At 44.4% G+C, this 288,358-nt stretch overlaps 5 protein-coding genes across 8 annotated transcripts; 2 read left to right on the top strand and 3 right to left on the bottom strand.

The window, feature by feature from the left end:
• Positions 1-20,793: 20,793 nt before the first annotated feature.
• On the bottom strand, positions 20,794-49,428 carry EXOC5 (exocyst complex component 5). 3 transcript variants are annotated; one of them, XM_058026781.1, is made up of 19 exons: positions 49,321-49,428; positions 44,707-44,798; positions 42,254-42,401; positions 41,063-41,257; positions 36,867-36,931; positions 36,395-36,423; positions 36,153-36,262; positions 35,679-35,723; positions 35,430-35,570; positions 34,266-34,348; positions 33,608-33,817; positions 33,324-33,359; positions 32,292-32,439; positions 30,071-30,179; positions 29,273-29,393; positions 28,818-28,904; positions 26,463-26,571; positions 24,929-25,144; positions 20,794-23,195 (listed from the first exon to the last, which is right to left on the bottom strand). In XM_058026781.1, exons 1-19 carry the CDS (start codon positions 49,345-49,347, stop codon positions 23,007-23,009), a joined length of 2,160 nt encoding a protein of 719 aa, XP_057882764.1. In that variant the 5' UTR covers positions 49,348-49,428; the 3' UTR covers positions 20,794-23,006. The 3 variants fall into 3 exon arrangements, with proteins under 3 accessions (XP_057882764.1, XP_057882765.1, XP_057882763.1); XM_058026782.1 differs by lacking the exon at positions 33,324-33,359; XM_058026780.1 differs by lacking the exon at positions 49,321-49,428 and having other exon boundaries at positions 44,707-44,870.
• Positions 49,429-49,544: 116 nt separating this feature from the next.
• Positions 49,545-61,939, top strand: AP5M1 (adaptor related protein complex 5 subunit mu 1). Its single transcript, XM_058026966.1, has 8 exons — positions 49,545-49,655; positions 55,691-56,336; positions 58,548-58,775; positions 59,254-59,393; positions 60,108-60,193; positions 60,289-60,404; positions 60,646-60,742; positions 61,764-61,939. Exons 1-8 carry the CDS (start codon positions 49,588-49,590, stop codon positions 61,844-61,846), a joined length of 1,464 nt encoding a protein of 487 aa, XP_057882949.1. The 5' UTR covers positions 49,545-49,587; the 3' UTR covers positions 61,847-61,939.
• A 43,349-nt stretch (positions 61,940-105,288) lies between these two features.
• On the top strand, positions 105,289-124,892 carry NAA30 (N-alpha-acetyltransferase 30, NatC catalytic subunit). The gene is given in 6 exon segments (XM_058026419.1): positions 105,289-105,320; positions 105,622-105,720; positions 105,722-106,564; positions 113,745-113,868; positions 115,880-115,935; positions 122,819-124,892. Coding segments are annotated over 5 exon segments (1,257 nt in total). The 5' UTR covers positions 105,289-105,320; positions 105,622-105,624; the 3' UTR covers positions 122,957-124,892.
• Positions 124,893-145,997: 21,105 nt separating this feature from the next.
• Positions 145,998-155,963, bottom strand: CCDC198 (coiled-coil domain containing 198). The gene is given in 6 exon segments (XM_058027186.1): positions 145,998-146,196; positions 146,810-147,033; positions 147,849-147,947; positions 148,961-149,047; positions 151,696-151,772; positions 155,780-155,963. Coding segments are annotated over 6 exon segments (870 nt in total).
• Positions 155,964-159,579: 3,616 nt separating this feature from the next.
• SLC35F4 (solute carrier family 35 member F4) lies at positions 159,580-279,913 on the bottom strand. 2 transcript variants are annotated; one of them, XM_058027266.1, is made up of 8 exons: positions 279,727-279,913; positions 184,062-184,250; positions 179,219-179,516; positions 171,327-171,546; positions 164,314-164,439; positions 162,868-163,060; positions 161,456-161,545; positions 159,580-159,996 (listed from the first exon to the last, which is right to left on the bottom strand). In XM_058027266.1, the coding sequence occupies exons 1-8, from the start codon at positions 279,827-279,829 to the stop codon at positions 159,755-159,757; spliced, it is 1,461 nt and encodes a 486-aa protein (XP_057883249.1). In that variant the 5' UTR covers positions 279,830-279,913; the 3' UTR covers positions 159,580-159,754. The 2 variants fall into 2 exon arrangements, with proteins under 2 accessions (XP_057883249.1, XP_057883250.1); XM_058027267.1 differs by lacking the exon at positions 184,062-184,250.
• Between the last annotated feature and the right edge of the window lie 8,445 nt (positions 279,914-288,358).

Here is a 288,358-nt window from a genome sequence, read left to right as displayed (position 1 = left end):
AGCCTTTGTAATCATTCTTTCCTATTCTATTCTTAGCCAGCCTTCTGATGAAATCCTTTCTTCTATTCTTTTAGCATAGTTTTAATATAATATATATCATAAAATAATAAATCAAGCCTTCTGAAACATGGAGTCAGATCCTCATCTCTTCCTCATCCTCGGACCCCTGTGAACACGGTCACATGTGTGTGCAGAGTGAGTGCTTGGCAGATTCAGTTTAGATGAAATGCATATAGTATAGCATAATAAAGTAATTTATTAGCCTTCTGATATCCATGGAGTCCTCATCATCATCCTCTCTCCCCTTTGTCAGAGTCACTTTTGATTTACAACACAGAGCAGCGTCTCTTAACCTGGTCTGATAACATTCCTCTGAGCCAGGCATTGCGTCAGGGCACAAAGGAAAAGGGGAAAGAAATAAACAAGTCAACCCCAAACCCAGGCACCTTGAAGCAGAGCTCTGAGAAAACCGTGTGTCTCAGTGGAGAATCCTAAGGCCGGTACATTTTGGCTGCTTTCAGAGCAAGCAATGCCCCTTTCACTGGGCACTCAAAGCTCTAGAGTCACATCTGTTTGTGCTGGCGTGAGATTGGCACGCTGCTCCCAAGGATGAAAGCTGGAGTGGTGGTGCCAACCTGCTGGGAAAAGCATGGCTTTCAGGATTTTCCCCTTTCTTTCCTTTTGCTGCAAGGATTCTCATGTGGTGCCAAGGCGGCGCGAGAGGCGAGCGCCACAAGTTTCCTTTGGAGAATGAGGGGAAGGGTTGGAAAGGAGGAGGAGGAGGAGGAGGAGGGGGTGAGGAATGTGGTGGGGGAGAACGGCATCATGTGATGCCTCAGGTTTTAGCTTTTATATTTTTCAGGTTCTGTGCTGCTTTAGTGTGAGGGTCTGGGCTTCGTATTTGGGGATGGTGAGCTCTGTGCACAGAGCAGGGAGACAAAACAATTCCTTTTCTAGGACAAATGATCCAAATCTCAGGCCCAAGAGCATAAACATGGACTGAAGAGACAAAACAAGAAGGATGGGACTTCATAAGCTAAAGCTGGAATTGGACAATTAACTCCAATATGCAAATAGACCAAAACTTATAAAAGTGTGAGACCTGGTGCTCCAACCCCTTGGCCAGCTCCACTGTCCTATTTGCACTTCATTTCCAGGTCAGTTTGGATTAATGAGAATTCATGGTATAGGCCACAATTTGAGTTCTAAAACAGGAATTAATCCAGGAATACGTGTGAGACCCAGGTCTCAAATATGACTCCCTGAACACCAAGTGGGAAGCAGGGCCAGGAAAACATTGCTTGGAAAATAGCACATGGCTCATGAGGCCAGAACTCAGGGAGGCTTTCAATGCCTTCATAAAGGAAGATTAAAAAAACAGCAAAAGAAAAATAATTTGTAGGACTGAGATTACAGCTAACCTCATTCTTGTGCCTTGTAAAATATCTGAGAATAATTAAATCTGTTCCTTTTCTTTAATTAGCCTTGTGTCTCATTAGAGCAGTTCACTGCCATGTCTTTATTTACTTGATTTATATCTCCTCCACACCTTTGCCTTTCCTCCTTCACCTAATCTTAACATCTCTCTTTTCCTTCCCTTAAAGCTCTTTATTTTAGTGCTTTGATGTTATATTGGCTTTCCCTTGACATGTTTTGTTTAAAAGAAAAACAAAGACAGAAAATCTATACACAAAACTGAAGTCAACTACATCTTGACAAATCAAGCTTTTAAAAAGTCAGAAAAAGCAGATTTAGAGATGAAAGCTCATTCTTAACCCAGCTTCCTTCTTCAGAGACCTTAATATGATCTCTTTATGTAACTGTTTGCCAATTAATTCAAAATATAATGCAAGCTGCAATTTCGCTTAGAGACACGCATTCATTAGGGTTGGGGAAAGTATATAGTTCTCAGGCTTTGATTGATTTTTTAAATCTCATTGAGACATACAGAACAAGACATCTTTTAAAGACATCAATTGTCCAAACAGCCACGGTTTATATCTACAAATTTACAAGAAACAGATGGTTTGCACATGGGTGGAAAACAGAGTTATCCTAGAAGAATGGTAGCAGCCTCTAATCTGAGAGTGATGACAAGTCCTGCTCAAGTTGTGACCTACATTTGGAGAAAACAGCAGTTCACCATCACAGAGTTTGCTTTTCCCAACACACAGAGATCAGATTCCTGAACATGGAAGATCATAAGCTGTCAAAGCTGCTCTGGACACTCGTAGTTATCACTTCCACCCCATGGAAGATGCCCTGGCACTGCACCTATGGCATGAGGAGACGTGGCATTACAGGCAGACAAATCCCTAAAACCAGCCCAAATTCAAATAGGAAAGTTGTTTTTTTTTTTTTTTCCTCCTCCACCCAATTTATTTCTCAATTCAGCTTGAGAAATAAACATAGACAGTGGCTGCAGGGACAGAGGTTTCACAGCTTTCCTGATTTCACACCTAAACAGTGCTGCTACCCCAACATTGTCCATCTGATCCTTGCTGGCATTCTCTGGGATACAAGGAGAGATAATAAAAGCTATAAACTATGGAATATAATATTGAGGATCCCTGGCATGTGCTCTGGGTACCCAGAGTACACACTAAACAGGAAAGGGTTTAGCTGAGCTGAACAAGTTTAATTGCAAAGGATTCCTGGGTGGATTCAGGAGTCCAAACCTTGATACCTTTCAGATCTCTCCACTCCTGACCTACTGAGAGTGATTTGCAGTCCCTGCCCTGCTTTGCCTCCAGCTGCAGCACTGATACAGGACAATGATGCTCCAGCATTCAGCTGCAGATGCAGCCCAAGATCTCATAAAAAATGGAGTCCCCACCTAGAAAAAATTGCAGACACTTAAGTCCTGGTATAAACCAAAATATTCCCTGCATTTTTCTCATGTAAGTGATCTGAAACATCAAAACTCCTACACAGAGATCTTGGGCACATCAATTAGTGTGAAGGTAAAATAAATACCTCTTTGAGCTTTATCACCCACGGGATTTGTTTGGAGACCACACCAGCTCAGCAGGCATAAAAACAACCTTCAGACCCTACCATGGTTCTGAAATATGTGACAAATTATGTTAGAAAGGTACAGTGACACCTCTTGTGACTCTCTGAGTGTGGCAGGACTCAAACTCCTTGTGCCACCAGGTGAAAGAAGCCAGGTGGAAAAGGAAAATCTGAGCAGCAGATGGGTGAAAGAAGTAGACTGACCATGAGAGAGGGGTGCAAAGCAAACAAAAAGGAGTAGAAGGAAAGCACGTGGCTGTTGGGTGAAGGATCAACAGCTGGCTCATGGGGTGGGAGAGCAGCACAGGGCAGCAGCACAGCACTGATAGAATATCAGACACCAGATTATCATTTCAGGGTGCAGGAGCCTGCTCTGAGCTTCCCACTCAATGCAGACAAGTATCAGGGAGGTGATCTTAGCATAGGAATAACTGGATGCTAGAAAATAACCTGTTTCATCACAGAGTGCCCTGTGCTGGCCCAAATCTGATTCCGTTGAAAATAAAAGAAAGAATTTCTAAACATCAGCAAAACCAATAAAAAGGTGACAATATAGACGGGTTCCTCAAGGGTCCCAGACAATCAAGATCCCAGGCCTGTCCTCTCTGCTCAGACAAAACTACTGAGGGGAGGAATTTGCTCTGTGACAGGGCGTGCTGGAAGCATGCCCAGCCCCACCACGGCTCCATCCCAGCAGTTCAGCATGGAGCCCCCGGTGCTATTCACCATCAAGAGAGTGAATTCTATAGCCCCCTGCTTGCCCCTGCCCCTCTGGCAGCCAAATTCCTACACTGGCCTTATGCAAATCCAGCCCAGGCCCCCCTGCTCCCCACTCCTGAGCCCTGGGCAATATTTTATTGAGCCATTGTTTCTCCAGGACACTACAGAAAACATCACGTATTTTCCTCTGCTGACAGTCTCAGACCACAAAGGAAAATATCCCTGCCCACACAGGGGAGGTCTGCAAGCACACAGCACGTGCAGCTCAAGCTATGTTGAGGGAAATACAGGTTGGATATTAGGAAGAAGCTTTTTATAGAAAGGGTGATAAAGTTCTGGAATGGCTGCCCAGGGAGGTAGTGGGGTCACCATCCCTGGGTGTGTTTAAAACAGACTGGATGTGGCACTGGGTTTAGTTGAGGTATTATGGGTTGGACTCGATGATCTTGAAGGTCTCTTCCAACCCAGTGATTCTGTGATTCTGTGAATTCTTAGGCCCCATTCCTGGCACCACAGTCCCACAAGGTCTGGCACACCAGCCACCATCCAGGGCAGCCTGTTTGCCCAGCTGATGCCACCCCAGGCATTGTCCCAACACTGGGATCCCCTTCCCAGCTGGCTGCCAGCTTCCCCAGCACCCAAAAGACAAAACTTTGCACCCAACCCCATCCAGCCTGGGCCTGTCATGGTTTCCAGGCAGCTGTGCTCCCTGCAGACCTGGGGTTCTGTCCCTCGGGGTCAGAAATTTCATGTGGGAAGGCTCTGCAGAGGGGTTCTGTCCCTGGGGGTCAGAAACTTCACACGGGAAAGCTCTGCAGGGGGATCTGCACAGGCTGGATCTGTGGGCTGAGCCCAGTGGTCTGAGGTTCAACAAGGCCCAAAGTCCTGCCCGTGGTTCATGACAACCCCTGCAGCTCCAGCCTGGGGGAAGAGTGGCTGAAAACTGCCCAGAGGGAAAGACCCTGGGTTGCTGGTGACTGCAGCTGAATGTGAGCCCAGGTGTGGCCAGATATTCACCTGGCCTGGAGCAGGAACAGAGTGTCCAGCAGGAGCAGGGCAGTGACCATTCCCTGCACTAGACACTGGCAAGGCCACACCTCCAAAACTGGGGTCAATTTTTGGATTCTCACCAGAAGAAAGATGCTGAGGGGGTGTAGTGTGTCCAGAGAAGGGAAGGGGCTCAGCCTGGAGCAAAGGAGGCTCAGGGGGCACCTTGTGGCTCTGCACAGCTCCTGACAGGAGGGGACAGCCAGGGCTGGGCTCTGCTCCAGGGCAACAGGGACAGGACAAGGGGAAACAGATTCAAGTTGTACCAGAGGAGGTTTAAATTTGATGGTAAGAAAAATTTCCTCACCAAAAGAGTTGTCCAGTCCTGGACAGGCTGCCCAGGGCAGTGATGGGGTCCCCATCCCTGGAGGGACTTAAAAACTGTGTACACCTGGCACTTGGGGACATGGGTCAGTGGTGGCTTGGCAGTGCTGGGCTAACATTGGATTCAATGACCTCAAAGGCCTTTTCCAATCTAAATGAATGAATTATTCCCATGGCACCAGACTCTTCTGGGATCCTCTGTCACCTCCAGGAGCTGGCAAGTGTGGCCAGAGCCATCTCAGAGCTGTGCCTGCCGAGGCAGTTCACTGGTCCAGCAACATTTCCTTTTCTCCCACATCACAAAATAAAAAGCAGGAGAGAATTATTCGTCAGCTCAATCCCTGTGTTAATCTAGTTGCAAGTATAATGTGATTTCCCTCCTGCCCCAGTAGTAGGTATTGCAACACCTTACATATGGATCATTTTAATCTAATATAATCTGGCTGGCTAGAAAGAAGGTTTCCCTCCACCACAGCTGCTTTTGATTAATGCTAAACATACATGCAAAGCTTCAATCAGCAAGAGTGTGCATCTTAGCTGCTCTGCATTTGGGAAATCAACAGTAAACCCTAGAAAATGCAGAAGATGCTGCAAAGCTTTACATGCTTAAGTTATATCCAGCTTTTTTCCCCCCCAGATGTTTCCTCTCTTTGCCATTTCAAATGTATCATGATTTATTACTACTTTTCTTTAAGCAAAATTGATTTAAAAGCTGCTGATCGCAGGAGCTCACCTTTACAAAAAACAAACCCTGGGCAAATACTCATTAACTGTTTTGTTCTCTTCATTTTACATTCACTTGCTGCAAACTTCAGCAAGAGGAGAAGCATTTCTGCTGGAGCTGAGATCAGGCACATATGCTATAATAAAAACACAAAGCAAATAAACGATAGCTTTTTTTATCACTATTAAATACAAACATGTATTCTTATTTTACTATAATTATCAAACTAGGATTAATATAATCTTGTATATTGCTTCCCTTCACGGTGAATTAAATTATGTAAAAAGTCTCCCACCAGTATTCTTACCCAGCAAGAAACATTTTAATTGTAAATTTGCCTTTTGGAGTCTTTAAATGACACACACACACGCATTAAAAAAGGCCACGACTATGGAAGCTGTGTATCCACTAATCTGTAAATAGACTCCCAGTCCAGGACTCATCTCTGAAATGTGGCATCAATTGCACAGGCTCCCATTTAGTTTTAGTTGAATAAAGCCACACTAGATACGCAAATAACATCAAACTTGCCGGATTAGAAAGGGGCACCTCATACTCTAAATCATGATTGTCAATCATCGCCCAGGATTAAGGGATATAGTTTAAAAACCTAAAAGCAAGCACTTCCTTTTAACTTCTGCCTACTGTGCATTTTGGATTATCGCCCAGAAGCAGCGTTACTTGAAACAAGGCTGCCTCCCTTCTGCCAGCTCCGGCAAGTGCAGCTCTGCCACCTCCTCGCCCCTGCTTTGGGGGAAAAAACCTCTCAGCAAAGCATGCAATTTAGATTTGAGATCTACTGCTGGCTGTGATTATATTTATAACTCGCTTTTCACACAAGAATGGGGGGTTATTTTTGGCTTAATAAGTGCTTTCTGAACACAGTCCCCATTCTTACCACAAAGATGTAAGGCAGTTAAAAACCAGAGCAGCTGCTCTGTTCTTCCACTGAGCTGGCAGCCTCCCTGAACCACCGAGTTCCTTCCTGGTGAAGGGTTTTGAGGGAATTACCTGGAATGCGTTTCATTGTGCTCCTGAAAGCAGAGCAGCATCCCCTGGATAACTCACTTGCCCTGGGCAGTCACAGCCTTCCTGCTCTGTCCCCCACCTCTCATCACTTTTCCCACCTTCCCCTGGTTGAGCTGCAAGTTGTGCAAAGTGAGAGTTTCCACTTGGAAAGTCTCTCCTTGGCTGTCAGAAAGGACCATGGGATAGGGAGATTTGGTCAATAAACATTTACATTGAGTGTGTATGTGAGCTAGGTGAGCTGAGCTCAGGATTGGGACAGAAAGCAGGAATAATTTATGGGAATACTTAAGAGAAGTGGCTGCTATTTGGGCACTGACTCATTGTCAGGATCTCTAGCTGGTCAGGGTGACCCCAAGAAATGTTAGAAAGTCTCTTTCCCCAGCCTGGTGCTTGAAGAAGGAGTCAGAGCTCTTCAGTTCTCGGTCTCAAGGTTGTTTATTGTGTCTTACCTCTAAAATTCTTTCTCCTGTCCAGCTGAGGTCCGCTCAGCAAGACAGTCCAGGCACTCTGCCTGCCCCCAGGGTGGTGTTATGTCTTTATACTAAAATCTACTTGTACAATATTTACAATTACTTTCCAATACCTATCATCTATGTTAGACCGTGAGCTTCTACTCTAAACCAATCCAACAGTGCCAACATCACAGCAGAAGATGGAGGCCAAGAAGAAGAAGAAGGAGAAAGGCTGGACACACCCAGATCCTTCCATCTTGCCCCCCTGAATCCCCATTCTAAAAACCCCAAAATCTACTTTTTCACCCTGTGATAAATTCACTGTCATTCTACTTAATTTGTCGTGGCTTGCAGATCTTCATCTAGGGTTGGTAACTTGCTCCATGGGTCATAATCAGAAGAACCATGGGCATTTTTGGTCTCTGAGCCCCTTGTCAGGGGTCTGGGCTGCTCAGCACAGCCAGAGGGATGTCCTGGGTCCTGACAACTCATAACTGATTACCTGATTTTCCAGGTTTGTGGTTTTCCTTATCTGATGTAAATTCAGGCCATTTTTGGCCTTTTGGTTGTTTCTGCCCAACAAGTGTGGTGCCAGCTGATGTACCTGGACATGCAGGTTCTCTTGGAGAGCTGGACATGGGTGATGAAGAGAAAGCACACAAGGAACGGGGCAGAGAGGGAACCTGCACAAACAAGGACCTGTTTGCTTGTGTGAAGGCATTCCCAGCCAGCATTCTGTGTTTCCATTCCTCTGGCTGCTACCACAGACAACACACATCCCATCCTGTTCCATAAAAACAGGATTAAGTCATCTTGCACAGCTAATGAAGCCTTTTCCAAAATCAGTATTTTTGGAACACATTTATAACTGAGATGGTCACCAGCACCTGGGGACAAGGGTCACACCCTCACTGATGTGAATTCACAGCTGCACTGACTCCAAATTCACTTCCAAAATCTAAAGGAGTCAAAGCTCTTGCCCCTAAGGTGCAGTTTATGGCTGCAAAGTGATTAAAGAAAATATACACTGGTTCTTTAAGCAAGAAGGGGAAAAAACTCAGCTAAGGCTAATCTTATCAACATATAACCTTTTAATCAGATTATTGAAACAACATGTTAATTTATGAAAAGTTCAGCATTCTATTAAATTGCAAACAACCCAGTGAATTGCAACCCAACAGGCTGCTTCATTGAATTCATGCAGCCACTCCTGGCAAAGGCATTCCAAATTTGAACTTAATTAATATTCCTACTCCTGGTTTCCATAGTTCCTTTTTAAACATGAGTACCAGCAGAAACTGGCAGTAACTTTACCCATATTCTCAATAATAACCCCCCTCTGGCTGTCAATATGTATGAAAGGAAAAATTTTTTGCATACCCCAAACAGCCTGTCATTTTCCTGTCTTTTGTCAAAAATATGTTGGCAACTTTTTTCCCCTCTTTTTTTTTGCTTACACAGCTTAAGATGCTTAACTGTTTCTCTGCTTGGGTTGTGGGTGAGACACCTTCTCTTCTTGGAGCACTGACATCAAATGACAGCCACATTGCAAAAGAATCCCCACATTTCACAGAGGTATTTGGGGGGAAGCTTTCCTTGGAGAATCAAGAATGTAAGTGCTAAAATGCTTGGGGAAGCATTTAACATTTCCCATCCTTGCTTAGGAACTTAAAAAATTACTTGTCTTCATTATGGAGTGAGAATTGATTACTCTAAATGTGATTTAAAGCTATTTTTCTATTCCTATACAAGCTGCATGTCAGAAACACAGAGCAAGAAAGCCTCACTCACCATGTGGGCAGAAAGCAGGAGAGAAGCACAGCACTGAATCCCAGCTGGGCATGGAAAAGGAGGAAAGGGACATTCCCAGCAGTGCCCTGTTCCACAGGGACCTTTCCAGAGAACAAAGTCCCTCTGCAGCTCCACACCTCCCTTTCTGCATGGTGTGGTGCCCAAAACCATCTTCCACTGTTCACCAAAGGAGCCCCTCATTCATGGTATCCTTTGACTTTTAGGGAGTATTCTTTGTGTTTTGTGTTGGTACAAGAGGAACATAAATGTCATTTGGTAGGGTATCCAGATAGCAGAGGGCTCCCATGAAGAATTTCAGGCTAAAATCTGCACAGAAAATCCACCCTGAGCTCTGTGACACTGCAGGACACTGTAATAAAGATTAATCCCTCAAGCTTTGGGACCAGTGACTTCAGATTTATGCCTTTGGACTTCTGCACAGGAATAACCCTGGATTGCTTTCCATGGGGAGCTCAGTGTCTCTGCTTCATCTGGCCAAGCACACCCCAAGTATCTCAGAGAGTGTCTGACTGAACCTCTCTTAGAAGCAGAACTGAGCTTTAAACCAGGTGAGATGCCAGTGATGGCAGGTAGAAAGTGACCTCACAATTCCCTAAATTAGGGACTAAACCTAAAGCTTTTTCCTAAACTGAAACCAGCAGGTGAGCTCAGGATCTTGCCATGGATATATCCAAACTGATTCTTCTCTCTAATTTACCAGGAGGGTGGGAAGACGCTGGTACAGATTGCTCAGGGAGATTGTGGCTGCCCCAACCCTGAAAGTGTCCAAGGCCAGGTTGGATGGGCTTGGAGCAACCTGGGATAGTGGAAGGTGTCCCTGCCCATGGTAGGGGGTTGGAATGAGATGATCTTCAAGGTCCCTTCCAACCCAAACCATTCTAGGTTTCTTCCAATCCAAACCATTCTAGGTTTTCATTCTATTAATTTCTCAGGTTTGGAACATTAGTTCCATTTTAACCAAAAGTGGCCAAGGCATAGATGGATAAAAGATAAAATTCCCCAATAAATTTTATGCAAAAAAGTTCAATGCAAGGATCAGAAATCCAAATCAGTGCATCACCAAAGGCAGGCTGCAGAGTGAGCCCAGCAGCAGTTTGTTGTTTATCCCATCTGTTGACCAGCTGAAATGTGTGAACTGGTGTCCAGTTAGAGCATATGTTAATGTACAGGAGATGTGCCAGATGCTGTGTGGCTCACGAGGAGCACACAGAGCCACTCACCCACCTGTGGGACAGCACAGAGGGTGCCCAGAGGGATTTAAAGGAGAGGGATTTTAAAGGAGCACATCCAGAGGGGACAACAAGGCTGGTGAGGAGCTTGGAACACAAACCCTGTGAGGAAGCCCTGAGGGAGCTGGGGGTGCTCAGCCTGGAGAAAAGGAGACTCAGGGCTGCCCCCATCACTCTGCACAGCCCCTGAAAGGTGCCTGTGCTCAGCTGGGGCTGGGCTCTGTCTGCAGCAGCACTGACACACCCAGAGCACACAGCCTCAGGCTGCACCAAGGGAAATACAGGTTGGATAGCAGGGAAAAGTGTTTTACAGAAAGGGTGAGAAAGTTCTGGAATGGCTGCCCAGGGAGGTGGTGCAGTCCCCATCACTGGGTGTGTTTAACAAAGCCTGGATGTGGCACTGGGTGTTGAGCTGTTTGGGCTGGGATGGACTCGATGATCCTGAAGGTCTCTTCCATCCTGGTCATTCTGTGATTCTGTGAATTCTGTGATTTTGTGAGTTCGGCATCACAGAATCATTTAGGGTGGCAAAGACCTCTCAGACCACTGAGCAGAGGGAGGAACCTGTTGAGTATCATTCTCCAGGAAACCAGGCTTGATGTACTCCAGCGTTAAATACAATAAAATTAATTAACACGTTCCCTGACAAAACAAGGTTTAGATACACACAGCCAGTAAATCAGGTTCTGCACCTCTGAATTTGGTGCTGATCCTGCTTTAAAGGTGGGGGTGGGAGGACCAAGTGACTTCCTGAGGTGCCTTCCAATCTGATTTATCCCATGTCCATCCTACATCTGGGAACACAAGCAGCTCAGTACAGCCATAGGTGGATTTTCCACCTGCAAAGGTGGAAAGGTGAAAAATTTTTCTTTCTGCACTAAAGAAAAATCCACACGAGCAAAGATTGAACTCCCAGATTCTAAACTGACACAGTGAGTCTGCATCACACCCTCAACAGGTACAGGAGCAGGCAGTGATGCCAAACCCCAACACTCAAACACTGAACACAACAAGGCAACCTTGGGCTGCTCATGACACCTATTCCATTCCATCAAGGCTGATGTCAACCACAATTTCCAGGATTCTGCAGGATAAGAAGGCTGCCTTCAGGGTATCACAGTGCAGAAAGGTGATGTCTCATGCTGTCATTCCAAATTCTGCTGTTGCATTGAGTTCAATCATCCAGGCCCTGCCAGACGGGGAAACTCTAAGCCACCTGCAAATCAGGAGGGGACAAGATGACAAGCAACTGTTTGACTGGTGAGGATCCTATTCTTGGAAGAGTTCCTGCCTATCCTGCCAAAAAATGCCTTGGCTGAGGAGTGTGTGGTGGTTTGGGAGGAGGGATGAGGAGAGGGGAGGGAGTGCTGAGGATCAGAACTGCCTCCAGGTAAGGTAGACCCAAGGCAGAGTTGAAAGAGAATGGCAGGTCAGATGGAAGCACCCTGGAAGAGATGGAGGATGTCCAGCCAAAGCCTGGATTTTCTTCAGAAGGAGATAAATAATTTCTCCTTGATGTCAGTGCTGGCCTTCAGCTTTAGAGACTCTCCAACTCAGGGAAGTGGTTTAAAAAAAAAAAAAAACAGATCAGGAAGCCCAAGTGATCCTTTGATGGGGCAAAAAGATGTTTTGTGGTTCACAGTTCACAACAGAGAGAAGGGCAAATAGGATGGCTGGAAATAACCTTCCATGCTGCACAGGGGAAAAAAAAATCTCTTAATTCTTCAGCTGCACTGGGAAGGGCAACAGACATTATTTCTGTTATGGCCTGATAAGCCTTAGCTAGAAATGGATCTTGGAAAACAAAGGGGTGAAAGCAGTGAGGACATATGAGGGCAGGTCATCAGCAGAGCCCTGCAGGAAAGAAGAGCCATAACACTCTGCCTGAGCAGCTCTGAAATACCAAAAATCCTGAGAAACTGCTCAGAGCCAGCATTGCAAAACTCCACCTACGAAGGGGAGCTCACCATGGAAAAAAAAATCAGGGTAAAGACTTGCAAGGAGAAGAGGAGACAGGCCATTGCTCCCAGAAGGCAGGGATGGAACAGATGGATGGCATCTGGAGATGGCCTGAGCTGCAGCACAGCTGAGGGAGCAAACGGTCAGGGAGCAGCTGCCACCAGGCTGGGATGGGAGCACAGGGACAGGGCCTGCTCTGCTCTGCCAAGGACCAGCAGGTGTGCAGGGACAGGGATGCCAAGCAGAAGGGAACCAAGCTACAAGGAAACTCATTCTGTTTGAAGTAAGCCAGTGTCAGATTAAAGGAATCAAAGACTTGTTTAGAGCAAAGCAAGGAGAAATAAAGGAAGCGTTTTTCAGATTTCAGTCCAAGCCTTTTGTCCAGTTTAACCTCTTTCCTCTTACCCCTCCATTTGCTTGTTTTCCTCATCAGTCACAACAGAATGGCTCCTCCAGAAGAGGCTCATCCCTTGGCTTTGTGATCACCAAAGAGACCAAGATCAAAGCAATTCAGGAAGAGTTTTCATGCCTGTACCCCCTAATGTGGTATGGGAGATAAACCTGAGCAGAGCCACAGCAGCCAGAGGGGCTGTGCAGCTCTCCTAAAGACAATTACTGCCCACAGAAAGGAAGCATTTGCCTGCCATCAAATTCTCTGCTCTCCAGTGTTAGCATGGCAGCAAAGTCCTCTCAAGGTTCTTCCTGTTAACAGGGAAGAGGAAATCCAATGAGCCACACGAGCTGAATTCATTACAGATCGTTTTCAGGGGTCAAATTAACAAGCAGCCATGGCTTTCTTGGCCTCTGCAAGTAGTGAGGTTATCTTAGGCACTCATTTTACTCATTTGCTCATTAGGCATCTCATTTTAGCTGGTTCAAATGAGTGGCTTGCATCCCTTCAGAAGTGATGAAGCAACTGAGACTCTTCTAGGAAGCAAATCATCTGTCCTACTTTAGCTCCATGCCAGGATGAATCAGACTTTGAAAGAGATCCCTTCTCTCTCAGTCCATGATACAGAGAGCCTGCACAATGAGCACAGTGCCCATTTCAACTCACAGGATGGGAATTTGGGGCTCAGTCCCCCAGGATGTTTCCATGCCTGGGGAACTGCTCCACTTTTGCTTCTTTTGGCTCCACTCCTGTCTCGTGTGGCACTGCAGAGGAGCTGTGTTGTCTTCTGCAATCTTGTTCCATCACAGAACTGGCTCTGTTCCATTTCCCCTTGGAATCCACATAGTTCAACATCCAAAAAATAACTACCCACTGAATTAAAACAAAAACTTTTTAAATGTTGTCACTCTCCCATAGCTTCCTCAGCACATCTAGTTCTTTCTGGGTCTATTTTGTACAGGGAATGCTCAAGAAGGAGAACTATTCCTTGTCTTTTTTGGCATGAAGCAATTTTCTGGCACTGACAATTAAAAGAAAGTACATTCCAACTCAAAGCTGGAGACAAATTTAGGAGTGTGTCTGACAGCACAATTGACACTCATGCCATTTTTTTTTTAAATGAAGTTGACAGATTCTTAGGAATTTCTAAGAGCAGACTATTTGTGAGCCTGATTAGGACCTTAGTGAGTCCTGGAAATAAAACCCCAGGATGAGCTCTCTTCTTTAGCTGACATTCCTGTTGATTTCTGCCCTCGCCACGCGACTGAACACTCAGTGCTACCATTGAATCATTATTTCCTGCCTTCTCTTTTTCAGCTTGGCCCCTCACGTTGCTAAATGTGCCATTTTCCCCATGAAACAAAGCAGAAAACTTCCCACCTTCCTGTTTCTCACCTCACATGGTGGGTCTGAATGGAAAACACCAACATGGAGAGAATTACACGTTGTACAAAGAACGGCTCCGGCTTTCTCGACGGAAACAAACCCAGCTTTGGATCACACCACAAGGAACTGTCCCTCCAGCAGCCTGATCTGAGGGTCTCCTCTGGAATAATGTCCTAGAGGGAAGCTGACAGCTCTTTCTTGCCCTCCCTGCACACAACCAGCAGCATTATTTTTACAGGATTGTTGTTTGTGAAGACCAAATAAAGCCATTTCCTTTAAAGCAAAGCGCCTTCACAGTGTAAAGGCTTCAAAGAGACCTTTGCCCATCATTGCAGGGAGTGCTACAACCCTGAACCTCTGTGTTTTTGTTTCCCCAAAGTCACTTGAACCTATTTTTCAATTTGCAGAAAAGAGGAGTCTCTTCTTGCTAACACAAGCACCACCTTAGCACCCCTCTCATCAAAAAATTTAGTGCTATTAGCTAAAGACACTCTACTGTCTGCCCTGAGTTAGACACCAGTCATGGTAGGTTTTAATTTGATTCGTGATTGGGCTAAAAGCAGCTAAATAAAAATTATAATGCCCAAGAGCCACTTAGACTTGTTCAGACTCTTTAAATACCAAATCCCTTCAGCAACATAACATTATCTTTATAGACAAAACTGAGTTTAAAAGTACAAATCTAATTGATCTCAAGTGCATTGGAATTACTATATTTAGGCATTGGATTATGTACTACAGAAAGCCTCATGCTATGCAGGCAACAAAACTAATTGTGGGAAGACAAAGGTATGTGTCTAACGTGCTTATGGACTTTTAAAAATTCATATTTCCATTGAAGCTGGCAAAATTACAGCTGCTCACACCAGCAGTGAATTTGGCACTGTGCCCCACATGTTGAGCAAACACAAGCTAGCTATTTCTGGTCTCCTTCAGAAGATCTGGACTTCAAGCTCTGCCTCAAAATTACTATTTAAGGCTTTCAATGTTGCAGGAAGAAGAAAGTAAATAAAAAAGCAGCAAGTTGACTCTCAGCAGCTAAACAAGACTTTTCTTCTCTTTAGTCTCGACTGGGGGCTCAGTTCACACAGACATTTATGGCAGAGGCTCTGACACTGAGGAAAGATGTCTTTCCACATTTAAAGGAGCTTTTCAAATGTAAGATGCTATTTCAGAATAAAGGAGTTGCCTAGACAAGAGGAAGGAGGAATCCATCCCCACAGCCACTTCTGAGATTGATATTTATCAGCATATATACAAAAATCACCCTCACACATCCAAAACAAAGGGTACACAAATGGAGAGATTCACTAGCCCAGTTGAACTTGTGTCTGGCTGGTCAGGAACATTCTTTTAAAGTCTTCAGATGGATGCAGCGATTCTGGCTGCTTTGAACTGCTGCTGCTTGCAATTTAGTCGCCTCCCTGCAGACAGATTTCCCCAGGAGGAAAAAAAAGCGGCAAAATCCATTTCTTTTCCCCCAAAATACAACCCCAGATCTGCATGTCAGAACAAAACAATTGTCAAGAAACACTGGCAGACAACATGATCCAAGATTACAGAATTATTTTAGTTGGAAGGGACTTTAAATCATCTCATTTCACCCCCTGCCATGGCAGGGACACCTTCCACTGTCCCCCAGGGTGCTCCAAGCCTCATCCAACCTGGCCTGAAACACTTCCATGGATCCAGGGGCAGCCACAGCTGCTCTGGGCACCCTGTGCCAGGGCCTCAGCACCCTCACACGGGTGAATTTCTTCCTAATATTGAACCTAGCCCTGTCCTCTGACAGTTTAAGATATTCCTCTAAAACTTGGTGGCTCATCACCGTGCAGCATTTCCTGCTTATCCCAGAATGTCTCCTCTTGATCCTTCTCTATAAAAGGAGATGCAATCGCTGCTAAAACACACTGACTTTACCCACAGAGGCTCCCAAAAATGCATTAAGAAGAGAAAACAACAAGCAACATAGCAGGAGACAAAACAGGTCTTAAAAACAGAAAAACAACCAAAACACCTGAGCTTCATATAATTCAGAAAAATCCACTGAAGGAATCCATCTATTTCAAGGGGCTGGGCTGGGTCTTGGAGATCTTATTTCAAATTTTTTCCTGACAGGCTGGAGGGAGAAGGAAAGGGTTTGGAGAATAAATTCCATGGAAGAGCAAGAATCTTTCTAGGTTGAAATGTGTTTTGTTTTTTGGGTTTTTTTCTTAATGAGAAATTAAAACCACACATGCTGAGAAACAAAGTTAAGTTAAATCTAGCCCAGCTTTACACATTTTAACAATTCACTCTGCTGTCTGTAGAACACAGCAATATAAATATTGCTATCTCTGTTAAAATGAATTATTGACAATTTTAATACATGTTGCACAGTACATATTAATATAGAAAAATGCATGTTATCAGCAGTGCAATGTTGACCATGTACTAATCCATTCCACCTGCTCAAATATTAGTGCAAATAATTATATATTTGTAATGCATCATTGCTGTCTAGTTTGAATCTCTGCCTCCAGAATAAATGTCTCTTCTCTGAAGTTGTTTGCTATTATGAGTAAAATGTTATATATTCATACTCAAATTGACTTTGGGTGGATAAGTAAAATGAGCAACCTTCAAAAATCCACTTGCCTAAGACTTAGCAAGTCATTTTAATGAATTGTTTACAGTAAAATGGATGTTATAAAAATGTTTCAAATGCAAGCTTGTGTTCACTGGCTTCTCCACAATGCTCAAACCTCACTTAAACATCAGTGGAGGGCTCACAATGCCCATCTGCAACCCAGGTGAACCTGAACTGTTTGTCCTAACACCTGGAGCTTGGAATTGGCTCTGGACACATCTTCTCTCCATAATCTGTTTCTTTAGAAGCAAAGAAGGGCCCTTGATGAGGCTGAACTGATAGAAAAACAGCTCCTGTCCCCAACAGATGGATGCCGTGGCATTCACATTTTCTGGAAAAATCCCTTCACCCAGGATTTTTCTCCTGTGAAATTGAGACGCCTCTGAGAGAAAGGAAAAAAATAATTATCTCATTTGCTTCTCCTGTTTGTGCTCATGTGGAATGTGTTTGGAGATTGTTTACCCACAGGTGATTGTTTCATTGGATTCTGCTGTGAGTTGTTTTGAATCAATGGCCAATTGGGGCCGAGCTCTGGAGAGACTCACAAGTCTTCATCATTATCTTTTTAGCCTTCTGTAAGTATCCTTTCTGTATTCTTTAGTATAGTTTAGTTTAGTATTCTTTAATATAATCTAGTATAATAAAATAAGGAATTAGCCTTCTGTGAACAGGGAGTCAGATTCATCCTTCCTTCCTGCCACAAATACAACGTGATGCCACCACGGACAAGCAGCTGCACATCCAAGAGCTGCCAGGGCTCCTTTGTGCCAGGATAAACCCTTGGGATGGGGCTGGGAGGGAACAGGGCAGCCCCTGAGGAGATCCAGAACCCAGATCAGCTGGGATTCAGGCGAATCACTTCAAGGGAAGAGTGTGGTGCAAACAGCCTCCTTTGGGGAGGAGAAACAGCCCCCAAATTACAGAGCCCCACTGTGCACACAGAGGGGACAAATGGAAAGGGCCAACACCTCTCAGTCTGCTCTCTCCTCTGTCCTTGCTAAATCCAGGTCTGAGGACAACAAAACACAGCCTGAGGGGCTTTCAGCAGCACCACTGCTGCAATGCTGGGATCCTGAACCAGCACTTCTTCCTTCACACTCTGGACTCAGTGGCCTTGCAGATGATTTTGGGGTTCAGTGAGAGAAAGGAGGTTTAACACTTCAAAAAGAAAAATTTTAACATTTCAGCTTTCAAAGAATGCTGCCCATTGGGAGATCAGCAGAACAAGGCAGCACTGACAGCTGTGGCTCTTGGTATGGTCACACATGATCTAAAATTACATCAGTGGGGTGGGACAACTCTGACCCCACAGGGAGACTGGATATTAGGAAAAGTTTTCTCACTGAAGGGAAGGCAGGCAGGGAATATGGGGGCTGGCTCCTCACAGCAGGGATGAGGACAGGGAAGGCATGGAAAGGATGGGAATTGCCACAGCCTGTGGCTCAGCTATGTTCCAGCCTCAGCTCCAAGGCCTCCTCACTCCACAGAGGTAAATCAGCAGTGCAGATGAGCAGGATTTGGGACTCCTACAAGCAAGCCTCAGATTCGGTTTCATCCCGTATCAGGATGAACTGAAGTTACAAATAAATAAATTACTAAGAAAACTTCAATCAAGGATGAAAACAAGTAATTTTGACTTAAGCTGATACTCTTCAGAAATGGCTCAACTTTGCATTTCATGTTACTTTCCTAGTGAAAGATAGATTAAAGCTGAGATATCTGAGTTTTCCCTCCGTGGTTGGTTCCTTCCATGACATTTCAATATAATGTACAGGTCAGGGGGAAAGAGATGGAAACAGAGACCTGCAGAGATGAGAGAATTTGGGAAAAGGAGAGGGATGAAGGGGAAGGGAGATGCACTTCTTCCCCCAGGCTCCACGTGGATGAAGAAGCACCAGATAATATGTGAAGGTCTCCAAGAAGCCACACTGCAAATTTAAGATTTTTCCCTCTCTGGCAAAGTGAATCAGAAGGGAAGGGATAGTGCAGTCCTGAGATCTGAAAGGAAAACAGGGCACAGGGACATAAAGCTAAGAGAATAAAAGTAGAAACCAAGGTTTCCACACACACTGAGGGCTGTATTGACACAGGGCTGTGCCCCACACAAGAGAAAAGACGCCAGGCAAACACAGCTGCTTCCCCACTGCAAGATAAGCACAAGATGTGGTAGAGAAATCTCCTACCACCAAAAGAAATTAGAATGGAGGAGAAAAAAAGACAAGCAAAGCACTGAATGTAACTGGGCAGGAGATCTGCCTCCCTCCCCTCCTTAAAACAGGTGTAGAAACACCAGGAAAGAAAAAATAAAAGCCTACAACATGCCAGCCTTGATGCAGAAGCAAAACAGAAATCTGTCTGCATTAACAGCTACCACAGAGGAGGTGGTGGGGAGGAAATAATGCCCAGAAGCCAAAATCCAGCAAAACAGGTGGACAAGAAAGGTGTTCCTACCTTTCTGATGTCCTCTAGAACAGAGCTGGTGGCTGGCTTGTCCTCCCTGCTGCTCCTGGGACAAGAAGGGCAAAGGGTAAGGGCTGCTACCTGCATTTAAAGTTAGACAAGCAATTGTTTAGAGATCTGCTTCCTTTGTACAGAAAAAAAATCATAGCCTCAAACTATGAGTGGCTCAACCCAAGTGCTAATCTGAATTAAGACAGTTATTGCCATGAAAACCTAGTCCAAAGAGCTCTGGAGTGTGTCATGACATCCAGAACTGAGAGTGTTTAATGCCATGCACATACTGCACTGAGAAACCTGCAACTTTGTGGTTGGAAGGACAGGACAAGGTGTACCCAGCCCAGGAAGGGATCCAAGAGGCCTCATCCTCACAAAGCCACTTTGTAGGACACAAAATCTCCCCCAGAAACAGAGCAGTCAATACAGGCAACACTCCATCACATCATCAGTGAATTAAAATAACTTTGTGAAGAGGAAAATAAAACCAAACCCAACCCAAGTCCTCTCCCCACAGCCAGGATAGCCTGAATTTCCCTCTGCTAACACTTGCCACCCTCAAATCCAGCAGTCACTCACCTTCCTCCAGCTCACTGTGGTCCTCAAAGACAATCACAAGCTCAGCTCTGTGGTTCTGGACACAAATGAAGGCAAATCCTCCTTCCCTCCATGGAGGCTGCACCTTGCTGATGCATTTCCACTGCTTGCAGACTCCCACACCACCAGCTGTCCTTCAGAGCAGACACACACAGGGTTTGGATTCTCCTCCTGTTGAACCCATCTCTCCAGATGAATGAACAGCTCCACAGCCAAGCATTTCAGCCAGCCCCTCTCCTCTGGAGGCTGATTTCATTTCAGGGTGGGACACAGCTGTGGAAATTCAATGCCAATGCTGCTTTTTCTCCCAGGTTGATGTGTGTGTCAGGTTTCCATCATTCCTATTTTAACCTCCTCCTCCATGTGCTTCTTCATTTAAAACTGCTCCTTCTCCACATCCTTTTTTTAGTTTATATCTTCTTCACATCTTATCCTCTATTTCTCTATCTCAGATTTCCCAGCACTGCTGTTTCCCCATTTTTTTTGCATTATTTCTGAAGGATTGTTACAGAATTCCTTCCTGCCCTCTGTGCACACACAAACAGAACAAAATAGCAAGTGACCTTGATAAATTACAGGACTTGAAAAAAACCCACAGCTTCTTTTCCAGCCTACAACAGTTTGCTGCAAAGCCATTTTCACCAATTGTAGACAACATAATTACAGACACACACACTCTCCCCCTCCCAGGTTTGGCTGCCAGCCTGATAAATAAATGCCTATGTTGTAGGAGGGAACATTAGACAGGCAATACTTTAACTCATTATATGAACATTAAAAGGCATATTTGTATTTTAGATACTATTTCATTGCATTCATAAGCCACTGGAAGTATTTTTCTAAATTACATGCTGTAAGAGCTCTAAACTTAAAAATGTGTGAAAATTATAGTTCCCCCACCCCATCCCAATACAGCTTGTATTATAAAATAAACTTACTGACAATGCAGCCTTCTCCAGAAATAGAAACTTCCAGTGTGTACATGGGGGGAGTTTTTAAAGGAAGAAGAAAGCTCACACCAGTGATAAATTTGGTCAGTAAAATTACTTTTATTCTTTTTTTTTTTTCTTTTAAATAGAAGGGCTTATACAATTGAGTATAAATATCTTCGAGGAACATGGAAATGAAATGAAAAAAAGTATCTGGAAGGAATTCTTTTTATTGAGGAAGAGTTTACATATCTAAGTGTTCACCTACTTTTTGCTGCCTCCTGTTAACAGGCATAATGGAAATATTGCACTGAGCATATGCATGGAAAACACAGCTAACAAAGCAAAGAATATGGTAAATACATTTCATACAACCTTAAAAAAATTCAAACAGTCATACAACAAATTCTGAAGCACTTCTGTGATCTGCAGTCTCAAGATGATGTTCACTGTTCTGAAGTGTTAGCAAATTGACACTTTTATTTTCTTTTTATTTTTTTTTTTGTAGAAAGATTTTGTATTGGTTCATAAAACCACAGCCTTAAAATTGTTGGCTTTCAGTTACAGAGGTAACAGAGAGGTATCATCTGAATTCACATCAGAGCTTTTGGAACAAAAATGGCAGCAGTACAAGCAGGTGCCTCCTCCAGTGTCCAAACCCCTCTGTGGCTTTGCCATGGCCAAGCAACAGAGCAGAGCAGCCCAGCAGAGCAGCCAGACTCCCTGCACGCTGTCAGCCAGGCTGGCATCCATTCCCTTGTCTACTGACACAATGCTCCCCTAAATCCAAAATGAAGCAGGAGAACCCCAGCTAAGCAAGAGAAGTTCCAACAGGTCTTGTCAATATTGACCCCACCTGGGAATTCTTTAACAGAAGAGGAAAATCCAATTCTCTGACCAACCCTTAAAGTGAATGGATAGAAATGCTGCTCTGGAGATGGGAGACAAGTTTCCAAAATGTGCTGAGCCCACAGTAGAAGAAAGAACATGTTTGCAAGGATTTGCTCCACTGCAGTTCCAACCTGGTTTCCACAAGAGCCCACTGTGAAAAAAAAAGGTCTATTTACAACAATTTCCAGCTGCTTGTGGAAAAGCCAGCCCAGAGGTTTCAAACACCACTGCTGCTTCAGTTCAGTGTGTGCACACTGTGGGTCCATGTCAGGAACTCCTGAATAAACCCTGGAGCACAAGAGACACAGAATAGCCTCTGTCCAATATCAAAGTTATAATCAGTGGAAGAGCAGCTTTCACACACTTTAACATTTTATATTGCTCAGGCACTGAGGATCAATTCTCTTCAGCATGAGAATTTGCCACTCTAGGTTTTTGCTGGGGCCATTCCTGCCACATAGCAAAAACTGGGCTACATTTTATCCTTTCACTTCGTTAGAGTTTGAATTTATTTACATACAAAATAAGACAGGAGAAAAAGTTCTTTTACAGTAACCCAACAATGGGCACCTTCCCTTGCAATAGGGATGCCTTAGGCAAGGCAGCTGCATTTACTTCAGGAGCATATATAAAATTCAGTGTGCTGGTATCTAACAGAAACAATAATGTCAGATCATACAATGCCAGTACATTCCAGTGGGCCCTTGACTATTAGGTAAAAAAAAAAAACAAAACAAAACAAAGCCAAAGAACCAAAAATAAAATTTAAAAAAATCCAAAACTTTTCACCACTTTAGTTCTGTTTAGAATGCTACACAATGAATAAATTATGTCTTTCTGGGATAGTGTTTTACTCCTACATCTCAAAGAAATTCCAAGCTAATTAATTAGAGCAAGAAATTACATTGAGCAGGATAATGTTTTAAATGAAAGAAATGACTTAGAAACACCAATCAAAGATAATTTGATTATGATTAGCTGTGCTGAAGTCTAAGTCATTAAAATTGATGAAGAATGTTTTTACACTGGTCTATTCTATGTAATCCATTACCTACGCTATGCTCTGTAGTTCAAGTCTAACAAATGGTATCTGATAATTCAATATTGAAGACTAAAATACTTTCAATGCACCATTTGCTCTCCTACACCAACATGTTTCCAATTAAAAAAAAAAAAAATCAGTAGCAAGTAGATTTGTGAAATTCTTCACTGGGAGAACTTGAGCTAACATGAAACATCATCCAGATTTTTACCTGCTCGCCTTCCACATGGCCACGTTTAAATATGGCTGCTGCTTTACCCTGAACAGTCACTGTCCCACAAAAGTTACACCCATGGTTGGTAAGAAATAATTCCCTGTGCTTTCTAACAACTGAGGCTGCCCAAAGGTGCAAGGATTATTCCTGCCATGCTCTCTCTCAGCTGAAGTGGCGAGCCAGACGAGCAGACCTGTAGTCGACGCGCAGCTGGACAAAGGAGTGAAGGATGTTCTTGTCCAGGTTAGCAAGTTGTTCTCCTGAGCAAACCTGCTTCAAATTATCTGGGGCTACAACCAGAAGGTTGCAAAGTGCATGCAGGGTATCAAAGAGCTGTAAGACCAGCGCAATCTGTGGGCAAGAGGAAACAAAGGAAAAAACCAGACATTAAATTAGAGTTGCTTGAAGTCTTATAACAGAATGTCCATCAGGTGAAAAGTCTTATAACAGAATATCCATCAGGTGAAATCTTATAACAGAATATCCATCTACATCTATCACTGTACAAATCACAAATGCTAGGAACAGCCTTGAGCTGTTTTATTTTCCAACATCAGTCTCATTACATGGTTCTGACAATGGGAAGATGCCATCAGCAGACCAAGAACTTAATGTTACAACTTACTTTAAAAGTTTTTTGACCAATTACACAAAGCAAAAGCACATTGACAGTAGTTCCATCCAACACACCTTTGGTTAAACAATGCTTGCTTATTTTGAATACAATACCTGCTTGTAAGCCTTAAAACACAATGCACAGAGCTCCATTATTAAGCTTACAACTTCCTAATATCTCTCTAGATAAACTTTTCTGCAGCTTAGGGAGTTCTTCTAGACAAGCTGTAATACACAAACCATTGTTCTATTTGTCCTTACTTTTCTACTTCTTACATAATTTTTCTGCTGACCAATCTCATGGCTGCTGCTTAGCTCTAATCACAGTTCTGCTGTCTCTGAGGCTTTCAGAATCTCTGCAGGTCAGGATGACCCTGAGATGTGTTAAAAAGTCTCTTTTTCCAGCCCAGCAGTCGAAGAAGGAGTCAGGATTCTTCTGTTCCTGTTCTCAAGGTTGTTTATTGTTTCTTATCTATAACATTCTTTCTCCAACCCAGCGAGATCTGTCTGGCAGGTCGGGTTGAGGCACAGTGCCCACCTTCAGAGGCAGTGTTGTCTTTTTATTCTAAAAACTATGTGTACATTATTTACCATAACTTCCCAATACCTATCACCTGTGTTAGACAGTGAGCTTCTACTCTAAACCAATCTAAAAGTGCCAACATCACCCAGAAGATGGAGGCCAAGAAGAAAGAAGGACAAGGCACACCCAAATTCCTCCATCTTGGGACCCAGAGCCTCCATTCTAAAAACCCCAACATTCTACTTTTCACCCTGTGATGAACTATCATTCTACTTAAAGTTTTGAAACTTGTAATTCCTCATATAAGGTTGGTAATTTTTTCCATGGGTCAAAATCAAAGGCATAGGGGTTTTGGCCTCTGTGCCAAGGTCTCTGAGCCCCCTGGCAGGGGCTCAAGCCCTCCAGGACAGCCAGAGGGATGTCCTGGGTTCCCACATGAGGCCTGCCTTTTGCAGCTTTCCCAAAACCCTCCGATTTTAAGGGTTCCCACAGTATCTTCAAAAGATGAGGAGCAAGAGGATTTAGCACCATCACTCCCTCCTGATGGACAGGTGTGGTGGTGTTCACAGGGGTCTTAGGATGAGGAAGAGATGAGAATGTTGACTCCATGTTTCAGAAGGCTTGATTTATTATTTTATGATATATATTATATTAAAACTATACTAAAAGGATAGAAGAAAGGATTTCTTCAGAAGGCTAGCAAGGAAAGGAAAGAATGGAATGATTATAAAATTTTGTGACTGACTAGAGAGTCTGAGCCAGCTGACTGTGATTGGCCATTAATTAGAAACAACCACATGAGACCAATCACAGATGCACCTGTTGCATTCCACAGCAGCAGATAATCAATGTTTACATTTTGCTCCTGAGGCTTCTCAGCTTCTCAAGAGGAAAAATCCTGGCAAAGTGATTTTTCATAAAATATCATAGCTACAGACAGGCTCACCTTGAAGTCTTTGGCACACTTCCTGTACTCAGCCACATCACAAATGGCCAGCATCCCCCCCATGCAGCTGTAGGAATATTGCTGGAGGTGCTCGTAGATGAGACGATGGAAACGAACCCCAAACTCCATCAAAACAGTGTCCACATTCTTGCCATCCATGGAATTCCTGATCTTCTCCACCTGTTTCCTAACATACCCACACACTTTAACACAAGCCTAGATTTAAAAATAGAAAGAAATCAGTAAGAATTAGGTAATCTGCTGTGGTGGTATTTGCAGGGGTCTCAGGATGAGGGAAGAGATGAGAATCTTGACTCCGTGTTTAATAATGCAGTCAAGTAAAATAATAAATCAGAAGGTTGATTTATTATTCTATTATATATATTATATTAAAAGAAAATTATATACTAAAACTATACTAAAAGAATAGAAGAAAGGATTTCATCAGAAAGCTTGAAAGGAATAGAAAGGAATGATAATAAAATCTTGTAACTGCTCACAGCCTTGACACAGGTGGCTGTCATTGGTCATCAAGTAAAAACAATTTCACATGCTGGGTAAACAATTCTCCAAAACATGAAGAAGCTGAAGTTTCTCAAGGAGAAAAGATCCTGACAAAAGGATTTTTCATAAAATATGTCCCTGACAATCTATTTTCTTCCACATTTTAAGTTAAACATCAGTTACTAACTCTGATTAATCTCAATGATGTGTTGTAAAAGTTTATTCTCCAATTTTTAATTTTCCACATTTTTTTATTTTCCAAACAAAGGTGCAAAAATGCAAGTAGAAAGATGGATGCAAGAAAATATTCAAGTAAGTTACAGTTCATATCAGTTCAGAATAGAACATTTTAATCTGGATTTTTAATTTAGCGATCCACCAAAGGGGTGTGTGATTAAAAACCTCTTGTGAGTCATAATCATAAATCCAAATTAAGAGCCATACAGGGATTCCCACCCTTCCCACACTCTATTACCTACTGCTGCCCTTCTCCCATTCCCACCTGGCTGCAGGCATTTAGGGAACACTCTCATTTCTTCCCACTGAGTTTTTTCCCTACTTCTCCCTGCCTTTTTCCCTAATGTGAGCCACCCCTAGGCTGGGATTCAGACACACTCACTGAAGAGAGAACACTGCAGCAAAATGTTCATGCTGCACCTGTGATGCTTTGCCATGTTCCTGCCATTCTGAGAGGAAATAGCACCCAGCAACTGGAGAGTACCTGATAATTCATTTTCTGAAACTGATAGCTTAAAGGTAATTATCAGCTAAAAGCCTTGTTCCAAATTTGGGCCTCTTGGGAGGGGAAATAATGTGCCAGTTCCTCCAGCACCCACTGATTTGTGTCTGACACTAGATAAAAACTACTCATGCTCCTCTTCAGCTTGAGACAATAGTCCACAACAGAGTTTGGAGGTGCTTGGTGCAAGATGGAAGTAAATTAAGTAAATGCACATGTTGTCTAATGGGAGTTTGGGAAGGAACATCTTGTGCCTGGTAACACTCATGAGCTGAGACTTTGGTTACTTACATTTGTATATTGAATCAAAACATTGTTTTCATCTTCTGGCTTGAAATCTGTCTTCTTTTGCTCTGCAGCCAAGATGTGCTTCATCTGTCCAATCATACAATTCAGTGTCCTTTAAAGTTACAAATACAGATTGGGTTTTGGAGGGAACTTTTTCATTTCCTTGATTTTTATATTAAATATACTGACACAATTCTGGACAATATTAAGCAGCATGAAGCAATGAGGGAAAAAACCCAGCATCTAACATTTTTCTATAGAGAAGATTTTGTGAAAGCAGTTAGAAAAAGGAGCATCAGCCAAAAAAAAACCCTAAAAACTCCTTCCTGCAAGTTCAGTGTCTTGGAGCAGAGCATGCAGCCTGCTGGGCTGCTGCTTTTAAAGGGAACACATGAATTGTGAGGTAATCCATTCAAATCCAGCTCTTCAGAGGAATTGGACAGCATCCTTCAGACAGAATCAGAAGGAAGCATTCCAAGGAGTTTAGCAGAATTAGATCACATTGCATATTACTCAGAAGCAAGCCTCAGAAAACACTTGGAAAATGAAGGAAGGGTGAGGGCAAAGAAGAAACTTCTTCCTTTGCCAGAGCTTGGTATTTCTCTTGCTCCCAGAAATCTAATGGAGTTTTACAGCATCAATTATTTCTCCTTTATAGGATTTATCTGTTCAGAACATTATCTAAGGTCAGGGCTCTGCTTTCCTTCGAGTCCAAAGCAAAGGTCAAGCAGCAAAGCAGAGACAGAGGCTGCAAACCTCTCCCAATATTCCCCTTGGCCAGGAACATCCCCCTGGCTCTCTTCTCTTCCCCTCCCTGTCCTTCATCCTCCTCATCCCCCCAACCTTCCCAAACAAAACTGTCAGGGACATTCCAGACCTTGAAGGACCCAAGCTGGGGTGGGGTGGAGAAGAGTACATGCAACCAGAGAGGGAAAAAAACTCCTTTTTTTACTATGCAAAGAGCTCAGGATTGTACTTCAGATTTACTTTGTTCCAAGTCCACATACCAGCAGAAATTCAAAGAAATAATATCTTGCATTCTCCTCAATTTCCATTTGGAATAAATACTCCCAAGAAGGATGTTTACACAAAATACATTCTGAGAGAAAACCAGTTGAACTAATTCTGTTTGGCTAATAAATCACTTTTACTGAGATAGATTATTGCTGTGAATGGTTTTCAAGAAGTTGCACTTGGACTTTTCCACATTAGATAAAGGTGAAACCATTAATGTTTCAAAAATTTGCTTTATTTTTTAAGCAGGACAATCAATTCTCAACAGCATCAGTGGCAACACAAAGCAGCCCCACAAACACATTTTACATGTAATGTTCATTCATGTTCATCATGAACATGTGATGTTCATCTCAAAACTCATCTCCCTTTTTTTTATGTGCTGAAACACAATTTTTTTAATTCCTCATCAACAAACCTTTGATTATACTGTCTTCTGACAAGAACTTGTTCTCCTAAGTCTTTAAGAGATTAATTACTTAAGACAAACAGATACAAACCACTGTAATACTGATGATTGTCCTGTACCTACCTAGATCTAAGCTTATGGCCTCAGTGCTTCAAGTGCTTCAAACTTCATGGTTAAACCTCTAAGGTCACCTACAGCAGGAGCAGCTAAAATCTCAATTGCCACCTTACACCCCCTATTTCTACCTTCTCCTTGCACTTGCAGAAAATAATACCCCAAATCAGAAGTAGGGCATCACACAACAGCTCCATTTCCTAATACTAAGTTCGTTACTTTATTATTTTCCTCTGCTGCAAAACAGCTGTGATTTTAATTTGCAATTTTTATAGCTATCCCCTCATTTTTATTCTGAGAAATAGAAAAAAGATTAAATGAGTCACAACCTCAAAGCAAGTCAATGTCAGAATCAAAATTATTCCAGGTCTCCAGACTTCCACGACTCGGTCTAATCCATAGCACTGCACAGATCCCAGCAAATCATTTAACCTATTTTTGTCAAACCTTGCTCCTAATGGAAATCCTGCAAGTGCTTAACCTATTTCAATCATCATTTCTCCCTCTTTCAAAGTAGAAAAACACCAGTTGGAGACAATAAGGTAACAGTGAATTACTGCACTCTTTCAACATAAGGAAAATCCTTTAAAACATCCTGCCAGAAGCATTTTTGGGTCAGAAATCTGCCATGGAAAACATGACCCACTAGCCACACAAAATATAAATTTCCTGTGCACAATAATGGATATTTATCTGTTAAAAAAAATTAAAATATCAATTTTGAGTTGAGGAATAATTCATGCTTAAAAGGCCAGTTAACATATATCACAAAGGTGTGGTTTAAAAAAAAAGATTAAGAGAAAGTTTTAATCTCTACTTGCCTATCAATGCCCATATCCAGCTTCACTTCCATTTGTTCTATGATGTCCTTTTTCTTCTGAAGGCATTCAGATAATTTAGGAGAAGAACTGCAACAGTACAGAAGATGTGTGACAGTATTAAAACATCAAAATTAATTTTTCTGCTGGGTTTGCTGCTTCCAACAGGATCTAGTGAAGATTTCTCACCCCAGCAGGAAAAGGGCACAGCCACAAACCCCTTTTAGTCCCACCTGGAATGGAGCAACATGTTTTTCCTTCCTCTCAGTATTCCTGGAGCTCACCCTCTCCCATTTGTGTCCAAAGGAACCAATTTCCTTAAACTTCCCTTCTTCCCCCTCCCACAATAACTACTCCAAGCATAAACTCCTCTTAATAAATATGAGAAATGAAAAATTTGTTTTCTTCACCAAAAAAAAAAAAAAGACCAGAGGAAATGTTAATCAAAACAAAGGTACCTGATCAGTGGCATCAGATGATCATTGAACTGCTTGTCAAATAAATGGAAAATTGTATTGGCCTGGTGGACAACATCCAAGAAATAAAGATTTGCATTCTTTGAATCAGAAGAGGGAATGCCTGAAGCAAAGGAGGTTTCATTAGAATTGTAATGATATGCAGTTCTTATAATTAGCATGATGACTTTTTAAATATGCAGATTTTTTCCATGAATGCTTAAATCACAGGCTTAGAGTTTCAAAAATTTACCACGGTGCCATATATAGAATTCTTCTCACAGCTATATTGGTAACAAGCATAAGAAATACTTTATTGGTAACATTTCTGATGGCAAAACAGAGCAGTCAATTTAAAAACTCCTTCAGAATGTGAGTTTGATGCTGTCTCACAAGACAGGTTCTCACTGTCAAGATTTTAACTTCTTTAAACAAGCAGTTTTCTTATTTACTGTCACTCTAAGCACACAAATATACAAACAAGCATGGAATTTCTATAAATATTATAATTTAATACAAAAATACTCTCCTGTTATGACACAGAATACAGAGGTAGGGAATGCTGATGTCCCAGCTTCTGTGATAAAAATGTTTCTAAAGACAGAAGCACGTTTCCATCTGTACATCAATTCTCCAAATGAAAGTTACACTTTAGGAACCATTAAATGTCAACCCCCAAACACACAAACCAGATTTAATTTAACCAACACATCCTGAACAAGGCCAATCAATAAGGCACAGCAAAGATCATCTGCACAGAAAGGCCAAGGAGATGAAATGCTCAGGAAATTCTGTACTCACCAGCAAGGCCTGTTTCTAATGCATAATCGATGTGTTCAGTACATAAGAACTCTACAAGCATAGAAAAAATTCTGAAAGCATTCTTGGGTAAGTCAGAGGGATCAGAGAGCTTTAAAGAAAAAGAAAAAAAAATATCCTAAAGGTCAGTTCTACACAGATTTGAAAGTTTATTGGATATTGCATAGGGGATAAGCTTAAAATGTAACAAGTACTCCAGAATAATTGGAATTTTACTCAAAATGAAAAGTATCCATACAGAGAATTATTCAAGAACTGACTGTAATAGCAATAAACTCTTCAGCATTTACAAGTAAACTGAAGGTGCCAGAAGATGCTACAAATAAAAGCATTAACAGATGATGATAATAATAATAAATATTAATTAATAGTCCTTACAACAGTTTTCCAGATGCAGTCTCAGAACTGCCTAACCTGCACACCACTGGATGCTGGAAAATGCATACAGAAGTGATTATTCTATGCCTACCCTGTATTTTTTATTCTTTTACCACTCTCCTGGCACTGGCCACAGCGAGGAGCAGGACACTGGGTTAGCTGGAGCTCCAGTTTGTGTTCTCTTAGCACTGCAGCAAAAATAATGCAGCTGAAGCTGGGCCACATTTAGCACAGTTCAGCTGGAGTCAATGGAGCATGAACACTTTTATTAAATGCAGCAATGGCCACATTTACACTCAGCATCTGGACTTTGATGAGCTGTAAGCAACATGGGATTTTGGACAGCAACCTGTCAGTAAATCCCTTTTCTAAAGAAAAACGTGACAGGGCTTTTGTACCCAAGAAAAACAGCTTTGGTTCCTAAGGAATTAGGTGAAGACTTTTATAAAGCTTCAAGGAAGAAAGATTACTACTGCAACTGCAGGTAATTTACACAACACTCACAAATATTTCTGCTGTATTTCCACCCAAAAAAACTCAAAAACCCAACAACAGAGGTTCCCAAACAGTGAAATGTTTCAATATATGGCTACATCAAAATTACCAATTTATTTTTCCTGAAGCAGTCACAGCTGGCAGAACCCTGCACACATCTGCCATGTGACATAAATACCACAATTAGTTAGCCAGGGACTAACTTATCTTTTGCACAGTGAGTTGCTTTGTCCACAAACCCCTAAATTCTAAAATCCTCATTCTAGAAATCTCCTTATGCGCCAAGATCCATTGGGGTTTCCACTCAAATAGAATTCTTGTAAAATAATTTATATTAAATCTGATCCCAACAGAAAGGCAGAAACAAAAGGTTGTGCACATGTGGGAAAAAAAAAACCAGTTTATATCATGAATTTAACAACTGCTTCTAGCAACTATGATGTTGAGAAAAATAATGATCCACCTGCTTGCCTTAGAGCACTGATTCTCACCTGAGGAAGGTGATGATCCCAAGGGTGTGCAGGTAAAGTCTGTACCCTGGTCTGTCTTTGGCACCACTCAATTTACAAAATATTAAAACATTTAAATATCTGAAGTTTTTCTGCCATAAGCTCATTGAGAATGTTAAAGGAATTAAAATTTCCTAGAAATCAGTGTGTTTAGCTAATAAAAAAAAAATATCACATTTAAGTCTGCAATTAAATTTCAAGGGTTTTCATTTACACCAAGTACCACACAAATATGATTGACAGGCAGTAAAACCAGCAATTTAATCAGAAGTAAAATACCTTTTTTATGTTAGACTGAAGCATTTAAAGAACTGTAGAGGGTTACCAAGGTAAATAATGTTTAAGACTATTCCTCTCAGCATTTTATTGGTGATCATTCACTAATGTAAGAAGAAATTACACTTGAGGCAGGAAAACAACTGTTGAACTATTCAGTGTATTTTTAAAGCAGGGAAAGAAACCCACACTAGATGTTTCTCAGGTTTTGGGGCTAATTTATTAAGAAAATCAATGCAGCCCGTAGGTTTAACCATCCCCACTTCTTCTTAATCCTAATACTCACAAATTACAACCAGATCCACATGGAAAAACAAACCCTCAGCCTCCACTGTGGCTCCATTTCCATGAAAAACACAAAAGACAATTGAAATATCCTATCTTTTCCAGATTTATAACAACCAAAAAATTACAGATTTTTACAAATTTTTCTTTCAAAATTTACAACAACCATCCTATCACACCTCAACCAAAAACTTAAGCTCAAGATTTAATCTCACACACAAAATGATACCACTACGGGAGGTGACAGGAAGCAAACTTACCCTGTGACATCTTTCAAAAGCTTGCTTGGTTTCTTGCAAAAGGTTAACCACCACTTCTTGGGACAGGAAAGTTTCCCCATGTGTGTCAATGCTTGGCCCCAGGGGTAAGTTTGTTCGTTGCCTTAGTCTCTCTTTGAGGTCTTGAATACTGGAACAAAGACAGACCCCAAGAAGATTTCACCAGGTGGAAATTTTGGCACCCAAACTCAACAACAATTCAGGTTCTTTTAGTTGTTAACTCAAAAAACAGGACCCAAGACACAGTTTAGGATGTGCAAGCATTAAGACAAGTCTTGCAAGCTTTAAAAACAAAAATTGGCAGTAAATGCAAAACTACCACCTCTGATTCCATGGTCAACTGTGTTCTGGAATGGCACATTCACACATGGGAGCAGCTGTTCATTCCCCTGTGGGATGAGTGATTTCACTGGAATCCTGCAGCACTTCTGCTCTCTGGACAGATTTAACCTCCATCCTCTCTGTCACCTTCCAAACACTAATGAGAGCTTCCTATCTCATCCACACCCACAAATCCTCTCATCCTCATCCATGATCTCAGCAGTTCTTTATTTAGTCAAGCATGCTTCGACACATTTCCATGCATAAAACAACCCATACAGTTACGCACCACAATAAATTTAATTTTCCCCAAGAAAATTAAATTTTCATCTTTGCTTTATTTTTTAATTACTTCACTGCTGCTTTTTCCATATCATTCCTCATTCCTGCCACACTGAACCCAGCAGCTCTTTGAAAGGTGCAGTAGCCTTAGCACCTCTGCTTCACACAAGTTTTGATACTTCCTATCCCACTTTCTCACTACTCCTGCATTAGTTTTTCTACCCTGAGGATAATGAAGTCTTGTTTTACCTTTCTCTAAGTCCATTGCATCTTCTGGGCTCACTAAGAGCTTTCTCACTGACATTGCTATGGTCTTTTCCCCTTCCTAGGTCTTGGGAGGGGACCACAAGACCTGGGCAGGTGAAAAAAAATGTATGCTTTTAGATACACACATATACATGCTTTAGGTACCTTAGTTTTGCTTCAGTCCTTTTGTGGATCTGGATCCTAAGTTGAAACATAGGTTTAACTGGTATTTTTCATTTCCAGTATGTACAAATACCATGCACTGAGTACATTTCACATGTACTGAGAGCAACACACTTTTGAGCAGAACATAAATTGAAAGCAAATAATAAAAGGCTGTAGGTCTTTGGCAGTTCATCACTGTGCATCTGACATGGCAAATACAGCTTTTCTCCCCTCACCACCTCCCTTCCACTTCAAAATCATCAAACTTCCCCAAAGGAACTTACCCTCCAGTGCCAATGGACCTCTTCTGGTGGTTTTTGGAATCATAATAGCGCTGCAGAATCATTGCACTCCTACTTTTCAAATAACCAATTTCCACCTCAATGTAATTCTCCAAGTAGGAAATGAAAATGGCCTTGATAAGCTTAGACAAGAAAGTCTGCTTATCAGTACCCAAGTTAAATTCCATCAATTTGCTTGACAGATTAGTGGTTCTTTATGCAAAAGAAACAAAGAAGGGAAGGGGAGGAAAAGGTTGAATGTGGATGAATTACAGCATTACACGTTTGTAAAGTACACAGCACAACAGAACCCTGATGGTGATTAAGACTTGGAGCAGTTTCACATTTAAGTAAAGAATTTCACATAATTCATGTTTAATTACACACAGCACCACTGCAATCAAGTTGCCAGTGAGATGGGGAGGACTGGCTTTTGCACAGTTTTAAAATTACTCTTGAAGATCACAATAATACCCATTGAAAATAATAATGGCCATTTTGAATTTTCCTTAGGAAACCCATCATTGTAAAGGTTAATAGACAAAAAAAAATTCACAGCTTTTATGAGAAGTTTACATTTTTGGCTCCTTTTGCTTGACAATAAATCTGTTTATTTTCCAATAGCTCCAATCCAATAATTTCATCATTGATGTATACATACCTTGTATATAGATCATAGAGGTTTTTAAGATACTGTTCTGCATCTGATTTCCTGTGTTCTTCCAGCTGGTCCTTCACATAACTCTGCAAAATTTGGAATATCTGTTAGAAGATCAACTGACAACCAAATGAAATACTCACTACTTCCTAGATTATATGGAATTTCCTGTAAAGTGCATATCTTAAAGGAAATTCATCTTTCCTTTGGCTTCACATCTCTAATTTACACTTCCTGTATTATCCACAGAGGGGGGTAAACACCTGTAGAAGAGAGTGATTTAATAATACAAAACAGTAATGTGTGAAGCAAAGACAAAAGATAGATGGCTTTGAAAATATGTCTGACCAAATAACACAAAATCCCCTCACTTTAAGAACCAAAAGCACCAGAGGCCTCAGAGCATTTCTGCAGTGGACAAGGCAAAGGACATGGTTACATATTTGCTTATCATAATACATACACAAAGCAGATACAAGCCTAGAGCCTTCTTATCATGGAATATTTGAACAAAAATATAATTTAGATTAAAATACTAACTCAAAACTGACACACAAAATTGGGGGTGAAGCTCAATCTCTACACTATGAGAACAACATCTACTGGGAAATTGCTTTTTGCAAGCAAAGTCATGCTGCTGACTTTAAGAACTTAAGTGAGTGTATTTGCAGGATGAAAAACTTAGTATTTTCAATTATTCTAGATTTTCATAAATATTGCATTAGCTGCAAGACAGTACTCACAACATAAATAATTTTCACTTATTCAATGCTAACCTCACACACAACATCCAAATCCAAGAGTCAGCAAATTAAAGATATGAAATGTGGATGTTCTTTTCCTGACATATTCTTGGAAGGGGGCATAGAGAAGAAATCAAACTCATGTATGACATCTCATGAATTACCCAATGAACACAGCAATTTCCCAATAATTTTACATATTGAGTTTGAGTATTTGCAGTCACCCTGTATTCAGAGCACAAGGAGATTTATTTGATATGGGTTTGATTATCTGTCCTAATTGTTACAGAGCAACGAGTTGATTCTACACCCTTATACAAAGATTACAAATACTTTAAATTCTCATTAATTGCTATCACTAGATAAAATATTTTTTTATTAAGAGGCTCCTCAATGAACTTCAACATGTTAAAGTTTGAAATACCTGAAGTTTAACTTCAAATATATTTTGAATGAGTTTGGCTAGCACGGTCTCTGGATTGCTGAAGATTTCTCCAACTTGCTTATTCACTCTCTGGCAGAGAATGGCTGCATCTTCAAAGACATCATTCCTCAGGAATGCACCCTAGGGATTGAGAAGCACATTTTAGAATATATTTCAAACAACCTATAGGACTAAATAAATCAAAAATGTAATGTAAATAAAGAAATTATGTAAAACAAAGTGCATTACCTCCTGACACTGTTTTATGTACACATCAACACAGTGGGAATAGCCCTGTGGAAGGAGCAAAACAGTGTTAGAGCAGGGTGTTCATGTTTTCAGTGGAAAACAAAATCAAAGAAAAACAATGCACAGACTTTTCCAAACCCATTTTCTTACATATCTAACATAACTCCACTTAGCACCACTCTACATGGATCTACACCTCAAGTTTCAACATTCTTTCTCAAGCAAGAAAGTCAGGTCACACCCATGCAAGAAAAGATTATCTTAGAAAGTTCCCCACTGATGCTGCCCCCAATCCCCCTCATCTCTCTCCTTTATTCCCCTGCACTTGATTTCAGATTGAACACCTCGGTCCTGAAGTGACACATTATCTGACATGAGGGTTTGCCCACACAAATACCTTCACTCAAAACAGGCACTTATTGTGCTGTGGGTTGATTTTATTCAAATATTTAAATTAAGCCCCTCAGCTTTTACCTTAAAGTGAAGCAAAACTGCTGCTACTTCTCTCATCCTGGAGATTTCTCCTCTGCGCTGAGCACTGGTAAACTCTTGAATTAACTGGCACTCTAAATCATGGTACTTACCTGGAGAGAAAAGGGGATAACAACAAAAACCCATCAGGCAAAAACTGTAATACTGACAGTATTGCTTACTTCTTTAATCATCTTTAACAATTCAAATACAGCAATATGGATTGAACTGGATAGATAACTTACTTGCTATCTTTGATTTTACTTCAGAAAACCTGTTAACAACAACAAAAAAATAGCATGATTAAATTCAAATCCACATCACATGAGAAATCACAGGCATCCTGGATCATGAACAGCAGGCACTCTGCTTAAAAATGAAAACATGCAGCAGAAAGACGACAGAAAAGTTCCCTGCTTTATATCCCTAAAAACCTACAAGCATCTAATTCAAATCTAGCATTAAGTCAGCAAAGCAAAATTATCCCATTAAAAGTCTGTTAAGCAGTTTAGGATGTGTATGTAAAGATGATCCTACAACACGAGTGCGTGAACACAAATTTGAGAATAGAGGAGAGAGAAATAAGCACACAATCCAGCTCAAAAGCTCCATGAATCCCTAAGCACAGCACCAAAAGGGGAGACAAGGGAAGCATCAGGAAAATCATAGCTGTGCGAAGATTTGCTTTCTTAAAAAGATGTTCAGATAGATTTTTACCTGTCAAAAGGCAGTTCCTGTGCAATCAAATGCAGTTTCTGAATAATATCAGCTGCCTCTTTAATCTGGTGAGAGGAAAACATGACAGAGTCATTAAAGGAGGTCTGATTTTGGGCTGTTCCTTTCCTCCCCCTGCACTGTCCAATTTTCATACACAAAGTTCCTATCTCTAAAGCTGGTTGAGAATTGACATACCCGTGGAAGAGATCAGCCCCTCCAAGTTCCCATATCTACTTTTAAGATGCTTAAGGTATTTTTCTTTAAGATAAAGTAATATAGGTCAAAATATGAAGAAAAGTCACATTACATGTTCCCATTGGGGATGTCTGTGGAGGTGTGTGAGCTGGCTGGACAAATAGCTCACGCCAAAAAAAAGCCATGACCATGCTTGGCATGGAGAGGGGAAAAGGGGGATTAAAACAGAGAATTCTCCCAAAGAAGATGAAATGTCAGATGGATTAGAAACTCTGAGGTCCAAAGCAAAAATCAAGATGGAAGTCAGGTAATTACAGAGCTACAAAATAAGAATAGCTGCATGAATACAAAAGTTAATAGATAGATAACACAACATGCAAATCTGTGCTCTGCTCTGGGCAGCAGAACCTTTTATCCATTATTCTTCCACCACCAGTCAGCACAAGAAGTGCATCTAAAGAGTGCTTAGTGACTGCTTCTTTAGGCTGAACAAAATGGTGGAAAACCCAAATTCCAAAGTGTGGGGAAGGCAGCTGGTGGCAACTGAACTTGAGTGGATTTAAGCAGTGCTGCCTGGGCCAAACCTGACCCAGCTGGAGCACATCTGATCAGGGGGAGCTGGGGGGCTCAACCTGGAGAAAAGGAGGCTCAGGAGGGACCTTCTCACTCCCCAAAATTCCAGGGGGCAGCCAGGGGGATTTGGCTCTGCTCCCAGAGAACAAGGGACAGCACAAGAGGAAACAGACTCAAGTTGTGCCATGGGAGGTTTAGATTCAGGTTAGGAAAAAATCCTTCATGGAAGGGGCTGTCACTGGCACAGCTGCCCAGGACAGCGGTGGAGTGCCCATCCCTGGGGGATTTGAAAGCCTTGTGAATGTGGCACTTGGGGACAGGGTCAGTGGTGGCCTTGGCGGTGCTGGGGGAAAGGTTGGGCTCGAGGGTCTCAGAGGTCTTGTGCAACCTGAATTATTTGATGACTAAAAGCTTTATAGGCTGACACAATGGAGAACATGCAGAATTTGCAGTTTATCTTGTTCCTCCAATTAGTGATGATCCAGGGAACTGAAGTGAGAGGGAAGGAAGCAATGAAATCCAATTCTGCCACCACTTAGAGCAGGCTGGATTAAAACTTTTCAAGAATAGAAGCAGACACGCAGGTAAGAATAGAGAGCACAGGCATCACACCAGGCTGGTTGTTCAGCAAAAATAGGGGCACTCAAAGTGTATCCATTCTGACTATTAGAGCAGCTTATGTTTTGAACTGTCAGCTTACAATAGCCTCTTAAGGCAGAAGCTGCTACACTCCTCAAACAAATCCAATGAAAGAGCAGTTATTTCTATTAGCTTGCAGCAACATTAATACCTAACACCTGGGATCTGTGCAATTGTCCATATATTAGCAGTTATTCACCAAAGCTGCAAAATCAAAACAAACAAAAAAAAAAAAAACAACCAAGAAATCCCACAAACACAACATTTTCTTTGTTTCCTCTTCACACAATAGCTGATAACTAACTTAGATTTTATTGAACCCAGGACTTCTTCTATGCACAAGAGAGGCCATGGCAAATCAATTCTCCACAGTTTCTCCTTAAACCTGGACATCTTTAATTTTTAATTGAATCAGGCTTCTGTAAACCATTAAAACCAAAAAAAAGCATTAATTTTTTAAAATACAACTTAACTTTTTAAAATACAACTGGGAAAAAACAAATGAAAAATCATGGAGAAATAACAGCAAGACAGAATTTTAACACAAAATTAATGCACAAGTGAAAAGGCAAAATGAAATAATATTAAGAACAGAACATAAACAGAGAAATGGACATAAGAATAACAGTAAATATAATAAGCAGGACAATGTTATTGAATGATAAACAAGTGAGCTGCTGATCATTTTTACAGTTTAATTGTGTTGGAGTGATTTGCTCACTTCAAGAATCTTCAGTACAGCAGAAAGATTGGTTAGCTAGCAGCACAAGGGAAATTATAAGGATTCAGAGGGTGAAGACACAATGCACAGAAAGGGACAAGCCAGCAAGGAAAACCTTCACAGAGGCAAGTCAGAAATTGCTCAGTATGGCTGGGAGAAAGTGGGAAGCAACAAATGGAGTGCAGGGAAAGAAAGGAATCCAACAGATTTTAAGAACAGACACTATTGAGAAAAGTATCAATTATAACACAACTGTACTATGTTATTTTTTGTGCCTCTCCTTTCACAGTGTCCCCTCCATGTCTCAAAGAAAAGTCCACACTTGTGAGGGCTGGCAGAGCACAAAAAATCATAACATCCTCTAAAACATTATCTAAAACCCCCATCAGTTTGAAGATCAGAAGACATTGACAAAGCACTAAGGCTTCACATTAAGAAAGTTTGTTACTATCTTGTACTTTAGAAGTATTTTTAGTACAAAGATGCATTAAGATGTAACAGCTCCTGTCTGGGCAGGCTCTTTTACAAACACTTCTTTAAGTTATTGTTTAAATCAGGGGGAAAAGTTCAAGAATCCACCTGGATGAAATTAGCCCCAGTAAGATAACCTGTATCCAGAAATTCTTGTTTGTGTTCCCACACCCTTCCCCTGCAGACTGGCACAAGACTCAGGGCCTTTACATTTGTCTTCCTCTACATTTGATATCTTACTATTCTCTGGGGTGTACAGAGGTTTATTTATTTACAAATTTCCAGGTTCACCCTATTTATCTACCAAATGTTACTGGTTCTCCAACAGGATGTATCATGAAATGTTAATTTATAAATAAAGTGAAAGTTGAATTCTTTGAGCCTCTTGAGCAGAAAACAATCCTCTAAATTATGTTTTGTTATTCACCATGCTGCCATTAAATATTTGTAAAATGCATGTTTCGTTACTCCTTAGGAAAAAAGAATTTATGCAGCTCTGGGAAAGGCTGTCCATAGAAGAACTTCCCTTATGCTGAAACCTTTCTGTTTCCCTTGGAAATCAGGGAAGTTTTTCCTCTGCTCTCTCTTGAATTAGGGCAAGCTATCAACCAGTAATTACCACATATCCACAGACCATGAATCAAAAGGCACTGTGCAAGTGACTCCTTGGGAGTACAACTATATAAAATTATTAGCTTTTCATTTCCCTGAGAGACACCTCCAGCTCAGTGGGGAGGGGGTGACTATTAACCTGTTCTCAGGTCTTCCATGAGCTGCAGATTTCAAGCACAGATTTTTCTGCTGAATGTGCAAATCAAGTGTTTGCTGTTTCCACATATTATAATTTTTTTCCTGACTTCAAGCATAGCACTACACAGAATTTAAGGAGGAAAGGAAGATTCTTCAGGATACATTAAAAAAACCCCAACAAACCCAAAGCAACAACTTTATTTAAACTGCACTGGGAAATCCAATGTGTCCTTTTGCTTAGAGCTGGATTTTTTTCCTTCAGTTTATTTCTGTTTGTCACACCACTCAGATTATATTTGCTTCATGAACGTACTCTTGAAGCACAAGAAAAACAAAATGCTTGAACATTTCTTTGAAGTTCTCCTGCCTGGTTCCTCTAAATTCCAAGGGTGGAGACATAACCACAGGACTACACAAAGCCCAAAGGCATGCTGTGACAAAAAGGTATCCAAGGCCAGTGGACTGACCCAACAGAGCAAAGTTGCACAAAGAAGTTGCATTCAGAAACGTTCTGCTTTACAGGATGGATCTGAGGCAAGGGGTTCAAAGGGAACAGGCAGATATTGTATTGCACTCCAAAGTTGCCCTCCCAGCGTTTCCCAAATCTCCGATAATTTCATAAAATGAAAAATGCCAACATTGCCACATTAAGCATGGCTGAATACAAATGCTTTATCAGCAATCTGCAGCCCAGTGTTGTTAATTTCCATTTCAGAACAATGAAACTTTAACAAGTCAGTCACTCAGTGGTTTGAAGTCTGACCATGGTAAGTCATGGTAGCAGCTTGTAATTAGGGCAGTCCCGCTTATTGCTTTGAACTGCTTTCATCCCGCTGACAGCTCTTACCTTTTCAGAGTTTGTAAAAACATCAGACTTCAGCTCTCCATCCAGAAACTCATTAAAGTATTTCATCAGCTTCTGAGCCTCCACAGCCCGTTGCCGTGGCGTGTTTACCCCCTCCAGCTGGTCACCAAGGTGACAGACCTTAGTTGCTACATAGCTGATGTGCTCATCCAGCTCTTGGAAATGTTGGAAGGCAACCTGGAGAACACAAGACACTAAAATCATGATTTCCATTCCATCTACTTCAGGAAACACAAGATTTCATTCAGGAAGATGCAGGTGCTGCATCTCAGAAGTGTTAATTAATTAATTACACACAACCCAAATAAAGCTTAGTGTTTTTCTTTAAATGATTGTGAAGACTGCTCACTTTCAGCATTGCTAACACTCCTTAATGCAACATTGTCCTGGGTTGACTATATGATGCTTTTATCCCCAATGGTCTCATTCTGTTTATGTTGAATAATAAGTTTTGCACCTTTAAGAGTGTTCCAGAGAGTGAAGGGGGGAGAGAAGAAGCAGCAGTTTGTTTTCAGACACTGCACTCCTCCTCCACATTCCTGCTCCTGGACTGTCGTTGTCTGCAGACAGACAGTGGGACAGAGCTCTTCTTTTGATTTTTAGTTAGTTTTTAGCTAGCTGAGGCAAAGAAGTTCCCTGGACTGTTTTTTTTTTTTCCTTTTTCTTTGGACCTCTTGAACCTGCTCTGGACTGAACCCCCAGGAGAGCACCTGCAGCTGTGGCCACCAGGCCTGGCCTGGCCTGAGACAATTCCAGCACTGAGGGACTGATCAGAGACTGAGTGAGCTGAGCTGCAACCCGGGCTTTTCTCAGTTTGTCATCTCTTTTAGAGTGGCAAGGGGTCTCATTGTTTGATATTGCTTTGGTTTTATTGCTTAATAAACAGTTTTTTCCACCTTTCCAAGGAGGTATTTTTTCCCTCCTGGACCAGTTGGGCGGAGGGGCCGATTGGATCTGCTTTTCCCACCGGAGCTCCTCTGGGGGATTCTTCCCCAAATTTGCTCTAAACCTGGACAAATATGCAGATGAGCCTCCTTTGACAGGAGAAAGTGTCATCAAACCCTCTTTATTCTTATCTCAAGCAGCAGCACCCTGCACCAAGAAAGGTTAAAGGAGCACAAGATGCTTTGAAAACTTGCACAGCTTCCCACTGACTCCAGCCCTTGGATTTACCTGGTTGCTTTTCTGCAGCTCTTGTACTTTCTTGGCAAATTCCTTTGCTTCCTTCTGGCACTGTTGTTCTAGTTTCTCCACCTTCCTCTGAATCCTTTCATCCATTACCTGTAATTCTTGGATATGATTTACAAATTCTTCCAATAATCTGATTTAGAATAAAATACAGGAAAACAGACTTTAGTTTGAAAGATACCATCTTCTGAAGAGTTTAAAACACCTCAAAAAAAAAAAAAAAAGCAACTTGCATACAAGGCTGATCTAACCATGTCCAGCTTAGAAATATTTCTAGATTGAAGATTTAAATAAATAAATTTAAATATTTTAGAAAATATTATTAATAATAATAACAATATTAAATATTTTAGAAAAATTCTGTTTCTAAAATTTTGATTTAAATTACAACACCCTAGTGTACGACTCTATGACAACATAAAAACTCTGTGCATGGTGGGCCAAAGGAAAGAGGCACACCAAAATATTAATCATTCAAGAACGTGGCTCTGCCACAGATACAGAAATCCCTACATCCCCATCTTCCCTAAATAAGAAAAATGGAAATAATTTGGAAATCATTTCATATGGAGAAAAAAAGCTGAGGCCACTACATCCCTTCATGGTAAGGGATACAGCAGAAAAATATTCTCTACTCTACATGTCACTGTAAAGTTGGAAATCAGCATTACAATGAGTAATTATGAATAAGTAACTGATACAGCCATAAGTTCATAATGTTGTTCTGATTTCACTTCTTCCTATACCCATTTTAGAGGGTTTTTCTGCCCTTTCCCATCATTAACTTTTCTTTCAGACTCACATTTTACTCCTCCCAATCACAGCACATCTGAATGCATTCTTGAATTCCCTCTGTTCTTTTCATTCTGTTCTCAACATCTCTCCCTTTCTCATTAATTTTGTCCATTCTGTCCCATTTCTGTCATATTTTCAGCTCTTATTTTCTAAATATCCCAGTCACTGGTCACAGAATGGATCCTCCACAGCCATAAAACTCATGGTAAGAACTGAAAATACCTGAAACATTTCAGAATTTTGCTGTCCAGGTTTAATGTCAGAAGAGGTTTTTAGCCCAGTCAGTTACTTGAGGGCGCAACTTAAAGAAAACTGGACTGAAGCAAATGTTGGTGACTCCTCTCTCACTCCCTGCTTGCCAGAAGCCCAAGAGCAATCTGCACAATTGCAGCAGATTTCACAGAAAGCCACAAGGAACACATCTGAGTTTACAGAAGTACATTGAAAATCAAATTTAAACAACAGTGACACAAAGCATTCTTTCCAACAAAAGCCTAGAGAAATGCAGGCACTCTCTATTAATTTTAACAAACTGATTCAGGCTGGGGTTTGTTTTTTAAACAGGTCTTGTGGCAACTCTTCACTTAATTCAGCAGCACTGCTCAATATATTTAGAAAGGAAAGAAGCAGAAGAGGCAGCTGCTGGTCAGGTTTTCAGAAGAGAAAATACAGACTCCAATACTCTTTCTAACAGAAAACAGAAAAGAAAAAAAATAGATACCAAAATCTGTTTCTTTTTCAATATTAATTTTGGCTCCCTGCCCAATACTAGAAGATACCACAAGAAAAATATTTATTGTTGCAGGTTTTGCTTGCTTGTTCTGAAAAATATGGAAGTGCCTCGCAGAAGTTCACACAAGCAAACCAGCAGAACTACAGAAAATCTGTTAAATTAAGTAGGAATTTGTGCAAATCATGAACCACCCTAATGTATACACTGGGCACAAGCACAGGGAAAGAGCTCCAGGGAATAATGTTGTGCATTTCCAGGCTTCTTCCTGCTTCCATCACACCTAAAGCTCTGCAGAGGATGCAGGCCTCAGACTGAATGTCAAGAGTTCAGCATTTTGCTAGAAATTCAACAACATCCTTTCTCTCCTCAGATGCCTCCAAAGAGGCAGAGTGCTCCAGAAATGTCCTTTGACTGTGTCAGGTTCATTTGCTGGCATTTTAGTCAGTCAGATCAGTTTATCATGAGATCTCATCCCCAGAGCTGCCTCTCTTGCTGTTCTACCTTTTTGTGCCTTTTATTTACAAATTACTGTGTCTTAAAACAAGGCAGCTCAGGAAACTAAAGTAAGGAACTCATTCAATTGGCTTAACTGTCATAGCAGTGATATTCTGCTTGAATCCAGCAACTGTCTTGCAAGCAGAAACAATACCAATTCTCCTTCATTCAAAAGCTCTCAATCAGAAAGTGACTTTCCCTACTCATTACTGAATAATTAGTCCTGAATAATTGGCTCATGGACACAAATGTTAACAATTTTCCCATATAAAAACCTTGGACACACAGCACTTACCATTTACCACTACATACAGGTTTGTGTGGAATAAATATATATAATATATGTGGAATAAAACAGTACAATCAGAGATAAATCCACTTTGACCATTGTGCAATTTGATTGGTTTTTTTTTACCTTTTGGGATCGAAAGCTTCTCCACCTCTGGAACCTCCCCCAGGTGTTCTCCATGCCAGTCGTTCAATGTATTCATCTGCCACAAAAGGCTCCTGGCCACAGAAGAAAATCCCTTTACAAAGTGCCACAGCAGGCTGCTCCTTCAGCAGGTGCTCACACCTCATTTTCAAAGTGTTTAGAAGCTTTGCTATAATCAAAAGTACAGGGCTGGCAATTACTCCATCACCTCTTGGGCTCACATATTTATTGTTGAGAACACAGCTTTTAATATGATGAGTTGGAAGATCGAGTTTAGATATTATCAGGCTGGTGGCAAAGAATGTGCTGCAAGTCTGTGAAGAGCTGGCTGTAAATGACATTATTTGCTGCTGAGTTTGTGGTTTGTCATTCCAAAGGGCCTGATTTGAGAGGTTACACCACCCCGAGCCAGCCATCAGCAAAACATCAGAGAATTCATCTGCCCACAAAAATTATGAGGCAAAATAAGGGGTTTTTATAGTTGTTCAACTCTCTGTCACACCATGGCATCACACACAGAACTGACCAAAAAAAAACAGCCCAAAAAATCCCAGCATCCCACTGGATGCAACCCAAGTGCAACTGCAGAAACAGAGCAAATAAAAATGAGGAAAAAAGGCATTAAAAACAGAGGATGAATTTGATTTCTACAAGTAGAAAAAACAGGGTATGAGTGATACTAAAACTCAAGGTTACACAAGTTTCTTCCATAATATTTGCTGGTTCTTCCATAGAAACACCACTCAAGGGTAAATATTTAAGATTATTTCTCCACCCAACAACATTTTCTGGAGGCAGAGGCCTCACTTATAAACCCAAGCGCTCCAATTTTAGCTGGCTTAATACTCACACCAGCTCAAACATTTCATCACAGAGTTAATACTAAATTACTCTAAACACAGTCCAATTTCTATCATTAATAAAAATAATATTTATCACTTCAGCAGCAGTGACTAGGTGCTTACATCAGCACTTCTAAGACCAGTAAGAAAAGTATTTTCACAACCACCAGGATTTTATAGAAAGCTTTTGTATTATAAGAAACAACAGTTTCAAAAGTGTGAAACAACAACCCAAAACAGAGCTGGGAGTGGCTCTGGCTAATAGGAGTATTTGATGAAACAACTGAATATGCCACCACTGCTTTTGGTAAAATTTGGATAAAAAAATGAAAATAGTAAAAAATAAACAGATCTCAACAGGTATTACATTGGTTACTGTATCACTATGTCTGAAACTTTGTCACAAAGAATAAGGAAGCAAAAACCAGCCTTACAGAGTTAGTTTTGAAAGTAAAACCAAGGGTTGAAAAGCAAATATTGCCTGTTCAAGGTCTGTCTCCCCAGAAACAAATTGTGCCCTATCCAGTCAGAACCAGCCACTAACCAGGAAGATAAAAAATTTTTAAATATACTTTGTTACACACTGAATCCTGACAGATATGGCAGAAATTTCATCACTCAGTAACTGACTCAAGTAACCGTGTTGTGCTCAGCCTCCTTGGCTAAACTTCAAAAATAACTGGTTGATCCCACATAAAAACAATTTCCCTGCAAGTCACTCATCTCTTTAACCAGGTCCTTCCTGATACACAAGGTGAAGTTTCCTCTGCAAGAATCCTTTTCATCAGAGCCACAATGCCAAGGTTTTCTTGCCAAGTGTTAATTCCCTCCTTATGCCACCTGGGTATCTAAAAGTTTGGAACACTTTTGTAATTTAATTTTAGGTGAAATGAGTCATTCAGAGCAGTAGCATTCCCTTAGGGGAGGCCTCCAGCTTCCCAATTACCTCAGGGCTCCTTGCAGGACTCCTCCTTTATATGAAAATCCACATTTTTTTCCTCTGAATCCTGTAATTCAGCTGAGGCACCACTCTGCTTACAAGGATACCACAGCCAAGTGTGCAAGAACCCTGAACAAAGGTTTTACTGACACTCTGTGTGTGCAGATAACATTTTCTACACTTCTCACTCCTAAAAGATAATTCACCCACACACATATAATGGCTTGGAATATTTTTCATTTTTGTAAAACAACATTTACAAAGTTTTTCTGCGAGCCTCTTCTCCTAGAGAAATCTGATTTAGATGCCTCAGAAGGCCAAAAACTATTATAATGTCCATCTTTTTCAACCATCATGCCTCTATACACCTCTAAATAATCCTTGGGTGCACTTTTACAGAGACCACCTGCAGCTCCCTTCCTGGAAAATACCTGTTCTTCCCAGAACACTTACACAGGAGACCTGTCCTTCAGTTTTTTAATCATATAAATACTGTTTAATATTATTTAAGAAATATTAACTGCAGTGGATATTATGTGCAGGATGTTGATCAACAGAGAAATAAAATGAGCTTTTTCTTCCAGTTTTCCACAAAGGATGTGCTAAAAATAATCTACTTGATTTATAAGGAATAAAGGAAGCTCAACAGTGTCTTTCTAAGACATGATTTTCCAGGTTCCACTGCAGAACCAGAAGTTTTTACTTGAGTTTGCACCTCCCATACACGTTTGCTTTTTAAGATGCTACCTTGATAACAGGGTTACTCACAGCTGACAGCCTAACTCCCGTTTTAAGTCCCCTATCCTGTTCTGCAGAAATTGCTGGAAATCAGCTATTACAAATGTCATTTGCAAGTCCTTTGCCTGTTATCCGATGAGCCCCAACAGTCAATTTCTCCAGCTTTGAACTTCCCTCGGGCTGCAGATGAATTAACGTGATCCCATCCATTCAGCCAATACTCCTGATTTAATAAGAGATATGCCTGAAGTGGGTCATAACCTGGTTTGATCTGGTGTTTACAAATGAAACTACACTGGACACAGCCAGATTAAAAACCAGTTTAGAAGTATCCACTGTTAAGTCATGTGAGGGAGAATTCAGACCATGTTGTGCACGTTTGCAGCACAGATCCTGCTACACAATTTCCCATATCTGTACTGAAATTTACTTAAATCACACACTCATGAAAATATGGCAATGACATTTCAACCTCAGAAGACAGCTTAGGGGTACTCCCATAACAAGCACTTATTTATGTTCTTAAATAAGGCAGAAATTTCAAACTGACCAAGTAGGCAACATTAAATTAGTGAACATCAACAAAAACTCTCTTGCCTTTGGAGTGAAACAGAAGTGAAAGCAGGAGAGACAGAAATACTGAATTCCATGCTGGAAAAACACAATTTCTAGCCCCAAACTTCAGGCAAAAGTCTCACCTAATTTGCTTATGCTTTCAAGCTTATTGCTATTGCAAAATGGAAAAAGTTGTTGCACGACCCAAAGCAGCCAAAACACACAGTTTTCTTTCCATATTCAAATTACCTCACACTCAACACCCCACAAAGACCAGAATGGCACTCTCATCATGTTGAGAAACCAAGGGGCTCCTAGAGTGGTGCAGGGAGGGTACAAAACCTGGCATCCAGCTACAGGAACACAGTGTTTTAGTCCTGCCATTTTTTAAAGCTATGCAAACCAAAAGATGTGAGTCATAACACTCGTGTGCCATCACAGTGACTCACAAATTCAAATGCACACAATGCATTTACATAGAGCCCAGATATAGGAACTTCCAGAGAAACAGGAAGACCCTTTCCTGAAGGCTGGGCAGAGCGAGTCCCAGTGACAAACCAGCAGAACAACCAGCTCCTGAGTGACTTGGAGAGCACATACAGGACACCTGGGGATAGCACCATGTCCCTCTGGAGAGGAAGTGGGGACACCACACGCTTTCTGTTTATCACAGGTCACATCATGAGAGCTCAGGGCCCAGGCCAGAAGCTGAAGCCACAGAATCACTGAAGGGTTTGGGTTGGAAGAGACCTCAAAGATCATCTCCTTCCAACCCTCTGCCGTGGGCAGGGACACCTTCCACCATTCCAGGGTGCTCCAAGCCCCATCCAACCTGGCCTTGGGCACTGCCAGGGATCCAGGGGCAGCCTCAGCTTTGCTGTGCCAGGGCCTCACCACCCTCACAGTCGAGAGGGCGATATCGTTCTTCCTAATATCTAGCCTAAACCTGCTCTCTTTCAGTTTGAAGCCATTCCCCGTGTCCTATCACTACACATTCCTGTAAAAAGTCTCCCCTCCATCCCTTTGGCAGACTCCCTTCGGGAGGGAGATGATCCTCGTACGTCTCTCCCACCTTAGGGCATTCTGTAATTCCAGGGGAAGAATGTGACAGACTCCTGCTATTCCTGCCCTGCTCCTGCGTGGCCTTAGCTGAGCCATTCTCCTTCTGTGCCTCGCTTCCACCGCAGGTAAAGGGAGGGCAAAGTCATTTCTTTATTCCATCCCAGCCCCACTGACACCGCCGCGCCGGGGTCAGACCAGGGGGTGCCTTCGGCAGAGGGATGGCGGGGCCGGGCCTGCCGTGGCCCTGTCACCCGCCCTCTGCCAGCACCCGGGAGCCGGCCAGGAGAGAGGCCCTGCAGCGGGGCAAGGCGGGCACGGCACCCGCGGGGCGGCACCGGGGCTGCCCCGCTTCCCCAGCCCCACAACCGCCCGCCCCTCCCCGGGGAGAGGCCGCCGCATCCCCTCAGCCAGCGCAGCCGGCCCGGCCAGAGCCGCCCGGCCCGCGGCGCCCGCACCCACCTCGAACAGCTCGGCCGTGGTGGCCATGGCCGCAGGGAGGGAGGGAAGGAGGGCGGCGGTCCCTCAGCGCCCCTTCGCCGCCGCCGCCCCGCCGCTGCCGCCCATTGTGTCCCCCGCCCCGGCAGCAGCAGCGGCGGCCGCGGCGCCGCCTCCGCCCGCCGGAAATGGGGCTGCGCCGGGCGGTCACGGCGCGGCCGCGGCTCCTCCCCGGCCGCCATCGGCACCGGCGGCATCACCGCCACCATCGGCACTGGCGGCACCGGCGGCATGGCCCTGCGGGCGCTGTGGCTCCTTAGGCACGACCCCGCGGCCGGCGGCGCCGTGCTCTTCTCCAGGTAGCGACGGTACCGGGCACGGCGGGCTGGGCAGGTCCGAGGGCCGGGCCGGGTGCCCCCGGTGATCTAGAAGGGATCAAGGTGTTCTGAGGGATCCGAGTGCCCTGGAGGGACCGGGCGATCCTGGGGGTCACCGGATGCTCTTGGGGGTCCGGGTGCTGTGGAGGGAACCGGGCGCTTTGCGGAGAGCCCCCTCAGGGGGCGCAGATGTTCCCGACGGGGATCGGGTGCTCTGGGGGTCTGGATGCTCTGGAGGAAATCCTGGTGTTCTGGGGGTCTGGATGCCCTGGAGAAAATCCTGGTGTTCTAGGGGTCGGGATGCCCTGAAGGAAATCCTGGTGCCATGGGGGGTTTGGATGCTCTGGATGTCCTGGAGGAAATCTTGATGTTCTGAGGGGATCGGGTGCTCTGGGAGTCTGGATGCCGGGAAGGAAATCCTGATGTTCTGGGGGGTTCGGGTGCTCTGGGGGTCTGGGTGTCCTGGAGGAAATCCTGGTGCCCTGGGGGGTTCGGATGCTGTAGGGGTCTGGAAGCCCTGGAGGAAATCCTGATGTTCTGGGGGGATCGGGTGCTCTGAGGATCTGGGTGTCCTAGAGGAAATCCTGGTGCCCTGGGGAGTTCGGGAGGTCTGGGGATATGGGTGTCCTGGAGAAAATCCTGGTGTTGTAGGGGATTTGGATGCTCTAGGGGTCTGGAAGCCCTGGAGGAAATCCTGGTGCTCTGGGGGTCTGGATGTCTGAAGGAAATCCTGGTGCCCTGGGGGGTTCGGGGGATCTGGGTGTCCTGGGGGACACTGCTGCCCTGTGGGGCAGATGCAAAAAACACCAAAACCATCTGATACTGAACAAATCCCTGGTCTTGTCCCAGTGCTGCTGGATGCTGTGCTTTTCTGACTCCGATTTTCCAAAGTTCAGAATCAGGGTCGCTTAATGTGCTTTTAACTAAATATGGCAGCTTTTTCACAGCTTCTGCATTTTGCACGTGAGTTTCCTTGCTCTGTTCCTCTTTCTTTTTTGTCACTGTGAACATTTTGCCCAGCTCTTCCCCTTCCTAACATAGTACAGGACAAGGCAGTAATTGTGAAATACTGTCAGATTAACAAAATGGGCAAAATAGAAAGCATATATTATTGCTTGTATTTTACTTATATTCTCTTCATATTGTTCTATAGCTGCACTTAAAATAGAGTATGTTCAGACAAATTCTGTCTGAATTTGATATTAATTTTTTGCATATAAATACATTTTTAAAATTATTGAGGGACTTTTAAGTTATTGAACACTTAAGAGTCCTCCAAAGGAACAGTTTTTATTCAGAATTCTTGCAGGTACAAAGGAAGACTTTGGGCTAGGCAGTTACTTTTGTTGGACTGGCAAGATTTGTTATGTTTTTTTTTTGGGTTTTTTTGTGACTTTAGAGAAATCCAGACAATGGGAAGGAAAAGAACTGGGGCTAGGGAAAGTTTGTGGGGAAAAAATAACAACCAAGAAAAAAGTAAGTAGACTATCTTCCATCTTCAGGTGCAGACAGATCTCTCCATTGGACACTCCTCTGATTGTTTCAGGATTAGTATTATGGTCCTTGTATTACCTACAGGACTAGAGATGAGGCCTCCCCTCTACAAACACAGATAAAGAGAAAGCCTTGTCGCCAAAACCTCGGAGAGTGTAATCACCGCGGAGCAGGGGGGTGGTGACAGCGCTGTCTGAAGTGACTTGTCACACAGTGAGCGCCAGAGACAAGGAGTGGCACTCCTTTGAAAAGGGCAAACTATCCTCGATGCTTCAAGTGATTTCCAGACTTAGATCTTTCAAGTTCCCAGAGGAAATAATAGGGCTGTGGAAGCCCCAAGTTTATCCTCCTAACTGACCTTAAATTCAACAAAGCACTGCAGACAATACAAAGAATGCCCGGATCACATGGAAACTGTTGGTTTCAGGACTTAGGCACTCAGCTGGAGATACGTGAGCCCTGATCTTTGACCTCAGGGAAGACATCAGGGACATCAAAGCATTCCCCCCCCTCCTTTTTTTTTTTTTTTTTTTTGAGCTGATCATAACTTAATTCAGGCAACAAGGACGGTCTCTCTCTTGAGTCACCAAAGCTCATTCATCCCTGGAAACTTTCATCTCTTTTTTTTTAAGTTTGCATCACTTTCTAGAAGGGAATACTGAAAAACTGGGATTTGAAGGGCTAACTAATGATCTAATGACCCAACTGGTAAAATTCAGTGGGAGGAGGAGGAGGAGGCTGCTGTGGTGTGGGGACAGCTTCAGCAGACAGAGCAGAGACACTGAGACTTGACTAAGACTGAAATATCTCCTCTTCCCTTGTTTTGGAAATGTTGGCCAAAAATAAGAGCTGCTCACCAAGGTTACACCTAGCCTCTTATCAACACCCTGGCTCTGCAAAGCCTCATATATTTTAGAGCTGTAAACCCACTTTGTTTCTTTGCTCTCCAGAATAAAATGTGAGACCACAGGGAGGTTTTGCTGTCATCTGTATCCTGTTTACAAATTGTGTAGCTCTGGCTATGCTCTGTCAATGTTTGCTTTTCCCTTACAAAAAAAAAAACAAAAAACCCAAAAGCCCTTGATGCCTGACTAGGAATGAAAGAAAAAAAGCACAGTCACTGAAAATAAGCCTGAGGAAGTTTAACTGCCTGCAGCTACTCAGTTAAGAGAAGATGATGTAGGTGGGACTTGGAGGCCACAGGATAAGATCCATGGGAGTGCTCAGGAGCAGGAGGGAAGTGCTGCAGATGGAGGTCACAGATATAACAGATATAACAAAGCCCCACACTGCTGGGGTTGCAAGTTTAGGAAGCAGGCTGTCAGTGTGTCCCTTAAAAAGATGTAAAAAAATGACACCAAGTGAGGGCCTTTATATATCTGTGCAGTTTTTTCCTCCCATGTTGCAAACAAACATCTGAGAACATCTGCTGCAAGATGATCCATAAAGTGATTTAATTTTGTGTGTGTGACCTGTGAGGGGCACTTTGAGGGTCTGTGGATAACTATTGAGAGGAACCACAAAACAGAATGTAGGAAAACCAGACTTCATGTAAGAAACACTCAGGGGAGTCTGCAGTTCCAAACCAGGGCAAAACCAGTGCATTCATGGAAGTAATGTTTTTTGTTTTCTCAGCTATTTATTAAAAGACAATCCTCAGTTCCTCTTGATGGATTTGGGTTACCTTGAAAAGAAATTCATCCCACTCCACTTTAAAAAACAATACTGCTGCAGGACAGAAAAAAATCCCAGATATAGTTTTAAACAGTTAATATGATATTCCTCAAGTATTATCTCTAGAAAATTTGAAATGAAATATATCTATTGGTACAACAAAGCAATTCTAAATTGTACAAAACCTCTGTCCATGACATTATCATTGCATCTTAAATACATGATAAAATGAAATGATGAAAAAGTCATAAAAGCTTTAAGTATATTGCATGTGCAGTGTGGAGTTATTATTATTGGTATTGGTATTATTGTTATAGCAAAAAAGCTGTAGCACTAGTATACTTTATCTAGGCAAAAAGCTGTTGTAGTTGCATTTTTTTACATAGAACATAATTTTCTTAAATATCTGAGAACTTGTCTTCAGTGTGATCTCACCTCTTAGAAATATTTTGAAGTTCTACTCTGGTGGGAGTCATTCCTTAGTGTCCTACAAAAATCCTGTTTTGTGTGACAGTCAGCACAGATGGACAGATTCACAATTTATTTTAAAAATAGATATTTACTCTTGTGAAGGTACTTACTCAAAGTTTGAACTTGCTAGAAAGAATCCTAACTACTCCTGGAATGGTTTTATTGACAGTGATTTGTGTTCTGATCCCACCTCTGCTTCTATCAAGTTGCTGCAGGCTTCCATGTACATGAGGTTATTTTTAGGCCCAGCAGGTTCTGGGGAGTTGTTTGGACAATGAAGAGAAACCCAATATCAGTAATCCTAAGATTTTCATAATGCTTTTGCAGCCAGAACAGGGCTTGGGAGGTTCTGCCCCAGAAGTTTTGGGGTGATATTTTGGGTGGCACAAAGGCACTTCATGGGTTTTGCCCCTCTCCTTGGGCCCCCAGGGTACTCCCCTGATGGGGGAAGCCCTCCTGTGACAGTTCTGTGCCAGGATAGAGAGATGCACGGGACTTTTTGGGTCTTCAGCTTGTTGTTTATTGTTATCTTATCAACATTTCTGGCACACCATCTACATCAGACTTAGCACGCAGGAAAGCACCACAAAATGGCTGCAGATGTACTATGGCTACATCTGTACAGATGTACAGGTTGCTCCAAATCCTGTCTAACAAGTTTCAAGGTATTTTCAAGTTGTTTCATCCAATTAACTCTTAAAATTTACTTTATTTCCACCTTTATACCAATGATTCATCCCTTGTCTGTCCATGTAACCTCTGCACTGAGGCTTTCCTCAGCCAATCGTCCTGTGCCACCAGCACTGCAGAAAATGGAGTAAATGAAGAAGAAGAAACCTGAAACAAGGCCCAAAATCCTCCATCTTGCTTCCTATCTACTTCCATACTAAAAAACCCCAAAACCTACATTTCTCATCCTGTGACAATCTACACTATTCTCTATTATCTGTTTCACACTCTGGTAGGCTCTAGTCTATCCCAAACTCTTGGGATCCTTCTCCATGGGCAAAGGTTAAAGGCAGTGCTTCTGTGGGAGTCAGGACCCCTCAGAGCAGACAGAAATATTCCCTGTGCCCTGGGTTCCAACAGCACATGGTAGTGCTTATCTGGGAGTCTGTCAGAACCCAGGACATCCCTCTGGCTGCCCTGGAGGGCTCAATCCCCTGCCCAGGGGGCTCAGAGACCCTGGCACAGAGCCCAAGGCCCCTGTGCCTTTGATCTTGACCCATGGAAAAAAATTACCAACCTTATATGAAGATTTGCAAGCCACAAAAGTTTAAGTAGAATGATAGTTATTCTGGGTGAAAAACAGATTTTTGAGGTTTTTAGAATGGGGGCTTGGGGTCCCAAGATGGAGGAATTTGGGTGGAAGTATTTTACAGAAAGAGTGGTCAAATACTGGAATCGTCTACCCAGGGAGGTGGTAGAGTCACCATCCCTCGAAGAGTTTAAAAAAAGACTGGATGTGGCACTTGGTGCCATGATCTAGTTGAGGTGTTAGAACATGGGTTGGACTCGATGATCTTAAAGGTCTCTTCCAACCTAGAATTTCTGTGATTCTGTGTCCTTTCCTTTTTCCTTCTTCCTAGCCTCCATCTTCTGGATGATTTTGGCACTTTTAGAGTGGTTTAGAGTAGAAGCTCACTGTCTAACATAGGTGATAGGTATTGAGAATTTATGGTAAATAATGTATGTGACAGTATTCACAGGGCTCTGAGGGTGAGGGAAGAGAAGAGGATCTGACTCCATGTTTCAGAAGGCTTGATTTGTTATTTTATCATATATATTATATTAAAACTGTACTAAAAGGATAGAAGAAAGGATTTCTTCAGAAGGCTAGCTAAGAATAGAAAAAGAAAGAATGAATAACAAAGGTTTGTGTCTTGGGCAGAGAGTCCGAGCCAGCTGACTGTGATTGGCCATTAATTAGAAACAACCACATGAGACCAGTCACAGATGCACCTGTTGCATTCCACAGCAGCAGATAATCAATGTTCACATTTTGTTCCTGAGGCCTCCTAGCTTCTCAGGAGGAAAAATCCTAAGGAAAGGATTTTTCATAAAAGATGTCTGTGACAAATGTACACGTAGTTTTTAGAATAAAAAGACAAGACCACCTCTGAGGTGGGCAGTGTGCCTCAACCCAACCTGCCAGACAGACCTTGGGGGGTTGGAGATAGAATGTTATAGATAAGAAATAATAAACAACCTTGAGAATGAGAACTGGAGAATCCTGACTCCTTCTTCAGCTGCGGGGCTGGGAAAAGAGGCTTGTGTGTATCTCAGAGTCACTCCAAGAGGAGTCAGGACCCCTCAGAGCAGACAAAGGAACATTCCCCGTGCCCTGGGTTCCAACAGCTCCGGTTCCCTCCCCGCAGGCGCTACCCCACGGTGGAGCTGCGCGCCGAGACCTTCAACGGCTCCGCGCGCGTCCCCATCCCCTCAGACAGCGCCTTCCTCGAGGCCCTGCTCCTGGAGCTGAAGCTGGAGGACGAGCACCTCTTTGTGGAGCACAGGGACACCTGCACCAGGATCAGCCACTCGTGCGTGCACTCCGTGTCCACCGCCGCGGGCGAGCTCTGGCCCGTGCTGGCGTTCCGCAAGAGCGGCCTCATCTACGCCTGCGTGCCGCTGGTGGAGGGCGGCCTGGAGCCGCGGCCGGCCCTGCTCACCGTCAGAGGGCTCTCCCAGGGACTGGCCCTCCTGCTGGGCATCATGGACTACGTCTCTCCCAGCCGCAAGAACGAGGCCGAGCTGAGCAGCAAGGTGGGGCAGCTCCGGACTCTGCTGATCCAGGCCTGTCCCCTGGGCACCCCCCTGAACACCAACATCCGCAGCCTCAGCAGCTCCTTCGAGGACATCCAGGAGATGCCTGTGGACAAGGAGCAGCCAGCCTGGAGATCCAGCAGCTACAAGGGCAAACCCCAGGTCAATGTCTGCATCGCTGAGAAGGTCAAGTGTATGCAGTATGACCAGAGGGATGTGGTGGACACGTGGCAAGTTTATGGAGCTGTGAACTGCAAGGTGTGTTGCATGGCTTTGCAAGGGTTCCCGAGGGTGAGAGAGATAGATGAGAATCTTGCTTCATGATCAGAAGGCTGGATTTATTAATTTATGATATATAATACATTATGACTATACTAAAAGGAATAGAGAGAAAAGTTCAGAAGCTGCTAAGCTAAGAATAGAACAGGAATAGAATAAACGAGAGCTCTCTGTGAATCTGTCCCAGAGAGCTTGGTCCTGATTGGCCCTTAATTGTAAACATGGAACATGGGCCAATCATAGGTGCACCTGCTACATTCCACAGCAGCAGATAACAATTGTTTACATTCTTCTTCTGAGGCCTCAGCTTCCCAGAAGAGGAAAAATCCCAAAGAAAGGATTTTTATGAAAAAATGTCGGTGACAAAGGTGAGAGCGTTTGATGTGCAAAGTAGCTTTTGTGCAAAATAAATACTCATTTTGTGCAAAATAAATACTCATTTGTGATGATCTCTAAGGTACCTTCCAAACCAAACTGTTCTGGGACATACAAACCATCCAGAATAATTACACAACCAGTTTCTTTTACCAGGTTCATTATCAACTGTTCTTATGTCATGAGACACCAGCTTTTGTGGGATCATTTACGACATTTGATGTAAAATGATGTATTGAGTTGAAAATTTTCCTGATTTTTGTTGTCTGAGTCACATTCAGGAGTTACTGATACCTTTGACTGTAGGGGGATAGAGTATAAGGAAATAAAGGTAGTGTAGAAAGTAATCTTACCCCTAAGGAGTTGCAGCTGGGCCAATTATCAAAGATTAGGAGCAGGCCTGACTTTAACAGGCCACAGCTGTAACCAATGAGAAGAAGATGCTATAAAAGAGTGGGTTGGCTGGTTGAGAAGGGAACTTGAGTCAGTTGGCTGCTTTGTGAAGAAGAAAGAGTCATTGCTCTGAGACACTGCCCATGAGAAACATCAAGAGGGTATGAAACTTCTGTGATAAGGAGACAGCAGCATGGAACCCCTGCAATAAGATGACAACATTTGACTGCTTGGCCACGCTGCCCTTACTTAAAGTAAACCACTGAAATGCCTGAATTAGACAAAATATATCCAGGCTGAGATGTCTAAATGCCTTCTACAAGTGTCTTTACTTGAGCATTTTTAATTCTTTTTCCTGCCAAATGAAAGTTTAATCTTTTGTCCTTCCTTATTCTACTACAACAATATTTTGATCCCACAAAAGGTGGTGTTTCATGACATAAGAACAGTTTATAAAGGAAACTGGTTGTATAATTATTCTGGATGGTTTGTATGTGACACTGGTTTTCATTGTAGAATCCCAGAATGGTTTGGGTTGGAAGGGACCTTAAAGATCATCACATTCCAACTCCCTGCCATGGGCAAGGGACACCTTCCACTAGACCAGGTTGCTCCAAACCCTGTCCAACCAGACCTTGGACACTTTCAGGCATGGGCTTCCCTGGGCATTGTTTAATATTAAAATATCTCATTGTTTAATATTGCAAGCTGGGGGCTATTTACTCAATACGTCCATAATAATTATTAAATATATTAAAATTTGTAACTATAATTTGTACTGCCATTCATTCTTTGCTCTGAATTGTGCTTAGGAAGCACACAATATTATCTTGGCACACTGTATTTGGAACTGCCAGTGTTTTCCAAGGAGAGAGACCTGCTAATCAAGTGGGAATTTAATTATTTGCATGCAGTGGGAATCTCATCTCCAAAGGAGGCCAACCTAAATGCTGCACTTCCAAAGGCTGGGTCATCTCCCACCTGCCATGCTGGTAGGGATTGTGTGAGGGAGCAGCTTCCTGAGGGACAGGAGCAGCTTCTCAGAGGGACAATTCCCAGGTCACTTTGCAGGGTGGGTGGATGGCCTTATGCAGAAAGAAAGCTCAGGTGTGATCGTGGCCTGCTGGGGATGAGACAAGGGACACTGTGCTGTGACAGAGCTGGCATGGAACCACAGAGGCCATCCAAACATGCTGGAATCCATTAAGTGGATGTTGTGAAAACAACCTAATTAATTAAATTGTCAGCAAATGTGTGAGACTGATGTCTTAGTACTGGTGGTTAGTACTAATGATCGAAGCCAGCTGAAAATTGGTAGGGATTTAATTTCTTTTTAATGCTAAAAATGTGGTTTGTTTTTGAACATCTCACCGTGACTCGATTCAGGTACTTTAGAATAATGTCTTGCCTCCTTTTGCCCAGTGTGACATCGAGGGAGCTGCACCAAACGTCACCCTGAGCCTGGCGCTGCCCAGCAACGCGCCCCCGCTGCAGGACATCGTGGTCCATCACTGTGTCACCTCCGTGGACCCTGCCATGCTCCTGTCCACCAGTGCTGAGCCCCTGCACGACTCTGTGTACAATGGACCCTACAAATTCCCTTTCATTCCTCCTTCAGACTCCTTTGACCTGTGTTACTACACTTCCCAGGTAACAGCACGTTCCCAGCTGACATTGCTGTTAGTGTTCAAACAGAAATGAAAACACCTGTGTGGGCATCAAGCCCACATGGGCTTGCTGGAGTGAGTTGGAGTCCAGTATAGGTTACAAAACATTATATAAAATGGGTTTTATGTAATATACTGCTTGGAAGGCACTTAAGGACTTGAGTTGTCTGAGTCATGTTCAGGAGTTATTGATATCTTTGCCTGGCAATGCTGCTCTTACTTTAAATCAGCCACTTAAATGCTTGAATTAGGCAAATTCAATATCAGCCTGATACCTAGGCTGAAATGTCAAGTGCATGCCCCCCAAGTCTCTGTTATCACAAGCAGCCTGCAGAGTTTAGCACAGTCACTAATTAATGTTTGGGGTCTTTTTTGAAGTACTTTATCAATGAACATAGTGTATAACTAATCTTGTGGTGATAGTGTTAATATATCTTGAGAATGAATATAGTTTTTTCCAGGTTCCTGTTCCACCAATTTTGGGATGTTACCAGCTCGTTGAAGAGGGATCACAGATAAAAATAACAGTTAATTTAAAGCTCCATGAAAGCATAAAGAATTCTTTTGAGTACTGTGAAGCTCGTATACCTTTCTTCAACAGGTAAGAATAAAGAAAACCTAAATAAATTTCTTCCATTTCTGTGTTATCTTCCCAAGATGAACTTGTTAGGAGTCAATATAACAGATTATGCTCCATCAAGGTGCTACCAGTGAACACCAACCTTGGTGAAATGAGGTGGAATACAGAACTATGCCAGAATATTTGATGACATTCCCAACACTTAGTTTCTCATCTTGTTTCTCTGTGGTATCTTCTCACATGAAACACTGTCACAGTCCCCCAGGTGGATTAAGCTGGAGATCACTTCCAGCTCAGGGTTACCTGTTCCTTAAGACTGCTAATCCTAGCTGCAGATCAGCTTATCAAAAATATAGTTATTTCAAATTAAAACGATAGTTTTCATCTAAGCCTCTCTGACAGCTGCCACGACCGTGCTGCCACCTAATTATCATGAAAATTCAAAGATGGGATGATACAAAGTTGCTGATGCTGATCATAGTGTTAGTAAAACACTATCAGTGAACTAAAACATCAACAGCTCCTTTATGATTACTGGGCTGAGAGCACAGTGATTTCCTCCTGCTCTGTAATTTCTTCTCATAAATTAGCAGTGTGCTCAGATAGGTGTGATTGGTCTGTATGCTCATAAATAACATCTGTCAGCATTTCCTGGCTTTCTGTAACAAAACAGGCATTAACAAATGCTGAATGATGGTGACTGCAGTGGTTTTGTTTCTCCTCTCTCCCATGCAGGGGCCCCATTGCTCAGTTAGAGCACAAAGTCAGTTATGGCCAGCTGGATGTGTTCAGGGAGAAGAGCCTCCTGGTTTGGGTCATTGGTAAGGACCTCCCTTCTGTGACTGCCCTTCCAGCTCCTTCTCTGCAGCCTGGGCACAGCTGTGGGACATCTAATGGATGCTGTCTCTGCCTTTAGGACAGAAGTTCCCCAAATCTTTGGAGGTTTCCCTGACTGCAACTCTGTCTTTTGGCACCGCAGGCAAAGAGCACCCGACTGATTATGTGTGCACTGGGAACACTGCTTATGTCAAAGTAAGTCACAGGCTCTGGGAAAAGAGGCCTCAGTAGCCAATTCTTATTGTCTCCAATTGAAGATACATTGATTTAAAATCTCACATTCTCAGCACGGATTTTTGTTTTCCTGCCTAGAGGATTTGCCATCCTGTCACTTTGGAGTACCCTTGCACACGCAGAGCGTGTGACACAGATTGCCAGATTTGCACAGCAAGGGTGACAATGTGCATCTGATTGTGTTTTCCCTCTCGTTTTGTAGCTGTATTTTAGGATCCCAGACTTTACACTTACTGGATGTTATGTAGACCAGCATTCTGTTCAGATCTTTGTTCCAGGGAAGCCCAGAATTACTGCATGTGAGTTGCTAAAATTGAATTGAAGTTATAAACTGACTGAAGTTATAAACTGAAGTTATCAGTGACTAAAATTACATAACTAAAGTTGGGCTTTTGTTCTCTGCTTTTGAGTTGGGGGTTTTTTTTGTGATGTTTAAAGCATTCCTGGAGTAGGGACAGGCCTCTCCCTTTGAAATGAGAGCTCTTACAAAGTCAGCCTCTCTGGGGCTCTCTGCCCTGTGCTGGCTCCTGTGCTCTCCATAATGGCAGAACTTTTTTGGAGGACACAGGAGTGATCCTCCCTAACCTGGCCCACCTTTGTCAGAGACATTTCAGGTGGGTTGGCAGTACCCAGGTACAGAACTCAGCTCCTGCGTGCAAGGTGACACTGCTGCTGTCAGTGTCACCACACCAGCACCTCTTGGTGCATGTGGCTCTACACAGAATGTGTGAAGCAGAGCCCAAATCTGCTTTTTCTTAACACATGAGCACTGCCAAGCCTGCACCAAAAATACCCTAAATGGCACACAGAAGGCACTCATTAAACCTGAGCAGCTCTGCCTAATGAAAGCACTTTTATTTGTAGCTGTCTCTCTCTGCTGCAACTTCTGCCAGTCATGGTGGCAGAACTCAGTAAAAGCCTTTTGAAAAGCATGGTCTACACTGTTAATTTTGTGACAGGTCACACTCAGCCCTAAATTGTAACACAGGAAAGCAGCATTTTCATGTTTTATATTGAGTGTGCAATTTATATTCATTGAACAAAATCCAAGCCATCCACCTGCTTTTGACTTAACCTCTGTTTGAATTTTAAGCTCATGACTGATACATTAGTAAAGGTAATTGAAGCTGAGACTTTAAATGTCTCATTATCAGAAACGATTTTCAAATAATAGTAAGAGTCTTACAGTTTAAAGAGGCCATTATACCTTTTCTGTAAACTGGTAAGGATGGATTAGTAGTCACTTAACTTGGATGAAGGAATGTCTGATTGTGAGGCACCCTGTAATGCTTATTTTTCTTGCCTGTTTTTTCCCTTTAGCCCGGGAATTGATTTCTTCTGATTACTACATCTGGAATTCCAAAGCACCAGCACCTATGGTATTCAAACCCTTACTTGACTAATGTACTTGGGAATAATTTTAATATTTAAACAAAGCACAGTGTTAATAAGATTTATGTCATGATACAGTAAAATAAATGTTCTTCAGCACTTTTGCTTTCCTTGTGTTCTTAAAAATTTCTGTTGGTGGAAAATGAGAGGTCACTTGTCTTAAAAACATGAGTTGGGTTTAAATGGTTGAGTTCTGGCTGGCGGCCCAGAGAGGACAATTTGAAATGTACTTGCTGTGGTTGGTTTTACTTTCCCTTCTAACTTTAACTGGTGGTACAAAATATGTCCCTGGTGTTACAGGTACAGACATTGAGATTCCCAGTTAATTCACTGGTTTCCCATTGCAGGATGGGAAAGGTTTCAGCATCCTATTCCTGTCCTGAAGTCACAAGAATCTCATCAAACTCCAGACTCAGAGAACAGTTCAAAGCAGAAGTTGTGTTATTTTTACAAGATGTGTACAGAATACACACCAGGCAATAATTCACAAGGGATGTCAGGAGGAGGAATATGGCATGAGCAGCACTTCTGAAAGTGGAGGCAATTTTAATGAAGGAATCTTTATTGCCTCTGCCAGCAGAAGTGGTGAGTTCCCTTGCACACATGCCTGTGATCTGCTTGCTCTGGAAGCAGAGGTGGGAACTGGGTTTTCCAGCTCACAAAACTGGTTCTGAGGAGGCAAAATCAGCTAAATTTGCTGGAGGTTCCAGAAACCTTCACTGAGCTGTTTTTCCTGGAAAAGTAGATGGAAAAAGGTCGCAATTTACAGATGCAAACCTCTAATTTTGAGATCTGCAGGAACACAGGACATGGACTTTAGGAAATGTGCAGATTCTGAAGGGCTGGTGAGGAGGTGCCACAACCTGGGGAGCAGCACAAAAGCAGAGGATGCTGATCCCTAACAGAGCTGCTCCTGCCCTGCCTCGTGTTCACTCTGCTCTGTGGGGTAACTCAGATCAGGGATTGTGCAAGGAGGGAGTTTTAAGCTGTAATCTGAAAAATGCTTTGATAGAACAATGTGATGGGTTGGTAAATGTTCTAGAGGGTGGAGATGCTGTTGAGCTGAAACTGCTGTGCAAACTTGGAGCTGTGCCCTGTTTCACACAGGTGATGTGTCTGTTTTGTTGAGCAGCAAAGTGAGTTTGTGATTTTGCCCAGGACCCTGCTGGAGTTGTCCACGTGCCTGGACACCACAGTGTGAATGGGGAGAGGAGCTCTCTCTGCTGGAAGGGTTTAGAGCCTGTTCTGGACACCAGGCCATGGGGTTTGCCTTCCACCTGCCCATGAGAAGGGTGGGAGCTCTGCTCTACACAGCAGCACTCTGCAGGAATGGCTTTTCTTACTCAAACAGCCCCCTGTAGATTCTGGGAAGCAATGGCACTGCCTAAATTAGTGGTTTGTTAGGAGACCCTTTGCACTTAATAAAAAGGGATCTTCTAAATCCTGATCCTTTGTGTTTCCCTCCTGCCCATGACTCTCTCATGCTTAGGGGAGTTGAGGAGCTCAGGAATGGAGTGCTCTGGCTTTGCTAAGCTAAAAATGCCATTTATTCTACAGAAGCTGTGAAAGGAAATAATGAACTGCTTTGCACGCACTCAGTAGGGCAGGTTTGGAGGGAGGGAAGGGCAGGTGATGCAGTTTTTCACAAAACTGCTCAGGGCTAGGAGGGAAACATCACCTGCCCCCACAACCTCACATCAGCCATCACCTGTTTTGATTTGTTATCAAGGTTTGCTCTGTAATTGCTGCAGTGCCCTGCTCAGGGACAGCTCAGTGGTGAGAAAAGTGGGGGAAGGAGCCCTGGCTGTAAGAGTGGAGAGATCTCTGTGCAGATGTGGGTGTGCAGCACACCCTGTTCTTTGGGAAGCACCAGCAATGGGGAAGGCAGCAAAACACAGCAGGTTAAAGGCACACAGCTTCACCCAGCATTGTGCAACCCCTGTGGGACACCCACAACGGGGAGAAACCACAGGGGGAGCTTCTCCTGGCCCAAATGGATCTTTCCTAAATATTTATAAGGTAGGAAAGTAGTAAACTCAGCTTGGTAAACTCACTAAGTTAGGGGACACTGGGTAGAGATAACATGGGAAGAGTTCAAGGATTTACAAATTACTAAACCTTTCTGTGTTTCTCTGTTCCCTCTGTAGTTTCCCAGATAATTTCACTGTTTCTTTATGTGCTTTGAGCACTTGTCTTGTTTCATAAAAGGAGAAAAGCCCTTCAAACCCTAAATCAGGAAGATCTGATGTGGAGCTCACACGAGCCTGAGGACTCCCAGGGCAGAGCTGGTAACTTACAGAGGTTCTGCTGGGCTCTAAAGGCCATCTTTAATAAAATAAACAAGCTTTTAATACAGCAGTTTCCTTAAAAATGTGTTAAACGGAAAAAAAAACCAAAAAAAAACAGAGTGCTGTTTCTTCTACCCAAGTCTTTGCTGCTTGAAGTGCTTCTATTTATGATTTTGTCACAGGCATAGATTATATGAGACCTTTGTGAAGGTAACTTTGCAAAAAGACTTTCCAAAAGAATTGGCCAAAGAGTTCTCCAGACTTTGCATTGTGTTTCAGAGGGCCAGAAGAAAACTAAGATGCAAAGAAGTGAAAACAATAAATGTGAAGACTTAAATAATGGGTTGTAAACCTGACATCCCCCCTCCAAAAAAAAACCTAAAATACTGGGTATAAATATCAAGGATTAAACATGGAACTCACTTCATTACTGAAATTAATTTGTTTCATTTCATTAAAATTTGGGAGTAATGTAAGAAACAGTGATTAAAATTAATTTAAAGCAAATACACTCTGTCAAAGCTTGTGAGGTGAGACTGAACATTAGTTGGCAATGAGAATTGATGGAACAGACCTCCAAGAAATTAGCATAATTCAAAATCCATTTATAACACAGTAAAAATGGCTGAGGTTTCCAAATCCAGTTGTGGTGAGGAACCCTCACCAAACTTGTTTTATTTAACACTTGTGGAAGGTGTGGAGGGAAATGGGGAATTTGCACTGAGGTTCCCAGAGGCTGAGAAGCTGCAATTCCTGTTCCTCTCACCACAGAGGGGAATGAGTATCCTTAAAACAGTTCCATGTTGACAAATCTGTCACTGATCACTACTCAGTGATTTGATGGTTTTCCAATTTTCTGGAAGCCCTTTCCTCCCCCAGGGTATTTGGTGACAGCTCCAAGATGGTTTATGCGGTTCCTCAAGAACTTGGGGGTAAATCCTGTTCCTTGACATAATTTGGAAGCTGTCGCTTTTTTTCATGCAATTCAGCCCTTCCCACCTCTGCATTTTTTTGCTGTTTTTACCAGCATTAACTGCTGTGGCCATTTGTTACAGTAAACACTGAAACAACAAGGCATTAAACATTCCATGGCTGTCCCCAGTTTATTCATGCTGTCCCAGGAATTGGCCACACTTTGTCCTGTTTGCACAAGCCCTGCTGAGATTTCAGCCACAAGAGAGTTTGTGAGTCCATGTTTGTCCCTCGCTACTTTGCTGACTCCCTCACCACCACCTCCCTGTTCTCTCATCCTTAGGGGACAGACAAAATGTTTTTAACACCTTTTATTTCAACAGCTTTTACCAAGTGGGGAAAGCCAAGCCCACACAAAGCTGAATGCATCCTGAGAGCACCATGGTGGAAAATCTCTGCAGCCCTCAATCCCAAATGAGACATTAGATGAGAATTTTGTGCATCCCCGTTTGGGAAGTGCAAGTTTCCCTGGAAAAGCTGCTGTATGGCTGTCAGTGGGAATCCCACAGGGGCACCTTGGGATTGTTTCTAAATTACATTCCCATGCCTGAATTCCCCTCTTGCTACCAAAATCTTGCCACACAAACCCAATGCAGCAATTCAGGTGCAGGGAACAGAGATTTAACTCTGACTGTGGCTCCCCTGGACATCCTGGGGACCCCCAGCATGGGGATTGGTGCCGTTCACTGACCACCTAAAATTCCTCTTCCTTATTTCCCCTAAGATGCACCAATCTGCTGATTTTTGCAGGAATGAGGTGATAACTCAATAAGGTGATAATTCCCCCTGCAGGTGAGCAGGACCTGAGAGAAAAAAAGGCTCTTTTCCCCCCTAAAAATGGGGATTCTCTCTCTCTTGTGAGCAGGCTGGCATTAAAGCAGGGTCTCTCTCCACTCACAGCCAGATCCAAAGGACTGTGGGGTGGTTACTGCAGCCCTGCAGCAGGCAGGACACCCAGCCAGAATTCCCAAGAGGTTTTCCCAGGAAAGCAGCATCCCTGGAACTGCAGTGAGCAGCACAGCAGGGCCACCACTCCATCCCAAGTCAAGGGGGCCAGGGAGGAGCTGGAAAGGAGAGGATTGGGATGGCTCATTGCTCCCCCAGCCAAACCCCACTGTCCTCAAAGGGTCTGGAGGGCTCTCCCAAAATCTTCCCACTAAAGATGCACCTGTGCCCCAGGATGCCACACCCTCAACAAATCCAGCCAAGTATTCCAGGGAGATCTCCACCCTCAGAGATGCTTTTTTTCCTAAGGACTCCTGACCCACAGTGCAGCTGAAAATCAGATATTTTAAGCCACAGGCCTGCCCCCTTTTCTCCTTCTTGCCTTTATGAGGCCTGCAAGAAACCTGGTCAAGCTCTAGATAATTTTTTGTAGAGACACATAACAGCAGAGAACTAAACCCAACCCATTTTCCCCCCAAAGAGATCAGCTGGTCACTTTTGATTTTCTCTAGAAACCTGTCTCTTCAGGACCTTTCTTTTTGCTTTTTCTTTATTTTTTTGAAGTCAAAGTCTGTTTCCCGTTTGGTAGGTGACCTGTTTAATGTTTTCCCTGTGTCTGGGAACTCCTTAGTGTAATTAGCGACCTTTGAACTCCACAACTAATCCTGAGCTATTTTGTATTCCTTACTCATCTTTAAGGCTGGACCTTTCTTTTCTTTTGAGTCTGCTGCCACAATTAAAGAAGAAACAGCTGCATTTCAAAGGGATTCCAATTCCAGAAGCTTAATCGTGATTGACATGTTCTTATTCTAAGCTATAAGAAACTCTAAGAGTCCTTTCTTGGGTTAAAACTTCAATCATTTTCTAAAAAATTATCTCAATATGGATTTTATTCATTTTCTTTGATAACCATTCTTTGTGATTTTTTTTTAACTTGAAAGATGCTTTGAGTTTGTGATGAATATGAACTGCGCCCACTGAAAGAATGAATGGTGTCGGGCTCGGGCTGGGTGCAGAAGTGCCTAAATTCCATTTATTGTCAAAATCTGATTATGAAACCTGACGTCCTCCATGTAGCTTGACATCATTCCACATGCCCCAAAGGAAGGAGAGGTGGAAGCTCTTGCAAATGAACCCCAGGAAGGCTGGGGAGGGAGATGGCATAAAGCATTCTCTAGAAATAGACATATTTTTTAACAGCTTTTCCCAGTTTTTATAGCACAGATTAAGAAGCCTTCCAGTGTTGGAAGGGCCTCTCTTCACTCTTGGAGAAATGAATTCCCAATGAAAAGTCACTGCCAAAAACAGCTGCCTTAAAACAGGGATAATTCTTGAGGTTTAAAATTATTGCCACAACCCCACCACAAGCCCTGAGCGAGGCTGTGGCACTTAAATCTCCTCCAAGGGCTGATCCTAGAAAATGATGGGAGCCTATTGGGTCCTGTTATTTAATTATCTCCCTCTCACTTACACTCAAATTCAGCATGACCTCAGAAAGATGGGCTTAGAAAGGAAAAAAAAAAGGCAAAAAGCCTGAAAATCTGTTTGTGTGTTTGCCCAGATCGACCTGATTTTTGGCACACAGATCCATGGGCATCACTGATGGTCTAAACCTGCCCAAAATCATCCCAAGGAGCCCCAGGAATGGCAGCAGGCGAGACCTGGTGTTCCTAAGACAAAGGTCAAATAAAAAAAAAGGATGTTAATAAACATCCCTCCATTTAAAGGGACTTTCTTCTTCTTTTTTTTTTTTTTTTTTACCCCTTTTTTTTTTTTTAAGGATTACATCTTAAATTCCAACAAATCAGATTTAGGAGCTACTGAAAGTGAAATTGATCCATCCCTCAGCCAAACTTTGCAATACTTTCCTGTTCTGACATCATTTAGATAGTTAGCTGCATTATCAGATTAAAAACCATTGTACAGGGCCGCTGAAAGGAAAAGGAGCCAAAAAGCTAAACACCGCCTGAATTCTGAACCTTTTAACCTGGCTGAAGTGCAGTGGGGTCCCTGTTATGCAAATACCTTCAATCCTCTGCTAAGTTCAGTGGAAATAATTTTCTTGAATGACAGGTTTATTCAGCAAGGATTCAGTTGGCGATTAATCCCCCTTTGATCTAAGGTATTTCACTTAACCAGCAGTTACCTCGTCCTGACAAAGTGCAACCGAGATTAGGGAGATCTCCCCACCAGCGGCCGGCCTGCCCGTTTATTCTCCCCACCGTTCAAAGGGAAGGGCCAGGAATGCAATCTATTCCCACTATTTGAAGATGGAAAGTGCTGTCTCCCGAGTTAGAAAGTCAATTGAATACCAAGTGGGGCTCGCTCCTGACCGAGCTCCCGACCCCAGATATTCCCATCCTCGGGATGTTTTTGTTCTGACCCCGCTCTCACACAGGTTTTCACTCTGCCAGAGCTGCCTGCTTATTATTTATTTTTAATAATAAATATGCTTTCATTTATTGTTGTTATTATTATTTAGTTTATTATAGAATTATTATTATTATATTTTATTTTTATTATTATTATTACTATTTCTATTACTATTACTATTACTATTACTATTACTATTACTATTACTATTACTATTATTATTACTATTATTATTACTATTACTATTACTATTACTATTATTACTATAACTATTACTATTATTATTATTATTATTTAGATCAGAGCACGGCACTGTGGAAAAGAACGTTGCTTTTGGGAAAAGAGGATAGTTCCCAATTTTGAGCTGGTTTTGAGCTATTTCCCAGTTTTGAGCGATTATTTCTTCATTTTTTGCTGAAAAAATCCCTTTTGCACTTCTCCAGCTAGTATAAATACTTATTAATATTTAATAGACATTAGATAGATAGATAGATAGATAGATAGATAGATAGATAGATAGATAGATAGATAGATATTACATGTATTATAAATGTATATACTTATGTGTATACATTTATACATATACTTATGTGTATATATTTATACATAATACTACATGTATTAAATGTACACACATTTGTATATATAAATGTATATACTTATTTTTGAACTGTTTCCCAATTTTGAACTATTATTTCTTCATTTTTTGCTAAAAAATCCCTTTTGCACTTCTCCATTGAGTGTATAAATTTATTAATATATAATAGATATATAAAGGAATATTACATGTATTATAAATGTGTAATTTTGAGCTATTTTTGAACTATTTCCCAATTTTGAGCTATTATTTCTTCATTTTTTGCTAAAGAAATCCCTTTTGCACTTCTCCAGCGAGTATATATATATTTATTAATATATAATAGATATAATGTATAAATTAATATTACATGTATTATAAATGTGCATATTTTGAGCTATTTTTGTACTATGTCCCTATTCTTGAACTATTATTTCTTCATGTTTTGCTAAAAAATTCCCTTTTGCACTTCTCTGTCGAGTATAACTATTTATCTGTGTATAATAGATATAATATATAAATTCATATTACACGTATTATAAATGCATATATTTTAAAATCTGATAATAGAGCTAAACACCCAAATTACATCACAACAAGAAAATTTAGCTGAGGGATGGATCAGTCTCACTTTCAGTAACTCCTAAATCTGATTTGCCGGAATTTAAGATGTAATTCTTAAAAACAACCAAATAAATTTCCTTTATGGCTGGAGGGCTGTTTATTAGCATCCCTTTCTTTATTTGACCTTTGTCTTAGGAGCACCAGGTCTTGCCTTCTGCCATTCCTGGGGCTCTTTGGGATCATTTTGGGACAGGTTTATATGGCTGGATACATATTTATACCTCCAGCAGGCGTGGTGTAAAATTTTAGTGCCAAAACCTATTAATGAAGGAAAACACATCACTAGAAACGACAGAATCCTCCCCTAAAATAAAAAAAAAAAAAATTCAGGCAACTGCTCCATGGCTGCCTGACATCCGAAAAAAGCATTTTTTACTCTGCTTATTCATTCACTGAGGCGTTTTCCCTTTTTTGCTGAATTATGACATCATTTTGGAGCAGCATCAGCTCCAGAAATGCTGCAGCAACCACGAGAGCACGGTCCTGATCCGGGGCTTAGCTGGGCCAGCCCGTGAGAAGCTGATTACAGGATTGGGCACAAAGCTGCATTTCCCCATCCCAGGGGAAACAAAATCATTTGTGGGATTCTCCCCGTGGTGAAAGTGGCTAGTGCCAGGATTTCCACTCGGAATTTGATGATTTTAGGGGGGGTGTTTGTATGCAAATAGGGCTGAGAGAGGGGAGGGAAATTATCTTATTCCCTGACTTTTAGGACTTTACCATCCTGAGATATCAGGCAGCTGCTTAAACAAATTCCTTGTCTGCAGAATCTTTTAACATCAACCTCCTAAAGAATAAGTCCTTGAAGAATTGGGGCTGTAATTGGGAATTTCTCCACTCCACATGTAAGCCATCCTTCATCTGTGTTGTCATTTTTTTCACTCCCTTATGTGAAATAATTGGAATTATTAAATTGCTGCTCTGCAGGGTGAGCTCTGCCGCACGAACCTGCCCTGGCTGCCCCCCATTCCAGCTGCATCCCCTCCTCATTTATTCCCATTTTATAGAATCCTGGAGTGGTTTGGGTTGGAAGAAACCTTAAGGATCACCCAGTTCCAACCCCTCTGCAAGCCACGGGCAGGGAAATTTAAACTTCCAAAAAAAAATATGAGAATTTCCTGGTGGGATTCCACAGCCTCGAAATCCCCCCCCCCCCCCCCCCCAAGGCTCATTGAAGGCCCCCAACACACTCGATCAGGTCAATAATACACAAACTAAGAAGGATTTGCACTCGAGACAGTAACAGCTTCTCAAGAGCCATTACACTGTAGTGGCTTTAAGAAAGAAATCCCTTTTAAGAAATGCCAGGCTCTGGAGTAACGTGATAGTCCGTAAGGCTTTAGGGTCTTTCTAGCAAATATAATGTTACACGTGCTTGCCAAGGGGAGCTTACCCACTGACAAGTCAGGGAAAAATAAGATGGGGGGGGTTTTAAAATATTTCATGTATTTGTTTTATTGACCACATGAACTCTGCAATGAGAAATTTATATTTGAAAATAAGCCCAAATTGTTGTCTGCATAATAAATACAGAGGGATTGCAAGCAGTCAAAGCAAAGAGCCACAAACCCCATGCTGGTCTCTGTAGTGCCTCATCAGTGACAGATAATTGATTGGTTTAGCTAAATCAAACTATTTGGAAAATAATTGTGGTCAATTTGACTTACATTAAATTATTTAGAAAATCGGGTTGTATCTGTATGAGATTCAGAAAATGTTTGCTCCTGTTTTGAGCAAAAAGAAAAGTGGGGAGGGGGTGTTGCTGCTTTGTGATATTTGTGTGAGTCTGTGCTCGTGTCTATACAATAAATACATATATATGTACATAAATAAGATGGGAAATATGGCAAAACTGAATGGTATTTATCATTTTTGTTGGCTGTTTTTCCCAATTTGAGCACTTAAAAAATCTTCTTCATATAAATAATATAGGATGATATTCTACGCTGATTACATTAAAAACTATTTGCTGATTATTTATAGTAATCTGATGGTTAATTGCTGAATAAACAGGGTTTTGTTCAAAACCAGGAGGCATCCCCAACACCTCTGAAACATGAATAATTTCTATTTTTCAGCCCTCAGCAATATTTCTAGAGGAGAAACACCCCAAACCACCTCTCAGAGCCCTGCTTTAAATGCAGCGTGCAATAGGTCAACCTCCCAATTTCAACAGAGGGCAGGGACATTTTATTATAACAGATGGATATTTTCAGGGATATTTTAATAACGGCAGAACTTCCCTGGCTGCCGCTCTTTCCAGGGGAAGGCTGATGCTCTCCAAAGGCCGTTCCTGCCCCCCTGTGGTGGCTCAAACCAGAGCTGCAGCCCCAAGCACCAAGGGATGGAGCTGGCTCTGACATCTATTTCTGTGTGCTCTGGACTGTCTGAGGGTCACTGGGACACTTCATTTGGAGGGAAGGACATTTTACAAATGTCATTTTACAAATGTCATTTTACAAATGTCATTTTACAAATGTCATTTTACATTTTACAGAGTGACAGGATAAGAGGGGGTGGATTTAAACTAACAGAGGGAAGGTTAGATGGGATATGGGGAAGGAATTCTTCCTTTTGAGGATGGCGAGGCCCTGGCACAGCTTATCCAGAGAAGCTGTGGCTGCCCCATCCCTGGAAGTGTCCAAGGCCAGGTTGGACAGGGCTTGGAGCAGCCTGGGACAGTGGAAGGTGCCCCTGCCATGGCAGGAGTGGAACTGGATGAGTTTTAATGTCCCTTTCTAGGATTCTGTACTTCACTAATTTCACTGATTCACACTGCAGCCTTCCTGGTGTGAGCACTGCAAACATCTTCACTCTGCTCTTTGAACCACCCTCATCCTCGCCCGTTTTTATTTTATTCTGATGTGTATTCCTCACCCAGGCAGACATTTCCTCAGAGTTTGGCTTCATTCTGGGGACAGGAGAAGGTTGGGAATGATTTTGTTATCACAGCTTGGCCTTTGCAAGCATTTATGGTGATTCCCAGCCTCCTGCCACAGCAGCTCCAGCCCCATCCCAGGCCATGGCAGCTCCCTGGGATGGCCCAGGTGAGCAGAGGTGCCTCACTCTGGGAAAACCACAACAATCTGAACAAAGCTCAGAAATAGACTCAGGATTACATTCACAAATTTCTGCAGAATCACTTTGATACTGGCAGGGCTTCTCCAAGGTTTCTTCCCATTTTCAGAAGAATTTTCTCAATTTCAAGACTCAGGAGTGCAATATTGTGCACCTTTCACTCCTAAACCTCACTAAAAATGCAGTAGCGATCATGAACTGATTTTTGCATCCATTTTTCTACTTCCTGGCAGAAAAGGTGTGGCCACCTTTACCCCTGAGCTTTAGTGAGTGCCAGGAGAATCATTGCCAGGCTGGTTGCATTTATTGACACCAGAGGGTGAGCTGGGATTGCAGACTGGGCAATTAGGAGAAATAACACTTTGCACTGCTAAAACAGACACATCTGGCTTGGAGCCACAGAGAGAGCAGGCAGAACGAAGGGAACATCAGCCCATTGCTACAAAACCACTGCTCTCCTGTGGGATTCCCATTCTCTGAACCTGAGAGAAGCAGTGAGAGAAGCCGAGAAAGGAGCGATCTAAACAATTCTTATCTCATTTGCTGCTCCTGAGTTTGTGCCAAAGTAGAATGCAATGTGGAGATTGTTTGTTGTGCCAAAGTCAAATGCAATGTGGAGATTGTTTACCCAAAGTGGTGGTTTGGTGGTTTTTTTACCCAAAGTCATGGTGTTTTGTTTCCTTGCCCTATCAGGGCTAAGCACGTGTCCAGACTGTTGGTCAGCAGACAGTCACGAGACTCTGGGCAGTGGAGTTGAGTTGGGTGCTTGTGCAGATTCAGTTTAGATTCAGTGTAATGTATTCTAGAATAATGCAGTATAATAAAGTAACTAATTAGCCTTCTGATATCCCTGGAGTCAGATCCATCACTTTCTCCCCATCACCCTGCTTTTCCTCTCCCAATCCCTGCTCCAACACACCCACCCTGCTCCTCAGCCTCCTCCGTGCTTGCCCAGGGATCTGGCTGGAGAAGGAATGATGCTAGATGAAGGGAGCTGCATTGTCTGAGCAGTCTGAGAGCAGAGCTGGGGGCTATTGCCACGGGAATAAATCACCTCCAGACATTTCTTCACCTCCTCACCAGGTGCTCGTATCCGTTTCTGCGGCCGGCGGGAGCCGCTTTTCCGACATGAAACCGTAGCTCCAACAGCCAGCGCCTGGTGGCACTTCCAATTCAATTAACTTACTCACTGGAACTCCCAGAGAAACTGAATATGACCAGAACAAGAGGGGAAGCTGGGCCAAATTAATAGGATGAGATCCTTTTACAGCCCCGGCCAGCAATCCTGAGCAGCAGCCCTGAAAAGCAAATTGGAACAAGCAAATTGCTGTTGAAAAATTCTTTCAGCACTCGGCTGTTGCTACTCAGCCGGTCACTGCTGGGAGTCAAAGGTTGAAAAATCCTGGGATGGTGCTGACAATGGAGGCATTCTCATGACAAACATTTACATTTTATTTATTGGAGTGTTGGAGGTAGATTAGTCTCATCTTCGGCCGCTCGGGATGGGCTGCGCCGTTTGGAGAGGAGAGCAATGGGAACAAGCATTTTATTGTGGGGGGAAAAAACAATAAAATCATATTTCCTGCTTCCAGCCTAAGGAAAGGATAGTCAGATTTTGAAGATTACCCTCAGGAGAAAGCTTTTGTCCCCAAGGACTCCTTTCAAGGAAAAAAAGCACATGATGGGGGATTTTTTTCTGATTCCAAATTAAGTTCTCTTCAAAAATAATGTCACTTTATGTATATGTCTGACTTGCCATGTGCTTCATGCAAAAGTCCTGCTGCTTTCCCTCATGGAGACCAGGGCACAGAGCAAATAATTCACTCAAAAAAGTGTCTAATCAATGCTTTGTACAGATGCAAACTTGTGTGTGGGCATTGTTTAATTGTGTGCGGTGGTGTAGCCCCATATTCATGGGAAATTCATTAGTTTGTAAAAAGAATAATTCCAAGCTCACAGCTGCAATTTCACTGAAACTTTTTGACTTTCAGTGAGCTGTGGAGAGGGAGTGAAATCTCTGCTGGGGGAATGGACACAAGCAGGAAATCATAAGCACATCATGAGACATCCTTCTTCTGAATTATGCCCCAGACTTTATTTTATAGATAATAAAGAACCAATACACCTGTAGGATAAAATGCTGGGGGAAAGAAAAGGGAAAATGCCCAGCTGGGAGCCAAGTGAATGGTTTGAACTGGAAGAACAATCACAATGACCAAGTTCCTCACGGGGCAGTGCTGGTCCCATGGAGGCTCCCATGCCTGGGGATGTCCCAGTGGGTGCAGCATCTCCAGGGCTCTGCCCCAAAAACCCTGGGACAGCTGCTACAAGGGGACAATCCCCTTTGGCACCCTCCTTCTCAGCACACAGCAGAGAGCAGGGCTGCTCTTGATGATTTCTGCACCTCAAGTCCAGCTCTGTCCTTGCCAATTATTTGGGAAAGCTAAACCCCAAATCCCTTCACTCTCTCCTGCTGCTCCTGCCTGCTGGCCCACAAACAAGAGCTGAGGGAATGCTTGTTCACAGACAGAATTTGTCTCTTTTTCTGTGGTTTCTTTCTCTTTCTGTGGTTTCCTTCTCTTCTGTGGAAGAACAGACCAGAGAGACCATCAGCAAGGGGGGTGTTGGTTCCAGGGGCAGGATTTTTCTGTGATTCTGTGATTTGTGTGCTGGCTGCCCTTGGCCACTTCTCTCTAGAAAGGCAAGATGATGATCACTCCTCTTTTGGGGTGATCTTTTGGGGGTGATTTTTGGGAGTGATCTTTTGGGGGTGATCTTTTGGGAGTGATCTTTTGGAAGTGATCTTTTGGGGGTGATCTTTTGGGGTTGATCTTTTGGGGATGATCTTTTGGGGGTGATCTTTTGCCTGTAGATCCCACACTGGAGCATTCCATGGGCCACAAAATCTCTCCTGCCCACCTCTCCTGCCCCGCACTCCAGAAGCAGCAGGAGAATGAATGCAACAAGGTGAGCCCTGCAGCAGACACTGGATGTTCCCTCTGGCTCTTCCCAGGAAGCAAAGAATGAGCCATAACAACTCCAGACCATTCTGGGGGGTTGCTGCCACACTCAGCCAGCCCTTGGATGATGAGCATGGTCCATTTGATCTCCAAAGCTGCCCCAGCTTGAGTTGCAACGAGGCCACTCTGGCCAGCAAAGCTTCTGCTGCAAGACTCACCTGCCTACAAGGAGATTTTGCTTTGTTCTCCTTCTGAAAGCCCAGAACTTCCATAAAACACCCTTTGTGTCATTTTCCTCCCACGTTTCCTCTCCTCCATCTTTGCTTTGTGTCGGGCACAGCGCTTCCATCAAATTCCACAAAAGCCCTACCTTAAACAATTTGCTCAAGAAAAAATCAACTCCCGTCCCTGCCCAGCTAGATTGGATTCTGCAGGAAAACTTGGAATATCATCATGCACTAAGAAAGGATGGAGAGGAAAGGTGTACCCTGGTTTTCTTTTATCCATGACCATGTATGGAACAAAATGAGCTCACTGGAGAGGGACTCCAGCCAGGAACTGTAGGGGTAGGACAAGGAGAAATGGGATAAGAATGAAAGAGGGGAAATTCAGGTCAGATATACAGAATAAATTGTTTCCTGCAAGGGTGGTGAGGCCCTGGCACAGGCTGCCCACAGAAGCTGTGGCTGCCCCATCCCTGAAAGTCTTCCAGACCAGGCTGGACAGAGCTTGGAGCAACCTGGGATGGTGGAAGGTGTCCCTGCCCAAACCATTCTGTGTTTCTGTACTGTTCAATTCTCTAGGTGGGCATTCCAGGCTGCAATGCAAGGTGTTTTCCATTACCATCTGTATGGCAGATCACCTTTGTCAAGTGAGCAGTTTGCTTTATCTCTCTCTTTGAGTGACCACAATCACTCCTCCCTCGGGAGGGGACATTGCTGATAACAGCTATTGAATGTCACTGCATGGCTGATAAGAACTACAGCATCCCATTGGGAGATGAGAGCCCAGAGGGAGGAGCCAAGCATTCCTACCTGGATATAACCTGGAGATCCTGGAACACCAGCACAGCTTCTCCACTGGACTCCCCAGAGGAACAGCAGCTGCCTCTTCTCCCACTGGGTCTTCAGAGAAAGACTGCACCCTTCTCCAGGATTCCTGCTTCAGCAGAACCACCCCTGACACTGCAGGAGGGCTGAGCCACAATTCCAATAGGACTGCTGCCATCACCCTGACCCACAGGGTGTCAGGTTGGGTTCTGACTCTGTCAGTGTTGTTCCAGTGCACTGCATTGTTTATTTTATCCTTTTTTTTTCTTTTCTATTAAAGAACTGTTATTTCCTGCTCCCGTATTTTTTGCCTGAGAGCCCCTTAATTTCAAATTTATAGCAATTCAGAGGGGTGGGGAGGGTTTGCATTTTCCATTTTAGAGGAGGCTCCTGCCTTCCTTAGCAGACTCCTGTCTTTCCAAACCTAGACAGTGGGATTTGCAATAAATCTCCCTTTATCCCCAGAGAGGGGCTGTAGGATTCCTTTACATACCCTTGTGAACCTAAAGCAGCCCAGCACTGTGAGTAGCTGGACTCCTGACACCTGATCCACAGAGCAAGGCCACTGCATTAAACACTTTGCACCTTTTTAATTCCAGCGGCCTTATTTCTAGCATTCAATATTTTCTCTCATTTTTGACTCAACTTATTTTTAGCTATTTTTTTTCTTCCACTGTCAAATGTATTGAAGCTGACATAATTATCGCTCTGCCTCCCCCAAAGGCATGTATTTACCTACTTGTTAAAAGGCTTTTTCCATGCTGCCATGCTGTTGCTGTGACAAGATGACTTTGAAGGCACAGTAGGTAAAATAATATTGTATATTGCACAGCAACCCCAACAACAAAATGTTAATTTAACCAATAAAGTAACCACATGGTAATTATAATAATCACTGTTCCTTATCTCTTAACAGGGCTAAAAGTGGAATTCAGATTTGCCATGTAGTGCGTGTCAGCTCAGAAATTACTACACAAATCACTCAGAGCAGGGAAGTTTTTAGCCCCACCACCTCTAACTCATGGAAAAGATTCTCTGGAGAGTTCAACGTGGTCTCAGAGCCATCATCTTCCTCCCCTCTGCCCCAGCACCACTCTGGCAACAAATCACCCAGGGGCTGTGCAGGGACACCCTCTCTGAGCAGGTAATTAGGATTTAGCCATCATCCCTTTGTGCTTCCAAACCTCTCTGCTGCCTTTGAGACTCCCACCCTGCTTCTCATTGCCAATGTCACACAAATAAATGGATGCCAAGTTCTCTTTGAGACTCAGGAAACGAGTTACCAAAAATAAAATAAATCTGTGGCAGTGATGGGCACCTCAGAAGGCAGAGAGCTCACAGAGGGAAAAAAGGCAAGGACAGGGATGGAGAGCCTTTTTGTGCTTGTAGGCATGACAAAAAAAACTGCTTTTTGCCCTTTTGCTGAGCAGCAAGTTAGGAAAAGTGTGCAGTGCAGCTGAGGGAGGGTGATCCAAAGATGTACAAGGGAATTAGCAGGGCTTAGCCCATGGCTGCTCCCCAAAATGGCAAAGCAGGAGCATCTCAGGCTGGGTACTCAGCCCTGGAGAGGAAGGGGATGCAGCTGCACATCCCAGTGCCTGGGGGGCACTGAAGGGACCCCAGCCTGTGCCCGCAGGGATTCCCCAAGGATGCAGAACTGCTTGGGAACCATGCCCAGTTCAAGCACAAGGGGCTCCTCCTCCTGCCTTTACAACCCCTTTCATGGCAGAGATGGGATGATCCAGCTGGGATAACCCTCCCAGCTTAAAAACCTCTGCTGGGAATGTGCCACACACCCTCCTGGGATGTGGGGCACTGTCACAGACATCTTTTTATGAAAAATCCTTTCCTTAGGATTTTTCCTCCTGAGAATCTGAGAGGCCTCAGGAACAAAATGTGAACATTGATTATCTGCTGCTGTGGAATGCAACAGGTGCATCTGTGATTGGTCTCATGTGGTTGTTTCTAATTAATGGCCAATCACAGTCAGCTGGCTCAGACTGTCTGAGCCACAAACCTTTATCATTCCTTCTTTTTCTATTCTTAGCCAGCCTTCTGATGAAATGCTTTCTTCTATTCTTTTAGTACAGTTTTAATGTAATATATATCATCAAATAATAAATCAAACCTTCTGTAACATGGAGTCAGATCCTCGTCTCTTCCCTCATCCTCAGAGCCCTGTGAACACCATCACAGGGCACAGAGTCCTGCACAGATGGAACAGGGGCAGCTGCAGACAGCAAACCCCACAACCCCATAACAACACCATGGGTTAATTCCTGCTCCTGCTGCAGGATGTGGCTCCCAGACCAAAGCTGCCTCGCCAGGAGGCCCTGGTAAAGCAAGGTTGTTGTTCCCCTGAGGGAAGGATCTGTAAGTGATCCCAAGAAGGTCCTGACATCCCCTCCAGAGGAGCTTTTTGAGGATAATTCTGTTACAGCCCGAGCAGCGTTGAGATTCTCCAACACCACCAGTCTGTGTGAGGTCCCAAAACAGATTTTTCCCTTCTCACATTTTATGGGGCGTGGAAATAAAGCCAATTCCCATCCCAGGCCAAATCCCCCAGCCAGATGCCAATCTGGCTCCTGACTGTGATCCTCAAGCTGATATTAACGTGACACTGAGGCAACAGCAGAAATGAGGAGTTTGAAGAGCAGGCCTGGCTCCTTGCTAGTGTGGGTTTGGAATTTTAGTCCAGAACTTCTGATCTGAGAATTGATCTGTGGCTTTGCAACATGCCTCAGGAGCCACCATTAAATATCAGAATATCCAATGCTTGCTCTGGGCAGATTTTAAAGATATCAGTCTTTCTCTTCCCTTAAAAAGTCCTGGAAACAGCAATATTTCAGGAGAGCTTGGTAAATACTGCACTGACCAAAGCACCCCAGGAGAAATGCAGCAGCTCTTGGCATGGCCACTGGGTGTTCTCAGCCAGGGCTCAGGTTTTCATTTTGCCAATATCAATCCAGCAAGATATCCCTTATATTTCCCATTTCTACTCCCAATGTGGATCTTTCTCCCTTTTTTTCTGCTCTGGGGCTATGGCAGGGGCTGGACAGCAGAGAATTCCCTGTCCTTTCCTAATGAGGAAATGCAGCAGTAACTCTTTCCTCTGTGTTAAATAGAGGGGGTTTAAGCCATCCCCACACGGCTTCTCCTGTCCCCAGCACTCCCAAGAGCATTTTAACACCAAATCCACATCACCTGTGGCACTTCCCAGGCCTCAGAGGTGACAAACCTTCATTGTCACCTGCAAATGCCACTTGGTGCATTCTGAGGACCAACGGTGAGAAAATGCACCCGTGCCTCTTTTTAATTTTCTCATCAGATTAGAGGCATGCACGTGGCAGGGGTTAATTGCCAGCAACTTTAATTGTTACCCTATGACTCCTGCTTCCCCTGTGTGTTAGTGGCACACAGTCAGGGCTAATAGTGAGAAAATTTGACTGCAGCTCCACCACTCTCTCTTCATTAGGCTAATGGAACATTTTCCTCTCATTTTCTCCCCGGGGTAGCTGTAGGAGTGCTACCTTATAATTGTTGCTCTTACTGTAATTGGCAGTAGTAGGAGGATGTATAATCTCATTGTCTTTCCTGTGCAGTGCTGGATTTATTTATGACCTATTGACAATTCCCAGCCAGCAGCAGAGGCACAGTGAGGGCTGCATTAGCCTTTCCCCCCCCAGCAAAGGGGAGACTGCACAAAGGCTGTGATTAACCACAAAAATCAGGAGCCCGAGATGTCCCACAGGACCAAATGTTAACATCAGGAGTGGCAAACAAAGGCACTGCTGACCCTGAAGGGATGTTGGCATCCAATTGCCGGGATTCACAACAACATTTGTGGGTTCTCATGGCCCTCTCTCATCTCACAAAGGGTTAAATTCCTCTTCAGAGCTGCTTCAGCACATTGACACCAAAAGTGTTTTCCACACTGCCTTCCATCATAGCTGGGTGAGAAAATGAGGTTCCTCAAAGCCTGCGGGTGAGGGGGGACATTCCAGCCCCACTCAGCAAAGAACTTAAACATGGGCTTAATTTTCAAGTTCTTGCTTTGGGGTTTTGCTTCATAGGGCCCTAAACTGGTTTGGCAATGGTTTGGATGGCCTCACTTCTCCAGGATGTAACAGTTTGTGCCATCACTGAACATAATCACAGAGTCCCAGGATGGTTTGGGTTGGGAGGGACCTTAAAGCTCATCCAGTCCCAGCCCCTTCCACACCTTCCATAGGCCAGGCTGCTCCAAGCCCTGTCCAACCTGGCTTTGAAAAAAACCTGATCCTTCCTCCCAAACATGACTCTTGGATCCAGAAGCAGCTTGTAGGTCGCAGCTGCTGTTGCCAGGTGGATGGAAAAGAACAGTTTTTCCATGGATGACACCCTGCAAGCAGTTATTTCAATCGCAGGCTGGCAGAGACCTCATCTATGTCTCCATGTCTTCTCTACCCAGAAGTTGCTGCTCCTTTTGGCTGCTGCTCCAGAGGAAAGCTCTTTGTTTGAAAACACAGACCAGAATTTTCATAGCAGCAGCCTCAGACCTTTAGAAAGTTGGGGTCAGGGCAAGCCATGAAGCTCTCCAGGCTGGAGGAACTGTGAGCAGGCATTTATCCAGTGTTGCCAACAGAGTCAGGATCAGGCCCTGAGACCCTGAAAACCCTGGGTTATCCTGCTGCTCCTCAGGTGGAGAAAATAAGGAGAGGTAGGTCAGGATCAGAGCTGGGATGGAGCTCATGCAGAATGATCCCATCAGGTTTTTCCAGTGGCTGAAATGATGCTCTTTCTTCCACCTCTCATCCTCAAGGCTGAATCATCAAAGCAATGCTTGGAAAATCCCTGTGTCTCCAAAATAGGGAGAACATGAAAAGCAAATCTCTGTCCTCCACATGTGACCGTGTTCACAGGGCTCTGAGAATGAGGGAAGAGATGAGGATCTGACTCCGTGTTTCAGAAGGCTGCTTTATTATTTTATTATATATATTACATTAAAACTATACTAAAAAGAATAGAAGGAAGGATTTCATCAGAAGGCTTAGCTAAGAATAGAATAGCAAAGAATGATAACAAAAGTTGGTGGCTCGGGCTCTCTGTCTGAGCCAGCTGGGCTGTGATTGGCCATTAATTAGAAACAACCACATGAGACCAATCACAGATGCACCTGTTGCATTCCACAACAATTTTACTTTTTGTTCCTGAGGCCTCTCAGGTTCTCAGGAAGAAAAAATCCTAAGGAAAGGATTTTCCATAAAAAGATGTCTGTGATACTCCACACTGTTAGCTTTATTTATTTATTTTTCCATCTTCTGTCTGTTAAAAAAAAAAAAAAGTAAAACGAGAACAAATAAACAAATAAATTAATAATAAAGAGGGAAGCAAAGATAAAAATATTGACCCAAATCCACTAGCAACGCAGAAAAACAAAAGAAAGAGGGAGGGCACCACAAGATGCATCCTGGTTGTGTGCTCATGCTCACAACAAGGCTCCTGCTCATCTCCCTGAGATGGTGTTCACAGGGGTCCCAGGATGAGGGAAGAGACGAGGATCTGACTCCATGTTACAGAAGGCTTGATTTATTATTTTATGATATATATTATATTAAAGCTATACCAAAACAATAGAAGAAAGGATTTCATCAGAAGGCTGGCGAAGAATAGAAAAGCAAGGAATGATAACAAAGGTTTGTGACGGACTGAGACAGTCTGGACAGCTGGACTGTGATTGGCCATTAATTAGAAACAACCACAACAATCACAGATGCACCTGTTGCATTCCACAGCAGCAGATAATCAATGTTTACATTTTGTTCCTGAGGCCTTCTCATCTTCTCAGGAGGAAAAATCCTAAGGAAAGGATTTTTCATAAAACATGTCTGTGACACCTCCCTGCTGCTCAGCCAGGTCTGTCTGTGCTCCCACCTCTTCCCAGCCCAGGAAAGGCAGGTTTAGGGCTGGTTTAGGGCATTCCACAGCAGGCAGGATTTTCCCTCACAAAGGAATTTGCCAGCTAGGCCCCAGAATGCGACCCAGGTAATGAGCTTTGTCATTTGCCATGTCTCGGGCAGGAGCTATTTTGGGAGCCAAACCAGCTTTTGTGCTCTGCTGAAAGGCTTTGAACTCGGAGGGGCTGTCTCAGGGATGCCTCTGACAGTGACAGCCAGAACACCCGCCCTGAAAAATCCAGCACAGTTGGTGGGGGAAGCTTTCCCAGGAAAACCTGGGATTTTCCAAGCTTTCCCAGGAAAAGCTGGGATTTTCCGAGGGAACATCAGTCTTTGGGTAGGAGGGGAGATCCAGGCTTTCCAGGGAGGTGCTCAGGCAGAGTTCAAGGAGGGTTTGGGCAATGCTCTCAGGCACAGGGTGGGATTCTTGGCGCTGTGCAGGGCCAGGAGTTGGACCTGATGCTCCTTGAGGGTCCCTCCCAGTCCAGGATATTCTGTGATTCTCTGACCCTGCCCATCCAGAGGCAGAGATGCTGGAGATGGGGCTGCCCATGCTCAGCTGCACTGGTGGGAAACCCAAGCATGAAGATGCTCTGCAGGAGCAAGAGCCATGGATTCTACCATGGGATCAGCACCCTGGGAGGCCCCATGGTGGCCGTGGGAAAACAAAATGTTCCAAGAGAAACATTCATGGTTTATCCATAGGAGATGGACACAAACACCCTCTTGAGTCCCGCATATCCCAACATGTGGAACAACATGACACAATTTTGGATCCCACCACTGATCCCACTCCTTGCTCTTTGTGCGTGTCCAGGCCCTGAAGCTTGTCCTTCCCAGCCCTGTAATGCAGTGTTGAAGATTGCAATGCAAGGTGTTTTCCATTACCATCTGTATGGCAGGTTACCTCTGTCAAGTGGGCAGTTTGCCTTATCTCTCTCTTTGAGTGACCACAATCACTCCTCCCTAGGGAGGGGACATCTGCTGATAACAGCTCCTGAATGTCCCTGCATGGCTGATAAGAACTACAGCATCCCATTGGGAGATGTGAGCCCAGAGGGAGGAGCCAAGCATTCCTACCCGGATATAATCTGGAGATTCTGGAACACCAGCACGGCTTCTCCACTGGATTCCCCAGAGGAACAGCAGCTGCCTTTTCTCCCACTGGATCTTCAGAGAAAGAATCCATCCTTCTCTACAGGATCCCTGCTCCAGCAGAACCACCCCTGACACTGCAGGAGGGCTGAGCCACAATTCCAATGGGACTGCTGCCAGCACCCTGACCCACAGGGTGTCAGGTTGGGTTCTGACTCTGTCAGTGCTGTTCTAGTGCACTGCATTGTTCATTTTATCCTTTATTTTTTCCTTTCCCTATTAAAGAACTGTTATTCCTGCTCCCGTATTTTTTGCCTGAGAGCTCCTTAATTTAAAATTTATAGCAATTGGGAGGGGTGGGGAGGGTTCACATTCTCCATTTCAGGGGAGGCTCCTGCCTTCCTCAGCAGACTCCTGTCTTTCCAAGCCAATACATGAGGTCAAGTCACAGAATCTCAGAATGGTTTGGATTGGAAGGAACCTTTAAGACCATCCAGTTCCACCCCCTGCCATGGGCAGGGACACCTTCCACTATCCCAGGTTGCTCCAAACCCCATCCAACCTGGCCTGGAACACTTCCAGGGATGGGGTAGCCACAGCTTTCCTGGAAACCTTTTCCAGGCATCCCAGTCTGGGCCTCACTGGATGCCAGTGGAAGTTTTACTTCCATGCCATGAGAGGGAAAACCAGGATCAGCCCCTGCCCAGAGCAGCAGACACGTGTTGATGGACAGGATGGATTTTTGTGTCAGAAGAGTGGTTTTGCTTATCTTCCACTGCACACAGATGAGCTTATTAAAGTAAAGTAGGTCAGGCACATGATATAACAGTGTGATCTGTGTGAAAGGCACTGGGAGGTGTTCATTGTGCTGAGACACTCCACTCCTGATGGATTTATTCCACTTCACACAAAAAGACTCGGCCAGAGCCAAATCCCCCCAACAAAGCCAGGAGCAAGCTCCCCACTAACTTCAGTGAGACCAAGATTTCAGCATCAGCCCCTGGTTTCTGCAGAGAATATTTCAAGTACTCCACAAAAGGAATTACTATCCCTGGATTCTATGGAAAATAAAAAGACAACAAATAAAATTAAAAATGAATAAAGGAGTACAGTGCTGATGTCAGAAGGAGAATGACTTTACTTCTCCAGGCTGTAACAGCTTTTGTCATAATTGAACACAATCGCAGAGTCCCAGAATGGTTTGGGTGGGGAGGGACCTTAAAGCTCATCCAGTTCCAGCCCCTGCCATGGCCAGGTTGCTCCAAGCCCTGTCCTACCTGGCTTTGAACACTTCTGCCACACTTGCAGCTCTGCAGGAACATGAACAGCCAATCTGTGCCTTCACTCAGCTGAAAATTAACCAGGTTTTGTGTGACGGTGTTCACAGGGATCCGAGGATGAGGGAAGAGACGAGGATATGACTCCATGTTTCAGAAGGCATGGTTTATTATTTTATGATGTATATTACATTAAAACTATACTAAAAGAATAGAAGAAAAGGTTTCATCAGAAGGCTACCTAAGAATAGAATAGAATCAGAAAGAATGATAACAAAGGTTTGTGGCTTGGACAGAAAGTCTGACCCAGATTGGCCATTAATTACAAACATCCAAGATGGGCTGATCACAGATGCACATGTTGCATTCCAGCAGCAGATAACCATTGTTTACATTTTGTTCCTGAGGCCTCTCAGCTTCTCAGGAGGAAAAAACCCTAAGGAAAGGATTTTCCATAAAAGTTGTCTGCGACAGTTTTGTCCTCCCTCATTCCCAGCTTCCTCCTCTCCCTGACCTGGCTGGCACAGACGCCGACACAGGCCTGGAGCTTGGACTCAGCCCAGGACTTCATTTCACCTCCCAGACAGAAGATTACTCTCATTTAGGCATGAGCAAGGCCTGACTCCTCGCTGGTGAGCAGCTGGAAGTGGTTCCCCCTCCAAGGGGCGTCAGATCCAGCAGGAGATGCCTGCCCTGGGCTGGCAGGGATAATCTCCCCCTCCCTGGTGACAGGCACCATCCAACGTTATCAAATCCAGCTCGTGGCTCCTGCTCAATCAGCAGCTTATTTAGAAAAGTCGGTTTGCTAATTGAGAAAAGTTTAATGAATTTTTGGTGTACAGGAGAAGAAAAAAAAAAAAAGATTACTTTATATTACCGATGTGTTCATTTGAAAAATTCATTACATTTATGTATTGTGTTTTCATGTAAATACCTCAGCCAAAATGTATTAGCAAAGAATACAATATTATGGTTCATGGTTCATGTGGTATCTGAAAGGAATAATTGTATAACTAATCAGTGAAAACAAAGTAAATGTTCCTCTTGAGCTTGTACAATAAAAAACTGAATTAAAACTATTCAGGCTCAAAAATGCAAATATGCCATGTTTCCCATCAGCAAGAAAATAAAAAAAATTAATATTTAGAAACCCACCTGCAGTACTGGGTTCAGGTCTGAGGGCCCAGCTTGAGAAGGATGTGGAGATGCTGCAGGGAGTCCAGAGGAGGCCACAAACATTCTCCTATGTCGGAACCCAGGACATCCCTCTGGCTGTCCTGAGCAGCCCAGACCCTGCCAGGGGGCTCAGAGACCCTGGCACAGAGCCCAAAATGCCCCTGTGGGTTTGATTATGACCCGTGGAGCAAGTTACCAACCTTAGATGAAGATCTGCAAGCCACAACAGTTTAAGTAGAATAATAGTGAAGTTATCACAGGGTGAAAAAGTAGATTTTTGGGGCTTGGATAGCTTCATGGGGGTTATGGGGGCAAGATGGAGGGATCTGGGCATGTCCGGCCTTTCTCCTTCTTCTTCTCCTTCTCCTCCATCTTCTGCTGTGGTGATGGCACTTTTGGACTGGTTTAGAGTAGAAGCTCACTGTCTAACATAGGCGATAGATATTGGGAAGTTATTGTAAACATTGTACAGGTAGTTTTTAGTATAAAGACATAACACTGCCCCGGGGGCAGGCAGAGTGCCTGGAACTGTCCTGCTGGATGGACCTCAGCAGGGCAGGAGAAAAATTTTTATAGATAAGGAACAATAAACAACTTTGAGACTGAGAAACGAAGACCTCTGACTCCTTCTTTGAGTGCCGGGCTGGGAAAAGAGACTTTTAACGTTTCTCAGGGTCACTCTGACCAGCAAAAGATCTGGAGACTCCAAGGGCTGGAGCTCCTCTGCTCTGGAGGCAGGCTGGGAGAGCTGGGGGTGCTCACCTGGAGAGGAGAAGGCTCCAGGGAGAGCTCAGAGCCCCTGGCAGGGCCTGAAGGGGCTCCAGGAGAGCTGCAGAGGGACTGGGGACAAGGGATGGAATGAGAGGACACCGGGAATGGCTTCAAACTGACAAAGACAGGGTAGATGGGATTTTGGGAAGAAATTCTTCAGTGTGAGGGTGCTGAGGCCCTGGCGCAGGGTGCCCAGAGAAGCTGTGGCTGCTCCATCCCTGGAAGTGCCCAAGGCCAGGTTGGATGGGGCTTGGAGCAGCCTGGGATAGTGGAAGGTGTCCCTGCCCATGGCAGGGGACAGGGGATGGAACTGGATGGGCTTTCAGGTCCCTTTGCAACCCAAACCATTCTGGGGTTCTGGAATTGAAGGACCCAGGGTCTCTGGGATTTTCTGTTTCATCACAAGGCACTGCCCCTGTGGTTTGTTCAAACCACAGCCCCACCAAACAGCTCAGGCCTGGACTTGGGCAGCTCAGTTTTGGGGATGGTTTTTAAATGCAACTTTCTCAAATGATGCCTGCAGTGTTAGGGCAGAACGGGAACAAGGTGATCAATACACAGGAACAACCCCAGGGTCTCTCAGAGAACAACCTGCTGTGCTTGAATGCACCCAAAGCAGACAAATGATGCTGGCATTTGTAATTCCACTTCAGTTCCAGTGATTTCCTGTCCATTTCTCTCTTTTCAGGTACATATGTGGCTCAAACTGAGACAGCTTTTCTCAGGGCTGTCTCAGGCATCCCTGTCCTTGCACAGCCTGCTCTGAAATCCACAGAGCAGAGCTACACTGAGATGATTTTTGGGAAGCACAGGGTCTGGATGAACAGCACAGCCTGTGGAGTTGGCACAGCAGGGCCACAGCCTCTGTGTTTTCCAGAGGGCAGGGAAATGTTGCAAGCACGTAGGAAGGAGGGGAAAAAACCAAGGGAATCCTCCCGACTCTGTTCACTCCCAAAAGTAGGGGAAAAGGAGGTTTTGCTCAGACTACGAAGAACTCAGTGGGTCACAGATGCTCTGTTGGACCCCAGGACCTCAGACAATGCACAGTGGAGCCTCCTGGATGGGACCTTCATGTCCTGACAGCAATGGAAAAAATTTTTTAAAAAGGGAAGGGAAAGAGAAAAAAATCCACTTTCAGCATCACTGGTGACAATGGGATTTTCACAGCCAATTGCTGTAGAAGCAGGGCTGATGAGCTTTCACCCAGGCTGCCAGCAAGGAAGGGGTTTGCTGCTCCTTCAGCAAAACCCCAAAGAGCAGAGGCAGAGGAGATCCAGCACCTGCAGCAGAGGGTGGAGATGGAGGATGGAGAACATCCAGAGCTGCTCACCTGGGCGGGATGAGGAGGCATTTCCAGGATAAATAAAGTCATACAGCATGCCCTGTGTGGGGTGACACAAATCCTGCAGCTCTTAATGGATTGGGGACCCCAAACCCCATCCCCAGCCCAGCAGCTGGGTGTTTCTTTTCCCAGAACCAGGCTCATTCCCGAGGCACAGCGTTAATATCAGCAGTGCTAAATTATTCACTGCCTCAAGGCACTCTGAGCCAGGGCTGGATGAAAGCACTCAGGAAGGCTCTCACAGCATCCTTGAGGGCTGCCACAGTGTCCTGGGTCATTGAGGCTGTGAGGAAGGAGCTGGATCCTTCTCGGAGGGGCAGGAGGAGCCTCCAGGTGCCCTCGGAGCTGGCCCCGAGCAGCGTGCACTGGCTCTGAGCAGCCACAAGAGTGTGCCTGCAGCACAGCTTTGGGAAAATCAGCGGGATGATGCTAAAAACTCTCCTCCTCTGCATGATTTATTTTAAAAATGCCCGAACCCAGGACATCCCTCTGGCTGTCCTGAGCAGCCCAGACCCCTGCCAGGGGGCTCAGAGCACAGAGCCCAAAATGCCCCTGTGGGTTTGATTATGACCCGTGGAGCAAATTACCAATCTTAGATAAAGATCTGCAAGCCACAACAAATCAAGTAGAATGACAGTGAATTTATCACAAGGTGAAAAAGTAGATTTTGGGGGTTTTAGAATGGGAGTTCAGGGGGCAAGATGGAGGGATCTGAGTGTGTCCAGCCTTTCTCCTTCTTGGCCTCCATCTTCTGCTGTGATGTTGGCACTTTTGGATTGGTTTAGAGTAGAAGCTCACTGTCTAACATAGGTGATGGGTATTGGGAAGTAATTGTAAACATTGTACAGGTAGTTTTTAGTATAAGGACATAACACTGCCCCGGGGGCAGGCAGAGTGCCTGGAACTGTCCTGCTGGATGGACCTCAGTTGGACAGTAGGAAGAATTTTACAGATAAGACACAATAAACAACCTTGAGACCAAGAACTGAAGAGCTCTGACTCCTTCTTCAAGCGTCAGGCAGAGAAAAGAGACTTTCCAACTTTTCTCAGGGTCACTCTGACCAGCGAGAGATCCCGAGAGAAAAATATGGATATAGATCTAGTGCTGATATCCAACTGTGAAGGACAAAAACTCTCTAACAGTTTACAGTTAGAAAGTGTGTGTTTATTGTGGGATAGCTCCCAAATACACACCACAATTTACAGGTGATTCCAGAGTCCTTTTATGTATACAAGTATTGAATACCCAAAATACAAATGCATATTCATAACTTTGGTAGATCCCATTCCCAATATAGATATTGATCTACTATTTTGGAAGCCTTCTTCATGGCCTCAGGTCAAATATAGTATTCTCTTGAGGGTCTGTGCCCTTCAGCACAGAAAGTTTAAAATTCTCAGCATTCAGGATTCCAACAGCAGCATGTCTGGGTAGGCATTTTCTGCCTCAAGGATGTTTTTATTTTCAGGCTCCTTAAAGCTGTAAACTCCAGAGATGGGTCCCTGCATCAGCAAGTTGTTCTCCCAGATCTTTAAGAGGTGTCCGAAATTCATCCTTGGCAGAGCTGCATTAATTGTTGGACTTGATGACCTTAGTGGTCTTTTTCAGCTTTAATGATTCTATATTTCCATTATCTGAGCTGGTTACTCAGGTTCTTTATTAGGAAATTGCATCCCTAGGGCAAGACCCTCCGAACTTCACCCAGTGAGTGTAGGATGAACACAGACCTCGGGATTAAAAATGTCTTTCCTTGCATGTAAAGGGAGCCAAGGGTGTTTATTGCAGTTCTAGGGGTTGGTGCCTGTAGATACTGTGTTTGGCCAGGCAAACTGATCTAAAAATTCACTCCTGTTGTCTGAGACCTGCTTTCACAGAATCACACAATCATTAAAGCTGGAAAAGACCTACAAGACCATTGAGTCCAGCCTTTGACTGATCACCACTCTGTCAACAAGACCAGAGCCCTGGGTGCCACATCATTTCCTGAACACCTCCAGGGCTGGGGACCCCATCACTTCCCTGGGCAGCCCATTCCAGTGCTTGGCAACCCTTCTGTGAATAAATTCCTCCTGATGACCAACACGAAGCTCCCTTGATGCAGCTTGAGGCCATTTCCTCTTCTCCTGTCTCTTGTTACTGAGAGAAGAGCCTGACCCCCTGGCTGTCCCCTCCTGTCAGGGAGTTGTGCACAGCCAGAAGATCCCCTTGGATCCTCCATTTCTCCAGGCTGAGCCCCTTCCCAGCACCCTCAACCTCTCCTGGTGCCAGGATTTCTTCTTCTGGGAAGCTGAGAAGCCTCAGAACAGAATGAAAACAAGAATTATCTGACTGCTTGGGAAAGTGGTCTGGAGATCGTTTACCAGCAGGTGCATCTTTGATTGGTTCCATGTGAATTGTTTTTAATTAATGACCGATCACCATCAGCTGTGTTGAGGCTCTGAGGAGTCACAGGGTTTTATTATCATTCTTCTTGTTTTAGCCTTCTGGTGTATCCATTCTCTATCGTTTTAGCATATAATAATATAATATAATATAATATAATATAATATAATATAATATAATATAATATAATATAATATAATATAATATAATATAATATAATATAATATAATATAATATAATATAATATAATATAATATAATATAATATAATATAATATAATATAATATAATATAATATAATATAATATAATATAATATAATATAATATAATATAATATATCAGCCTTCTGAGAACATGGAGTCAAATTCTCATCTCTCACCTCATCCTGGGGACCTCACAAACACCACAGTGCAGTGAGTCCATGCAGTGATTCCATGAGCCCACACAGGACCATGGAAACCACTTTCCTACCTGGGAATAACAGCTCTGAGCATGGTTTGGTGTCACATCCATTCAGCATCAACCCCCACCCCTCACTGCAAGTGCTCTGCTCTGCCAGGGTCCTCTGAGTCTGCCTGTGCTGGTTTCTGCCAAAAGGAGGAGGTGGTGGAGCAGTGAGTCAGTGCTGATGGCTTCTCCCTCGGCACAGATGGGCAGCTTCTGCAGCCAGCACCAGCTGCAAGGCCCAGCACGGAGGGGTTTGTGTGCAGGGGCTTGGGAGAAAAGCTCTGAGCTTTAAATTCACATTATCAGCGACTGCTGACCCCCCCAGGGCTGGGAATTCCCACATGCCATAAAAAAAATTAATAAACTATTAGGACATAGATTTTTCCCTTGTCTGCCCAGTGGTTTATTTATCTTTTTGTATTTTGCAGGGATTTTTTTTTAATTCCATCAGAATTACTAATAGACTTTAAGTAGCCAGGTAGCTTCAAAAATGTTCTCTGCTGTCATATTCTCACAGTATGAGCATTCACATGTTCCAACCTCCCTTGTATTTGTGCAAGAAAATGTGATGTCAAGAGCAATGGAGAGATGGAGCTGGTCAGTGGTTCTGTTTTGGAGCAGCCAGCAGTGAGCACAGCACCCAGCTCCATCTCCCAGTGAGGAGCTATGTGGCTGCATTTCTCTTCACACAGAAAAGCAAGACACAACTTCCCAAGGATATTTTCTGGGAATCGCAGCAAGGCACCTCAGAGAAAGAAGAAATAATTCTTATTTCATTTGCTGAGCCTGTGTTTGTGCAAAAGTAGAATGCAATGTGGAGATTGTTTACCCAGAGTGATGGGGTTTTGTTGTCTTGGTTTGGAAAGACAGGAGTCTGCTAAGGAAGGCTGGAGCCTCCCATGAAATGGAGAATGTAAACCCTCCCCACCCCTCCCAATTGCTATAAATTTTAAATTAAGGGGCAAAAATATGGGAGCAGGAAACAACAGTTCTTTAATGGGGAAAGGAAAAAAAATAAAGGATAAAATAAGCAATGCAATACACTAGAACAACACTGACAGAGTCAGAACCCAGCCTGACACCCTGTGGGTCAGGGTGTTGGTGGCAGTCCCATTGGAATTGTGGCTCAGCCCTCCTGCAGTGTCAGGGGGGGCTCTGCTGGAGCAGGGATCCTGTAGAGAAGGATGGATTCTTCCTCTGAAGATCTAGGGGAAGAAGAGGCAGCTGCTGTTCCTCTGGGGAATCCAGTGGAGAAGCTGTGCTGGTGTTCCAGAATCTCCAGATTATATCCGAGTAGGAATGCTTGGCTCCTCCCTCTGGGCTCACATCTCCCAATGGGATGCTGTAGTTCTTATCAGCCATGCAGGGACATTCAGGAGCTGTTATCAGCAGATGTCCCCTCCCGAGGGAGGTGTGAATGTGGTCACTCAGAGAGAGAGATAAGGCAAACTGCCCACTTGACAAAGGTAATTTGCCATACAGATGGTAATTGAAAACATCTTGCCTTGCAATCTTCAACATTTGTTTTCTTGGCCTGTCAGGGCCAAGCACGTCAGTCAACTTGGCAATCACGAGATTCTGGGCAGTGGAACTGAATTGAGTGCTTGTGCAGATTTGGTTTAGATGTAGTGTAAAATAGTACAGAATAATATGGTATAATAAAGTACTTAATTAGCCTTCTGATATCAATGGAGTCAGATGCATCATTATTCCCCTCATCAGGGGTTGGTTTGAATTCTGTAGAGCTGAGGTCTGGCTTGGAGCTGAGCACTTCACATCCCTGGGAATTTGGATGGAGCTGTTTGGGAGCCACTGAAGGAACCAAGCCAAGCTGCCAAGCCTTGGGCATGGTGTGAAGCTGATGTCCCTCCCAGCACAGGTGATGGGGAAGATGGGTCAGGGCTGGCAGCAGCTCCCTGTCACCTTCCATTTGTGAATGAAGACCTAACTCTGGCTGCTGCCATCTGCACCAGCTTGGACACGGCCACGGCATCCAGGGAAAACAGGACAGCCAAGACAAACACTCGCTTCCAAAAGTGCTCACAGCTGACATATTGCTCATCTGAAGGCCAAGGAGCCTCCTGGTCACTGCTCACTGCTCCAAAACAGGGCCAGTGACAAACCCTATCTCTCCATTGCTCTTGATATCACACAAATACACAAGAGGTTGGAACACATGAATGCTCACCCTATGAGGAGAATATGACAGCAGAAAACATTTTGGTTTGGAAGCTACCTGGCTACTTAAAGTCTATTAATAATTCTCATGGTATTTTTTTAAAAATAAATAAATCATTAGGTCATAGATTTTCCCTTCTCTGCCTAGTGGTTTATTTATCTTCTTGTATTTTGCAGGGAATTAAATTCTTGTCTCCATGAAGTTATCAATACTTCCACCCAGATTTCTTTCCTGAGCAGGTAATACCCATCAGAGTCTCTGATTACATATATATGGTTAATTACTCTTTCCCATGTTTATTATTTTGAGCTTACCAAGACAGAATTCCCCTGGAGTTTACCCTACAGAAGAGGGATCCATTCTCTTCCCTTGACACAAATATTCAGGTTAAACCATCCCACATAATTGTGTGATCCCAGCAAGGCGTGGCACCTCAGAAATCCCCTTTTTTTTTCTGGCCAGTTCCTGAAGAGCTTATCTAGACCTTTAGGGGATCTGCTTGATAACCGCTCTGCAGTGAAAAATGACCATTGTTTCTGTATTTTCTCTCCTTTCTTTAAACAATTAGAAATCCTTGACAGGGCTTTCATCTTATACCATAATAAAACAATTTATTTTAAAAATGATTGCAATAAAACTGCTAAAAATGTTTCTGTAGTGACTGATCTTCCAGAGACTCCAGGATATCCAAGTATCCCAGGGGATCCCTGCCAGTTTGTCTCTACAGAATGAAGAGCTGCCAGGCTGTGGTTTCCAGGGCACCTCTCCCTGTGGTGGTGTTCACAGGGGTCCCAGGACGAGAGAAGAGATGAGAATCTTGGCTCCATGTTTCAAAAGGCTGATTTATTACTTTATGATATATATTATATTAAAAGAAAATGATATATTAAAACTATACTAAAAAAATAGAAGAAATAATTTCACCAGAAAGCTAGCAAGGAATGGACAAGAATGATAATAAAATCTTGTGACTGCTCACAGCCTCGACACAGGTGGCCGTCATTGGTCATCAAGTAAAAACAATTTCACATGCAGGGTAAACAATTCTCCAGATCACATTCCAAAGCAGCAAAACATGGGGAAGCTGAAGCTTCCCAGCTTCTCAGGAGAAAAGATCCTGGCAAAAGGATTTTTCATAAAATATGTCTGTGACATCTCCCAGCTCCACAGCCACACTGATCCAGACTCATCCAACCCACACTTGCTTTTTGTCTCGTCTCCAGCACTGGCCAAAGTGAACATCCAGGAAAAGTACAGGAGCAGGATGAGCATGAAGTAATGATTCCTCTCATACTCTCTCAGACTCCAATAATTTTCCTCTTGGGAGCTCCTTGAGCCAAGTACTTGCAGATAGTTGGAAATCCTCAGCTGCTGCTCCTCTTGAACACACATAAACTGTTGTCATTCCCAATTCCACCTTATCTACAGCCATTTGCCACCCCCCTGTATGTATTTATGCACATACACCCCCTCCACATCCATAAAGGAACCAGAACTGGGGTACCCAAGAAGGATTTATGAGTTATGGATTTCCATCATGACACAACAGTGTTAAAATCTGGTGCCACATTTACCACTTTCCATTCCCCTGCTAAGTATCACCACATCCAGGAGATTTCTTGGTTACACTTCTGACGCTTATTTTTTCTCTTTAAAAGATTCAAATTCAAGCAGTTTGACATTTTCTACCCTGAACATTTCAGAGGATGCTGGAAAGCATCCAGTACTCATTTTATCACTTTACTTTTTGGCCAGATTTCAGTGTAGCCTTTTTTCTTTTGCACAGAATTAAAAGATCACACAACAGGTTAGTTTTCCATATGTTTCATTGTTTTAAATTATTAGCTTAATTTAGGCTCCTTTGGTGTTCTCCTTTCACAGACTTTGCAATCAATGTGTTTACTAGCAAGTGAAGACATCATGAATGTATGTGTGTATTAGAGGGTAAATGTAAAAATTACATTTTGAATTCGCTGACACGAGCAGTCACCCCTACAACACAGTTTTGAGAGTTTAATCAAGAAACAAAAACTTGTGAGCCCAAACAAAACATCTTGACTTTCTCATTTCAATTGCTAAACACTCACCCAGGCTGCATGTGAATGAATTGCCGACCCTGAAATTATGTGCATAAATTATTTGGCAAACAAGTCTGACTAATGAACAAATGTGGGTGAATTGCTGTGTTGGGGAAGAGAAAGTGAGGCATGATTCATTCAATCACCCACTCGTTATGGCTGAGTCCCCAGGCTCAAATTAGGCAATAATCAAGGATCCTTCAGTGCAGGGGCTGGAGTGAGCTCAGCTGGGCTGTCAGCCTGTCAGCAGACACAGGATTTGGGAGTTCTGTGTGCTGGGGCCAGTGTCTGCAGCATCCAGCACTCATCCATAGGCTGAAGTGCCCAGCCAGTCCTGATGCAGCCACTTGGACACCCCTCACGCATCAGGAAATTGCAAAATCACACATCTCTGGGCCAAATGATGGTCAATCCACGGCCTAAGCCAGACTGGTTGTTCTCATGCAGTGTAAGCAGGGTTCACACTGGCAGAGAGTAAGATTAGATGGGATATTAGGAAAAAATTCTTGGCTGTGAAGGTGGTGAGGCCCTGGCACAGGGTGCCCAGAGGAGCTGTGGCTGCCCCGTCCCTGGCAGTGCTCCAGGGCAGGTTGGATGGGGCTTGGAGCACCCTGGGATAGTGGAAGTGTCCTGCCCATGGTGGGGAAGTGGATGGGCTTTAGGGTCCCTTCCAACCCAGGCCACTCTGTGGCTCACAGGCACAAGAAAAGCTCACCTCATGCCATCCCTGATTTTCAGTACTCGCACTGGGTACCACCACGTGAAAGTGTGGAAATGATCCACAGACTGAACTGGATCCAAACCTGCACTCCCATTTGTAATTGTAGGAGAGGTTTGATTTCTCTGCCTCTTGAATCAGGCTGGCTTCTGACCATTTCTTCTTTTCCACTCACACTCATTACTCCTCTGGGTTTTGAGGTTTGCATGGAGTTTCTGTAAACCTTGTTCTTGATGAAGGGTCTGACAAACCTGTGCCCAGTGTGACCAACATCCAACAGCTGCTGTCCATCCAAGCATGCCCTCAGCCCCACTTCCTGCCCTCTGAGCCAACAAAACTCAAAGTTCAGCTTCCCAACCTCCCAGCTGCCCTTTGCCCTCACCAGGCTCGTGTTCAGACCTCTGATGGTTTGGGCAGAAGCATTGCACTGCCTGTGCTAGGTGGTCACTCTGTGCACGCACAGAGCAAAACCAACATCCAGAGATTCTCCCGGAACCAAGGATCAACAAAACATCCTCTGTCCTGAAGCTTTGTGGCTAAAACCTCCCCAGTCAGACTTTTGAGAGAAGGAACAGAGTAAAAGCACTCACAGCAAAAAGTGCCTTTTCATTTTTCTTTGGTTTTGCTGAGCATCAAAACAAGTGCAAAGGTGAAATTCCCAGGGAACTTTTATTCCGACCATCCTCCTTCAGCCACTCCTGATTTCCAGAGTATCACTAGCAGGTGGTGCAGAAGACACTGCCAAGGCTCACTTGGAGGATATTTTTGAAAGCATTAAAAAAATTCCCTTGAACTATTCTGAGCACTGCAGGCAGCTCTTTTCTGCCTCAGAAGGGTGTGTGGAAACTTGGGTTTCCTCCCCAAAAGCAAAATACCTCTGCCTGTCCCTGGCCCTGCATGAGCTCCAGTGTAGAATATGAGCTGGATTCCTCCCCTGGGGAAACCAGAGCTGAGTTATTGTTCAGTGGCATCAGGAATTGATTCAGTGTGAATGGGAGAATAAAAAATCCAAGCAAAACTATGAGATCCCAGCCAGCAATACACTTTAACCCACATCTAAGCTTAAAGTCATGAACAGTCCCAAGTAAAATACCAGGACTGGATGTACTGGCCTTAAGTGCATTAAAATGGGTTTATACATGCACAGTAATAAATTTTAGCAAGGATGGTGGTTTAAATTGCCTAATTCCCTGCAGCACTTTGGAGTTTCTGTTTCTGGTTATCTCAAATATCTATGCCACAGTGAAGGGAGAGTGACAGGCCCAGCACTGGTGCAGTGTGGTGTGGAGAGCAAGAGTTTCACTTTCCAGGCCAGCTATTTTCCCTCTTCTCCCTGAAGAAATCCTGTTGAAAGGGGAATTTGTCCATGTAGCGTCATATAAGAGAAGAAAGCAACAGTTTTGTACACCACTTTACACTGGAACACTGATTAACACTCAGGCAATGTAACTTTTACTAAATTAGATTGGCAGTCATAAAACACTTTGCTAATTCTGTTTTCAGTGCTCTGCCAGTGACATTAATGTGAGCGACATGGCCTGAGCTCCCTGTTGCACAGCTGATTCTGTGGTGTAAAATCCACTTCAGACAATCAAAGATTATTATATGGCTGGAGTTTTAATAGAAGCAGAGTACAAAAAGACCTCAAGAACCTTCTCTATTCTGTTCCTGTGTAACAGGGCAGGGATGAGCTGAGTGATTTTTGAGAGCTTTCCATGATAACCCTCTCTAGTTTATTACAGGACTTCACTGTTCATACAGGTCACATTTTTCAGAATTCTCCTGGTCAGTACACATCTCTTACACCTTCCTGGTGAATCTCTGAAACTCTTTGCACTCAGCTCTTTCTAACTCTAACATTTACAATATTTCCTTGTCTTGTTTATGTCTTTCCCAACAAAAGTCTAACTAATGTCAAGACTCACAACTTGAATGTTTTCCCCTCTGTCCCAAAGCCTGTTGCTCTGCCATGGAGGGAAATGATGTTGATTTGATATGATTTGTTCTTGATAAATCCATGTTGACTGTCTCTAATCTCCTTGTCTTCTCTTACATGCTTACAAATTGTTTGATTATTTGTTCCAGGATTTCTCAGGAAATTGAAGGTAAAATGATGTGTCCATAATTCCCTAGATCCTTTCAACCCTCCCATTTTTTATTAAATTTCCATCCTCACCTGCAGTTTTTTAAGGCACTTACTTATCAAATATTTCATTCCTTAGAGAATCTATCAGCAAATTAGGAACTAGCAGAGGATATTCATAAAAAGAATGATCATAGTTTAATAACCTAAATTGCTATGTGGTATTTTAATCAGGTTTAGGCAGATTAATATTGGATTTTGGTTTGCTTTTTTCCCAAAACAGCGCAGTTTGGGTCTGTCTCTATTGTACAGCTTTCAGCAAGCTCACTTACAGCATAACATGATTTTTTAATATGCTGTAACTGTTCTCCTTGACAGCTACAAAGCAAACCCAGCCAAGGGGGCCAGACTGAGCCTGACACTGCTGGTGGCTGTTACTACACTGAATTTCCTGCCACTGTGCTCCTTTCACACCATGAACTGGGATGGGTCACAGTGTGTGGGTGAGCAGTTCATGCAAGGAGAGCAACACATTGGCTTGCCCAAGTGCAAATCCCTCCTTGTGCAACGCTGGGAGCGGGGAACAGCGATGGATGAGAAAGGCAGACATGCCCAATTCTCACAGCACCCTCCCTGCTGAGCCAGGGCTGCTCCCAGGGCAGCTGGGTCCAGCTGGGATCAGCTGCCAGCATCGGCTTTGAGCACGCATTGAGATTTCCTGGAAGTCACACTTGCACTTCCCCCAGACTCTTCCTTCTTTCCCATTCTCAGTTAAGGTTTGGGAAGAGGAGAGCTGTCTCCAGCCATCCACATCATCTGAAATTAATCATTCCCCATCAGCTTCCCCAGGCCAAATGCCAGGCACAGTGGAGTCAATCCTCTTGCTTGATGAAACCATCTCTGAAGCAGCACCTCTGCTCTTAAGTGCATTTTCACTGGGTTTTTAAGCACACATCAAACCTGGGCTCAACAGAAAGAGATTTTTCTCTGCTCTTTGCATTGTTTTTTTCCAGCACTACTGAAGGGCACTGTGTTCTCAGGAGACAGGGAGGAGTAAAAGGAGTCTTGGCAGGGTAGCAGACAGAAGGAAACTCTTCCTGAAAAGCTTAAGAGCACCTTATCAGAAGAAGAATGAGGTTATGGACACACCTTTTCCTCTTGCTGAGTCATGACTTCTTCCTGCCACTGACAGTAGACAGGGAAAAAGCAGCCAGCTCCCAGTCAGTGATCAAAGACTCTCATGATTTCACTTGTAGGATGAAAAAAGAGGCAAGGCCAAGAAATGAAATAAATATTGTCACGATTGACTCATCCTTCACACATCTCTGGTTTGTATTCCTTTTTTTTTAACCTGTCAAACCCCTCACTGTCGTTTCACACTTGGTTTCAACACAGCTACAGAGGTGGAGATGGCAATTCTCCTGCTTATTGATCTTGACATGACAAATCCTTGTCTGACACGGAGAAAAATGTTCCTGCTGTCAAAAGAGACGCAGGCAGTGACTTTTGTATCTTCCTCTGGTAAAATAAACTTGGATTGTGGCACGGGGTCAGTGCTGTGGGAATTGCAGATGCTGGAGTGCTGTACAACACTCCCCTCTGGTGATTTCTCTGGTTACAACACTTCCCAAACCGCAGCCTTTCCCCATTAACCTCTTTTACATGGCAGATTCCCTCCCTGAGCACCAGCCCTGCCCTCAAACAGCCACTTCCCTCAGTGGGAACTGAACAATTCTGCCTGAAACATTCACACACACTTTAATTTTCCTGATTTCCTCCTTCCCTGTGCCTGTAGCCCTGCAATGTTTTTATATACTAAATTCTTGGCATTTAGAATAAATTAAATTTTATAATGTTAAATTATAAAAAAATCTATTTTTTATAATTTTATGAAAAATTATATCTATTTTTTTCTATTTTAAATTCTCTATTTGCTGCTTCAGGAACTCGGACAGACCTGGTATTCCCACCTCTGCCAGCACACATTGCATTTCCTCTCCAAATGCAGAGTTCAGTGCAGAAATTGCAGACCTGCAGGTACATCTTTGCTATTCTCTTGTATTTATTGGAGCTGCAGAGGATCAGAGCCAGGCTGCTTCAGTGGAATGACAGCATCTTTGCCCACACAGTGCCTGTCTCTAAATTTAGGATTCCTGCTCACCATGGCAAGGTGTGGGATTGCTCTGAGGGAATGGCAGAGTTGGACACTGCTCGGGAAGGGAAGGGAAGGGAAGGGAAGGGAAGGGAAGGGAAGGGAAGGGAAGGGAAGGGAAGGGAAGGGAAGGGAAGGGAAGGGAAGGGAAGGGAAGGGAAGGGAAGGGAAGGGAAGGGAAGGGAAGGGAAGGGAAGGGAAGGGAAGGGAAGGGAAGGGAAGGGAAGGGAAGGGAAGGGAAGGGAAGGGAAGGCAAGCTGGGGACTGAGTGTGGCAGAGAGGTGGGATGGGTGGAACAGGTGAGGACACCAGGGTGGCCTGGCTGTCACAGACACACCTGAGCAAAGCAAGCAGAGACACCTTGGTGACAGTGACCAGGCTCAGCTGAGAGCCCAGATGGCTCAACAAGTCCATGGGGAGCACAGGGTGAAGCAGGAATGGTCATGCTGGACCTATCTTGATGCCTCAGGGTTTAACTTTTATATGTTTCAGATTCTCTACCGCTGTAGTGTGTAATTCTGAGCTTCATGTCAGGGGATGGTGAGCTCTGTGCACAGAGCAGGGAGACAAAACAATTCCTGCTCCAGCTGGGCACCAAGGACAAATGATCCAAATGTCAGCCCAAGAGCACAAACACCGTGGGCTGAAAAGAGAAAAGCAAGCAGGGTGGGACTGCCTGGGCTAAAGCTGGAAATGGACAATTAACTCCAATATGCAAATGGAGCAGAACTTATAAAAGTGAGAGACCCTGTGACTGGTTGTCCATTTTGTGACCATTTTGGTTCATCTTGGGTGCAGCCCTGGCTGGGCTCTTGTGCTGCCCAAGGTGGATCCATCAAGGCCTTTTAATAAATCCCTGCTTTATTCTTTAGCTCAATCCAGTCTCTGTTCTAGGTCAGCCTTCCCAAGGCATCAGTCTCTAAGCTGACCTTGACTCCAAATGAGCAAACCCCTGTAAGGGGAACACCCTCAGAGCCATAGCAATGACAAGTCCCACAAAAAACTTTTATTTGCCCATGTGTAAAAGCAGATTCCAAAATATATACTTTATTTTTTATTTGGACAGATGGAAAGGAAAAATAGACTTGATTACTGCTTTACTGGTGTGGCCAAGTAATGCAGTCACCATTAGGAGTAACTTTTAAAAAGAATTTTTGTAAATAAGTGAAGAACAACAGAGAACTTTTCAGTTCTATTTCCCTGTCACACCCTCATGTCAAACTACTTCCCCTTCTTTGAGAAAAAATCCCAACAATTTCTTTATTAAGCACTGACCTGCTCCTATATTTTATTACCCAGATTAAGCACAGCTCAATATTCTGTCCCCAGCATCCTTATTTCTGGTGCACCTGGGATTTCACAGGGAACAAAGGTGAGTTTAGATGTCCATTTTCTACTGTAATACCTTGAGAGCAACTGTGAAACTAAATCAAAGTGTAGGTTCTTCAACACTGAAGAGAAGAGGAAAGCCACCAGCAGCTTCCTTTCTTTTCCCAGACACTGGAACTAAGTTTCCAAAGTTTGCCAAGTTGCTGTTTTCTTAACAAATTAACCATGGGCACCTCCAAGGTCACAGAGTTACTGAACAAACAATGACAAACAGCAAGGTTTGGGTCTGAGCCCCGTCCCTGCCCCAGAACATGTGGTTTGTGATGGGCAGTGTGCTCAGGGCTGAGGGATGCTCAGAAAGCAGTGAGAGGAAAACTAAGGAGCAAAATGTACCTAAAATTAGGGGCAAGAGTAAAAAGGTGTGGATTCTGGTTGTGAACATGCATTTTCAAAGCAGCTAAGCAGCTATTTTCATAACAGGAGAATTAAGACAACCTTAAACTCAGACTGAGCATATCTCAGCAGTAGCAATCAAATCATAAAACTGTGGAATGGTTTGGGTTGGAAGGGGCCCTAAAGATCTTTTTATTCTAATTCCCCTTTCACTAGACCAGGCTTTCATGATCATTTAGATCATCTTCACCCTCTCTAACAATGTTTCCTGGTCTGGATTGTCTTCTTCACACAGACATCACCCTAAAATGTGGCTCTGACTCTCCCAATCCCACAGCAGCAACATGGTGAGAGCAGCATTTGGGCCAGTCCTACATTAACATTTGTTTGCTCTTTCTCTTTAAACTACCCCAGGCCAGTGAACTTGTGCCAGAGCAATTCCATCGGGCCCACAAGGGTCTTTGGTGCCTGATAACACACACAGAAAAATAAAAATGAAACCTTTGAGCACAGTTTTGTATGTGAGCACCTCTGTGGAGCAGAGAGAGAAGTGTTTAAAAACAGATCTGCAGAGCACAAAGCCAACATGGGTAGAGATAATATGAATTAACCTTTCTGAATCAGAGAATAATCACTGAATGGTTTGGGGCGGAAGGAACCTTAAAAATCATTTTTTTCCAACCCCCTGCCATTGACAGGGACACCTTCCACTATCCCAGGCTGCTCCAAACCCCATCCAGCCTGGCCTTGGATACTCCCAGGGATGGGGCAAAGGAGACTTGGAAAAGAATAAATAATTGTAAAAGGATTCAGAATAAATCAATGTTAAAGGATTCATTTCTTTCTCAAAATTTCAGTATTTCCATAAGTAGTTACTTTGAATAAAAGCCTTTCATTCCCTCAATTTCCAACAAATCTTCTACTCTTTTCCCACTTTACTTCAGCATTAAGCAGTTAATAAACAGGAGGCTGTAACCCCACACTAATAATTCTTCCTAATTAAAGAACCCTGTTAGGACATGTGGAACAGTTCCTGGATTTTACTTTTAAGCCCAGACCTGTCACTTCCTTGAAAAATAAATGTAGCAAAAGAAAATGAGCAAGTTTTATGAGGGCCCTGCAAAGCTTGACATGAGAAAAGGAAAAAACCCCACAATTTCTCTGCATTTTGAGGGGCTTTGTGTGCACTTTATTATAATATTCACATCTAAAGGACTTGTTTGTTGCTGTGGTATCTTAAAAGAATTTATTTCAGGTAGAAGAGCAGCAGAGATGGCTTGAGATTCTTTCAGCCTTGCTGAATTTTCACTGTTACCAGTCACACAATGCAGCCCAAGGCTCATCCGGGCGGGAATGGATGCATCTCATGCAGCTTTTGGAAGGAAAAAGCAACAACTCCTGAGCTCTGATCTGCAACAGTGTCACCAAAACACCTCTGATGCCCGTCCCCAGACTGAACACAGCTGGCAACATCCTTGTGAGCAGCGCCTGTGCCTGCTCAGGCTCGGGCTGGGCAAACAAAATCCAGAGCAGGCAGTGACTGTCCCTGGTGCTGGGCACTGCTGAGCCCACACTGCCAGCCCTGGGTGCCTCCATCCATGTGAAAACTGCCAATCATCTGGTTTTTAAAATGTTAGAAGTTTAATAGTAATAAAATGGTTATAAAAATAGCAATATAATTAGAGTAATAAAATAATTGGGACAATTAGGGTTAGGACAATATGAGACAACAAAAACAAAGAGTTACAGACAGTCCAGGTACCTCTTTCTGGGCAAAGTAAGCCCGAAAAAGGACACACATTAATAGAGGATTAACTCTTAAAAACAATAACCTGTTGCATATTCATACACCTCATACATGATGCATAAATTCCATTCAAACACAGGATTCTGTCTGGTCATCGTCAATTTCTTCCTCTGAATCCTGACGGTGGCTGAGCAGGCAGGAAGTTCATTTCTTCTGATAATGGAGCAATAAATTCTCTTTCTCTGAAAGATTTAGGTGTCCTGTGGCTGCTATCTCGCTGCAAATCCTTTCTTTAAAAAAAGTATCCTACATAGCATAGCTTCTATTTTAACACTTTGTTATAACCTAAAACTGTATTTAACACACTGCTTAAGAAAATTAACACACAGCATAACTTTCTAACATAACACATCTAATATTCATTTTAATATTTGAGAAAAGCCAATCATAAAATATGCATTTTTCATAATCCAGGATGACATTTAGGGACTGGAACAAGTCTGGGGATAGGGAATGGAGATGGGGAAGGGTCTGGAGAACAAGGAGACGCTGAAGGAGTTGGAAGGGGGCTCAGCAAGAGAAAAGGAGGCTCAGGGGGGACCTTGTGGCTCTGCACAGCTCCTGCCAGGAGGATTGGACTCTGCTCCCAGGGAACAGGGACAGGACAACAGGACACGCTCCTAAGATGTGCCAGGGGATGGGTATCAGGAAGAATTTCCTCACTGGAAGGGTGATCAGGCCCTGGAATGGACTGCCCAGGGGGCTGGCGGGGTCACCATCCCCGGAGATGCTGAAAGCAAAAGACACGAAGCTATTCCAGAGGATCCAGAGAGGCCACAGGGATGGGGAAGGGTCTGGAGGGGCCTCATGAAGAGCAGCTGGGGACATTTGGTGTATCCAGCCCGGAGCAGAGGTCAGACCTGAGCAACCAGAGCCCCCTGAGGAGAGCAGGGCAGGCCAGGGGCTGATCTGGGCACTCTGGGGAGCGCAGGGAGCAGCAGGAGCTGAGGCACGACAGGGTTAGGCGGGATATCAGGAAAGGCTCTTCCCACAGAGGGTGCCGGGCACTGCACAGGCTGAACAGGGAACGGGCACAGCGCCAAGCCTGACAGAATTCGGATCTGGGACAACGCTCCCAGGCACAGGGGGGCATTGCTGGCGTGTCCTGTGCGGGGCTGGGTGGGGGACTCCATGATCGCTGCCTGCTCAGGACACTCCGAGTCTGTGAAAGGATGGATGTGTTCAGTAATGGGCTGGGCTCAACGACTTCAGAAGGCTTTTCCAGCCCAGCTGGTTCCGTGATTCCGTGACCGACTCCGTCCCCCTATCCCTGTCCCTGCCCCGCTCTCCCCGCCCCGGGTCCCGTCTGAGGGCGCCGGCCCCGCCCCGCCGTCTCCAGGCGCCGCCGCCAAGGGAGGAAGTGTCGTAAGGGCGGACAGGAACTGGCCGCGGGTTTTACGGCCGCGGCGGCCGCGCTTGGCGGCGGCGGAGCGGGAGCTGCCCAGACGCGGCGGTGAGTGGCGGCGGCGGGGGCACCGCGGGCCCCGAGCGCTGCGGGAACGGCGCCGCCCGCGCCCGCGGGGGGAGCGGGGCAGCCGCCACAGGGCGCGGCGGGGCGGCGAGGCGCGGCCCGGGCACCGTGCGTGCCTTTGTTCGCGCCCCCCCCCACTCCGCTCCCCGCCGAGCGCGGCCCGTGAGGCCGCCGCGCCTCTCCTCCCCCCCCCACCCCACACACCTTCCCGTGGCCCCTGCTGGGTTTGGCGCCTTCCTCCTCCTCCTCCTCCCCGGTGAGTTTGTGTCGGTCTCTCCCGTAGGATATGGCTGAGGTACCGCCGGGGCCTAGCAGCGTCCTGTCCCCGCAGGGGGACACGCTCTCCCCCTTCCCCGGAGGAGGAGGAGGAGGGGGGGGGGGCTGCTTCCTCCTCCTCCTCCTCCTCCGCCGCTTCCTATGCCGCCGCCGCCGCCGCCTGCACCGGCGCCCAGGACGAGGAGGCCGAAGAGGAGGAGGAGGAGGAGGAGGGACCCGCGGGCGGACGGGAGCAGCAGCAGCGAGGAGGAGGAGGAGGAGGAGGAAGCGACGGCGGCAAGGGGGGCCCGCAGCACCGCCGCCACCACCGCCACCACCACCACCCCCCGCACCACAACCACCAGCTCAACGGCCTCATCAGCCCCGAGCTGCGGCACCTGCGGGCCTCCCTCAAGGGCAAGATCCTCGGCTCGGAGGCAGGGGCGGCCCCCGAGGGGCTGGAGAACAAGCGAGCCAGCAAAACAATGGGCTCCGGACAGCAGCCGTCGTCGCCCCCCAGCGCAGCGCCCTGCTCGTCCCCCCACGCCAACCACCTCCCTCCCCAGGGAAGGACTGCACCCTCTCCTCCTCCTTCTCCCCCGGCTAAAGGGGACAGGAGCCAGCCTGCTGCCACAACCACGGCTGCTGCTGCTGCTAAGACTGCAGCCCGCAATGGGCTGGCAGGAGAGACTGGCTTGGAGGAGGAAGAGCAGGAGGAGGGGGATGAAGGAGGGGAGGAGGAGGAGGAGTCCCTGCAGCTACTCTCCGGGTCCTTAGAAGCAGCGTGCAGTTTGAAAGGCTCGGGAACGGACTGTCAGCCCGAGGAGGACCTAACGATACGATACGTCCAGTATGAGTCAGAGCTGCAGATGCCCGATATCATGAGACTGATCACCAAAGATCTGTCTGAACCCTACTCCATTTACACATATAGGTATTTTATCCACAACTGGCCACAACTTTGCTTTTTGGTAAGTGCCGGAGGGAGCAGGGAGGGCAGGAATTGGGAGTGGCTTGGGGCTGGGGAGGAGGGGATGGAAGGGTTGGCGTTTGTGGAAACACTTTTAGTCATCTTTTTTGGGATTACCTGTCCCCTTGTGACCCGTGCAGGTACAAGTAAAGCACGTGGCCGAAGTTCTGCATTTGTTAACACGTGTTTTAAATGGTGGGGAAAGGGTTTGAGCGCAGGGCTAGGATCCAGGAATTCAGGGCTTCTAATCTTGGTTTTGACATTGACTTTTGTGACCTTTGGTAGCTCATTTTATGATTCTGTCTCAGTTCCTGGGCTTGGATTTAAAAAAGAAAGTACTTAGTCCACTAATGCCTTGTAACTGCTCGCTAATTCTTGCACAATGGTTTTAAAACTGACTGAAGCGGGGCTGGCACATAAATGCTAAGTGATAGGTGGGGAGGCACTGTGAAAGGTTTAGCAGACTTTTTGATCTGCGAGCTTACTTTGACAAAGGCAAGTCCCACTGCGTTGCTTTTACAGGTGTGAGAGTGCTCGCAGCACGCAGGAATCCTCACGTTGGCTCCCTGCACTAACAGCGTATTTAGCGTTGTATTCTTTCCAGTGCACTGTTGAAAGGCTGGTTTAGCTGCCCCCCTGCCTTCCTAAATGTTTAGCACTTTTTGTGTCTCAGTTGCAAGCTTTTAGGATGACAATGCATCCACAGGTAAATGAAAGTGAGTAGAAGCTGGCCTGAGGAGTGCATGTGCATAGCAAGGGCTTAGCTGTGCTTGATTTACTCACAGCAACACTCCCAGCTGCAAAACACAACGTTTAGGGGAGTTTGTGGCACTTCCTTGCTAAAGAAAATGAGGAATTTCTTGTGTCTTGAAAGCTCTGTTTTAGCCAGAGCCGAGTCACCCTTCAGTTCAGGGCTATCTCTGAAATTTTGGTAGAATTTGAGCACAAGAGGTGAGGCCAATGGAGCCCATCTGGCCTTCAGCTTCCTGAATGCTCCTGGTTTGGGATCTGCTGGAATTTATAGCAGGATTGATATGGTTTATAGGAGGATTTTCACAACTGTGCCCCTTAAAACCCTGCAGAGGGAATACAGTAGGATTCCAGGAAGTTGAGCAAAGCAAAATGTTGACCTTCTGGAACAAAACAGAATATGAAAATATGGGAGAGCTTTGTTGGATGCAAAGTCATGTTTGCCATTACAGGGATGCTGATCTGAGCACAGTGATGTTCAAACACTGAGCTCTGCCTGGGACAGATTTACCTCACACTGGGAGTAAAATACTCAAGAATTACAAAAGTCCATCCTTAGAGCATCAGGTGCAGCCCTGGTAATGCCAGGGCAATGTTGGATACTCTTAGATCACAATGCATTTATTTAGACTTTCACTCATTATGGGTTTTTTTTGGTCAGGGAAAAACTGGAGAATTTTGTTGTGAGAAGAGCAGTGACAAGTTGTTTGACAGAAAACTAAAACAGATGATTTCTAATAAGCATATTTAAAGAGTAAGATATCACTCAAAGGAAAGAAAGCTTGTTTTGTAGTGACAGCTTCATTTTTTGGTAGCCCTGAAGAATCAACAAAACTCTTCTTGAACTCAATGTATTTGCCATTTTTTTAGAAAGGTGAAACAATGTAAAGCACATAAAAGTGTAGAGAATATTATATGGCTGTGAATGTCTAAAGCCAGCAAATTGTTATCTGCTTAATAATTTGAAGGTCTTGCAGCATGTTGTGTTAGATTCATGTGTGGGAAGGTTGGGGTTTTTTGTGACTGGTTTTAATGTTTTTGAGGTTTGTTTCTTAAAAGGTTGTCTTGAAAATTTTCTGATCTATAAAATATAATTAGTTCCTGCAGTTAATGGACTCCTGAACTACTTCTCTCCAATAAATAGCTTTAAAATATTTGTCTTCAGTCAGGGACTGCATATTTCAATTAGGAAGAAGTGTCAGGATGGTGAGCATGAAGCTCAGTGCCTGATCTCACAGAATCATTTGATTTAATGCATTGTGGCCCCACACCCTTCTGGTTTCTGGTTTTGTCAAGAGGGGTTAGCCTGTGATTTGATTGTATTTGGAAAAAGATCTGTAAGGGTTCAGCCAGTTCCTTTGCTGAATTTCACCATCACCTTTGGAAACTCGTCCAGAGCACATTGACCTGTCTGCCCTGTCACGGCACCTTTGCTTCCCTCTCCCTGTGGGGGGGAAACAGACACCCCTGAAATTGAAGATGGGATGTGTGTTCTCCCTAAACAAACAGCACTTGTCTCTTTCTGGTGGTTTATTTGGTGAACCACCTGAAACGTGATTTCCCCATTCTGACCATACAAAGCTAATTTCTGGGGACATTATTAACTTTATTACATGGATCTGAAACTGGCTGAATTTTGGCTTGCCCTTCCCAAGCTGCCCAGTTGCTCTAAGGGCTGGTGCTTGTTTTTCCTTGTGCCAGCCCCTGTGTTCCTGTGATTTTGGGAGCCAGGTTATCCCTCTGACAGCTTTTACTTGTAAATGTGTGTGTATTTAGCTGTTTTAGGTGATGCTCTGTTGGTTTAGAGCTGCAGATCTATTCCTGTAGGATGTCCCAGGTGCAGGAGGAGAGGTGGGAGGGCAGAGACCAACCCTGACTGGTCAGTGGTGAGCAGAGTTTTGCAGGCTCAGACCACTTCCTAACTGTACACTCAAAGAAGAAGTTAATATCCACTTCAAAAGCACCTGGAGATACTGGAACTCTTAAAACCCTATTAAATTCAATATCTAATTTATCCACATAATTATTATCCTGACTTTAGGGGTAGCAGCTTGGGAATACTGCTCAGTGCTGAGCAGTATCTGGACTGTGGCAAGGTAATAACATTTTCCTCCATAAAAATCCAGTGGAAGGAGTCCCTGTCCATGGCAGGGGGTTGGAACTGATGATCTTTAAGGTCTTTTCCAACCCAAACCATTCTGGGATTCTGTAAAACTCCACCTGTCTGGTTCAACTTAAGTTTTGCCTGTCTTCAGAAGAGCAGGTTTGCAGTGTGTGTGTTAGGTGTGGGTGCCCAGTAAATGTTTGGTTTTTACTTATTCCCAGCAGCTCTGTCAGCCCAGTTTCCCCTCAAATACCCACTCCTCTGTCAAAGAGTGACAGGGGCAAGGGGCATCTTGTGTTTCATGTCAAGTATTTTTAAGCAATGTTACATCTTTGTCCCCAGATGGATTGTAAATGCATTTTCAACGTTGTAGCTTTCTTTTCAAGTGGTTTTGAAGCTTCTAGTCTTAGCAGTGCTAAAGTTCTGAGGCTTGCATTTCAGAGTGATAAATTAAATATTTCAGAAAATTGTTTTCAAAATCCTTTAGCGTGGGAGAGGTGAGCTTAGGAAAGCTTGCTCTGTGCCAGAGTTTGGATAAGACAGAATGTAATAAAAGGCTGAGTGTTGTAACCTCTCCTGTAATTCACTGTACCACTCAGCTGCCTTTTAAGAAGAATCTAGAAAATCTATGCTTTTATTGGGTTCTTCACTTTGCCACTAGCTCTAGCAGCATTTATAATTTAAACTTTCACAAGTTTAAAAATAACCTATTAATTCCATGTAAGTGGTTTTAAATGTGTTGTAAATCCTAAATGACTGCAGTTAAGTCTTGTTTTATACTAATGCTTTACATTTTTTTAAATTGGATTTGATTCAAGAGTCTTGCTGTGTTGAAATTAAGACTTGTAGGACATCATCCCTGTTCTTCACTTGTGGAAAACCTGGGGCTTAAAAAGGAAGAACCAGAAAAGTCAGGAGGGTGTCTGAGAAGTCTTGTGGCACACGTAGGAAGAAGTTTTGTGGGAGAATTTGCAAACTTTGTACTCCAGTTTGTTTTTAGGAGTGATTTCACTTTCAGGCAGTCTGTCACTGTGATGAGTGAAGGACGTGAAGTCCCTGCAGCACCTGAGCAGGTGACTGCAGCCAGGACAGATATTCCAGGGGGTTTTCCTCACCCAGGAGAAAATTGCTGCTGTCCAGGTTTGTGGGGGGCAGCAGAGGGAGGTGGAGATTTGCCAGGAACTGGGGAGAGCTGTGGCCAAAGTGGCACAGTGAGGTTAAAACCATTGCCCTGAGTGGATCCTCTGATGGCACTTGGTGACTTGATCCCTAAATGGGAGCCAGCTCCTGCCCAGCTGTGCCTGGATAGTTGGGATGGACTTTGGTGCAGGTGTGAAAGGAAAAATGCAGTGCAGCTTCTGTGTTTGAATTGCAAAATGTTTCCCTTTTGGGGCTAGTTGGCTGTTTTAATCTGCTTTAAACAAAACTCACAGGATCTGGATATTAAATGCATACTCAGACTGTGGCTGACAGACATAATGCCATCTTTGATAATGAAATTAATACAAATTGATTAATTCTATGAAAAGTAATGTTCTTGCTGATTTACAGACATTACTCTACTAGCTCTTCCAGTATATTAAAATCTGGTTTGTTTTAAGCATTTAAACTTATTCATAGGAACAAAGATGATGCAAATATTGGATTTGGATTCATGTATGTTAATCCTGCTACTAATAACTTACTATTGGAGTAAATCTTATAGTACTCTGTGGAGTTTATAATGTATAATAGTGATTTAGGCTGAATTCTGTTTGTAGAAAATTGCATGTTTAGAAGTACTCTTGTATACCTGAAAGGAAAATTTGGCTCATGATTATCTTTTCCTAAATGATGTTGTGTGGGAGCTGCTTTTCTTCCCTCCTCACAGCTCTCCCTATTTCAGTCTGGGGTTTTTTGTCCTCATAGTTTAACTTTCTCCAGGAAATTAAATCACAAAGTTTTGCATCATTTTGGTTTAGGTTCATTTCCAGCTTTAGATAATGTTGGAAAGAAGGAGAAAGGAGAGGAAAGGCAACAAAAACCCCTCAAAATTAGGTGGAAATGCAGCACTCCCTTTGTGAGTGGAACAGCTGTAGATTAACTGCCAGATTTACCTGCCTGAAGACAGAGGAATAAATTTAGGGGTTTGGAGAACTGGTAACAGAGTCATTCTTTATTCAGCTCTCTGGCAGCAGTGGTAAAACCAGTGGGTATTTGCTTCTTTGATCACTGAGACAAAATTCTTGGCTGTTCATTTACCATTTTAAATATATATGAATATAACTTTTCTAAAAAGTGCCCTGGACAAGAAAGAGCTCAGATATGAAATGTCTAGATTATCACTACTCCTGAAGCATATAAAAAAATATATATAAATATATGTTAAAAATTCTCCACATAACTGTTAGAATCAACAGTTTGCACGTGTTCACTCCAGGGTAAAGCACAACTATAACATGCTAGTTTGTGGTGTGCTCTTTTTTTTTTTCTTTTTTTTTTAGTGAGGGATAAGATTACATCTAGGTACTCTGCATAATTATAGCAATGTTCTGAGCAGTTTGTCTGATGATACCCTTTATTTAACTCCCTGCTTTTCTCAGGTCTGAGCTGAGATCCAGAACTTGCCTTGAGCTGAAACTTTGCATGCACAGCTCCTCTTTCCTGTGGAATAACCTGTGTTTTGGAACAAATGAAAGATTGCTTAGAGGCTCTGTGTTTCAGTCCAGTTAGATCATGCTACAGTTTTTGTTTGTTATTTTAAAAACCACTCGTTAGATTGTTCAGGGTTGTTCTTGGATACTGCTGAAATGTGTTTTCCTGCCAAATAAAAACTTAGCAATAGTTATATTTGCTTCAGCTACGTTAGAGATGGGGTTATAATCATGCTGTATCACAGGGCTTTGGAACTGCAGCTTGTACCTTTTTTTGGCTGCTTCAGTTCACCTTTGCTGCAGCTCCTGGTTAACAGCTGACTTAGTTAATAACATCCAAGTGGAGGTGCTCAAAGATTTGATTCTTTTTGGGGTGAAGAGACTGTGCCTGCAGTGTGACCTGCAGGAAGGAATCTGTCCATGGAGCTTTGGCCTCCAGGCTGTGCACGAGGGTTCAGGTGCTTGAGTTTGTCCCACAGCCCGTGGAGCAGTGAGCTCTGGCTTCACAGGTGGCTGCTCTGAGGCCTGGCAGTGCTGCTCTAGCAAGTCCCTTTCATTTGACATGTCTTAGAGTTGTAAATTTGGATTGTCCCCAGCTCTTGTGGCAGCACTTGCTTGTGCCAATCATGTGCTGTGCTCCTGGTTTAGCTGCTGCACTCGAGCCCAAGGCTGGTTCTCCCTGCAGCTCTGTCAGAGGCTGTGGATCCTCTCACCCGGCCATATGTGAAATCAGGAGTTTCTTTTTATCTCTGCCCATCTTTCCTGAGTGCACAGGAATTTGTTTTCCCCTTGGATGCTGTCCCACTCGGCAGCATTACTGAGTTCTGCTGCTGCAGGTTATAATGTCATTAATCCCTTGTGCTGCCTAATCCCTCAGTTAACATCACTGAGTTTTCCTTTCTCTCATGGTAAAATTTTGGTGAATACAGTGGGTGTGCAAGTGGTTTGCTGAGTGTTTGGGGAGGAGTTGGGTCCTTTCCTTTTTGGGGTTTTTCTTGTTAATATTTCAGAATTCCTATGTCTCCCTGACCACGGTTACTGTGACAATGCCACTGGGATTAACTGCCAGTGCTCTTAACAAACGAAATCCCCAATAGTTAAAATGTGTGAAATTAACTGTGCTTTTTGTTTGTTCTCTGGGTGTCGTGTGACTGAAAACGACAGTGTCTAAAGATTAAATGCAGCAACACTTCCCTCTGCTCCATTGTGGCCTTGACATTAAAACCAGACAAAAATTAAGCATGTTATCTAACACAGCCCTTGCACAGGAAAATCAGATCACTATAAAACAGGAATGGACTTTTTTCCTCTGCAGAAGCCCATATGAAAGGGTAATTTATGCCCTAACCTGATCTTTTCTTTTATTTGTTTTGCCTTTTATTTATTTATTTTCCCTTTTTAATCATGTGCCCTTACCTGTAGACTTTGTGCAATGATAATGTGGTTCTCCCCAGGAATAATTCATTGGTTGTTAATTGTCCTGGAACTTTATTGGAATGTAATAAAGCAATTAAATCTTTTAATCTTGGAAATACTTTTGGAGACGCTTTTAAAATTTACATCGTTACCTTTCATAGCTTTATACAAACAAATTCTGTGGGGCTCTTTCACTTGAAAAATGAAGTGTTTTACTGCTTTTGGTGGCACTGTGGATCCCAAACTGAGAATTCCACCTGTGTGTGTTTGTCTTTAAGGCCATGGTAGGTGAGGAGTGTGTAGGTGCCATCGTCTGCAAGCTGGATATGCACAAAAAGATGTTCCGCAGAGGTTATATAGCCATGTTAGCAGTGGATTCCAAATACAGAAGAAAAGGAATTGGTAAGAATAGCCTTTTTTTGTCTTCTTTCTTCTTTAAATCCTCTCCAGCTGGGATAACTGTAGCTGTCATAAAGATTTAAGCTGAACTGAAGTTCAGGATGTGGTGCTTTGTGTGTCATCCTCGCCTTACTCAACCACGCGAGCTCCCCAGTGGATTTTCTGATTTTGTTAAAATAACCTGAAATGCCCTGTGAGTTCACACCTGGGATCTGATAAGGCTAAAAAGAAAGGCAGGCAGCAGCCCCTTACCTCTGCCAAATAACAGTGGGAACTGCTTTGTGTTTTATGTGTGCCCTCATCACTGTATTTCCATGTTGTGTTCAGGCTCCTTTTTTACAGTGAACTTATTCCCTGACTTCCCCCTATAAATTATGCATATATTACCCATCAGGGAGAATGTATGGAGCTCATTATTGTATTAATCAGGGAAGAAAAATAGCTGTGTGTTGTTACTTGAGTGATTGAAATGGAGATCTGTTTTGTTGGGAAGGTACATGGTAAAGAAATCACTCTTGGCAGAGAGTTTGCCCTTTCTCATTAATCAGTTTTGCCCTAGTGAAGGGATTTTCATTCTAACTCCAGTTAGCCAAGTTGGCTTAATTAAATATCTCTTCTTATGGAACTTAATTTTTTCATGCTGGTTATTGTGAAATTACATTATGTAAGGTATTTTTAACTAAATGTAGACGTCAGCTCCAAAGCTTAGAGCTGTGCTTCACCACTCATCCACACTGAACAGCTCATGCTTCTGTGATTAAAGACAGAAAATTACTTGCAATCAAAAAATACAGTGATCCATTGCAGAATGTATCATTGTGTTTGCTTTCTTCCAGAAAAAACCCTCCAAAAAAACACATTACCACAACTGTTCAAGCATGTGCAGATTTTTTCTTTCCCCAGTGCAATTCAAAAGCCATTGTTGGTCTCTGTAGTGGAGCAGAGGAAGAGGATACTGAGAAATCACTGTCTCTCCTTTCCTTTTAGCTGAGTCATGAAGGAGGCTGCCATAATTTAATTGCAGGTGCTTGGATTCAGAAGTAAATAAGAGCTAATGCTGTTATTATGGAGATCACTGCAAGACTTTTCCCTCACTTTAGTCTGTTGTTAAATTAGAATTACATACATAGAATTTATCTTTAAAGCCTTGCTTACTTTAGCATTATATATGTTGACTTTTTCCAACATTTGCCACCTTGCTGTTTCTCAGTGTGCTGTTAATCTGAAGATCTGCTTTAAATGTAGAACAGTTTTATCATCACATTCAGTGAAAATCTTAATTGATTAAAGTTTTGAGAATATTTTAAAACATTCTGTAGATTCCTTGGGGTTTTTTTTCCTTTTCCATTGCCTTCTTATGGAAGTGAGATTTATGCAATTTCACTGAACAGCAGTTTTTTCCACTAATAACTTTGAATTCAACTTTGAGTTTCACCCCAGTTCTACAGACAGGTAGGGATATTACATTTGTAGAACTGTTGTGAAATAGATGACAAATAATGATTAAAAAAATTAAACTTAATGCTTGACTGAGGGGAAGGGATGAGTTTTGAGAATATTATTAGATACTAGCAAACCCAAATGGGAATGAGCCATAAAAACTGTGGTTTCATAAGTTCTGTTACTAATACAAGTATTTGTTTTAGTAAGAGGAAATTCCCATGGAAGATGAATGTCCTTCAAGTACATGCCAGCAGATTTTGACTTGAAATGCAACAAAAAGGAATGAATCACATCTTGGAAGGCTATATTTAACACCATGTTGAGCAGAGCAGCCAGTTTCTAATATCCCTGTGTTACAAGAATCTTGCACTTGAGCTGAGTCTCTGGATAACTTCACAGATTATTTTAGTGTTCAAACTTGAGACCACAGCTTGACTGCAACTCCTTGTTTTTCTTTCCTCCCTCCTTTCCCCAGGTGTCATGTCATGTAGGTAGCACACATTAGTCATATATAAACTGGCATTTTTGTTTTGCACTGCAACTCTGACACTTACTGAAATCTGTGTTTCAGGTACAAACTTGGTTAAGAAAGCTATTTATGCTATGGTTGAAGGAGATTGTGATGAGGTAAGATTTTATAATCAAAACTTTCATAATATAAATGGTTTGCACTCTCTTGTTTGTGGATTCATTTCACAGGTTTTTCTTCTCCAGGATTTTTTTTTAGGTGGGAAATAAGTTGGTAAGAAGCTCCTTTATAATAAAAGGGAAAACAACCTCAAAAAAAGTATGGCACAAATAGGAGATGAACTCTCTAAATTTTTTCTAAGTGCTGAAATTCAGCAATTTTCATTGTGAAGCTGCCTCAGCCTTCACTCAGGCCCATTTTCCTGCAAGGGCCCCATTTGAGGTGCAGCTGAGCAGTGGGCTGAGCATGTCCTGTGTGGCCCTGCCATCCCTTCAGAGCACAGCCAGGCCCAGAACAGAGTGTGCTGTGCTGCTGCAGAATGTGGATTTATCACAGCACTCATCAGCCTCCTCTGACACTGCACAGAGCAGGGCTGCACTGGGCTAGCACAGGCACTGAACCACTGGCAAACTTCCCTGCCCTACAAGTTGTTGCTCTTTCACCAGATTACAGTTCCTGCTTTCTTTAAAAATATAAATATTGTTTATAAAATATAAATAAATATTGTTATAAATTATTGTTTATAAATATAAATATATTTGTTGTTGTGTGTCTTGTTTAACTTGTGAGGAGCTCTCCCTGCATCCATCCATCCATCCTCCTTACCCAGGTTATGTGTCCCTTTAACTTCCAGCTCCTTGGCATGGTGCACTTGTTCCTGACATGTGAGCACTGTCATTTCAGTGTGTCATAGTTAATGAGCCTTTGATCTCTCTGTTATCTCACTTCAGCTGCTCCCTCCATTGTCCCACTGCTCCCTCCTTTGTCCCACTGCCCCCTGGGGAAGTTCTTATGCAAAGCTACACAGGACTTCTGGCAAACACTCCAGTTTATTTTCCACTTGTTGTGTTTCTCTTCCTGCAGTATCCCTGCCTGTGCTCTGGCTTCATTCATTGGGAGATTTATTCTTCCCCTCAGATCCCTTCATGCCTCTGCTTGCTGCTGTCTTCTTCCCCCTCACCTTCTCATTTATGTTGTAGTTGGGCACTACAGTGCAGCCTGTAATTCTTTTTTAAGTTCTTTATTTTGGCTTCTTGCCTCTATCCTGATTTCTAAAATGCTTTCCTCTAATCTCTTTTACTGTTTGTCTACACTGAACTAATCAAGGAGAGATTGGTTGGTTTGTTCTCCCCATTGCTTTCCACTATGGTCTTGAGTTGATTTCCGATTTCTAGACTGGTCAAGATTTTTTAAAAATTGCAAAATACTTGAGGGCCAGGGTTACAGTGTTCACACCACAGCTGCAGAAGTGAGATGCAGAGAAGGGAAGTGAATTACCCACTGTTATTAGAGAGTCAGGAGTAGAACTGGATGTTTCTACTCAAGCTGAGTTGCAGTAATTACTGTGTAATTTCTGAATGTGCTATTCCTCATGTAAATTCATTTTTAGATTGGACTATATAACAGGTGACCTCTAACAGTAACCTCCTTCTGTGTCTTTTTCCTCTACCACTGTCATATTAATCCAAGATCCCTTTTTGCTGGTTTTTATCTCCATAAACATGAAATAAATGTGATAAGGGTTGCAGGTCTGCAGTGAGGTCTCATTAAGTCTTAGTCACAGATTTTCCTCTCTGCTGCTGTATAAATGCTTTGGACCAGGGGCAGAGGGCATTTTTCAGATTCTGTCTCTATTCAAATGCACTGCAATTCATACTCCTGGTTTTGGAACTGCTGTTTGTAGAATGATGATTCCAAACTCATCCCCTGATTTCTGGGGGCTTTTGCACCAGCTGAGTCTTGTGCTGGCACTAAATTTTGAACTGGGAACCCTTTAGGGAGCATGGAATACAAGCAGAGTATTTTACTGGTTATTTTTCTGCACCATCAACTGAGGCACACCCACACTTATTTTTATTTATGTTATTCTTTTCCACATATAGATTATCCACAACCAAAGAGCCAATGTTTTCATGTTTGTTTTTTCCTTTGCCACCAAGTAGGCTTCTTCCACATACCCAAAATGGTGTAAATAAGGAGGTTATGTGGTGGAGTGCTGAGGTTTCAGTCAGAGCAGAATCTGAAAAATCTAACTAGGCACCCATGAAAAGCTCTGCCCAACTCTTGGGTCTCACCAGTTTTCACAACACTTGTCAGGAGATCAGTTTCTGATTAATTGATGCTTAAAGCTCATCAAACACAAAGTGCTGCATCACAATAATTTGTCTGTGTGAGGCATAGAAATAGTTTAATCATCCCTGCAGCTTTTTAAGGTATTTTTCTACATCTTTGAATAAAATCAGAATCCTGATGAAAATAAAAAGATACTTCTTTTTGAGATAAGATGGAGTGCAATTAAAATCAAAATGCTATTTTCTGAAACTTGCTTGGAATAGGATTAAAAACATGAATATGCAGCTGTGGGTGTCGTGAAAAATTTCCAAAGGCTGCTTGGAAACTCTTCCCTTCAATCTAATTATGGCATAGATGCAGTAAATAGACTTAATTTTAATAATTTGTGGCATATAATCTGATAAATGCCTCACTCAGTGTGTTGCTTTTCAAAGTATCACAGATTTGGCTTTGGAGGTACCAGCATTGAGTCCTGAAAAACAAAGGATTTCTGCAACACCAGAGATGAAAATCTTGACAAATCACAGCTGATAGGTGGCATTTCAAAGCCTGCTGCAATGTTCTGGTGTTTAAGGACATTTTTTTCCCCTGGAGGCTGTTTTAGTGGGAATAAACCAAGGCAGGCCATGGAATGAGTGAGTTACTCTGAGAGGCAGAGTCTTCCTCAGGGGTGTGGAAGATTTTCTCAGGAAAAGCTGTGGAGTGGCTGAGGAGGGGAATTGGGTGGAATGGAATCTGTGTGCAGGGGAGGAGCTGGCCATGGCCTACATTAGAATAGAAACCAGGGAAGTGATCTGCTCTTGGGGGTGGGTGCTTGAACCAGAAATAACCTTCAGGCCTGGAGGAAGCACTCACACAGCAGCTTCCAGCTGGAGTGTCTGCAAATAACATTACAAAACTTGGGCATTCTGATTTGTCTTTTTTTTTTTTTTTTTTTTTTTTTACACCTTTATGACTTTCTCAAGTATCTGACGTTCCTGAATTCTGACATTTGGGGTAGTGAACTGTACTGGGCTGAGTTTCCAGTGGATCACAGTGATTTAGGAAAACTCTGGGCTGGTTGCATAGAAAAGTTGAACTATGGAAATAAATCAGGTGAAGGTGAACAGTTCTACTTTCAGCTCCAAAGTTTGGGAAATATTTTTCTTCTAGTTTAAAAAAGAAAAGCATGTGCTGACTGCAGCAAGGTGGGTGTCTTGGCTGCTTTTTGTACTGTTTTTGCTGGCAAGCAATTTCCCACAACTCTACAGCTGAAGACCATTCTGTGGAACTGCTACATCCCTTAATTACAATTAGGAAGGAGGAGTTGTTCATATGCAGGTTTTCCATCTGTAACAAATGACTCAGGAATCTGCATACAATTCATTCACTTTGTGTTACTGAAATAATATATTTCAGTCATGTGAAGTGAATGGATTGATAACTAATGAAAATAAGACTCCAGTAATGGGACTTCAAAAACCTTTTTTAAACAAAAATGTAGAACATGAAAGGGAACCACAGATTCTCATGAGACTTCCCATTGGAACTTCAGGGTGATTTAGAGTTGGGTTTTTGACCACAGTAGTAGGTCAAAAAAATGGCATTAAATGTCGTTTTAATTCATTTTAATTCATTTAAAAAATGAAATAAAATGACACACTAGTAGGTGTGTAATTTTAATTCAGCACCACACTAGTAAAAATGAAATGTGCATTTTTATGGAATCCTGTTTGAAATCATTACTTTGCTGATATTTTTAGTTTCTCCTTAATCTACAAAACATAAAAAGTATGAACTTTAGATTTTGAGTAATGCCATGCCTGTCTTTAAAAGTTAAGGTAGTTAAATTGATTAAGGACACTGGACAAGCCCTCATAACTTGAGTCTGATGATCTGTCAGACTTAAAAGTAAGAATAGCAACCTCCTCTGAGTGCTGAGAGGACTTTCTTACTTTGGCTGTATCCATTCTATGACTTGGGTTTTAAACTTGAGTTTCTTCAGAGTTTGAGCTGAAGAAGCAAGAAGGCTTGACCACTCCATTTGGCTTCAGTTCAGGAATAAATTAAAAGTGTGAAAATACAGCAACAAGGAACATTGCACTCCACTCTTAATATAGATATCTTTTTGCTTCTAAACCCAGTTAATATTAGAGTTGAGCTAAAATGTTTGGTTTATGAAATTTAAGATAAAAGAGAATGTCACAACCTTCAGAAAGTTGCAACTTTAGCAGAAAACGCCGCTAAATCTAATCAGAGCCTTGCTGCCCTTCAGGGGGGGTGTAGCTGTGTTATCAGAGGATTTAACAGGCATATGTTACAACAAAATCGACCCACAAGAGCAGAAATAAATGTAACAATGGAAGGTTTGGAGCTTGATTGAAAAGCTCACACAGGAAGAGATGCATTCTTCAGCAAAGGAAGCTAATGAAACCTGAATAAGATATGCCTGTGTTTCCTTTTCAGATAACAGAAACATGTCTTCAGCTGCAGTGTGTTGAGATCAGGGAATTACTTTTCATTGTGCTGAGACTTCCTTAGAAATACCAGAGCAAATCTCTTGCATTTGCTTTCAAGATGAGCATTCACTCAGGTAGTGGGATTCCAACAAACCTGTATTTCAACATTTAACCACTCCCTTCAGCTCAGTCACCTGCAGTGCTGGAAGTGTTTTAGCATTGCCAGGTGTTGGTGCTTGCAGTTGAATAGAGAGTTGTTACATCACTGTGCCAGCTTACTGAACCTTTGAGAGAGTGAATGCCCTTGGTAGCTGAGAGTTCAAATAAATGATCCTCTGCACAGGTCACATTGCTGCTTTGGCTTCAGTGTTTTGGTTAAATTGGAGTTAAGGAGTTGTACAATGTGTAGAAAATAGCCTTCTCCAGCAAAATGATGGCGCTTCCATAATTTCTTACAGATGAATAGTTACCCATTTTAATGGATGAAGGATGTTAGGAGTTCTCCATCAGCTCACAGGACTTGCTAGTAATGTTCTGGGAAGTGCCAAACAGAGAAATTCAATCTCTCGTTCTTCTCACAAAACTAAGAATTGAATTAGGTTGTCTTATGTGTGCAGCACTGCCCTGCTGTAATTTAAGAACTTTGCTGATAAATATTTCAATGTGTGACTCTTAGTTCCTTTTTGTAAAACTAACTGTTTCCAAGCCTTATATTGTTCATTGGGTTGTTATCCCCAGCTTCATTGTTTTTTCAGCATCCTTACACTGACAAACACAGGTGGGATTGATTGCCCATTGGATGTGGCAGCCAGTGGTTAGACTGGTCACCTCCAATAAGATTTAAAAATCCTTTTCGTGCATTTATTTGACTCAAGTTTCAGGCCACTCTGACCACTGGCTGCCTCCCGCTTTCACACTGATCTAGCCACTCCTCAGAGTGCAGAAAACAAACCCTGTGGAGAGAAAAAGGAAAGGTTTTCTGCCAGGTGGCTTTGGAAGGAGCTCAGGAACCAGCCTTGAGAGCTGGCAGGAGACTGGGGGGAAAGGAAATGGGAATGTGTGCCTGAAGGAAGGGAGGCCACAGAAGCCACAGAGTAGATGGACTTAAACTGCTCTGCTAATCCAGGCTACTGTTTTGGTCCTGTATTTTCATTCTTTCTACAGTGACCATCAGCTGCTCTTTAATATGTGGATATTCACTATCAGGGGTGTATGGAGCCCAGGCCTTGTTAGTTCAGCCCCTCTTCTTGCTAATAGCAGAACCTTAAATCATTGAGTTGGACACCAATCAAGAGGCAGAATTATTTTTTATTATGTGGAGGTGATGCAGGGCTTGTCAGTTATGGCAGAGCTCTGTTCAGTGCATGTGGAGAAAAGAGAGAGAGAAACAATTCTGAAAAATTCTGAAGTTTTGTGATTAATGTCTTGTTAAGGCCAGTGTAGTTTTTTGCCTATGCTTGAGAATTCTGACACAATTTTGAGTCTTAATTTAGACTACTCTTGGACTTGGGTTTGGTCTGAGTTATTTCTGACAGGTCTTTCTGCAACTAGGATCTTACCAACAGAGGGGGAAAAATATGGAAAACTGCTTAATCTTCTGGTGTGCACTGTGATTTGGGTTTAGGGTATTTGCTGGTACCCAAGTTGGATCAGGCTTGGAGCAAGCTGGGATAGTGGAAGGTGTCCCTGCCCGTGGCAGGGGATTGGAACTGGATGATCTTGAAGGTGTTTTCCAGCTTAGACCCCTGTGGGATTCTTGTGCTGAGCACAAATACTCACTGCAAACGTTGGCTCTGACAGCTGATGTCAATTCAGAGCTCTTATCTACATCTAACTCCAAGGAGTCGGGGCTCAAAGATATTAAATCATTAAATCCTCATGTGCCAAGTTCTTGTGACATGCAGAAGTTCAGTTACTCACCCAAAAGTTGTTTTGGACCCTAACCTGTTTGGTAGCTTGGGTTTTGGGGGAGGCTGTTTGGGATTTGTTTGTTGATGTGTTTTTTACCCTTGTTACGAGGTGCTGAACTGAAATACTGTTTACAGCCAAGAACTATAATCTTGAATGTTGTTTACAATTATAGCTGTGGATGAACTGCTATATTATATTTTATTTTAATGTGGAAATGGATGCTTAATGTGGAAATATTGCTTAATTAAGTAAAGATAAGAAGAAATGAATTCCATTCATTGCTAACAACCATATCTTTAAATAAAACCTTTGGAATTGGTTCAGCAATCGTGTACTTGCAACTACCGACTAACACAACACAATTCTTTTTCTTTCTTTTTCTTTCTTTTCTCCCTCAAAGGTTGTATTGGAAACAGAAATCACAAATAAGTCTGCTTTGAAACTTTATGAAAACCTTGGTTTTGTGCGAGACAAGAGGCTGTTCAGATACTATTTAAATGGAGTGGATGCACTGCGTCTGAAACTGTGGCTGCGTTAGGAGACCCCGTCCCAGCCAGCAAGCGACGTCCCAGCAGCGCAGAGTTGTCCTTTGCATGCATTGCAATTTGTCCCAAATTGCTTTGCAAGGTGGACTTTTAGTACTTTCCATGCAGCTCTTAAACCTGTCAGTGTCCCATTGAGTGTCGCACACATTCGTTGCACTTTGGCATGGCGCATTTGTTCCGAATTAAAGCCGATTGTCTCAGACTCCGAGTCCTTTTGGTACCAGCCAGATGTGCCAGGTGATAGCCAAGATATGTTCATTCATTTGCAAGTCTGCTGACTCTTTAGGACATCCACACAGTGAACGTTTTAGCAGAGAAAACCTGGATGGGAACGCCGCGTTTTGTTCCCGAAAATTCAAAATAAAGCCAATGTAGATTGTAAAATTCTATAAGTATACTAACATTTCATACAAAAATTGCCATAGTTTTCTGGGGAAGAAGAAGAAGAAAAAGAAAAAAAAGGCTTCAATTTTAGGTTTTATTTTTCAATATTGAATTTTTCCATTCTTAAATATTGGTACCTCAGTGATTAGTGAATGAAAAAATGTATTGTAGGGTGGGGTGTGTGTTACAACGAGTAACCATTAAATTGCGTCTGCCAGTGCCTGTATAGATAAGTATATTTGTCTTCACCTCTAAGTTTGGAGTGCATGCTTTTATTCTTTTACTTTCTTCAGTTGTCTTTGCAAGGAAAAAAAAAAAGAAATCTGCTTTTATTTAAATTCTGGATTTGATAATAAATTATTTCAGATTTTTATAATTCGGATACTTCTCCCAAACAAGGGGTTGGAAGGCCCTTCTTATAGCAAGAAGTGTAAGCTATTTTAAAACCTTGAGTAGCTGCTAAAAAAACCTGGTGGCACCAGTGAATCTCTGCTGGGTTTGGATGCACTTTTGTCATTAAAAGAGTGAGGGACTTCTTTTAAAAGAAGATATAGAAAATTAATGTAAATTGGTATGATTTTTATTTAATCAAAATTATTGCTAGAAGCTCTGAGAAACAGCTATTTTAAGATAGTTGGGACAATTTTTTTTTTCAGATTCAGATTGCTTTGCTTCAGTGTTCTAAAATGCTTCAATCTTTGGTTCTTGGTCTTGGAAATTAATTTCAAGGTGTATCATACTCATTTTCAGCTGCTCTCATTTTCTCAACTTACATGAGCTAAATTATTGGGGGATTTTTTTTTCCCCTCTAAAATCAAAGCAGCGGGGAAGGAATTCTGTCTCTTTTTCTTGCATTCACTCTTGCTCTGTTTTTCTTTTTTTTTTTTCCTTTCTTTATTTGGGCTTACATAAGTTTTACCAATACCCATCAATTTTTTCAGTAATGACAGCATCAAGGCTTTGTTGTTCTGTGTGATTCCATAGCCCAGGTCTATGAATCAGTTGGGTTGGGTTTTTTGTTTTGTTTTGTGGGGGTTTTATTTTGTTTTGGTTTTGTTTTGTTTTTTTGAAAGACAAGAATAAAGGTATTAGGTGACTTGTGGAAGCACCTCTGTAATCAGAGATCTCAGAATGTTCAGAGTTGGAAGGGACTCACCAGGATCAGGTCCAGCTCTGAGGTGAATGGTCCTTACAGGGATCAAAGGACGAACTCTCAGTGAATCCACTCTCATGGAACCGAGCGAATTCTCCAGATTTGCCTTACTACACTTTTTATTTTTCCTTTTTAGAGTTTGGTTTGAGTCGTGGGGTTGGTTTTAGGGTTTTTTTTTTTGTTTGTTTGTTTTCATTTTTGCTAATTACTGTACACTAAAAACAAAACCAACAAAACCCCTACCTCCAGTATCATTTGGAAAAGAGCCCTGTGCAGGAAAACTGGATTTGAGCAAAGCCGCCTTTTGCACAGACCAATCGCACATGGTGACGGACGTTTCTTACCATGTACAAATCATGAGTTGTATTTGAAAATAAAGATTTTTAATGGAAGCTGGCCCTGCTGAGTTTTCTGCTCGTAGAGACACCATCTGTGCTGTCCAGGGGGTTTGTTCCCCTCGGTAAAGAAAACTCATCTTTAAAAGGGTGCCCAAGACAAGGTGTTGTCAGTGGGGTCTTGTCCTCCCAGGACATGCTGGAGCTCAGCCTGAAGCCTGTGTGTAGCCACTGCTGCCTTGTGACACCATCAAACCCCTCCTTTTTCTGCCAGTTTTTCTGGGTGGCTTTTCAGCAGTTTTGATCAGTGTTAAGACTTCAATGTTGGACTCAATCCCTTGAGTCAGGTTTCCCTCAGCTGTGGTCCAGGACATGTCCCTGTGTCCCTATGTCCGGCCTTGGAGCTGGATGAGGAAGGTTTCAGACCTTGCAAGCAGCTGCTGGGCTTGATTCACAAATTGCAAACTGGGCTGCCTTGTGTGTCTTGCTGGGGTTTCAGTCTGCAAAGCCAGACAGGCAAGTTTGCTATTGGTTAATATTTAAGCCGTGGGTGTCTTCAGATTCAAAAGCCGACTGGCAAGTGAGCTGAAATCCCTCCTCACTGCCAAAAACATCCCTCTGGAGCAAACTTCAAATACAATTCTGGTTGGTTATTGTAAGAAGTGGTTGCTGCCATGCCTGTGTTGAAAATACTGAGCAAAATAGGTGTAGATCTCTTTTTTTGTTTTTCAGTATGGCCTAAAGGTTCTGCCATGGCTGCTGTGTCACAGTTCACTGCAGGAGACACTGAGCTGCATGTGCTGGGTCCTGTCAAACAGATTTGTTCTCTGTGCTGCTTGGGATTAGGAAATCAAGTGGGAAGCCTTGAATTTGCATAGGTTTTCAAAAGGAATCTAGCAAGGAAAGGTTGGTTATTTCTCCTGTCTGTTGCTAAACACAGTTCTCTCCCCCCCTCGCCTTTTTGCATTGACAAATCTAACTAAGGAGTTGATTGCTTTTATATTTAAATTTGCCCAAATGTTGCTACTGGCTGACATGTCAGTCTGAATGTTTGCATTCATTATGTTGGTTTTTTTTTAAAGAAATGATCAGGTTCATCACCTTCAAGGCATCATCAGATTGGTGTTGCAGAGTATGTCACAAACTTTTTCAGGGCACTGCAAGACATTGCTACAACTCAGTGCTGTGTTGAAAAAACTTCAGGTCTTGTATAAACATTACAACCTGTGTTGGAGTTCAGGTATCAGGTGGGCATCTATGAAAATAGCAAGTGTATCTCAGAATACTGGACTGCTGTTTTGAGTGGATTATATTCTTCTGTCCCTTTATCCTTTTTGATGAGAACAAAACCAGTGGGGTTCCGAAATGTACAAGTTGTCTAAATACAATGCAGTCAAATAAATGGTTACGTTGTTTATCTATTTCCTTTTCAACGGGAATGTTCTAATGCTTGTTTTGCTGTCTCTACAAAACACAAACTCACACTTGCTCAAGGCCAGGCTGGATGGGGCTTGGAGCACCCATGGCAGGGGTGGTCTTGAAGGTCCCTTCCAACCCAAACCATTCTGGATTCTTTGACAGAGAAATGGTGGGAAAATTTTTACAAGACAAAACTGCCTATCATGGCTTGATTTAAAAACTGCCATGCCTGTGTCAGGGGCATCCTGAACATCATTTATCTGAACAGTGTCACAGCTGAACTGAAATGGGTCTTTTTTTATGGCTGTGAAGTCGTGACTAACACAGACACTCTGGATTTCCTGGGAGATAAGGAGGGGGTTTATTATTTTGGTTGCAAGTAAGCAAGAATTGGGAACTGCTTGCAGCCCTTGCAATGCTGAGAACTCTTCAAAGTACACAGAGGAGTCCTGTATGTTCTTAGAAGAAATGTACTTTTGAAATCCTCTCAAAGTACTTTCCATGTACTTTGAGCTTTATTTCCTCTACCATTTTGTCCAGGCTCCTAAACCCCTGGGGATTTGCCAGCCGTTGTGGCTGTGTGTGGTGTGCAGGTGACTGAGGGCTGCGCCCAACCTGCCAGAGAGCTCCAAGACTTTTCTCCTTCCCATTTGTTTTGATTCCTTACAGCTCCCAGTACCTAAAGAGGCACTTTTTTATAAGGGCATGGAGTGACAGGACAGGGGGGAATGGCTTCAGACTGACAGATAGTGGATTTAGGTTGGAGATGAGGAAGAAATTCCTGACTGAGGGTGCTGGGGCCCTGGCACAGGGTGCCCAGAGCAGCTGTGGCTGCCCCTGGATCCCTGGAAGTGTCCAAGGCCAGGCTGGATGGGGCTTGGAGCACCCTGGGACAGTGGAAGGTGTCCCTGGTGGAAAGAGATGGTCCCTTCCCACCCAAACCCTTCCATGATCCTGTTACTGCGGTGAATGATTCCCCAGCTGTTCAGCCCTTGCAGGTGGCTGGAGTTTGTAACATCCAGTGGGAGACAGATTTAAATTCCAGCTCTGCATCCACCACTAGCTCCATCCTGGGTTTAAGAAATTGTCCATCACAATCAAAACTGAACTCCAAGTACATCAAAAAAAAGGTCCTAAACAGCTTCATAACTTCTCTGAGAGGTGTTTTCCCTATTTTCTGTACCAGCTATTGCCTTGATTTGGGGCATTTTCTTTTAAAAATAAAGAAAACAAAAGCAGGAAAGGAAAATTACTTTCTGCTGAAGTGAATGCTTCTCTCCAGGTGTCAAAGACTGAGAGAAGGTAACAAAGCGGGGTCGTGGACAAAGATTGAATACAGGACCTTAATAACAACTGGTTTTCTACTTTCTATCTGTAACAAGATGCCACCTGCTGCTCTCTTTTTTTTGTTTGTTTGTTTGTAAAATACCAGTTAAGAAGAAGGTTGAAAAAGTAGGTGACCAAGCAGCTTTGCTAAAGCAAGAAAGATTTATGCAAAGCTGAAGTGATTACTTATATATAATAATAAAATTATAGACTTGTTGAATAACCTGAGTTGGAAGGCACCCATAAATATTATTGTACCCCAACTCCTGGGAAAAAAATTTATATTATATTATATTATATTATATTATATTATATTATATTATATTATATTATATTATATTATATTATATTATATTATATTATATTATATTATATTATATTATATTATATTATATTATATTCAGTATATATAGCATATATAGTATATATTATATTCTATATATAATATTTTATATTATATTTATATTTATATTTTAGATTTTATTTATGATATTTATTATTACATTATAATACATTATAATATTATATTTGTTTATTATATTTATAATAAGAATTTTATTATCTTTATTATATTAGCTATTTAACCCCCTTCCAGACAGTACCCTGACAATCCCTGTCCACACAAACACATTCCTTTCCATGAGTAATTTAGAGCACACAGTTAATTGAATACTCTGGTGTTGCCACAGCTCCCTCCCAGGGGATGGAAAAGGCTCTTAGTCTAAATCAAAATTAGTCTTTAATATCAGCAAGAACAAACAGAGGAGCCCGTGGAGTTGGATGCACTTGATGGAAGGAGTGGATGTGTCACTCCTGAGCTGGGCTAAGAGTGCTCCAGCCCCATTGACTCCGAGCAGGAGGCTTTGCTGGAGGAGATAATTACATAAAGAAGAGAAGCAGCTGCTCTTCAGACAAATTAAGGATGTCCTTGTCCCTCATGTCCCCTCTCCATGCTGGCCTGGGAGTCCTGCAGCTCTCCAGGAATGAATGAAAAGCAGTTTCAGGCTCAGCCCTAATGAAGGGCTTGCACCATCCCTGGCTCCTGGTCAGTGATAAAATTCACCACGAAATTGATTTTTTTCTTTTCTTTTCCACCTATTTTTTTGCTCAGGTGACTTGATCCAAAAGCCTTTTGGTGTCCCCAGGTCTGAAGTCTCTCCTGTGGCTGGCACAGGGCTGTTTCTTGCAGCAATAAACTGAGTGTTAGGGATGAGTGAGCTGGGCTGCCTGAAAATGTAAACAGCCTCAGAAAGTAAATAAATTGGGAAGTGGTTCAAGCCACAAATGGCATTGGAGCCTTTTCCTGCAAACAGCAGAGATTTTTATCTCACTATCTGAAAGTGACATTCAAAGAATTGCTCTCCTGGGATTGGAAAAGAAGTTCTTCATTACAGGAAACAGGTCTGGATATGATTAAAAAGCTAAAATGTTCTCCTTGGGGTTTTTTTTTGTTTTGTTTTATTGAAGGGAAATTGAAAATTTGGTGATCTCAATGAAGCAAAGATTACTCCAGTGGCTCCATTTATAAACTGACAAATGGAATATGGAGCAGACTTTTACAGAGGTGCTGCCTTGCATTGGGCTCTATAATCTCAGTATTCTCACTCCCTCCTGCTGTGTCAAAACAGGCCAAAAAAATACATTTATTGAAATGTCAAACTTCAATGTTCTGGCTCTGTCCTTGTGGATAGAAAATAACTTTTCTATCTCTCCAACAGGAATTTTGTAGTTCTCTGTGAGATTGTTTTACAGTTTACTGTGTGTTCTTGGAAAGTCCTTTGGAAGAAATGCTCTCAGAAAACTCTCAGCCTCAAAATCCCAGGAACATTTTGAACCTACAGAAAGAGCCCTTTTTTTTTTTTTTTCTTCTCACAGATCCTGAGAGTGACTTCTCCTGTTTTTTCCTCACCAGCTGAAGAGCTTTATCCAATGTGTGGAAATAAAAATCAAATTCCAGGAAAACATTTTTAAATATCTTCTTAATGATCTTTTGCCAGCTTCATCCCTCTTCCCCTCCTGCTTGATCTCTGCAAACTTTTTCGTTTCAAGCTGTTCTAACACTCCAAGGATGGGTTACTGTGGGTAAGTTTTCCTTGGTAAATAGTTTCCAGGGAGATTTAGATTTCTTTACGCTGCAAAATTCTGCTCCTTGAAATGCAGAGATCATTTTCTGGGGTTTCTTTCGGTTGTATCCAGCCCCAAAACTCCTTTCTGTCAGCCTGCATTGGATGCATTGTGAGCTCTGGGCAAACTGGCTCAGGACAGGCTGGGGAGGAAAAAGGGGAAACTGAGGCAGGAGAGGCTGGGTGTGCTGGAATCCTTTGGATTAATGAATTCTGGAATCAGAACTGCTGCTCCTTCAGAGGTAAGTGCTGTCATCATGCCTTGGAGTACCTGGATTGTCCAAACCTTGTACAGATGGGAGGATTGGGATGAGCTGGAGGGGCGTCCTTAGGAAATCTGCTCGTCTTCCACCCTTTTCTTCTCTCTGTGCAAACAAGAATGGCCTGTGCAAGCATTATCCTGCTAAAAACACAGCTCACATGGCAGGGGAAAGGCACAGAAAAGAGCAAAGCAAGGATTTGGTGTGGGAGTTCCCATTTGTCAGCACTGGGTTGTTACAGGAGCCTGATCTCATGGACCTGAGCCAAAGCAGGTTTTGCTGGGGACTTTCTGCAGCCAGGGGGTTAATCCTTAAAGCTGGTCCTGACACAGGGTGAGGGCTCTGATTCCTGTGACTCAGATGAGGCTCGAGGCTTAGACAGCCTCGCTTCACCAAACAGAAACTGAATTTTTCCTTAAAATTAGGACTTGAGGGGGGAATGGTGGACCACAGTAGGTCACAGCTAACAAAGCAGCAATAAAGCAAACCACCTCCTGAAACAGCTGCTACACCAGCTGGGGCAGCTCTCTGAAACCTCTGTGCAACAGGCAAGAGCTTTTAGTTGGCACTTCTAAATCCTGCTGCCCATCACAGCCATCCTGCAAGTCGCCCTGCCTTGGGACACTGCTCCCTTTCTCCAGTGAGAGCAGAACAACGCCCTGGCCTTGGAACTCTTGGGTTCCTGTTGCTGACGTGACTTTTTAGGTATTAGAAAGTCTTTTTTCCCAGCCCTGTGACTGAAGAAGTTGAGATTCATCAGTTCTGCTTTTCAAGGTTGTTTATATTTTTTTATCTATGACATTCCTTTTCTGACCTGCTGAGGTCTGTCCAGCAGGTTTGTGGCACAGTCCCTGCCCTTGGGGTGGTGTTGGCTTTTTATACTATAAACTACATGTACTTTATTTGCAATCATTTTCCAAAACCTATCACCTATGTTAGACAGTCTGTCTCTACTCTAAACCAATCCAGAAGTGTCACCATCACAGCAGAAGATGGAGGACAAGGAGAAAGAGAAGGAGAAGAGGACAGGCCCAGATTCCTCCATCTCACCTCTTGAACCCCCATTCTAAAGCCCCAAAATTCTACTTTTTCACCCTGTGACAAATTCACTATCATTCTACTCAAACTTCTTGTGGCTTGTAAATCTTCACACAAAGTTGGTAATTGTTTCCATGAGTTAAAATCAAAGCACAGGTGTATCTGACTCTGTGCCAAGGTCTCTGAGCCCCTTCCCAGGGTCTCAAATCACCCAGGGCAGCCAGAGGAATGTCCTGGGTCCTGAAATGGACCTACAACCACAGCCATATGCCCACGTATCCTGGACTTTTCCCACATTTCTGCTGGTTCAGCAGCAAGATTTTCACCCATTTTTCTGCAGGCAGCGGAGGCACTGATGGGGCTGGCGTCAGTTTGGCTGTGAACACGTGGATGCAGGGCTGGGGGCTGTGACTCCTCCTGGTCTCATCTCCCAAGGGACAGGACAAGAGGAAACAGCCCCAAGGTGTGCCAGGGGAGGTTGGGATTGGATACAGGTGAAAAGTTCTTTGCTGAAAAGATTGTCAAGCCCAGGGAAGGGATGGAGTCCCCATCCCTGGAGGGATTTCAAAGCCACTTGGGGACATGGGTTTGTGGTGGCTTTGGCAGTGCTGGGGAATTGCATGATCTTAGATGGATTTTCCAACATAAATGATTCCATAATTCTCCACATTGTTGCTCTGAGTACATGGTATTCACTCCAAAATCTCAAGATACAGACTCTACACAGAGGATTAGTCTTTTCAAGAGAAACCTTGCATCCAGAGCAAGGTGGAGCCACAAAAAGTGGAGCCATTTTTGCTCCACCTTTGGAGGTCAAAATCTACAGCAAGATAATTTTCCTTTTCTCCTTCTGAAAGGTTCTGTAAAGCTTCCAGCTGATTTTCCAGTCCTCTGGCTCCTACAGCTGTGCCCCACAGTGCTTTTTATGTGGCTCAACAAACATCACCAGGCTGCTTCCTGAAGATCTGGAGTGGCTGCATCCCATCTGGATTCTGCTGGGAGCCTGCTCCACCTCTGCCTGGCTGATCCCAGCGTGAATTATCTGCAGCAGCAGCAGCTCAGGCTTGCTGAGAAGAGCTTTACACAGAAATGAGGCAAAAGAAGGTTGGGATGCACAGATCTTATCTCTGCACTTGGTTTTTCATAGGAAATATGGGGAGAAGCAGGGACACAAGGCTGGGCTGATGGATGAAGCTGGGCAGAGGGCACAGAACTCCCATATTTTTATATTTTTATATTTTGTAAATATAATATAATATAATATAATATAATATAATATAATATAATATAATATAATATAATATAATATAATATAATATAATATAATATAATATAATATAATATATAATACTATACTATATATACTATATATATAGTGTATATATAGTATTATATATAATATAGTATATATTATATAGTATAATATACTTATTATAATATTATTATATATAATATATTATGTATTATACTATATTATGAGTATGTTATATACTATATAATATAAAATATAACATTATTAATATAGTAATATTAATATTACTATATTGTTAATATAGTATATACTATATAGTTATGTACTATATATTATGTACTATTAATATATTATATTATATTATATAGTATATAATATATAATATTAATAGTATATAATATATATTATACACTATTAATATTACTATATTAATAATATATACTATATTAATATTATAGTATATATATTAATAATATATACTATAATATATAGTATATATCTATATAGTATATACTATTAATATAATATATAGTATATATTATACAGTATTTTATAAATAATATAATATTATATTATATATTATATATTATATATTATATATTATATATTATATATTATATATTATATATTATATATTATATATTATATATTATATATTATATATTATATATTATATATTATATATTATATATTATATATTATATTTGCTTTACACACTTGAGGCAAACCAAGCCTGGTGAAACAGATTCTTCCTTGATAGCAACAGCCTCAAATAGGGTGGGGTAACACAGATGTGGAGAAAAGGGATAAGGGGATAGGAGGGATAGGAGGAGAGGAATGTGTCAGGGCTGGGAAATCAGAGGTGTGAAGCTCATGAGCTGTCCCCAGTGTCCCCTGCATGCACAGAGATGGGCACCCTGGGGCCGGGAGGGAAAATTCACAGATAATTTGGGGCTGCAAAGCATGCCAACAAGGTGATGCCTCTTGCAGAGGGGTCAGGAGGGGCTGCTCTGAAAGGGCAGCAGCTCATCCAGCTGAGCAGTTCTGTGTGGCCAGGAGGAGATGCCTGAACACCTGAGAGGTGGTGAAAAGAATGAGCTCCTGGTGCAGAATGGGCTCCCAGAGCTCACAGAACCAGGGTGGGATAGCAGCCCTGCCCGCAGCCAGCGTGTGCCCTCCTCTGAGAAGAGTGTGTCCCTCAGCACAAATACCCACCTGATGATGTGTGTTCTGCTGGGTGATGAACTGAGGCAGCCCCCAGAAAGGCTCAGCTAGCAGAGGAGAAGCTGGACCAAGGGCAGGGAGAGCAGCACCTTGGTGTTTGGCTGTGAGAGCAGCTCAGCCACCACAAGTGAGCTCTCCCAGCTGAGCCCTGGCAGGGCTGGCTGCCCTCCCTGCGTGTTCCCCATGGAGCAGCTTCCACCTCAGTTATACAACAACCCAGACTGACCCCTGCTCCTGTGTCCATCTCCCCAGGAACACAATCACCTGCCCTTCAGCCTCTGCCTTTCCTGACCCTCTGATTAATTTTTCTTCCTCCAGGCTGGTGTGGCAGCAAGGGCTCTCCCAGAGGAGCAGGAAAGCAGAGGGACTTCTCCAGGAGCTGCTCCCAACTTCTGTGCCCAACAAACCCCCGATGCTCTAAGTTTTGGCTTGCATATTTCTCAGATTCTGCACTGTCTTAGTGTGTGAGTCTGAACTAAATTGTTAGCAAGGTCTCCTCACAGTTCAGTCAGACAAAACAATCCTTTTCCAACCCCAGAACCAAGGACACCATTTTTGCAGCTTCCGCCCCAAAAAGTGCAAATAACAGAGAATTGAGGGGAGCAAACTGAGAGGATGGGACAGCATCACCTGGAGCTGGAACCGGACAATTAACCCCAATATGGAAATGGACCAAAAGTTATAAAAGTGTGAAAACTCGTGACTTGTAGTCCATCTTGGGTTGTACCATGGTTGGGCTCTTGTAGTGCCCAAGGTGAATCCTTTGAAGGCCTTTTAATAAATTTATTTATTTATTCCTTTATTCCTTTAACTCTGGTTCCAGGTAGCCCCTCCAGGCATCACCCTGCCAGGCATGTGGCCAGGGAAGGGTTTCCTCCTCATCCAGGGGTGCTCAGCAGCATTTTGTGATGCCCTCAGAGAGCTGAGCCTCCCCTGGGATGGTTTAAGCAGGCAGATAAATGTTCTCAAGTTTAAGAGCAGGGAATTAATCACATCTCCCAAATCCATCTTGGTAAACAAGCTTAAGCTTTACCTGGGAAACCTGAAATGACAAATCCTGCTTTTCCATTTGGGAGCTCAGTTGTTTTCTTTCAGTTAAGCTTTCTATGTCCTTAGAACACTTTTGGGGTTATTGTCTTTTTCTGGCCAGGCACTGAGAGGGGAACAAACTAAAAATTTGTGCAAAATCCTTTTTTTCTGGAGGCTGGAGGTGTGGGCTGCATCCCAAACCATGGCCATGGCCTTGTGGCCAGCTCTGTCCACTCTGAAGGACATCAGGGAGATGGATGCTCAGGGAGATGGATGCTCAGGGATCCCTCAGAGCCTTCACCAAGGTCACAGCTTTACCTCATCACCTTTATCCTGGAATAGAACCCCAATCCATGAACTTCTCTGACAAAACATTCTGCATTTGCTGTAAGGGACCAAGGGGCTGCAATTCATGAACCTTTGGGAAAAGTTTCACTGCAACAGGAGGTGTGGCAGGTTAGGAACCTGCTCAGGGCTGGTAAAATCACCCAAGGGGATGGGAAGAGACCCCAGGCTGTTCTCTCACTCTGCTCTCCCCATCTCCCAGAGCATTTAGCCCCAGATCTGTGTCTGGGATGGAAGGCTGGGTTTCATGTTAGCAGCCTTTAATTGTGTGGGCTGTGTGCTGCTCCTCCAGGTGTTGGGTTACTGCCTGTGCTCTGAAAGCAGGGACATTTCCTCAAGGTCAGGGCTTGGTGTGCATTAATTTGGTCACCAAAGTAACACCTTCCTTCTCCTGGCAGCAGTGAGAAAGCCTGACCTGATGCTGCTCTCACATTTGGGGACTGTTGTTTGCTTTGTTTTTCTGTCTGAGGTCTTTCTTTGCCTTTTTTTGTTTTGTTTTGTTTTGGTTTTTTTTAATCATCTTTCTTGGGCTCTTTGAAACGTGCCAAGAGGATGATGAATTGCAGGAAGCATCCAAGGCTGCGGGGCGTGATTTGCGTGTTAATCAGTGCAATCAGCACCGCTGAATCCTGTTACACCTGGCCACCAAAGCAGGCAGCAGGGAAGGGATGGAAGGTGATAGCCATGGGGCTGGGGGGCTGCAGGAGCCCTGCAGGACAGGGATTCCCCAGGGGAAAGCTCAGTTTTACACCTTTTATCGTTTTACATCCATTTTACACCTGACTCATCGCTCCGGTCCATCAGGGATTCTGCTTACGGCTGGCAAAACCTGACACTGAAGGGAGGTGACTTCAGGGAAAACGGTGCCCTAAAAGCATTTCATTATTTCTCTCCTGTCTGATGGGAAGTGCTTTGGGACGCTGAGCCAAATTTTATGATGCTCTCACAGATTTTGTGGAGCCTTTGTTGCAGAAGAGCCACACTTCCAAAAGCAGCCCTCAGTGACCAACATTTTGGGTGTTAAATCACAGCTGCGTGGACCAGCAGATAATGCCAGGGTGGGCATCAGCTGTGGGTCAGCAGGAACTGAAATTTGGGGAAATCAGCCACCAAAGGATCACAGGATTGTTTGGGTTGGAAGGTGTAGGGTTGTGCTCCTTGTTGATGGAGGGACAAAACTATCTTTTGTCTCCTCAGAAAGGAAATAAACCCAGAAGTTTCTCTTCTTCATTAGGTGAAAAAGCCACCTCATAGGCTCGGGGGACTTCACCTCAAACTTCAGGACGGCTAATTGGACAGAAACCAAAAAGACCCACCTGATCAATTTAATAGAAAAAGAAGTGAACAAAGAAATAATCGCTTTTGTGAGGTGTTTTACCAGGGGCAAGAACCTCCTGCACGTGACTTGATTTTTCTTTGCATATTATTTTGCCTTTTATTAAACCTTTTTGTTCCCAACACTGCAGCAGAAGCCATCCTGCTGATTTTTATGCCTCCAAAGGCAGCTGAGCTGTCTTGGGTGTGTTATAGGCTGCAGCAGTGGAAGGGACATTAAAGATCATCCCATTCCAAACCCTGCCATAGCAGGGACACCTTCCACCATCCCAGGTTGCTCCAAGCCCTGTCCAGCCTGGCCTTGGGCACTGCCAGGGATCCAGGGGCAGCCACAGCTTCTCTGGGCACCCTGTGCCAGGGCTCCATAACCTTCAGAGTCAGGAATTCTTCCCAATCTCCTATCCTCTGGCACTGGGAGCCGTTCCCTGGCTCCTGTCCCTCCATCCCTTGTCCCCAGCCCCTCTCCAGCTCTCCTGGAGCCCCTTCAGGCCCTGCCAGGGGCTCTGAGCTCTCCCTGGAGCCTTCTCCTCTCCAGGGCAGCACCCCCAGCCTGGCTCAGCACCAAACAGGCAGGGCTGGCCCCAGGCAGGTGATTTTCCTGGAGCTGGACACATCTGGGCTAAGGGCAGTGGCTTTCTGTGGAGGTTTTTTCCCCTCACGGGTTCAGTCCCTGCTCCAGATCTCAGTGCCCGCTGCAGTTGCTGGTGTGAGCACAAAGCCTCACAAAGCCAGGCCTCTTTGTGCTAAACTGGGACATCAGGTGCAGAATCTGAGCACTCAAGAGCTGGGAAATGAAGAGGTAAGAACTCACTCATTTTAACTATTTCAACAGCCACTATTGAAACAGAGAAGAAGTCACTAATTTTAACTGTTTCAATAGCCACTTACATGACATTTCTTGCTGAGGGTGAAAAAAAAGCCTTTTCCCTCTCTGCCTAATTCCAACTCGTATATTTCTCTGAATTTTTGTTGGAGGTTTTAAAAATCTTTTTAATGTTTTGTAATTATTTTTTCCCATCTTACACAGATGAAGACTGGACTCCTGTCATTTAAACACCTGGATCAGAAAACTCGTCAGTGTGTTGCATCCAACGAGGAAAAAATTTGAGTTAACCTTGTATAATGTGCAGCTTCATATCTGTGTTGCCATGGTAGGAGAAGATTCCAGGGATCCAGGGGCAGCCACAGCTGCTCTGGGCACCCTGTGCCAGGGTCTCACACCCTCACAGGGAACAATTCCCTCCAATATCCCATCTGACCCTGCCCTATGCCAATTTAAAGTCATTCCCCTTGTCAAAAGTTCCCCTCTAACTCTTCTGGGTCCCTTTATGCTCTGGAAGCTGCTTTAGCCCAGCTCTGGATTCACTCCTGGGTTTTTCCCCTCAGCTGAGAGGGGCGAAAACCTCAAGTTTCAAACACCAAAGATTGGGATCTCAGACAGGGGTTCTTGCCATGGGATGGAAGAAAGGAAGAATATTGTATTTGCAGGGTGCCCTGGCGAAGGAAGGAATGATGAATCTGACTCCATGTTCTCAGAAGGCTAATTTATTATTTTATGATCTATATTATATTAAAGAATACTAAACTAGACTATACTAAAGAATACAGAGAGGATACTTACAGAATGCTAAAAAGAGAATAATGAAAATTGGTGACTCCTTCCAGAATCCCAACACAGCTTGGCCCCAACTGGCCAAAGAGTGAAAACAACTCACAGCAGAACCCAATGGAACAATCACCTGTGGGTAAACAATCTCCAAACACATTCCACATGAGCACAACACAGGAGAAGCAAATGAGATAAGAATTGTTTTCCTTTTTCTCTGAGGCTTCTCAGCTTCCCAGGAGAAAAATCCTGGGAGAAGGGATTTTTCATAAAATGTGAATGTGACAGAAGAGAACAGGGCAGAGCTGGGAAAATAAATCAGAGCAGTGACCATTGGCTGCTGAGGCCAAGGTGGCTCTGACTCCAGCCCCAAAAACCCCAATTTTTGTCCCATCTGGCAGTGCAAGACCCCAGGACCAGCAGGAGCAGGAATTTAACTCCCCACCTCTCTCTTCCTCCAGGAGATGGATGGTTTTTGCCTGAAGCCTCCCCCGGATATAAATGAGACTTAGCCAGGCTGGGGGTGGTTCCTTCTCCCAGGAACAAGTGACAGGACTAGAGGAAATCACCTCAAGTTGCACTAGGGGTGGTTTATTACGAGGATATTATGGCAAATTGAAATAAAAGTTGAAACCAAAAGTTGCTGCAGAGAGAAGGCCTTCCCTTCGTTTTTCTTTTTCTTTTTTTTTCTTTTTTTTCTTTTTTTTTTCTTTTTTCTCTTTTTTATTTTTTTTCCTCATGCTTTAGCATTTTCTGCCACATTTCTGTGATTACTTTCAGTAACATCTTGCCAGCTCATTGTTACAAATCAACTTTACAAAAATAGCAGCATTAACTTGCAGTGGCTGAAAAAGCAGGGATTTCAATAAATGAAAACCAGAGGAAAAAATCCCAAACCTCAAACCCCTGCTCTTAACCTCAGTGGCTTTCTGTTTATTTGGTTTTTAAGAGTGGGAGATTCTTAGGGAAAAGCAGAATTTTCTAAAATACATTTTGCAAAGGTCTGCAGACACATTTTGAAAATTAGGAAAATTAAGAAAAAATAAGAAAATTAAGAAAAATAAGAAAATAAAGAAAAATTAAGAAAATTAAGCAAAATTAAGAAAATTAAGTGTCTTATTTTATCAATCCCCACCTCAGGGCAGCAGCAATGGCCTCACAGTCCCTGTGTAGTGCAATATAGCCAAATGAAGCTCCAGAAGCTTTTTCCTAAGAAGAACATTGGGGGGGGAAAAAATCAGCTCCAGCAGCTCTCAAAGGCATCTTTGTGTGGCAAAAATCTGCATTTTTAGGTCAACTTGGCTACGCTGAAGGAGGTGGTTTGTGTGTTAAGTAGGAGTAATGCCTGGTTTTTAAGCTCAGCCTGAATTTGTGGAAGTCCAGAACTGTGCTGGTTGGTTTGGGTGATGTTTGGGACAGAGGACAAGTGGCCACCAGTGAGGGACACCTGCTTGGACTTCAGTGTTTAATTAGAAATGTGTATCTGCAAGGAGTGATTGCAAAACTGCTCCTTTTTGTCCCTCTTTTTCTCACAGAACAGTGGTTATTTAATATTTTAATGGAGTAAAATGGATAATTTGGGGTGTTAAATCACACTGCATGGACCAGCAGTTAATGCCAGGGCGGGTGTCAGCTGTGAATCAGGAGGAACTGAAATTTGGGTGAAATCAGGGAAATTTGGGGCTGGATCAGGAACACAGCAGGGTTTGCTCTGCCCCGTCCCTGAGGGGGAGCATCAGCTTTGATGGGAATGACCAAAAATATGGAGCAAAACATGGGAGAGGCTCTGGGCAGGTGGGGATCCCCCAGATTTACAGCTCCCCTCTAAATGACATATCCTGTGGGGACACTGTGTACAGGTTCATGCCACAGAATCCCAGAATGGTTTGGGTTGGAAAGGACCTTAAAATCATCTTTAATTCCAATTCCACAGGCAGGGACACCTCCCACCAAACCAGGTTGCTCCAAGCCCCATCCAACCTGGCCAGAAAGGGAATTTAGGTGGAAAGGGGGAAAAAAATAAATTGAGGCAAGATGGAAGGGGAAGAAAGCAAGATTTGGTTTGCCAGCAAGAAAAATGATTCCTCACATGTGGAATGATGAAATGAGGAATGATGAAAGGAAATGAGGAATGACGAAAGGAAAAAAAAACCAATTCTCATCTCAATTGCTGCTCCTCTTGTTGTTCACAAGTGGGATGCACTGTGGAAGGTTCCTGAAGGGAATTGGTAATTAGTAATTGGAATTGTTAATTGGATTCTGGTGTGCTTTGATTCACTGATCAATTTACTCCAGGTGTGTGGATGACAGTCATGAGATTCTGGGCAGTGGAGCTGAGTGCTTGGTAGATTCAGGGTAATATAGTATAGAATAATATACTATAATAAAGTAATAGTATAGTAGAATAATATATAGTATAATAAAGTAAATATATTCTACTATAATAAAGTATAGTAGAATAATACATAGTATTATAAAGTAATTAATTAGCCTTCTGATATCAGTGGAGTCAGATGCATCGTTTTCTCTTGCTTTTACAATGGGCTGGGTGCCAGGGCAGGACTGAATTCCTTCCCGCAGGAATTCTCTGGCTGAGCTGTTCCCACAACGTGTCAGTAGGTGGCAAAAAGCTCCAACCCTTGTGCTAAGCAAGAAATAAATATTTTTTTTCCCTGCCTCCTTCAAGAGCAGGAGGGATTGGTGGGCGGCCCTGTGGCATCAGTGGAGGGGGATTTTGCTCCCACTGGGACAGAGAACCTGCAGCATCCCTGCTGCCAGGGAGAGCCAGCTCAGATGCAGGAACAGAGCAGGTAAAGAGGCTCAAACGGGAGCTGCCTCCTTCCTCTAAATTCACCAGAGGACCCTTGTGCCATGGCTTGGCCTTTTTCAGGAATTATTTGAAGGATGCTGGGAGCTGTGGCTAAGGGCAAACAGCAGCTCTGGGGCTGCGCTGTGGCAGAGCAGTCTGAGGGTACCTGGTGAGGCACACAAAAACCTGCCGAGCTTGGTGTTTTTCCAAGCTGGTGATAAGGATTTAATCTCGGTGTACAGCCTGAAAAGGAGCCGCTCAAGTCGCTGCTCCCGGGGTTTTTTTTTTCTGTGCAGCTTTGTGTAAGCAGATTGGAGCAATCCCAGCCTGTCACACACCTCCCAGGGCACACAAAGGGTTTAACAGGGATGCTGATGGATCCCAGTGGCTCAGATTTGGGGCTCAGATTTCCCTGCTTTGGAATGCTGTGTGCACTGGGGAAGGGGATGTGATGTGATGCTGGAGACCCAGACATTCCTGAGCAGGTCAAATGCTCTGAGCACCAGGTGGGACTGAGCCCAGGGAGGTCAGAAAATCCCATTAATCCAGACTAGTCCATGAGATCCAGTTACAGCAGGGCTTTGTTCAGCTTTATTACCTAACACCTCTCTTTGCTAAGTGTAATTAATTTTTCTTTTCTCAAGAACGGTAACAGAGGTGTTACAGCAACCCTGGCTCATTTTTAAATACAGAAGTGCAGTTCATTGACATTTCCTCTTATAAATTGTACATTTAATTGCTAATGATTTCACCAGGCTGGTGCTGACTTCAGGCTGAGCGTTATCATTTTGATTTCACGCTTCAGAAAAACCAGTTCAGCTAAACCTGAGCTGGAAGAACTTGGCTTGCTCTGGCCATGTTTGACAAAAACATCCTATAACCATTTCCCTGGGGAGACCCAATGCCCTTTGGGCAGGAATCTGTCCTACATCTCCTGTAGGGGCTGTAGCACTTGCTGCTGTCCATCCCCACATCATTGACTGTGTAAAATCTCCATTCTTTGCTCTTTTGGTGAAAATTGATAATCTGAATTCTCTGAAGGGGCTGAGACTCCTCTAACCGGCAGGAAGGATCCAGCCTTGCCCTAAAGCCTTGGGTAGTGTGGGATAGCCACAAAAACATATTTTTAGCCTGATGAGGGGCTCTGCTGGGCACAGACTCTGGGTTTTGTGTGTATGTCACCAGGGTTGGAGCTGTGTGTGTCAGATGTGGTGAGGGACAGGCTGTGTCCTCCCCAGAGCTGCCTGGACTGGCTCAGCCTTCAGAGGATTCCAGCATTTGGAACTGGGAGCAGAATTCCTCTCCCTGAAGGCTCCATGGCTGAGTTTCAGAACACACATTGTGGGAGCTTGGTTGGGTTGTTTTTTTTCCCCCCCATCTTCTGCAGTTTGTAGAAAAGTCTGTGTTTTACCTTTAGTCACAAAGGAAATGTTTTCATTTCTGGTGTCTGGAAGGATGTTGGAAAACATGAGCAGAGGATGAGATGCCACCTGCCTCTCTACAGGTTATGATGAATTAATACAATGAAGAACAGCACAGACAGACAGTTTTGAGCACCAGAAGTGTTTCAGAGACTCACAGAATGGTTTGGGTTGGAAGGGACCCTGAAGTTCCAATCCCTGCCATGGCCAGGGACACCTTCCACTATCCCAGGCTGCTCCAAGCCCCATCCAGCCTGGCCTTGGACCCTTCCAGGGATCCAGGGATTCTCTGTGCACCCTTTTTCTTCCCAAATCCCATCTCCCCCTGCCCTCTGCCATTGGGAAGCCATCCCCCCTGCAATGGGAGCAGCTTTGCTGATTTTACCCCTTCTGCAAGAGCAGGTTTTGCACGTTGCAGGTTGATCAATGAATGCTCAGAGAGTCTCTCTGCACAGGCTCTGATGTGGATGGAGTGGTCCACAGACACTTCTCCGTGGGCAGCACTCCTCCTCAAGGCTGGCAGCACCATTATTGGAGAACTAATCAGCTCTATCTGAGATAAATTGCATTTCCACCAATTATAGCTTAATTGTTGACAGATGGGAACGCAGAAGGACGATGTGTCACATCATTAAGAGAACAGGTGTATAGACAAGTGCCAGATTAATTGTTCCAGCCCATTAAATCATTGACCTTTTCAGCACACCCTCAGCACTGAGCTCGAAGCTCTCAGGGTATTTCCAGCTCACACAGACTGACTGTGTTCATCAGCAAAGTTCTTGGGGCATTTTAAAACACACAGACTCCAGACATGGACTCATTAGCCATGAGCAGCTCTCCTTCTCATTAAAATGATTCCTCCTCTTCTTCCTTCCCCGTGCTGGGGTTTGTTTTTGTGTTTTTCTGGTGAGATCCCACATGGTGTGTGGGCTTTCTCCAAAGTGCAGTTTTCCCCAAGGAGCAGGCAGACATTCTGTAATGGGCCATACATTCAGGGATGTCAGAAGCAGGTGAAATCAGGACACAGCAGCTCAGTCCTGGGCAGCCTGGCTGTGGAGGCTCCAGCTTGATTTAGGGCTTTGTGATTTCCAGCTCCTGCTCTGCCTGGGATTTTCAATAAAGATAAATACTGGTGAAAGTGAGTCAGCCATGGGTGTCTCACTCCCTTAAATAAGTGTAAAAATGTGTCTCCTGCTCTTTTCCTGGCTGTGGAAATCAAGAACATGAGGGTGCAGTGCAGACACACCACAACAGCTTTGTGGGAGGGAGCAGAGTTGGGGACAGGGATGCAGGACAAGCCTCACCTGTCCTGGGTAACCCAGAACTGACTCAGATCTTGCTCTTGTGGCTTGAAAAACGGGAGGATCAGGTCTCCACCTGAAAGTGCCGTGATGATAATGATGTTTGTTGCACCTGGAGCCCCTGGCCTGCAGCAAGGAGCTGATCTGAGGATGCTTTGCCCCCTGGTAGTTCCAGAAGGAGCAGGTGGGAAGGGAGGGGGACAAGCAGGAGGCACCAGGAAGGGTTAATGCCTTTGGTCAGCAGCTACAAACAGAGGCAAAGCTGGTGCTGGCAGTCAGAGCTGGTGGGGAAATCTCTCCCTCTCTTGTGTTTCATCAGTCCCCTATGTGAAAAACGCCAGTCAATTGTTTTTAGAATTTTAAAAGTGTAATAGTAATAAAATGGTTATTAAAAAAATAGTAATACAATTAGAGTAATAATAATTTGGACAAATTGAATTAGGACAATATGAGACAATAACAACAAAGAGTTACAGACAGTCTGGGTAACTTTTCTGGGCAAAATAAGCCCGAAAAAGGACCCACGTTAACAGAGGATTAACCCTTAAAAGCAACAGCCTGTTGTATATTCATACATCTCATACATGATGCATAAATTCCATTCAAACACAGGATTCTGTCTGGTCATCGTCAGCTTCTTCCTCTGAATCCTGACAGTACCTTCGAGGCAGGAAGAAGTTCATTTCTTCTGATAATGGAGCAATAGATTCTCTTTCTCTGAGAGATTCAGGTGTCCTGTGGCTGCTGTCTCACTGTGAGTCCTTCCTTTAAGAAAAGTATCTTACATAGCATAGTTTCTATTTTAACATTTTTTATAACCTAAAACTATATTTAACACACTACTTAAGAGAATTAATACAGCATTACTTTCTAACACAACACATATAATATTCATTTTCATATTTGCAAAAAGCCAATCATAAAATATGCATATTTCACTCCTACTTACCCAGTTTGCCACGTTAAAGTAACTGTGATATTTAACTGAAATCTCCTTTTATATAAATCATGTAATAAAAAAAATCACCATAAACTTGGTGGTCTTTATGGAACCTCCAGGGACAACCAGATAGAATACAGGAGAATCGAGTGAAGTTCCCTCTCAGGTAACGAATTATTTTGTAAGGAAAATGAGATCATTTAATAAAAAAATTCAATTTACGTGAGATGGAAACTGTGAGAGTGTTTCTGATAGATCAGACACCTTCATATAATCATATTTTTGAAATGTCAGATTGGAACAGGGCAGCTTGTTAAAATCCCTGGGAGGTGCTGCAGCTTGATCAGCATCCCTGGGAGAATGTCTGCAGGAGAAGATGGAGATTTCTCCATTTCCATCAGTCACTCCCCAGCACTGAACCCTGAACAGGGAAAAAATGAACCAAAGCCAGATTTTTCAGATTTTATATAAATCTGGTGGCTAGCTCTGAAGCAAGTACATGTATTTCTGTGTGCAGGACCGGGAGAGAGGAAATAATAAAAAACCGAAAACAACAAACAAACAAACAAAAAAACCCCCCACCAACTGAAAAAAAAAAAAAAAAAAAAAAAAAAAAAAAACAAAAACCAAAATCCACAAAAGTGAAAGAGGAATTTTAGAAATGTGAAAAAATGGAATTTAAAGACTTTCTAAATGAATCATTTTACCTTGCATTTTGAACTGGGGTTTGTGGTTTTGAAAAGGTTAACCCTAATTTAAACAGGAGGATCGAGTAACTCAGAGGCAAGAGAAACATTTAATTTCAGTTGAAATTTGATATTTGGAGTTAACCAGAACTTTCCCCAGCCCCCTCCTCCTCTCTCTACCCCCATTTCACTGTTGTTCCATCCAAGGCTTTATTCCCCATTAATTTTGATTCAGCCACACAACCCAGGGGGTTTTTGCTCACCCCACATCAGTGAGCTCCTCATTTCCAGATGTCCTTTCCACTGGCCCACACTCACAGAAATTCCACTCCCAACACTTACAGAGCTGGAATTAGAGGATATTTAAGGTCCCTTCCAACACAAACCATTCTGATTCTATAATAAAATGCTTTCAGAAGCCACAATTACACCCCTGGTTTAGAAGTCAGGGGACAATGGTATAGAACAAGGATGGCATCTGGGACAGGTACAGCACTGCAATGTCCTCTTTAGCTCAAAATTGTATTTTTTATCTAGAAATATCTGCTTTTTCCTATCTTCCCCTCACTCCTTCACTGTGACAGTGTTCACAGGGGTCTGAGGATGAGGGAAGAGACAAGGATCTGACTCCATGTTTCAGACGGCTTGATTTATTATTTGATGATATATATTACATTAAAACTATACTAAAAGAATAGAAGAAAGGATTTCATCAGAAGGCTAGCTAAGAATAGAAAAAGAAGGAATAATAACAAAGGTTTGTGGCTCGGCTCTCTGTCCGAGCCAGCTGACTGTGATTGGCCATTAATTAGAAACAACCACATGAGACCAATCCCAGATGCACCTGTTGCATTCCACAGCAGCAGATAATCATTGTTTACATTTTGTTCCTGAGGCCTCCCAGCTTCTCAGGAGGAAAAATCCTAAGGAAAGGATTTTTCATAAAATGTGTCTGTGACACTCCACACTCACTGTCTCCAGCCCCACCCCCTCCATCTGGGGGGTTCCAGCCCTCCAGAGCTGGGGCTCATTTCTTTGGCACATGCCACTAGAAATCCCTGTCAAAGAAGTCATCAAAGAGGGAAATTCTCTCTGTCTTGGTCCTCACGAGCGTGGGTTTGCGGTGAATCCTCTCTTCCCACTCCTCTGAGTCTGTGCTGGAGGAGTCCCAGAACAGATCCCTGGTCCGTGGCTCCCTGCAGAACCACAGGTCAACCTTCCCCCTCCTGCCTGGAGAGGGTTCAGCCCTGCAGAGTCCTGGGGGAGAGAAAAAAATAAAATATCATAAAATAATATCAAAAATAAAATATCAGCTGCAGAGCTTCTCAGTCAGCTGGACCTGAGCTGGGAATGGCTGTGGACAGCAGGTAAGGAAAATCCTGAGACCAGACCCCATGTCTGGGGCCGGTGTAACACAACTCAGGATTATTTGGTGAAATTACAGTCTGGCAGTATGGCTTTATCCCCAAGGGGAACAGAGCTGAGGTGGAGAACCACAAGGGAATAGGAAGCCAGGTTTGTTCCCCTTCCTCCTGGTGGAAGTTCACCTTCAGGTGAGTTTTTCACTGATTAAAGCACTTCCAGCCTGGGTGAAACACTCCCAGCCTGTGCCAGAGGTTTTCACGTGCAGGCAAAGCAGGACAGGGCTCATCCCTTGGACAGATCAGGATGAAGAGGAGGCTGAGATCCACTTCTGCAGGGACAGAGGGGAAAAAAACCCTAAACCCAAAAAGTGATCAGCCTCAGTTGAGTGCATTCCAATTTCCAATGCTTTGTCCTGCAAACTCAGCCTTTCCCCCCTGCACCTGCTTCTCATCCCTGCAGGAGATGGAGCAGCGGATGAATCTTCCACAGGGAAACTCCTCTGGTGACATTTAGGAGGGCTGGCGAGTTTTACTTGGAAAATTATTCCACTTACCAGGGTCGTCTTCAGGAGAGCGCTGATTGTGCCCAGCAGGGATGGGGTCCGGGCTGCCGGGGCTGTCACCTCTCTGGGGAGTGCCAAGGACATCCCTGGGGCTCAATTCCTTGATGTTTTGCTTATTGATTTTCGCCTCCCTGCGGAGATTCCTCTTCAGCTCCGCCTGGGTTTGCAAATGGGTTGTCAACACAAGCAGCAGAGGCGCGAATGTGTTTTAATGTGTTTTAATGTGCTTTAATGTGCTTTAATAGCTCGACGCGGCACAGCGTTAGGGGCTTGGCCCTGGAATTAATAATTGCACAGTCGAGTAGTTTAACCTAAGCAAATGGAATCTGCCAGAGTGAGTACATGACAGAACATGACTGGGACAGGGATTTTTTTGGTTTCTCTGTGAGTCACGGCCAAATGAGGGCATAGCGTTGGAAAAATCACAGGTAATTGCTGATCACAGGGGCCTGGGGATGCTCCCCACCAATCCTCTGCCTAAAACTCAGGTAAAGCTTCATTTCCTCTTCCCAGCAACAGATCTGAAGCCTCCTGGTCCATGGGAGAGAGACCCCCATCCCCTCCCCTGTGACAGTGTTCACAGGGGTCTTATGTTGAAGGAAGAGGATCTGACTCCATGTTTCAGAAGGCTTGATTTATTATTTTATGATATATATTACATTAAAACTTTACTAAAAGAATAGAAGAAAAGGTTTCATCAGAAGGCTGGCTAAGAACAGAAAGAAAAGAATGATAACAAAGGTTTGTGGCTCGGACTCTCTGTCTGAGCCAGCTGACTGTGATTGGCCATTAATTCCAAACATCCAACATGAGACCAATCACAGATGCACCTGTTGCATTCCACAGCAGCAGATAATCAATGTTTACATTTTGTTCCTGGGGCCTCCCAGCTTCTCAAGAGGAAAAATCCTAAGGAAAGGATTTTTAATGAAAAGATATCTGTGCCACTCCCCAAATCCACCCTGGCATTACCTCTCGTCGCTTGCGGGTCAAGTCCAGCATCCGAAGCTTGTGCAAGTGCTGCCTCCTGCCAGGGAGGGGATTCAGGCCTTGCCCCTTCTTCTCCAGCACCTACGAGGTATTCAAAGATGCAAATAAATACACCTGCACTTTCTGAAAGAGAAAGGAAGAGCCAGCAGCTCACAAACCCCTCGGGCACTCCCAGATAAAGCCAGCCAGCATCTCCAGCTTGGTTCAGCACAGATTTCCACTGTGCTTGCAGTTCATCCCACAGCTCAGGGGCAGGAGGGGAAAAAAACTTGATTAAAATGATGTATTCGTGCTTCTGCCCCCCAGGTGTTGCTGCCTGGAGTCGGTTCTCCAAGATAATCTCACGATCCAAAGGGAAGAATGGCATTTGCATGTTTGGGGCTGCAGGGGATGTTTGTGGCACACAGTGTTTGCAGCCTTTAAATCAGACTTATGGAATTGTTAAGGTTGGAAAAGATATCTAGGATCATGGAGTCCAGCTGTCCCCTCAGCACTGCCAAGGCCACCACTGACCCATGTCCCCAAGTGCCACATCCATGTGGCTTTGAAATCCCCCAGGGATGGTGACTCCACCACTGCCTTGGGCAGCCTGTTCTAATGTTTGACAGTGCTTTCAGTGAAGGAATTTTCCTTAAAATCCAATCTAAACCTCTCCTGGCACAAACTGAGGGCATTTCCTCTCATTCCTTGTTCCCTGGGAGGAGCCTGAGCCCCACCTGGCTCCAAATTTCTGACAGGGAGAGTGAGGAGGTCTCTCCCTTCTCCCCACCAACTGCAAGTGATGGGTGCTCAAATAACTCATTTAAAAACGTGCCTCTCGTACTTTCAGCCTCTAAAATATTAAATATCCTGGCTCAGCAGGTCCATCTCATCCAGGGAACTGTCATGCTGGAGATCAGGAAGCTTTCCCCTTATTTTGGATCCTCTCACCCACAGGGCAGCATTTCAGCTCGGTGTCCTGGGCTCAGCCAGGGCCAGGAGCACAGCCAGGGCTTAAACACCAACTTCTGTCCTTCAGGGTGCCCCAAGGGGGAGGGAAAGAGGAGCCTGCAGCCAGGAATGGCCTGGGGAAGGGCACAAACTCATGCACTTACCTTTGGTTTTGGGCTTGCAGCCACGGCTGGCCGACTCCAGGGCTTCGCAGGAGCGATTGCTTGGGGAGGGATGGCAGGTTCAAGCCTCTGCAAGTCCAGGATTTATAATATTAACAGTGCTCATTCCACAGGGTCATTAATCAGGATATGAAACTACCTTGACATTCCTCCAGCTCCAATTCTGGCCCAGCTGCCTGGGATACAGGAAGGAGTTTGGCATCTCAGGGAGATGAACATCATTTGGTCCTTCAGGAGTGGCAAAACTGGGGAAATCTTTCACATTTCAGCACAGGCAGCAAAGCCCCAGTTTGACAGTAATTCCATCCCTGCAGCTATTTCTCTTTGAGACCAAACAGCACCCAAAGCTCCATCCAAGACCAGAGTGAAGCCAAACCACAGCTCAGATTGCTTCATGGCAAAGCTGAGTGTGTATAATTTAATCATCTTTAAAATCCTATCAGGTCATCAAAGGGCAGATCCCAATTCGAGGAGACCTGGAGCACCATTCCTTCTGTCCGGCCTAAACAAGATCTCTTACTGGCCTAAATAAGACCTCTCTCTGCAGAGCTGTGCATGGGACAAAGTTCCTTTTCTGGTGGCTGGTGAAAACAGGCAGAGCCTTGCTCTACAGGCTGCTCTGAGCATGGGTTTTTATCTCAAGGAGCCTCCTTAAATCATGCCAGGCTCTGAGGTGGTGCTGGGTCATTCCATGGCTTGGTGTCCATGGAATCACCAGGCTGGAAAAGACCCCTCAGACCATCAAGCCCAACCATCGTCCCAGCACTGCCAGGTCCAGCACCAAACCTGTCCCCACAAGTGCCACATCCACAGGATTTTGGAACACTCCCAGGGGTGGTGATTCCACCTGCAGGTCCCTCCCAGGAGGGGAGCTCAGTACAGCTTAATAAAAATTAAAGGAGACATCATAAAGGACTTTGTAACACATGAATTATATTTCATTTGGGGCACCATTAACTCCTTGATTATGAACAAGTGGCCAATAAATGGGGACATGTTGGAACCCTGGTCACGGAGAATTTTAGACTTTCTGTCCTGACAGGCACTGACCCCCAAAAGAACACTGCATTGACCTGAGGCCATAAGGAAGGCTTCCAAAATTAAATAACAAAACTAAGATAATGAGTATATAGTTTAAATAAAAGTGTATAATATTACAGAGTAGAAAACTTAGAGTTTAAACCTTTAAAATATATTTTAAAAAAATATTTTAAAATATATCTATATCTATTTTTAATTATTATTCATTTATATATTATATATATTTATATATATATATAAATATTTATTAAAATAATATACACTATTTAATAGTTCATATTAAACTTATTATTTTATTATTATTAATAGATTATATTTGCTATTCAATATTTCTATATTAAAATATATTATTAAAATATATATAACAAGATTAAAAATTTATAACAAAAACTAGTCCTTCTTCATAAGTTTAAATAATATTATACATTTAAATAAAAATGTCGACATTACAAATCACAAATATTTAGTTATTAGGTTAAAAATAAAAATAATTTAAGTGTAATTTCTTAGTTAAACAATTTTTCCATAAAAAACCTTATAAAAAAAGAGATACAGCTCTATTTTTAAAATGTATTGAAATAAAATACTATAAAACTCACAATTAATAAAACGATAATTGAAATAAAAATGAATAAACATCTCAATCCAAACAAAAAATGCCATCTCACACATTTAATCCCAATCCTAACAAAAAAAAAAAGTTATGACTCAACAGGGCCATGTCTGCACTGAATTGCTGCTGAATCCTGAGCTGTCATTTTGGATCTGTGTAAAAATCCAGGAGGAAAAATCAGTGTCATTTAAAGGGACAATTCCCCACTAATCCCCAGTGCCAAGTGGGGCATTTGCAGGGCCCCCAGGATGAGGTGAAGAGATGGGTCTGACTCCATGTTCTTAGAAAGATATTATATTATATTATATTATATTATATTATATTATATTATATTATATTATATTATATTATATTATATTATATTATATTATATTAATATCATATTATTGTAGAATACTATACCAAACTATACTAAAGAAAGAGAAAGGATACAGACAGAAAGTTACCAAGAATGATAATGAAAACTCGTGACTGATGCCTCAGTCTGACACAGCTGGCTGTGATTGGTCATTAATTAAAAACAATTCACATGGAACCAATCAAACAATGACCAGCTGGTAAACAATCTCCAGACCACATTCCAAAGCAGCAAAACACAGGAGAAGCAATCAGATAATTATTGCTTTCTTTTTTCTTTGAGGCTTCTCAGCTTCCCACGAGAAGCAATCCTGGCAAAGGGATTTTTCAGAAAATATGACAATACACACCTCTTAGCATCAAAAAACCCCAAAAAGGCAAATATGAAGCTGGAAGGTGGCACTAGATGGCAGCATGTGCCACCACAAGCCGTGCTCCAGGCTGGCATCACCCCAGGAAGGCACCGAGGCCACCAGCACAGGGTGGATGGGGGGGGCAGAAAACCTCCCACAGCCCCAGCGCATCACCCTGCCCTGCTGGGAAGGCCAAAAAAATCCCCAAACTGGGTAAAACTCTGCATAAAACTCTGTCCCAGGCTGGAAAATGTTATGCCTTCTAAGGTAGCTGAGCTATCTTGGGTGTGAAATAGATCTCCAGGAGTTTATGAGACCTGGCTTGAGGAGACAAATATTTCAATTTGCCTTACCTGAGGCCTTCGAGGTGGGTGCTGCTTGATGATGCTGGTCCCATCCTGTCCCGGCAAGGTGTTCCAGGAGAGGGGCCCTTAAGGGTTGAAGAAATGGATGAAGTTACTTTTGGGTCATCAGGTGCACTCAGCCATATCTTTCTGCCCTGTTTTTTGGTTGGAGATCCCACTGAAGTCCCTGGCTGTGTATTCCAGTGACACACGGAATATTCTATTGGCTGCAGGAGTAAAGTGGGTGTGCTTGTGATTTCTAAATACCTCTACAGCCACTCATGCTTTTAAATATCACCATCACCATCCTTGTGTCTCCTGTGCCTCTCCCAGCCCCTGGGATTTGGGTGGGCAAGGGATTCTGCTCATCCCATGCCCTGTAACCACCAGCTGTCACAGACAACTTCTATGAAAAATCCTTTCCTTAGAATTTTTTCCTCCTGAGAAGCTGAAAGGCCTCAGGAACAAAATGTAAACATTGATTATCTGCTGCTGTGGAATGCAACAGGTGCATCTGTGATTGGTCTCATGTGGGTGTTTCTAATTAATGGCCAATCACAGCCCAGCTGGCTCGGAGAGAGTCCGAGACACAAACCTTTCTTATCATTCTTTCTTTTCTATTCTTAGCCAGCCTTCTGAGGAAATCCTTTCTTCTATTCTTTTAGTATAGTTTAACTGTAATATATATCATAAAATAATAAATCAAGCCTTCTAAACATGGAGTCAGATTCCTGTCTCTTCCCTCATCTGAAAACCCCTGTGAACATGGTCACAATCAGCTGGCCAGCAATCCCTGATCTCTGCTGCCTGCCCAGTTAAAGTCATGCCCAGGCAGAGTTTGGGTCTTTTCCTGCTGCTCAGCCCCTGATTGTTGTTATTTTTTGGTGGGACTCAGCAATAGCTCTGCTGATTTGCTGCCTGTGGCAGAGCTGGGCTGCAGCAGCAGCAGCAGCAGGAATTAAAGGGCTGGGTGCCCTCCCAGAGCCTGAACTCAGCCCAAAAGAACGTGTCACACACCAGTGATCCCTGTTAGTTATTAGGGCAGAGCTTTCTCTGAGCCCTGGACAGGATCTGGGCTCGGGTCTGTTCTGTGCTGGTGCTCTCAGCTGGACACCACTGCCCTTTTTGTTCTTTTCTTGCACAAATAAATACCTGCATGTGCAGGAAGTATTTCTTTCACACAACATTTTATCTGTTTATCCCACCTTTTCACCCCAACAGATGCATTCAAATGACAATTTACACATGGAGCTCAGTGAGGTGTAGCTGAGCAGCTCCTGAGGAGGTGGCAGGTGAGGAGAGCTGGGGATAAAGTGCAGGAAGAGCATTAGCTGATGTCAAATTTAATCACATTTTTTGATGTCAAATTTAATCAAATTTTAGTCATATTTAACAAGAAAAGCAGTATTTTGGAGGTCAGTTTATGGGGGACTTCATTGAACCTCATGAAAAATCACCAGGCTGGGCTCTTGGGGAAGAGACAGAAGACAACCACAGAATCATGGAATGGTTTGGGTTGGAAGTTACTCTAAAAATCATTTTTTTCCCCATTTTCCACTATCCCAGAGTCACTTTCCACTATCCCAGATTGCTCCAAGCCCCATCCTTGGAACACTTGGGCACTTCCAGGGATCCAGGGGCAGCCACAGCTTCTCTGGGCACCCCGTGCCATTGGCCCACCACCCTCAGAGGGAGGAATTTCCTCCTCCTGTGAGGTGCTGGGATTTGGGAGATGGTGCCTCCTCCACCAGGTAAATGTTTTGCAGAGCTCTGGCAATGTTTAACCACGGAGTGAAGCTCTGGCTGCTCCACACATGCAGGAATGGGAGCCTGAGGGGAAAATTTCCAGCACGGGAGGCTCCTCTGGAGACAAACCTGCAGGGAGCACATGGTGGAATAGCAGCTTGTTAGAGAAAAAGGGAATTTTTGCCTCTGTCTGCAGGCAGTGGGTGCCCAGGGAATTTCTGAGGGGAAAGGAAAGGCAAGGAGGTGGCCCATGGAGATGGGAGCAAGGACACAGCACTGGGAGGTGGCTGTGCCTTAGGAGAAGCTTGTCCAGGTGAAGGGCAGGGCTTTGAGGAAGTTGTTTCTCCCTTATGAGGTTTGATGGTTTGTGTTTGGGGTTGTTTTGGATTTTTTCCTCCCATGCCATCCATGCATGGGGCCTGCAGGACATTTGTCCTTGTGCTCTGCAGATACAGAGCTGGGGGCTGGCTGTCCCCAAATCACCAAACCCCAGCTCAAGGCATCCTTGTGGCTCCCATTCTCCTGTTTTTCACCCCTGCACTTCAGCAGCAGCAGATCCTCCCCTCTGGGGGAATCTGGGTTTAAAATAAGCCAAGCTGAACCCTCATAAACCAAATAAAACCAGTTCTCTGGGAGGCTTTGCTTATTTAGACAGCAGCTCGAGTTAATACTTCACTCAAGTCCTCCTGAGCATACTCATCTTGTTTCTGAAAATGGAAAGCAATGGAAGATTGCATTTATTAATTTTTTAATAAAATACACTTTTTTAAAACAAACATTTGTTAAATGCCCAGTGATAATTTCCCAGAACAGGAACATTTGGCTGTTCTTGCTCTCGTGGAGCACATAAAACCTGCTTTTCTACAGCAAGACCTGATTTGTATTCTCCCCCAAACCTCAGTTCTGGGAATGTCACTGCTATCACTCCAGAGGTTTATTTGCTCTCACTGCTTCCTGATGCCACCTGATGAACGATCCAGGAGGAAATACCCATCCTCTGGTGAAGCAGCAATGCTTAACCCTGCTTGGTGTGGGTCAGAAATTGATTTTTGGGAGTGGAGGAGCAGGGAGGGGGTGCTGGGGGTGCAGATCCTCCTCCCCCTGCCTTGCCCTTCCTCACACCCCCTGGTTTTCATGGATGTTTCTCCCCACACTGCCCTGAGAGCTGTGGGAAGCATTTGTCAGCATCCAGCTCCTTGTGGAGAGCTGCACCTCCTCTTCCAGACGGATGCAGAGCTCTGGGAAGGATTTGGGAGTGGATGGAGTTTGGAGGCTGCTTGTAGGGAAGCACAGCCAGGCTCTCTGCCTTCCTCTGCTCCTGGAAATTCATCATTGATTCCAGTGCTGAGCTTCACCTGGCCAGGATCTGACTGTGATCAGGGCAGAGCTGTGCCTGGCAGGGGCAGGTGGGCAGGGCTGGGATGGGGTCACAGGGGGTGCCAGGGGGATGCTGAGCTGCTCCCAGGGGTGCCTGATGAGAGCAAGGAGCTGGGCTCTGCTGAGTGAGACACATTCCAAAACAGTGGAAGGGGAAAAATAAGTTTTCCCAAAGCTGAAACATCCAGCTGTGAAAAATGTGTATTTTATGATTGGCTTTTCACAAATATTAAAATGAATATTACATGTGTTGTGTTAGAATGCTATGTTGTGTTAATATTCTTAAGTAGTGTGTTAAATATAGTTTTAGGTTTTAATATGAGGTTAAAATAGAAACTATACTATGTAGGATACTTTTTTCTAAAGAAAGGACTTGCACTGAGATAGCAGCCACAGGACACCTGAATCTTTCAGAGGAAGAGAATTTATTGCTCCATTATCAGAAGAAATGAACTTCTTCCTGCCTCACTCAGTTCTGAAGATGCCATCAGGATTAAGAGGAAAAAGCTGACTCTGCCCAGACAGAATCGTGTTTGAATGGAATTTATGCATCAAGTATGAGATGTATGAATATACAACAAGCTATTCCTTTTAAGGGTTAATCCTCTGTTAACATGGGTCTTTTTTCAGGCTTATTTTGCCCAGAAAAGGTACCCGGACTCTCCATAACTCTTTATTTCTATTTTCTCATATTGTCCTAATTCAAATTGTCCAAATGATTACTCTAATTATATTACTATTCTTACAACCGTTTTATTATTATTAAACTTTTAACATTTTAAAAACAAGCGATTGGCATTTTTTTCCACTCTGGAAATGGCACAAACGGCACAAATGGCACAAAGCAGCTGAGGCAGCACAGCCCCCCCTGCGCCCACCCCCAGTGGAGCCAGCACAGCCACAGCCTCGGTGACCCCAGGTGACAATGGTGACCCCAGGTGACAACAAGGTCCCAGCAGTGCCCCCTCACCTGCCGCGGCTCTCCCGTACCAGGTCTCCCTCAGAGGAGGCAGTTCCAGCTGGAATATTGGTTTTCCCCAGGCTGGGGCCTGGTCTGGCTCTGTGGGCAGCCCCCGCAGGGCGCCCAGAGCGGGCACATCCCCCTGGGTGGGCACTGGGGCCACCCTGGTCACCCTGGAGGAGCTCAGGCCCATCCTGCAGAGCCAGGGCTCGGAGGGGAGCAGGAAAAGCCCTCAGGAACCATCCTCCCTCCTGAGCATGGAGAGGGATCTCTGTCAGCCAGCCAGGGCCCTGCCAGCTCCCACACATGTCCTTCCCACCTTGGTTAAACATTGACCCTTCCCAGCCATTCCTCTGCAGGGAGGACAGAGCAGGGAGCAGCTCAGGAGCCAGTGCCCAGCCCTGGAGAAACTTTGGGTTTTACCTACGAGTGATTTTCAGCCAGGGTCACCACCTCAACTTTGGTTTTTACCTACAAGAGATTTTCAACCAGGGCCACCACCTCAGCTGGCCTGCAGGTGTTTCTCCAAGCAGCTCTTGTGCTAAATCTTCAGGTTTTGGAAGGAAATTCAATCCCTGGAGCTCCAGAAGGGTTAAAATATCTCCCATCTAGCATGGGAGAAGCACCCTGGGAAATAGCCTGGCCTGGGAATAAAGCCTGGCCTGGGAATAAAGCCTGGCCTAGGAGTAAAGCCTGCCTCAGGAGTAAAGCTTGGCCCAGGAGTTTCCCCCTCCTTTGCTGTTGCTGCCTGAGGACACTGCTGGAAAAAAAAAATGCAGCTTTAGGACAAAGCTAACTGAGAATATTGGTAAAAGTGAGTCATGTTTGATAGTTCATAAAAGCATAGGATCATAGAAGGGTTTGGGTTGGAAAGGGCCTTAAAGATCTTCTGGTTCCACTCCCCTGCCATGGGCAGGGACAGTTTCCATTAGACCAGGTTGCCCCCAGGAGAAAATATTCACCCCTGGAAAATCCCAACCAGTTCATGTGTTCAGCCACAAAGCACCAACATCTCTCATGACTTTGCTTTTCCCAGGTCACATGGGCTATGAGGGAGCAGAGGTTGGACAAACTGACACGTTCTGTTCTCCTCCAATGATAAGGAGAATCTGATAACACAGCTGCTGGATCAAAAGTGGCATTTTCCTTGGGAGATGGTGCCACAGAAATGGAGCCTCACATTGATGGGGAGGGCAAAAAGGGCTGCCAGAGACACCCACGGCAGTGGAAGGGGGGAAGTCCAACCCCTTAATGGGGCTGATTATTGGTTTGCTGTTCCTCTGATGGATCACCAACAGCATCAGGCCAAAGATTCCCTGTTTGTTGTCTGATTTCTTGGGTTTGGTGGGGTTTTCTCCAGCTGAGAGGCTGAGCTGCACTCCAGAGAAAATCATCATGTCCATGCTGAATGAGGAATTTGAACTGGAGGCTGGGCAGAGGGAGAAGGAAGGGGTTTAAGGCACTGCTGAGGGGGGTGAGCACCCCTGGAAACATCTGGGAAGGTGCCCAGAGAAGCTGTGGCTGCCCTGGATCCCTGGAAGTGTTCCAGGCCAGGTTGGATGGGGCTTGGAGCAACCTGGAATAGTGGATGTTGTCCCTGCCCATGGCAGGGGTATGAGACTGAAAGATTTTTAAGAGCTATTCTGTTGGAGCCCTGGTTAATGAGAATTTTAGACTTCCTCTGCTGACAGGCACTGACCAAGAGAACACTGCATTGACCTGAGGCTATGGAGGCTTCCAAAATGGAATGACAGAACTGGGATTGTGGGTGTGGAGTTTGAACAGAAGTGTGTGATATCACGTGGTGGAAAACTTAAAGGTCTAGAATATAGTAATATATATAAAGCAAGATAGAGGTTTTAGGGTGGAGGCTGGTCCTTCTTCTTTACCTTCTTCTCCATGGGTTTGGGTGGTTTTGTGTAATTGGATAAAAAAGTCCCCATTGCAGGCAGGGGTGGTTGGTTATTGGGTTAAAAGTGAAAATAATTTAGGTGTCATTTCTTAATTGGACAGTTTATCCTTCAAAGGCCTTGTAGAGAGAGAGATGGGGCTCCATTTTTAGTTTGTTAGAGTGAAGTGCTGTAGAACTCAGGGTCTGTGAGACTGTGACAGAGATAGGAACTAACAAACACCTGAGTCCCAACAAGAAATTCCATCTCGAGCATTTAATCCCAACCTTGGCAAAAAGAAGCAAAGAATTCACCCACCTGAATATTGCATCCTGAATCATTCTGAGAAGATCAAGCCAAAGCAGGGGTGCTCTGCTCAAGCCTTCCTTGCTGGGATCACTGTGTTTTTACTACCCTGTGCCCCTGGCCATGGAATGACTCAAGCAGGGAGAAGCTGACTCAAACCATGGGATTTCACAGGATTTTCCCTGCAGAATTCTCAATGATTTCCTTGAAGGATCCAGTCCTGGGCCTGAAGATGCTGCCATGAGGCTGCTTGCCAAAAAGTACTCATCAATGCATGCTGAAAGTTTTGTTTTCCCCATGTGTTCAGTTTGGCAGGAGCTAAAATTTCAGTAAAACACATCCCCAAAGCTATCTAGCAATGCAAATGGATGTATCAGCTCCTAAACTGTGGGGAGAGGCCACGCTGCCATGTGCTGGGTGCTTTCAGCCCATCAGTAACTTTAGAATTAACTTTTTTGGAATATTTTTTGTCTGTCTCCTCTCAAAAGCAGCAGACCTGGAGCTGTAAGAGGCTTGTGTGTGCATGCAAACCTTACACCTCTCTCTGGGTTTAGGGCATAGGGGACACTTGGGTTGGTTTTTGCAGCCCTAATTCTGCAGCCATTTGATGAAAGAGCCCAAGTTTGTGGGGTTTTTTTTTAAATACATACAAATATTTTTTTCTTCTCTGCTGGCTGCAAGGAACGGTTTAGACATGAACATTTAAAGATTTTAAAAGCATGCAATAGAAGAGTCAAATAAATTAATATCTACATGATTTTTTTCCCCTGGCAGAAATATCAAAACCCACTCCTCCAGTGTGTTTTGACCAACTACTCTCCAGTTGGTTTTATTCCTTTATTTATTCCTTTAAAAAAATAAAGTTTGTCTGCCTATCAAGTGCTCTCAAATAAAGACAGTCCTGAGTGGTCAATCCCAGGAATGGTGCAAACCAGCCTAAATTACACAGCAGCAGCCTAGGGAAGGGATTGAGAGGTTGGTTGGTTTGATTTGGCTTTTGAAAGACTTTTCCACAGCAGAGGTTAAGAAAAATGTTCATTTGTCCCAATGCTCTAGAAAATAGGAAATGGCATTTCCCAGGGATAGCAATGGCAATCCAGGGGGTTCCACCTCTCCTGAAATTCCTGCACTCAGATGGGAGTGCAGCATTTCGGGGGAGAAAACAAGCCAAATAAAGCTATTTTTTGCTTTACTAAAGGCACTCAAATTCCAGCACCACTTTTAGAAATGTGGTTTTGGAAGGAGGCAAAGCTCAGCGTGGTCTGGGAGGAGAGGCCTCATGTTCTGCACACCATGGAATATTTATTCTGATAATAATTGGGAATATCAATGTGAACATCAGAAATAAATTCTCCAAAATGCCAGGAGAGGTTTGAAATGCTTTTCCAAAACTGCTACCTCGCTGAAAGGGCACTTCATTGAAAGCAAGTCAAGACGTTAAATGTTGAGATTTAGCTGGAAATATCCACGATTTGTATCCTCCAAAATGGCTCTACCTCTGCCAGCAAAGAGAGATAAACGATGTAAACTTGATCCACATTTTAAACTCACCAGCTCAAAAAGACACAAACTCAAAGATCTGTTTATTACAAAAGATTTTATTGCAGTTATTTACACCCGTTCCTCGTTAAGTGTATAAATGTAAACATTTATCATAGATGTACTTCTCTTATCTTACAGTTCACCCCCTGCTCAGGTTAGATGACGTTTTTTGAAGCATACAGGTGGTGAGGAGAGTTAAGCTATATTCACAGAATATACATCTGCCTGCAGGGAGGCTCCTCCAGCCCTACGCCAGCGGGATGGACACTGTCCCGTTGGCTCTGCTCCTGCTCCTCGTGTGCACGCTGGATTCCGTGATGTCCTCGGAGTGATCCTCGCTCTTCTTCTCCTTCAGGCTGTTGATGAACCTCAGGGTGATCTCGTCCCACTCCTCGGGCAGCAGCATGAGCAGGAAGCCCATGCAGATGATGATGGTGGCCCCCAGCCGCACCACGCTGAAGATCATTTTGTGCTTCAACAGGTCCACGGCTGGCAGGAGAGGAAAGAACAGAATCAGAACAGCAGCAGGGTGGGGGATGGCACCAGGAGCAGCCTGGAACGTCCCTGTGACCCTTTGTCACACTCTGGGGGTGACACTGGCCGTGGGGCTCTCAGATCTCCCAGAGTTTTGGTCTGACAGGGCAGTGCTGGAGGTGCCACAGCTCCTCTGTCCTCACCCCCTTGTGCAGGCTCTGAGGAAGCCTGGAGGGGCTGGATTAAACCTCAGGAGTTCCATGGTGAAGGGGGCTCAGCCTGGAGAAAAGGAGGCTCAGGGGGGACCTTCTTGCTGTCTGCAAGAAGAGGGTGCAGCCAGGTGCTGTGGCATTCACATTCTCTGGGAAAAAAAATCCCTTCACCCAGGATTTTTCTCCTGGGAAGGTGAGAAGCCTCAGAGAAAAAAAGAAAACAATAATTATCTCATTTGCTTCTCCTGTGTTGTGTTCACATGTGGAATGTGTTTGGAGATTTTTTACCCACAGGTGATTGTTTCATTGGGTTCTGCTGTGAGTTGTTTTGACTCATTGGCCAGTCAGTGCAAAGCTGTGTCAGGACTCTGAAGACAGTCACAAATTTTCATTATTATCTTTTTAGAATTCTGTAAGTATCCTTTCTGTATTCTTTAGTATAGTTTAGTTTAGTATTCTTTAATATAATATAGTATCTTAAAAGAATAAATTAGCCTTCTAAGAACATGAAGTCAGATTTACCATTCCTTCCTTCATTTGGGGGGAACCCAAATACAATAAGGTGGGGCTCAGGCTCTGCTCCTCCCAGGAACAAGGGACAGGAGAAAGGGAAAAGACCCCAAGTTGGGACAGATTGGATATTCAGAAAAAAATTCTTCTTTGAAAGACTGGTAAGGCACAGGCTGCCCAGGGCAGTGGTGCAGTCACCTTCCCTCAAAGTGTCCAAAAAATGAGTGGACATGGAACTTCATGGTTTAGTGAGCACAGGGATGTTTGGTTGAGGGTTGGACTTGATCACCTTGGAGGTCTTTTCCAGCCTTAATGACCTTGTGATTCTGTGATTTCTGAGACAGAAGGAACTTTGTGGTAACTCTTTATCCACAAGAGGCTGCATCAGCAGAGAGCTCCCTCAGGCTGCAGGAACCAGGGATGGGGAGAGAGCAGCCATGGGCCAGAGAGCTCCAGGTGCCTCCAGGCCCATCCTCCCAGCTCCACAGCAGCCCCCAGAGCCCACCTGAGCCTCAGGCAGCCTCCCACAGGCATGGCTTTACATCTGCACTCCCCAAAACCAGATCTTTTCTGTGCTCAAACCCCTATGGGTGATGAGGCTGAGACTGAAGAGCGGAGAGCTGTTCAAGAGCAGAGATTATTTTAAGACAGGACTCTGTCTTAAATTTCCACCCAACAAATTATTTAAGCAATAAACTGATTTCTGAGCTCCCCTGGGCTCATTCTGGCAGCAGCAGCTGTGGCACTGGTACCTGCATTTCCAGGGACACTGAGCACGGTGCCGATGGAGATCAGGATGGGGTAGGTCAGCACCACCCCAACGTTAACCAGGATGTTGAAAGCTAGGGAAAAACAGAGAAAATAACCCATGAAAATGGGGAAAACACCAGAGTGAGACATTTATCCTCCCCCTAGACACTAAAGGTACAATATGTGATATTAAGTACCCATACCACAATGAGGGAGTTATTACAAAGTGATTGATTTTGTTTTTCTCTATATGAGCGTGAAATTAGAGGAAATTCTTCACAGGGGAAAGGGGAGGGTTGAATGGCCTTTCACAAACCATAATATTGAGGTTATCATATTCCATGGCTTTGCACAGGCTTTAATCAGGTACAAAAAAAACTGGTCTTTTGTTGTTTTGGGGTTTTTTTTGTTACATGACAGCACTCCCAGAGTCATTGAAAGTCATTGACTTTCCAATGTCATTGAAAGATTAAAAAAACCCTTAAAGTTTGCTTAAGTTTAACTTTTCCTTGAAAGATTAAAAACAAACTTAAGTTGTGGATCATCCACCACCCAGTCCTGCTGCTGAGTCCCCTGCATGAGGTTGGGTTTCTACACTTGGGTGATAAATTATCCCTAATTTTGGTCCCCCAGGAGCTCACAGGGCAGCTGCAGCTGTGGTTGGAGCAGCTCAAGGAGCTCCCAACAGCTCAGCCTGGCCCCAGCTCAGGATGGGATTGGCAATGACATTTTCTTTGCTTCCATTTAATAAACACTAGTGAGACAAAAACCTCTTCAATTGTGGAATAAAAGAGACTTTACCAAAGGAAAGGATGTTGTTATGTGTGGAAATTAAAATGCCCCTGGGCTGAATCTAATAGATATTTTGCTGGCAATTCTGGCTCAGAAAGAGGGAGCCTTATGTGAGCCCTGCCCAGGGCCTGCAGCACCCCCAGAAAGGTGCCCCAGCACAAACATCCCCCAGGAGCTAACTGGGAACATGCAGCCCCTTGAAATGGGATTTAAAGCAGTCAAGCTGTGCCAGAGACAGAGGCATTGGTGTGGAACTACCACGCCAATGAAAAAATGGGCAATTAGTAGTGCTGCTTCATGTTTACTCCCTGCTATTACTGTTAATTATTAATTATTATTAATTATAACTATGCTTACCTATCAATTATTAACTGTATCTCAATTAATAGTAATGTTTCATGAAGTGTAATGAAAAATATGAATCATTTCTAAGGAGCAGCAGTTTGCATTGGGACCAGGATTAATCTGTGAGAGAGCTCAGCTGCTTAAGGGGACAGGGGGGAAATTGTTTGTGCCTGAGGCCAATTTTATAAAGGGTTGGAGGGGTAAAATAAATAAATAAATAGTTTTATCATTTACCTAGTAAAATAAATAAACAAATAATTTTTTTTTTCTCACTTACCTAACCAGAGGCCAGCCACTCCACACAGGTAACCCCATGGCACAGCAGAGAAGGGGTACCAGTACTCCACTTTTGTGAAGTAGAGGATGATGGGGGTGATGGAGATGAAGATGAAGTTGAAGAAGCCCAGGGTGGACACGAAGTGAGCTGCCTCCCCAAAGTTTGCACTCCCAAGAAACATTTTGAACAAAACCTGCAGAGGAGAGGAGAGAGGAGGGGTTTAGATTCCATGGCTATCATGGAAGCACTCCATTCCCTTGGGGAGAGTGCAGCAAAGGCCAGCTTGCCACAGCCCAGTCCTTTTCCTACACAGGAGTCTTGCAAGGGGATCTTTGGTGGGATTTCTGCCCTTTCCTGGGCCTTAGCTCCATCTCTTTACCATGGGGATGGCTGAGTCTGTATAACAAAGCTCTACACAAGATGCCACGAGGAGCATGTGTAGAAGAAACCAGGAAAATCCAAGAATAAACCAAGAATTCAAGAACACTCCATTCATACAATAAGTGTAGAGGATTTGGGCTGAGTGTGGCAATGCTGGGGTTTGGGAGGAGGCTCCAGTGACTTCCACAGCATGACCCTGCTGTGAGAGGAAAACCAGCCTGGAAGGGCTCACTCTGTGAGAACCTGTCCTCTATGAGCCTCAATTCATGGACTTTGAGTGACTTTTGAAAGGCTACAACAAATTTATGAGATGAGAAAAGTCTAAAGCTGCAAGGGTTTCCACCACAACCCACTCCAGACTTTACACACGCAGCTGGAAACAAACCCAGCCACGCTCAGCCCAAACTGTTCCTGAGACAGAATCCTTGCCTTTCCCAGCCCTCACCCTCCAGAGCAGCCACTTCTTGCAAGCAGAAGGGTCTCTAAAGAACAGCCTGTGCCAGGCTCACACCAGGGCTCTGAGCCCAGCCTGTGCCAGGGGGCTGCAGGGCAGACCTGGGATGAGTTGGGTTGGAAGGGAACTTACAAGATGATCCAGTTCCAACCCCCTGCCATGGCAGGGACACCTTCCACCAGCCCAGGTTGCTCCAAGCCTCTCCAACCTGGCACTGAACACCTTCAAGGATGGGGAAGAAACCTCTCTCCAGGCTGAAGTCAACATTTTCAGGGGAGAAAATGTCCCCCTGGCTCTCCTCCCTGCTGCACATGGAAAGCCCCTTTGAAAAGTGTTGATAAACTCTTGTTATCATGATTTTAAAATGATCTTAAACTCCTCCTGGTGTGGCAGTGGAGATTTCATTAAAGGCTCATCAAGAAAAGCCATTCTGGGTAATTGGCAGATGACAACTAATTACCCTCACGGGCAGATTTCCTGACATTGTCACAACATGAGTGACGCAGGAGTGAGGAACACAACAAAACATTTATTTCACAGCCACTCTCTTTGTATTTGTGTCTTTTTAATGTGAATGAATTTAGCAGTGCCAACAAACAGTTGTGCCCTACCTTATACAGTGCAGATGTGGAGGCTGATCCCACGGCGTAGGCCACCCCGATAATTGAATCACCCTGGAAACCATCTGCATATGCCATCATCACAATTCCTGTGATTGCCATTATTGCTGCCACTATCTGCACAGACAAAGCAAAGCAGTGTGAAGCTGAGATCACCACTGGGAGGGGCTTCTCAAGAGCGTCACCACCCACTTGCTCTGACCTGGAGCTTTCTTGTTTTCCCTCAAATAGGAAAGATCGTGGGAGGGATGTAAAGCAAAATAAAAGTGTGTGCACTGACAGGGATGTGGATCTACAGCACTGGGGCCGGCTGACAGAACATCCATCATTAAGGATTTTGTCAGCTAAACATCCAGCTTGGAGAGGCAACTGCAAGATCAAGGAATTTTAAGGCATCACGCTCTACTGTACAACAAAAGAAATATTTATCAAAGCCACCAATTTGACTTGAAATGCAAATAATAGATGGCCAAACAGCCTGGAAATTAGTCCAGGGGAACGAGCTCTGTATTTTGGAATACCAGGATACCACAGGGAGCTCTTCCAGCTGTTTTGGGTGTGCCCAGGTTTTTTTGGACAGATACGACCAAATTTCTTCATGAAGCTTTACATCTGTGCTTAGGTTTCTGGCCTCATTTGAAAATCCCAGAGAGAGCATTTAAGGAGCTTCAAAGAAAAAGAACAGGAATCATTAACTGCACCACATCTGAAATCCTGGGTCTTGACTCCAAGGACCTTAAGGAAGTGGAAGGGAGCCCAAAGTGTTTTATTCTTTAAAAAACTCTCCGTCTTCACCTGACTGCCCTCAGCAGGTAAATGTGGGGTGTGAACTTCAAAGGCACTGAATACCCAACTTGCACTGAGCGTTTCCTGAGCCAGTGCACATCTCCTGAGCCAACACAATGTGATATGGGCACTCTGCCTCTTGACAACCTCACTGAACTTCATCTAAGAAATATTCAGTCCTGGATTTAAAAATAAGCTTCGGCCCACAGACTTCAAAGACTTCATCTTGATCCAAATATGTGCCCTCCTGTAAAACAGCATTTTCAGAGCTCACAGTTTTGCCAAGAGTCCCAGAAAACCACTGACACTCATCCCAGGCAGATGTGAGCCAGACTGAGGCAACAAGAAAGCACCAGAAATCCCACAAGATAACTTCAGCAGAGCCAGACAGCAGAGCAAAGCCATGTTTCAAGGGACACACAGGACAGGGACACACAACTGACTCAGGTGCAGCTGTTTCCACACAGGGGACAATGGGGAACGAGAATCACCTCCCAGGGCAGGGAGACTCCTGATCTGAGAGGAGACTCTGAGACTCCAGGTAAAAATGTCAGTACTCTTAAATCCCAAAGGCATCCAGCATCTTCCTAGGAAAACTCATATCCTGGGTGCAGCTGTGAGTCCTTCCCCCTCACCATCAGCCCTATTTCACCGGTCCTTGAGGCACACAGGTGTCCCCTCACATGGCAGTGGCTGTGCCAAAGGCACAAACCCCACTGCAAGTCTGTGTCCCACCTTGCTTCCATGTAAAACACCCCAACTCCAGGACACAGGTGAGCAAAACCTGAGGGTACCACTGATACTCCAAATTCCCCATGACATGGAGCTGAAATCCTGATCCCCCAGTGCTGTGGTGCCTTAGGTTGGAAATGGGGGTATTCTACTGCCATCTGTTAGAGGTGGGGCAGTTCTCTGCTGTTCATGGGGCAGTTTTTACTTTATCTCTCCCACAGCCAATTCTCCCTCCAGATCTCTTCTGTTAATGGGCTATTAATTATTAATTCTCTTCTGTCCATGGCCACTGAGTGTCCCTGCAGGGCTGATCCAATCCCAGCATCCCATGGAAGATGCTCCGCCCAGGGGAGGAGCCAAGCATTCCTGCCTGGATCCAATCTGAGGGTTGGGACACCCCAGCAGCCTTTGCCCCCTGCACTGCCAGAGGAGCAGCTTTCTGCTGCCCTGCATGGCCAGAGGGAGCCCAGGCCCATCTGCAGCAGCCCTGGAGCTGCAGAGGAAAACTCCCCCCTTGTGCAGGATCCCTGCTGCAGCAGAGCCACAGCTGGCACTGCAGGAGGGCTGAGCCCCCGTGGGATGGGGCTGGGACACCGCCTGACTCCTGACACACAGGGGGCAGGGCATGGTCTGACTCTGGCAGTAGTTTTTTGGGGTTTTTGTACAATTAGATTTGGGGGGGGGGGGGTTTGGTGTGTTTTTTTTTTTTTTTTTTTTTTTTTAGTTTTCCTAGTAAAGAACTGTTATTCCTATTCCCATACCTTTACCTGAAAGCCTTTTAATTTAAAAATCATAATAATTTGGAGGGAGGGAGGTTTACATTTTCCATTTCAAGGGAGGCTCCTGCCTTCCTTAGCACACACCTGTCTGTTCAAACCAAGACCCATGGGCTGGAGTCCCCCCAGTCTCTCAGTGGTGTGATGAGGTCTGGGAGGGTTTTAGCAAGAGGGGACCAGGAGGTTTCCCCCTTTTCCTCCCCAGGATAACACATTCCAGCAGTGGGGCCATCCTGGGAGACATCATAGATGTCCCAGCCTCAAAGCAATGCCCAGGGACAGCCAGGGGTCAGGGGACAGTCCCAGCCTCTCCTCTGGGACTGCAGAACCCCCCTGCCCTGCCTGGCTGCCCTTCACATCCTGCCCTGCACAGAAATTCAGGATTTCAGCTGCCAGCTGGAGGATTTCCAGTAATGTGTCAGCCTCAGAAGGCAGAACAGCAGAGTCCAATGTGGTGATGCCCTCCTTCCAAGGGCAAGGATGCAGATTTAACTCTTGGTGCCCTCACTGCTCAGCCCTTTCCTTGCGTCAGTGAAAATGAGTACATCCATCATCCCCTTTATTCCTACCATGAAAAATTCACTCCCAGTCTGTCAAAACCGAATTTAGAGAGCCAGATCCCTAATTTAATCAATTATTTATAAAGCCAAGCACTTTTTCCCCCCATGAAACAACTAAAATGATGGACACATGTGGAGCATCGACACCTCCTGAGACTGAAAACAGCCAAAACATTATTTAAATTTCAGGCTCAAGGCTCCTCCTGCATGTTCCATTCCAGGGCATCAGCACAGCTGACCTGTGCCTGCCTCGGGTGCTGGCTTTAGAAACCTGAGCTCACATCTGCAGGCAGCTCTGCAAGGTCACAGGGAAGCAAAGGTGGCTGTCAGCTCATTAAACGAGGCTTTTAATTAATGGAAGAGTGTAGTAACTTTCTTCTGGAGCCTCCTAGGTAAGGAATGAAATTAGCCTGCCTCGTTTTTTTCCTTTTTTCCCTGAAAGAGAGCAAGGCCAACCAACAGTTTATCAGAAACATTTTTTTTTTCCCTATGTGGAGCACAGCAGAAAATGAGGTGTAAAGAATCACAGAATGGTTTGGGTTGGAAGAGAACTTGAAAGATCATACAGTTCCAACACCCTGCCATGGCAGGGACACCTTCCACTAGGTCAGATTGCTCCAAGCCCCTCCAACCTGGCATGGAACACCTTTAAGCATGGGGAAGAAACTCCTCCAGGCTGAAGTCAACATTTTCAGGGGAGAAAAATGTCCCCAAACTACTCTGCACCTACTTAAAACACATTGAGTCAACTCCACACTGAAGCCCAGCCAAGGGCTTAAACATGCAAACATATAAGCATGTGTCTAAATCTAAGCAGCAAAAGCCAGCAGAACTACTCAAATATGTAAAGTTTTTAAAATATTTGTGCTTGCTTTGAGCCAAAGCTGTCTGGACTTCCCAAAGTGTAACATGGATGTGTTATTAATTTGAGAGAGAGAAGTTCAGCAGTGTCCGAGCAAATGCCAGGGTGCAGGCAGGGATGGTTTTGTGTGTCCTTGCCCAGGGCAGGAGGTACTTCAAGGTACCTGAGCTCTACCTGCACTGCTTTTATAGGTAAATAGAACCAGAGAATTGTTAAGGGTGGAAAAGACCTCACTGAGTCCAACCCTCCACCTAACACTGCCAGATCCACCCGAAACTATATCCCAAAGCATCACGTCTACACATTTCCTGAACACCTCCAGGAATGGTGACTCCACCACTTTCCCGGGCAGCCTGTTCACCACCTGACCACCCTTTCTGTGAAGAAATCTCTCCTGATACCCAACCCAAACCTCCCCTGGTGCTTTTCTCTCTCAGGTGGGTGCTACAGCTTCACCACGGATGGCACGAGGCTCTCTCTGCAGAGCACACAACTCTGGTGCCTCCAACACAGCCACAGCAGCTGAAACTTTGTGAGCAGCCTTTTGCAGACAGGGAGCTGGGAATTCACTGCAGAGCCACTGCTGTCCCAAGCACTTGGAACACAAACCCTGTGAGGAAGCCCTGAGGGAGCTGGGGGTGCTCAGCCTGGAGAAAAGGAGACTCAGGGCTGCCCCCATCACTCTGCACAGCCCCTGAAAGGTGCCTGTGCTCAGCTGGGGCTGGGCTCTGTCTGCAGCAGCACTGACACACCCAGAGCACACAGCCTCAAGCTGCACCAAGGGAAATACAGGTTGGATATCAGGGAAAAGTGTTTTACAGAAAGGGTGATAAAGTTCTGGAATGGCTGCCCAGGGAGGTGGTGGAGTGCCCATCCCTGGGTGTGTTTAACAAAGCCTGGATGTGGCACTGGGTGCCAGGGTTGAGTTGAGGTGTTGGGGATGGGCTGGACTTGATGATCTTGAAGGTCTCTTCCAACCCAGTGATTCTGTGAATTCTGTGAATTTTGTGAATTCTGTGAACTCTGAATCCTCACCTCGATGCCACCCAGATGTGCCTGACAGCTTTGGAGCTCTGGAAGAGCTGGTGGGAGCTGAGCTCCTTGGAAAAGCTGGCTGAGCTCCTGGGTGCAGAGTTTTTCCCACAAAAACATGGCTCAGGGTATAGGATTAGACCTTCATTTCTTTTCATGTTCTCACTGCCCAAATAACCCAATTCCTGAGGCATCCAGGCATAAAAATCTGGGTCTGTGCTGCTCTGCTGTACTTTAGCTCTCCAACACTCTCCTGCGTGGTTATTAACATAATTAAGTGTTATTCTGTGAGGAGAGCTGCTGGAAAACACTGTGAATTACCTCTCCAGCAATGGGCATCCAGTGAGGCTCTGCCAGCGAGCAGCACAATCCAGTTTATGTGCAGGTTTTGCTGCTCACTTTTTCCCTCCAAGTTTTTTCTGTGTGAACCCCATGGTGTTTACAGAATTCATACTAATGCATATTCATGGCAACCTTTTTTTAGTCAGTGGAAAATAAATAATAACTGAAAACAGCTTTTATTTCTAGGTTTCTTAAACAGAGCAGGCTAGGAGGACACAAGAGCTATGCTTGCTCTGCCAGAAAATGCTGCTTTGAGATGAAAATTATCTTAAAGGGTACAAAATGTTCAATTTTTTCAGATGATCAAGGGGTGGAGGGGGGTAGTTATTGTTCCTGTTATTTCTGTAGACAACTGAGGGTTTTATACCCTGTTTATTCTTTGAGTCAGTCAGTGGGCTGAGGGAGGGTCACATTCACCTGATCTTTCTGTATTTTCAGCTGTGTAGGAAATAGATATCCAGGTGTCTGGCTTTACCTTCAAGCACTGGCTCACCTCCTCAGCCTGGTAAGCACAGTGCCCTGCTCAGTGTCCTGCTGGCTGCTCCAAAAGCCAGATGAGATACCTGTACATCAGGATGTCTTCTGCTTTCATTTCTGTACCCTTCTATCCCACTACTAATAAAAAAAAAAAAAAAAAAAAAAAAAAAGAAAAAGCTGCTCTGCTCGTTTTCAAAAACCGAACTGACTTGGATGAGTGTCCTGATCCAACACACTTTCCATGGAAACTTAAATCCAGCTGCTGCTGGTCCCTTCTGGTCTCAGCCACCACACCTGGCCCCAACCAGTGCCTAATGAAATTCAAGGTTTTCAGTAATTAAGAGAAGACTGTGCCCAACACGACCTTGAGCCATTTCAGAGGGGAATCTGCATCAATGAACTAGCAGAAATCCTCACTACTCCTCATCCAAGGTGTGAAGCCAACAGTTTAAATTGCTGCATGTGGGAGATGTGTGTATGGAAAATTACACAAGTTTGCTTTCCCCAGATCCAGGGGCAAAAACATTTTGTTTGAGTTCTGTTTTAAATTTTTGCAGGGTCCATTTTACTGCCACTGAGTCTTTTAAACACTTCAGTGCAAAATGCACCTCCACACAAGAGATCCGTGTTAATTTTAAAGCAATTTTGACACAAGCACATGTAAATGTGTGTGTGAAAAGTGACAGGGTAGCACAAAAAATATACACCACACATTGTAAACATCTGTCTACCCAAACAAGGAATAAAACTGCTTTGTTTAGAACGTAAGCATTCATCACTAAGTTTAAAATAAAATTAACAAAAATTCAGCTCAATAAGCCAAGACGGAATATGTCACAGACACATTTTGTGAGAAATCCTTTCATTAGGATTTTTTCTCCTGAGAAGCTGAGAAGCCTCAGAGGAAAAGAAAAACAATTATTATCTGCTGCTGTGGAATGCAACAGGTGCATCTGTGATTGGTCCATGTTGGTTGTTTCTAATTAATGGCCAATCACAGCCCAGCTGGCTCGGACTTTCTGAGAGTCACGGGCTTTTGTTATCATTGCATTCTTTTCCTTTCAAGCTTTCTGATGAAATCCTTTCTTCTATTCTTTTAGCATAGTTTTAATATAATATATATCATAAAATAATAAACCAGCCTTCTGAAACATGGAGTCAAGATTCTTGTCTCTTCCCTTGTCCTGAGACCCCTGTGACCACCACCACAAGAACAGGTTTCTATGAAACTGGATGTTCATCTATTGTAAACCATCACATTACACTTGGCTGTAGTGGCTCCTTGAAATTCCCACACTGAATTCCCTCTGAGGCTGCATCACAAAACTCAATGAGAAAGGTTTTCATGGTGCCCCAGTGCTGTGGCAGCACCATGGCTGATGGGGTCAAGTGCAATTATGAAAACATGAGAGAGTGGAAAAGGAGGCTCGTTCATACCCTTGCTCCCATGAACCTGTCTTTGAGCACAATCCAAGAAAGCAAGAAGACAAAAGCTTTGTTACAACAGAACAGGGCAGAGACGTCTGTGGCTGTGAGCTTCTTTAAAGCCAGTAAATACAGGTAGTTAGTCAAAGTCCACAGAATAGAAAAGGGAGCAGTCCTTTTAAGAAAGAGTTTCAGCGTCAGACCGTCTTCACCAAAAATCCGACTGCATTCCCTGAGGAAAGAAAAGAGTTTCAGTCTCATCCAGGGTTTTCCTCAGCATTCACTGCAGCACAACAAACATTCATTAGGGCTTTTATCCTGCTTTTCCTAACTACTCCACACGCCCAGGAGAATCCATTATTGAATTCACACAGGGAAAACAAGGCACAATCTTCTTAAAGCAGCAATTTTGGAAGAAGAAAAGATGCAACTTACCTGGAATAATCACACTCTGTGCAACAATAATCCAGGGACTCACACACAGAAATGAAGGTTATCTATAATGTTCTGACAGCTCCCAGACTCTGCCTTCAAGGCCATGAGCACAGGGATTAGAATCACCATTTTTTTCTCTGCAGCTTGCCAATTTTCTTCTTTTTTTGCATTGCTCCAAGCCCTGTTTTCATTCTTGCTGAAATGTATTTTTATGTATGGCCAAGGAAGCTTTAGGAATTGCCTAAAGATACTCAAAAAGACTGCCAGACACAGTGTGGTGGGGAAGGGAGCCACCAGGCAGTGGGAGTGAGCCAGGCAAACAGGAGTGTGAGAGAAGGAAGGGAAAGGGAGGGGAAGGTATTTAACAGCTTCATTTTATTGTACAGTGAAAAGCTGTGTTTTCTAGGAGACATCTCCTTGAGAATTAAATTGCAAACAAAACCCCCAGATTCCCAAACACTGTATCCCACACAGCTCCAGTGAGCTGTTTGTTTCTTGGGATTTCAGGAATCTCAAAGTGGGAAGGATATTTTTTAGCAACTCCACTGTCTGCACTCTTGGCTGAAGACATTCCTGAAGATATTCCCAGTGTGTTTCACTTCTTGGCATGGCAGGCACCCTGGCACTGCTTAAAACACTTGTGGGAAGTCCCACAAGTGACCCCAAAAAGCAGTGGGGTGAACCAAGGCACTCTCAACCTGCAGCACCCTCAACCTTCCAAGGAAAGGGACATGGAGGGAATAATCCAAACGCCCTCAGGCTCCAAAGTGCTCTGTGTCTGGGAGATTGATAAAGCACTCATTATGCAGAAATAATTAGCAACTTCAAAGACTGAACTGCAATGTGATGGCAGAAATGTTTGTTATTTGGGGGTGGTGGGGGTGGTCTAATAATTATCCTGATTTGGAAGACAAAATTGTTTTCAGGGCCCTTTAACCATTTTTACTAATTCTTGGGAAATTTGCTGTTAAAGACATTGCAGGTTTTTTCGTCTTAAGATTGGAAACTATCACTCTCATTTTGAGGAAATCAGAATAATAACATCTATGTAATAACTGAGATCAGCTACATCTTAACTTAAATGGTTTTATCATTCAGCTTAATAACTACTCATTTCTTGATGGCACTAAGGTGTACAAAGCAATCATTTCTGGTAAAAATAAATTCCATTCTCAAACTCTGTGTACTCAGGCTGGTGGAACTGCTAATTATCTCCTTCACTCTAGTTGACCTCAACACTCTCAGGAGTCCTGTTCACCAAAGATCAGGATTAAAATGTTTAAAATACAAAAAAGAACAGTTACTGGTGTGCATCATTTATCTGAGATGCAAAGCAAACACTCAGTGAAGTAAATAAATGAATGCCTAACTTTGCAGGCTTTTGTAAGTCTGATTTCAACAGGAGTTAGAGGTGACAAGTTTCCTTGTGTGACAAGGGACTCACTGGCAGCACTTCAGTGTTCCTTGGCATGCAGGTATAGCAGTTTACCTTTATAAGATATATATATTATCAATATAATATATATATAATCAATGTAATATATATAATCTATAAAATACATCATATAAGATACATTGTATAGTAACATATTATATTAAAATATAACATTATTATACTATATATTATTATATTATAAATATTATATGGCTTTATATATAAAATAAGTATATATTATAATAACATATTTTATAATAATGTTATATTTTAATATAATGTTACTATACAATGTATCTTAGATTATGTATATATTATATTATATTATGTATATATTATGTAATGTATATATTATATTATATTATATTATATTATATTATATTATATTATATTATATTATATTATATTATATTATATTATATTATATTATATTATATTATATTATATTATATTATATTATATTATATTATATTATATTATATTATATTATATTATATTATATTATATTATATATTTTTGTATTTATATTATTATGTATATACTATATATTTAAGCAGGTGAAAGGGCCTCCATCACACACAGCAGTGACCAGACCAAACAGGGGCTGGAGATTCCTCAACTCTCAGTGAAGAAAATACAGCAAAGTCTCTGACAGGGTCAGGCTGAGTGAGGCAGAAATTTGATGAATTCACCCCTGTGCCTAGGAGAGCTCCATGAATAATGCTCAGCCAGTGAGGAGGTTTGGAGAATGCTTTATTTTCCCAGTCAGATTGCCTGAGGCTTTCTGAGGGCTGGTGGCTCAGTGGTTAACTCAGCCTCTTTGACATGCAACTAAAATTAAACTTGCAGGAGTTTTCAGACATGGCAGTGATTAAAACCTTGGGCTCAGGAGAGGGGGCTCCCTGCAACCCTCCCCACACAAATAATGCTGCAGGCTGCTGCCTTAGAGGCACAGACACATCCAGGGACAGCTGACCCTGAAACTACGACACAAACTATTTCCAAATGCACAAGAAGTCTATTTAAAACCTGCCCTCTAACACAAATAACTCTTTACTTGCAGGTAGTGCTCAGCTCAGGGCAGTGTGCCATGCTCTCAGGAATTACAGCCCCTCAGGGCAGTCGTGCAGCTTTGCCTCTGGCACCCACTAAACAGCCCTGTGCCCTCTCAGTTATTCTGATGCCAGGCCCTGCACAGGAATGGGTTTCTTCCCTCCTCTGGAGTGAAATCCAGCAGCTGGTTTTAAGCAGCTCACAGAAAAAATCCAGCAAACAGGCAGAGACCTGGGGCACAGGAACACAGGGAATGAATGCAGTGACATCACCTGGATTAGCACTTGGCAAGGCCACAGTGACATGAGGGCAGCAAACAACACAGCAGCACCTCCTGGGAGCACAAATTCACTGCTTCTGCCTAAATGATGGCAATAAAACACCTCCCAGCTCCACTGCAGGGGTGTCCTGGATTGCCAAGCAAATTGCATTCTATTTGCCATCTTCTGTTCAGTGGGCAGTTTTCCTTATCTCTTCCACATTCACACCTCCAACAGGAGAGGACATCTGCTGATAACAACTATTGAATGTCACTGCATGGCTGATAAGAACTACAGCATCCCATTGGGAGATGTGAGCCCAGAGGGAGGAGCCAAGCATTCCTACCTGGATATTATCCAGAGGTTTTGAGACACCAGCACGGCTTCTCCACTGAATTCCCCAGAGGAACAGCAGCTGCCTCTTCTTCCACTGGATCTTCAGAGGAAGAATGCATCCTTCTCTACAGGATCCCTGCTCCAACAGAACCACCCCTGACACTGCAGGAGGGCTGAGCCACAATTCCAATGGGACTGCACCAACACCCTGACCCACAGGGTGTCAGGTTGTGTTCTGACTCTGTCAGTGTTGGTTTAGTTTACTGCATTGTTCATTTGATCTTTCTATTTTCTTTCCTAATAAAGAACTGTTATTCCTGCTCCTATATTTTTGCCTGAGAGCCCCTTAATTTCAAATTTATAACTATTTGAAGGGAGGGAGTTTACATTTTCCATTTCAGGGGAGGCTCCTGCCTTCCTTAGCAGACACCTGTCTTTCCAAACCAAGACAAGGGGGCAGGCACCAAACTGAGTGTGGCTGAGCTCCCTGATGAGTTGTGTTCTCAGCACTGGCTGAATTGGAGCTGGCAGAAAGGGCTTGACCAGCTCTGTTTGCTCGAGAGCTGCAGCAAAAGGAAAAGGGATCCTGCAGAGCCTGGCTCAAGAATGCTGTGTCCCACAGGAATGGTCCATGGGAAGGCCAGCTCTGTGTTGATGGTATTCCTGATGCTCCCCTCTGCAGAGCAGCTCTGGGTGTGCTGGGTGCCTGAGGGAGCTGCACTGAGCTGCTGCTGCAGGAGAGGGACAGGACTGTGGGTGACAAACCTGCAGTGACAGTTTCATACACAAATACCAACCCATGGCTCAGTCTGCACTTCAGGTGATGCTCACTTCTCCTTATCCAAGAAATCCAACTCTTCCCATGTGTTTTGTTCACATTAAACCTGCACCTACCAATGCTTCCCCTGGCCAGTGCCCCAGACTGGGAAGAGCTGCAGCTCCAATCTGAGCTCCCACACCGTGGGTGGATCCTGGCAGGAAGCTGCTCAGTGTCACAGTGCTTGTCCTTGAGAAGCCAAGGTGCCAGATGGGGAGGCAAAATGTACTGGCATTGAAAATTTCACCCACCAATTTCACAGCACAACTGCATCAGGCTCCTAAGTCGAGTCTGTGCAGTGTCTTCTGCTGTGGTAAATGCTGGCAGGGTTAAATTTCCTATTTCTGAGCTTCCTGAACTTCAGATCATCTTATCCAGCAGTAAAGCAAGGAGCTTCAAGCTATTTATGAGGGACACAGCTTTTATTTACAATACTGAGGGGATACCAAGAGCTGTCTTGTGCCTCAAGACAACCAAGACACTTTACCTAAATGCAGCAGTGAGTTCATAACCATGAGTTATTTTCTCACACCACAACATTGAATCTCTAAGGTAAAGAAACTCACAATTTGTAATCTCAAATATTATAATAATAGAATGCTAGAGTGGTTTGGGTTGGAAGGGACCTTAAAGCCCATCCAGTTCCAACCCTCTGCCATGGGCAGAGACACTTTCCACTATCCCAGGTTTGTCCAAGCCCCATCCAGCCTGGCCTGGAACACTTCCAGGGATCCAGGGGCAGCCACAGCTGCTCTGGGCACCCTGTGCCAGGGCCTCACACCCTCACAGTCAAGAATTTATTTTCAATATTTAATTTAAACCTGCCCTCTCTCAGTCTGAAGCCATTCCCCTTCCCTGTCCTTGTCAAAAATCCATCTCTCTTGCAGCTCCTTTAGGTACTGAGCAGCCTAAACTTTCCAGAAAGCCAATCTAAAGCTGAGGATTGAGACTCCTGTCGTTCCAAGTGGGATTTATTAAAGGAGCAGTGGCTCTCTGCAGCTTTGCCAGCCTGGGGCAGCACTCTCCAAGTCACTTCCAGGATCACTGATCTCTGCCAAGATGTCACAGATATTGTTTGTTCAGATCCACTGGGAATATCTGCTGGACAAAATGCCTGATTGTCTTTAAAGCTCCTGGAGAGTAACTACATCCTCCAGAAACATAAAGATAAATCACCTCTGGTCTGCAAGGAAAGCCTGGAACTGCTGCAAATGGGTTTATTGACAACGATTAGCTACTGCACAGGAATAAAACAGGGAAATGAAGCAGCAAGAAATCTTACAAAATGTAATAAAAAGCCTTGTAACAGGAATATCAAGAATGCAAATGAAGAAAATACACAAACAACTAATGCAGATTTGAAAACGCCCCTGTTCTGGGGAGGAGGCTGGTGAAATGACCTCTAAAGATCCTTTCTCAATTCAATCTGTCTGCAAGTTAAACCTACAGATTTTCAATCCTTTAAGTCACCAAAAAATGGAGAGCTTATCCTGAGGAGATGCCCATCCCTTATCCAATTTGTAAGAATTTGGACAGTCAAGTTGTAACACAGCACTGACCAAGTTGTTCTCCCTGATGAAATCATTATTTACCAGCAGCTACTTCCTCTTTGGGACATGAGTTCCTGACATATCTGGAATAAAAATACTCTGGGAAGTTCCCATTACCTCTAACACTATTCCTGAGTCCACACATTCACTGACCCACTACAGAAATTCCTGTGGCATTTAAGACACTGTCCTCAACTTTAAAAGCTCAATTTATAACGGCTGGGGAAATATATAAATATATAAATATATAAATATATAAATATATAAATATATAAATATATAAATATATAAATAATTTAAGCACAGGAATTTTTTTATTCATTGCCCCAAAATGTTGCTCTGATAGAGATATGATCAATGAACCAACTGCAGGGGATTTAACTGCAGGGATATTTCTCCTCACCTTCTTCCTCATCTGCTGTGCAATTGTTATTACTTCACCCCGCATGCAGGAGCCAAGCTGACACTGCTCATGTTCTCACAAACACTCCAGCAGAAATCTGAATGAAGCTTCATTAACAGACAAAGCACCAGGGTTTGCAGAGAAGCACTTAATTAAGTGCAACTGTTCAATTTCAGTCACACTGATTTGACAGAAATGATAATTTAGGGCCAAATTACATCCCAGATCCTGGCAAAAAGCAGCTGAGGGAAGAGTTTGGCCCTGCTGCACTGCAGCCAGACAGTCACAAATGGGATTCCCTGTGTGCTCAGGGACAGCAGGAGCCAGGGATGGGCCCCACACTGGGGAATTCCTGCTGGAACAGACAATTCTGCTGGAACAGGCAGGTTCTTTTCCAAGCAAACCTGCACTGCAAGAACGGAATTGGATCCCAGCCCAGAATGACCCTGTGAATCTCTTCCTTCCCTGGGCAAGGTGTGGCGTCTCTTGGTGAGCTTTGTCTTGTCCTTTAAAGCAGCTCCCATGTCACTGTCAGATCAGTGGAATAACAAAAGTGGAGGAGGAGCTGTGAAATCAATTGTCACAGAATGTGAGGCACCTCCAGCCCTGCAGACAGATTTAGATGTGGTTTTCCTCAGAACTGCCTAAGGTGAAGCTAAGCTGCAGCGCTGGTGCTTGGACTGGATGATGTCTTTGGGTTCCCCCTTAACACTGGATTTCTCTGATTTCTCAGGGGCTACAGAAAAGGGATTTATACATTTCCAGCAGGAGGAAAGGGTGTTGCAGACATCTTTTATGAAAAATCCTTTCCTTAGGATTTTTCCTCCTGAGCAGCTGAGGGGCCTCAGGAACAAAATGTAAACATTGATTATCTGCTGCTGTGGAATGCAACAGGTGCATCTGTGATTGGCCCATGTTGGATGTTTGTAATTAATGGCCAATCACAGTCAGCTGGCTCGGACAGAGAGTCTGAGCCACAAACCTTTGTTATCACTCTTTACTATTCTATTCTTAGCCAGCCTTCTGATGAAATCCTTTCTTCTATTCTTTTAGTATAGTTTTAATGTAATATATATCATAAAATAATAAATCAAGCCTTCTGAAACATGGAGTCAGATCCTCGTCTCTTCCCCAATCTGAAAACCCCTGTGAACACGGTCACAAAATGGCAATTTCCATCCTGCTCTACTTGCTCAGCCCAGAGAGCAAGCCATGGTCTTCCACATGGAAATCACCTCCTCAGCTCTGAGCATCTTTCTTCCCAGGCAGGAGCTGGTTTGGTTGTACCCAACACTGCTATTCTATCATAAATGGACCAGGATAGATTCACCTGATCCAGGCAAGAACACAAAATATAGAGATATTAGACAACATAACAGCAAGATTATAAGAAGATTATTGACCTTTTCAACTCATTAAAAAAGCCCTTTAACAATCAGGTACCCGTTTATTCAGCACACATCACTCATCTGTCAGCCTCCTGTGAGCTATTTATGAATGAGGTTTTCTGCAGCATGACCTTTATTCTGACACCAGGGGTGGAACTGAGCACAGCAGTGATCTCAGCCCTCAGGAATTAGGTTTTTTAAAGGGATACTGCCACGATAAAGCCTACCTGAATTTTTTGATTGGAGACTGTTTTTCCTGTGCAGTTGCAAGGTGCCCGGAATAATAAATGGGAAAAATCATAATGTTCCAGTTTGTTGAGAACCAAGTCATGAAAAAGGGACAGTCAAAGGTCTCAAAAGTGATTTTGACAAACTGTGTGGTCCCAACCCAGGAGGAAGAGACGGACAAAATGATCAGGAATCTCCAGATTAGCTTGAGAAATGTGGATGTGCAGGACTGGCATCGTGTCTGTCCTTCAGCTTCTTGGCTGCTGCTCTCTGTGTGCGTTTGTGTTCCTTCTTCTCCTGAAAGAGAAAAAAAAGGAAGAATAGAAAAAGAGTTGTACATGTAATGAATGCATTCAAAATAATTCTTGGCAAAACCTCCCGTTCTGGTGCAAGTCAGAAATCATCCCTTGCCTTCTCCCTGTAACTCCTCTATGTCCCATAAATACTGAAATCCTGCAAAAAGTGTTTTAATAATACCAACTCTGTCACTTCAAGGAGGCAGAACCAAGCACAAACACAACAGTGAGGGCTGAGGTAACAGCATTACAAATAAGCTGTTGTCACTATTTGCTTTATCAGCCCTTCATTCCCCCTGCCAGCAAACCTCCAGAATAAAATGTTACAGAGGCAAATCACTGTGCATGTGTGCAACAGAAGAGCTCTCTGGGCCTGCAGGCCTGGAGACAACACCAAGTTCTTATTCCTCAACACTTTAATTCCACAAGCACTTTTATTTACAAGCTGGAATGGAAAGAAATAGTTGGGTTTTATGTAGCCAAGCAGAGAAAGGCTCTTTGCAGTCAGGTTGGTGTACTTACATTTCTGAAGTTAACAAAGGAAACTGGACAAGAGTGAAGCTTGGCATGCCTAGAAACAAACCTCTGCACATCAACAAGGAGCAACGGGGGAATTGGTATTTCCCACTTCAGCACAGTGGATTTGGGTTTTTTCAGTGGTTTTCAGGCCTAAGTGCACATTTCCTAACACAAGTGGGGAGGATTTAATCTCACTGACTGGTGCCTTGCTCCAGGACAGATCTCCCAGAGATGCAGCCCATGATCCCTGCTTTGCTCTCCTAGATCCCAGCTGAAAACAAGGAGCACCAACACCGCTGTCCTGGGAGCTCACAGGGCACACTGAGCTCCAACCATTCACCCTGTCTGACCACATCACAGTCTGGGAGAACAAACAGGAAAATCTTCTAAAAATCATGGCCTGAAGCTGTTCTTAACTACTCCCATCAGTTATCAGCCACATTAATACATGATGTGATGTACAGAAGAAACAATATGGTTTTGAGAGAAGTTACAGATGCACTGAGAGCATACACTGTCCTATGTCCAACTTTTATGTGACAGAGGAGTTCTTTCACAATCAGGTATAATTTCCTTTCATATTACTGGTTTTGCTACATTAGCCATAAAGAAATGTCAAACTGGGGTTCCCAGCTATTACTGTAAACCAACATTACACATAAAAAAAGATTTATCATAGCAGGGAGTGCTATTGATTCACTATTCTTGATTTGGAATCAAGAATTTTCCTAACTAGGACATGGAGCTTCTGCAGTTGTAATTGTGTGATGTGTTTTTTCCCCTAAAAATAATCTGTACTCGGTGGCTCTATTGTTTAGTGGTGAATCAAGAATTTAAATAAAATTACAGGTTTATTAAAAACATGCAGAGGATAATCAGCCATGGGTCTGGAAAGGCAAGCATCCTTTTAGCATTCTCCTTGGCTGCTGAGAGAAAGTAGATATTTTTTATGGTACTAATAATGACTGACATCTATTGAAAGGTAAATTACAGTTTATTTGCAAGCTAGAATGGCTTAAAAAGAATATATTATAGTAGCATCAACTTGCAGGTCTTCCTGCCAAGTAAAACTACCATGCAATTAGTCCTTTTTCAGCTACCACTTAAAATAATCACACAATGATAGAAAAATAAAGCATTTTGAGCCATGCTCTCTATTTTCCAATTACACAATAATGATGCAACTGGTGTCATTATGCATGTCACCACCATCAGCATTTGATTTGGATGTTACAGTCCCAGGTCTGAATGCCAGGGAAAGGCACAGGAACACACACTTGTTGCAAGATTTAAAGACCTGTGTAAGTTTTAGCCTGAATAAATGCACAGTGGGGAGCTGCTGTAAGTTTTTAATCAGTGGGATTCGTCCCTTGTGATGCAGTTAGCAAATAACTGTGTATTCAGGATGAACATGTTGTCTGGGGCCCCTTTATATTTAATGATAATGGAAAGGCATGGTGAGAGGGGAGCTGATTCCATCCTCATATATCTACATCCATCTACATCTAAACTCACTGGAGGCACTTAACTCTAGACCAGATATTTGCAATTAGTTTAAGTGAAATTGTGATTGATTCCCCGTGACAGAGTAGCTTGACAGCTGCTTTCAAAATCCGTGGGATGTGCACACCTAATTCCTGGCCAAAGAACCAAAAGGACAAGATAAGAAATAGATTTCAAAATAGTGACAGGGAGTGAGCCACAGGGTGAGCAGGCACATGGTTCCTATTAAAGAGGTTTAGGGATTTTCAAGTCATGGAGCAAGCACTTGTGTTTAGACACCCAATGATAGCGAGGAGAAAACAAACTGATCAGCCAAAGTGTTTGAGAGACAGCATTTTACAACTGGCAAGGCAGCACAAATCCCTGGGGTCTGCATTTGGATGGGACTGGAACAAACCAAGAGACTTATCCTGGGAAGAGCACAGAAAGAAGGCTGAAGCACAGGTAAGAATGCAGATCACACTGCAGGTGACACAGGGAGGTGGCACTGGCCATGGCAAACTGTGCAAGGCTGTGAGCAGAAACAGCCCTGCATGGTCCCTTGGCCCACAGTGCAGTTCTTGCTGACAAGATGGTCACAGAAGAGCCTTTTGTGTGCAGTGTTCAGAGGAGTGAGATGAGGAAAATCAAAACCTACAGCTTTTCATCAGAACTCTTCTGGCTGTTTGGCAACTAGACCCTAGAAAGTTATATTCTTTGTATTTGTTTACCTATTAGGTCAGTCCTAGTTAAGACTTCTCTGATAAGGATGGGAAGATCAGGATCAAAAGGGAAATTATTAAATGCAAAGTAAGTGTTTAGAAGTGTATGATGTCCAGATACTACTCAAGTGACCTAGAGCTCTTTCTTGGAGAAGATGGATTCTGATTTTGGATGTACTTTAGTGTCACCATGCACAGTTATTTCAGCCTGATATCTGGAAAAATGAGATCTAGTTTTCTGATTTCTTAGCTATGATCTTAACTGCAAGATGCTGCATCAGCTCTTGGCAGCAATGATCACCTCCAATACTCTTCTGAAGCTTTCCATCAAGAGAGTACTCCTGGAGCACGAGATCCCTCTGTTTTCCAGCACAGGGAGGAAATGGGTGACTCCTGCTGCCATCAGAGATCCAGTGACAAGAGAAAGGTTCAGCTCCCCCAGGTCCAGAGTGCAAGGGACATCCAACCTCTTCTTCCTCCCCTTTTTGTTCACAGTATCTGGACAGGCAGTCTTCCAAAGAACTCAGGCAACTAAATAATTTCCTTCCAAAAAGCTTGGACAGTTAAATTATTTCACTCATTTCAAGTCTCTCCTCCTCAACAGTGTGGTTTAGCAGACTCACCAGCCTGTGGCTGCACATTGTAACTGCTCCCATCCCATCCCATCCCTGCAGCTGCTGGATGGACACCACGGTGAAGAGGTCAGTGTTCACCACACCTACAGGTTCATTTGAGCTGAACTCCTGCAGTGAAGTGGGCGATGGAAGCCCTGATGAGCAGCTGATGATGATCTGAGCTGCGATGGTCTTCCCTAGAAATCCTTCCACCTGCTGCTCCTTCTCTTCCTCTTCATCAGACCATCCGTGTTGTGAGCTGAGATCACCAATGTCTTTGAGAAGGAACTCCTAAGGGTTCTGGCATGTGGCCAGGCTGATGCTGAGGAGACACAACCACCCTGGAAACCCAACTGTGTGCTGGGGTTTAACCAGCTCTGAGGATCCTCCATGCCTTGCGCTGTGCCGGGCACCTCACGCACGTTGTGTACCTGTGAATCCCAGGCTTCTCCTCCCGTCCTTGCCACCTTCCTGCTGGAATTCAGGACATCCCTCTGGCTGCCCTGGATATTGCTCAAACCCCTGCCAGGGGGCTCAGAGACCTTGGCACAGAGCCCAAGACACCTGTGATTTTGATTATGGCCCATGGAAAAAATTACCAACCTTACATGAGAATCTGCAAGCCACGAAAAGTCTAAGTAGAATAATAATTAGTTTTTCATGGGGTGAAAAATAGATTTTTGGGGTTTTTAGAATGGGGGTTCAGGGGGCAAGATGGAGGAATTTAGGCGTGTCCAGCCTTTCTCCTTCTTCTTCTCAGCCTCCATCTTCTGCTGTGATGCTGGCACTTTTGGATTGGTTTAGAGTAGAAGCTCACTGTCTAACATAGGTGATAAGTATTGGGAAGTTATTGTAAATAATGTACACGTAGTTTTTAGTATAAAAAGATAACACCAGAGTGCCTCTGTCTGACCTGCTGGGCAGACCTTGGCAGGCCAGAGAAAGAATTTTATAGATAAGAAACAACAAACAACCTTGAGAACGAGACCAGAAGAGTTCTGACTGCTTCTTTGACTGCCGGGCTGGGAAAAGAGACTTTCTAACACATCTCGGGGTCACTCTGACCAGCAGAAGTCCCGAGACCTTCCCACTCACCCCCAGGCTCAGGAAGGACCTGCACGGGGCAAACCAAACCTCAGCATGCTCGGGCCCTGCCCCACCTCTGCAGAGACAGAGGGAAGAGCCAGGGGTGTGGCTGTGGGTTCCTACCTGATCTGCTCTGCCTCTCGACTCTGCTGTGCCGACAGATTCCCGAGGGACTTCGATTCTGCAGCTCAAGAATGGGAGCAGCAGAATCTTCAGCAACAGATAGAGGGGAGAGCTGCCTAGTCATGCCTCTGTGTCTGCTGGGGCAGTTGCCTCCTGGCTTGCATTGGATGACAGATGATCGTGAGGCACCTGAGAAGAAAGAGTTTCGCATCAGTTTTGTCTGGAAAGTCCCCGGAGGAACGCGGGGCTTTCAAACAGGCTGGCAGTGAAATGCACACAAAAGGAAGCGCACGGCAGAAAATGCAGGTTTCAGCTCTGCTCAGGATAAAGCAAATAGGTGAGTAAATAAATACTTAACTCTCTCCCCCCTTACAGATAAAAAAGGTGCTGCATGAAAACCAGTCTTCCCCCTGAGGAAATGAGAGCCCCATGCTGCAGTGAATTCTCAGCCCCACGGCTCCATCCACAGGGCCCGCACAGTTAAAGGAATTTGTACTCACGTGAGGCCCTCCCTGAGCACTGACACTGAATCAGGCCAGAGGAGAGCTCACCATTCCCCCTCAGCATGGGAAGGAGGGCTGGGGAACCACTGCTTCCCCCAGTGCTGGGAGACTCTCTAGAGGAGAGCTTCCTCCTTCCATCCTCCAGAATGATCCTTGAGACTCTCATATGGAATGAAGCCATGGTCACTCACTGCAGTCTTTTGGATGAAGATTTCTGCTACAGGACTGAAGATGCCGATTTTAAGCATTTACAAACACCAAATCAGAATCTCCACATCTTCAGAGAAGTTTCTTTTTCTTCCTCTGCTAGGTGCAGACAGCTCCAAGATAAGGCATTTCACACAGAGATGGACAGAAGCTTGAGGTGGCAGAGAAGCCCCGGGCCTCAGAAACACCAGTGCTACCAGATGAGAAATTTTCCAGTGAGTTGGACACCATATTTAATGACTAAGAGCATGAAGGGCTGGATTAAGGATCAGGAATCAACACAAGGAGTGCAGTGCTGGAATCCATCAGTGACTGGTGATCGATGGTGGAAGGACTTCCAAATTCACTGAAGGTGTCTCTGTAAGAGGTCAACACATGTGCAGCACAAGAGAATCTTCTTCTCCAGCAGAAAGTCAGGATGACGGGCCATTCTGGCAGATATAAATGTGTGTTCGTGGCCAGCTGAGATCACCCAGTGTTTGTTTTGCAGCTCCAACTGGTGACCATCTCACCTAAACTTGTGGAAGATACCCACACCCAGAGCAGCCACTGACCTTGCTGTGACTTGGAAAGATTTAACATGATAATCCCAGCTACTTCATATTGAAAAGAATACAAAGATGGACACAAACCCCATCTGTAAGGTGCCACATGTGTAACAATTGTGGCAGAAATCCCAGAAGGGAACATTCTTTGTTGCAACATGAGCCATTCCAGTGCACTTTGAGCAAAACTCATCAAACTCAGCTACTAATTGAAAGTCTATTCCAAAGCAAAGGCTGTATCCAAGACTCAAGTATTGAGACAGGATTCTTGCCAGTGGATTCATGGACTTAGAGGTGTGTTGGGTTCACCAAGTCTAACAATGACCAATGTATAAAATATGGAATTATGCAAGAAAAAAAAATCATCTCTCAGCCTATTTAGAGCCTGCAATGTTTATTTTTACCTACCAAGCAGAAAAGTGACTCAACCAGCAGCTGACCCCCTCCAGAAGATCTTTCTCAAGATGCTCTTCCCTTTCTTCTCTGTCCATTATGAGGGAACCCTGACTCAAGGGGGGCACCCAAGTTTAGAGTCCAACTGATGATAAAGTCCCACAAATCCAATCAATGCAGTAAACAACCCACAGCAGACCCACAAACTCACTTTGAAAAATTCAGACCTACATGGTGAGAAGCAAGCTAAGCAAAGCACTGTGTTGCCTCTTCTCAATTTTTGATGAATATTACTTTCTCAAGAGCTTTCTAGAGCCTACCAGGATGTTTTCAGACCTTTAAAAAGCCCCTCACCTTCACAAATTTACTTTTTAATGGAGAAAATAATGCTCTACCAGCCACAGAACTCCCGGCATGACTTTGTCAACTTATTTCAAACTCCAAGAGCTACCTCTCCCACTGGTCAAACAAGAATAGCATCACCTACTTTTTAAGATTTAGTAAACATCTTGCAAGTTACTCTTGTGAGTTACACCTTCATTTGTTATCTGAAAATTAGCCCCAGTCTCCATGAGGTTAAGACAATCACAACTTTGGGGAGAAATGTTCAAAAAGGCATTTCTGATTTTCAGGTCCACAACTTGAAGAGGTTTCATTTTCAATAAGTGTTTGTCAGATGCCTGTCCTTGGAGAAGAAGCCACTGAGGTGGCTGGCTTCACATCACTCCTCATTTTGATATTCATCATTTAAAGAGATTTCATTATGTTGAAAGACACATGTTATGTCTCAATTCAGATTATTTTCAGAACAAGATTCACATTATACTCAGCAGAAGTCTAGCAGGTGACATGCAACCAAAATTTGATGGAAGCCTATTTTTCCTCACGTGCAAAAAGGGCTCTGAGTTATTTATATCTGGTACAACAGAGAGGCATGAATCTTCTCCTGTGCATTGACAAACCCAGCAGGTGAGCCCAAAACTGTAATTCAAGAGATTGCATTAAACTGAAAGTCACTGCTTGATTTACTGAATTCTTCTTCCCTTACACCTGAAGCAATCAGACAGCGGAGCCATTTATCAATATTTCATTGTTACAGCCAGAAAGCCTGGGACACCTAATGCTGCTCAATCTGAACATATTTTCAGGGTATCTGTTGATAGGAGAGGTGAAGAGATAAATGCTGGGTTCACTTTCCAAACGAGCAGGGATCTGCTATTTCCCTCCCAAAGGGGAGGGGAAGGGAAGGGAAGGGAAGGGAAGGGAAGGGAAGGGAAGGGAAGGGAAGGGAAGGGAAGGGAAGGGAAGGGAAGGGAAGGGAAGGGAAGGGAAGGGAAGGGAAGGGAAGGGAAGGGAAGGGAAGGGAAGGGAAGGGAAGGGAAGGGAAGGGAAGGGAAGGGAAGGGAAGGGAAGGGAAGGGAAGGGAAGGGAAGGGAAGGGAAGGGAAGGGAAGGGAAGGGAAGGGAAGGGAAGGGAAGGGAAGGGAAGGGAAGGGAAGGGAAGGGAAGGGAAGGGAAGGGAAGGGAAGGGAAGGGAAGGGAAGGCAGAGCTCATGGAATTCTGGTTCTCTGTCTCACTCCACAACTCTCAGCTGTGGAGCAGGGATCTGCTAAGTCCCTCCAAACTTGGATTTGGATCAAGAGCAGCATTTTCTACTGAACTTCCATATGGGGAATAACAGAATCATGGGACGGTCTGGGTTGGAAAGGAACTTAAGAACATCCAGTTCCAACCTCTTGCTATGGATAGGGACATTTTCCACCTGACCAGGGTGCTCAAAGCTTCATCCAACCTGGCCCTGAACAACCACCCTGAGCAGAGCTGCCAACATTCTTACACAGTTTGTGGTTTCAGCAGGGATGAATCACAGGCTGAGAACAAAACTACATTTTGGGCATCATTTGCTATCTTAAGAGCGTGCTACTGGGAGAGATTGGGAAAAAACAAATAAGAAAAACCTTGCCAGACTGTCAGATCTTGCTGCTGGAAGTGTTCCTTGGAGGTTGTAACTGAGTGTCAAAGCAAGCCAATAGGACTGACCAAAGAGGAAATGGAGAAATGGAAAATGCTTCACACTGTTGTATTCAATACATCTTAATGCACTAAATCCACGTGGATTATTTTTCATTATTGGATTAAAAAAAAAATCCATGCTCTTTCCCATTTTTTTACAATTAATTTACTAATTGTATTTTTTTTTACAATTACTTTTTTTTACAATTACTCAGCTTCTTAATCTGTTTCAGCAAATCTATTTCCTCACCCTGCAAATGTAGATGCTTTATAGCTTAAGAAGTAAGGCCATTTCTCTGCAGATGGAGACCAAGGAGAAACCAGCAAGGGGAACACGAGGCTTTCCACATGACTCTAACAAAGTCTGTCCCCATCTTGCATTAATTATTATACACACATCCCAGTGTACTTTGATTTAGCAAGGTGACTACCCTAAACCACGTGATTAATATCACTCAAGCCCAGCCCTTCCATGTTCTTTAACACCATTCTGAGTCCCAGCTGTGGGAGGAGGTGGCTCCATCTGCTGCTGTTATTATGTCCACTCAAGCCAGCAAGGAGAAGCACATGCTGCTCCTCAGAAGCATTTTCACCACCACCTGTACACAATGCACAGCTCCCTGTCCCCTCTGAAAGATGCAAGCAAGCCATGACTTGTGGCTTTCTGCTCATGTCCAGGTCTCCAGATGCAGCTCACACAGGGAGAAAATGTGTCCTTGCCTTGGCTAGAAAAGTCCCTTTGCTACTTTCCGGAGGGTTTGGAGAGAAGGATTACACCCTGAGGTTCAAACCCAACTCTCTTCAAGTATTTGACACCTTTAGCATGTGACAGCAGTGCTTGGAATAACAGGAACCAACACATGAAATTGCATTTCAACATGTTCAATGTTTCTGGTCTCACAGCGGCTACTAAAATCAGATCATGGAATATCCTGAGCTGGAAGGGACCTGCAAGGGTCATGGAGTCCCAGTCCTGGCCTTGCAAGGGCAGCCCCAGGAATCTACCACGTGCCTGAGAGCATTGTCCCAGGGCTCCTTGAGCTCCTTGAGGCTTGGTGCTGTGACCACTTCTCAACCACGCTCTGCATGAAGATCCTTTTATAGCATCCAACCTGAGCCTCCCCTGACACAGCTTCACGCTGCTCCCTCCGTCCTGCGTCAAATGATTGCCACTTAAACAACCAATGCTGCACACAAATGCACTCTTGGAACTAAATTCTATGGCCAGATCATCTTAGGATTGATTGCGTCCTTTTCTTTTCTTTTTTATCCAACTGCCCTGATGGAAATTTAGAGCCTCTCAAACAGGTAACTGAATTCCGTTCCAAAAGCCATCTGTGCATTCAGGACACTGCATTACTGACACAAAGTGCTGGCTCATTTAGAGACAGCAACATCTGGCTTGATGGGATGTGCCAAAACACATTCTCTTTATTTGATTACACAATGAAATCGACGGTTAAATAGGTGATGGAAATGAGCTGAACAATTTCTGTGTGTTATAGTCCCAAAGCCCTGCAGAGCACTGCTCACCTCTGGCTACCACCACAGTCAGGAGAGAGACCAGCTTTGCCAAAAGCCACTCAGGGCACCTACAATCTGCCTTTTACTCATTCAGAATTAAAACAGTCTCATTTTACTGTGTCCTCAAAATCCCAGCCCCTGATTTCTCATTGTCTCCGTGCTGACAAAAGGATGCCTCCATTGCAGTGCCACATGGCTGGGCTTTGACAGATGGATGGAGGCAGGAGTGGGTCTGCTCTGGCGTGGAAAACACGTCAGCTGAACCTTCCTGCTAAATTGCAGGAGAAAGAATTGCCAGTGTTCCTTTTACCCTGCAGTGGCACCTGCAGGAGCAGCACCCACCCCAGCGATGGACCTGCTCACACCCCAGCAGCCTCAGTGCTCCCACAGCCTGTGCAGGAGCTCCCCTGGAGCAGGGGAGGGCTGGAAGCTCTCCCAGTGAAATTCTGCTCCTACTGAGGAGAAGGTGATGTGAGTTTTGCAGCCAGGGATGCACATGGAATGGGTGTTGAGTGGTGCTGCTGTTGGGAGAGGTGAAGAGAGCTGCTTCTGTCCATTTTACAACAAAACCCCATCAGGCTGGATTAGCCACAGCTTTATTCGTATTGTTAGCACACAGCTGGCAGCAGGGTGTGCAACACCATCAATCCTCAGTGACTTAGGTCCATAGCTTATTTTATCCCAGCCACTGCATGCAAAATCAAATTGTGCCCTTCAGTGCACTGGTGTAAACCCACAGCACACCAGTACAACCAGCCCAGTGGTCTGGGCACACACACTGACTAATTCCTCAACTTTCAATGTGTTCACAACCAACAAACTGACCAGGGATGTGAAGTCATGATTCCATTTCACTGAAGCCAAGCAAAATCAAGAAAACAAGCACACATGCTCTGCTGGCAGCGTGCTACACAGGTTTGAGGGATAAGCATTACTTGTTTAGTGAAGAAAATTCTTTTTAGCATGTCTCAGGCATTTGGAGATAATGTTCTCCAAATTTAAACACTGCAATGGTCTCTGTGTATTAGTAATGCACAGATGTCTGTTCAGAGTGATGCCTTGTTCATTTATTATTTGCTTGTTCTGGAAGTTTTCATGTTTGAAGGGGATGAGAAGGTTACAGAGTTTTTTGTTAATTTTTTTTCATCCTAAGGGAAAAGATTTTCAGATTATAATGAAAAACAAATGACTCAGTGATGGCGTACAGCATTTCTCTTGTACTATGATTAACTATTGTCAAGAGCAGAAAGCAGAAAAAGTAGATTTTGTTGTGGTTTACTAGTGAAATCCATCAGCAATTTCTGCCAATTATCTCTTCAGTGTCTGTACACAGCTCTCACTCCAGATCTTTGCTTACAACCAGGAATCTCAACAATTTCCATGCGTCCTCCCATCCTTGCAATAAAATTAACAAAGAGAACTTAAATTTCACATCCTTTAATTAATTTAGTGTGCGATGAAGAGATGTGCCACTCAACATCCTTGCACCTTTATAACCCTTCCAGAGGAGCTGTTCCAGCCTCTTTGTAAGGGGAGGGAATCCAAGTTAGTAAAAAAAAAAATCCCTTCCAGACCTCTCTTTGGCTTTTATAAGTGGGAAATAGTTGATTTCCCACTTATAAGTGGGAAATATAAGTGGAGAATAGTTTATAAGTGGGAAACAGCTAAATAAGTTGCACAAAGGCATCTCCTCACACATCCCCAAACCCCGCAGTCTCTGAGATGGGGCTTCTCTCATTAATTGCTCCAAGTTTGATGCCTCTGTGTGCAGCCCTGATAAATCCAATCCTCCAAATGCATCTTTCTGCACATCAGCCACATGTTCTTGTGCTGAAGAGCCTGCTCTGAGGTGGAAGCTCTGGTGCCAATGTGCTGTGCATGGTCTGCACCCAGTGCTGTCCTAAAGCCCTGACCAAGGACAGCAGCACCAAGTGCATCCAGGCTGCAACAACCCTGATGTGCAATACCTGCAGCTACTAAAAACAACAATAAAAACAGAAAAATACCTTAGCAGGAAGGATGTGAACACGCTACAGGGTGTAGAGAAGCTGTGGACTGCCTTTTCCACAACCCTAGAGCCCAAAGGCCACTCTAAAGGACTTTTCAAGTTCTATTTTTTTGAAGTAAGTGGCTCCTGTTTGTATCGCCCTGGATCAAGACCTTTCCTCAAAACATTTAAAAACAATTACTAGAAAAACACCAAATTCCTCTTCAAATCTTTGTTCCATCTACTTTTTATTGAAAATATAGTTAAAAACATGGAAATATTTTTTCTCATTTTCAGCCTGACTCGAACAAATATACCACTGCCTTTTCTTAAGCATGGACAAGGAATTTCATTGATTTGACACCAAAAATAACACACCAGCATCAGTGTGGGAGTTTCAGAGCAGATCCTGGGAAAGAGGCTTTATTTGAGAACATCTGTGGTGGAACTGGCAGCTGGAATATGCATTTTGAAACAGAGGGGCTACTCATATTTGAAAGTTACTGGGCATGACAGCATACTTAGAGTTTGAAGGAATGCAGAAGGGAGTGCTGCAAATGAAGAATGATTTTTATATGCTGAAATCAAAACTTCCATAACACACACAGTGGCCTACAAAAAAAATATTTAGAACATGCATTTGGAGTGGAATGTTTTGGACGAATTGAATTCTGCTGTCAGAAAACATTGATAAACAATGATAAACAATGAAAAACAAATGCTATGTTGAAATCTCAGGGTTAACCATGACAGCTCTGGAGGCAGAGCACACTGACCTCCTGTGGGGAGGGGATGGACATCTCCTCCTTCAGCACAGAAATTTTCCCAGGCAAAGAGAGGAACAACACCAGAACTTAAGACCCTTTGTCTCCTCCTAGGATTTTATTTTAAGTTTTTGCTTCCATAAACATTCCTCTGAGACCACCTCAGTGACAACTTCTGAGTGAGAGCTTTGGGACTCACACATTCAAAGGGATATGCTTTGCTGCATCAGTCCACAGAATTTTTTCTCCTCTCCCCCCAGATACACCTGTTCCAACATTAATTCAAGCCAATCTCAGGATCAGACCATCTTCCCACCACTCCAGCACTGACTGAGCAAGATAAATACAAATAATTTGATTCAAAGCTGCACACCATCCCATATAAAAACCCCCTCTGCTATAAATTTTGTAATGAATTATATCAGGTGTGCTTCCAATTGTTTTGCAACTTATATACTCTACTCCAAACCAAAAGGTTAACAATCTGTTAAGAAAAAAATCCTCTGAAAATTAATCTTGTCATTGCAAGAATTTGGTTACATTTCCAAAAATAAACAGACACTCCCAGTTAAACTCTCACTTTAACTTTCACTGCCGTAACTCAAGAGCAGCTTCAATGAAAGCCATGAGGCTGCTTTGATGTGAAGTTGTTGTGAAAGGAATTTACACCCAGCACAGTCCAGATATCACTCATATGTACCTCGTTAATAAATAATCACAATATAGCTTCTACTTTCAAGGAACACAGCCATAAATCCAGGCTGGTTCCAAAACAGCAGCTGTGACACTGATGGGCAGCTCAGCAACAACTGAGATTTGGGGTTGTATTTATTTCCTACACACACTGCTGCCTCTGCTGGGTGCCTCGAGGGAGTGATTCATCCCAGCTCCCTCAGATACCAACCCTGGCAGGTGAATCACCTGCTGCAGGTGCCCAGCTCTCCCAGATTTCTCAGGCTCACATTTGGATGGATGTGGATGAGCCCAAGGCTGGCTGCCTCAGACTCAGCCCATGGCAGCTCTGCGGTGCACTGAGCACAGGCTTCAATTTCCTTCCCTGACTTAGGGCCTGGAAAAGAACATTTTCCAGGTAAGCAGCTGGGGCAAAAGTAGGGATTTATCACTGTACTGCTGCATTTTGCAATCCCAGGAGATACTTCCACCTGTTTTCTCCACCACCCTTGAGGTAATAGCTCTGACAGGTCTCACCCCTGCCTTTCCATGGTGGCATTTTTGGGATGGGTGGGATGGACATTCCAAGCAGTGTCCATGCCACACACCTGGCTGATGCTGGGGAGTGGGGGAGTGGGGGCTGCCCAGGCTGAGGTGAAGAGATGTTCTCAAAAGGATTTAGTGGCTGTGGTGCCAGCTTGGCACACACCTCGCATCCTCATGTGCTGACCCTTCTGGGCATTTCCCTCCACATGAGCAGCACTTTGGACCATTTATCTCCGAGCACTGAGAGTACCTTCCCTACCAAAGGAGTCTTCTTGCCTGGATTTCACTCCACTGTCCAGGAGTCACCAGCTCCTGTGGTTTTATCAGGAGGGATCCAGGAAGCCACAAGGCTGAACTGTGTGAAAACTGTGTGAAAACTGTGTGAAAACTGCATGAAAACTGCCCACCCAGAGCCCACTGCTCCCCTGCTCTCCTCCCAGCACACAGCCCCACAGCCCAAGCTGCTCTGGAATCTCTTCCATGTGCCCTGCCATGCTTGAGAAATAAAGGGGGGGAAAGATGCAGTGCTTTTGGGAAGCTGGCTGCCCTACCCCATTAGGATTCTTAGGGAATTCACACTAAATGATCTTTGCTGATCTGTAAAAACTGGCTGCACACACATTTAATGTATGGGTCCAGTATTAATTCAGCTTGGCCAGGTCCATCCTGAGCAAGAAGAACCTTTCCATTTGCAGCCTGGTGGGTATGACAAGTGCTGTCATGTAGTCATTTCCAGTCTGTTGCCCTTTCTTCCTATGAAGGCTGGATTTTCCCTCCCTCAGGAACCAGACAGGGCAGTTTTAACAGAGCTGCTGCAGCCCAGCATGGACAGAAGGTTAGGACAGGTCTAACAGAGGCACCAGGCAGAAGCTGGAGAGGTGAAGGCAACCACAGCTTGTCTAGGAGCTCTGTGAGGCAGGGACAACCTTTAATGCTCTGCATTCCCCTCCAAGCATGACACAAGCCTGGTCTGAGCCCCCAGGAAATAAAGAGCAGCAAATCACCCCATTTTACCAGCACAGCCAGCTCACCTGGCCGTAACACTGCTCCTAAAAAAGCAGGTGAGGGTATGAATCTCAATCTCACACATCCTAAAGCCTGCTGCTGTGCACTCAGCTCCTCCAACTTTCCTTAAGGCTTTTTCCCCTCAAGGAAGAAACACCAGGTAACCACCAAGCCTGCAGAATTCTAAATATCACACACACACAATTCTGAGAAAAACAACACAAACTCCTGCCTGGTCCATCAAACCCCAGCCCTGTCTGTAATTGAAGGCAGCCTGAGCCAGGTAGATCGAGGGTCACGCTCTGCTGACCATCACTGCACCGTGGCTCTTGCTTTGTTTTGCTCCTGGATGAATTCAACTCACAAAAAGGAATTATATTTTCATTGCTGGTTGGCTCAAACCAGAGACAGAGCACACAACTTGCAGTTTTACAGCTTCAGTGTCCTCGCCACACACACACCTGGTGGGAAAACAGCTCATTTCTGGCACAACAAGCAACTCGGAGAAGTACCAGGCAGCTCTTCAGAACATCTGACACTGAGGATTACAAACTCAAATGGTGCAGTTAAAGCCTGAGATTTCTACACACATTTAAGAAAAAAAAATGAAACCTGAACATCAGGAGTGTTTTTATGAAAGCTTTCCCTTTTGACCTCTGATCTACACAGCATGTACATTTTCAGCACACTGACTTTTATTTGTTTCTCTATCAAGGCAGTCAAATCTCCTGCTGGACAGCATCACCACATTCCCAGTGACTCTGAGGCGTGATGTGGAGTTGATGGGCACTCCTAAAGGAACAAGGTTCTCATGTCTGATAGAGAGAATACAAAAGAATTCCGAATTTCTATCTTGTGGTTTTTCTGTATTAAAGAATTGCTTAGGAGCTGACACTTCTGAAAATGAAGGGGAAGAAAAGCAGTTTAAGGGGACAACTGCTAAGCTGAGTTGAGGGACAGCAAGCACAAAAAAAGTTGGTGCCTCTGTCTTCACAGCAAAACCAATAAATCTAGAGCACCACAGTAAAACACTCCAGAAAAGCCAATGACATTACATGGACCTAATGTCACATAATTTTAAAAGCCAAATTGAAGTACAACAACTTTATCCATTGTTCACATTTCAACATCAGCTTCTTCACCAGGAATCGTTCACACAGCAGTTGAACACAGGCAACAGAAATTTATATGCCACTTATCCCAGATGGTATTAAAGTGCTAAAATGCTATCTGAGCATTACTATAAAAATACACGCACACACATACACAATATTCCTGTTACTCTGCACGGAACGGAGCATGAGGAGCACGCGGAGTGAACTCCTGCCTAGGACGAGATTTACAGGGGAGGAAAGAAAAGCATTTACCGTCTGGCACAGGCGAATTTAACTCGGAAACACTGTGAGATGGGAGCGGTGCCACTCTTGCCGAATGTTTCCTCATCCTCTGGAGCTGCTCTCCCGCTCAGGCTGAGGCTCACTCCGGCTCACTCTGCATCGCCCTGGTCCCGAGTACCACAGCAAACACGGGGCTGTGGCTGGTGCCTGGATGTTGTTCTGGAGATGCTGCAGGAGCCTACGAGTACTGATTTGCTGTTTCCCTGGGAAACCATTTGCAACACGTTCAAACAATGCTTGACCCCTGCCAACGCTCCTCTTTCATTCAATTGTGGAGCGCGGCAGATGAAATATAAATGTATCGGCGGCGGCGCCTCGCCGACTCCAAACCGTGGCAGCCCCTTCGCAGGAAATTGGGATTTCACACCGAATCTCTGCGCTGTGCTGGCAACACAGCACAGACAGGAGATTTCTCAGACAACTGCGAGGGAATTGTGCAGTGCAATTTTCTGGTTCCTTACACTGTGACAATATACTGATGATTATAGTAATTATTTTAAGTAAACTTTGAATAATGGGACTCCTATAGAGCTGCTAAATCAGGAATGCCTTGGGCAAAAGAACAGGTGACATCCAGGTCTGTGTCTGATAATAAAGCAGTGGTATTGCAGGAGGCTCTTCTAACACCCTATAAAAATTGTCACAACCAAGACAGATCTAGAAATATATATATATATATATATATATTTTATATATATATAGGCTATGGCTGGTCTACATTTCTTCCTCACTTCCCCTGAGACAGCCAGGACATGTTTTGTCTCTCTTTCCCTGACACCTTCTCTCCCTTCTACTACCTTATTATTACTATTAATATTTTTGGAAGTTGTTGGAGCAATGGAAAAGTTTCACTGAGCGAAGCAGTGTCAACCCACACAACTTCTGGAACTCTTAGAAGATCTCATCCCCTGGTGCAACCAGCACTGTGCTGGGAGCTTCCTTTGCCAGAAGTGGTTACTGACACCTGGGTCCAGAGCTCTTCACCAAGAGATCAACTACCAAGTCTTATCCAAGAATTTGTAAGGAGAAACATCTACCATTTATATTCCAGGTGTTTGCTATAGGAACAATGGGAAATAAAAAGGGAACGATCAGAAAGGCAGCTTAGCTCTCCCAGAATCTGCTGGCAAAGTTGCTGAATTTTTAAGGGCACTAGCCCTTTTATCTATAGTCTCTGTGCTTTTGATAGCAGCTGAGAGTGGAGATTCTCAGCCCAGGGCTTGGTCCTCCTTTCCCCACTATCCCACCAAAGAGGGAGAAGCCACTGGCTCTGGGGAAGGCCAAAGTGGTTTGAAAAGGATGAAGAATATCTGGGTTAGAATTCTCCATCTTGGGCTGGAATCTCACAGGATTGACACAATAATGTGTTGTCATTGGGGTGTGTGTGCAAGGACTGGTCCCTTCCCTAACCCTCAGGGAGGACAGGGAAGGAATCAGAGTCCCAGCTGGAATAATTCTCTGGATGCAGCCACAGCAGAGGATGGCACATGGGAGAACTGTCCTGTGGCATCCTCATGGAAGAGGCAGCCTGAGACTCCACTGTACCCAGAGGGGCAGGAGAGGATTCTTGGGTCCTTGGAGCAACCCACCAGGACATGATCCCTTGATCCTGCCCTGCACATTCCTGTAAAGCTGCTCTCCTGTCCCTCTTTGGGGACTGAGGGGCCTCACTTTTCTCCTGGGGCACAGTGACACAGCAGGGAAGAGACAGGGATTAACCCTATGGAAAGGAGGGACAACATACCTCATCCCAGTCCCACAGCCATCCTACCCTATGGAAAGGAGGGAGAAAGTACCTCATCCCACTCCCACAGCCATCCCACCCTATGGAAAGGAGGGACAAAATACCTCACCCCACTCCCACAGCCATCCCACCCAGTGGGACACATCATGGAAGGAGCACAGGGAAGAGAAATGGTTACAGCTGTTTGGTTTTCCAGCCAGCACATCCTGTTCTGAAAGGCTTGGAGATCTCCTTTAGCATCTTCATTCTATCCCTGGTGACTCACAAGGCTCTCCACCATGACAGTCTATTCCAAAGCATCAACTGCACTGCCTTGAGCTAACTGGCTTTTACTGCTTATCTGCATTCAGAGGGTTTCCAGCACTGTGTAACAACCACCATTCCAAAGGAAATTATCTTCCCAATTTGCAGAAGGAATTTTATTCTCCTGTCCGAAGTGCTGAGAGTCAGCAGAGTTTGTGATGGAGTAATCACCAGTCAAGTAATTGCTGGCTCCACAATCACAAGGCTCCCTATTAATACATGTCTAGTCCTTGAGCGTTTATATAATATAAACAACATAATAATATAACACAGAGATTGCTTTTAGAAAGCCATTTCTGCAAATTGGGGTTTATAATGGAATCATTAATGAACCTTAACAATGGTGAGGATGAAACGCATGAGACAATGTCAGGCAATTCCAGACATTTCTTCCAGACAATTTCAGCACTAACAACAGAGCGTGACTGAATCTAAGAGCTGCTGCCTTTTTTTATTCAAGGGAGAATCAGCCATTGTTTCAACACTAAGTCAGAAGCCAAATTCAGCTCCTCAAAGCAATCTTTCACATCCTCCCCCCAACCATCTCAGCTTCCTAAAACAGTTACACAAGAAATGAAAAAGATACAAAACTGCATAAAACTATGTGGAAATGGTACTTAGAACTTCCATCAAAGACTGCAGTTTGATAAGCATCAGTTCTCAGGCCACACAAGAGTGAGCTTGGGCCATCTATTTCTGCTCCTGCATTTCTGACCCTTCCTCTGTGCTATCTCTGCTCCACCTGTGCTGAAGAAAAGAGTAAAATAATATGGAATGGAAGAGAGAGGAGGAAGCTCTGTCCCTCTCTGCAATCCATCCACAAGTTCAATGAGATGACTGACTTACCAGGATGACAAAACAAGTTACTCCAAGTCACTACTGCAATACTACAAGACAACATAAAATCCACAGGCCTGTGCCACCTTACTCACCTTGAGTTCATGCAAGGCACCAGAGAGGGAAAATATGGGGGTTGCCCTCCAAAATTCAAGACTAAACTAAGTTTCCAGGTACCTTTACAGCAGCTCTTCATATGTTGTTTGCTTCAAGTTCTGTGCTTTCAGCCTGGAACATGTTTCAAGTTTTCTTATTCTCAGGGTGATGCTCCTCATAATAAACAATAAACAATAACAGGCTCTGGAGCACAAGTCTGAGGAGAAGCAGCTGAGGGAGCTGGGGGGGAAGTCTGGAGAAAAGGAGGCTTGGGGAGGACCTTGTGGCTCTGCACAATTCCCTGACAGGAGGGTGTAGTCGAAGGAGGTTGGGCTTTGTTCCCAGGGAACAAGAGGAGATGACCTCAAGTTAAGCCAAGGGAAGTTTAGATTGGGTATTAGGGAAGATTTATTCATGGAAAGACTTGTCAAGCCCTGGACCAGGCTTCCCAGGACAATGATTGAGTCCCCATCCCTGGAGGGATTTAAAAGATGTGTGGCTCTGACACCTGGGGACATGAGTTAGTGATGAGCTTGGCACTGCTGGGGGAATGGTTGGACTCAATGATCTCAGAAGTGTTTTCCAATCTAAATTATTCCATCATCAATCTCCATACCCAATTATTCTCCCTCAGGATTCCCTATTTGTCAAGGAAGCCTGCAGAGTGAATCACAATCACAGCAGTGTAAACGAGAACCCAGGCTGCAGGCTTGCACCGTCCACACCTGCTCCCAGTTAAGGCAAAAACTGATGGGGCACTCACCAAACTCTGGAGACAGACCAGCACCAGCATTATTAGAAAAGGAAATCAGTGAATAAAGTGTGTCTCAGGAAAGGTTCCTCATGCCAGCCAAGAGTCCTTGTGCATGGAGGCCTCTGCTCCACATCCCATTTGCTCCTCCCCACCCTCCCTGCAGCACTCTGCGTCCCTGGGCTCAGTAAATATTCATCCAGACCAGGGCAGGGTGAGGCTGCAAGCTTGCTGACTCACTAACCAGACAGCAAACCAGCCCTGGCAGCAGAGCCAGGGCTGGGGAGTGCTGAATCACATCCACCAACAAGCCTTGCACGCTCCCAGCACAGAGGGGCTGATGCTATCAAAACTCACTCTGCTCCCTGGCTTACCCCACTCTGCTGGCACTAGCTACTACTCATGCATATTTCAGGGACCTACTGCACAAGCAAAGGTTATTTACTCTTCTCTCTGAAGCTGCAAGCACAGCTGGAGTTGAACTGCAGGCAGTCACAGGTTTTCTGATGCAGAGAGGATGGCAGGTGTGGTATCACACACCCAAGGAGGGCAGATCATCACAGCTAAAGGAAAACAGAGTACCTGGAACAGAGAACCTGCATAAGTACCTGGAACTTAATTAATTTCTATGTTGATAATGGGATCCATCTCATTGGACTTTGGGTGCCAAAGTTGGAACCAGCCACACCAACATCTTTATAAAGTGAGTGGTGAGAAAAGTGGTAAGGTTAGGAGACAACTCACAGCCTCCTCTCTTACAGGTGTATTATAACTGGTATTAGTAACTCTGAAGGCAGCCACTTCTTCCCCTTGGCTGTGAGGGCAGAAATGTGACTTGCTTCCACTGCTCATGTGGCTTTTAAATACTCTGGGTAGGGCAGATGCTCCCACAGTGTGGGAATGCTTGATAAAGACATGAAAGTGTTTCTTTGACTTTAACTGATTTTAGAACAATGCTCAGATCCAAAACTGTGCTGCTTGCTAGTGTTGAACACCACTAGCTACAAGATCCATCTAAAATCCACTTTGCATATGTCCCTGCAGCCAGCAGGTCAGTCCATTCCCAATCACTAGACTGTAAGACTCTCATAAACAAGACTTTTATTGGCTCTTCCAGGCTGAGCCTGTGTTTTAAGATGACAAGCTAAAAGGCCATTATCAAGTTCATTTTATCCCTCTGGAATACAAATTAGATGCAAGATGCAGAAGAGACAAACAGTCAAACTGAGATCAAAACGGACATATCCTACAAAAGAATTTTTATGTACAGTGAAGTCAAGACTTCAGTTTGCTTCAGTTTGAACTTTTACTTGCTTCTAGCAAAATCAGAAACATGCAGCAAATGCTTCTTGAACAACTCAATCCAAAACAACTTCCAAGGCTTGCAGAGAAAAGAACCCTTCACCTCTCTGCCGTGCCCAGTCATGTTATATGGATTTTAAACAATCAAATTCTCAAGTCCTTATTTTGTCTGAGCTCTCACTGGCTTAAAAACTGTTGGATATCCCTGCTCAGCATTGAGAATATCAGCAAAGCATTGGACTGCCAGGCAGGGGAGGGTCCTCCAGCCCCACCAGTGTGTGCCACAATCATGGCACCAAAGATGCTAAACCAGATCCAAAAGTGACCCCTCATAAGCAGGTATGAATTAAGTGAGAATGTTCCTGTCAATTGAAGGCACTCTACATTCTTGTATGTTTTGTCCACTGAGGCAAAACTGGACTTTAGCCAGAATTTCCTGTATTTTGCAAATGCCAAGAAGTAGAGCAACTCTCTAAAATCTCACCTAATGACTGCAAGAAATACCTACTAAACCTGAAGCAATTTTAATGCCCTGGGGGGGTTGCATGTTTGTACACTGATCTCTGGTTGACATTAACATGAGTTGCTATTTTCAGTGAATCAGCCCAAGAACTCACTCTTTAATACCCTGATTTTGTAACAGAAGAACACAATGTGATCTATTTTTAGCCTCCCCTAGCAGGCAAGCCCTAGAAAAAAGATAAACAAGCACCAGCTAAACATCCACTCCAAGATGACAATGTGAAGATGGGCAGGGGTGCTGCAGGACAGCAGCTCCCACACCACTGAAACCACTGCAAAACACTCAGACCACCTATGGGGATTTTTGAAGGAATTTTGAATAAGTTACAGATGGGACCTTTGAGTTTTTAGATTATGTGGTTTATTTTCTTATCTTCTACATAGGCAGGAAGGGTGAACTCAGCTCACATCTTCACTGCATGGCTCAGAAGGTCACAAGACCCTTAGTTACAAGACCTTTTAGGGATTTATTCATCAATAAGACACTGCCAATAAGGATATTTATGGTTTTGACCCAATCCTTAAATTTCTGTCTTAAGGACTCATGCTACAGTGTAAGCATTCTAAGCCAATCATGTTATGACACCTACAGTGCTGCATTCTAAAACCCTTGTTTACCTCTGTAACAACTTTTATTTTTTCTGTATCTTAAACTCTAAAACTCTAAACTTCCCTTCACTTAACTTAACATGTCTCTGCTTTAAACTACAAATCCACATTCTCACTTCTAGCACCTAAATTTGGAAGCCTCTTCCAAGGTCTCAGATCAAATCCTGTGTTTAATTCTAAGCTTTGGCTTACAGGCCCAAAGCCCTGAGAGTTTTCCTTGCATTTTGGATTCCAACAACCACCCACAGCCAGTGGTCTCTTGGCTACTGATGCCTTGGAGAGGCTACCTAGAAAGGAGGGTAGACAAGATGAAGAGAATAAAGTGGGTATTTATTAAAGGTTTCAATTGGGCAGTCAGAGCCTCTGAGGGGCTACACCCAAGCTGGACAATGGTCTCAAGTTTTTCAGACAATTTTAAGTTTGATCCATTTACACATCAGGGGTTAATCCTCCAATTACAGCTTCAGGTAATGAAGTCATACACCCCCCGTTTGCTTCCCCTGCCAAATTCACTTTTGTTTACACTTTTGGGCCTGAGGCTGGAGGGTGTCCTTGGATTTCAGGCCTAGAGGGGTTGTTTTGTGTGACCAAAATGTGAAGACAGTTAACTAACAGTTTAGAGTAATACAGTATAGAATTTGAAAAATACAAAAGCTAAAATCCTTATGCATCACTACCAGTGGCCAGGTCCTCTGTTACAGAATGGTTTGGGCTGGGAGGGACCTTTAAATCTCATTTAATTCAGCCCTCTGCAATGAGCACAGACATCTTCAACTGCATCAACCACATCAGGTGTTGGTGTCTCAGCCTAATGGGAGTCCCACCTTGACCCTGCTTTGTCCAGCCCCTTCACCTCTGCCTCTGGACCTAAGAAGATGCACCTGAAACCCAAAAATACCTGATGATTCCCTCACCCCCTCCCTCCACAACCACTCAGTCGCAACATCTTCTGCTACAGTGCTTTTGGGAATATTTTTTATTTACTAAGTGATTTTATAGACCTGACAACCAGAGTGCTCCTAGGAAGCACAAGGATTATATTTTCAATTAAAATAAAACCTCAGGTTTTCCTTAATCACGCAAATTTTGCAACATAAACCACCCACCCACAAGGATGAGGAAGTACATGATGATGTCTCCAGAGCTGGAAAAGCAGCTTCTTAGGCTTTTTATTCTACTGGAATATAGAAATATCATACAGCAAGAAATATTAAAGTTTTAATGCAATTAAAGATGGAAGGAAAAATATTAATTGTGGGCATGGGGAGCAATTCTTCAATTTTAATAAAAGTCATGCAGTGTTTCATGGAAACAGCAAATGTATCAACTTTGATGCACTTTCAATATTTTGCATCAAAGAAGGAAAAAAATGTAAGAAAAAAAATATGGATGTACCCCAAGCAACCTGTGATAGTGGAAGGTGTCCCTGCCCATGGCAGGGGGCTGGAATGAGCTGAGCTTCAATGTCCCTTCCAACCCAAACCATTCTGTGATAAATTCAGGTTGACAAAAACATTAAACAGTTACCTCCAGCATTAGAAACTCATTCATATTTACAGAAGAATCAGAAGGAAAGAAAAATTTAAAAAACCAAATGGAAAACCAATGAAAAACCAAAAAGGACATTTTTCCTTCAGGAGGGACTTTACTTCATGCACACAGTTACTGGCCTCAGAGCCTCTGCCGGGCTAGATGGATCCTAATCCTGGAACACCAAGAAAAAATGTGTTTAGTACCCCATCATGAATTTCAGCTTAGGGGCTTTACCCACAGCCCCTAAACTGAAATTAGGGGTAGTAATTAGAAGGGTGCTCTTCACCAGGAATGGTGAAGAGCAAGAAACTCATGGGGAACACACAGAAATCTCACCTGGAGCGTGCACAGACCCCATTTGAGAAAGCAGAGCTTACCAGGCTCCCTACAACCCACCTCTCCTGCTGAGGTGGAATTATTTAGGTGACCTTTAAGGTCCCTTCCAATCTAACCCTTTCTCTGGTTCTGTGATCTGACCATTGGACAAGCAGTGCTGGCAACATGGCAAGGCCATGAGCTTCTGAAAAACTCAAAATCCAAGCATTCCCCAACCTGCATTTCAAACTTTTTCCACTTTTTAAGAGTTTAGGAGAAAGGTTCCTACTTCACCCTGGCCACTCTGAAACTCCCTGGCAGTAAAACACAGCCCAAGCAGACAACCAGCACTCAGTCTGCTCAATAACAAAGCATAAATCGAGTATCCATTCCAAATATCCAATGCAGCCTTTCCAGACAGGATAATAAAATCAGACGCCCAACACTTCTATTGTGGTTTTTTTTCCCAAGGAAAACAGCTTGGATGTAATTGCATGTCAGGTAATTATTTGCCTTCCCAATGTTTTATTAACAAAGCTGCCGGGAGTGAAATAAGCTGTCTCCATTTTCTGGTTCTGCAATTATGAAGTGCCTCTTCTTTACCACAAGAGAGCATTTGAGTTGAGAAAACTTCCATTTTGTGCTTGTCATCGTGACTGTAGAGCATGTCAGTGTGGCAGTAAATCACTTCTCATATTTGCTGTGTTTTGGGTAGCCAGCAGTTAATGAGATGGCTTAAGGCTTCTTTCAATACCATAAATCAGAATTGCATAGCAGGCTAGAAATCCAGGGCTGGCCAGTCCCAAAATTTAGCCACCAGCATGTTGCTGTCTAGGCAGGTCCTGTGGTAGGGATAGGAACATGCATCATCCACCACTGCAACCCCTACCACTCCAGATGGCATCAGAAAGTTTCTGGGATGAAGAAATATAAATAATTATTAAGGAAAATTACAACAGAAGATGAAGTTTGTTGCCTTGTTAGTGGTGCTGCATTCCTTTTCCCAGCCCTTCTGATTTTAAAGTCTGGGTGCAGAATTCCCAAAGCTTTTGAAGCCAGATCTGAAGCTTCAGCAAAGATGTGAAAATACATAAGAGCAATCAGAAGTCTTTAAAAAAATACCATATCTGTTTGTGGGGTCAAACAACTTCAACAAGACAGAGGGGAGACAGAAAATCAGAGAACAGCTTGCGTTGAAGGGGACCTTAAAGATCATCTGGTCCCAGCCATCCTCATGTGCATTTTCCTGCCCAAAACAAAGGATTCATTAGGCATGTCCCTGCAGGCAAGGCCAGGACCAGGAGGCTTTAATTGCATTAATGGGAAGTTCAGTGGGACAGCAGGTCAGCTGTTCCACAAGGAGCACAGTGAAGCACTAAATGAGATGATGCCAGGCAGAAAACTCCCAGTGCTGGAAGATTTTCAGGCCAGGATGCCCTGGGATGGATGAAGTGGAGTTGAACAGCTCAGAGCAGCTCCATTTTCCAAAAGCCAGCCATGGCAAGAGGCTGCTCAGGGAATTGGTGGAGTCCCCATCCCTGGAGGGGTTTCAAAGCCCTCTGGATGTGGCACTTGGGGACACGGGCTGGTGGTGGGTTGGCAGTGCTGGGGGAGCAGCTGGACTGGAGGATCTTGGAGGTATTTTCCAACCCAAATCACTCTGTGACTCTGTGACTCAACCTCTATTCATGGAGCTAATAACAAAGAGGTGCTAATAATAAAGACCAGCTATTATTAGCTGGGCTGACAAGGAAAACTAGGGTGAAGGGAGCCTGCTGAGAGCTCAGAATGGGTGTCAGAAGTAGAATGTTCTGTAGAATTCCCAGAGAAGCATCCCACCACTGCATTCAAATCACTGCAGGTGGTGTTTTCCAGTCTCTGCAGAACAGGGAATGCAAGACCACTGTTAAGGAAATGTTAGAAAAGCTGTCAGCAAGCACCATTTATTATTCATTATTTGTGTGTCTTCTTTGGAAGGAATGGATACCTGAAAGTCAAAACAGCCTCACACCCACCAGCAGCAGACAATTACAGAAGATTCCTGAGGGAAATGTGAAGTCTTGGGAAGGGCTCTTATGACAGAGCATCAGGGATCCACAGGGTAGGACACAAGCTCTGTGTCCCAGCCTGACACTGAACACACAGAGTTGTAGCTTTTGAAGGAAAAGTGACCAAATCCTGATTCAGTGGCTAGTTCTGTTTAAGACCCTACTGTAAGATTAATTTCCAGCAGCTTCAGAGAGTTAAACATAAAATCTACCTCCCCCTGGTTTCTGCTATTTTAATTAAAAGTGTTTTAATTTTCCACTTTAAGTGCTGACCTAATTGAAAGGTGCCTTTGCTCCTGCAAAACTCCAGCTACATCAATTTACTGATGGTGAAATAACAACCCAAAATCTCAGCTGGAAGACATCAGCCCTGCTCCTCCACAGCCAGGCCTTAGAGTTGGAGGTTAAATAATTGTGGTTATAAAGGCTCAGCACAAAACATTTTCCAGCACCCTCAGAGCCCTCTGAAATCTGTGATCTGAGTGTCAAAGTCCACCTGCACTCATCAGCAGGGAGGATGCTCATGTGTACCCGGTCCAGCAAAGAGAGATCCCATGTGAGTTTAATTTCCCTCTTTTTTTGTCCTTCATAATTTAATTCTCCATCTTTTTTTTGCCCCTCAAATCCAGTTTTTGAAAAAAAAGCCAAACAAATAAAACCAGATGACAAATACAGCTAGTAGCAGCCTGAACATAACCAGTGCTGCACCTCAAGAGAATTCTTTTGAACAGTAACAACTTTTTGAATTTTCTAGAAGAAATTCTCTGTGAATTATTGGAAAAAACAGTAAAATCCTTACACTATAGAAATTTAAAAATTGGGTACTCAGAAATCTCCAACCAATTGTGAATGTTTCTTGTCTAATCTTCACCTAATCCTCCTTAATACCTTTCAGTGTGAATCTCTGCTACGTGCAACATCTTATTAGCAAGACAATAAAGATAACACAAGAAAAGTCACTGAGCAGCATTAGGGGATTAAGGGAGGATTAAATAGTCGTGACACAAAGAAAATGTTGAAGCTGAGTATTCACCATAATTAGTCTGGTACCTCATACTCTCCCTGGGTCAATTACCCAAGTGTCTGGATGGACTCGATGTGATGAGAGCAGACAGGACTCAGGCATTGTCTCATGACTGGTGATGGTTTGAAAGAGGGACATGGACTCTGTTCTAAACTAAACATACACAACAAGCTGAGTGAGGAGGGGACACTTAAATTGGATTTTAAGAAGGAATTCTTCCCTGTGAGGGTGGTGAGACCCTGGCACAGGGTGCCCAGAGCAGCTGTGGCTGCCCCAGGATCCCTGGAAGTGTCCAAGACCAGGTTGGATGGGGCTGGGAGCAACCTGAGATAGTGGAAAGTGTCCCTGGCATGGCAGGGGTTTGGAATTGGATGGTCTTAAAAAGTTAATTCCAACCCATTCTGTGATATATATCAGAAAATGGGTGGTAAAAGTGAAACAGGCTTTTCCTGGAGAGATCCTGCATTTCGTCAGGATGATTATATCTCCTAGTACATATACCTGGGTATATATACGAGGTATATATTATATAGTATATATTACACCTAGTACATACACTAGGTATAATACCTAGTATTATACTTCCTAGTAATGTGGTTTTATGGGTATGTCTCTTTCCCAGAGAGGAACTGGCAGCCCCATGCACTACAAAACCCTTCCAGGGGTACTTGGAGAGCTCACCCTCGCCACAGCCATCCCCACCTGGGCTGGGGAAGCAGGGAAATCTCCACAGTGACAATGGAAGCCCAGTCAGACCAGATTTACATGGTGGATATGGGGAGAATTTGTATGAAAAGTCTCCTCAGGACCTCAGGCCACTCCCAGAACTGAGTGGCACTTCCAAACAAGGTGGTTCCACCTGAGACTGATCCCAGAAAGGAGATCCTTGCTGCCTCCCAATGACCAGGAGAGATGCCTTGTGAAGGCAGACCTGGAACAGAGGCTGGATGGAGCTAAAGAATAAAGCAGGGATTTATTAAAAGGCCTCAGTGGATCCACCTTGGGCAGCACAAGCGCCCAGCCAGGGCTGCACCCAGGATGAACCAAAATGGCCCCAAAATGCACGGCCGGGCACGGGCTCTGTCCCTGGGATCAGTTCTGCTCCATTTGCACCTTGCAGTTCATTGTCCCATTGCAGCTTTAGCCCAGGCAGTCCCACCCTGCTTGTTTTTCTCTCTCCAGCCCTCTTTGTGCTCTTGGGGCTGAGATTTGGATCATTTGTCCTTGGTGCCCAGCTGGAGCAGGAATTGTTTTGTCTCCCTGCTCTGTGCACAGAGCTCACCATCCCCTCATATGAAGCTCAGAAGTACACAGTAAAGCAGTAGAGAATCTGAAAAAGATAAAAGCTAGAACTTGAGCCATCAGGGGAGTGATGTACCCCTGCTTTCACTGGCTCCCTGAGCCAGGCTTTGCAGGAGCTGAGATCTGCACCAGCAAGATCCAGCGGCCATCCACAGCCTTGAAAGGCCAGTGTGCTCTACCCTTTTAAAAATCCACCCTGAATCTGAAATAAATTCTTACTCAGTACTTAAAATTAAGTCTATTTACTGCCACTGAGCACAGTATTGATCTGGCCCTGGTTGAACTTGTCAGAGGTAAATCAGAGTCTGTGGCAGGATTCTGTGGAGTTGTTGCAAAGCCCATCTCTTGTTAGGGAACGAGCTGTGCTCTCGGGACTCAGTCCCCAACAATTAATGTGGCACCCAGGGGTTCCCTTACATCCCCTGCCCCTTTGCTCTCAGTACCTGATTGTCATGGATTATCAGAGATTATTTGGCCAAAGCAGGCCAAATACACATTTTCTGATAGATTCAGCAGGGGAAACACAACTTTCCACAGCCTGTGGGATGGAGCTGCTCTCTCAGCTCTTTTTTCTAAACACCTTTTTTGGTTGCCCCTTTTTTTCAAAATCTTTCAGGACCTGAAATCCATGTCAGTGAAAAGACAGCGTTTTTAAAGACCTTTTTTCTTTCCCCTGATGACTGCCTGGCTATGTTTTGCCCCAGCCTTGCAATAGGTCAGAGCACAACATTTGATATCAAAATATTTGGTATCAAATATTTTTGATATCCAGTGCACAAAAGGGCTCCTCCCAGTAAGTGCTCTCTGAGGGACATGGGGACCATGATTAATCATAGAATAACAGAAATAATAAATGATTTAATAAATTCTTTAAGGCTGGATAAGAACTCTCCTGGAGTCCAACCATTAACCCAGAACCACTGTGCTCACCACTAAACTCTGTCCACAGATTTTGCATTTATTTTGAACATCTTCAGGGATGGTGATGCCACTGCTTCCCTGGGCAGCCTATTCCAAATCCTGACCACCCTTTTAGTGGAGAATTTTTTCCTAATACCCAATCTAAACATCCCTTGGGACAACTTGAGGCCATTTCCTCTGGTCCTGCCCTTTGTTACATGGGAGAAGGAACCAAACCCCACCTGGCTACACCCTGGTATCAGAAAGCAGCACCCCAGGGACAATGGGAATGCAGGAATTTGGTGCAGAGGCCCTGGAAGAGCACACAGACTCTTCTGTTTCCTACAGATGTGTCCTGACAGCAAGAAAATCTTGCATTAGTTTTTCCATGCACGTAAAATGCCTGTAGGCCTCTCTCTGCAGGAACTTGGTGCAAATGCAGATTCCTGGCAGTCTCTGAACACACTTTTTACTCTCTCCACCAAAACTTCAAGAGCAGGAAGAAGGAAAACAAAAAAGGAAAAAAGGGAAAAACACATCTCTATGTGTCATGCTCACCTGAGCCTCCCCAGCTTGCAGCTCACCCAGCAACTCAAGTCTGCATTCAGTGGGCACAAAAACTGCTCTAATGATTCAGAATACCCAGTGGACTTTCCCTGAGGACCTCCAAGTCGCCCTGTTCTGCTCCAGCTCTGTTACAAGTGGAGCTGGCTGTCCTCCCTCACCATGCTCTCATTTGAACAGCAGCTTTTCCCTCAGGGATTGTCCCAGCAGTGGTATTTTGAGCTGGTTTCACTCCATGACACACCACCCAGGATGGTTTTCCCTGCTCCCAGGAATCCTGTTCCAGGAGAGCTTCTCCAGCTCTTCTGGGGTTTGAAGCAACTCAGCATTAACTTTTCAATTACTGCAAAAGGACATTGCAGAGGGTTTCATTTCACTTGTTCTTTCACCAATCCTTTCTCTGTTCCATGTGTTCCCCTGTCGCCTGCCCTGTCCATTGTGAGATTTGGAGTGTTTAACATGACTCTCCTGGATGACAAAAGAAATATATAAAAGTATAGAAGAATCTGAGCATTGCTCTGCCCCAGGTGCAGCATTTGCCCTTGGTCTTGTTAAACTGTGTGAGATTTCTTTGCCTTGATCAGGTAACCCCAGAGCTGAGGAGTGATGCTGAGCTGGGCTCTTATATGGGGAAAAGGAAAGTTGTTTTAAAATTGATCCCCAAAAAACCTTGTGATGGTTTTGTTGGGGTAAGAGGGGAGCTGAAAAACAGGAGAAGAACAAATGGCCGAGCATGCACAGCCCATGAACTAAGTTTGGAAATTGATAAAGAAACACTGCCCTCATTCCTTCCAGAGGAGCACAAGCTCCTGAGTTCCAGGCTCAGGAACTCCTGGTCTTCACCAGACCAGATCCACCCTGAAGGATCCCAGAAGGAGCAGCAGGAGGGGGCTGGCAACAGAGGAAGCTTTCAGAAACCCCATAAGCCAAATTCAGCTTGAACCTCCTCTTTCTGTAATCCCTGCTTGCTTAAAGTAGCTGTGTAAACACTGCTCCCAAGGAGGGAAAAGCTGTGTTGGGAAATGCAGACTGAGGCAGCTGCTCTTCCTCCAGCAGAGCTCAGAGCAGGGGAACAGCACGCCAAGTACTTCTCTTGGCATAGGAGCACACAGGAGGCTTGGAAGGAGAAGTTGGAGGCTCTTGAGCTAACAAAGAAAACCTGTTTTGGACACTCTTTCTGCTTGATACTCTGTGAATGTTCAGATTTTGTAGAGCAGAGCCCTGGGTAACACAGCTGTAAACAGAGAAATGCAGCAGCCACATCCTCTGAGGCTTTTAATCATCCTCTACCTGTGCCTTCCCAACCAGGGGCACAATTTAATTACAAAAGCACAGCTGCCAAAAACACAGGCAAAAGCCCAGAACTATTTTTCGTGGTGGCAGGTAAAGCAAGTATTTCTCTTTGCAGTGTCAACAAGCATCTATCAAACTGGTCTCTCTTCTGTCATTCCTTCCCTTCCAGCTGCAGCTCCCTCTTATTCTGCTCCCAGGCAATCCACACATGGGGTTTTTTCCCTAAAGCACAAAGAAAATTGAAACACAAAATTGATGTCAGCAATCTGGTGGGATTTGGCCTCTCCTTCCACTTGCAGAGCCCTTTTTCCCAACTTATCCCAGAGCAAGATGAACCCATAAGGACACTCCAGCAGAAAAAATCCATCACCTCCCTTGATGATGTTCTCTGTTGCATGAGCTACCAGGGCATGGGTAAAGTTGCCACAAGGGCCACACTCTATGATGATCATCCTGCTGTGTTTCTAGAAATTCCTGAACTAGAGAAGATTAATGGTTTCCTGGCCCATTTCCCAATGCCTGCCTAGTTTAGCAGCCTTGGAAGCATGAAGGTGAGGGCAGGATGCAGAGCTGCTAAACAATCCATCCTTTGGTGCCCCAGCTGAGTGCATTTTCAGGAGCACAACCAAGCTGCCCCTGCTCTGATTTCCATCAGTTCATTGGCTGTCAAAAATCAAAGATCAGGAATTCTCTCTGCATTTCTAGTTGTGCTCATTAGTGTGGTAACTCAGTGCTGCACGCTCAGCTGGACAATTTGACTGGAGCTGAAGACTAACCCAGGAGCCACCACAATATACCCACAGCTGTGTTTTTCCATTTGCCTAAACTCCAGATTCTTATTAAAAAAACAAAAAATCTCACTTAGGCTTCTGACTGAGTCCTTGTTGTATTCCCATGGACAGCAACACTTGCAGTGACTGCAGGGGATGGAGCTGGCAGCACTTCAGGGGCATTAAAGGGAGACAGAGTTCTTGGTTACAGCCATAACTCACCAGAACATTCCTGCAGCAGATCTGCAGATGATTCCCTTTCAGCAATGTTCAGATCAGGGTAACAACTCCAGCCTGTGACCGCATTTCAAAGTGAAATTATGGACTTTGTGATTTGTGAGTTCAAGAACTTGCAATTTGTCACCACAGAGACGTAAGTGACTCCACAGTCACCCATTGAGAACTTCATGTTATCCTTTCACTTACAGGAACCTCCCTCCCCAAATCCCCCACCTCACTCTGCTGCTTGGTGAGGTTCTGACCTGGAACAAAATTCCAAACTGTCCATGCCTTGATCTCTCCACTGACAACACACTTGTGGACATCAGGCTCTTCCATCCATGCCCAGGACCCAAATATGAAAGTGACCTGATTTCCAGGAGTCCTGAGCATCACCAATCCCCACTGAAATCAAGCATAACAACAGGATCCAGCACCTCAGGAAACGAGGACAGGCACACTCTGAGGTGCCTGGGCACAGATTTAGAAGCGTGGTTGAAAATCTGGCCTGCTAATTTTACTTTCCAACAAACTGCTCCTTATTTATAGCTCAGACTGGATCAAGTATAGCACGTAGTATCCACCCAGGAACTGGGGTGAAAGGCAAGAATGAGGACAAAAATGCAAGAGGTGTTTGAAAAAGCTTTAAAGAAGAGAGGGGGAGGGAAAGCAGCAATTTTGTTCCAGTGAAAATACACTGGATATTTGAGAAGAAGCACAGTGGAACACACAGAGCAGGGAATGGACCAATGGTAAAGGGATGCAGAGCTCCAGAGCACCAGATGATGTGAGCAATGCTATTATCCAGAAAATGGTTAAGGGAGCTCCAGAGCACCTGATGATGTGAGCAATGCTATTATCCAGAAAATGAGGCTGAGACAGGGAATATGGAAACTGGGTATCTGCAGAGTTCCAAGCACTGGTGACAGCCGTGGACTCATCCAGCAGCTGATCTGAAGCCTTCAGGAAGCTCTGCTGATGGAGCTGATGCTTACAGAACTTCACATAATGCAAAATTTAAAGGATTGGCTGTTTATGACATGGAATTACAGACAGGTGTAACTCAAAACAGGAAGGAATAAGCTCAACACTAGAAAAGCAGGTGTAATTCCTAATAATTCATCTAACTCGTATCTCCACAATGGCATAAGACTCAGGAACAACCACAGAATCATTGAGGTTGGAAAAACCCTCTAAATCATCAAGTCCAGGTGTTAACCATCTATTATTTTTAATCTGCATTCTCTGGGGAAGATGCTTTACCTTCCAGCTTCCTCTCCAGATCACTGAGTGTTAACCAGCAGCAAAACCACTCTGGAAGTGCAAGCACAGCAGATGCCTGGTCTGAGTTTCCAGAGGCTCCTGTGCTCCCAGGTTCCTTCTCCTCCCATCCACACGTGTTTCCATGCCTGGGGGAACCCTGCAGCATCTCAGGAGAGTCCATAGCTCCCTCTTGTGCCACTCAGGCTGGCACTTCTCTGCACCTGGACACCTGGACACCTCACCTCGGAGCACAAACACCCCTCCTGCACCACAAATTCCCTGGAATCCTGCAGTGGCCCCAGCTCAAGCTGCACTCTCCTGTTTTTTCTTGACTCCTGCTCGCACAAGGCGCTCTCCAGGCTGCAAGTGAAGCCTTGAGAAGGCTGACCTAGAACAGAGACTGGATGCAGCTAAAGAATAAAGTAGGGATTTATTAAAAGGCCTCAATGGATCCACCGTGGGCAGCACAAGAGCCCAGCCAGGGCTGCACCCAAGATGAACCAAAATGGTCACAAAATGAATGACTGGTCTCACACTTTTATGTTCTGCTCCATTTTGCATATTGCAGTTAATTGTCCAATTTAGCCCATGCAGTCCCACCCTGCTTGTTTTTCTCTCTCCAGCCCTCTTTGTTTGTGCTCTGGGGCTGAGATTTGGATCGTTTGTCCTCGGTGCCCAGCTGGAGCAGGAATTGTTTTGTCTCCCTGCTCTGTGCACAGAGCTCACCATGCCCTGATATGAAGCTCAGAACTGCACACTAAAGCAGCACAGAATCTGAGAAATATAAAAGCTAAAACTTGAGGCATCACAAGGTCATGGATCAGCATCTCCAGGCAGTGCCAAATGGAGCTGGGATGAAGTCAGCTTCCCACAATGTGCTCTGGGGCAGATACTGGATATATTTGTATCTGGATATATTTGTATCTGGATATATTTGCAGGAAGACAGGAAGAGTCTGCAGTGACATATTGCTGTAATTCAGCACCTGATGAAGTGGTTGGGTTTAGGTTTGCAAAGTACATTTGAAACCAGTCTGGGAGAATAGCGTTTCTTGCATGTTATGAGCCTAAATTATTCATTATTGCAAAGAAATGAGCAATTAAAAACAATATTTTAAGAGCTAGGAACAAATTCAGAGAGAGAGATCAAAGGTGCCCAAAACACCCTTATTTGAAGGAAAAAGTGCTAATTATCCTGCTTTTTGCAGCACAGAGCTGTCAGATTGCCTGACCACAGCTACACAACAACAGTGTATTTTCACTGGCTCTCCTTCAGTGAGGCTTTTCACACACACACACACTGTCCCCTTCTAATATTCCTCTTCAGATCCAGCTGAATCCTTGCCAAGATGCATTTGTATCCATTTTTGCCCATCTCCTCTCAGTTTAGAGCACTAACCAAGTGTTAGCAGAATGTATTAAATGGAATTATGTTGTCGTTGAAAGGCAGCTCCAGAAAGAAAAGAGATTTATAAGCTGAGCTGTTCTTCACTGAGCAGGCTGACTCTGATGGATTTTAATCAGGTGAGTCACCATCAAATGAAGCTTTTTAAGTCACCTGGCACACAGGTAAGGAATTCTGCTCTTTTGGAGCATCCTGGTCTAGAGGAAGGTGTCCCTGCCCATGGCAGGGGGCTGGAATGGGATGCTCTTTAAGAACCCTTTGAACACAAACTATTCTATGACTCCATGAAAAAACTGACTTCACTAACAAAGCCAGACTTTAAAGTGATATTAAGTGACTTTATTTTGCTCCATACTTCAGAATCTCTTCTCAAACAGGGATTATCCTTGCCAGCTCTTTATTACCACAAGTTGTTTGTTATAGCTCTGGAGCATTTGGAAATTTCATTCTATTTCCAGGGCTTTATCACCTTCCAAAACTGCTCCTTTTTAAGCCAATATTTCTCATGCTGGCATTCAGCCTGGAAGTGAATTTCTTTAGAGAGTTAAAGTAAATCTGTTCAGTATTTTCTTTATGATCATCAGCATGCACAGCAGTACAATCTCCTGGTGACGTACTTAATGCAGAACTGTGCTTTTTGTTTTGCTTTAAAAGGAACTCGAGCACAGAAGACAAGTAGGAGTTCTGGTGAGAGGAGAATCAAGACCTGAATCATACAAAATCAAGAGGCAAAGATGGAAAGCTGCAGCATCAGTTCCAGCTCTCTCCCTCCCAGTGTATCTATTTCATCCCTATGGCACTACAGAAGCAAGTGATGCATGCTCAGAAAAATACTAGAATGAGACAACACTCCTCCTCCAGGAAAGCTGGAGTAGGAAATGAAATTTAAATTAAATTAATTCATTTAAATTAAAATTTTAAACTGTGATTTCATTTTTTAAATCAGAATTTTTTAGGCACACATGCAGCATGTTGGGCCACTGCCTTTAAAATGTATAATCATGAAAGAACAATCATATGTATAATCACATTTATAATCATGAGGAGCACAAGCAGAGGGACACAGCCACAATTTGCTCTGGGAATTGAACTGAATTCCATGATTTTGTGGCAATTAAAATATTAAATTATTGACAGAGTAATTTAAATGGAAGTTTCAGACTCGACCAGAGTCTCAGGAGGTTAAGTGATTATTTACCTTTCCTTTTTCCCTTTGGGAAATTTTAAAGGGTGTTTTTATTTTACTTCCTTTGCATAGTGCTTAGTCTTAGCCAGAAAGCTGCTTTAAACTGCTAGTGTTAATTATTCATGCATCATGCTGAAATTCCCTCGAGTATTCAGCTGACATTGAAAATGAAAGTAGAAGTTTAATTATTTCCAGATTTAGGGTTTTTCACTGGTCACTTAACCACTAAAAATACTGCATGGAAGTTGTCTTCCTCTGGGGCTGATCACAGACACAGATTGTGTGTGCCAGAACTTGTAAGAAACGCTGGATTTACACCTAAAGAGTGGAACAACACAACCACAATTTACCTAGAGCAGCCTTGCTGAAGGCTGAGAGCCAGCCCTGGGGAAATATTTAGTAGGATGACTTGAGCAAAGCTATGTGGCAGATAAATTCAGACATCTGAGTGTGGATGTGTGGCCAAAACCCCCAAGTAAAATGAGCATTTTAGGGATATGGGATTTTTCAGTGGTGATGATACCAGTGTGATAGATTTTGCCTCAAGAGGAGACCTCAAATCCTACAAACCACCATAAAAATGAAGTGGAACACATTTCACCTCACCTCTGCTGCCTGCCAGCTCTCCAGGACATCCCTGGTGGTGGCCACCAATGCTAAGGGAATGGAGCTAAAAGGCTCAGCCACTGAACCACCTTGGTAATTCTCTACTCTGACCCATCCCTGCTGCAGCCCACAACCAGACTAAGCCTTTAAGGGCCTTGAGGGCAATGCCTGCAATCTAATTTCATGTAATTGGACCCCTTCTCAAAATAAAATAAGCTATTCTTCAAAGCTACAGCTCTGAATGATGAAACAGGGCTGACAAGACACCTCCAGAGGTCACTCAGTCCATTTCTCTGGCAGAGGATCCTGTCAGCCTTGAAGGAGGATGATGTGAGCTTGACCTGCTGTTCAGACCCTCCAAAAGTGACTTCACAATGTGTTTGAGAGATTCACTGCCCTGCAGAGATAACCTAACTCTGCCTTGACTGCAGCTCAAGCCTTTTGCTTCCTGTCCTGCTCCCAGGGGCCACCACAAAAAATCTGTGCAACCCAGTCTTCCATCCAGTGCAAAATCTGCCCCCAAGCGGGATTTCCAGGCTTTGCTGACTGCTCCAGCATCCCTGTGTGCTCCAAGCTATCCTTCAGGTGTGCATGATGAGATTTAGAGCTAATTCTCTCACACCCACAGGCAGGATGAAGCTGCTCCCAACAGCAGCAGGGCAGGGATTTCCAGCTGTGCTGCCAGGAGCACTGAAATGGATGTGAGCAATGGGCGCACCGTGAATTTTGGGGGCAAAATCCAGGTGGGAAACTGGAGCCCTCACATGAACAAATAGGCTGGTAATGTTTGACAAATGTAGCTCAGCTGAGCCCAAAAGGTGTTTCCATGTGAATTAATTGGTGAGTGTGAAAAATGCATGTATTTTATGATTGGCTTTTCACAAATATTAAAATTAATATTACATGTGTTGTGTTAGAAAGTAATGCTGTATTAATTCTCTTGTGTTTGTTAAATATAGTTTTAGGTTATAACAAAATGTTAAAATAGAAACTATGCTATGTAAGAGACTTTTTTTAAAGAAAGGACTCACAGTGAGATAGCAGCCACAGGACACCTAAATCTTTCAGAGGAAAAGAATTTATTTCTCCATTATCAGGAGAAACAAACGTCTTCCTGTCTTGAAGGCACTGTTAGGATTCAGAGGAAGAAGCTGAGATGACCAAACAGAATCGTGTGTTTGAATGGAATTTACGCATCATGTATGAAGTGTATGAATATGCAACAGGCTGCTGTTTTTAAGGGTTAATCCTCTGTTAATGTGGGTCCCTATTCGGGCTCGTGCTGCCCAGAAAAAGGTACCTGGACTGTCTGTAACTCTTTGTGTCTATTGTCTCATATTGTCCTAATTCAAATTATTATTACTCTTACTGTATTACTATTTTTATCACCATTTTATTACTAATAAACTTTTAACATTTTAAAAACAAGTGGTTGGCATTTTTCACAGTGAGGGAGGGACACACACTGAGCAATATTTACACACCCTGAGGACAGATTTTCCTGCATGTAAGACACTCCTGAAAGCAGTGCTCAGTCTGCTCTGGCAGCCAGGCTCTTCCCAGTGGTTCTCTTGCCACCTGGCTGTGCCCATCCAAACTCCTGTGGACAGAGAATGCCTGTGGAAAGGGTCACACAGGACAGCTCACACTGTCCTGCTGAGGCACCCTCAGCCTGTGGGGCATGGAGGGAGCTGGGCTCCTCTGGACAGCCCCTTTGGGATCAGGTCTGGAAGGGAATCCTGCTCTCACTCGTTTTTATGTTATTATCAGCACAGAGACTCCCCTTCCATGCACAGCAAGCTGAGACACCACCCTGTGCCTGGGAGCAGTCCTAACACTCCTAGAGCTGTGGCAGCCCTGGGGCTGTGCCCATTCCCTGGGGAGCCTGGGCAGTGCCAGCACCCTCTGGGAGAAGAACCTTCCCTGATATCCAACAGTCCTAGGGTGACGTTATAATGCTTGTATCCCCATTCATGAGTTCTGTTTATGCTGGATATTATGTTCTGTGCCTTCAAGACTGGCTCTGAAGAGTGAAAGTTTTCTTTGGGTTTTTCTTATCAGCCTGGTGGGACACAGAGACAGGGCAGTACATGGTGCTGCTTTTGCTTTTTCGCTTTGGCTTTTCGCTTTGCTCTCTTGCGCTTGCTTTTGCTTGCTTTTGCTTCTGCTCATTAGCTAGTTTAGCTAAACAGTCCAAATTTCTCCCTGGACTGTTTCTCCTTTCCCTTTTTTGGCACCACTCGAGCCTGCTCCGGGCTGGGCCCTGGCAAACCCCGAGAGTTTGCACCTTGTGGCCCAGCGGGGCCTACTCTGGGCAGCAGCTGCCCCAGCGCTGAGGGACTGAGAACAGAGCGAGCACCCCCAGAGAGACTTTCTGAATTTGTCATCTTTTTCAGAGTGGTGACAGAGTGGTGTCACCCAGTATTGTTCATTCTGTGTGCTGGGGGTGCTGTGCCTGTTAAATAAACAGGTTCTTTCCATTTCTCTCCCAGGATTCCTTCCTGAGCCGGTTGGGGGAAAGAGCTGTGTGGGTTTGCTTTCTGGAGGGGCCCCCTTTGGAGATTCTCTCCCAGATTTGCCCTAAACCAGGACACCAACCTAAACCTACCCCTCTCCCCACACCCACGATATATCTGTGCTCACATCAGAGCCAACCCAACTTCTTGTTTGATTTCTTCACAGAAAACATCAAAGTGCAGCACTCTGCCCGCTACCAGGGGCTGGAGCTTCACTCTGCCTTTCATCATCAAGGTTTGAAGGGACCTTGTGGTGCTGCAGCACTGACAGGGATATCTCACTATGGAAAGACTCCTCTGTCCTCACAGGAAACCAGATCCTGGCTAGGACATGGTTCAAACCACTCATTGTCTCATGCACAGACCCTGTGACAGCCACACTACTGGGACAGTTCAGCTGGCAGAGGGACATATGGCATTTATCTGCTTCACAGGGGCCTAAAAAAATATCAGATAACTGATTCCTGAGAAGTGCTCTGAGATCCACCAGCGAACAAAGCCAAAACCAGTCCAGCACTGTCACAGCTCAGTCCTTTGGAAAGGAACTGAACATCAGCAGACTGCTGGAGATCAAGGCACCAGTGAAGTTCTAAAGCATCACAGAGATGCTGCATTTTGAAAATACAGATCCTGAACAATGTTAACCACCTACAGCAATCCACTAATGTGCACACTGACCCTCTATTTATCACTGCTCTAAGCAATCCAAACTAAAGTCAGCGTGAACAGTTTCTTGCTGACTTTTCTGGCATTTCAGAAACCAAAGTTTATTGTTTTCCCTCCAGTTCTCCAGAGTAAGCAGCTCTGGTGCTTACAAGCCCTCTAAAAGCCACCATCTCTGGCAGTCCTGACCTGCTCTGCTCCAGGGGCCTGGCTCAAAAGCCTTTCAGCTTCTGGATTCATTTGCTTCACTGATCTCTAAGCCAGGCAAGCATCAGGAGTGCATGAAACAGTGCCAGGTTAGGAAACTGTGATGCTTCACATGTTTTTTAAACAGGCATCAGAAACAGCAGCTAGCAGAGAATGGAAAACGAGACCACGGCCTGAGATGCTTTAAATTATTTAGGTTTTCTCCCCATGGAAAAAGACAAAAAATCAATAAAACATTTCCCCACTGAAAACAATGGCTGTTCTAATATTCATCTTGCTGGTTTTAGAACTTGGCCCCAAATATCTGGGTTTAATGCCAGCCAGTGTACCACAGCAGGTAACCAGAACTGAGCTGAGGCCTCAGCTGCTGCCCAGTGACTTCATCACAAACCTGTCCTCTCTTCCTCCTCCTGCCCTGATGTCTGAAATGAAAAAAAAAACCAAACAAACCACACCAAAAACACCCCTAGAACTATTCTAGTCAATCCCAAAAAGATATTTACAGTTTAAAGATCAGTGTGAAACTTAAAACGGAAGAACAAGACAATTACAGCAACACCCAGGTGAACCCTGTAAAGGCTTAAAAAATCCCATCCTGACCCTCAGCACTGCTCTCAGTGTGTCTCATGACAGGCAAGAGACACAAACTGCCTCTCCCTTGGCCACACACCCTTTATTAAAGCAAGAGGGAGCACCTCCCACTAGAAGACTCCAGAAACTCTACTGACAACTTCCAATTCCAAAGAAAATCCAAATACAAACACCCTCTATGTGAAGAGATAAGATAAAATCCTCTGTACTGGAGGCATCATTGAAATAATGTGATTGCAATAATTAGGAGCACATCAGTAGGTAGCTTTGCAAGCAAGAACCTTTCACAGATGTCTCAAGGGACATTTCCTAAGCCAGGCTTTGTTAAAAAAAAAGAACAGCTAATTTGGAAGCTGTGCATTGTGAAAGCTGAAATGGGGCTGATAGGGAGAAGATAATGGAACTTTAACACTGAAAAAGTAACAAACTTGAAAGTGCAACATCCCAAAATCACCAGGCAGTTTGAAAACTTGCCCATGTCCAGTCCTCTGCTCCCTGTAAAGCCGTAATGAGGATGCTCCACTCCTGTGGCCATGGGAAAATAAACCCATCTGTGCCCCAGCCCCACATTCCCAGTGCATCCATCCCTTCCAGAGGCTCACAGCTCTGGGCACCACAGCCAGGGCAGGGGGAGGCAGCACAGAGCTCTGAGCTGTTCCCTGTCCCACCCCAGGCCAGATGCCTGCAGCCAGAACTGGATGCATTTTTAAATCAACTTACACTCAAAACTTTATGGATCAGTGCTCCCACAAGGAAAAATCACTGCAGCTGGAGGGGGGAGTGTCTATTCAAATCCTCCTGTTTATTCATTTCAGTGCTTAACTACCTTCAGTGTAGACTGAAGGATGAGAGCAGCTCCCCACACACCATTCCCACGGTTTCTGGGATGGGAACCAGGAGGGAGGAGCTCCACGTTTGGTTTTTTGCAGATATTTTGAGCTGACATGAACAACAACTGACAGGGAAGTGCAGGAGGATTTCAGGTTTCAAGCGTTTGGAAGGAGGAGGGGCAGGGAGAGGAGGATCACCCAGCTGGAAGGGTTTGGGAAGGAAGGGATGGAGCAGGCAGGTCACAGAGAGGCGATCACAGGAGCAGTCCCAGGACAGCCACATTGCACAGTCACAGCTCATTTCGCCATCTTCCTCCTCTCTGTTTCCCCTCCCCTTCATTTCACTAAGTTTCCTCCTTGGAAGGATTTGACACCAATGTCCCCTCCCCTCTTTTTCCTCCCCACTTTTTCCTCTCTCCTTCATTTCACAAAGTTTCCTCCTTGGCAGGATTTTATGCCAATGTTTTCAAAATCTTCACAGCTTTGAGCTCTGCTCTTCCAGCAATCCGAGGGCACTGGCCAGAGCCCCTCACAGCAGGAAAACACCAACACACTCTGAGTGCTTTGACTTCAGCACCTATTTACCAGTCCCAGAGACTCAAATGAGGCATCATGAAATATTTCCAGTCCTTTTGATACTTTTCTCCCTGCTTTTCTATCTGTGGAAGCACAGCTAAGCATATGCAGAGCAAGCTGACAAACACATGTGGTAGAATGATCTACCACAACATTCACTCTAGCAGACAAAAGAAGGAAGATTTTAGGGTGATTATCCTTGGAAACAAGGGCCAGCCTGCTCAGGTTATCCAGCTGAGAGATGTGTGAGTTTGCTTTTAGCAAACTTAGACCTGTCATAGCTCCATGTCCCTGTGCTTTACAGGCCTTGTTCTTATGAATCCTGGCAAAAAATGCAGCTTCAGCTTGAAAAAGAGAAAATAGAAAGACCCTCTAGTGTGGGTTTTTTGTTGGTTTTTTTTTCATCATGGCCATGAGTTCCATTAGGACCTGTATCTAATACTACAACTGACCAAAGCCACCAGATCTCTGCTTCAACACCTTTCATGTACAGCCCAGTCAAGAGCATCCCAGGACAGGATTTTGTGCTGCTCCAGATGAACTCCAGACTCCACAGCAAACAGACTGTATGATCACATATCACATGTCTGACAAGCCAGCATCCCGCTGTGATTGCCATGGTCAAAAAAAAACCCCAACTGGAAACATTTTTTCTTTCTGATTCAAAGTGTTTTGCATCAAAGAAGAAGGAATAGTTCATAGCAAGGCTCCCCCGGGGTGCCTGATGAAAAGCAGGAGTTTCAGGTCACTTCTGATGAAATAGAGTGAAAATAGAGAGTGAAAACATTCAGGAAAACTCACTTTTTTAAAAACATTGCTGCTTGCTGTGGAAGTCACCCAGCCTAGCACCTCTTTTCCCACAGACAGTGAGAACAGAGGCACAAAGCAGAGCATCAGCTCAGCCCTGAGACACCATCTCAAGAGTTTGTCTTTGAGTATTAAGACTTGCTGGGGAGGTCTGGAGGCTCAACAGGAGACGAGGCTTTTGAGCAGAGATCTGAGAAATGAGCAGAAAGGATGTGGCTGCTTAGAGCAGTGGAGGTGACAGTGTGAGGGGACTTTGAGACAAGTCATCTTAAGCAGGCAGTGAAGAGCAGAGACAGCCAGGGTCACATGGAGAGGTCAGCAGAGCCCTTACAAAGGCAGGCATGCTGAGGCAGAGGGAAAAAAGGAGCTAAAAAAACCAAAAATACAACACCTGCACCATGCCAGGGAACTGAGCCTTGCTGCTGCAACTGGGTTTTCTTACTCATAAAGTTGTTAGGTTCCCTCTATGTCTCTCTGTCCGCTTGCAGGGCTTAAATATGTTTCTATAAGTGAAAAAAAAAAGAGTAGTCTCTGTGTACTTTACTTTTTACTGTGAAAAAAAAGAAAGAGTAACAGTGACAGATTTCAGCTTTAGGCACACCATTGCTGACCAGGGTTAACCATGTTCCCTACTACAATATTTTCCTTTCCCTGTGCTGCTCACACTGGCAGAACATGACCTTTGGATCACAGTCCCTCCCTGTGTATCCCCCAGCTTCCTGCAGCCTATTTGCTCATGATGGACAAAACACTAACCCATTTGGCAGCCCATGATGAGCTTCCAAATGTTTTTTCCCTGACAAATCTGAAGCTGGAGCCAGATCTCAGGGCTGACACAGTGTTGACATGAACAACACGAACCTCTCTTGTCTGGGCAGAGGTTAAAGCTTGTTCTGCTCTCCGGCTGTGACTCTGAGGAGGAAACAGTGACAGCTCTGGCCCTGCTGAGCAGAGCCCCTGTGCAGGCTGTGGCTGCTTGGTGCATCTCTGCTGTCACACAGCAGCCACAGAGGGGCAGACGAGGTACCTGGAGAGAAAACACAACACCCTCAGAGAGCTGAGAGCCTCCTGCAGCACAAACCTCCCTGCCCTCAGCACAGCGGCCCAGCCTTGCCCTGCTGCCCCGGGATAAGAGGGGCAGTGAAGTTATCCTAAAAGGGATCATCAGCAGGGCTGGGACAACTCTGGGTTTTGCAAAAAGCTCCTGTTTGATGGGGCAGCTTTGTACAAGGCAGCCCCAGAGATGATGGCATTCCTCCAGCCTGCACACAGCTCTGTAAAGCCAAGGCAGAACAGCTCCACTGTAATTAAACAGCAGTGAATTACCACAGGGAGGCCAAAGTTGTTGGCAGCAAAGCCCAAACCTCCATTTAGCTGAGATCCAGGGACTGTGTTCTTCAGAGAGCAAAAGACAAGGTGACCTCCACATCATACAATCATAAAATCATGGAATGCCTTGGTTGGAAGGGACTTTTAACACCATCCAGTTCCAAGCCCCCAGCCAAGGGAAAGGACACCTTCACCTAAACCAGGTTACTCCAAGCTCCCTCCAACCTGGAGCACTTCCAGGGATGGGGCAGCCACAGCTTCTGTGGGCACTCTGTGTCAGGGCCTGCCCACCCTCACAGTCAGGAATTTCTTCCTTATTTCTAACCTAAACCTCTCCTCTTATAGTTTAAAACCATTCCCTGATCACAGCCTTGCACAAAGCCCAGGGAAAGGTTCTTCCCCAGAGGTTGCTGTCACTGCCCAGGCTCCTCAGGAAATGGGCACAGCCCCGAGGCTGCCACAGCTCCAGGAGTGTTTGGACAATGCTCCCAGGCACAGGGTGGGATTTCTGTGGTGTCTGAGCAGGGCCAGGAGTTAATTTGATCATCCTTGAGGGTCCTTTTCAGTTCAGGATATCCTGTGGCTCCATGGACTGAGCCCCTTTCCCCATCACACTGAACGTGATGTGCACATGTAGGCCATAACCCAAATCCCCTGCCTTTCCACCTGGAGTCAGCAGAAAGAGCTGCCTTCAAATAAAAGCCACATCATCTTCTGGGAAATATCTGTGCCATAATATGCATGAGCCAGAAATAGACACTTCAGTACTGTCAGTCCCCTGCTCCATGTCCTCTGCACTTCTCTGCTCACCCACCAGCGCTTCCCTCCCTGGCTGTCCCATGGCAATAGGAATGGGCTGGAATGTGTTTCTCACCCAACAAACCTGATTATATGCTTGAAATTGCTGAACTATAAATATTAGGAAAGATGCAGGAAACCTCAGGCACCTCCCACTTCAGCACTTGTCTCTCAATGGGAATTTAATAGATGCCTGAACTTCTCTTTTCCAGTCACGTAAGGAGGAGGGAATGCAGGCAGCTTGTTTCCACACCAGCACCATGAAAACACCAGGGAAGAGCCAGATTGTGAATGTCAAAACAAGAGATTGGTTTTGAAATACGGAGAGAAGTTCGTTCTAATGATCCTAGCAGCTTACGTACTTATGTAATGTGAAAAAAAAAATATATAAGAAAGCAAAAAAAGCCTTCTCCAACTTTCCCTTCCTTTGGTGGGGTGATGGCAGACGTGGTTTGCCTACAAAACACATCCCTGTCAGGCCAGTCTGAGGAGCTGGCAGCCTGCTCACAGCACAAACCACGGGCTGCAGCCGAAGGGAGCTCGTCAGGCTTTTATTTAGTGTCTGCCTCTGCCCTCACGACTTTTTCCTAAATATATTCACCCCCCTGCAACCTCCCTGTCTGCTGGAATGGAATGCTCTTGGGGCAGGAGCTGTGTCTAAAATTCAAGCAGAAGGAATGATGCTCCAGCACAACACACATCACATTTCAGAGACAGCCTCCCAGGTGCTACCACAACAGAAAGGGGAGGAAATATTTGCTGTAATTCTTTGGCACCCTGGGATTTGAGTCTGTCAGATACTGATGCAAAAGCAAGTAAAAAAAACAATAAAAAATGGAAGGCCCACAGGCTGTTCAGCTGATGGGCTCCCAGATTTGGTCTCCTGTGCCTGTGGGAAGGCACTGAGCTGGCACTTCCAAAAGGCATTTAAAGCTAGAGGGGGCCCAGGCAGCTGGAGACAGCTCTGGCAGCAGAGATGGGCCAAGCAGGGCTGGGTTTGGTTCAGGAGCTGAGTGTGAGCTCTGGGGAGCTAAACTGGGAGCAGACCATTGCTTCCAGTGAGGAGGATCTGGCACCTGAAGGGTCACACCATGCTGCTGCCACAGCACTGATGGGGAAAATCACTCCTGAAAAACTGTCCCTGTTCAGCCACTGCCCAGGGAGAAAATACTGTCCTGAGAGCCAGGGAGAGCAGAGGGACTCTGGGGTAACACAAATCCAGGGATTTGAGAAGGAGTGACTGTGCAAGGAGTTCCCTTGGCCATCTGGACATTGTCTGGTTTCAGGTATATGAGTGACCTTGTCATCAGTCACTGAGATACCTGGGACCAGACAATGTCCAGATGGCCAAGGGCACTCCTTGCACAGCTCATTTTAGGGGTCAGGGTCTTACCCAATTCAGGTTGTGAACTTGAGGGTCTGGAAATCAAAGCCAAGAAGGTCAAGAAGCTTTCAGAGCCCAAGCTAAGGATAGGGAAATGTGAAAAAGTGATGCCTTGGCTACACTGGGGCAGTAAAGAGGGTCCTCAGTCACAAACCACAGCAGAGCCATGGGACAGCAGGAAGGGGAGAGATCACAGGACCTGCCTTTCTGGGTAAAACTACAGCCCATTCTCATTGTTTCGTGTAAGCCCAGTCAGGAACTGACCTGGCCTCACAGGACTCTGCAGAAAGAATTATTTTCCAAAATTATTTAAAGTGTGAAGGCTAATTTATTTTTCTGTTAAAATTATTTTACGTAATTCCTTCACTTTCTACCTAAGCAGTACCTTCCTTTTGAAAACAGAACTTCAGAATATATTTCATTCATTGATTAATAATGGAGTTAATTAGTCTTTTCTTAGTTTTTGCTTAATGACCTAGCAAAGGCCTCGGAATTTGGCTTAATAACAGTGCTGCAAGATCCTTCAGCTGATGAATTATAGCATAATAATTAACATCCTTGCAGTTGTCAGGCACAAAGCCTAGTGATTACAAAGCCTCTGCACACACAGCATACCAATGATGGCAGTAGCCCACAGTTTGATGTGCTTATTGCTGTCATATCACAGCTGATATTCAGCATATCTGTAAAGTACACAGAGACTACTCTTTTTTTTTTTCACTTATAGAAACATATTTAAGCTCCAGAACATCAACAACAGATTTAATACAAACTGTTAGGCAATGAGCCCTCACATAGTTCTGTCTCAGAAATCCGTTAAAAATATAAATTTTGCTTCCAGAAGAATCTTCTTAACACAAATCAGAGAGCTGTTCTCAGCTCCACAATTCTCTAGTCATAGTTGATCTCAGCCTGACCTAAGCCAGAGCAATTAACAGCAGTTAAATGGCTGCTCTAATTTATGTGACCTGGTGTGGTTCTTCAGCCCAACAGAGACACCCAAGTCCCTGCAGGTCCTGAGTGCCTCACCTCCTCCAGCTTTGAAACAACAGCCTGTGATTGTGTGGAAAACTCAGTTTTCAGAAAGAAAGAATAGCTCCACCTGGAAGAAGAGAAATACAACACACTTGGACAAATCCACCTGAAAACTCAGCCTAATTGGGAATCTAATCTAATCTAGGGAATTTAATTCCCTACACATGGCACAAGCAAACTGTGGAAGCAGAGGGAAAGCTGCTGACCTCCCTGAGCATCAGCAAATGACAGGAGATTCCAGTGACTCCCAGTGCTCCAGGACTTTTTGGGGAATACTCCGTGGGCAGCTGATGATGCCCAGAGCTGTAATTTATCTGGCAAAGCAAAGGACTTCCCTGAGCAGCTTCTCCATTGCAGTTGTGACAAGGATTGCAGGAAAATCCACTGGGACCAGAAGCTCCTCAGCTGCCACAGCAAAGGTGCACCTGGGTGGTTTTATCCCTTCAATGAACAGCACAAGTAAAACCAAATGTGGCCCAAGTTCCACCTAAATTGCTAAAAGACCACAAGACCTATTCAGTTAGTAAGTAAAACTATCACACCAGCGCAGCCCAAGCTGTGTGAATGTCTGGATAGAGCCATAATTATTAGAGCAGGAACCTCTCCAAAGCTGAAACATGCACCTTTCACTCAGATGCCAACACATCCATCAAGTCTGTTTGAAAATCTGCCCTTAAACAATAGATGAATGTGCCCATTTTCAATAAAAGAGAAGCACATAAAGCCCATCTGTGCTGGAAAACAGCTGGATGTGTGTCCTGGCTGGGTGGCTTCATCAGGTGTGCACCTCTGAGACCCCTGAACACTGCTCTGAGGAGGAGGAAGGGCCAAAGGGCTTTTGCAGGGCCTCTGACAACTCTCTGAGGTCTTCTGCTCACTCATCTACCTCCTCTGAGACAAAGAACCCGTGAAAGTGTCAGTGGGAAGGGGGAATCTAGAGCAAATGCTTTACCACAGAGACACTCAAATCCATCTGTTTTGCTGAAAGCAGCAAAAAACGAGGAAGGCAATAACACACTTCCTAGAAACCAGTTCTGCTGGAGTGTTAAGACACCAGTGAAAGCCTCAAGACAAGGCTAAAAGAAGTGAAGGCTTGTGCTGTGACTACAAAACATATTTTTCTGGCCAGGTTTTCAATCACCAGGTTAATGGAGTTCTCCATGGCACTGCTGTAAGTGCCCACCTTGGCTCAGTAGAGCAGAACCCATTCCCAGGAGCAGCAGTGCCTGCAGCCACCTTCTCCTGAAGAGAGGTTTCAATTCCAGAGCACAATTTCTGGGAAAACAATTACACAGGAGCTCTGCAGCAGCTCAAGCTGTCAGCCCTCATGACACCCAAGCACAAGAAATTTCTCCAGCTGCCAACGTGAAAACAGCTGCCCAGTTCTTGCCTTTCTTACAAAGAGGGCTCCTTGGTGTCAGCAGGAATCACAAACCTTCAAGGGCAGGATAAATTTGCTGCACAGGCTCCACCAGGTACATGATGGCACTTGGGTTTAGCTACTACTAAATTTATGCAACACTGGAAGGCAAATGCAAGATTTGTGAAAAGGCTCAAATTTGGAAAAATTCAGATGGTTTTGAATGCTCAAGACTGAGCTCAAGCATCATATCACAAAATCACAGAATAACAGAATAGCTTGGGTTGAAAGAGACCTCAAATATCATCCAGTTTCAAACCCCTGCCATGGCAGGGACACCTTCTACTATCCCAGGTTTGCTCCAAGCCCTGTCCAACCTGGCCTTGGACACTTCCAGGGATGAGGGGCAGCCACAGCTGCTCTGGGCAATCTGTGCCAGGGCATCACCACCCTCAGAGGGAATAATTCCATCCTAATATCTACCTAAAACTACTCTCAGTTTGAAACCATTCCCCCTCGTGTTATCACTCCAGGCCCCTGTAAAAAGTCTCTCTCCATCTTTCTTGCCAGCTCCCTTCAGACACTGCAAGGCCACAGTTAGGTCACCTCAAGCCATTCTCTCCTCCACAGGCTCTCTGATTTCTTAGCAGAACTCTCAGGCATGAAAAAGATGTTCCAGCAGAGAAGGTGATCAAGTTTGGGCAGCCTTTGCTTCACTTTAACAGAACATTTAATCAATCCATTAATGCCAAGTGATGGTTTGCCTGCACATGCAGAATTGGAATGACTTTGGTTTTAGGCTGGAGTGGTAGAACTTCAACCTGACAATGAGAAACATCTCAGTGATTTACTGACCACATCATTTTGGCCAACACAGCAGTCTGCCTACAGTCTGTCTGTAAAGACAGAGCAGATGGTCCTGAGCTTTCTTGCAATGATTTTTAAAAGTTTTAAGTGTACCACATGGCAGACTTCAGGCCCAGGAATGGCTTTAAGGAAAAGACAGCTTTACAAAGCCTGCCTCAATGACTGTGGATGTAGTCAGGGAGTGACTGCAAAAGCCAGCACAAAGGATGCATGGTACTTGGTGAGGATGGGAGAAAATACCAGAGTTTAAAAGGAGGAAAAAGCAGAGGTATCACAAAAAGTCACTCAAAGGCAGGTGAGAAACAGTGGAAATTGGCATGGAAGAATACACAATAAAAAAGAGAAAATGGGAGGAGCAAAAACGCCAGAAGGGTGGTCAGGCACTGGAATAGGCTGCCCAGAGAAGTGGTGAGGCCACCATGCCTGGAAGTGATCAAAAGCCATATGGATGTGGCACAGTGGTGGCCTTGGCAGTGCTGGACTCCATTTTAGAACCTAAACAATTCTGTGATTCCATTACTCCAAGAGAAGGGCAGGACAGGAAGATGAATGACAGTGAACAGCGACCCCCTTGCTGCCAGGATGGAGGGCCAAGATGTAAATCCACAGAGGAAAATCTCTGCATTCTCTAATGAGGCCTCAGAGGAGATTAACTGTGACTGTCTCTTGAGAAATGCATGAGATTATTCTGCAGGTACAGAAATGCCACAGTTTGAAGGCTTTTAGAAGCTCTAAGCCCTCAAGAGGCTTTCAGTGAAAGGGCTCAGTGGCTTTGAAGGGCATTATTTTGGCAGGATGCTTTGTAAGAAGGGACAAACTGAAGACCCAAAAAGGATGTCCTAAAAACCCGACAGGTGATCAGAGACCTCACAGCTCTATCAGGTGCACTGCAAGAAGTCCATGGAGAATTCTGTGACCAGAAAGTTCCTGTAAACCTCTTAGCAACAGCTCTGCCTCAGGTGTATGTTGGGTTCAAAGAGGAAACAAGCACCAAGCAGCAGACACGGGATAGTTAAAACTCCTGAGAGAGAAAAATGCAAAATGTTTCCATGCTGCAGCACAACAAATGACAGGAGTCGTTTGTCAAGAAGAAAATGCTACTCTGCAGACAACAGGCTTATCATGTGCTATTAAGTGTAAAAATTAGTGTAAGATAGGCTGCTAACATCATCACTCAAATCCTTCCTTGGAGATATGCTGCAGCATAATAGAATTTCTCCAAGCCCAGATAGGAAGAGCAGGCAGCCTCCTCTGCATGAAGATTAGCTAAAACCATGGCTTAATCTTTCATTTTGGACTGTTAAATCTATGCTTGTCTTCAAGAATCCAGAAGGCAAAGTTAAATGTAGATAAGGTCACTGTCAGCACAGGCAGGACCTGGGAAGAAAAGCCACAAACCCTTGAAAGTAAATCTATTTATCATAAATCACTGAAAAGTGTTCAGCCAGTTAAGGTGGCACTGACCAGAGCTGGCACAGAGAAACAGCAGAGCCCTTTCCTGGCTGCCAGCAGAGCTGAGTTCATATGGAAAAGTTATAGAAAGGGACAAGCAGGGATGCTGTCAATTCTTTTGCTTCTTTTCTCTACCAAGGTTGGGATTTAATTGCAAGATGGAATTTCTTGTTGGGACTCAGATGTTTATTAGTTCTTATCTATGTCAGTCTCACAAACCCTGAGTTCTGCAGCACTTCACTCTAAGAAACTAAAAATGGAGCCCTATCTCTCTTTCAACAAGGCTTTTTAAGGATAAACTGGCCAATTAAAAAATGACACTTCAGTTATTTTTACTTTTAACCCAATAACCAACCACCCCTCCCCAGCAATGGGGACTTTTTTATGCAATTACACAAAACCACCCAAACCCATGGAGAAGAAGCTGAAGAAGAACCTGCCTCCACCCTAAAACCTCCATCTTGCTTTATAAATATTACTATATTCTAAAACCTTAAACTCTAAGTTTTCCACCCTGTGATATCACACACTTCTAATCAAACTTCACACCCACAATCCCAGTGCTATCATTCCATTTTGGAGGCCTTCTCCATGGCCTCAGGTCAATGCAGTGTTCTCTTGGGGGTCAGTGCCTGACAGCACAGAAAGTCTGAAAGTCTCAGTAACCAGGGTTCCAACAGGACGCCTTGGCCATGAGCAGAACAGTCACAAAAGGGTTTGTGACAGCTTAAACTTTGGGAATAAACAGTGGCAAGTTCATAGAACAGCTCCAGTCACTGAAGGAGGATCCTCCACAGCTGAGAAAGATCCCAGCCCACCAGGAACCAAAGGAGACACACTCAGCTGAACGTGGTCACCAACAGAGCTGCCAGCCCACAATCACTCCCCATCTAAAGGAGGGAGGAGAAATGCTGCCTAATATTTGCAGAAAGCTTAAGAATATTCCCAAGGTCGCACGAGGAGTTTGTGGAACAGCAGAGAACTGAAACCAAACTTTGGACCCGCTTTCAGCCTTAACCCCCAAATCAGCCCTTGTCCCCCCTGCAAAGGCTTGGCTGGATGGACTCGAGATCATTCTCAAGCTCTAAATAGAGTACAGAGAATGGAAAATAACTTCCAGCACTGACAATATTGTCCCTATTTAGCTAACAAGTATTGATTTCTTCCCTAGCCACTCCAATGCAGATGAAAGCAGCACAGATTTGGTCCTTTTGTTTAAATCCCTGAATCCAATCAGTTTGACTGATGCTATCACCAGGCTCTGAGGAATGATCACCCATGTGCTATTTCAAGTCAGAGAGGTGCTTACATCTCATTTTTTTTTGGGACCAGTAGGAATTGTAGGTTATGCAGGAAGTCTGAACTTTTCTTCCCTTTTTTTTGTTCGTTGTTGACAAAGCTCCCCCATGTGAAGGGACAGATCTCTGTCAAAACAAGCTGTTCTCACAGCAAGAGAACAGATGATGCCTTGTTCTTCTACAGATTTATCCCTTTTCTATGCAAGTGCAGAAACACTGCTTCCACTTCTGCCACAGTTCCATCTCTCCAGGAAAGAGGGATCTGGAGGTTGGGCACTGCCCAGGCTCCCCAAGGAATGGGCACAGCCCCAAGGCTGCCAGAGCTCCAGGAGTGTTTGAACAACATTTTCAGGCACAGGGTGGGATTGTTGGGGTGACTGTGCAGGGCCTGGAGTTGGACTCAGTAAACCCTTACAACTAAGGATATTCTGGGATTCTGTGGTTCTGTGATTCCTCTGGTAAACCTCTTTCCCTGTCATTTCAAGCTGAAGGAGCTCAAGTGGTCATACATTTAAGTTTTCCACCTGTGGCTGAGAATAACAGGAAGCAGTGGGGTAACAATTAATCCATGTATCATTTGTTCCTTCTCCATAGGTAAATCTTCCCTCTCTCAATTCAGATGCAATGAGCACAGAGCACTTGCTGCAGTCTCACCAGCTGTCCACATCTGTTGTGAAGATGAGCTGTCCCAATTGACATGACAAGAAAATTTATGAACTGCCAATATTTCTGCCAGGTTTGCAATAAGCAAAAAGCCCCAGAGCCTGGAGGCAGAACGGTCACGGGGCATCACTCCAAGCCTCACAAGTGAAGGGCAGAAATAAACTTCAGAGATTTTTTACAGTGTTTACAATCTTCTGCATTTAAAGCCATTCCAATGGAAAATCCACTCTGCAGAGTGGACTTTCACACAAAGCAGAATCTCATTCAGGACATTCTGCTTTAGTCCAGCTTTGTTTTTGTTCCTGATTGCAAGTGATAGAGAACTGCAAGCCAGGCAGCAATGTCTGTGTGACTGCAACATCCAGATCCACCTGGTATCCTCATATCCTAGACAGCCTTATCTACCAGCCACATTGATTGCTCCTCTACAAAAACCCTCCCCAAAAATCGCTTCAAATGACTGCTAGCTCATTCCTCCCTTCCAGGTCACCCAGCCAGGGTCACCCTGGAAGTAAAGGCATGGAGCTCCCAGACACAGCTCCCACTGCTGCTGCAGCACCTCTGCAATTCCCACAGCATCCTTAAGGAACAGGGATCTGCACCACAGCACAGCAGAGGCAGAGCCATCAGAATTCTGTGCCCATCACCACACTTCTTTCCAGCAATTGTAAATCCATTATCAAATACACTCTCAGACACAATCTGGGACACGTGTCTGGCACACATGGCGCCAGGCTATAAATAGGCAGATATAGACAATCATACTAGATATAACAAAGATTATTTGATTAAGCTGAGGCTCTGCCCTGCTGAACAGCCTGTGATCAGTAGAGAAACCTTGTAGGAGCTGGCTCAGAGCAGCACAGCCATGTCCCAGGAGCAGGATGATGCTGGAAGGCTGTAGTTACACCCCATGCCTTCATAACCTCATGTTCCTTTAGCCCACATGACCAGGGTATTTCTAGGGTTCCAGTAAAGCCTACATGAATTTTCAGTGGTGTTTTTCACTGGTCCCTACCAGTTTTATTTGGGGAGTCAGGAGAAAGTTGCTGCTCACTGCTACACGCAAAAAATACTTGGCAGGCAAATACTTCCTTTAGCCCACATGACCAGGGTATTTCTAGGGCTCCAGTAAAGCCTACATGAATTTTCAGTAGTGTTTTTCAATGGTCTCTACCAGTTTTATTTGAGGAGTCAGAAGAAAGTTGCTGCTCACTGCTACACTCAAAAAATACTTGGCTGGCAAGCACCAGTAGAGAGCACTTGAGCATTTGCAGCTGGACTTCCTAGAAGGAAGGCAGTATAAGGTCAAACCACTCTAAATACACATTATTTTCACTTTATCCAGCCTGTCTGCACAAACCACAGATGTTTAGCATCAGGGGAGCTGCATTACTCTTTCAGAGCTGCCCCAGCTCATACACTGGGCATGAAACTGGAGCACATTCCCACAGCAGGAAGGCAGCAGGTCCTGCACTTCAGAGCACAGCAGCCCCAGCCCCAGCAGGGCAGCAGACACTGTTCAAATGCAGATAAATCTAAGCACATGTGCTGAACTAACTCTTTCTATCACACCTGTGTGCTCACCTTCCCAGAAACACTGACAGACAACTCAGGGGTTTGGATTTGCCATGGTCACCCACGTCCTCACAAACCCACACTGCACTTTCCTTCCAAATTAGATTCTCCCCACTTGAAGCCTGTTTTGGTCAGGTGGGGCAAGTTTTGTGAGCCACATGTAGCAACCACACCCAAAGGCTCAAGAAACTAGTTTGGATTCTGTGCAGAAGAGCAGCATTTGGAGCCTCTGGACCCTGTGTGGGGAGTCCAGAGCAGAACTTCCACCACTGAGCTGTTCCTGCTGCAGCTGACAGCCAGCAAGCTCCCTGCCTGAGAACAAAATAAATTTTATATAAACCAAAGTACCTGCTGGGAACATCTGAGAACTGTGGTGCTGCTGTTCCCTCTGAGTCACCAAAATCCCTTTTTGAGGCACTGAGTGATGTTCACACAGATACAGACACTGTCTACTATCCAGTCATGACAGAACTTCCACCTCTTGCTTCCCAGCTGGGAGGAGACCTATTTTGAGTGCCTGGACCCTCAGCCATCCCAGTGGCTCTGCAAGACAAAACTCCTGAGTTCCAGCCCTCAGCAGCCTCAGGCTGAGCTGTTCTCCAGCTCACAAACAGCTCTTGCAAAGCTCCTTGATCCAGATGATGACATGCAACCTTGAATAAAACATAGCTGAGGAGGTAAAGAAGAAATTAAAAGAATGTTTGGTCTACATATGCATTTTATGGGTTTGCAGGATAGGAGGAAAGCAGGATATGACCCATCTGCTTTTCCATATTTCCTCAGTACACATGCATACAGCCCACAACAAGCTGAAGCACAGGACTGACAACTGTGACAGAATAAAACAAACAATTTTGGAAAAACAGAGATGATTCCATTAGAAATCCTGGTTTCCTCAAGTGTTATCTCCTGCAATGACTTGGCTTTGGTATCCAAGATGATGCAAACTCAGACTTTAGAATTGCAGTAGTGACTAAGGTTGTTGTGGTGGTTGTTGTTGTTCTCCTTCTTCTCCTTCTCCTTCTCCTTCTCCTTCTCCTAGTCCTTCTCCTTCTCCTTCTCCTTCTCCTTCTCCTTCTCCTTCTCCTTCTTCTTGTCCTTGTCCTTTTCCTTCTCCTTCTCCTAGTCCTTCTCCTTCTCCTTCTCCTTCTCCTTCTCCTTCTCCTTCTCCTTCTCCTTCTCCTTCTCCTTCTCCTTCTCCTTCTCCTCCTTCTGATGTCTAGAAAAGCTTGAGCTCATACTACACTTTCCCAGAGTTTCTGAAGAATTATTTCCTTACCCTGCCTGCTGCATGCCCAGAACTAGCAAAAATATTACCTTTCAATTTTAATTCAATTGAGATTGCAAGAGTTTGGATCTCTTTAACCTGCTGGATGATCCAAAAGGTTCAAAACTCAGAAGAGGATGAGATGAACATCACCCACACAAAATTACAGCAACCCTCAGTGACTGCCTGGTACCCTGAGAAAATGAGTTCTAAAGGAGGATTAAAGGAACTTGTGTCTGAAATCTGTGAATGAACAGCCAGCAATGTACAGAACAAGATGGAAGGGTGAAAGGCCAAACCAGAACTTATTAACAACAAAATGGACTTGTTTTGAACTTGTCAGAAATGAACAAGAAAATGCATCAACACCAAGTAGATTCCACCACCTGTAATCCCTGCAGGAATGTGTCAGAATTGACCTCCACCTTCTTATCCAGCAGCAGTGAAATCAGAGAAGGGAAAGGGACTGACACAAGTGCTGCCACATCACTGATCCTGTAGTAAAAACATCCATTTTTCTCAGGAGAGAAGCTGAAGCTGGCAAGTGAAACGGGATTTTCTGTCCCCTGGAGAATCCCAAAGCAGCCAACAACATCACACTCATTCCACAACATTCCTCACTGGAGATAAATTCATCTTGTAAGAAGCTGCAAATCTTCTGCAGGCAAAGCTTGCTTTTAGGGAGAGCTACTGGCTTTCATTAGCCAAACTGATATATCATCATTAAATCTGACACTTAAGCAATTCCAGCTACGAAGGGCCAGGGCTATTTTTAAAAAGTAGTATTAATCCAGAAGGAGAAGCTTCTCCAGCAAACCACAAATGTCTTCAGTTAAAGTGGCTCAACTGCAAAGACCAAATTCAGCTGGAGAAGTTTCTGTTTTTCAGGAGTCTTCCTTAGTGATTAATTAGTTTATTGAAGGCTTAGTGATTTTTTTTTAATAGTATGCAAAGAATTATCTGGCTTTATTGTGTTCATAATATGTTTCTGCAGCTTAACAAAATCTGTGTCCTATTCCCTAAAAATAATAGGTTGTATGCTTTCTTTCTAAGGACAACAAATTGAATTAAACTGTCTGGGGAGCTGAATTCTCTTGAGAATTTTTATTGGGGATTTAATTTGAAATATCGACTTTTTGCAAGTATCTCTCAATGCTTTTGTTAGAAATTGAGGAGAGAAGCAACATTCTGGAGATGGAAATTTATCTGTAGACAGCCACTGGTTAATTTGAGTAGAGTTCTGAAAACCAAGCTTTTAAAGAATATTTTGGAAAAAAGCTCTGGTGACGGTATTTGGTAGGGGAGCCCCCTGGGCTGAGCTGTGTGGTCTGGGTGATGTTGGTACCTGGAGATGATGTTATTCTTATTTAAAACCTCCAGGACAGATCACCAGGAGAGGCTGAGGGAGCTGGGCAGGGGCTGAGCCTGGAGCAAAGGGGGCTCAGGGGGGCCCTTGTGGCTCTGCACAGCTCCTGACAGGAGGGGACAGCCAGGGGAGTCGGGCTCTGCTCCAGGGAACAGGGACAGGACCTCAGATTTCACCAGGAGTGGCTCAGACTGGGTATCAGGGAAAATTCCTTCACTGCAAGGGCACTGGCACAGGCTGCCCAGGGCAGTGGTGGCATCACCATCCCTGGAGGGGGTTAAAGGCCGCGTGGATGTGGCACTTGGGGACAGGGGCCAGTGGTGGCTTGGCAGTGCTGGGGGAATGGTTGGATTTGATCATCTTGGAGGGATTTTCCAACCTAACTGATTCCATGATCACTGCTAGTGCTAGCTCCTACTGGTATAAAAACTATTAATAAGCAAATCTCTGTTACAAAATTGTGGGAATCCCTCCACATTGAAGATGACAACAAGTGCAATTCTTGGAATATTAGCACAGGCTTGGGGTGCTAAGAGAGCATCAGTCAAACAAAGTCTGCCCTTTATTAGTACAGCACAAAGCACACAGGTCCCACCTCAGCCTAGGGTTTGCTTGCTCCTGTGAAAAACACCAATCACTTGTTTTTAGAATTTTGAAAGTTTGATAGTAATAAAATGGTTATAAAAATAGTAATATAATTAGGGTAATAAAAATTTGAACAATTGGGATTTAGGACAATACGAGACAATAGAAACAAAGAGTTATGGATGTCTGGGTACCTTTTCTGGGCAAAATAAGCCCAAAAAAGGACCCACGTTAACAGAGGATTAACCCTTAAAAGCAACAGCCTGTTTCATATTCATACACCTCATACATGATGCATAAATTCCATTCAAACACAGGATTCTGTCTGGGCAGTGTCAGCTTCTTCCTCTGAATCCTGATGGTGTCATCAAAGCTGAGTGAGGCAGGAAGAAATTTGTTTCTTCTGATAATGGGGCAATAAATTCTTTTTCTGTGAAAGATTCAGGTGTCCTGTGGCTGCTATCTAGTGCAAATACCTCATTCCTTTCTTTAAAAAAATATCCCACATGCATAGTTTCTATTTTAACTTCAAAAGTTACATTTTAACTACAAAACTACATTTACCATACTATTAAAATGTTAAAACAGCACTACTAATCAATACAATATAATACATATAGTAAATATCTGCGTAGAGCCGTATAATAGGCACTTTTCACACTCCACCAAACAGTTAGTGAAGTTTTACACCAAAACCAGGCTGATGAGCAGTAGATATTAAAAAGAATACATAAAAAAAGAATTTTTTTGTTCAATGAGGCCAATGAGGCACTGGCACAGTTTGCCTGGAAAAGTTGGACATTGAACATTCTCTGGAATGTTCAAGGACAGGCTGGACAAGACTTGGAGCAGCCTGGAATTGTGGAAGGTGTCCCTGCCCATGAGAAGGGGTTGGACTGCACGGCCTTTAAGGTCCCTTCCAGCCCAAACCTGTCTGTGATTCTGTGATTCTGTGATTCTGTGATTCTGTGATTCTGTGATTCTGTGACTGACAGCACAAAGACCATTTCTTCCACCACACACTTGAGGCCCTGCGCCAGCCCCTGCCCTTGAGAGCTGAGCACAACTGGAAACCAAGTTAAAGATTAAAATCCCATTAAAGTCTAAGACAAGGTGGAGGATAAACCCCGACCTCCAGCCCTCCACAGTACCAGCCCTTACACAAATCCAGTTTGTGCCACCACCACAGACATCCCTCTGCAATGGATTCACTGTGTTCTCCTAATCCAGAACTGGCCTCTTTAGCAGCTGGCAGTAAAAAGAAAGTGCCAAGTCATCTATTTCCACATTTGGGGATGATGAAAAGCACTTGAAAATGCTCAGCACTTCTGCAATAATTATAACAAGCACTGTACTTGTTTTGGGAAAGTATAATGTATTCTGGGGAGCAGAATCACATCAAAGAGGAAGCTTTCAGACACTTCAAGGAGCAGAATATGAAGACATATATAGAGAGATATAATTATCACCACGGTCACAAGTCCCTCTCAGGCAAGGATCACAGGAAGGAGAAGCAGATAAGTGAAGCATTGTGGACACAGAGCTAAGGCTGGAAGCTGATGCAACATCAGCTCTCTCTACCTGCATATGGCACAAGCTGGGCTGCAGCACTGCCTCTGCAAGATTTTCTAGAATTTGCAAGATTTTGCAAGATTTTCCCACCTGAGGATGGGCTGTGACCATTGAAAACCCCATTTTCTCTAGGAACAGTGCCCCACAGGCATCTGAGTACCCCACAGGGCCCAGAGCTCATCAGCAGCTCCAATACAACAAATCACAGCCTTTTCAAAGGTGAAAATCCCTCTTCCCTACTGCCCAGCCTTCTTGCTTCACCTGTTTGGGTGTCTGTATACGTCTGTCTGTCTGTCTGACAGATGCCTCCCCCCAGCACCTGATGGGTGTCAGGACATGTGAAATAAAAATTCTTGTCTGCAGTCTTGTCTTGTGCAGTTTTCTTTTTCTTTCTCTTTCTTTCTTTCTTTCTTTCTTTCTTTCTTTCTTTCTTTCTTTCTTTCTTTCTTTCTTTCTTTCTTTCTTTCTTTCTTTCTTTCTTTCTTTCTTTCTTTCTTCCTTTCTTTCTTCCTTTCTTTCTTCCTTTTTTTCTTTCTTCCTTCCTTTCTTTCTTTCTTTCTTTCTTTCTTTCTTTCTTTCTTTCTTTCTTTCTTTCTTTCTTTCTTTCTTTCTTTCTTTCTTTCTTTCTTTCTTTCTTTCTTTCTTTCTTTCTTTTTCTTTCTTTCTTTCCCCTTTCCTTTCCTTTCCTTTCCTTTCCTTTCCTTTCCTTTCCTTTCCTTTCCTTTCCTTTCCTTTCCTTTCCTTTCCTTTCCTTTCCTTTCCTTTCCTTTCCTTTCCTTTCCTTTCCTTTCCTTTCCTTTCCTTTCCTTTCCTTCCTTTCCTTCCTCTTTCTCTCTCTCTTTCTTTCTTTCCCTCTTTCTCTCTTTCTTTCTCTCTTTCTTCTTTATCTTTCTTTCTTTCTCTCTTTCTCTCTCTCTCTCTCTCTCTCTTTCTTTCTCTCTTTCCCAATGGGCCCAGGGTGGCCCATTGCAAATGAAAGTTTGGCCAAGTCTTCATTGTTTAGTTGCCAACCAGACTGGGGACTTGCTTTAATCAGCATCAACAACTGCTCAGAAATCTCGTGTGGGACATGCAGCATGATGCACAGGTGGAATCACATGAAAAATTAATTTGAATGAAAAAGAAAATACTTTTCTTTCAGTTTTGGCAGAATCTAAGAAATAGGTGGATGTGGCCTCATTTGAATGAAAGAGGAAGAAAAATTCTGGTGCACCCAAAGAAAAAAAAAAGGTGACACACAAAACCAAAATCCACTTGAAAACCTAGCTTGATTTTTTCTTTTTGTCTTTGACTTCCAGTCCCTGCTGGACATGCTGGAGTTCCCCTGGCTCTGTCTCACATGGAAATAAGCAAATCCAGAACAGCAAAGCCGGCAAAGTCTGGCTCTTCAGGATTTCCCACTCCACACTGGCCTCCTGCATCAGTTCTCTGAATTTCAATACTAAATAACAGAATTAGTTAGTATTGACATGGAAATTAGTCAGTATTGTAATGGAATTTATAGGATCTTAATACTAATAATTAACTGCTTCTCCAGTTTGAATATTTGTGAATTCAAATAACCCCAAAATCTGTATTATTTGCTTCAAATGGAACAATGGGGTTCAAAAGTTACTAAGAAAAACCAGACCCTCAACCAACACAATATCAACTGCCTCCCAAGAAATCTTGCTAATATACAGCAAAGGGAGAAATTCTTACATTTTTCATGCACCTGAGGCCAGGCTCTATTGAGAACATGGTGTAGCTTCCCAGATGCATTTTCCCTGTAACATTTCCTACAGCAACCTGGTATTTTCAGGAAAGAAGATTAAGAACTGAGGTCATTTGCTGAACACCAAGGCTGGCAGCTTTGTCTTGTTAGTCAGCCACAGAAACCCTTTGCCTGGCAGGGTGCAAGCACAGGAGTGCCAGAAATGTTCAGCAAAGATGGGGCAGTGTGAACCTGCCTGGACAAGAGGAAGGGGAAAGTGAGCACAGAACAGCTCCTGGTGCTTTGTTTATTTCCATAAACAAAGAGCCCAACCCCAGACCCTTCCCCCAGATGCTCAAGAGGCTTTTTTTAGGATTTTAAGTCAAGGATTATTTTGGTTTTTTGCCATCAAACCTTGGCTGTAGAGAGGCTGAGATGATGATGGCACCATCCCAGGCTGAGTGCAGCAAAGACACACATCCCTCCCTCCTGCCTGCCCAGCAGCTCTGCTGTTCCCAAAGAATTTCTGGTGACCAGCTCCAGGATGAATCACACCTCCCACCCTCACCTAATGGCTCTCCTCAAGGGCAGGAAGGTAAATCCTGCTCCCCACACTGCTGCCAGCACTCTTATTAAAACTCTGCAACTTTCATGTTTCTAGAAGGCTGAAATTCTGCTCCAAGGTGCTTGTGAGACCCCCTTGACTTGCACAGTTAGAGGTGAATTTTGCACTGTGATTATTGCAGGGAAAGGTCTCTCATCTCCATGCCCCTGCTCCTGCACTTACTTCTACAGCAATCCTGGTTTTGCCTCCAGTCACCCAAACTCCACTCCCCACACAGCTCATGGTGTTTAAAATTGCAAGTTTGGAAAGCTGAAAGAAATGAAGAGAATATTTGTGGTGCCTTCCCTCCACCCCCTCTTTCTGTGTTTGTTTTCTGCCGTTTGAGGGAGTTAAATCAGCACAACACATCCAGAGCCTGTGTGGGGTGAAGTGGGAGCACAAAGCTCAGCTCCTGCAGCCTGACTCACAGGGGTTCAGTGCCACAGACTGATAATGCAGCAAAAGTCCTCTCAGGAGTTTTAATTTTGGGCTCTGTTGCAATAGGACACGAAATAGAATGATGTGGACACTGGAACTCCAAGGTAAGAAGAAGGGGAGTTTATTTCCTGGCTGCAATATTTGTAGACTTTCAAAAGTGACAGTGGATTGGAGGATGACACTGCCACCTCTCCAATGACACTGGACAAACCAACAGTCCATCAAATTTCTCCTCCTCCAGACAGGAATGTGAAAACAATAATTATTCACATAAAAGTGCATGAGCAACTTCATTATATGAATGTAAAATTCAGAAGAACTTAGAAGAACAGGGTGACAGGGTTTTTTCCATAAGAACCTTCTTACAATGAGAACCATCCCTTTAGGCCCAGATGTTGAGTTCAGGGTCTCTCTGAGCACCCTGTGTACCAAATCCATTAAAATTTACCTGGGCACAGCACTGTCCATTCCATCCTCTGCCATCCAAGAGCCTCTCAATGCTTCAGCATCAAACATGGGCACTGCAGAGCCTGGCCTGGCTGCTGCCACATTCACTGTGACATCCCCTTCCCTCTCTGCCTTCCCATAAAGCAGGATCCATCCCTTTCATGTTTTTCCCTACCAAGTCATGGGAAAGTATCTCTAGATAAAAAGCCACACTCTTTTTTATCAGCTTGAGGCAAAATACCTCTTTGCCCTATCCACAACAGTCCCAGAGAACAATTTGTCCTGTCTTTCCTTCACAGGTTCGAAAGCTCAGGTGCTCCTCAGTGCTGACTCACCAGGACTTGAAAACCCTGAACTCTTGAACCCCTTGATACTCCTGGACACTGATGCCAAAAAAATGAGCCTGATGCTTCCCTCCACAGCATTTTCACCATGTGGTTGATGTGGGGTACTCAAAATTTTTTTTTGCTGCACAGATTCACCCAATTAACCTAATGGGAAGGGTCTGTAAGGGGGAGACATGGAAAAGGAAGAAGAGAAGTTTATGCAGTTCCTCATCTGTAATGTCAGAAAGACAGAATTTGCTTCATGGCACATCCTCAGAACATTCCAGAAGGAAAATGAGTCACTGAAGGAGCAGAGGCCAGTTTTGATAGATGGTATGCCCACAGCAGTGAAACAGCCACAATGATCAGCAGTGCCATGGCATTCCTGAGATAAACAAGGACCTCATCAGAAGGAGAAGAGAAATGACCACTGTGACAGCAAGCCAGCTCTTCCAGGAGTTAAAATACATCAAGAATTTTCACTTCCTCACCTCAGCCATCCATCAATAAATAAGTATTCTAATTGGGAAGCAGCAGAAGCAACTGCCTTTGACCTGATGCCATAAATGGGCTTTCAAATCAACCAAGCAACAATATTCCCTTCCAAAGCAGAAAATTCCTCAGCATTTCTCTGCCACATACTTTGTAATGGCTTAGTCATCAAATCAGACAGACCTTGGGTGCAGCCAGGTGCCTCATGAGCATCTCAGCTGCAGCTGGGCACAGACAGAAGGAGCTGCTCAATGCCACTTTTGGACACTGTCCCTCTGTGGAACCACCAGCATCCCCCCAACCTTTCCACACCCCTTTCCCCCAATGCCAGTGAGATCCAAAGAGCACATTTCTCATCAAGACACAGATCTGGAACCAGTCCAGCCCAGCTGGAGCATCTGCTCTGTATTTGCATCACTTCACAGGATCTTTCCACTGGTTTCTTTGCTGCAGAGATGAGAGCAATTAAAAAAACCTCAAGCTCATGTCTGCTGTTCTCCCTGTCTTATCTCGGCTCTCTGATTGTCATTGAAATAACCACAACAAAAACTGGAACAGAGACCCAAAATCTGCTCTCAGTGAAATCATCTGCAGGCTCAGAATAAACTATGGGCTTAAGAGCTTTGCTGTACCAAGCCCTAAATAATAGAGGTGGGAAGGGATCAGAGCCCACAGCTCCTACAGCACTGGGAGAAGCTAAGGGAGACTTTGCACGAACAGAGAAAAGACAGAGAATCCAAATGTAACCACCTTGACACATTCTTAATCAAATCACAAAAACCACTGCAGAGCAGGACAATGCTGGAGCAAAACAGGGAGGAACGTGGCATCAGGACTGCTGGGAGCACAGCACACCAGCCCTGCCAGGGGGATTCACCTGAGCATCACAAAAGCAGCCTGCAGGAGACCTTCCCTCTGCCTACTGAGAAGCAAGGACAGAACAAGTGAGAGAAGCCAGATGTTTTCTAGTCTCAGCTCACAGTCCTTGCTAATATGTTCATCAATGGTGGAGGGGAAAAAAGAGAACAAGTTGCTCATTTTAGTCTCTCTTTTTGGCCATATCCTGGATGACAAAGTCACAAGCTAAAAAAAATGAGGACACCTACATTCTAGCTCTCAAAGAAAGGCAGAACTGCAGCATTGCTTTTCCTGCCTTCATCTTTCAAGAACTTCCAAGGCATTTTCACCCCACACAAGTCCTGCTTCCACATCCACCACTGACCAGCAGCTGCTTCACTCATCTGATGGAATGCACATCATCCTTGAGAGCCCTGGGGCACCTCAGATGTGAGGATTTTCCGTCCACATCCCACATTCCTGAGGTGAAGCCCATCAGCCACATGGGACTGGCCCCACAAAGGCGACTCCAAGATCCAAAGGAGAGGAGGTTTTCCATGGATTAAAACTACAAGAGAGCCTTCAGGCAGGCAGACTGCAACTATCTAGCAAGGAATTTTATAAGGGACAAGGACTTCAGAGGTGTCTTCAAGGTCTTCAAAGCTTCAAGGACTTTGGCATCCATTAGGATGAAACCACAGAGGTAAGCCATGGGATGGGAAAGCAAATCCTCCTGAAGCATCAACACCTGTGAGGGACATCTCTACCAGACCCTGTGGAATGACTCTGCTCTGGAGCCAGAAGTCAGGAGGTTGTTTCAAGCTACATCTCTTCCAAACATGAACACTTGCTGCAGGTTTTTAAAGGTAGCACTGGGCCAGAATTTCAGTAGGGGCTCACAGCCAGCCATTCCTAGCAGGAATTTGCCAGGCTCCAACATCAAAAGAACAATGAAGACAGGTGGCTCCTGTCTCTGAGGTCACCTCACTGAGCCAGCTCTGACATCACCTGGGCCAGGCTGCTGTGGACAAATTATCCCAGCATTTCTAACAAAAACACCTCAGGGAACAGGCACAGGGCTCAGTTCGTCTGAACACACGAGAATAAGGAAAAATGGAAACAAATTTCAAAGGAGAACACACCATACCCTTAAAAAAACCCCAAATCCTGTGAAATTTCCTCCCAGTCTGTCCAAAATACTTTTAACAACAGTTCCTCAGTGAGGCCCTTGCAGCCATAAGTCCAGCAGACACAAATCCCTTAGCAGAAAGGCTGCAGGAACGAGGATGCACAAGGTGCAATGCAACCCCAGCTGCACTGCACGGAAGCAAACCGAGCTCAGCTTTATTCCAGGCACAGAGAGGGTTATAGTGTTATTTTTCTTTCCCTTAGCAGTGTGGGGTGAGTGTTAAAGGGCTCCTGCTCTGGTGTGAGCTGTGCACGTCGCAGGGGACGCCAGCACAAAGACAAGAGGCCAAGTGACAGCTTTGGAGCCAGGAGATGAGAGAGATGACTTCAGCCTTCCCTGTGAATACAGGCTGGAGCTCATTAACTGAGGAGGGAGTGTGGGCCAGGGCACAAAATTGGCCAAGCTGCCCTTGGGCTCTCTTGCTGGCTGGCCTGTGCAGGGGAGGCAAATCCTTTTCTTTGTCCTTGTGCCTCCCTGCCCCTTCCCATGAGGGACAGAGGAGCTCCCTTGCTTTTCCACAGGAAGCACCGAAGTCACGTCCCCAGCCTCTGTAAGAGCAAAGAAATAATTAAGTAAGATAATAAAGCATCAAGCCCTAAATATAGAGAAAACCTCACCAGGAAAGCACCTTCTCCAGCCCCATCATTTAAACATCCACAGCAGCAGAGTGTGGTTATGAAGCACTTAAAAGAGCAAACACCCTGGTGGGCTGAGATCAGGATGAGAAACCTCATCTCCACAGGTAATTTTTCACTAAGTTATAAAGCAGGCAGAACTGCGACTTTGAATGAAAGAGCCAGCTCAGCTTCCACTGGAGCTCCAGTGCTGCTGTGCCAGCATAAATTTTAATAAAATACCAATATAAATTTAGTCTTTTTACCCCTTGAAATGTTGCTCTATATAGAATGAGACTCACGGGCCTTTAAATAACAGTCTATTCAAGCATCACAATGAGCTCTTTTGCCCACGTAAGGAGATACTTTATTCCAGCAACTTGCCAACGATTCAGAGAGCTGCCTTGCCCTGCTCTGAGCCATAAAGCCACTCCACATCTCCACAAATTGATTTGTAAGGCATGCTACTGCTACAATTTCCTCTTTGGCCTGTTGGTCGGTGCCCTTTCCACCAAAGTACTCACAAAATCAAAGAGCACATTTTTATTCTAAAGGAACCTCTCTGACACGGCACAGATTTGAGAGAGATGTCTGTATTCCTTCATATTGAACGTGTGTGCCCAGTGAATTCAGCTCCAGAGCAGAGCCAAAGGCTCCACAATGATTCTTCATTGCTTGCTCCAGCTGCAAGCAAGGTCTGTGCTACAGAGATGCATCTTTATAAGCCTGTTTAATTTTAATACCTTTAAATTATGGCACTGGTTTTACAGCTGAGGTAGGAACTGCCATGACCATTTGTAAGACATTTATTTCTAACCTGCTCCAAAAGGCTGCTTTCCCCATGAATTTCCACCGCATGCCTTTACAACCCATGTAGAGCTTGGCTTGCAAAGTCAACCATAAATCAGTCACAGCAAACCAGAGGTGAGATACACTTTTACATGAACACATCACCACCCTCTGAGTGCTGCACCTCAAAGAGGCAGAGCCTAGAAAACCCAGAGCTGCCTTATTTACAGCTCCTAGGAGAGAGACAGCATTTCAGAATTCAAATTCTGGGTGGTTAAAGGAAAGAAACAGCAGTTTCCAAACAAAAGCATCAGCTGGTTTTGCTTCCTGCTGACATTAATTCATCTGTGGGGTTTGCATGTTATGTGAGGCAGTAAAATGGTGCTGAGCGACACAAGACAAGCTGGCATCACCCCCATGGGGAATGTGCTGAAAATACAGAGTAAAGGAAAAGGGGAGAGAGCATCACTGAGCAGAACATGGATAACCTCTCCCCCCTCAGATCAGGCACACCAGTGATCTCCTCTCGGAATGGGAAAGAGGGATGTGTTACATAAAGGTGCAGGATTTTTATATCCTGTCTCGTTTTTCTCAGCATCCCCTGGGCTCCTCACAGTACCAGCACTGACTGTAAGGGAAGCAGGGAAAAAGCTTCTCCTGATTTTACCCCAAACGTGTCAGGGATGGAAATGATGTAAAGGCAAACAACACTATAAAGGAAAGTCCTCAGACAGAAAACCAAAACTACTCCATGCTACAAGCAGGGCCCACCAGCAGGAAAAGGGACAGGGCCTCCTGGTCAGAAAGGGCACCTGGATCAACCACAGCTCAGGGCAGACAAGGAACAGCTGTCCTGAACACCCCTGTGCCAGAAGGCAGCCCTGGCACCTCCCCTTGCTGAGAAGAGCAGATTGTTTCCAGGACAGAGCTGGCTTTTGTGCCGACATCACAAACCCACTTCAGAGGCCCCAAGTGGAACAGCTTGTTCTCCTGCGCATGGATTTTCACAGCCCTGCAGCCTCAGGAGCTGCCAGGCTGTGCTGTGATGGATGGCCTGGTGTCCAACACGGCCCCTCTGGAGGACAGCCACGCTGTTTGCACCAGGACAGCTGCAAACCTGGACAAGGGATGATGCAAGGAGCAGTGGCTGTGCCTGCTGCCCACTCCCACCTTGTGCCATAAAGGCAGAGCACTCAGACATCCCTTCTGAGCCTCCATGGCTCTGAAATGAGTCCTCCAAGCAGCTGAATCACTCCAGGGATTTTAGGGAACACTACTGATGTGTGGGAGCAGTAATCAGTGCTGTCAATGTATTCTGCTCCCAGATTTGTGAATTAACCAAAACATGCACAGAAATGGTGTCAGTTACCCTCTCTTGGTGTTAAGACATATCCCATGCTTGGCTCAGCCACAAAGAACATATTCAATCTCCTCTCAGCCCAAAGGCATTGGAGTGACCTTGACAGAACACAGAAATTGATACTGACTGGCCCAAAGTGTTTCAGTTTTACTCTGCAGCAGCTGGGATGTGATTCTCACGTGCTGAACCAGAAACAGACTGCAGCATTTGCTGAAGACAAGCCTTGCCAAAGGCTGCCAAGGCTGGAGGGACACTCCATCCCCTCCAGCTCACTGTGCTTTCCCACAATAAAACAGTTCTTGGAAAGATTTGTCACAATTTCAGGCCCAGTGTGAGCAACAAACTTATTCCTTTTAACTCTGAATGTCTCAGAGCATCACAACTTTATGATGGAGCTTCTGCCTTCCCCTCTGGGCCCTCCAAGCTGTCCAGGTGATGGAGTGTGGCAATAACAGAGTAACTGAGGCTGGAGAGGACCTCTACGTGCTTGTCCAACCTGCTCAGGCCAGGGCCCCACATCACAGGCAGGTCAGATAAAAACTGACTCAGTTGAGTTTTTAATGTCCCCAGTGATGGAGTCTTCTCAACTCCAATGATCCCCATTTCAGCACTTACCTGCTCTCCTGGTGGATTCCACCCACCCTGACATCCTAAATTCCTAAAAATAACAAGTCTTGAGCTCCAGCAGCACAGCCCTAGCACCATGATACTGCTTATTCCCTTTGGCCAGAATTTCTCCTCTGACCTGTTAGAAGTCCCTCATTTGTCAGTTCAGATGGAGCATTCCCACAGGAATGCCATCCCTCCTAGAAACTGCCACCGCCTCCTGGCATCTGTCAGCTGGAAAATTCCCAGCTGTGTTTTATGTGATAAATCCACTGCTCCCATCAGAGATCTGCCCTGCCTCAGCTGGCTGCCCTTCACACTGCACTGCCTGCTGCCCAGGACATATTGATAAAAAATGCACATCTGATACAGGCTGGGAAAGGAGGGAAAGTTGTAGCACTCAGTCCACAACATGGACACCTTCCAGCAGCAAAGCAGGGCCTTCAAACTGTGATGGATCACAAGCAAGCAGAGCCAGCTTCTGATTGCTCTTGCACTAAGGAAACATTACCTATAAAAATACAAAGAAAAATAAAGGTAATAATTGGAACTTGGCTTAGGCTGTGTGTCTTATATGGACATGCAGGCAAAAATAAAGGAAAACACATCCAGGTAATTTGAGATTGTACATCTATAAGTTAAGGTTGAAAGAAGAGGTCAAGTTTTAACTTTTTTTGCCACCTAAAAGCAGGGTGTGACCACTATAAGAAGCTCATCTAAAACACATTCCTGAGTTTCACAGCAAAGTTGACTGTACCCTCACATTCACTGTGGGACAAGGCACAAAGAAAACAGAGGGATTTTGAGTTAAGATTGCCAATCCAAACAACAACAGGAGCTGCAACCCTGTGTCTGATGAGTCTTCCAAACACAACCATATACCCAAAACCTGAAACTGAAGTATTTCATTCTCAAGATCAGCTGAAGAATTCTGAAGCATTGAGGTGGTGTAGGAAGAAGATGCCTACCAAGAGCACAACCATTTCTAAATCCCCTTGGGCTGACTCCAAGTACTTAGATAAATAAGAAGCATGGACAGATGCCAACCCCCCCCACACACGGGCAGAACTCTGCTATTTGGGCAAAACTATCCCACAACATCCAGAATTGTCAGAGGTGAAGGATGCACTGGTTTCCTGGCAGGGAACTTTCAAAGAGAATCATTAAGCTCCATCTCAGTCATCCCTGGCAGTGGATGTCCCTGCATCCCTGGAAGAGTCCCGGGCCAGGCCTGGATGGGGCTTGGAGCAATCTGGGATGGTGGGAGATGTCCCTGCCCATGGCAGGGGGGTGGGATCAGATGGGCTTCAAGGTCCCTTCCAGACCAAACCATTCCATGCTGATTATTCTCTGATTTCACTCCACAGAGTTGGACACTGCCCTGCTCAAAGGGGGTAAATGGGACTCAACAAGTGCCAAGCTGGGGTGCAAGAGCATTCATCAGTCTGCACCTTTAGCTAATCCTCCTGCCTGCAGGGCACACACATCTGCAATCTCTGTCTGACACTTCTTTCTCCTTGAATTACGCAAAGTGCTGGCCCCCGTGCTCCTTCCTCCTCAATGCAGAGGTTGGTAAGGGCTGAAAAGTTGGTGTTCACCTCAAGTTGAGATGCTCTGATTTGCTCTAGAAAAACCCCAAGAGCAGAGCTGGACTTGAGTAGCCACTGCAGGAAATTTTATCAGAGACTGAGCTGGTCCAGAAGAGCATCAGGTCTGCAGGACACAGAAACGATTCCTGAGCATGAAATGGTCTTGAAGTCACCTCAGACATTCTGGAGTGCACCAGAACCCTTCAGTCCATTCAAACCAGCACATCTCACTCTCCACAGGACTCCTGAGCATGAAATGGTCTTGAAGTCACCTCAGACACTTTGGAGTGCACCAGAACCCTTCAGTCCATTAAAACCAGCACATCTCACTCTCCACAGGCAGCAGCATTGGGGCCTTGATCATACAACAAAAAGGATCCCAGGCAAAATGGGACTTGCATCTGGTTTATTTTCAATTAAAAGCAGGAAGCTACAAATCACATTTCAGAGCAGCAGGAGCAGAGCAAAGCCTGCTGAATGCATCCCAGGGAAACACTGGCACCCTCTGCAAAATTAGCCATGCTTCAGCAATGCATTTAGTGGAATTATCTGAGGATCAAAATTAGTCAGTGTTCCACGAAGACCCTGGATTATTGTGCTGTGGTGTTGTGTCAACAAGACAGAGAAGTAAAGTATGAGAAAAAATATCCTTCTTAGAGTAAAAGGAGGATTGTGCTCTCACCTCTCCCATTACTACAGCTCCAAGTCATCAAACATGGATATAATTTTGCTGTTCCTTAAAATGAAACAGTTCAGCACTGAACAAAGAGCGGCTTCTGCTCCAACCCAATGTGACAAATCCAGAGACGCACACACCAGGCAATCTACTTCGTTACTGTTCCAATAAAAATGATTTCATGGGTTCTTTTTTTTCTTCCTCCCCTGAGACACCAGCATACTGGTGATTACTTAGGATTACAGCACTGCTTATTCCATTAAGCAATCCAATTCACCAGGCTTTGCTGATTTAGACGTGCAAAAGGCTTGGTACTGCTTGCTCTGTGTTTCCTAGGAAATGTGAGGCCCAAAGAATTGGATGCAGAGGCTGGGAAGCTCCCATCACCTGGAATGCCTGCACAGCCTGAGGACTGAGATCCTGGGAGCAATTCCCTGCTGGCATTGATAGGAAAAATCTGCCAAAGTCCATGGAATAGAGCAAGGGAAAATTGTTTTCAACCTGTGCTATTGCCAGCCAACAGAACAGCACAGCAGGTTCGAGGAAAGCAATGAGAAAATTGTCCCTGAAATAAAAGCCAGGACATGAGGGTGTGTTTGTCACCACTGTTCACTGCTGATCAGATCCTCTTCCCATTTTTCAAATGTTCAACACCAAACCAAACTCAATGGAAGAAGTCATCTTGGATCAACCTATGTTACTGCACATCCAAGTCAGCTCCTTCCGAAGAGAACCACAAAGTTCCCACTAAATGGTAAAGCAAAGCAATGCTTTTATACCATCTTTTATTTCATTTAATCACAAGACAAGAACAGCTTCTCCAAATGTGCTTTTGCTAGAAAATGTGCCTGCTTTTTTACCAGCCAGGGCAAATCACAGCGCTTTGTGCTGACCTCAGTATCTCTTCTACAGCCTAGAGGAGATTATCTGCTCCAGCAGTTAAAGAATCTTCCTAAAGACAGAAAAACCTCGTCTTTGATAAACAAACACTCTGTTAGCATTCCAGCCAAAGCATAAGAAGTTCACTGCAGAAGCTGGATTGATTATGTAAGGCATTGATTCCCGCCTCACACATTTTTTTTTGCTCTATAATAAAGATGTTTGAGAGCCAGAAATTCAGCAGCTGCAGTAATAGATGGAAGAGAACTTACTATAACTAGCAGACAATCTAATCCCAAATTTGAATTTTTCTTTCTTTCAAAAGCATAATTAAATACTAGGAGCTGAAATAAATCTATTTAATACACCCTGAATCATTTCATGCTGGTATAAAGCAAAATTCAAGGGACTGAGGAGAGATCAAAACAGAACCTTTGCCTGCATCAACCAAAATTGACAGCAGCACTATTAAGAAAAGCACCACAGTAAAGCAAAGTAATAGTCTTAATTTACTGCTGAATCTTTCAGTTCTGTTTCCTTCCCTTGCCTTCCTTGGAAAGCACATGTTTTATTTATGATTAGAGGAACTTATCCCTGAAGGGCACGTCTCACCAAGCTGATCTTTTAGGGGACAAAGTAAATTTAAGATGAACTTGGCCTGCTTCAAATTGCCAGAATGTTATTTGAGCCCATGAATTTCTGTCAGGTTCTCTGAGTCAGTTGCTGTGTCTGGGTTATCGAGGAAGGAGCAGACTCTGCTGCTGGGATTAAGAATGGTTTACTTTCACTCAATACTTCCTTTCACCATCAAAGACTCCTTGCAAACCTAATAACAGACTCCAGAGAGACAGGAAAAGCTCCCTTTACTGATAAACTAAGCCAAAGCTCTGCAAAAAGAAAAAAAAGAAAAAAAGCTGAGCAAAAGGAGTTAAAAATCCATCCACTTGTGTTTGTTCCATTTCATCCTACACAGGATTTCAGGGACAGATCATTATCAATGGTACCAAACACACTTCAGAACAACCAACAAAAAATAACACAGCACCACGCACGCCCCTACCTCCAGCACTCCTCGTTCCTCATTCAGCTGACCTAAAACCCTTTCTAGGTTATCCTTGGCCCTGGACATCTTAGGTATGTCAGCCTTGAATTATCCACCCACCCACACAGAGCACATTCCTGCTGCAGCCCTGGAGATCACACAGGATCCTTCTCCTCAGCCCGGCCTGCACGTTCCCAACGGGAGCAGCGGACACGGTCTCTTGAGCAAGCCCAGGATTATATTTAGCTCCAAAGTACAGATCTGACAAGTGTTTATATTTAGATGGAGAGTCAATAAGCTCCACTGGAGGCTGAACATTTGATTTAATTGGCACCCTTTGCACCTATTGTAGCAGGATTCTTCACCAGCACGGCCCGACCTGAAGGAATGTAACCAGGTTTTAACTTTTGTTCCACAGCAAAGAGATGGATATGGAAGGAAGGATGACAAGGATGACAGTGCTCAGTACATCAGTTTGTTTGTCTCCTGCCTCCAGCAGATGAAAGGAATCTTACCCTTGCCTGATGAGTAAGTAGTTCAAGGGAGAAAAAAAAAAAAAAAAAGAAAAGCCAAGGATTAGTCCTGTGAAACTGCCCTTTCTGGAGCTAATCAAATCTTACTTGCACTAATTTGATCCTTATTAGACTTCTCAAGGAAGATTTTCCCCAGGCCATCTAAAAAAATTTCTTTTTTCATTCTCATGCTGTTTGGAGGATGAGAACACATTTACATACAAAAAGCAAACGATCCCCAGATTTTGCAGCAAGCCTGAGATGCTGTTTGCACAGAAAATCTTCTGAAAGCAAAGAGACCAGGACTGGGAACCTGCTGTTGCCCTAACTGCAAATTTTTGTTTAGCTCTTCCTTTGAGTGTTTGTTCATCCCATTAGAAAACTCTAACCACTTGCAAATAATTGAAGTCCCTGCCAGGACAATGCTGAGTCAAATGCTTCACTATACAAAGCAATTCTCTAAGTACTCTTCCAGATATTTGCATCAGACTTTACCTCCAGCTTTCTCAGCTTTATCACACCAGCTTTAAGTTCTGCCAGCTCTACCAGAGGTAAATTAACACTCGAGTGTCACAAAAACAGCCCGGAATGACAAAATGGAAATGCCCACCAAAAGCTACATTCAGAAGTTTGCTATGGTTTGTTATGAGAGCCCAAATTTTCCCACATTACCCAGCTCTGAGAGGCCTGATCTGTGAAGCTGAAAGATGACAGCTCATCATAGCTCCAACTTCTCAGTTCAGGACAGGGCACAAAGACTTGTGGAATAAGGAATAACACAAGTAAAGAAAATATTCCAAGCATGAAGAATCAACTGAAGCTCTGTATTTGAAGGATGAACAGAGGAAAAATTGCTTCAGATCCTGGAATATATTCTGGATAAAGTAACGTCACTCCTGCCCTGCTGCCCAACTCCCTGTGTGCAGAGAAGCAGGTGAAAATTAGAAAAGAAAAAACCATCACAACACAATAACACTGTTTCTCAACAGCAGAGATATTGTTGGAAACCCACAGAGTGCTGGGCATTAATAAACACTGCTCATTAATCAGGCATGGATAAAAAGCAGCTGTTCTGCAATAAGGGCATAGAAATGTTGGAGACTGTGGTGTTTGTGAGGGTCTCCAGGATGAGGTGAAGAGATGAATCTGACTCCATATTATTAGAAGGCTGATATTATATTATATTATATTATATTATATTATATTATATTATATTATATTATATTATATTATATTATATTATATTATATTATATTATATTATATTATATTATATTATATTATATTATATTATATTATATTATATTATATTATATTTATTATATTATATTATATCATATTATATTATATCATATCATATCATATTATATTATATTATTATACTATATATTTTGCTATACTAAAACTCCACTAAAGAAAAAGAATACATCAGAAGGCTTCACAAGAATGAACAATAAAATCCCGTGACTGACTCAGAGTCTGACACAGCTGGCTGTGATTGGTCATTAAGTTAAAACAATTCATATGTTTGGATAAACAATCTCCAGACCACATTCCAGAGCAGCAAAACACGGAGAAGCTGAGGCTTCTCATCCTCCCAGGAGAAGAAATCCTGGCAAAGGGATTTTTCAGAAAATATGACAGTAACAGGAGACATTTCTTCCCTTCCCACCCACCTGTTCCTCAGAGTGGTGCCAAGGGCAGCATCAGCTCAGGTCAGCCATGGCTTTACCCAGCTGAGCCCTGAAAGCCAAGGATGGAGTTTCTGCCATTCCCAGGGACAGCCTGCTTCAACAGAAATTACCAAAAATTCCCCAAACAAACCTCCCAAGCAGCAGCTTGAAGGACAGGGGTGTTGACCTTTTTCACCCTTTTAAATCAGCTGCAGGGGGGCACTGTTATTTCCACTTCCAGCAACAGCTTCAGGGGTTCTCAGGAGATGCAACTGCAGCTTGTAGCTCTGCAAAGGTTAATGCCAATGCAACAAACAGAGCAAGCCCACAGAGTTCCTTCAGGTTCCTCAGCTCTGAGTGACTGCCAGGAGACAGAGGAGAGGTTTGAAGGCTCTCAGCAGCATTTTGTATCATGCACAGGAGGACAATTCAGAGATTTACAGGCAATTTACAGAGATTTCTACAGACAGAATGCAAGCATCCCACCGGTATTGGCTTGCACACACTCACAGTGAGTGGTGAGGCAGATCAGCCCAAAACAGGCCAAAGCAAACACCTGGATGGACCCACAGAGACCCCAAACCACCCTCTCTAAAATGAAAAAGTCACAGTTCAGGGCAGACTCAGTGCAATTCTTGCAGCTCTCGTTTAGCCATCGCACCTGGGGCAGGGAAACATCATTTGGTTAATGAAGATGTGAGGCTGGGCAGCATGGAGTGAGGAAAACAGACACGAGAGCTGCTCCTGTTCCTGTCCCTGCTGATGGCAGGTTTGGGAGTGTGCCCCATCCTCATCCTCTCACCCTCTCACACCCCAATGGAGGGGATGTTTTCTCTATCCAGACATTGTCTCCCACTCTCCAGCTGGAATCTCCAGGCATTTCCATAAAACAACCCACAACAGAACATCCCCACAATTCCATTAAAAAAGCACCATTCCATGAAAAAAGCACCATTCCATGAAAATCACTGAGCATTTTTCCTCCAAGAAGTTACTGGTACCGCACAAAGCACAAACTTCTTTTTGTATTTTTTTCCCCTCTCCTAAAACAAACATTTCTTAGGCTTTGAAGCATGAAATAAGCAAGCCCCATAGAGAATGGTATTTTTAGCCTCCAGGATCACATGATGTGCCAATGGATTCTGTCAGGATCATCAGTCTTGCAAATTTAAATTGATTGAAGTAATAAGAGTGCTTGGCAAACATACCAAGCTGAAATATATGAAAGGCCAAAACTTCTAATCAGACAGCATGAAGTAAATGCAGTTCTCTTTATAACACTTCTAAACAATTCATATTTGCTGGGAAAAAAGCTTGCTGTGTTGGAAAATCATAAAGATTTTTTTGTCTTGTTTTTTCAATTCTTTCATAACCAGTTAATTTTTTTTGTCATCACTCTGTCCTTTCTCTCCAAGTGTTTATATAAATCAGTCTGATCCGCATTAAGAACTAATTAATTCAATATCAAAGAATAATTTCTTCAACAAACAAACAGCTGGATCCTTGCAGTTATCCTTGCATTATTCTTATCCTGGATGGATGTGCAATGCAGTAGGCAAAACAGACAAAAATGTATGATGAAATACTCTTACAAGGTTGGATTTAGACTGATCAAAGGCAGAACAGCCAAAGAAAAATTTTAAAACTTCTCATCTTTGGTGTGGTTTTATTGTTTTGGGTTTTTTTTTATTCACTGTGATCAGACTTTAGTGTAAACCCCAATGGACAGAGATTTTTCATTCCCATCACCATTCCAACTTCAGCTGAAGGCCCACACCTCATGAGCATCCCTCCTGCAAACACTGGAGAGGATTAAGGGAAAGAAAAGCTGAAGTAAACAAGGATAGCAGGAAAACTTCTATTGGTCAAGGTCAATGAAGTTAAAAATGAAAATCAGCCAACTTGCATTGTCTTGCAGGATTTTAGGTTTCTGGTTTAATGATTTTGTGCTCTGGGATGAGATGCATTGACTGAAACACAAGATGTGTTTAGGAAGAAACAAGCAACACATGGGCCAAGTCCTCTCAATTGCACCAGGACAAATCCCCAACAATTCCATTAAAATCTGTGGGTTTTCACTGGGTAAAACCAAAGGAAAGATCTCCAATAACTGCCACTGTTATTCATTAATTACAGTGCAAAGATAACCAGAATTTCTCATGAAGGATGGTACCTTTTTATATTTAGAATATGAAATCAAAACTTCATTCAGAGACAGAGTCTCAATTAAATCACATAACTATGGTCAAAAGTAAGTGCTAAAAGAACGTGAGTTATGGGCAAGCTCTGCTTGAATTCAGGAACACACCAAGGAGGAGGTGCTAGAACAAGCCTGGACACTAGGAAACACTTTGCATTTAATTACATGACTAAAAATAATTGTGCTCCCTTTCCCATTGATTGCTATCTGTAAATATTCACTTTGAGCTTGCAATGACTTTCCCTAGAGCAGGAACTGACCAATTTCTGTCCAAGCATGGGAGGCTGGCAGCTAAGCCCGGTGTCCAAATTCAGGCATAAAATTTCATGTTCCCTCACTAAGATCCATAGACTGAGTCCAACTACACCCAGAGATTCTCCAGGGATTTCTCATAGCTTCCAGACAAATTGGCTGCTGCACCACGGTTTTAATATATTTGCATTAAAATCATATTACAATGTGTGTCTTGGTTTATCTAACAAATGTTAGTCTTTATAATAATGGGTATTTGTATATAAGGTAATACAAAAATAAAAGGAGATCAGATTAACCTTAATGGTCTCTTCTGGCCTTAAAAACATCAATCAGTCACAAGGATGATGTGGAACACTTACAGACCCAGCTGATCCAGCTGCCAGACAAACCCAGACAAGGAATCCTGACCAGGTAAGAGCTCCCTGGATCAAACATCTCTGGAATCTAAGCATGGATGGCACTGGTGGCAGCAGAACCCAGCAGCTCTGGAGGCTCTCCACAGCTTGCCAGGAAAATTCCAGTCCAGGCAGGATTCTTTGTCACTGCTGCAGGTGAGCACCGAAGGTGGTAAAGGCTGAGCAGAGCTTGCACCAAAGGCATTTTTAATTTTTACTTTCCTCATCTTGGCACATCACAAAGCTCAGATGTGAAGGAGACATCTGGAGCCAAACCACCAGAGAAGATAATTACTTGAGAGGTGCTTCCAAGGTAGAGCTGTCCTCATGAAAATTCAGAAAGACCTCAGTGATAGCTACAAGGCTCATTTCAGGAGTTTTCAAAACTTCTTTTCCCACATGCTTTCCAAGCAGACACACTTGGAAATCTGGATGCATTAGACCTGCATGAATTGGATCAGACAGACAAGCAGGAAAATCTCATAGAGGAGGAAATGTAGAGCTTGCTTTTACTTAGATATTTATCATATTTTCTTTAATATGTGTCAGGTTAATGAGGAGTAAAATCATTAACAGAAGATTCCACAGAGCTGGAAGAATGCAGAATGCATTTCATTTCTCCTACTAGCCACCTCAGGAGATTCATCTGCAAGTTCTCAAGAATTCACAGAATGCTTTGGGTTGGAAGGGACTTCAAAGATGATCTTGCTCCAGTCCCATTGCCAAGGGCAGGGACACCTTCCACCATCCCAGGCTGGTCCAAGCCCCATCCAGGCTGGCCTGGAACCCTTCCAGGGATGGGGCAGCCACAGCTTCTCTGGGCACCCTGTGCCAGGGCCTCAGCACTCTTTGAGTAAAGATTTTCTCCCTTAAATCTAATCCCAATCTTTCCTGTCTTAGTTTAAAACCATTCCCCCTTGTCTTGCACAGATAACAAATGATGTTTTTGTTCAAAGCCAGTTTGAACTCCAAGTTACCACAAAGCACTCTAAGAGTGATCTCTGTTTCTGAAGTGTTTGTGTATCCCAAGGCTCTGATCCCATTACATCAGTGTGAACCTGAAATAAACTCCCATGCTGTAAAGGAGTTATTCATAAGCAGCTACTTCAGATTGATCCCACAAATGGCCACATTTCCCAGCCTGGAGGAGAAGGTGACAGCTTAACAAGGCAATAGTAAAAAAAAAGCATTTTCAACTTGGGCAAACTCTGTATCCTGCATCTAAAAACTAACCTGGCTGTCCACAGGAGCTTATGTGTCAGATGCTCAAAATCTGTGCTATAAATAGACTCCAGCAGTCTTCTGAAAAGCACCGAGACATGAGAATTGTCAAACACAGACAGAGCACCTAAATATTCAGTGATCTAATTTTGATCTCACAGAAGGCATACACTGGTGTAACACTGTATTTTTTTTAAATGGAGAGAGGATTCATCCAGACACAAGATTACTAACCTATATTTACTTCTATTTTTAATCCTTGTGGTTAATTATTTATGTTACATGGCATGTTTAAGATAAGAACATATTGCTGCTCTAGAAAAAAACTAATAGAATAGGCTTTCCTGCTTTCTCAGATAAAAGGAAATAACAAAGATACAATCCTCTCTAATTTCACACAACAGTCCTGTCTTTCTGTGATCACCAAATTAACAGTGCTGCAATCACTTTGAAATAGTATATAACATTTAAAGTTATTAGTCAGCCGTTTGCTTTTCTACAAAGAACTCAACACACTCCACACAAAACAGCAGAAAAAACCTGAGCACACCCAAGTGATCTGCTCTCCCAGCTTGAGCCTTTCCAGTCTGTAAGTTAGATTTGCAGAAATGGCCATTGAACAGGGCAAAAGAAACCAACACAGGCTGAGAGGTGAGAAAATAAATACAGGCCAAATCAAAATTAACTCACTTTCTGCACCAGCAAGTGCAGTCAATTTGCAAGCAGATTCAAACAAGACAAAATGCAGCAGAGGGGAAAAAACAGACCAAGGGCTACTTCTGCAGCCCTGACACCAGGCAACATTCCCATTCCAGTCAGTGGTTTTGCCTGAGTCAGAAATCCAGCTCTAGAACCTGACCAACAGCTGAATATCCAACCCACAGACAGCTCTCCCAGAATCAGAGCCTCTCTCTAAATCACAGCAGGACTCTGCTTTTCATCAGCTTCTCCTCCATCTCCCAAGACACCAAAGTCACAAAGGGTTTGTCACAAACATGTAAAACTCAAGCTTTGGGACTGAATGAAAAAAAAAAAAAAAAGATGGTTCTAGGGAAGGCAGAAGAAGCTTATTTGGGGCAGCTTCTCCACACCATGCAAAGTGAGAGTGGGGCCCAGAGGAGTCCTGATCCCCTTTGAGTTGTGCAAGGATTTGGAAGCTTAAACCAAAGTGAGGCCACCAAGAATGCAGCACTTCAATTACCAAGAACTGAAGGGAGAAAAAATCCTTAAAATATTAGTGAGTCACACTAACAAGAGACACATTGATGATTATGAGCTTAAAAAATAATCCTGGTGAATTTCAGAAAGGAATGTGATGATGGCCTGTGCAGCTGGGCCTTGGACTGTGGCAAAGGATGAAGAGTTCAGCCCGCTGGGTCCTTCCCCTGGGTGGCCATAAGGAGACACTTCCTCCTGGACACCATTTCCAGGCAGGTCTGCCATCAGCCTGATCCAAGCTAACTCCAGGAGTCACTGCTCCCTGTTCTTGCCCTTTACAGCCCGATCACAGGTCATTCACAATTTTCAGCCATGGGCTAGGGGTTGGTTTTGAATTCCTATCCCTTCACTGTTCAGCCCTCCCACGGGCACAGCTGCTGCTCTTGGTCCAGCTCAGCAGCATTTCCATGCAGGGATGAAGTGGGAGATGTTTGGCTGGTGGGCCAATCTGCTGCTTAAGGGATATTCTTGGATTCCCAAGGCTACAGGCCAAAAGGGAGTAGGCAAGATGGCCTGGATTAGACAATCTCAAACAATCTCCTGAACACTCACAATATTACACAGCACTTCTTTATCAGGACCATTAAATACCTTTCCTCTGGTATTTAAACAGCTTCTCCTTCCTGATTCCTTTTGTCTCCTGCAATTTGTTGTGTAGGTGAATTTCTCAACCTGTGCCAAGGTCGGGGTAGTGTTTACAACGCATTTAAATCTAACTCCAAAAGTACCTGAGCCTTTGCTTGCCACACACCACATCTAACAATGTCACCATCTGTGAGCAATATGCTGACATGACTTCACTTCCCAAGCACCGGCAAAATGCTGGGAAGAAAGATAACAAACTTGCAAAGATCATTTCAAAGTCACTGAGAACTTGGCCAGAAATCTTGTCTCATTATCTGCCCAGCTCTTGCCTTGATCTCCTCATAAACGAAAGGGAAAAGCATAACTCTACCTTAACATATATGTTTTTAATTCTTAATGGAGCAGTGAAATATTGGATCTTTAATGTGCCTCTGCAGCCACTGTTCTGTGGAGCAGTAAATCCTGAAGAGTAATGAGGAGGTGGCACCAAACCAAGCCCTGTCTGGAGCTTTGGGATGAATTTCACATCAACAATTTGGTCTGGTACAAAATCAACCATCTCAGTTTTGGGAAATCAATGGAATTTTTAAACTTGGCTTTAAAACGTTACAGGAAGCTTCACAGAAACAAAGAAGAGGTTTGGAAGGGACCTGAGAGACCCCATTGTTCCAGCCTCCCACCATGGGCAGGAACACCTTCCACTAGAGCAGGTGGCCAAAATATCTTTGACAATGCTAGGTTGGAGAAAGAAATTGGAAAAGAATGGAAAAATACAAACTTGAATAGAAAATAAACAGGAGCAGTCAGATGTAACCAGCAGCCTGATCCCATCAAAACACCAGACCAAATAACCAAGCAGGATACATGAAAAGGAAACCAGGAAAATGCCACTCAGAGCTTCCTTGAGACTAAATCCCATCAGAGTAATGGCATTTCTTTCCATGACAGAATAACAGGTTGGTGAATAGTGAAGGACAGGAGACATTACAGATCTTGATGCCAGGACAGCTCCTGACAGTGCCCAGCATGACAGGACAGGGAAACAATTTAACCAGGAGGAAAAAAGGGCTCAAGAGCCAACCCTGGGCTTGCCATCAGTGAGTCCCTGTCAGGCAAAAGGATTTTAACTGAGGGTACTTTTAGATTTGTTATTTCCATAATAGGGAGCTTACTAATTATGCTTAAAGTTATATTAAAGAAGGCTCCAAGTACATTAAAGAAAGAACTGGAATGATTTTAACAACATGGAGAAATCACCTGGATAAAGAATTATTTGCAAAAGTGAAAGGTTATTCCCACCTAAGTGGAGAATCAGCTGTACAGACACAGTTCAGGGAACAAGTGCAGTTTTCTAGAAGAGGACTGGGAGTTTAGAGGAAACTCCAAGCTGAAGCTGCATCACCTTTTACACAGTTGCCAAAAATTCAGACACAGAAATGAGATGAGATATCCATTGTATATCAAGCAAATGAAGCAATTCTTCTCTGCAAGGCTGCACAGGTGAGATCTCAACTGAAGGAAGACCTGGGTCCAATTTGAGGAATGAAATTTCAAGTAAGGTGATGGTTACTGCAGAGACTTCAGAAGATAAAGACAAGAAGCAAGTTTCCAGGAAGAATGACTACACAGAATGAGTGGAAGAATTTGGTTTGTTTAGTAAAGATGAAGGAAAACAAGCAAAAAGGGTTCTGAGATCTGTAAGATATTGCTGCAGAGGAGCAGACCAGCCACAGGGTCCTAGGACAAGAACTGGTCTGAACTAGAGCAAGATTTAGTCCTGAGAAAACCACAATGAAAGAAGCACTGGAACAGAGTGCCTGGAAGGTGGGCAATCCCCACCACAGGTGTTTTCAGGATGGATCAGACATTTATCCACCGGGAATGATCCAGGTGACCCTGCCCACTGAGACACAAGTTATTCCTCCACACCTCTGCCAGCTCTGCAGTCTGCTCACCAGGCGATCACTGCTCACACCACAGAGCTCACCAATGAACACCAATTTTCGTGAAAGCGGCCAAATCCCAAACACTGTATAGACAGTCAAAACTCCTGATTCTGGAAGAATCAAAGAGCCAAGTCAGGTTCTGCCACTTTTCTCCATGTAACTTCACTGGAGGGACAAATCATTATGCAGCCTGGGTAACATCCCACTTGGGAAGGGAGATCAGGGCAGACTGACTCACAATTTGGATGCTTGTCCATGATTTTGCAAAGATTCAGGACAGCCTTTGTGGCTTCACACTTGCATCTGATCTCCCCAATTACTTTAAAATGTTCTGCTGTAATAGAATAATCCATAATAATTATGGAAGGTCAGGGAACAAGGAGGCATAAATATTCTGTTGCTCCTCCTGATACTTCATGATGAGGAGCTTTATTAATGTGTCTGGGACACATCCCCCAGCCCACTCCAGAAATGCCAAGCTCCCTGGGGGATGGCACTGACGGGATTCACAGCTTTCCAATGTCTCTCCAAAAAGATAAAGGCGATGACTGTCCAAGAAGTCAGAGGGAATTTGTCGGGAGTTTAGTTCAAGCATGGTTTAAAGAAAAAGGCCATGAAGGCATACAGTTGAGAGAACAGTAAAAGGTAGTTGCAAAGCAGTTCCTAAAGCAGTTCCCAGCCTGACTTCTATAAACAATTAGACTCTCTCAGGCATCATTGTATAAACAATAAGGTTCTCAGGCAGTCTTCCCATAACAAGCAAAACACCCTCTCTGGGAAAAGATGGCACCCTGAGAACAGATACAGAAGTTTTGGGAACCTTTCATATCACAGTAAGAACACTAGTTTTATTTTGTGTAAACAATCAACGGTATTGTAAAACAAAAAGAGTAGTTAGAGTTTTCTCTTTTAGCCTATCATAAACCTGGATTTTAGAATATGCATGAAGTTTGTTAACACTATTATTTAAACTAGCTGATCAATCAATAAACCGAGTCCGATGCATCACAAGATAGTCGTTCTCCCCTCACTTCAACAGGAATTGGAAAACTTTCCTCCAAAATCAAGTGGAGGCACACATAGCATTAAAAATAGGTGCTGAGGCAGTAAGATTAAGGCATCCTTTCACCAGCCTTGAGGCAAAGGTTAAACTTGGTCTGGATTTGCACCAAAGGCTGCATTCCAAATTATTCCAGCTCTGAGCAGCTCACACAGCTCCAAGCTGCTGGATACAATATTAGCCATTCCTTACACTGCTCCTGATGCAGTGAAGATTATGAGCTCTGCTCTGCTTTAACTTCACTCGTCCAGTGGGGATAAAGATTGAGTGAAATTTCCCCATGGCCAAAACCCTCAAAATTGAAGAGGAAAGTTTCAGAACTTTCTCTGCTCATCTCACAAGTCCATGCCAGCAAATTCATGGGCTGGCTCCCCTTTTCCTCAGATCCACTCTAGGCATGTGACATTTTACTTCCTCTCTTGTTTCCACTTTTATGTTCTGATGGAGCAGATACCTTCACATCTCCACCTCCTGAAGATCTTTCAGAGGGCAAAGGGATAAACTTCTGGCAGTTTATCTGGTACTTCCCATTATCAGCACATTTATAAAGAATATACAGAGTGTGAATAAGTTACCAGTTATATCTGTAACCATCAAACTCAAAAGATCATCAAATAATTTATGAAAATTTATAAAGTCATCTAGTGATATGCTCCCCATCACCTGTTTATATTTCTGTGTTTAGAAGATTAATCAACCAGACTAACTTTACATTTAATTATTGCTTTGCTCAGAAATAGAAGGATGAAACATTTCTCTCTTGGATAATTAATTCCCTGGTTTTGACACCCTTCTCTGCCACATTACAAATGGTAAGTCACATATGATCCCAATTAACATCCAACCTTTAGCATTTTAACATCATCTCAGTATCAGCCACTTTGCACCTATGCTTATGAAAGCCAAACTGAATTTTGGATTTCGTCTCCAGAGCAGAGCTGTCCCATCCAGCAGCATTACATAAACAAGATTCACAGCGGTGGGAAGAGCCTAATAGATTTTGTAGGTCAGTGCTTCTGGCAGATGTTTCTCTAAAGACTCCTTGGAGTTCAAGGGAAAAAGACTTTCAACTAGATTTTCCAAGGCACAGTCCAGTAAAATTCATAAGAGTGGGGAAAACACAGGAAAGGGAAAGACCTCAATTGATTTGAAAACGTTTTGGAAATTCAGGGCACGCGAGGACAAAATAAAAAATATTCCACAGAGAACAACTCAAAAATAAAAATAGCAGCTGTGGCTAAGAACAGCTCTTCAAAGGGATGTCAGACTTCACAATACTTTGTGCAGCAGCAGTGACTAAAAAGGCTTCGTGTTGTTGCCACATGGTGATATTAGAAACTTGCATTCATTTTGGGGAAAATAAATAAATAACAGCAACACATAGAGCAGAATAATAAAATGCAGTCATGGGATGGGTGCTTTAAATCCTATTTTTAAACCCCTAGGGCATATTTCCTTGCTCAGTGCAGTCACCACAATGTCAAACTCTAATTTTCAACTCAGCTCACAAATGTCACAACTGGCAACACGATGGATTGCATGAGTGCTAAAAACAATTCTTAAGGGCTTACCCTTTAAAATAAACAGAACTGGTGGCATTTCTTTATTGCCTGTTTTAAACCTCATCCTTACACTGAACATTACATTCATCAACAGACAAACTTTCAGGCCTCATATGAGTCCTCTTGAGCACAATGTTTTCTTTCCCTGGGCTCTGAAATGTCTGCAGAAGCCATCCCTAACCTGCAGGAGAAGGAGGGAGAAGCTTTTCCTTCTCTGGGCACCACGACATACTTGTGAGCCTAATAACATCCTTGCAAAGTAGATAAAATATTAAATATTATCATTACATTACACCAGCAAAGAAATAAAGGGCCAATAGTCAGCCACCAGTTTTCTACAAGTGCAAAACTGACCTTGGATTTATTATTTCAAATAAGAGGAGATGATCATCATGAATATTTGATAACATTTTCTGTAGCCATAATAAAACAACTCCATTCTCTCCATTTTTTTAAAACTGCCAAGTGTTCACAACCATCGCCTGCGTTGCTCTACAGATCCTTACCAAAAGCTGTGGTTCTGCAAAGTAATCTTTCATTCACTGAATTTCAGACCAAAACCTGAAGCTGTCCTGTGGCATCATTTTATGTTTTTTTTCATTGCATCACTCAAAGTCCCAAACAAAGGCAGGTGCACCCTGTGAGGCTCCTGGCATCCCACTACAGCCTGAGGAAGCAGCCAAAGAGTCCAAAGGCAATTTCTCTCCTCCCGGGATAGCATCTTACCTCAGTGCTGGAAGGAATTATGAAATAAAACATGTGTTAGCTCCACAGGATGTTTATTCACAGTTAACAGGCCAACACTTTGTTCTCTTTCCCCTCCCCTCTCTGCACAAAATTGGGGGTGGGAAGGACCTGCCTCCAAGATTTCATGGGAATCACCCTCATTCCTCAGCAGAAGAGCCTCACCCAAAGAGCCAGCAGCAACAGAGGAAAGAAATCCTACAACAGCAAAATGGACAAAGCCACATCCCTACAAACTCATGGAAGAAAGAGCCATCAAAAGCTACTAAAACAGACAAACACCAAGAACCTCCCAAAGCACGGATCAATGGTGGATGGAAACTCACCAGGAACCTCCATTATTCTCTTCCCTGCACCTCTCCTGTTGGTCACTGCCTGAAGCTGGATGTTAAATAGATGTGTCTTTGATAAGATCCCAAAACATTGTATGCAGCACATCTCATCTCCAGGAATGAGGTAATCCTAGAACCAAGAGCTCCCTATTTCCAGCTGTGTTTTCATAAGGTCCATCAGGGCTTCACACTTTTTGTGCTCTCTAATTCCTGGTAATTTTACTTGGATTTGGCCAACAGATTCAAAAATTAGATGGAAAGGGGGTAGGAGGGAGAGATGGTGTTCACATAAGCCTTGTTTCCTTAAGAAACCAGGTTAAAAAAGCCAACAGCTGAGGAGTTACAAGACGTTCTGTAATCTGCTTTTGAAACACCCCGGAACGAGGCACAAAGTCCTAATGGGGCATTCGAGGATGTGTTTGACAAGGAGCAAGTGCTCACGTTAAGGAAAACAACATCATCCTCAAAAAAATGATTCTGTGATCAAAGAGAGACCCAGTAGCAGCTCCAAAGAGAAGGAAAAATTATTCCATGATAAAAGAGACCCAGTAACAACTCCAAAGAGCAGGAGCCTGCTCGGTCTCAGACCTACCAGAAGGCACAGGACAATTCCTGCCTTTCTAAATCGTCCCTTTCACTCTCCTGCAGACCTTCACAGACTGCTAGAAAAATACCATGAATTATAGAGTATGAATGATGTCAAAGCCTGTTCTCAGAGGAAGGCTGGAACAGCAATCATGTACACTTCAGTTTGGGAATACACAGACACAATTTTTGTTCATAGCATATAAGGAAAAACAAAGGTTCTGCACATCAAAGGCACCAAATACATTTCCTTTCAGATCATCCCTTCCACCAGCCCAGTCTGACACCACAGACAGGGAGAGAAGGGAGGCTGGTGGGAAGAAAAGGAAAATCAGGACCATGGAGAGTGGCTTAAGTCACCAAATACACAGAGAAAACATAAATACAGCAGGAGACCCAGTGTCTACACAGCCAGTTCAAACTGCACTGTGCAATCCCAGCTGGCTTTCAGAGACACCTGAACAGGACAGAGGATGGCTGCAACCTTCAAATGAAGTCCTATGGATCTTGTATTTGGGTGCAAGGAGGATATTTGGCAACTCAGGCTGCTGTAAACTACAGTTTCTGTCCACAGTACCAAGCAGGGAAACAGAAACTTGGGGATCATGAATAGAATGAGATTTCTTGCTTTAGGCAGCCCCACACCATCCATCATCCACAGGGAAGACATGAAGGACAACAGTCACTAAAGCACCAGAGGATTCTCCTGCCCTAAGGTGATCATTTTCCAGGTGTCACACTGCTTCACCATGGAAAGGAAGAAAAAAGACACTGAAAATTATCAGAACCTTGATGTTGTTCTCCAAAGCCAGAAAATCTTGTTTAAAAGGGCTTAAGTTTTGTCTGCAACTAAACCAAAAACACCCTCAGCTGTGAACATCCCATGTCTGGGAGCAGCCTTGGAACTGAAGTAAATCTGAACCCAGCCAACTGAATTCCTGTTCCTACAGAAAACCCGAGATTCCAGCTAAAATAAGAGACCAAAGCCAACATCTGTTAATAATGTGCAGAACAACAGTGACAAGGTTTCTGCTACCCTCCCTTCCCCTACCCAGGGCAAATCTGGGAGCTGCACCACCCACTTTTCTTTGCTTCTTAAAGCAATAAACTATAATGAATCCCTTACCTCCACAAAGTGCTACGAAACTTCACTAAACTGCACAAATATTTTATACCAATAACAATTAAGGTGCACATTTTCAAGGCATACAAGTCAGGGCACATAAAATCTGACAGCACTGCAGCTTTACACTCACTCCCCAGTGCTAATTCCAGGTCTGCCCAAGAGCCTTTGGCTCTCAAAGGAGTCACTGCTGTACCTGTTCATGGTGTGAATATCTAAGTTAATATTAAGTTAATATTAAGTTTAATAACCTTTTCTTCTGGCTGCCCTCCCTAAACCCACAGCTGGGGTCGCCTGTCTCCACCAGGATGCTCAAAACAGCCTCTCTGAACTCACTTCAAAGCAGAAGTGAGCACAAAAACACTGCACAAACCCCAGCCAGAAATAGAGTTGCCCTAATTTGATCTAATTAACCTCCTTTCCAGCACTGAAACAAACAGGATGCCTTGGAAAACCCAGTTAAGCAGCATCCTCACCACTTTTCCCTGCTGCAGGGTGAAGGACAGCTCCTGACTCTTTGAGCAACCAGTCAGGGCTGCATCCCAGAGCAGAAGGAGACAGGAATTTGTACTCCTGGACTCACAGCTCCATGAGGAGCTCAGAGGAGAGCTGTGCACTGCCCTGCACACTGAGATCAGCCCAGTGCTCCCTGCTTTGTGGAGCACAAGCAGAGCCAAGCCCGTGCCTGCTGCCACAGGGCCCCCCAAGAGGAGGGACAGAAGGCAGGGCTTGCAGGGATGAATCACCTCGACAGCACACATATGGCCTGGCACACAAGCAACGGCTCAGCTCACTCCTTCAGCTGAAAAATGCCTTTTGCTCCTTCCTCCAAGGCTTGTTTTCCAATGCATGGGAAATGTGGCACTTCCTTAGTCACATTTCAGACCTCGATTCTTTTTCCTCAGCAGAAACGTTCTTGAAATATTGAAATACTTCATGTTCTTATCTAATTCCCCACTCTTTTTTTTTTTTTTTTTTTTTTTTTGCCCCATTCCATCCCACCCTGGAAAGAAGAAAAAAATTGATAGGAAATTGGGAAACTTCATCAAATACGTCCCTGTAAATGCTAAGTTCAATCATTTTCCACCTGGTCTTTGTGTTAGCAGCCCCTCTAAGTACTCAGCATTGAAAAAGCTTTCTCACACACAAAACCAACCCTCCTCAGGTAAGAAGTCCAAACCGTGGTGCAGAAACACCACAGAAAGTTCACCTTCCTTCTATCCTTGCTGTCAGCACTGAAGAATTTCCTCTGGTGAAGCACTTTGAAGCATCCCACTTGCACACAAGCTGCTACAAATCCCAGCCCCTGTAACGTATCACACAACAGGTTATTTCTGGCACTGCAGAGAAAAACCCCACTCTGCACCCACACAATTCCAGGGCTGCACACTCCACATGCCAAGATTCATCTAAGAAAAGATTTTAAAGTTCCAGGATTCAGATATGTAAAATAAAAGGGTTGCAATGACTGCTCTTGTCCACTGCTTCGTAACAACTCTGCCATCTCACTTCAAGATGCGGAATATAAATCACACCACATGAGGGATTTTCTCTCCCCTGACAGAGAACATGTGTTCCAGCCCTGTTTCATGCTTATCTTATACAGGCACAGGTAATTCCAGGGCTGTCCTTCAGGTGTGTGATGCCCATTAGCTGGAAAGAGCCTGCAGAGTTGTGATCCCAGGAATTGCAGGAAAAATCAGTCCCCAGCAGGAAAGTGTATTTTTTCATTAGGTTGCCAACCACCCCATTAATGATAGAGGTGTGTTAGCCCTAGAAGTGCCCCAGGAGACTCAGCCTCCACTGGAAAAGGGGGAGCTGTACTGGATATTGCTTCTGCACAAAATTGCTCAAGCAGTTCAGTGCCATAAGCAGCAAAAAGGAATAAAACTGAAGAGTCACCAGGCTGGCCTCAAGGTACAATGTCTTTCTGACTCTGGATGGAGAGTTCACTGCCAGGACTAAAACTGGACTGAAAGTGGATTTGGGAGATCTGTTTTAGTGGAGTTTTACTGACTCATGAGCTGCCATGCTGGTGCTTGCCTCTTCCTTTCTCTCTCTCCAAAAAGTAGCTGGAAACTTAAACAAGAATCAAAACAGGCATGGGAGCTCTTCTTGTTTTAGACAAAAGAGACTGGACAGCTTTGAGACAAGATTTCAGATTGCCAGAAACAGCAGGAAACATCATATTCCACCCTGGAGCCAAAACCTCCTCCTTTGCCCCAGGACGGGAGCAAATAATCTTTTTCTTCCTTTTCTCCACAAACAGGACATCAGAGGCTCCTTTCTCACTCTCTCATTCACTACCCCTGATCCAGCCCAGCTGAATGCAGGAAAGAGCAAGCCCATTTTACCAAAAGTATTTGCAAGGGAGGTCTAGGAAGAATTAATATGTTTTTAAAGGACTACCAGGGATGTCTTTGTGTGGCAGACACACCAAATCCTGTCACTCGAGCACATCCTGCCTTGGAATAAATTCACTGCTGGCTCTGGCAGGGCCTGGCTGCTCTCACTCACAGCTCTGTGAAAGCCACACCCTGGGCATTAGCTCAGCACGACCTCACAGCTCCCACCTCCCTGCAGTGAAATCTGCCACCCTGCACAGGGCCAGCCCGAACCTTGGCCACCAGGGAGTCTCACTTCACCTCACCACAAGGAAAAACAATTTTCAGTCTCACTAAGTAAGAGCTGGTCCACTTGGTAAATAATTTAACCACTCAGTTAAGCACTTTGCTTTTTGCTCCCCCCCACCCTATTCTCACATTTGCCACAAAGAGACACTGACTTTTTTTTTTTTGCAGGTATTTTCATTATTCATTGCTGTGATCATTCAGCAGCAGGTTTACGTGAAAAAATTCCTGCCACCAATCCTTCCACAAGCAGTAAGTTCACTTTCATGGGTGAATTCCCATGCAGCCAGTTGAGCAAAAGCCCATCAATTTCCAAATGTGCAGAAGAAATAATTGCAAACCTTTAGAGCCACTATTAAAAAAAAAACAGGAATGCAAGCACTGGGGGGATAAAAGTCTGCCAGAGCCATCTGCCACTTGGCAGGATCATTTTACCACATTCAGCCAGGACCAAACATGGTGCTGCCTGCCCGAGTAGATGGGGAAGGCAATGTCAAGGAGACAGAGCTGGAAGGACAATCAAAATGAGGGGTATCCCTTCTGTGCACTCCAGAAGAGCTCATGGCAGCTCCAGGTCGTGTCCCCCTGGGATTTGTGCTGCAGCCACACTTTTAAGGAGAGCAAGAAAAGGAAGGGCAGCTCCATGCAGCCGCGATGATGTTGAGCAAGGTTAAAGCCACCTCGGGTGAACCAGGTGAGCAGGAGGGACATGGGAGCTGTGCCACCATCCCAGCCAACACCCAGAGCAGCCAGGAAGACTTTCTGTGACAGAATCACTGAGGTTGGAAAGGACATCTGAGATTAAGTCCAACCTCTGAGCAATCACCATCTTGTCAACCAGGCCAGAGCACTGAGTGCCACATCCAGCTGATCCTTGAATGCACAACTTCACCACCTCCATGGGCAGCCCAGCCCATTGCTGAACAACCCTTTCCATGAGGAAATTCCTCCTGATGTCCAACCTGAACCTCCCTTGGTGCAGCTTCAGGCCATTTCCTCTCATCCTGTCCCTTGTTCCCTGGGAGCAGAGTCTGACCCCCAGTTCTGAGAATGACAACTTTCCCCCTGAGCCTCCTTTAATCCAGGCCAAGACCCCCAAGCTTTCTCAGCCACTCTTTGTATTATTTATTCTTTATACCCTACCCCAGCTCTGTTCCCTCCTCTGGACACTCTCAGCCCCTCAATGTCCTTCTTGTCATGAGAGGCCCAGAACTGGGCACAGCACTCGAGGTGTGGCCTCAGCAGAGCCCAGCACAGGGAATGGTCGCTGCCCTGGTCCTGCTGGACACTCCACTGCTGACCCAGACCAGGTGCCATCAGCCTCTTGTCCCCCTGGGCACACCTGGGTTCATGTCCAGCCTCTGTTATCAGCACCAGTTCCTTTTCCAGCTTTCCAAACACTCTGCCCCAGCCTGCAGCTCTGCCTGGGGTTGTTGTGGCCAAAGGGCACAACCTGGCAATTGGTCTTGCTGAAACTCTCACAATTGTCCCCAGTCCATGGACCCAGCCTGGCCAGATCCCCCTGCAGAGCCCTCCTGGCCTCCAGCAGATCCACGCTCCCACAGAGCTTGGTGTCATCCACAAATTTACTGAAGGAATGCTGGACCTCTCAACCAGAGATCATCAGTAAAGTTATTAAACTGAAGGGATGCTGGACACCTCAAACAGATCATCACTAACATTATTAAACTGAAGGGACACTGGACTCCTCAACCAGATCATCAATGAAGTTATTAAACTGAAGGGACACTGAACCCCTCATCAATAAAGTTATTAAACTGAAGGGACACTGGACCCATCAACCAGATCATCAATAAAGTTATTAAACTGAAGGGACACTGGATCCCTCAACCAGATCATCAATAAAGTTATTAAACTGAAGGGACACTGGACCCATCAACCAGATCATCAATAAAGTTATTAAACTGAAGGGACACTCGATCCCTCAACCAGATCATCAATAAAGTTATTAAACAGGCGTGGGCCCACCCAACACTGTGCCCTGGGATGACCACTGGTGACCCCAGAATGAGCACAGAAGGGCAGAGGAACTCAAAAGCAGGCAGAGAGCACGTGTAGAAAGCTACCAAGTTATAGAGAGCACATCCTCCACCTTCAGCACCAGGCCAGCTACAGCACCAGAATTGCTGTGCAGCCACCAGTGGAGGCAGAGATCACTCCATCAAACTTATGGCTTGTTCTGAACAACCTCTGGCAAATTAGCATCACTCCCCCCATCTTACTGTCTCCATTTTCCCTGCCAAATAGGGGTAATTTTTCTCAAAATCTTGGCAGATGTCTTTATGAGGCATCTTTGGAGCTTGGGAAATAATTCTTATTTAAATACATAAGACTGTGCAAGAATTTTGGCCATTACTCTCAACCTTCTGCTAATTTCCAGCCTTAATTTATTCACGGCCTGTTCCTACCCATTTGCCTGCGTGCCAACACGCAATTTCAGTTTAAATAACTCTTCTTTCCTACATTTCCTTGTTCACCCTCCCAAGATGTGTTTGGAGCAGCAGCCCTGCTCCCATCCTGGCGGGGGAAGGCCCAGCTCTATCAGCTCCCCTTGCAAGGATGTGCTCTTCACTGCCCTGCTCATCAGTGTCCTTCCCAGTCTGGCTTCATCCCTCCTGCCCACTGATGCCCAGAGCTGTGTCCATGCCCAGAGCTGTGTCCATGCCCAGTTTCACAGCTCAGCTCCTCAGGGATTTGCCCCAAGGGGATGAATCAGCCCCTAAAGGAAGGGCTGAAGGAGTTTCCTCTCCTCCCAGGTGATGAGACCCCCTCAACTTCCACAGCAAATGATGTCCCCAGGTGAGGGGAAGGTCCCATATTCCAGCTACCAGTGCCAGGCTGCCAGGCCACCCCCTTCCAGCAAACAGAAACCCACACAAAGCCTGGCCCTATTCCGCTGGAGAAAACAAACCTGGTCTTGCCAATATTAGTCAGCAAAGGAGTATTTATAAAATCTGTTCTGCTGGAAGAAATTACTTCATAAATTACTGCTACCAGTGCTGATACACAGCCATACTTTTTTTTATCACCCAAACAGAGAGACAAGTCTGTGAGAAAAAGCAGCTGTGACAGGACTGTATCCTGTGCCATGACACTCACTTGTGCCCCAGAGCTGGGGAGGGGAAATTGTTAATTTGGAAGTTTGCAATCCAGCCCTCACTGCTGCACACTCCCCCAGTGGAAAACCCTTGTTCAGTGAGGAAAGGGAAGGCTTTGAAATAAAGCTGATTCCAGGCAAGCCCTGCATCTGGAGTCCCTGCAGCCCAAATGCTACCAGGGATTTGGGACACTGTCACAAGTGGTACAGGCCAACACAGCCCTGAGGCTCCAACTCACACAGAGATTCAGACACTGCTTCCTCCATCCCTCCCAGACCCCTCAAACTCAGCTCAACAACACCAGCACAAATTTCAATGCACCTTTCCTGCAGTTCCCACTGTGCCTGACCGGGGGCTCTGGGAATGCTGGAGGAGCAGCTGGGAGCCTCCAGTGAACAGAGGGAGACTTTGTTCCTCTGGCTGGGAGTGACAAGGCACCAGGAGGGCAGGGTGCTCGGTGAGCACAGAGATGATCTGGGTTTGCCATGTGATTTGTACTGCAGCAGAGCTGCTGGCACAGCTGCTGTGATAACCAGGAGAAAATTCTCTCCAGTGTTTCAGGGGTAGCTTTTCCCTCCGCAGCCTTTTCCTCCACACGGGGAGCAAGAGCTGAATTGTCAAGCCTCGATGCTGGCTCAGCATGCCTTAATCCCAGCCTTATTAAGGCAAAGCAATTAAGCAGGGACTTTACTCTGAACGCATTCTCAAAGTCCCGTGGCTTAGAGCAAGCTCAGACTTAAGTAGGTGCTTAAACTCAGATTGCTGACTTGAGGCTGGACTTGCCAAATTAAACCACAGACCTTTGCTAGGGCTGTTGTGCAGGGGAGCAGGAACACACACAGCCTGCTCCTGACAGCCACTGTGCCCATGGCAAGGACAGCCCCAGCATCTCCCCAGGCACTGCTGGGCTTCCACTGTGAGCCCAGTGCCACCCAGTGTGTCCTGCTGTGAGCCCAGTGTCACCCAGTGTGTCCCACTGTGAGCCCAGTGTGTCCCACTGTGAGCCCAGTGCCACCCAGTGTGTCCTGCTGTGAGCCCAGTGCCACCCAGTGTGTCCCACTGTGAGCCCAGTGTCACTCAGGGTCCCACTGTGAGCCCAGTGTCACCCAATGATCCACTGTGAGCCCAGTGTGTCCCACTGTGAGCCCAGTGTCACCCAGTGTGTCCCACTGTGAGCCCAGTGTCACCCAGGGTCCCACTGTGAGCCCAGTGTCACTCAGTGCCCACTGTGAGCCCAGTGTCACCCAGTGTGTCCCACTGTGAGCCCAGTGCCACCCAGTGTGTCCCACTGTGAGCCCAGTGTCACCCAGTGTCCCACTGTGAGCCCAGTGTCACCCAGTGTGTCCTGCTGTGAGCCCAGTGCCACCCAGTGTGTCCCACTGTGAGCCCAGTGTCACTCAGTGTGTCCCACTGTGAGCCCAGTGTCACCCAGTGTGTCCCACTGTGAGCCCAGTGTCACCCAGTGCCCACTGTGAGCCCAGTGCCACCCAGTGCCCACTGTGAGCCCAGTATCACCCAGTGTGTCCCACTGTGAGCCCAGTGCCACCCAGTGTCCCACTGTGTGCCCAGTGTCACTCAGTGTGTCCCACTGTGAGCCCAGTGTCACCCAGTGCCCACTGTGAGCCCAGTGTCACCCAGTGTGTCTCACTGTGATCCCAGTGTCACAGCCCTGCTGCTGCCCAGCCTGGTGACAGCACCTTCTGCTCCCAGCAGCTGACACAAGTCCATGGTTCCCGGCCAGGCCTGAAGGAGAGGAAAAGGGGAGATCCAACCAGCAGGGGATAATTTCCAAAAGAACTCCTTTACAAGTGCCTGAAGGAGATGGGTGCTCATAACCTTCAGGAGTGGGAATCAAAGCTGCAGCCACAATTTAAGAGAAGCTCTCCAAGCAGGGTGAAAAGTAGAAGGTGATGGCCCACGTGAGGAACTGCTGCATGTTCAGCAGAGTTGTGATGTGCTCGTCCAGCTGCTGAGAAAGCAGCATTACAGAAATGCAGAGCATCCTGCAAGACATTCAGGCTCTGTGGATGGTGGGAAGGGCTCCATCAGAAAGACAACACAGGCAGAAACTTGATTTGGTGAAGCTGATGAAGATCAGAGATGAGAAACTTTGACTGGAGCAGTTTTAATTCAGCAGAAGAGGTGCTAGGACAGACTTGAAGGAGAGGAACTTTGTAGTGTGAAAGTAAAAAAGGTTTCAGTACTGAGATGAAAGGCAGATGGGGTGGCAGTTGGAAAGAATGGGGGGAAAAAGGACAGAAAAACAAAAAAAATAAAACTCAAAACCCACAAAAATCAGACCCCATACGTACTCTTGACCCCGCAGACGCTAAACATGATTGTATTGCCAGCAGAAAAGTCAGAGAAGAATGAGAAGTCACAGCAAAGGTCAGGAGAGGGAACAGAGTCTCCCACTGCTTGTGTAGATGATAAAGTTGCATCAGACCAAATGAAATTGCACCAAATGGAAATGTGGAGACAAGGGGAGCTTACATGGGAGCACCACCTGCAGCCCCAGGTCAGAGGATGGAGCATCTGATCCACAACAGCACCATGCCCTGGAAATCATGAATTCCAAAGAAATTGGCTGGAAGAGAGACACAGCCCCCCTCCCTTCCCACAAAAGCCAGATGCCTCAGACAGAGTCTGCACATTTAAAATGCAAGAAGTGAGGGATCAAGCCCTGAATCCCAAGGCACAAGTTGACTGGGATCAGGAAGAGCCCTTTCCATCTCAGCACAAAGTGGAGGGGGGAAAAAATTGTATCTTTTTCTTATGAGGCAGGAGATAGGATTTTTGCAATAGGCATAGATGTCAATACCAGACCAAAATACATTTTGGATATATATCCTTTATGGATACATATGGATTCTATATGGATACATATAGGATTTTTTGCATTAGGCAGAGATGTCAATACCAGACCAAAATACATTTTTCTGCTCATTCAGATGGTTTACAGAGAAATAAAATAGGTATTTTCCTTCTCAAGCAGCTTTTTAAAGGATAGATAAAATCACAAAAGTGCCTGACTTAAAATTAATAAAAGAATCATCACATGCACACCCCAAGTCTGAAGTAGGTTAATGCACACAAATATGGATGGTGAGGCACAAGTCAGTAGAAAATGCTGCAGTTCTTTGTGACAAGAGCTCTTGAACACCACAGTGCTTTACCTTTGGATTTCATGGCTGTTTGTGAGCAGCCCTCAGCCTTCCCACACTGAAACCATGGCATGATCTCCTGCTGGACCATGGAACACAAGCCAAGGCACTGAAGGAGGGATGCAAACCACCAGCCAGATACCTGACAGGGCTTTCCTGGCCATCATCCAGGTACCCCCAAGAGCGAGCAGAGCAGCAGCCACCCCACTGCTGCCTTCAGCTCTTCCCCCAGTGCATCCTTCTGTCCCTGCTGGGCACAAAGAGGAGCCTCAAGGAAGGTGGTGACCATCAGCACCCAAATCATGTCCCCCTGTCCGTCTGGTGCCTGGCCAGCTCTCAGCTCAACAGCAGAGAGCACAAAGCCATCCCGGGGACAACAGCTCATCCCCAGGCAGGCTCCAGAGCCAGGCAGCACAAAGGTGACAGCACAAGCAGGTGACAGCACGTGCTGTGACAGGAAAAGGGCCCCTCTGGCACTGGGGAGGGTTATGGACACAACCTGCCTGGAATTCTGAGCGTGCTGAGTGCCACCAGCATTGTCCACCCCAACTAAAAGTGAGTTTGGATAGTGGCGACAAAAATCGTGCCCTCACCGAAATAAACTGAGATATCAAACCCATTCATAATTATTAGGGCTACAGACTGCCCACCTTGCATGTTTACAGGGGTGAACAATTAGCCACCACAAGAACTGTCAGTCAACAGAACTTAGGAGTACCTCTTAAAGGCAGTAAGTTGTCCAAGACACAGGAATAGAGCAAGAACTCCAAGCCTGGACCTCCAAGAGTGCCAGGGGATGTTATGTTCATGATGCCTGAAGGATGCCTGGTTTTACCTTGGATAAGGCCAGAACATCTTTACAGAAGCATTCACAAACCCAAACCACACAGCCACGAGGATAAAGCAGTCATCTGCCAACTGCAAGCACTCCAAAAATCATGATGATGCTTCCAAAACTTAGGAGATTCCTCTAAAAAGCATTCACAACTTAGAAGGGGTTCACATATTTCATTTACCCAAAGCACAGAAGTATTGGAATGCCTCTGATTTACACACTTGCAGATTTCCTCTTTAAACATGACAACCACAAATGTTGCTTATTTTCTTCAAACAGCAAAACATGAGCTACTGATCATTTTGTTTTGCCTCAGCACCCAGCCAGAAAGGCACAAAAGGCCAAGAGACCTGCAGTAAAATCCCAAGAGTCAGCACTTCTGAAAGCCTTGGCCTCTCCTGGCATGCTTTTTCTGGTTTTTAAGCAGATGCAGTTTGTAGCATCTGCAGAACCTGGTCTAAGAGAGCTTTTTCTCTGTCCAGGCAGCACTCTGCTGCCATTCCCACTGCACCACACAGAGCACTTGGATTGACAACACTGGATTCAGATCTATAACTTGATACAGAGTGGGAGTGTTGCTGCAGACTGAAAAATTGCAATCTGCCACCCAAGCAAACTTGCAGCCAGCTATTAAGCCAGAATCCTCATCCTTCCCTGGTAAATCACACTGTAGAGATACTCTGGAGCCACTACAGAATTTGGGACACAGGTCCCACCTGGCTCCCACACTTAACTAGTCCCTGGGCTACTATTTAGCCATACCTCCAGATTGTTCAGAGCTTCTTCCCCACTCCTCCGACTGCAGAGAAACCAAGTGACCACACCAAATAAATGCCCATAACACCTGTCATACTGTTAGCATGCCACAAATAACAGATGGATGAAGTCACTGGGCTTGACTTGGATTTTTCAGCTGATTATTGCACAGAGGAATTTTTATTTATTAAGTGGCTCCAATGCATGGCTTTCCTCCACCATAAAAAGCCCACAGATTAGTTTTTTCTGATATTAGCAGTTTATTAATGGTGTTTTGGTTTATGATTGCATTGGAGCTGGAGAATACTGCACTGGCTGTTCTGGAAAGCTGAGTATTCCAAGGGGAATATGCAGAACCAAGTCTGCTCCTTGGTGCTCACCTCACCCAAGTGGGCTCCTTGCCTTTCCTTTATTTTGCCCATCACTTCACCTCAATTCCTCTTCTATTCATTAACCTATGACATGTTATAGTTTTGCCAACTGCATAGCAACTACAAATACAGTAAAACCTGATTGCACACATTTCCTTGGTGGTAAAAATGAATGATTTCTTTCATTAGCCAAACTTTCCCCATCAAACAGAGTGCTGGGACTGCCAGAATTCCAGAGAAACCCACTCAGGCTCTCCCAGCTGCTAGAAACCCGCTGCTCCTAATTAAAAAAAAACTTCAAAAGAAAGAAAACTAGGGAATTTTTGCAAGGACCACCTGCTTTATTTTCCGCTTCTTCGCTGAAGGGAAATAAATAAATAGAACGCACTCCAAAGAAAGGAAAGACTCCAAACCAACACCAAGCCCCAAAACCACAAGTGTCGGGCATTAAAGCACGAAGGAAACACCCCATGCTCGGCAACTCCCCACTTTTCTGGAAAAATCTCACTCGTTTCGAGAGGAAGATGAATAATTCAGGAGCCCAAGCGCCCGCCCGGGGGGGACCCACCGGGACCGAAACTTTCCCGGTGCGGCGGGCGCGGGGCAGGCGGAGAGCGAACCCCCCCAGGCGGGCGGGGATGGGGATGGGAGGGGTGGAAATAAAAAATAAACCCCAAAACGGCAGCCCGGAGAGGCTGGGAGCCGCGAAGTTCCGCGGCCAAGCGCCGCCGCCCCCGTCTCCAGCCGCAGAGCCGCCGCGTCCCCTCGGGGCACCGCGGGCACCCCGCGCCCTGCGCCCCACACTCACCCCGAGGGATGGGGCAGCACTGAGGGGATACAGCACCCTCAGGGCTCTGCCGACACACACACCCCCCCGAAGGGCCGGGAGAGGCTGGAGGGAGCCTTACTTTTCTGGCTGGAGTATCCCGGGTAATATCCATAGTAGCCGGTGATGCGCAGGATCCTGTCCTCGATGGTGGCCACGCCGTTGGGTGCTGCCTTCCCATCCATAGAGGGAAGGAGCCGCGCGGGGCGGCCGGGCGGGACGGCGAGCGCAGCCGGGAGGGCAGGAGCAGCAGCAGGAGCAGGAGCAGGAGGAGGGGGAGGAAGGAAAGGAGGAGAGCGGCAGCAGCAGCAGGATGAGGAGGAGGAGGAGGAGGAGGAGGGGGAGGAGGAGCGCGGCCGCCGCAGCTCGCGGTGCCGGCGGGGCGCTCGCTCTGCCTCCGCCGCCTGGTGCAGGACGGGCTCCGCAGCGCGGCCCCCGCCCTGCGCTGAGGGCACGGAAGGCAGCGAGCGGCTCCGCCGGGCCTCAGGCGGGCCGGGATGGTGCCGGAGGGTCGGATTCTGCCCCCGGCACCCTCAGGGGTCGCTGTGGCCGTGTGAGCGCCGCTGGCACCCCGTCATTCCCCAGAGCCCCGGGGGCTGAGCGGGCTCACCCCGGCACGGGCAGCGCTGCCCCGGGAGCTGCGGGTTGTGAGGGACAGGAGGGTGGCCTGAAGTGCTCCTGCAGGATCAAACCCTCACATCTGACCCACAGGTGTCAGAGGAAGGAGAGAGTCCTTTAATTCGGACCCTGAGGGGACAAGGTTTCACCACTCCATGCTGTGCGTGTCATAGAATGGTTTGGGTTGGGAAGGAGCTTAAAGCTCATCCAGTTCCACCCCTGCCATGGCAGGGACACCTTCCACTATCCCAGGTTGCTCCAAGCCCTGTCCCACCTGGCCTGGAATATTTCCAGGGATGGGGCAGCCACAGCTTCTCTGGGCACCCTGTGCCAGGGCCTCAGCACCCTCGCAGGGAGGAATTCCTTCCCCATATCCCATCTAGCCCAGCCCTCTGGCAGTTTGAAGCCGTTCCCCCTTGTCCTGCCACTCCATGCCCTTGCCCAAAGTCCCTGCCAAGCGCTCTTGGAGTCCCTTTAGCCCTGGAAGGTGCTCTGAGTTCCTTCCAGAAACTTCTCTTCTCCAAGCTCCAGCCCTCCCAACCCGTCCCCATGTCAGAGGAGCTCCAGCCCTCTGCTCTGACGCCTTTGTCACATCCCTCCAGAGGTGCCCATCTCTCTCTGTCACTTGGAAATAATGCCTCAGTGGTGGCAGCTCTGCTTCCCACACTGGGAGAGCTCAGGAAGAGAAGGGATATCTGCCCTCAGCCACCCAGACAGGCTGTACACCTGCTTTAACACCCCTCCATACAATGTCCACAACATCCTTGCCTGCATTTGGAAAAAAAAAGAGGTGACAAATTCACCATTTGGGTTTGGTGCTCATTCCAGAAGCTAATTCTGTCTCTGGCAACAATTAGGCTTTGAATTACTTGACTTTTTGTGCTGCTGGTCCTTGCCACACTTCTCTCTGCTAGACTGAAAGGACCATTAGTAACCAGCCTTTTTTCCTTTAAAATGTATTTCTATCCAAAAATCACCTCACTTTTTCTTCTCTTTTTTTTTAGTGGCTGTGTCATACTTACCTTCACTTACTCCTTTTCCATCCAGTCATTTTCATTAACTGGTACATGAGGAACCCAGTCAAGACATTCCATATCCTCTGCTTCTTCCTCTGCTCACATTTGTTTTTCTCCGTTCTGTGCTTGGCTAAATAAGCTGATGGCACAAAACTGCCTTTTATGAGCACAAACAAATAATAGATGTATTAAAAATAGCCCTTGCTGTGGCTTTGCTCAGGGAGTCATTAGCTGGTTAGTGTTTGTACAGTGCTTTGAAGATCAAGGTTTTCTGGTGTGTGGATGCAGATATGAAAATGCACTTGCAATATTAAATACCCTTTTGATCTTGATTTCTTGTCTCTTGCCCTGGTGCTGGCTAATACTAAGGGCAGTTAAAAATCAGCCATAAATCAAACCACCAAAATAACTCAGGAATTCAAGGCACAGCTCATTTCACAGTCTCCCCATCCCCTTTTAAGCTAGCTATGAAACAAGATCAGTGACTTTTCATGCTTTTCAATGTATAGATTTTTTTTTGTATTTCTCCAACAGAAGCCCAGACCCCTGCATGGCAAATTTACACCAACTGATATTTGCTTTTACTTCTAATCTGTGGAGTGCCATAAGCAGCACTCACCCCTGCAGGATTTCCCAGACCATGGGACGGGGCAGCTGAGACCCAGACCAGGTATTGGCTTTGAGAGGTGCTGGGTCAGTGGGAGCTGGTGAGGCTCTAAGCTCTTCTGCAGGATTAAAATTCCCTGTCCTACTTAGGCAAGCACAGTTGATGCAAAAATCACTTGCCTGGTGTGTTGTGTGGAATCTCTGAACAAACCACAAGTCCCCCCCCTTCCCAATTTCACCTCCAGTGGGAGTTGGTGTTATGAGAACATTACCAGCATTGATCTCAGCTTCAAAGTCAAATTTTGGGACTTAAAAGTATTACTTTGAAGAGAAGGAAAGGAATGGCTGGTTCATTTGAAGGTTAAACTGATGCACCCAGAAACAACTCTAAGCTTCAAGCTTTCCAAACACCTTAGTTCAGGCTTAATTTTTCATCTCCTCTCCTCCTCTTATCCCTAGGCTTTCAAGGACATGCTGTGCATGTTTAAACATCACTAGATGATAATACAAGCAAAGCCATTCTTGAAATTGCTCCTGCCTGTGGTTCCCTTCCAGCATCACTCAGTGCAATGGATGCACAGTGATACCTTCTGTCTGGTTTAAAGCTTATAATAAATTGCAGCTCTGTATTGTTTCTGAATTCATACTATGCTGACTATTTTTCTTTTCAGAAAGATCAAGCAAATTACCTTCTCTGCAATTGGGCTTTCTGCAAGTTACAGTTAAAGTGTGCAGAGGAAACCTTGCTGAGCAAGATGTATTAACTACATTTATTACCAAGAAAAAGACACATGGTGAGGGGCAAATGGAGATTTGTTTCCTCTCTTCAAGTTAACTAGGCCATCAAAGTCACTATTTGCATAAATATGCTGAAGTGATTTTGCAGAGACATTTGTGTATTTTCCATTTTCTGACTTATATTTGAGGGTTGATCCAGAAAAGAGCTTTAAAAGCATCAATTTAACCTGTAGCTTATTGTACAGGATGAATTTCCACCAGATTTCACAAATAGGTGTCTTTCTCTTAAAGAAAAAAAAAGCTTTACACCATAACTGGCCACAGAATTTGGAATTTGGCCACAGTGTTTTCAAAAAAAAAAAAAAAAAAAAAAAAAAAGAAACAAACCACACTTAACTCCAGGCCATATGTTTGCAAAAATAACTTCTCAAGTGAGAGAACAATGTAAATGTCTCCTGATCATCTTGCTGATTCTGCAGACAGCCCCAGTGTCTTTTTTGCTGCTCACAGCTTTCCCAGACAGCCTCAAATAGAAAGGAACAAGAGTCTGGGTGTACTTCACAGCTGCTTCTCAAACCCCACTGGCTGGGGCTGTCATGAGACCGTGAGTATCCTCATGTGAGCAGAGCCTGAAGGGCAGACCTTTCCTCATCTGCCCATTTTCTCACCACACCGCCTCTGGTTTGTTCTCTCTGAGGCAAGAGGCATAATTTCCTCCTTCAGTTCCTTATTTGTGTTGCAAGATACCCTAAGGACCCAAAGGTGATAGTTCAGAGCTCCCCATGTTGGACAAACAGCCCAGAGGGTCATGGACAGCAGAGAATCAGACAATGATTTGGGTTGAAAAGGACTTTAAAATTATCTTTTTCCACATCCTGCCATGGGCAGGGACAACTTTCACTATCCAGGTTGCTCCAAGCCCTGTCCAGCTTGGCCTGGAACACTGCCAGGGATCCAGGGGCAGCCACAGCTCCTGTGGGCACCCTGTGCCAGGGCCTCAGCACCCTCACAGGGAACAATTTCTCCCTAAAATCTGACCTAACTCTGCCCTCTGGCAGTGTGAAACCATTCCCTCTTGTTCTGTCACTCCATGCCCTCATCCAAATTCTCTCTCCAGCTCTCATGGAGCCCCTTTAGGTACTGAAAGCTTCAATGAGGTCACACCAGAGCCTGAGAACTTTAGGATTTAGTGAAAGATGCAGGGGGCAAAAAATGCTGAGAGTTGAAGTGGTTGCCTGAGATCCCTTAGCAGATCAAGCGCAGTCCTTGAGGAACACAACCCAGTTCTCCTCTTTCCCGTGCCAATTCCATCTCCTTCTCCTGCTCCGTCATCCTCCATGTACCTCCCCAGTCCACCTGAGCTGAGAGAAAGGGGAGATTTTTCACCATGAGCTGCCAATCCTGTCATCTCCTCCTTGAGGAGGCTCTGCCCTGTGTTGTTCCGAGGATTGAGAGATAAAAGAAAAAACAACAGGCAGCTGTGGTCTGTCATGCAGCTTACCTGTGAGCCTGTGAATGTGTGAAAAAGGGAAAGAAGCACTCACACAGAGAGGATTGTTTAATGCCAAGTGAGAGTTTTAAGTGAAATCTTAATTACAAGTTGATCATTCCAAATTAGCTCTTTTCATCCTTCCAATACACTGTTTTTTGAGACAAGAATGTGTCATTTTGGCTTGGATTATATCTTAACAAGAACCTTTTAAAAGTCATGGCCAAGAGAGCTTCTCTCCTGTCATTTGGAGAAAATTACTTTGTGTGTTATGGATCCAGTTCTCCTTTCAGACAAGTCACACTGGTGTAAGACCAGCATAAACATGCAGAAGCTGGACCCACAGATAGGGAAAAGAAAATCTGTGGTGTTTGAAGTTCTTTAGTGTCCTCTGAAGTGGCACCATGAAAGTCACTGGAGCAAAGCCAGTTCTTGCTTAATCTGCCTCGTGCACACCAGGGATGAAGGATGGGCTCAAGGTCGAAAGGACTCCTTGACAATATGGAATTATTTAGTGTAAAGATGCCTCAAGTTGGCAGCTCAGTTTTAAGAGCTTTTCCTCCCCGCCCTCTTGTTTGAACACTGGGGAGATTCCAGCTTGGACCAAAAATTGAAACCAAGTTCCAACGTACTTCAGAGCATCGCCAGATATTAAAAGGATCTGATTTGGCAATGAGCAAGGCAGCTTTTTTAATGCCAGTTGATTTCATTGATGGGAGGCAGAACAAGAAATAATCAATTCCAATTCTTTCCAAAACCATGGCACAAAGAAGGCAATAAGGACAGAGGAGAAAGCTGCCAGAGCAGTCTGCATGTTCCCAAGCAGTTTGTGTGGATGTATCCATGCTCTGATCCACCTGGGACACCAGGAATTGAGGGGGGCAATTAACAATTTCCCCCATGCTGTATCAAAATGAAATCCCCAGCTCAGTGCATTCATTCTAACTAAAGGCAGCAAGAAAGGAGCTTTCAGGGCACTCATGATTTTTGTTTGCAAATAGCAAGGGGATGTAGTTATTCCTCTGAGCCCACACTCAAACATTTCCTGGAAACATTTATTTAGCAGTAGCACTGTCAATGTATTGATGCCTGTTTCAAAGGGAGGGAAGCAGAGAAGAGACTCAGAAATTGCAGCAGGTTGCTGCAGGTATTTGCTCCCTGAGGACCATCCAAGACTGCTCAGTCTCAATGACAAAATCAGACTAACAGTTACAGAACTCCACGTAAATGCAAATAGCACATGGCCACTGTGTTCTGCATCACTTGGGATGGGCTGAGACCTGTTTTTACAAAGTGCTGGTCATGTTTTTGCCTTTCTCTTTAGCAGCCAGAGATACACAGCAATATCCATTGCTGTACTTTTTCAACTCTCCCTTCTTCAGCTGGGTCTGAGAACGATGAACCACCACAACTAAAATCTTCTGCTCTTTTCAGTAGAGCTGTGGCCACGTGCACCAGCAGAGCTTTCCTGGGTGTAGTGAGAATGGAGACTGACAAAACCTGCTGGACTTGCAGATTCCAGTGTGACTGCAGTGGAAGGGATAGGAAAATGAAATCATGATTTGTACAGGACATAGGGTACTTTTTGGAATAAATCTGTGCTGGTATTTCCAAGGAACTGCTTTTCTGCCCTTCCCATTCAAACCAGGACTTGATCCCTGAGCAGTCTTTGGAACTGGAGTTCTACATTGGCTCAGGACTCAGCTGGGATGAGACCCACACCACTTTTTTGAGCACCTGGTAAAGATTTTGTGTATTTATCCCTAGCCCTGGGTCTAGAGGCTGGAAGTAACCAGGCAGATGCACTGACATGGAAATGTCTGGATGGATGGCTGGTGGTCAGTACTGAGCTCATGATGTGGTGTCAGAAATCTCTTCTGAGATTTTCTGTGATGGTTTTTCAATGGTTTTTGACATCAGCGGGACCCACAATGGAGCACACACAAGAAATCTGCACTGTTGGGCACTTCCAAAGGCAGCTTTCTTGCAAATGATAAACTCCTGGCTCTTTTGATACATCTGCACCTATGGAGTTTCCCAGGTGGTGTTGTGAGGAGATAAAAAGTTCACGAAAAGTAGCATGAAAAACTCAAAAATCTCTACCACCTCCTGGTGGCAGAGATTTCCTGTCTGTGTACACAGGAGAGATGCTGATGGGCTGAGGCCTGATCATCTCCCATCACTGCAGAGGGTTTGGTGTCTTCAGATCTGTTCTGTAGTTCCTCAGAGTTCCCAGTGATACATAAGGTATTATCCTCAGCCTTTCCTTCCCACACTTCTCCCTGCCTACACCAGATAATTCCTTCAGGCTGCTCCACACTCTGGACAGTAAAGCCAAGATGAAAGATCTCCCCTTCTGCCTCCTTCTTTTTGGAGTATGTTGTGCTGTTGGAGAAAGTGATCTCTCCACACACACTCTCAAAACATGGAGATTGAAACAAGTGATGTGACCTGGCCCCAGCAATGGAATGAATCCTGTCCCCTTCACAGTCCTTCAGATCATCCTGTGGAAGGATGGAGGTTCAGCTCCTTCTGATGTCCAAGACTGAACCAGAGCACATCCAAAATTGCTCTGAAGTTTTGAGTGAATGAAACCCTCAGTGCCACCACTAAATACCTGAGTGGCTTGGCTTGGGAAAAAACATCATCCTGGTGCTTCTGAGGGCTGGGATGGCTCATCCTGAGTCACTTCCAGGGGGCACAAGAGCTTTATCCCAAGGCTGGATTTGCTGATTGATTGTTCTGAATTATCCAAATTGTATCTGGGATGGGATAGGGCAGCACAACTCAACAGAGGCTCAGGGCAAGCACTCAGATTAATGTGTGTGTGTGTGTGTGTGTGTGTGTGCGTGTGTATCTCCTTTCAAAACATTCTGGTCAATCAGAAAGATAAATATGTGGAGAAGGAAAAGCTCCCAGGCTGGGGGCGGTACCTTTAGCTGTGCTCTGCTTTCCCTGCCAGCCTCAGGAGGACGGTGCATCACCCTCTGGAGCAGTACAGCTGCAAGCTGAGCCTTTTTGCTCTTGGGAATGAGGTTTTTATGGCGTGAGCTGCCTGTGGAGGTGAGGTTGGTTTTTATCCTTTGCTTTCCATCTGTTTGCTGTGCTGGGCTAAGTGAAGCAGATCACAATCAGCCCTCGGTGCCCAGCCCCAGCCTGCTGGCTGTGTCACACTGCCAAGCAGCTCTGACATCCCTGACCCCTCATGAATTCAGATGGCCTGGGTGTGCTCCAATGGGGTTTGTCACCTTTTTGCACCTTTGCCCTGTGACAGATCTGGCTGGAGCCCTGCACACCTCACGCTGGGTTTGCAGCCCAGCTCTGTCACCTCTCTTCTGCCTCACAAAGGACTTGTGACCTGCTGTGATGCTCTGTGTGTGGCCCCAGCAGCAGCACTGCATCACTGCATCCCAAAATCCCTGCCAGAGGAACCCAGTTCCCTTCCCCCAAAGAACCCCAGGAGCCTGACCCAGTGTCCCTGTCCAGATCTCATCACTTACTGCAGCCCCACTGCCCAGAGTATTCACTCCTGAACCTCATCTGCCTCCAAGCTGAGATGTTTCAGGGCAGGACATTAAAAACAGCACTGGAAGAGTCTGACCAGTGCCCTAAAATTATAGATATCATGAGCTTTTTCCTCATTTCCTTTGCAAATATGCAAAGCATATTTGGAGACTTCATTCTTCTGCCTCTGCAGCTACTTCCTAGCCATGGCAAAAAACCTAAATCAACTGACCCTTTCTCTAAAGGGTCAGTGGGTAAAGCCTGCATTTCAGAGTCTGGTTTCTCTCTGGAAACTCCTTGGACTAGACACTTGTGTAGGAAAAGAAATCTGGTGTCCCGCTCCCTCTGCTGGTACAACTTCTCAGCCATTGCCGTGTCCCAAAGGCAAAGCTGTTCCAGTGCTGTTCTCCAGCACCTCACCTGGCCCTGCTCCTTGGGGATCTGTCCTGTGTCCAAGGAGGAGGCTTGGGAGGGGCAGCAGGTCTCTATTGCAAACAGTTTTCTAATGAAATCCAGGCTTTTTCCCAGCATATCTTATGGCTGTCTCTGAAATTTCTGTGTGAGCTGTTCTATTTGGAGATTTATTTCTGTGTCCACAGAGATTCCTGCTGCTACCCAACTTTCCTGATGGTATTTTTTCCTGCTTCCATAAGCATTTAATTTTTTTTTCCTTCAAGATCTCCTGGTCTGCTGCTTGGTTCCTTTCTGTTCTTGAGCCCTCAGAGGTAGGATCCAGTGTAGAT

The sequence above is a fragment of the Melospiza georgiana genome, chromosome 6, assembly GCF_028018845.1.
Source record: "Melospiza georgiana isolate bMelGeo1 chromosome 6, bMelGeo1.pri, whole genome shotgun sequence".
In the NCBI taxonomy this organism is placed as follows: domain Eukaryota; kingdom Metazoa; phylum Chordata; class Aves; order Passeriformes; family Passerellidae; genus Melospiza; species Melospiza georgiana.
This window is presented reverse-complemented; position numbering and strand designations above follow the sequence as displayed.

Excerpts from the sequence above, each read along its gene's own strand:
- SLC35F4 (XM_058027266.1), bottom strand. The coding sequence starts at position 279,829 with ATGGATGGGAAGGCAGCACCCAACGGCGTGGCCACCATCGAGGACAGG. Across the intron at positions 164,440-171,326 it reads ACAGGTTCATGGGAGCAAGG|ATAGTGGCAGCAATAATGGC; the intron begins GTATGAACGAGC and ends TTGTCTGTGCAG. Across the intron at positions 161,546-162,867 it reads AGTGGCTGGCCTCTGGTTAG|CTTTCAACATCCTGGTTAAC; the intron begins GTAAGTGAGAAA and ends GTTTTTCCCTAG.
- EXOC5 (XM_058026780.1), bottom strand. The coding sequence starts at position 44,870 with ATGAGGTGTGAGCACCTGCTGAAGGAGCAGCCTGCTGTGGCACTTTGT. Across the intron at positions 42,402-44,706 it reads GAAGCTTTCGATCCCAAAAG|ATTATTGGAAGAATTTGTAA; the intron begins GTAAAAAAAAAC and ends ATTCTAAATCAG. Across the intron at positions 25,145-26,462 it reads TTTTGATTCAATATACAAAT|GCTTGTGTTAAAGTGTGTGG; the intron begins GTAAGTAACCAA and ends TTTTAAATCTAG.
- AP5M1 (XM_058026966.1), top strand. The coding sequence starts at position 49,588 with ATGGCCCTGCGGGCGCTGTGGCTCCTTAGGCACGACCCCGCGGCCGGC. Across the intron at positions 49,656-55,690 it reads GGCGCCGTGCTCTTCTCCAG|GCGCTACCCCACGGTGGAGC; the intron begins GTAGCGACGGTA and ends CCCTCCCCGCAG. Across the intron at positions 60,194-60,288 it reads CCTCCTGGTTTGGGTCATTG|GACAGAAGTTCCCCAAATCT; the intron begins GTAAGGACCTCC and ends CTCTGCCTTTAG.